Source organism: Hyperolius riggenbachi, chromosome 11, assembly GCF_040937935.1.
Source record: "Hyperolius riggenbachi isolate aHypRig1 chromosome 11, aHypRig1.pri, whole genome shotgun sequence".
Lineage (NCBI taxonomy): Eukaryota > Metazoa > Chordata > Amphibia > Anura > Hyperoliidae > Hyperolius > Hyperolius riggenbachi.
In genome coordinates this window covers 107,371,865-107,660,222 of record NC_090656.1, presented here as the reverse complement: position 1 = coordinate 107,660,222, position 288,358 = coordinate 107,371,865, and the positions used below count along the sequence as shown (strand labels likewise).

At 45.8% G+C, this 288,358-nt stretch overlaps 1 protein-coding gene across 1 annotated transcript; it reads left to right on the top strand.

The window, feature by feature from the left end:
- Positions 1-68,363: 68,363 nt before the first annotated feature.
- Positions 68,364-256,270, top strand: LOC137538847 (SITS-binding protein-like). The gene is made up of 10 exons (XM_068261220.1): positions 68,364-69,051; positions 133,215-133,386; positions 164,662-164,869; positions 168,649-168,799; positions 183,440-183,634; positions 187,050-187,318; positions 209,291-209,427; positions 214,118-214,239; positions 229,801-229,980; positions 247,160-256,270. The coding sequence occupies exons 1-10, from the start codon at positions 68,587-68,589 to the stop codon at positions 247,334-247,336; spliced, it is 2,076 nt and encodes a 691-aa protein (XP_068117321.1). The 5' UTR covers positions 68,364-68,586; the 3' UTR covers positions 247,337-256,270.
- Positions 256,271-288,358: the final 32,088 nt, after the last annotated feature.

The following is a 288,358-nucleotide window of genomic DNA, read 5'->3' as shown; positions in this document are numbered from 1 at the left end:
ATATTAACACAGTAGTAATCTGGCTCAGTGTGAATTCCCAGGTCCTCCTGGTTCTAACACACTGTGGGATCTGACTATGGTCTGAGTGCTTTCACGTAAGTGTTCGCAACGGCAGACAACTTGAGACTGACCAGCAATAACTATATATAGAGCAGCGCTCCCTGGCGCCACCCAGCGCTGATCAACCAATAGCCGCCCGCTCTGAGATCAGCTGACCAACCTGATCAGCTGATCCCTCTCTGTTTGTCATAAAGGTTCTGCCTCTCCGCACGCGCGCGCGTATTCCTCAATCTGTGTGCACTAGAAGGCCCAGCCACATCAGACGCATGCCGCCGCGTGCAAACCGCTGAGCGGAATGCGGAACCAGCCGCCTCGCTGCCAGTCCGCGAGGCGGCTTTTCCGCAATCTATTACAGTACCCCCCCCCCCCCTGAGGAGTGGACTCCGGACACTTCCCACCAGGCTTCCCAGGATGTGAGTTATGAAACTCCTCCTTTAAATCCTCTGCGTGCATGCGACAATCTGGCACCCAAGTTCTCTCCTCTATGCCATATCCCTTCCAGTGAACCAGATACTGCACGGAGTTCTGCACTAGCCGGGAGTCCAGAATCTTTTCTATCTCATACTCAGGTTGGTCATCAATCAACACAGGGGGGGGGGGGGAGCGGAATCCACGTGCACTGCCGGCTTAAGCAAAGACACATGGAATGATCCTATACCTCGCATGCTGGTAGGGAGATCAACAGCATAAGTGACATTATTAATCTTTCTGGTCACTGGAAAAGGACCTATGAATCTAGGGCCCAGTTTGGGTGACAGTTGTTTCAGAGCCAAATGTCGTGTGGACACCCAGACCAAATCCCCTGGAGAGAATTCCCACTCTATGGATCGTCTCTTGTCAGCCTGTTTCTTTTGGTTCTGAAAAGCCTTCCCCAAATTTCTCTTAACCATCCCCCAAATTTGTTTCAAGGCGCTTTGCCAATCCTCCAAGGCTGGAAATGGAGTCGACGCTACTGGCAATGGGGCAAACTTGGGTGACCTTCCCGACACCACCTGAAATGGGGAAAATCCTGAGGAGGAACTTTTCAGATTGTTGTGTACAAATTCTGCAAACGGCAAAAACTTTACCCAGTCGGTTTGTGCATCTGCAACATAACATCTAAGAAACTGTTCCAGGCACTGGTTGACTCTTTCGGTCTGACCATTGGTCTGTGGGTGGTAGCCTGATGAAAAAGAAAGATCCATGTCCAACTGATGGCAAAATGCCCTCCAAAACTTAGATACGAATTGGACTCCCCGATCTGACACTACATTTTCCGGAATGCCACGCAGCCGGAAAATGTGCTGGATGAAGAGATCAGCCAATTCCTGGGCCGAGGGGAGTCCTTTCAAGGGGACAAAATGAGCCATCTTACTGAATCTATCTACTACCACCCAAATGACCGTCATGCCCTCAGACCTGCTGCGTTCTCCCACAAAATCCATGGACAAATGGGTTCAAGGTTCACTCGGAACTGGTAAAGGCTGCAACGTTCCAACAGGTGCCTGACGGGAGGGTTTGCTCCTGGCACACATTGCACACTCTCTCACAAACTCCTTACAGTCTGTTGCCAAAGACGGCCACCAAGCACATCTAGCAAGCAGATCCTGAGTTCTGGTGGTCCCGGGATGACCAGCATTCTTGTGAGAATGAAACAGCTGCAACAGTTGTAGGCAAAAAGGCAATGGCACAAACAGAACCCCCTCAGGCTTCCCCTCTGGAACATCCTGTTGGTACGGACTCAGAGTAACAGTCCAGTCTTTCCAGGTCTCAGTGGCTGCCAAGACCACCTTCTGAGGTAGAATGGTCTCAGGGGCTGAGGGCTGTGCTGTCTCGGGCTCGAAACACCTGGATAAGGCATCGGCCTTGATGTTCTTACTACCAGGGGTATACGTAATTACAAATCTGAATCTTGAAAAGAACAACGACCACCGGGCCTGTCGAGGGCTAAGTCTCTTAGCGCCCTCTATGTACTCAAAATTTTTGTGGTCCGTGTAAGCTGTGATGGTATGTTCTGCCCCCTCTAGCCAATGTCGCCATTCCTCAAAGGCCAACTTGATGGCTAAAAGTTCCCGGTTGCCGATATCGTAGTTTTTCTCTGCGGGTGAAAACCTACGAGAGAAATAGGCACATGGGTGAAGTTTTCCCTGCAAACCAGAACGCTGAGACAATACAGCCCCCACCCCCACCTCTGAGGCATCGACCTCCACGATAAAGGGGAAGGTGATATCTACATGTATCAATATGGGTGCAGAACAGAACAGTTTTTTTTAGAGTGGAAAAAGCAGCATGAGCTTCTGCGGACCAGTGGTGAGTATTCGCCCCTTTCTTGGTGAGACTGGTGAGAGGCGAGACCACCGTAGAGTACCCCTTTATGAACCTTCTGTAGTAGTTGGCGAACCCCAGAAATCTCTGGAGTGCCTTCAGTCCCACAGGCTGAGGCCACTCCAAGACAGCAGAAACCTTTCCAGGGTCATAGAGAGGCCAGAGGTTGAAATAATGTACCCCAGAAAGGCAACAGAGGTCGCTTCAAAAATGCATTTTTCAAATTTGGCATAAAGCAGATTCCGTCTCAATTTCCGCAGCACAAACTTAACATGTTTCCTATGCTCTGAGAGGTTGGATGAAAAAATCAGTATATCGTCCAGATACACCAAGACGAATTTGCCCAACACCTCCCTGACAACCTCATTAATCAGCTCCTGGAAGACAGCCGGGGCGTTACACAACCCGAAGGGCATCACCAGGTACTCGTAATGCCCGTCGGGTGTGTTAAAGGCCGTCTTCCATTCATCACCGTCCCTGATACGTACAAGGTTGTATGCACCCCTCAAATCTAGTTTCGCGAAAATTTTTGCGTTGGTGACCTGAGTGAACAAATCGTCAATTAAAGGCAAAGGATAGCGATTTTTCACTGTAATCTTATTTAAGCCACAATAATCAATGCAGGGACGGAGGCCTCCATCCTTCTTTTTCACGAAAAATAATTCTGCCCCTGCTGGTGACCGAGAGGGACGAATAAAACCTTTAGCCAAATTTTCTCTGATGTACTCTTGCATAGCCAGTTTCTCTGGCCCAGACAAATTATAGAGATGACCTCTAGGGGGCATACAACCAGACCTGAGATCGATGGGACAATCAAAGGGACGGTGGGGAGGAAGTTTATCCGCTGATTTGGGACAAAACACGTCAGCAAATTCTGAGTACTGGCTTGGCAAACCTTCCACCTGAATCTTGGTGTTACCCATGGTTACCTTCGCTAAACAATGATGATGGCAATGGGTAGACCAGCTCGTTAGCTGACCTGAAGCCCAATCGATCTGAGGGGAGTGAAGTTGTAACCATGGCATGCCAAGAATGATCGTGGAAGTTGTCATCCGCAAAACCAGAAATTGTAGACTCTCTCTATGTAACACCCCCACCGTGACCCTTAACTCTGGGGTCTGAGACAGAGGGTATTTACTCTGCAGAGGAGAGTCGTCTACTGCAGTGACCAGAATCCGCTGTTTCAACGGAAAAATAGGAATCCCCAATTTTTTTGCAAATTCGTAATCCATAAAATTGGCTGCTGAGCCAGAGTCTAAGAAAGCTTCAGTAGCAACTGTTTGATCCTCCCATGAAATAGAACAAGGAAGGAGCAAACGTTCATCATTTAGAGGTAAAGACTGCGCACCTAGGGTATTACCTCTGATTACACCTAGGCGGCAGCGTTTCCCGACTTTTTGGGACAATTCTGCACTCTGTGACCTTCCTCTGCACAGTATAAACAGAGCTGTTCGGTCTTTCTGCGATTCTGCTCCACCCGGGACAATGCTGACCGACCAATCTGCATTGGCTCAGACGGAGGTGAAGCGGGTGGAGGAGAGGCGTAGGAGACATATCTCACATTGTTCCTACTCCGAGTCTGTTTCTGGTAGCGTATACGACGATCAACCCTGACTGCTAATGAAATGGCCTCATCAATAGACTTCGGCTCAGGATGACCCAACATTAGATCAAAGACCGCGTCTGACAACCCTGACAAAAAACAGTACAGAAGTGCAAATGATCCCCATCTAACTGATACTGCCCATTTCCTGAACTCAGTTGCGTAAATTTCAACCGGATCCTTGCCTTGCCACAAAGTCTTGAGCTTCCGCTCAGCGGTAGAGGCAATGTCCAGATCATCATAAATTATAGCCATAGCTTTAAAAAACTCCTCAACTGATGTTAGGGCCTCATGCCCTGTCTGGAGACTATATGCCCAAGTCTGAGAATCCCCTGACAACAGAGTCTTAATAAAAGTAATTCTCTGTGTCTCTGTTCTTGATGAATTAGGCCTCAACTCAATGTATGACAACACTCGATTTTTAAAATTCTGAAAGTCAGATCTGTGACCAGAAAACCTTTTGGGCACAGGCATACGCAAGTCTGTACCTGGAGGAGATCGCACTGTATTCACAGCCGTCTGAAGGACTTGTAAGGACCCAGACAAAGCGTTGATTTGGGTCTGATGACTGTCCAGCACTCGGATGTAATTCTCCACCGAGGTGGTGAGTGCATCAAGACGGCTGTTAAGTGCGTCCATTTTGTTTTTATGGTCTGCCGTTCTGTAACGATTGGTGTCAGCACACAGAGAGAATCTGATTATTGGTGATCTGTAGAATCACCAAGAATACAGATGTATACCTGATTATTGATGACCTGCAGAATCACCAATAATACAGATATGACTAACCTCTGGACACCTATATAATATGAGTGTTTGGTGCAACAGTAATGACTTTGAGTAGGACCACCCGAGGAGCAGGCGGCCCTTGGCAGTATGAGGAATACCTCCCTCTGGGAAGTATGAAGACCTTCCAGCAGCCTGAGACTTCCAAGGGGATGGAGCCCTAGGCGGAATAACAGGAAGGACTATGTCTCTAGAGAGAGTGATGGCTCGCAAGGTCGGGCAGGCTAGGTCGGCAACACACGGGCAGATAAAGTACAGAGACAGTAGACTGATTCAGTAACCGTAGACAGGCAGAGTTTGGCAACAGGAAGGCAGATGTGCTGAGGTACCGAATCAGAAAGCAAGAGCGAGGTCAACAGAGCAAATGGTCATAACAGGAAACAAATAAGGCCTAGTCTTAGGTGTGAGGTCCGTGGTCTCGACACCCTGGAACTAGTCTGAAGTATAACACAATAGTAACACAGTGTCCCTAGTCTTGGGTGTGAGGTCCGTGGTCTCAACAACCTGGAACTAGTCTGAAGTATAACACAGTAGTAACACAGTGTCCCTAGTCTTGGGTGTGAGGTCCGTGGTCTCAACACCCTGGAACTAGTCTGAAGAATAACACAGTAGTAACACAGTGTCCCTAGTCTTGGGTGTGAGGTCCGTGGTCTCAACACCCTGGAACTAGTCTGAAGAATAACACAATATTAACACAGTAGTAATCTGGCTCAGTGTGAATTCCCAGGTCCTCCTTGTTCTAACACACAGTGGGATCTGACTATGGTCTGAGTGCTTTCACGTAAGTGTTCGCAACGGCAGACAACTTGAGACTGACCAGCAATAACTATATATAGAGCGGCACTCCCTGGCGCCACCCAGCGCTGATCAACCAATAGCCGACCGCTCTGAGATCAGCCGACCAACCTGATCAGCTGATCCCTCTCCGTTTGTCATAAAGGTTCCGCCTCTCCGCACGCGCGTGCGTATTCCTCAATCTGTGTGCACTAGAAGGCCCAGCCACATCAGACGCGTGCTGCCGCGTGCAAACCGCTGAGCCGAATGTGGAACCAGCCGCCTCGCTGCCAGTCCGCGCAGCGGCTTTTACGCAATCTATTACATTCTGAGAGTGCAACTTTTGTATATCCACCACCAGGGGAGGGTTCTACGTGATAGTAGGGTTAGGTTAAGCTGTATTTTTGAATAATGAATCGGTTTTCAAAGTAAATATCTTTTTGTTTTCATTTCCTGTTTGCCTTAAAGCAATACTTATCATTTACATGTTTTTGGCTTCACTTCACGCCCAGTTGAAAATGATCTCTATCATTTATTACGATTTTGTTTTCCACCCACGCCCATTTTTCCTTGCGCCTCTTTTTCATGCACGCAGCCAGTCTCCAGGCCCCCAAACTTTCATTGGCCCATAAGACTGTGGCCATGTAGGTGATAGGGATGAGGGAGCCTCAGACAATCTCGTAAAAATTACCTTTAATTTCCGATTCTTCTGTGAACAAATTTTGCGAATTCCATTAAAGTGAATAAACCAAAGTTACATGTTAATAGCAAAGCAATTTTTTTAGGTATGTACTGTATGTAAGAGAACAGTGGCAAAAAGGGGGAAAAAATGGCTGTTAATTTCTAAAAAACAGGCAAACAGGAGCATGATGGAGCAGTTGAACATGGAGGCGGTACCTGAGATTAAGAAAGGGTGGTGTTCTGTGTGTACTCAACTCACTAGCAGCAGTCTCTGCCATCAAAACAGCTAGATACTTTATTGCTTGCTGGCATCATGAACTGGGTGACATTTGGGATCGGGACAAACCCAGGATTTTCAAGAGGGGATTCCTGAAAGGTCTCCCTCAGCCCCACACAATACAGTATAATAATATGGTAGAACATCTTGCTGGGTACACATAATGCAATTTCCCATCCGACTGACAGGATCTGAAAATTATTTCCTAAATGTCTCAATCGACAACAGAATCGGTCAGGAGCAGTTTGGATACAGATAATAATGAGGACAGCCATCATTGGTAATGAAGGGGAAAGTGAAACATTCACACAGCAGGGCACAGGGCTGTGCTCATACCTGACTCTGTTAAGTTTTCCAGAGATTCTCCATGTTCTGTACATACACTGCTGCTCCATGCTCTTTACACATGCTGCTGCTCCATACAAAGTCAACTGTAGCAGGGAAAGGAAGGGGGCAGTACTGTAAGCTGCAGGATGCCTGAAGGTATTCTGATGTCTCAACCTGTGTCTTCCCCCAGACACTGCACCAGCCCTGGTCTGAGGGGTGATTCTGGGCAGCTGTAATGCCCCCCCCCCCCCCCCCGTGCACATTTGCCTATGGGGGTGAATGCCTACCATAAAGGTGTGTAGAAGTAGTGCAATGGCAATAAGCCCAAAGGCGGAGGACCAGAGATGGAGCATAGGTGAGGGAAGTAGTGGTTTATGGCATCTGGTCAGCCATTGCCAGGGAGACCGTATTGGTAACTGGCATCTAGAGCTTGGTGTAGTGTATCATCAATGCCATCCAGAAGTGTGTAATAAAAGCTGTGTGCATAGACAACTGAAAGAAAGCAGCAGCAGAGGGAGGAGGCAGGAGGCAGGAGGCCCTGAAATGGAGGCTGGACCACATTGGCATCTAGAGCTGGGTGTAGTACATCATCAATGCAGATGTAAATGTAAAATAAATGTTGTGTGCCTGGAGGACTGAGACAACAGCAGCAGGAGGAGGAGGTGGCAGACTCTGGTACGGTGTGGACCACTAGAGATGGCCCGAACGGTTCACCGGCGAAAGGGTTCCCTGTGAACTTTCGTGGTTTGCGAACCGGGAACTTTTCCAGAAGTTCGGTTCGCCCCATAATGCATCATGAGGGTCAACTTTGATCTCTACATCACAGTCAACAGGCACATTGTAGCCAATTAGCCTACACTCCCTCCTGGAGCCCCCCCCCCCCCCCCCCCCGCCTTATAAAAGACAGGCAGCGTCAGGCATTGGAATCACTTGTGTGCCTGCAGTAAGTAGGGAAGGGATAGCTGCTGCAGACTCTCATAGGGAAAGCTTAGTTAGGCTCTTCTTAGCTTGCTCCTGGCTGATTGTTATTGCTAAAAAAGCACCCATCAACAGCTCTTTTGAGAGCTAATCTTGTTCTTGTGATCTATTTTTTTTGTGTGTGTGACCCACTTGCATTATATACAGCCCTGTCAGTTAGTGTCACTGTGCCTGTCCGGTACCTGTCTGTGTGTGACAGGTGCACATGTAATACCCATCACTGCATATACCTACTACCTGTTGTTCACTTCAGTGCACCCACTTACCTACGTAAGCGCATGCAGTGTCACTGTGCCTGTCCGGTACCTGTCTGTGTGTGACAGGTGCACATTGTAATACCCATCACTGCATATACCTATTACCTTTTGTTCACTTCAGTGCACCCACCTACCTACGTGAGCGCACGCAGGGTGATATACCACTCCGTGCATACCTGTTAACTGCACCTGTGTGACTGACTGCACATTGTATTAGTCAATTCAGTGCATACCTTTCACTTCATCCCCCCAATATGGACAAAACAAAAGGCAGAAGCAGGTCACCTGGCAGGTCTGTCCGAGGTCGCGCTGCCGTGATTTCGTGCGGCCCTCGACCAGTACAGTGTTCAGAAGAAGGCACGTGCCATCAACCCCCAATATTGTCGGGACGTAGTTGACTATTTAACACAGAACACTTCATCTTTCTCAGCTTCTGCATGGAAGCGTGACATACCGTGTTTCCCCGAAAATAAGACACTGTCTTATATTATTTTTTTCTTCAAAAGTTGTGCTAGGGCTTATTTTCGGGGAGGTCTTATATTTTGTGGGGGTAGCAAAAACCCCCTTGTGAATAGCCAGATCCCCCAAGTCTATGGCCAGATTCCCAATCCCCTTGTTTATGGCCAGATCCCCCCTTAAGTATAGCTAGACCAGACCCACCTAATTGTACAGCCAGATCCCCATCCCCTTGTTTATGGCCAGATCCCCCCCTTAAGTATAGCTAAACTAGACCCACCTAATTGTACACCCAGATCCCCATCCCCTTAGTGTATAACCAGACCCCCCCCCCCAATGTATAGCTAAATCCCCCTTTTGTTTATGGCCAGGCACCCCCTTGCTAGCCAGATAACCCCCCTCCCTGTATAGCCAGATCCCACTTGTGCAGAAATCCGCCAGCCCCCGCCCCCCACCACTTCTACCGTGGCCACATTACCTCCTACTGGCCCCGCTTGTAGTAAATAAGCCGCAGTTGCAGTACCGACCAGTCCCACCCCCGGAGCCCCCGTTATGTCGCAACATTACCTCCTACTGGCCCCGCTTTAAGAATGTCACATCCCCATGCTTGTAGTCAGACCCCCGGCGGAAATTATTCCAAACTGCAGATCAGCTGGGATCTGCGGTGAGGGCAGCTGCAGATTCAGTGTAACAGTACTTCCGTAAGCAGGAAGTAAACAGAGAAGCCACTTCCTGTATACGGAGGCGCTGTTACACTGAATATGCAGCTGCTCTCACCGCAGATCCCAGCTGTTCTGCGGTTCGGAATAATTGCTCCCGGGGGTCTGACTACAAGTACGGGGATGTGACGTTCTTAAAACGGGGCCAGTAGGAGGTAATGCGGCGAGAGAGCCGGCGACATAACGGGGGCTCGGGGGGTGGGGGGACGGATCGGTACTGCCACTAGGGCTTATTTTCAGGGAGGGCTTATATTTCAAGGCATACTGCTGGATATCTGCTAGGGCTTACTTTAGGGGTAGGTTTTACTTTCGGGGAAAGACGGTATCTTCCTCCTTCTGCTCTGATTCTGGCATCCCACTTAACACTCAGTTGGCCGCCACCACCAAAGTGCCATCACCCCAGGGCTCAGCGATGTGGAAATTTTTTTGTGTGTCTGCCTCAGATGAAAGCAATGCCATCTGTACTCTCTGCCACCGAAAATTGAGCCATGGAAAGACCAATGAAGATCATGATTATAAAGCACAAACTGCAATGCGATGACCACCTGAGGAAAAGCAGCGCACAAAAGCAAAGCCACACACTGCAGTGGAATATACCAGGCTGCATTTTTTTCTCAAAAAGGGCGATACCTAAACTGTACTGTGATGTTGAAAGGCAAGTGGTGACATCTCTAGCACACAGCGTTGGGTCAAGGGTCCATCTGACCATGGATGCCTGGTCTGCAAAGCACGCTCAGGCCTGCCCGAAGACTAAGTCAGTCCCCACACACAGCATCTCTGCCTGCACGTCATGTGACTGCCTGCCCCATGACTAAGTCGGTCCCCACACAGCATCTCTGCCTGCAGGCCGCTTGACTGCCTTCTCTGTCACCACCAACAGGGTCCACCAGGACTCCAGGGGGATTCCTGAATTTTTTCTAGCAGCGGCCGCTATAATAATTTTTTTGGTGCGTGTACATGCCTGCCTAATTTTTCTGGCTGCACTGTGGCTGCAACAACAAAACAAAGGTACTGCCATAACAATAGGGCCTGCAGCCCTCGGGGCCCGCTTGGGGCTGTTTTGGGGGGTGGAGGGGACGCAGCATGAGGGGAAAGCCATGCTGCACTTCGGCGGGTAGGGGGGACGGTCCCACCATCCCTCACCTCGGGCTCTCCCCTCTGCACTTCCCTCCAGCGTTGAATAGTTTGTGTGTGCAGGCGGCAGGCAGCGGCAGATACATACCTTTCGTGCGTTCCAGCGTGGACGTTTCTCCCTCTAGTGTCTGACGACTGACGTCACTTCCTGTATAAACAGGAAGTGGCGTCAGAGGCTAGAGAGAGGAACATCCAGGCTGGAACGCATGGAAGGTATGTATCTGCCACTGCCCGCCGCCTGCATACACAAACTATTCAACCCTGGAGGGGAGCGCAGAGGGGAGAGCCCGAGGTGAGGGAGGGGGGAGCAGCCCCCCTCCCCGCCGAAGTGCAGCATGGCTTTCCCCTCATGCTGCATCCCCTCCAGCCCCCCAAAACGTCCCCAAGCGGGCCCCGAGGGGGGGGGGCCCGCTTAGTATTTCTGCAGGGGGGCCCGGTGGGACCTTGTTACACCCCTGAACAAAAGGCATGTACATGTGTCAATTCCCCTTCGTGATCATTACTTTGGCGCGGTGAAGGGGCTTGCGTATCACAATGAAGCAATGACCTCTGGCTATATGAGTGTCTTGGGGGATGGCACACCAAAGATAATAAGGTCGTTGCTTCATTGTGGACAGACCAAATTCGATCAGCTGGACAATCCTTGTTGTTCTGTCATTGAGCTGCCTTAGCGTGGCGACCATATGGGCTTGAAAACCGCTATCGCCTGCACTCTCACCATGGTGCACTCCAGTACAGCACGGCCGTCACAACACAAACAGCTGTTTGCGGTGTGTTACACGGTGAGTTTGGTGTGTGATGTATACACATGCACGATGTTTTAAAGCACATTAGGCCTCCAATTTAGCATGCAATGTGATTTCTGCCCTTAAAACGCTGCTTTGCGTCAAATCCGGATGTTTCCCCCGGGACTTTTGGCGTCTATCCCACTCATCCATGCAAAAATTTAGATGTTTGACCCCTTGAAACATCTTTTCCATCACTTTTGCGGCCAGCATAAATGTTTCTAGTTTTCAAAGTTCGTCTCCACATTGAAGTCTATTGCGGTTCGCAAAAGTTTGCAAGTTCGCAAAAGTTTGCGGAGGTTCGCAAACCTGGTTTGCGAACCTAAAATCGGAGGTGCTGGCCATGGCCATTTCTATAGACCACATTTGTAAGTGGCATCTTGAGCTGAGTGTAGGGCATCATCAGTGCCACCCAGAAGTGTTGTTACAAATACAGTATTATAACAAGGAGGGCCATACCAAGATTATGTGTGCGCCAGCACTGCTGTTGTGGTCGGTGTTCCAGGAAGTGATTTTCCAGTTGAAAAATGCTGCTATGTTCTAAAAAAAAGAGTAAGATGTTTTAGGGCCTACTGAGGGACAGCAGGAGGATGAGCCCATGTGACCAATCTTCCATATGTGTGTCCACATGTTGCGGTGCCTATTGAGGGCCCACCACATTTGAAGCATCAACATGGGTTACTGGCTGACCTCCTTCTGGATTATCGCTATGAAGGGAAAACATTAAAGTTCCTACCCAACTTGGTGGCTGAGATAGAAAAGGTGACCCTAAGCAGAGTAGCATGCGACCGGCTGTTTGAAGAGTTCCCACCACCACAATTCACACAGGGGAGTCAGGTGGATACTGTTCCATTGTATCCCCCTTGAGTGGCAGCAGCAGTAGCGGCAGCAAGAAGTATACATCCAACACTTTAGGCAATGGCAGGCAGCGAACCTATGGATGCCTGGCAAAACCTAAAGCACCCTTCTAAAACAAGTTAAGTGTGGGGGCTTAACTATCGGGAACGGATGATGCGATTGGTGCACGATTACATTGGCACTTATGGTTGGTGGTGATGTTGATGATGATGACTGCGTAGTTATTATGAGAAGGAGAAGGTTTTGTGCTGACAGCAGTGAAGCCATTCAGTTTTGGGTGAACAGGTTACAAATATGCCCACAGTTGGCACAGTATGCTTCTTTTGTGCCAGGCATCCAGTGTTCTGTCAAAAAGAACCTTCAGTGCCGCTAGCAGAGTGATCACTAATAACTGCTCAGTCATGACGAGTGATGGACAAACATCAGAAAAGAATGTTAGCAGACTGTTCACAAATTTTACCTCAAAAATTGGTAATTTACACAGTTGCGTTTAGCCCCATTGCCTTTAATGGCAGGCAAATTCCGCAATTTCTTTAAAAAGATAAACACAGTGTCCATTAACCCAGACAGATGCATGATGGAGGGAAATCAATGGCAAAATATTCGCCAAAAAATACATATTTTACACAAACACTTATTTAATGTTATCTTTTTAAGAAATGTCAATGGCCACCGACATTAGCAGTTAAAAGTGATGATCATAATCATCTAATTACAATTATGTGAAATGTTGCATACATTTCCACAATTACACCCATACGTAATTACGATCTGTAAAGTCAATTGATTTTGTTTAATCTTTTGTAATTCCGTGTCATTTTCATGAAATATTTGCATTGAATTTAGCGGTGAATAGCAAAGCCTCTGTACATGCTATTCTCACCAAAATTGCTACATATGTTAAGGAGATTTTTCAAAAACACCTTATAGTTTTTGAGAAAAATCTATTTAAAAATGCAAAGGAAAAATGTTTTTTAAACTCAGAAAAATGTTGTTAGCATTTACTCAAAAACTACAAGGTCTTAAAAAATAATTGTTTTGTACCTTAACATTTGTAGCAATTTTGGTGGCAACAGCATGTATGGGGGCTGTGCTATTAACCCCCTTGCCATTCCAATTCTGGCGGCAAGGGGGCAGCGCAACACTTTAAATTTTTTTTTTTTTAAATCATGTAGCGAGGGCTCGCTACATGATAGCCGCTGACAAGAGGCATCCCCCTATCCACTCTGATCGCCTTCAGCGATCAGAGTAAGCAGGAAATCCCGTTCAGAACGGGATTCCCTGCTGGGCTTCCCCGGTCGCCATGGCGACCGGGCGGGATGACGTCACTGACATCATGGACGTCGGGACCTCAGAGGGAATCCTGATGCACCCCTCAGCGCTGCCTGGCACTGATTGGCCAGGCTGCGCAAGGGGTCTTGAGGGGGGGTGGCACAGCGGGTAGCGGCAAATCAGCGGTGAGCGGCGGCGATCGGAAACTGCACGTAGCTAGCAAAGTGCTAGCTGCGTGCAGGAAAAAATTTTTTTGAATATCGGCCCAGTGGGACCTGAGAAATCCTCCTATGCAGGTTACCCCGAGCTGATCTCGGGATAACCGGCAAGGAGGTTAACAGGCTAACAGCTAAAATCAGCAGAAAATTACTGGACAATTTCGCAAAAATTACACGAAATTATGAATTATTACAAGTACAGACGATATTATTTATGATTTTTCCTGATTTCACAATTTTGCATTATAATTGCAAATTTCAATACAAAATTACATCTATGCAAAATTTGTGCTCACTATCACTATCAGTTAATTGCAAAACCCCCAAACACGTAGAATGATCAGAATGATCAGAATTGCAGAGTATGAGAGAACAGTAGTTTTCAATAGGAAAAAAAGTTATTTTTTTAAATGCAATTAAATGAAAGACAATGTATCAACCCTGTAAATGTAAATATATCAAAAGAAAGAACAGTGAAATTTCATACCGGGTTTTCCGCGGTATGTAATGACCACTTGGAAACCCAGTGGAACTGGCAATGGTAGACAAATTCTAGGAGAACTGGCAGGCACTCGGGTTCACTGAGATTGGCAGGTTGCTGTGCTTAAACACCCAGTAAACTATGTGCTCAAGACTGAAGCAAAGATATGCAGAAATGTCCAGGAGAGGGAGAAAGTCTGGCACTATAGTTTATTAGCAGCAGGGTGAATACAAAAACTTGTGCAGCATGATGCAGTTGTAACAAGTGTGCGGTAAAAAACTGACATACATCAAAGAATATGTGAAAAAAATTCTTCTTACAAGTTTGTTCAAGTGCTGTACCTGGGTGGTCGGAGGTGGCAGGTGTGGGCACCAGTGGGTGAACGGCCTTACGACCGCTTCGCAGGGCTAAACGCCGGGCTTCATCTGAGGTGGGATGTGCACAATGTGGCTAAAATGGCAACGAGGCTAAATGCAATCAAAAGGTCACACTTCCGGGTCGCTGCAAGGGGAGGGCCCCTCCCAAATGATTGGTCCGTAGAACTATCCTAGTTAGAAATGCGGTGGAGCGCACGACCATGTGGGGGAGGCCACCTGTGCGCGTCAGTGATGACACCGCAATCAAGTGACCTATGACCGGGCGCCGGCCTCTCCGCAGCTACGTGGCAGGTCAAAGCTGTAAAAGTGACAGCTATAGAGTAACTATGGCAACCCAGATGAGCTCCGTGCTATGAGTACATCGGCGCACGGGGCACGTGTGGGACCAAGTAAAAAGCCTTCCCGTGAACAAACTGTAAAGGGAGGGATTGCCGAATAGGCTGAGTAGAATAACAACCTGTACAGCCAGGGCCGGCGCTACCATAGAGGCAAAGGAGGCAATTGCCCCAGGGCCCCAGAGCCTGTAGGTGCCCACAGTGGCTGCAAGAGGAAAACATTTTTTTTTTAAAGACCTTATAGTTTTTGAGAAAATCGATTTTAAAGTTTCAAAGGAAAAAAATACACATTTAAAAACCCGCCGATTTTAACGGTTAATAGCAAATCCACCTTAAATGCTAGAAACCCTAAATTTGCAGGATATGTTAAGGGGATCATTGGGAATAAGAGGATTTTTTTTTTCTAAAAGACCATATAGTTTTTGAGAAAATCGATTTTAAAGTTTCAAAGGAAAAAAAATACACATTTAAAAACCCGCTGACTTTAACGGTTAATAGCAAATCCACTTTAAATGCTAGAAACCCTAAATTTGTAGGATATCATTTGAAATAAAAGGAAAAAATTTTTTTTTTCAAAAAAGACCTTATAGTTTTTGAGAAAATCGATTTTAAAGTTTCGAAGGAAAAATGTGGTAAATGTCACTTTTAGTAGCAAACCTAACGGTAGTGTAATTTTACATGTATCAAAAGAAAGAGCAATGAATTTCCTGACAGGGTTTCCAGGGGAAACCCCTCCGCAGCCGCAGCGCTTTGGCCAGGGATCGCTATACAGCCGCAATATGGCTGTATGAAGATCCCTGCCATTTTTTCCTATTTTATTTTTTATGTTTAGAGTGTGGGATTTTTTTTTTTTTAAATATGTGGGTCCCCCCTCCTGGTCCTGAAACTTTTTATCCCCTTGTCCCCCATGCAGGCTGGGATAGCCAGAATGTGGAGCTCCGACCGATTTGGGCTTCACACCCTGACTATACCAGCTGTAAAAAAGGTCCCTTAACCACTTCAGGATTCTGCGTACGCATAAGTACGCCCCTGAATCCTGAAGCGGTTTCCATGGAAATGAGCGGCCGTTCCATGTCAGTTCACGGAGGGTGTCTCCGTGAACACCCTGCGAGCCTCCAATCGCGGCTCGCAGGGTAAATGTCAACACGCAGGGAAGATCTTCCCCGCTGTTTACATACATTCGGCGCTGCTGAGCAGCAGCGCCGTAGAGGACATCGGTGATCCCCGGCCTCTGATTGGCCGGGGATCGCCGGCATCTGATAGGCTGAAGCCTATCTGAGGCGGCACAGGACGGATTTCCGTCCTGCGCAGCCCATAATGAAGAGGGGAGGGAGAGAAGGAGGCAAAGGGAGGAATTGCGCTGCGGAGGGGGGCTTTGAGGAGCCCCCCCGCTAGGCACAGCAGCGCGGCGGCGATCAGACCCCCTCCAGCGGGACATCCCCCTAATGGGGAAAAAAGGGGGGGGAAGTCTGATCGCCCTGCCTGCTATCTGATCTGTGCTGCGGGCTGAAGAGCCCCCGCAGCACAGATCATCCAAACCACCCGAAACCCGGAAGTGGTTAATGCCGATTTTTGTTCCAAGGTATGTGTTGGGGGGCCTCCCAGGTTTATTTTGCCCTGGTGCCGAATTGTTGCTAAAACCGGCCCTGCCTATGTGGTCCACTCTCACACACCCGCCACCTTCTCCTCCTGCTACCTTTCAGACCTAACTTTAACAACTCTGGGTGGCATTGATAATGCAGCACACCCAGCTCTCCACGCAAGTTACTTATACGATTCACGCTTCCACTCTAGGACCTCACCTTCACCTCCTGCTGCTGCAGCTTTTCTTGTCTCCATGCACCTTACTTTTATTTGAAAAGTCTGGGTGGCATTGGTGATACACTGTACCCAGATCTTTATCAGGGGCATAACAATAGACCCTGCAAAGGATGCATCCGCAGGGGGGCCCAGAAGGCACAGGGGGCCCTGTCCTGAGAGACTGACAACTAAGGGCAAGGAGAGAATAATCTACCTGCTCTCTGCTCAATTGTTCTAATGACTGCATCTGCTCAACCACTGATAAGGAATCATACAAAGTTTTGCAAACAAAGATTTGTAGACAGTCTCTATTCAGTGGTCTTGTGTACAGCGCTGTTCTACCCCAAGCCTTTCTAACCTCCTCAAGTGCTTTGTCCTGTAGTGATGCTGGAAGGGTCTGGGCATGGAGAGAAAAATATTTCTGCTCTCTGCAAAATTGTTCTAATGATTGCATCTGCTCAGCCACTGATAAGGAATCATACAAAGTTTTGTAGACAGCAGTTTGTAGACACTCCCTATTCAATGTGCAGAAGGCTCTTCTGAATCTGTACGATGCCCAGGGTGCCCCATCCAAAGTTTTTCAGGAGGGGCCTAGTGATTTCTAGGTATGCCCCTGCTCTTTATGCCAGTTATTAGGGATGATTGGAAAGTGCAATTTCCGATCCCGCGGAATTCCGTAATTCCGTCGGCATTGAATTCCGTAACCGTTACATTCGTCTGAATTTTGCGTAATTCCGCATTCCGACGGAAACATTTCAGTAATCTCAATTGAAACCTCGTTTTTGATAAATTGTAGGCCATGGAACCTACTGGCTGTTCCACCGGTCTTTTTTTTGCAGCAGGAGTTGTCGCGTAAGCCATGGGGCCTAGAGGTGGTTCCACGGCGGTCATTATAAGTTTGGTTTGGAGCAGCAGGAGTTGTCGCGTAGGTTATGGGACCTAGAGGTGGTTCCACGGCGGTCATTACAAATTTGGTTTGGAGCAGCAGGAGTTGTCGCATAAGCCATGGGACCTAGAGATGGTTCCACGGCGGTCATTATAAGTTTGGTTTGGAGCAGCAGTATTTGTTGCGTAGGCTATGGGACCTAGAGGTGGTTCACGGCGGTCATTACAAGTTTGGTTTGGAGCAGCAGGAGTTGTCGCGTAAGCCATGGGACCTAGAGGTGGTTCCACAGCGGTCATTAATTTATTATTTTTAATTACAATTGGTGCTGAAATAATTCCGATTTTCATGCAAGAATCCTGTTGGTTGGTTTTTGTTAAGCCTCTAATTGGTGCTGAAAATCCGATTTTCATGCAGAAATGTTGTTGTTTTCACATTAAGCTTCTTCTAGGGTCTTCCTTGTGATTGGCTTAAAAAAATCTGCATTCCGAAGGAATTACGCATAGCAATTCCGGACTTCCGTCGGAACGGTATAGCAATTCCGTTCCGATGCAACGGAACGGAATTGCCAATTTCTGACCGGAATCGCTGAAAACGGAATTCCGCAGAATGCGGTGAGCATCCCTACCAGTTATCTATGTGGTCCATTCTCACACACAGGGCCCATGCCTTCTGCTCCTGCTGCTGCATTTCATGTTTCCATACACCTAACTTAAAATTTCACAATTTTTGGTGGCATTGACGATGCACCACAGTGCACCCAGCTCTCCATGCCAGTTACCTATATGGTCTACACTTCCACACAGGGTCCTTTGCCTTTGCCTCCTGTTGCTGCTGCCTTTCTTGTCTCCATGCACCTTACTTATACTTGAAAAATCTTTGTGGCATTGACAATACACTACACCCAGCTCTCCATGCCAGTTACCTTTGCACTCAATGCTCAGTCTCAGGGCTCCCTGCTATCTACTGCTGCTGCCTTTCAGGGATTCATGCACCTAAATTATATTTGACGACTATGGCTTCGATTCATAAAACTGATTGCGGTAAGGTTGTGAAAATATCGCGAGCGGTAAGTGGAATTATTTTTGGGTATTCGTAAAAAAATTACCGCTAGCAAGCTGAGTGCGGTAAACAGCGGGAAGTGTGTGACAGGGGCATTGCCTGGTGCCCACCCATGGGCACCAGGCAGCGACAACCTGAGGCATGCGTAGTGCACTGCTGCAAAAATGGGTGTGGCCTGCAGGCAGTGGGCGTGGCCGAAAGTGGATTAATTTACCAGCGCTGTATGGTAAAGATAACGGGTCTGCCCATCAAAATGTTGGATGAAGCCCTTGTCCTCTAATTACAAATTTTACAATCACTATAGGCATAGAGTAAAGATGCATGCACACCTTCAATTTAGATTGGTCAATCACTGACTAATTTTACCACCCCCGTGTAGTTTGAAGGCCAATAGACTTTATATACTATGAACCATGGGCAGTGCTAGGATCCTAAGAGATCCAATGCATTTTTGGGCACTTCAGCTGAAAATGGGTGTGGCCACACACCAGAATGTGGGTGTGGTCATAAGTGGAGCCACCTTTACATGAACTTAACAGCGGTCTTAGTAGGCCTGCCCAGCAAAAAAATTACTGATCTTTGGACCTAGCAACGCCCCTGCTATGAACAGAGCTAAGCTCTCATGAAACCTAGAAGTAGTAAAATTAGCTAATCAAAATTGTATGTGAGAACCAGGCTTTACAGCTAATACTGTACATACTGAAAGTAGCAGGGATCAGCACACAATACAGTTGGTTTACACTCAGTAAAGGTAAATAGTAACAGCTTATATTGTACATACTGGGGGTAGCAGAGATCAGCACACACTGTAGCTGTATCAGTACAGGCAGAGTAACAGCTCATACTGTACATTCTGGGGGTAGCAGAGATCAGCACACACTGCAGCTGGTTTATTATCAGTACAGGCACAAAGTAAGAGCTTATACTGTACATACTGTACTGGGGGTAGCAGAGATCAGCACACACTGCAGCTAGTTTACTATGAGTACAGGCACATTAGTAACAGCTTATACTGTACATACTGGGGGTAGCAGAGATCAGCACACACTGCAGCTAGTTTATTATCATTACAGGCATAGAATAACAGCTTTTACTGTACATACTAGTGTCAAAAACCTAAGCGGTTCTTGCCTTTTTCATGATTGCTAACTGAATAAAGGACCAGCCTTTAAAGCATTGCTATCATATAAATCCGGCATAACTGGGTATGAACCCTCTATAACAGTAATTATAGATTGACGGTATACCTTGAAATGAATCAGAGCACTCAGTATATGATTTTATATAAAAAAAATTGTATTTGCTTATCATACAGCATATATACAAAATATGAACAGTTCCAAGTAGTGTTTCCTTCTAACAGTATTCCATCTTATCAAGGCTTTAGAGCCTAGTGATCATCAATCTTCTACGTACATTCAAAAAAGAATATAACAGTTGTGTTATGTAGAATAAAATCAAAAGTAGTTTCATCTGTATCAATAGCTGTGTATCTAGCAGCTGTGTAAAACTTGTAGTAATCTTCTTAACCACTTGAGGACCGTGGGCTTTACCCCCCTTAAAGGAATACTTAAGTCAAAAAAAAAAAATGACATTTACTCACCTGGGGCATCCCTCAGCACCCCGAAGCTGGATGGTGCCCTCGCAGCCCCGCTCCGATCGTCCTGTCCCCGCCGGCGGCTACTTCCGGTTCGGCGACAGCCGCCGACAGGCTGGGAACGCGGCTGATTTTCCGCGTTCCCAGCCGCTGCTATCACTCTCTATGCTGCTATAGCGTATATATATACGCTATAGCAGCATAGAGAGTGATAGCAGCGGCTGGGAACGCGGAAAATCAGCCGCGTTCCCAGCCTGTCGGCAGCTGTCGCCGAACCGGAAGTAGCCGCCGGCGGGGACAGGATGATCGGAGCGGGGCTGCGAGGGCACCATCCAGCTTCGGGGTGCTGAGGGATGCCCCAGGTGAGTAAATGTCATTTTTTTTTTTTGACTTAAGTATTCCTTTAAGGACCGGCCACTTTTTTTCCATTCAGACCACTGCAGCTTTCACGGTTTATTGCTCGCTCATACAACCTACCACCTAAATGAATTTTGGCTCCTTTTCTTGTCACTAATAAAGCTTTCTTTTGGTGCTATTTGATTGCTCCTGCGATTTTTACTTTTTATTATATTCATCAAAAAAGAAATGAATTTTGGCAAAAAAAATGATTTTTTTAACTTTCTGTGCTGTCATTTTTCAAATAAAGTAAAATTTCTGTATACATGCAGTGCGAAAAATGTGGACAAACATGTTTTTGATAAAAAAAAAAAAAACCCATTCAGTGTATATTTATTGGTTTGGGTAAAAGTTATAGCGTTTACAAACTATGGTGCAAAAAGTGAATTTTCCCATTTTCAAGCATCTATGACTTTTCTGACCACCTGACATGTTTCATGAGGGGCTAGAATTCCAGGATAGTATAAATACCCCCCAAATGACCCCATTTTGGAAAGAAGACATCCCAAAGTATTCACTGAGAGGCATAGTGAGTTCATAGAAGATATTAATTTTTGTCACAAGTAAGCGGAAAATGACACTTTGTGACAAAAAAAAAAAAAGTTTCCATTTCTTCTAACTTGCGACAAAAAAAAAATGAAATCTGCCATGGACTCACCATGCCCCTCTCTGAATACCTTGAAGTGTCTACTTTCCAAAATGGGGTCATTTGTGGGGTGTGTTTACTGTCCTCGCATTTTGGGGGGTGCTAATTTGTAAGCACCCATGTAAAGCCTAAAGGTGCTCATTGGACTTTGGGCCCTTTAGCGCAGTTAGGCTGCAAAAAAGTGCCACACATGTGGTATTGCCGTACTCAGGAGAAGTAGTATAATGTGTTTTGGGGTGTATTTTTACACATACCCATGCTGGGTGGGAGAAATATCTCTGTAAATGACAATTTTTTTTATTTTTTTACACACAATTGTCCATTTACAGAGATCTTTCTCCCACTCAGCATGGGTATGTGTAAAAATACACCCCAAAACACATTATACTACTTCTCCTGAGTACGGCGATACCACATGTGTGGCACTTTTTTGCACCCTAACTGCGCTAAGGGGCCCAAAGTCCAATGAGTACCTTTAGGATTTCACAGGTCATTTTGAGAAATTTCATTTCAAGACTACTCCTCTTGGTTTAGGGCCCCTAAAATGCCAGGACAGTATAGGAACCCCACAAATGACCCCATTTTAGAAAGAAGACACCCCAAGGTATTCCGTTAGTAGTACGGTGAGTTCATAGAAGATTTTATTTTTTGTCACAAGTTAGCGGAAAATGACACTTTGTGAAAAAAAACAATAAAAATCAATTTCCGCTAACTTGTGACAAAAAATAAAATCTTCTATGAACTCACCGTACTACTAACGGAATACCTTGGGGTGTCTTCTTTCTAAAATGGGGTCATTTGTGGGGTTCCTATACTGTCCTGGCATTTTAGGGGCCCTAAACCAAGAGGAGTAGTCTTGAAACGAAATTTCTCAAAATGACCTGTGAAATCCTAAAGGTACTCATTGGACTTTGGGCCCCTTAGCGCAGTTAGGGTGCAAAAAAGTGCCACACATGTGGTATCGCCGTACTCAGGAGAAGTAGTATAATGTGTTTTGGGGTGTATTTTTACACATACCCATGCTGGGTGGGAGAAATAACTCTGTAAATGGACAATTGTGTGTAAAAAAAATCAAAAGATTGTCATTTACAGAGGTATTTCTCCCACCCAGCATGGGTATGTGTAAAAATACACCCCAAAACACATTATACTACCACATGATTGGCACTTTTTTGCAGCCTAACTGCGCTAAGGGGCCCAAAGTCCAATGAGTACCTTTAGGATTTCACAGGTCATTTTTGTTTCAAGACTACTCCTCACGGTTTAGGGCCCCTAAAATGCCAGGGCAGTATAGGAACCCCACTAATGACCCCATTTTAGAAAGAAGACACCCCAAGGTATTCCGTTAGGAATATGGTGAGTTCATAGAAGTTTTTATTTTTTTGTCACAAGTTAGCGGAAATTGATTTTAATTGTTTTTTTTCACAAAGTGTCATTTTCCGCTAACTTGTGACAAAAAATAAAATCTTCTATGAACTCACCATACTCCTAACGGAATACGCTTGGGTGTCTTCTTTCTAGAATGGGGTCATTTGTAGGGTTCCTATACATCCGGCGGGATGTTGCGGCGGGCAAGCGGTGACAGGCGCCGGCGGAGGATCGCGTCACGGATGACGCGATCGCTCCGCCCATGCCCTTACAAGGACCGCCGCCTCTGTGGGTTAGCCGGTCCTTAAGGGCTCCACTTCCCGGCCCCCCCTGTGCGTTAGGCGGTCGGGAAGTGGTTAAAGAAATAGCATAAAAAAATAACTTCTAATAAAAACTTCTTGCTTACATCTTATCAGAACTTAATACTGAAAAATTAATAAAGTAAATCACCAGAATATTAAGCATATTACCCCCTTTTCTGTCATCTCTTCAGCATCGAGAACCATGTGTGGGAAGGTAGCTTCTGCCTCGTGTGTCTTCTCAGGAGATTGTTGGGCTTCTGCAAACTATGAGCTTTCAGCTCCTACTTTTATAGTGATTGGATGCAATATGGCTGCCTAATCTGGAATTTCCCTGAATACCAGGTTCTGATTGGCTAAAGCTTCCATGCGTCAATGCTTTATCATGTTTTGAATACCTAAATCATAATATTATTGTTTATAAATTCTGATTAGGTCATTTCTGATGCAGTTGATTAAAAATAGAAGTCACCAGCCATCTTTTCTGCTGGTTGACTTTTTTGCCCCAGACATTGAGACTAAACAATGTCATTCATGATGCATTTCTGATAATGTGTCTAACGATTGGGTAATTATTTCCGTGGTCAGCGCACTGGATGCGCGCTGACACTGCGGTAATCCTCCACAAGTGTGTAATTTGACAGAACCCAGCTATGGTGCTATGCACCTGTAGAGGGAAATTCCCACTGGCAGATGGAGCTGTGGACTGCAGACAAACACAGCCTCTGCCCTGCCACAGATGCCAGATGGGAATTGTAAGAGTTGAAGCAATGCAGGGCAAGATAGCCCTTAAAGAGAGAGAGCACAGAGACAGAATGTATGTGTGTCCACCAATCTAGTCGCCACCCAGCAATTGTGAACACACAACAGCAGAAACGAAGTGGAAACGCAATCGCAAGAGTGGCGATTGCCAAATAGTGACACAGGACCGAATTAGGCAGAGCACGAATGTAGCAAGAAAGACATAGCAAATAACAATGATCAGAACAACAAGGAAAATAACAAACGCTAGCTAAACGCGAACACCGCACTCATTCGCAACAGCGAACACGTTTAAGACACGATCACCGCGCGTTAGGCGCCCAGTGATAAGCGTGCCAGCCTAACTAACCAAAGTAACACAAACACGAAATAACAGAAACAAGACAGAATGGATCCACTGCTCTACCGCAAGAGTGAGTGTGATCCGTACACGCGAACAAAACTGAAAGGGTCCACTGCTCTTCCGCAAGAGCGAGTGCGATCCAAACAGACAGAGCGGTTTTCTGTCAGCCGCCGCCGGCGACAGAACAATCGCAACGGAAAGACAGAACGATTCGCTACCGCCAACCGCTGGCGACAGCTCAATCGCAAGAACAAGACACGACAGAATAAGCAGTACAATATACACACTCCTGACTGCACTAACTAGGAATGCAAGGAGCACTTCCAAAGGAAAACTACTCTAAGCTAGCAATTATAACCAACAATGAGCAGAGGGCTGAGACTCCAGGCAAGTTTAACAGGAACAAACCATCATGGCCAGCAAGGAATTCTAGGAGCACAAGGTATTTATACTGCAAGCCATCAAAGGAGGCAGCTAGGCAATTTGCATGACAAGTGTATGCAAATTCCTGACCAGCAGAGCAACTCTGAAACTTGCAAAGTGAAGACAGGTCTCTTTTCCAGAGACCTGCAGCACTCAGGTCTAAAGAATGGACAAACAGCTGTCTGCCCGTGCAGACAGCTGAGCAGATCATTACAGTGTCCTTCTTCAAATTAGTTTGGAATGTGTCTGTTCTTTCCCAGACATAAGATTGGTCAGGTTGATACTAACACAGACCTACGAGAGTCTTATTGAAAATACAGGGCTTCTAACATACTTATTTAAATATAAAGCTTATTATATAATTTTTCTTAAAACAATTAATCATATAAGATATAACTGCACATTAAAATGTAATAATATAAAATCATGTTCTATATATTTGCCTTTCTTAAGACGATATAAATGTAATATTTTCAACCGGCAGATGTCAGTATTTCATCATGTAAATAACAAGCAGTATTAATAATATTAATTATAAGACTATGAAACCGCCAGGTGGCATAATTGTCCTAAATACGGGACAATAGAAAAAACCTATTGACATTCCAGAATTTTTTATAAGACCTCCTAACCCAAACATTCATTTGGAACGCTTCTAATGTGTTTTGAAACTTTCACTGCAGAATCCACCATTTAACTGTACTTCAAAGTAATAAATCCTATTATATAGAGTTTAACAATAATTATTTCTGTCTTTGGAAGGACTGTATTGATTATCAATATTTAGATTAATAATATTTATGTGTAATAACTGAGCAAATGTGTGTGTATATATATATATATATATATATATATATATATATATATATATATATATATATATATATATATATATATATATCTTAGCTTAGGAACCTTAGCTTTTAGTATGGTTTGCATGCAAAGTATACAGTACTAAACACTTGCGCCACAAAGTGTGCAGAGAGTCTATATAGGTGCTGCACACTGAGCTGGTGGTCATTTCAGATGCAGCCTTAGTTCCTCCTAGCGTAATACATGTTAGCATTGTTTTGGATGCAGGGCATGCATATTTCAGTCTAATAGAGGCGGTGTATGCCTGTGCGATTAACCATTCCATTGCAGCATGTGTCTAGGGATGCGCAGCCTTCCCCCCACTTTTTCTTAACTTTGTAACTGTATAACTATCAGGTTAGCTGCTCCCAGCCCCTCCTTCTAAGTTTCCTGTTTGCATAATAAGTAGTAGCAGATTTGCATATGATTTGCATCTGAATTGAATGCGAAGTGTGCAGAGAGTCTATATAGGTGCTGCACACTGAGCTGGTGGTCATTTCAGATGCAGCCTTAGTGGTATGCGCTGGCGTTCTCCTCGCTTTCCAACAAAATGTAAGTTACACATTTTTTTTGCTTAGCTGCTCCCAAGGTTTTAAATTTAGGTTAGGTCACTTGCCCGGAGGTCTGCCTCACTGTGGTGCAAGTGTCTAGTACTGTATACTTTGCATGCAAACCATACTGGAAGCTAAAGTTCCTCCTAGCGTAATACATGTTAGCATTGTTTTGGATGCAGGGCATGCATATTTCAGTCTAATAGAGGCGGTGTATGCCTATGCGATTAACCATTCCATTGCAGCATGTGTCTAGGGATGCGCAGCCTTCCCCCCACTTTTTCTTAACTTTGTAACTGTATAACTATCAGGTTAGCTGCTCCCAGCCCCTCCTTCTGAGTTTCTTGTTTGCATAATAAGTAGTAGCAGATTTGCATATGATTTGCATCTGAATTGAATGCGAAGTGTGCAGAGAGTCTATTTAGGTTCTGCAGACTGAGCTGGTGGTCATTTCAGATGCAGCCTTAGTGGTATGCGCTGGCGTTCTCCTCGCTTTCCAACAAAATGTAAGTTACACATTTTTTTGCTTAGCTGCTCCCAAGGTTTTAAATTTAGGTTAGGTCTTTTGCCCGGAGTTCTGCCTCACCGTGGTGCAAGTGTCTAGTACTGTGTACTTTATTTTTTACTCCTTGCTTTACCACATGGGCCAATTGGCGGCCATAGCCTCTTAAGAGAAAGTGTCATTAGGACCTTGCTGTAACATAGATTGTAGTGTAACTATTTCAACTAATGGACCCTTCTTAAACTTGAAGATTGCATACAAATGTAAGAAGGGTGGTGCAGCGGAAGTGTGCTGGGCCCATAACCCAGAGGTTGATGGATCGAAACCATCCTCTGCTAGGCATGATTTAATTTTTGCACCTTGCTTTATCGCATGGACAAAACGGTTTCCATAGCCCTGTAATAGAAAGTGTAATAAGGACCCTGCCGTAACATAGATATTACGGTAGCTAAGACTACTCCTGGGCCTTTCTTGTAGTTGAAGAGATGAGTGAACTGTGACACCACACACAAAAAAAACAGCAAACAGAGAAGCTTCCCCATATTAGAGCATTGGATTTGGTAAAGTCTTAAAGAGGAGCTGTTAGGTATAAGGTCTCAGAGAAAATAAACACATATATCAGTAGCTAAAGATTGGCTGTACTTACATTACATATGCATTTCACTGTCCACGTTTGGATTTCACAGAATTTGTATATAGTATATGCAGAGATAGATGCTCCTGACAGCTCATGGCAGGCTCCATGTTTTTCTGTCAAATGTGTCGTCATGTCCTGCCTGCTTCCTGATCACAGATAAGCTTGTACTAAATAACACAGTGTGCAGTGAATATTAATGAGCCATGTGGCTAGGAACAATAGCTGACTCCTGCAGTGTAGTCTGCCTGAGATTTATCAGTGCTATGCGATTACAAGCTGCTGTAAGGTCTCATTAGCAGCCTAGGGGAGAGCCCCAGAATGCTTTGCAGTAATATGCGGCTTGCATCTTCTTAAGAATAACAGACTTGCTGATAAGCACACATCAAAGGTAACTGAGATTTTTATCTTCACTAATTGCTTTTGGGCTTCCTTCTAAACTGTTTAACACAGGAGAATAGAGGTTTAAATTAGCTTCTGCAGCCTGACAGTTACTCTTTAAGCCAATGTGTTGTAAGACACAAGCAAGCTTTAGGTCAGCAGGAATGGTTGCATGGCCACCTAGCTTTTCATCCTTCCCAGGCCACCTAGGCTGGCTTCAGCCTGTAGTGTTGGGGGTATAGTGGTGAGCATAGCTGCCCTCCAAGCAGTTGTTGACCTGGGTTTGATTCCTGGCCAATGTATGTGAGTGTGCTTTTGACATCCTACACATCCCTGGAAGACAAGCTCCTCCTCCGGAAGAGGAGGAGGAGGAACAAGGAATTACACTTCCTGATAGATGTATACACATGCAAGATGTTGTAAAGCAGTATAGGCCTGCAATTCAACATTCAATGTGATTTCTGACCTTAAAACAGTGGTTTGCGTCAAATCTAGGTTTTTTATTGAGACTTTTGACGTGTATCCCAATCAACCATGTCTCCGTCCAGGTATTAGACCGCTTGAAACATTTTTTCCATCATTTTTCTAGGTAGCATAATATTTTTTAAATTTCCAAGTTCGCCTCTCCATTGAAGTCTATTGCGGTTCGTGAAAGTTATCGCGAACCTAAAATCGGAGGTTCGTCTCATCTCTAACTATAAGTACATGCACAGATTAACAGCTTATACTGAGCATACTGGAGGTAGCAGAAATCACACACAGCAGCTAGCTTACTATGGGCACAGAGTAACAGCTTATACAATACATACTGGGGGTAGCAGGGATTAACACAAGTTACAGCTAGTTTTTTTTTTCAGTACAGGCACAGAGTTATAGTTTATACTGTACATACTGGGTATCCTGGGCTGGCTGTGGATACACTTTTCAGCTCTCCTCTACCTGGTCTGCTCCACTCCTGCTTGTGTCTCTCTCTCCCTCCCGCATCCCCCTTGCAGTTACTTACAGTTCATCAGCATGTGGCTGGCTACTTCTGACGAGGTATTGGGCTGACACCGACCACCTGGCACTGCATATCCTGAGGTGGTCTGCTGTTTGGGTGTTCGGACCGAATCTGGCGGGCAGCACGAAGCCAGGCTGAGGAGGATGCCATGCGGGGATTCAGCGGGCACAGTCTCCACCACACATGCAGGGGGCAGTGCTACTCAAGCTCGCTCCAACCCCCTGTGTTTTCAATGTAAATACACGCCCTTTGCCAGATGCTTATGACTGGGCATGGGGCGGATGCTGGAGGACGTCACCTGGCGCTGCCGCATAGAGATGACGAGCGGCAAACTCCGCCCACAACATGGCGGCCGCCGTGTTGAGCGAACGGCGGCTATGATTCACAGACATACGGAGCACCCCAAAGGCATATCCGTGGCATGGGCCACGGATATCCGAGGCTAGCGATGCTGCTGGTGTGTGGTGTGGTGGCAGTAACAGCGTGGTAATCCTGTCGGTAAAAATCGAAGTATGCAAAAGGTTTGCATGTAGGTGCTCACAACAAGTGCATTCTAGGTAAAAGAGGGCTGGTTTATAGTCATGTGACCTACTCTGGCACCATACTTTGCCGGAACCTACATCCGTAAGAGGAAGGAAGCAGACAACAAAGCAACACAAGGAACACACGGTTGTGATGATGGCCGGAGGGAATCGAGAGGCCTGTGCTGGAATTGTTTCAGTTATGTGTAAGTGGTCTTTCAGTAGCTGCTATGGTAGGGCATTTAGGTAAATGATTGCACGGATGGGTATGGGAGGGTAGAGGGAGGTATGTGGTTTCAAAGTGATGTTGTTAAATCCCTTATAGGTGTGGACAAGCCTGGCTCGTCCAGCAAAAACATGTTGAAAGTGGTCAGTGGAGTAGCTAAGGAGCTGTGGGCCCCGATGAAAGTTTTACAATGGGGCCTCCACAAGCACTCTATACATAACACTTGATACAGCACACCAAAACCTTCCAATGGCAACTACAGTGTCAGAGGTGCAAGGAGGGGATGGGTAACAGTTCTTTAATGATTACCACTATTCAAAGTATCTATAGAAGTGATTATTATGAGCACAGGACCAATAGAGAGCTAATACTGTAGTTGAGAGAGGGTCCTTCGGGGCCCCTCTGGCCCAAGAGCCCCGATGTGGTCGCAACCTCTGCAACCCCTATTGCTACACCGTTGAAAGTGGTATGGACGACCCAGGCTCATCTGTGCTGCTAGAGAGATTTCTAGCGCTCTACCCCACCAGCTCCACTTTTTCCTCTTCAGCGGGTTTGTATCCTTGCAAATTCAATCAAGTTCAGCTTAAAAGGCTCCATACTAATAGATAAAACCTTCTTCTTACTGTATCTCACCTGGTCTTTTACAATTGATAACAGAGCAGTGATTTCTGCATGGTTACTCCCCCTTTTTTTTTCCCGCATTTATTACCGCATTAAACCCTGCAGTATTTTTCTGAATTGACATTTAGAAATTCGCATGTGGTAACTTCACTAATTACTGAATTCCGCATGCGGTAAATGTTTATGAATCGGGGCCTATAGGTGGTATTGTTGATGCACTACACCAAACTCTCCATGCCAGTTACCAATGCAGGCTCCCTGCTCTCACTTACCCATACTCCGTCTCTGGTCTACCTTCCTTGGGCCTAATATCACCGCTCTACTTCTACAGTCTATACACTTTTATGGGTGGCTTTCATCTCAGATGCCATCCAGTTTATGATGCCAGCAAGCAATGTGGTCTCCTGCTGTTTTGACAGCAGAGACTGCTGCTAGACGGTTGAATTCACACACAGCACCACCCTTTCTCAATCTCAGGTGCTGCCTCCATTTCCAACGGGTCCATCTTTTCAGCCTGTGTTCACTTTAACTGCCATTTCCTGGAAGAAAAAAACAAAAAAAGATATTTTGTAACTTTTTTTAATTTTTCTCTTGTAGCCACTGTTCTCTTACACATATCTAGCAATCTTGGTGGTTCTGACTAGGGCAGCTTCTAGGCTAAATTGCACCGAGGGCGAGGGTGTACAAATTGTGCCCCCTTTCCCTCCACCCCCGTGGACTCGCAAACCCTTACCCTTTAGGGACAGTCACACAGCCACGGGTCACAAGTAGCACTGCCTACTTACTAGTGACCAGTCGCTCATCCAGGAGGAAGCAGGGACCAGGAAAAAACACAGGCGAAGAGAGCCCGGGAGAAATCAAGGAAGATGATCACGCTGGTAATGTTCTTTCTTCCTTTATTTGGCTGCATTGCGTGTCACCAGCTCCCAAGCAGTTGTGTCCTTCTGCCTGCGCCCCCCCTTTTTCTACTTGCCTGTCTGCGCCCAGGGCAGTTGCCCTGCCTGCACTGCCCAATAAACTGCCTGGTTCTAACATGGACAGGGGCTTTGCTATTTACATTTAAAGCGGAACTGAAGATATTATTAAAACTAACAGTTTCACTTACCTCTGGCAGCCGTCCTGTCCCCCTTGCAGCCGTCCTGTCCCGCGCCGGTCCTCCACAATCCTCTGTTATCCCGCCGCCAGGTAGTTTCGGTTTCGCCGATGGGACACTGCGCCTGTGCAGCTCTGGCCACGCGTATCCTTCTTTGCGTTTCAGTCCGCAATAGCGCTATTGCAAATGGGAGCACGGAAAAAGGATACACTTGGTAGGGCTGCACAGGCGCACTGGCCCCTCGACTTACAAGTCGAGGAATGAAACTAGCTGGCGGCAGGGAAAGGAGGATCATTGAGGAGCGCCGTGGGGTAGGACAGCTGCAAGGGGCTTGCAGAAGCCCCCGGTAAGAGAAAATGTTTGTTGTAATAATCTATTCAGTTCTGCTTTAAATTTGGCCCATAGACTTTAACGCAATTCACTAAATTGTTTCCGTGAAAATTTACTGAATGATCAATGAACCTTCACGATAGCATCAGAGGCATTTCCTCTCATCCCTAATGACATGTTGACTATGTAAAGTAGTCAGTGCATATCTTGCATAACAGTGTTAATTTGCGGTCCAATCAAAATTGCTCAATACACAGCCATTAATGTCTAAACCACTATCTACTGTATATTAAGTACCCTTGAATGATTCACATTTTGCGCAGCACTATGCTGCTAGGCAAGGATGCTATATAAATAAATAATAATAAATGTAATACTTACAACACACACTCTATAGATGAAGGCATTTCCATTTCACCAGGTGTTAAATCATGCTGAAAGTAAAGCAGTTGAAGAATTCCCCCAATAATTATGTCTCCATCCTTCGTATAGTTTTTTAGACTTCCTTCAAAGCCCAAAGAACAAGCATTGTTTGCTTCTGCTACTCTAAACATGTAACCAATTACTAACAGAGCAAAAGCCAGGCTTTTCCGTAAGATATACCTATAACAGAAACAATTTAAATCACAAAACTAACATTATTACAGATAGTATTTCAAGTGACTTTCATGGGATTTGTATTTATTACTTTATTGTTGGCAACAATTTGTTGCTGGATAGTATAATAGGCGTGCATAAAAAAAGGGTGCCAGGAAAAAAGAGCCCAGCTGGATAACGAAATGGCGCAGATGGGTAGCAAAATCTACATAACATTAAACATCGTTAATGAAATTGGTTAACAATAAATATTGTTTTAAAACAGATGGGAGTTGATAACGAAAATATATTAACGTTAAAAATCGATACATAAGTCAACAATACAGCTTGACCCAACCTAACTCTCACACAGAACCCTCCCATGGTGGTGCCTAACCCTAACCACCCCCGGTGCTGCCTATCCCTAACCCCCCTGGTTTTGCCTAACACTAACCACCCCCTGCCCCGGTGTTGCCTAACCCTAACTGTCCCCTTGGTGGTGTCTAACCCTAATCCTGCCCCCGGTGGTGCCTAACCCTAACCACCCCCCTGCAGAAACACCCTTTAACACATAGAAACGATAATATCTTTGATAACGTAAAATCTGTTCATACAAACGAAATAACATGACAAAAGCTTCTAAAATTATAACATACTTCAAAAACTTTAATGTACTAATGTTAGTAACAATATTTATCAGGCACCCTTGTTTCTGATTTTTTTGCCGTATTAACAATAATTACATTAGTCTATGGCGCCTAGTGTTGAGCCGAAATTTTCGAAATTTCGCGTTACTATAATTATGCATGCGAAATTTGCTATTATGATGCGAAATTATGGTAGCGTAATTGCCATTAAAATCGTAATTGAAAATACCGTAAGCGTAATTTTCAACGCGTAATTTCGCGTTTCGTTCATAACGTAATTTCGCATTAAACCATAACGTAATTTCGCGTTAAACCATAACGTAATTTCGCATTTCTTCGTAATTTCGCGAATTTCGTAATTACTTGTTAGCAGGGTTGCTCGCGAATTTTCGCCAAAGGCATTTTCGTCTGTATGGCGAATTTTGATGCGAAATTTCACTACATGGCGAATTTTATATGCGAAATAGCATTCCATAACGCGAAAACGACGCAAAAATTATAGCTTACAGTAATATGAACTATCGCGAAATTACGTTATGTAACTACGCTTACAAACGGTTGCATGCAAGGCAAACGTAATTTCGCGATACCCACTGTAATGCGAAAATTACACGAAAATTACGCTTACGCGGAATTTCGCGAAATCCTTCTTCATTACGATTATGTACTTACGGCCATAATCGTAATTACACTAATTACGCGAAATTTCGCGAAATCGTAATTAAGTCATTACGCTCATCTATAATGGTGCCGCCCTTTTTGTCCACTAACTGGCAGCGCCCTTTTTTCCTGCTTTGGTAAATAGTTAAAGGATACCCGAAGTGACATGTGACATGATGAGATAGACATGTGTATGTACAGTGCCTAGCACACAAGTAACTATACTGTTTTTTTTTCTTTCTCTGCCTGAAAGAGTTAATTATCAGGTATGTAAGTGGCTGACTCAGTCCTGACTCAGACAGGAAGTGACTACAGTGTGACCCTCACTGATAAGAAATTACCCTTTTTAACCTCTTTCTTGCTCTCAGAAGCCATTTTCTGCTAGGAATGTGTTTTATAGTTGGAATTTCTTATCAGTGAGGGCCACACTGTAGTCACTTCCTGTCTGAGTCAGGACTGAGTCAGCCACTTACATACCTGATAATTAACTCTTTCAGGCAGAGAAAGAAAAAAATGAACACCGCATAGTTATATGTGTGCTACGCACTGTACATGCCTATGTCTATCTCATCATGTCAAATGTCACTTCGAGTATCCTTTAAAGTGAACCTAAAGCCACACAAAAAAAATGAGATGAACTCACCTGGGGCTTCCCTCAGCCCCCTGCAGCCAGGAGGCCGCAATAGCAGCATAGGGGGCGATATACAGGCTGGGAACGCGAACAAACACTCGCGTTTCCATGCCTGTCGGCCGGTGACGGCCAAACCGAAAGTGTTCGCCGGCGGGTGAAGAGGCATCGGAGCGGAGCTGCGAGGGCACCGATCGGCTGCAGGGGGCTGAGGGAAGCCCCAGGTGAGTTCATCTCATTTTTTTTGTGTGGCTTTAGGTTCACTTTAAGGGCTCTGCCTCTGACATAAGAGACCTAGGTTTGAATCGTCACTCTTCCTGCTCAGTAAGCCAGCACCTATTCAGTAGGAGACCTTGGACAAGACTCCTTAGCACTGCAACTGCCTATAGAGTGCGTCCTAGTGGCTGTAGTTCTGGTGCTTTGAGTCCGCAGGAAAAAAAGTGCAATACAAATGTTCTGTGTCTCTTAAATGATCTTATTTCTGTAATGGTGCCCATACACGGTACAATAAAAACGTTCAATTTTCCCGTTTATTCGATCTAAATGATCGAATCAAATGAAAGTCGAAAATAATCTTTTTTTTTACGATCAAGAAATTTGAACGATTATCCTGTTTTTTCGAGAAAATTCTGATCGGACATGCTGGCAAAATTTTGATGATTGTGTGTTGTAATTGTATCATGTATGTTAAATTGTATGAAAAGATCTTTTAGATCCTAATTGTAAGAATTGTTTCAAAGACTGTAATCTTTATTTGCATTGTCTTCATAACAAGATTAAAGATTAACCACTTCACAACTGAGGGGTTTTACCCCTTGAGCACGAGATCAATTTTTACCCTTCAGCGCTCCTTCCATTCATTTGTCTATAACTTTATAATTACTTATCATAATGAAATGAACTATATCTTGTTCTTTTCGCCACCAATTAGGCTTTCTTTAGGTGGGACATTATGCCAAGAATTATTTTATTCTAAATGTGTTTTAATGGGAAAATAGGAAAAATGTGGGAAACAATTTCTTATTTTTCAGTTTTCGGCCTTTATAGTTTTTAAATAATGCATGCTACTGTAATTAAAACCCATGACATTTATTTGCCCTTTTGTCCCGGTTATAAAACCATTTAAATTATGTCCCTATCACAATGTTTGGTGCCAATATTTTATTTGGAAATAAAGGTGCATTTTTTTCAGTTTTGCGTCCTTCCCTAATTACAAGCCCATAGTTTATAAAGTAACAGTGTTATACCCTCTTGACATAAATATTTAAACCATTCAGTACCTAAGGTAACTATTTATGTATTTTTTTTTATTGTAATTTTTGTTTTTTTTTATTACAAAAAAAATAATTGGGGAGTGTAGGAGGTAATGAGTTAATTTTTAGTGTAAAAGTAATGTATTTGTTATGAAAAATGCTTTAGGGTGTAGTTTTACTATTTGGCCACAAGATGGCCACAGTAACTTTTTGTTTATGCGACCTGCAAGCGTACAGGAAGTACGCTTGCAGGAAGGGTTAGGAGGCTGGGAAACTTTTTTTTCCTCACAATGATCGCTGCTTCTCGTAGAAGGATTAAAAGGTTTTTCCCGTTCATTGATCTCCGGCCGAGCGGGCGGCGGCGTGCACAAGCGCAGGGGCGCGCGGACGAGCGAGCGGGAGTGCAGACAGCGGCGGGAGCAGCGGGAGCGACTTAAGGTACGGATTTCTTCATCCCTTGGTGTTGACAGGGTGGAAAAAGGGACGGAGAAATAAAGAAACAAACAAACAACACTGTGAGGTAAAACACACCTATATACTGTAGTTGCTCTAAGGCAGCCGTGCCCAACCTACGGCCCGCGGGCCATTTGTGGCCCGTGAAGCCAGTTTCTGTGGCCCGCGCGGTGTCTGCCTGCGGGGAGGGAGAGGATCGGGTGGTATTGCGGTATTGCGTAGTATCGGCACTCGGCGGGACGCGCATACACCAGCGTGTGCTCGTATTCAGCCTCGGGTAGTACTGGGATAGTCAGAAAGCCTCGCTCATTGGCTACTACAGGAACCTTCCTCCAATAGGAATCAGCCTAATTCCTATTGGAGAAAGGTTTCTGCAGTAACCAATGAGCGAGGCTTTCTAACTATACCAGCACTACCCGGGGCTGAATATGAGCACACGCTGGTGTATGCGCGTCCCGCCGAGTGCCATACTACGCAATACCACCCGATCCTCTCCTCCTCCGCAGGACACCGCAGGCAGACACCGGGGCACATGCTGTGACAGCCCCCTCAACCCCACAAAGCGCTGACCGCCTCCTCAGCCCCACACAGAGCTGACAGCTCCCTCAGCCCCACACAGAGCTGACAGCCTCCTCAGCCCCACACAGAGCTGACAGCCTCCTCCGCCCCACACAGAGCTGACAGCCTCCTCAGCCCCACACAGAGCTGAAAGCCTCCTCAGCCCCACACAGAGCTGACAGCCTCCTCAGCCCCACACAGAGCTGACAGCCACCTCAGCCCCACACAGAGCTGACAGCCTCCTTAGCCCCACACAGAGCTGACAGCCTCCTCAGCCCCACACAGAGCTGACAGCCTCCTCAGCCCCACACAGAGCTGACAGCCTCCTCAGCCCCACACAGAGCTGACAGCCTCCTCAGCCCCACACAGAGCTGACAGCCTCCTCAGCCCCACACAGAGCTGACAGCCTCCTCAGCCCCACACAGAGCTGACAGCCTCCTCAGCCCCACACAGAGCTGACAGCCTCCTCAGCCCCACACAGAGCTGACAGCCTCCTCAGCCCCACACAGAGCTGACAGCCTCCTCAGCCCCACACAGAGCTGACAGCCTCCTCAGCCAGCACACTACAGGCCACGTGTGGGTAATTAGGCCTCTGTTCCTCCTCAGCAGAGCTGACAGCCTCCTCAGCCAGCACACTACAGGCCACCTGTGGGTAATTAGGCCTCTGTTCCTCCTCAGCAGAGCTGACAGACTCCTCAGCCAGCACACTACAGGCCACTCTGATACCATTGCTGCATTAATCTGCCCTGTGCATACACCAAGGTACCGTACTGGACTCTGATACCATTGCTGCATTAATCTGCCCTGTGCATACACCAAGGTACCGTACTGGACTCTGATACCATTGCTGCATTAATCTGCCCTGTGCATACACCAAGGTACCGTACTGGACTCTGATACCATTGCTGCATTAATCTGCCCTGTGCATACACCCAAACAGCCACACACTTCTCATTAAGAAAATGTGCATCAAATGGTGAGTACAACAATTCTTATATTGTCGTTTTCTTTCCATTTCCAACACCATGTTAACTGTTACTAGAAAAACGTTAAACGTTTTTCATCAAAATTTTGTATGCATGTGTTCCGGCCCTCGAGATTTTTCTTGATTTGAAGTTCGGCCCTCGGGCCAAACGAGGTTGAGCACCACTGCTCTAAGGTAATATTGACTTCACAATAAATAAATTGAACCACTCAGAGGAAAAATACAGCTCAATAGACGATTTGAGCTACAACTGCTGTCTGTGTTAACTATCTGAGGTAAAATACAGCTTGAGCTGAAAAAAAAAAAAAAAAGATTCCGGTTGGAAAAAGAGTCACTTCCGATCGAATAAACCATTAGATCAAATACTTTATTTTTTATCTCAATCTTTTTTCTCAATTTGATTTTTCAGCATATTCGATCATTTTCCCAGGATTTTCAGCCTAATGGAACGTTCGTGTATGGTACCTCAAAAACAACTATGTGATTTTTTTTCGATCTAACGGGATAATCAAACAAATTTATCTAATAAAAAAAAAAAAAAAAACTTGTACCATGTATGGGCACCATTAGACATGGAGATTTTGATGCTGGAGACAGTAACAATGGGTTTGAAGGAACACAAATACCAGCACATGATCATTCCAGCCTATTAAAAAAGAAATACTTCATATCTGTCTTACTTTTAGATATGGAAAACAAAAGTTTGCTTTCTTAAAACAGAAAGTATTTGCGATAATTCAGGTTGGTGTGAGCTCCGAGATGTCTCCCAGTGCATCACTGCTGGATATATGCAAATTAACCATTGTCGTCCTTGGAAGCTAAACACACCTCCAGAACCGCTGGAATGCAATGATGTGTCATCTTGTAATTAGTACAGAGCCATAATAATCCAACATGCATACAGACTGTTTCGGATTGGTTGATCCTCATCAGTGCATGGCATGGATTAATTTGGCTCTACGGAGTAGGACTTGAAAAACCCAGAGGTACAGACTAACCAGCAATCTCATGGTGAACCAAAACTCATTGGAGTGTGTAAGGATTATCTCCTGTGGTTTTCCTGTTTAGCCACCTTCTGTGGGATTGTCCAGGAGTTGTTTTATCTTCAAATACCAAAGGGTGTTGGGTTCAGTTGCTAGTGCCTTGCCCACATTGCTGGTAGAGTAGGTCTTAAGTTAAGTCTCTAATAAGTGATAACTTCTGGTGATGTGATAATCATAGCTTACTGCACTAGTGATGCTCGTTATGAATTGCATAAAAAAAAGTGTGCACCACTAGGTGGGGATTATATGGCAATGTACAGTGTGCTCAGGGAAGCTAGAGCAATGAATAACAAGAGGAAAGTAATGCCTGTGACCAGCACTCCTGTCATATCATAAATCGTAAAGAAATGATCCATACAGACCAGTACCATTCAATTCAAAATGCAAAAGTGTATTAAACATAGCCAAAAATGGATATTATCAGACCATAAAAATGACATCCTTATCTATATCTACTATCTATATATGTATAAAATCGTATGTATGTATGTATGTATGTGCCGCGATCACTCGAAAACGCCTTGACCGATTTGAACGAAACTTGGTATACCTATCCCTTACTACCTGGGATGATATGTTCTGGGGGTCTTGTGCCCCCCCTGCAAACATGGGTGGAGCTACAAACATCAAATCAGATTTCACCCATTCATGTCAATGGAAAAAAATGTAAAAGGCTGTCATTCTCACAGTAATCAAGCCAAAGTCCCCACACTTGGCACAGTTGGTCACTTGGTGACTAAGGTTACAGATCCAGGAAAAGTGGGCAGAGCATAAAACAGCCAATCAAATTTCAGCCATTCATTTTAAATGACAAAATGTAAACTGCAGCCATTCTTACACTGTTAATCGTAAGGTTTTCAAACTTGGTACACTTGGTCACTGGGTGACTGGGATTAATATTTAGGAAAGTGGTTGGAGCCTACAAAAGCAAATAAAATTCATCTATTGATTTTCAAGGGGAATATTTAAACTGCTGCCACTCTTCTACTGTTAATGGCAGAGGCCTCAAACCTGAAACAGTCATTGGGTGACAGGGGTCCAAATTCACTAAAGGGGGTGGGGCCATAAACAGCCAATCAGATTTTTTAGATTGATTTCAGTCATTGATTTCAGTCTGTTATTGGCAGGGTTCTCAAACTTGACACAGTTGGTCACTGGATGACTGGGATTAATATTCATGAAAGTGGGTGGAGCCTACAAGCCAATCAAAATTCACCTATTGATTTTCAAGGGGGATATTTACATTGCTGCCCTTCTTACACTTACACTTAATGGCAGAGGTCTCAAATCTGGTACAGTCAGTGTCAGTCACTGGGAGACTAGGGTTTAAATTCTGAAACAGCCAATCAGAGTTGTTTAATTTTAATGGGAAAATGCAATTTATTGATGCCAAGGACCCCAAAGCTTATAAACTTGGTCATTGAGTGACTGTATGTCAAGGTTAGAAATAGTGGGTGGAGCCAAAAACAACTAACTTTTTACATGGGAAAATATAAACTGCAGCCATTCTTACACTGTTAATGGCAGGGTTCTCAAACTTGACACAGATGGTCACTGGGTGACTGGAGTGCACAAGAAGCCGACCCAAAAAGCCGACCTGGCATCTGCATCGGAGGAGACCGGGAGCCACGAGGACACAGGATGGCTGCCAGGGGCTGGAGGAAGCCCCAGGTAAGTGGATTTTTGTTTTTTGTATTGCCTGGATGTATCCTTTAAGGTGTTTATATGACATAAAAAATACTTTTTAATGTTATTTTTTATATACCAATCAGTAAGCATTACTGTTTAAATGCAATTGAAAGCTTAGGGACAACTACCCAGCTTAGTCTTAATGAAGATATATCTACCTAAAGTTCTTTATACAAGAATAGAACTCTATATACTACTGATAAAGATAAAGCTATATTCGAGAACACCATACATTGTAGTATCAATATTTGTATGTAGAACAGAGGCGCCAGCAGGATAAAAGTCAATAACATTTTTAAAAATTGCTTGGAGGAAGTTGTGGGCTTGCCTCCCAAAAGCAGACATGAGATCTTGTCTTCATATAAATCAATACATTTATTATACGGTACCCCAAAAACAGTGCAACGCATTTCGCAGGCCCAGCCCGCTTCATCAGGCAATAAACGTGGGGACAAAACAGAATTTCGGCAATAGCTGATGCAGATGATGGACAACAACTAGAGAGATGTATATTTCTGTGTATATATGCTCTATCTATGTTTTTATATCAATAATTTTATAGAATTCAACTGATGAGTGTTGTTTATTTTTTTCCTGAGGTAAACCTGTTAACCTATAAATATTGTTTATTAGGAGCTACGCACCTACTACTGGCAAATCCTGACAACTTGTAGGCTGGCTCCTTTAAGTAGTTAATAGGCATTTAAGGCAGATATCGATAAGATATTCGACAGGGGCACCTATACCTTGCTACGTATACTGAGGCACCTATACCTGGCTAGTTATATTGGGGCACCTATACCTGGCTACATATACTGAGTGCACCTAAACTAGGCTACCTATACTGGGCACACCTATACCAGGCTACCTATACTAGGGGCAGCTATGCCTGGCTAGCTATACTGGTGACACCTTTACCTGGCTACCTATACTAATGGCATCTATACCTGGCTAGCTTTACTGGAGGCACCTATATCTGGCTACCTATACTGTGGGTACCTATACCAGGCTACCTATACTGGGGGCACCTATTCCTGGCTACCTATACTGGGGGCACCTATAGTTCACTACCTATACTGGGGGCACATCTGGCCACATCTGGCCACCAAGGAAGGAGCTTATGTTTATGGGACATCTGACTACCTATACTGGGGTGGGCGTGGCACATCTGGCTACATAGTAGAGGAGGCCAACTCATACTGCAAAATATTGCAATGCAAATAGAGTTCATGAGCCTATTGGGGGGCAAATGTTTACACATTAGCCCTGTAAACTATTTAGCCAAGAAACTGCCCTGTTTAGAACACTTGGTTATTAATGGTTGTTATTTAGGGCAGTTGGCACAGGACAGCCACTCAAGCATCTTTACCACATAGACCACTAGGGCTTCTGAAGAGGGAGTGGTTAGGGTTAGGCAACACCAGGGGGAGTGGTTAGGGTTAGGCACCACCCGGGCGGCGGTTAGTTTTAGGCAACATGGGGGGATGGTTAGGGTAAGGCACCACTGGGGGGTTAGGCACCACCCGGACGGCGGTTAGTTTTAGGCAACATGGGGGGATGGTTAGGGTAAGGCACCACTGGGGGGTTAGACACCATCCCCCCCGGGGGTAATTAGGGTTAGGTGCCACCAGGGGAGTGTTTTGTTTTGGGCAACACCAGGGGAGGGTTCTGTGTGAGAATAGGGTTGGGTTAAGCTGTATTGTTGAATTACGTAACGATTTTTAACATTAATATCTTTTTCCTTTTATTTCCCATTTGTAATTACAATGGTATTTATCATTAACCAAGTTTAACAACAATGTTTATCGTTATCAGAATTCTTTATTAACCCGCGCCATTTCGTTATCAAACCAAGCCCTTTTTTCACTGCGTCCTTTTTTCATGCACGCATTTATAATAGAATAAATAGCTTTACAATCACATACGCATTAAAAATCTTAAAATAACAATAATATTAAAAGCGATATATTAGTAAGATAATAAATCTGAAGACTATAATTTACGCATTATAAGTCTGAAAACAAGTTTAATACCAAAAGTGATATATTTGTAATATAAAAAGCTTGAAAACAATATTTAAGCATGATACTTATGAAAACTAATTTTAAAACAATAAAATAAGTGAAAAAAGAAAATTTGCTGATAACACTCCTGAAAATGAAATTTAAAAATTATAAAATAAGTTAAACTGAATGCCAAAACAAATTTGTAAACGATATTTGTCATAAACCTTATTCTGTAAACAAAAAGTTTTGTTATCACAGTCCCTGCAACCGCTATTTCTCGGGTGCCCTAATTTGTTCTCTGGTGCCCAATAGCCAATATTTTGCATTGCAGCCTATGGTGCGCCCTTTTTGTCCATTAGCCATATGCGCCCTTTTTTCCTGCTTCCATACTATTTACATACAAGCGGAAGACCCAGCGTTGCCCGGGTATGTATTTAGCTGTTGTTGGCCCACCTTTTCTAACCTTAACACACAGACACTCAATGACCAAGTTTGTGCGCTTTTGGGTACCTCGCCATCAGTAACTTAAATTTTCCTATAGTAATGAAACAAATCTGATTGGCTGTTTGTGGCTCCACTGCTTTTTTGAATTTGAAGCCCAGTCACCTAATGACCAACAATACCAGGTTTGTGGCCTCTGCCATTAACAATGTAAGAATGGCTAGAATTTCAATATTCCCCTTGAAAATGAATAAGTGAATTTTGATTGGCAATTGTAAGCTCCACCCACTTTCCTGAATATTAATCACAGTCACCCAATGACCAACTGCGCGAAGTTTAAGAATCTTGCTATTAAAAGTGTAAGAATGGCTGCGGTTTACAATTTTTCCAGTGAAATGTTTTTTTTAGCTCCACCCACTTTTTGTAACCTTGGCACACAGTCACTCAATGACCAAGTTTATGAGCTTTCAGTTTCCTGGCATCAAATATGTGTGAATGGAAGCAGTTAATGCAGCAAACAAATCTTATTGGCTGTTTAGTGAATTTGACCCCCAATTACCCAATGACCGACTGTGCCAGGTTTGAGGCCTCTGTTATTAACAATGCAAGAATGGCAGTAGTTTAAATATTCCCCATGAAAATCAATAGGTGAATTTAGATTGGCTGTTGTAGGCTCCACTCACTTTCGTGAATATTAATCCCAGTCACCAAGTGACCAAGTGCGTCAAGTTTGAAAACCCTTCGATTAACATATATCTAATACTGGCTGCAGTTTAAATTTTCCCATTAAAAATTAATTGCTGAAATTTGACTGGCTGTTTTATGCCCCGCCCACTGTCCCCAAATTTCTCACCTCGGTCATCAAGTAACCAACTGTGCCAAGTTTGGGGACTCTGGCTTTATTGCATTGAGAATGGCAGCCTTTTCCATTTTACCATTTATGTGAATGGGTGAAATCTGATTGGCTGTTTGTGGTGCAGGAGGGGGGGGGGGAGGGCACAAGACTCCCAGAACATATCTACCCAGGTAGTAAGGGATCTGTATACAAGTTTTATTGGAATCGGTCGAGGCGTTTTTGAGTGATGTCGGCACACACACACGCACGAACGCATGCACGCACGCACGCACACACACACACACACACCTGATTTTATGTATATACCGTATATACTCGAGTATAAGTCAAGTTTTTGGGACCAAAACACGGGCCCAAAAGTGATGGTCTCAGCTTATACTCGGATCACCAATTAACCTAGTGTCCCCCAGCACATTAGAGAGATGTGTGTGTGGTCTTCCCCTGCTGAAGCAGTATTCCTGCCGGTGTCTGCCAGTGTGAGTAACCTGTAGGCATATGTACAGCAGGAGCGCAGTGCTGACAATGTCCCCCCTCAGCTGTATGGTACCTCCCACCGGAGCGGTATCTCCGAAAGCGTCCGCCTGCCCGTGTGATTTAGTGTACCACGGGCGTATGTACTGCGGGAGCGTAGGCACATTAGGAAGCAGTGTGTGTGTGTGTGTGGTCCCCCCCGTCGGAGCGGTATTTCCCGCCGGAGCAGTAATTCTGACAGAGTCAACCTGCCTGTGTGATTAAGTGTACCGTGGGCATATGTACTGCAGGAGCGCAGTACCGACAATGTTCATCCTCACCCGGCACATTAAGGAACAGTGTGTGTATGGTCCCTCTTCCCGCCGGAGCAGTCTTTTCCACCGGAGCAGTAATTTTGACAGCGTCCACCTGCCCAAGTGTCCTGCGTGCATATACACAACATAGTCTCGGTACAGCATGTCCTGTTCAGCGGTGTACAGTAGGAGCATTTATTCACTTTTTTATTGATTGATTGATCCACCATACTTGATATGATTCATCTACCGTATGTGTCTATTGCCGTCTCGTCTGCATGAATCCCTCCAGCAGGCGCGTAATGAGAAGCGACACTAGAGGGTGTCATAAACATGAGATGACAACAGACAAGTTTGGTAGATGAATCATGGCAGCAGAAAAAGTGAGTAAATGCTCCTATGGTAAACCGCTGAGCAGCACGTGCTGTACGGGGACTATGCTGTATATATCCACGCGGGACACACAGGCAGGCGAGCGCTGTCAGAATTGCTCCGGTGGAAAAGACTGCTCTGGCGGGGGAAGGGGGACCACACACACTGTTCCCTAATGTGCGGGGTGAGGGGAGACATTGTCGGTACTGCGCTCCTGCTGTGCATATGCCCGCAGGACACATACACAGGCGGTCACTGTCAGGAACACTTCTTCGGGTGGGGGGAGACCACACACAGCTCTCTATTGTGCCAGGTGAGGGATCAGCATTGCACTATCCTGTAGTAGGTGCTCGGCTATCCTATAGCCTATTATCCTATAGTAGGTGCTCGGCTTACACTCGGGACAATAATTTTTGCTGCTTTTTAAAAGTAAAGGTTGGGGGGTCGGCTTATACTCGGGTCGGCTTATACTTGAGTGTATACGGTAGAGACATACACACTGAGACACATCATATTTTCTCTACAACTTCTACTAGACTTTCCCAAGTCAATGCTAGTCAATGGCAGCATTTGAAAGAAAGCAAAAAACAAAGCGGTTTGAAAAGCGCTTTGTACTGTGACTCTGCCCTGACAGCGTAAAAATATAAAATGTAGCTTTTAATATAGAGGCTTAAAACACTAGGCCTCATTCACACTATGTCCACTTGTGTCCGCTTTTTATCGGCACATCAGTGTTACAGTTTGATACACGTTGCTGAAAAGCGTACAGAAACGCATTAGTGGGAATGAGGTCCTAAGTGTTTAAGAGGCTTAAAACACTTAGGGCTCATTTCCATATAGCGCGTTTTCAGGCGCTCTTATGGAAACACAATCGCAGGGACAGCAGACAGTGCAGAGAGTGCACTGTCTGCTGTTTCCATTCACGTGCGGCGATTCATCGCTGAATCGCCGCGCATGGTTTGCTGCATTTCGGGGTGCTTCAGCCCACGATCCCAATCAGTAATGAATGAGATTTCAAGCCCCCCGCCGGGAGTGACGCACAGCGCAGAGCCACGGGGTTTTGCGCTCTAATGGAAATGACCCCTAAGGGGTGTACGCAATAAACTGCGTTAAAGGGAACCTTAACCACTTGAGGACCCACCCTTTACCCCCCCTTAAGGACCAGCGCTGTTTGTTTGGATCTGTGCTGGGTGGGCTCTGCAGCCCCCAGCACAGATCCGCGGCCACACAGAGCGATCAGATCGCCCCCCTTTTTTTCCCCCTATGGGGATGATGTGCAGGGGGGGTCTGATCGCTCCTACCTGCAGGCATGTTGCGGGGGGGCACCTCAAAGCCCCCCTCCGCGGCGACATTCTCCCCCCTCCCTCTCCTACCTGCTCCCCCGGGAGATCTGGGCTGCACAGGACGCTATCCGTCCTGTGCAGCCAGTGACAGGACGTCCCCTGTCACATGGCGGCGATCCCCGGCCGCTGATTGGCCGGGGATCGCCGATCTGCCTTACGGCGCTGCTGCGCAGCAGCGCCGTACAAATGTAAACAAAGCGGATTATTTCCGCTTGTGTTTACATTTAGCCTGCGAGCCGCCATCGGCGGCCCGCAGGCTATTCACGGAGCCCCCCGCCGTGAATTGACAGGAAGCAGCCGCTCGCACGAGCGGCTGCTTCCTGATTAATCAGCCTGCAGCTGGCGACGCAGTACTGCGTCGCTGGTCCTGCAGCTGCCACTTTGCCGACGCACGGTATAAGCGTGCGGTCGGCAAGTGGTTAACAGAGTGGGATATGGATACTTCCTTTGTTTAAAATAAACAATACCAGTTGCTTGTCAGTCCTGCTGATCTCTGGCTGAATCAAACACCTGAAACAAGCATCCAGTCTGACTTCAGTCACAGCACCTGATCTGCATGCTTGTTGAGGGGCTGTGGCTAAAGGTATTAGAGACACATGATCAGCAGGAGAGTCAGGCAACTGGTATTATTTTGAAATGAAAAATCTATATCCTTCTCAGTTCAGGTTCCCTTTAAGCAAAGTTACATGTGTAAAGTTCTACCGTACATTGAGTAGAGCATAATACAATACATTACATGCAATGCATTATGCTCTACTCATCGTGCAGTAAAACTTTATGCACGCAATTCTTCTTAACGCAGTTTGTTGCATACATCCCTAAGTAACTTAGCACATTTGCATGTGGGCTTGCCTAAGTTGGTAATAAGATACAGAAAATATCAGCACACCAAGTTTCAATGACAACACACTTAAATTGTGCTTCGGCATCCAGAAGAATTGCGGATTCTTGTTGATGTTGAAGCACAGCTAAAACATGCTGTCATTGAAACTTGGTGTGCTGATGTACTCTGTATCTACTTGCTTAGTGGCACTGCCTATGCCACCATATCAAGCACCCAACCTGCCAGCCTGTGTGCCTTCTCAAAACTATGGACTGTAAGTTGGTAATAAAAGATGATGCTCAATCTATAAGCATAGCAAAACCAGCATCTAGATAATCGTAGAATCACATACTATGTACAATGCCTGATGTGTTCCTAAGGGCTGGAACACACTAGGAAACGCTGCAGCACTTTTAAATCGTGCAAGCGATTCTTAGTCCGATTGCAATATCGTTTGGCTCCATTTTTGAAGCACTGGACAGTAAACTGCACAGTGCTTCCGATTGTTTTTTTTTTTTTTCAATAAACTTTATAATACTTACCAGGTGCCCCAATGTCTGGCTTCCATCCATAGCCCCGCCACTTAATAGAAGAGGTCGCAGGTGCCTCTCTTGGACTAATCAGAGATGCACCTGTGGCGTCTTCTGCTAGGGGGTGTGGCAATGGGCAGAATCGGGACACTCAGTAAGTATAATTAACTTTATTTAAAATTCTACATGCTTGACCCTCAAGTCTTCTATACACAGAATTGAGTGCAAACCCGCTCAAAATGCTGCATGTCCTGCGAATGTGATTAACCCTAATCACAATCGCACTAGTGGGTCCCCTAACATTTAAATACATTGGCAAATCATTTTTTTGGAATCACCGGCAATTGTTGGCGATCCAAAAATGCTGCCAAAATCGCCCTAGTGTGTCCCAGCCCTAAATCTGAATAATCCAGTTGTAAATTCTGATTCCTTTCATGCAAATTGCAGGTGAAACAAGTATGAAGTGTTCAAACTGGTCCATTTCTTTGCTTATCAATAAAAAACAGTAATGTTTCACTGTTTAAATGGATTTGTGAAATCAACACACCAGTGAAACCTGATGGCACATTTGCTTCAGTAAAACCCCCTGCACTGTTGGTATAGTCAGAAAATCTAATAAACACCTGCCAGCAAGTGTCACACATAAGAACAAGTGTAAACATCCAAGTAGTAATTAATATCACAACTGCATTTGTTCAAGAAAGAAATGAAGCTCAGTATTCTACAGCAGCAGGCGTGTTTGCTGAAGCAAGTGGGCAGTTCTCGTTTTACAACATTTGCCCCCTCCAAAAAATTGGCCTTAGACTACAACAGGAGACTACCGTATAAGGGATTAGATTGTGAGCTCTTCTGGATGACAGCTAGGATTGTGACTATATACACTATGAAACAGTGCCATAAAAGTATGTCAGCGCTATATAAATAACAATTATAATAATGACATGTGAATGTCCATTGAACCAAGGCTTTTAGACTGAGATATTGGAGGAGGACTTATTAAGGAGATTGGTAACAGGAAACTAAACAATGTGGTAGAATGGATTCATGTATTTGCCACAAACATATCTCATTGCTGAGGTTAATAACTTGCAGCCAGAGGCTTTGACAGGATCCCTTTGATTCCTTCTTTGAGTCTGTGGAGATTTGCATGTTGGGGGAAAAATGTACTTCTCATCCCTATTGCAGCACTTCCTTTGCTCGTCCTGACCTAACACCTGGCATTTACTTTAGGGTAGGAACACAATAGGCAGAATCGCATATGCGTTTTCCACTATGTGCTATGGAAAACGCATATGAGATTTTGCCTAGTGTGTTCCTACCCTGAGTCTTTCAGAAAAGTTTGACTAAGCCCCATCGAGACATTTAAATCAAAAAGCACTTCTAGAGTAGACTGATAACTGCTGTATCGTTAACAGTGTGCTAGCTTTAATGAGTATCCCTTGAACATGTACAGTTCAGTGCTCTTTTACTTACCTGTCATAATGTGAAGCAAACGATTCAGCATCAAGCCCAACCATTTAAGTGCAGGAAAGGAGAATGGCAGCAGAGGTCATGTAGCAGTGATGGTTTCTGGCTTCCTGCACGGTCTGTCTTCACTGCCTCTACTGGCTCGCAGCTTGTTCTTTTATCAGCATAAGTTGCATGGGGAAAAATAGGTCTCCTGTAATAGACAAGAACAGAAAAAAAATAAAATCAGAATGGTTATTAATAATGTAGTTTATGTTGTTCTCTAGAGATGACAAGTAACTATTCATGTCTTGACACTAAAGAGTATTATTTGAATTTGCCTCATTTTGGTTCAATGGCCATTTAGCTAAACCGTTACAGAAGTTCTGGGTTTGGGATGTACCAAATCTAAAGTCAAAGGGGAAAAAATGTTGGTAGTTTGTTCTCATCTCTGGTGACCAACAGTGACCTAAGGCGATTTAAAAATGGGCTGTAGGTCGGCACAAGCACACGCACCTGATCGCCGCACGCATGGGCACGAGGACCCCGACCGGCACGTGCACGCACACGCCAGCCTGCTTGGCCTGCTGGCCCGCCTCCTGGCCCCTGCATCCTGTCCCAACAGCTGTGTCAGTGCAGGACTGTGAAGTAGCGCAAAAGCACTGATACATGGACATGGGACGCAGGGACCATGCCCGTTTCTAGGGCAGTGCGACCTGTGCAGCCACCCTGAGCGCTGAAGGAATGGGAGCTTTGTAATGGAGGGGGAGGTCAGCCGCGGGGAGGGCAGCCCGATCTCTCCCTCCCTTCCTCTCCGCGGGCCGCCCCCCGTGCTCCCCCCTCTGAGTCTGACTGCAGAGTGAGCGTAGGGAAGCGCTGTGTACAGAGGGCAACTCACCTGCCTGCTTTCCAATCACCGCTCACTCGCCACTGGTCTCCTCCTCTGCCCAGCCGCTGATACACACGCTGCTTCCGGCTAAACAGGAAGCAGTGTGTGTATCAGCGGCTGGGCAGAGGAGGAGACCAGCGCCAAGTGAGCGGTGATTGGAACGCAGGCAGGTGAGTTGCCCTCTGTACACAGCGCTTCCCTGCACTCACTCTGCAGTTAGACTCAGAGGGGGGAGCATGTAGCTACATAATCTAACCTATAATGGGGGACAGTTACCTATCTAACCTATACTGGGGGCAGCTACCTATCTAACCTATACTGGGGGCAGCTACCTAATCTAACCTATACTGAGGGGAACCTACCTAATCTAACCTATACTGGGGGTCAGCTACCTATCTACCATATACTGGGGGGCACTACCTAATCTAAACTATACTGGTGGACAGCTACCTAATCTAACCTATACTGGGGGGCACCTACCTACCTAATCTAATCTATACTGGGGGGCAGCTACCTAATCTAACCTATACCGGGGGCACCTACCTAATCTAACCTATACTGGGGACAGCTACCTAATCTATTTTTTGCAAAAAGGGTGTGTGCATCAATCACCAAGTGAACCCTTAAATACCTGGCTTAGCAGATGAGGCCTAATTAGCTTATTAAATGAGGCATAGCTCCAGCAAATCTGCATTCGCTTTCGCATGCCAGAATATGCACGGTTTTGCCAACTAATTCACCGCAAAATTTTTGCCCTGCGGGGGATTAGTTTGCGCAGCATTTAGCACTTATCCAGGATCGCCACGTGGAGGCCCCCCCAGGATCCCAGGAAAAGGGGGGCCAACAGGGCACTCCAAGCACCCTCACTGCTCAGAGACCCTGCAGCCGCCCCCCCTGGGGGGAGACTGAGAAGCGCGGGCGACCCCCCCAAGCGCTGCCACCGCCAGAGAGAGGATAGGACCTACCTTATTTCGTACTGTGTCCTTAGCAGATGATGCCTAATTAGCTTATTAAATGAGGCATAGTTCCAGCAAATCTGCATTCGCTTTCACATGCCAGGATTTGAAGGGCTTTGCCAACAAATTTTTGCCCAGCTACCTAATCTAACCTATACTGGGGGGCAGCTACCTATCTAACCTATAGTGGGGGGCACCTACCTAATCTAACCTATACTGGGGGGGCAGCTACCTATCTAACCTATACTAGGGGGCACCTACCTAATCTAACCTATACTGGGAGGCACCTACCTAATCTAACCTATACTGGGGGGGAGCTACCTAATCTAACCTATACTGGGGGCACCAGGGGCGTAGGAATAGGCCCTGCAGCCCCTGCGCCCGCGGGGGGGCCCGCCCCCCCCCCCTGGGGCCCGCTCGGGGCCGTTTTGTGGGTGCTGGAGGGGTGGCAGCATGAGGGGAAAGCACTTCCGGAAATGACGTCAGCCGCTAGAGGGAGAAGTCTCCGATGGAACGCACGGAAGCAGGTATGTATCTGCCCGCCGCTCGCTGCCCACCACAGCCCCACAGACACTTACGAGCTGGAGGGGAGCGCAGAGGGGAGAGCCCCGAGGTGAGGGAGAGGGGGGAACTACCCCTCTCCCCGCCGACTGTGGGCAAGGCTTTCCCCTCATGCTGCCACCCCTCCAGCACCCACAAAACGGCCACGAGCGGGCCCCAGGGGGGGGGGGGGGGCGCTCAGAAAATCTGCAGGGGGGCCCGGTGGGGCCTAGTTACGCCCCTGGGGGGCACCTACCTAATCTAACCTATACTGGGGGGCACCTACCTAATATAACCTATACTGGGGGGCAGCTACCTATTTAACCTATACTGGGGGCACATACTTATCTAACCTGTATTGGGGGCACCTACCTACCTAGCCTATACTGGTGGCAACTATACTGGCTACCAATATTGGAGGCACCTACCTAACTAACCTATACTGGGGGCACCTACCTATCTAACCTATGCTGGGGGCAACTATTCTGACTCCCTATATTACAGGCACCCACCTAGCTAACCTGTACTGGGGGCACCTGCCCATCTAACCTATACTGGGGCACCTGCCTATCTAACCTATACTGGGGGCAACTATACCAGCTACCTATACTGGAGGCACCTACCTGGCTAACCTATACTGGGGGAAACTATACTGGGGCACCTATGCCTGGCTACCTATACTGGGGGACAGGGCCGTGCAGAGGGTCCTTAAGTGGGGGGTGCTCAAATTTAAAAAAGGGGCCTGGCAACATCTTCCCCCGCATGCCCCCCTCCTCGTTTCTGGCTAGGGGGTATTGGTTGTCAACAGTGCTGAATGCAGATGCTGGGTGCCATGTGGGTTCTGGGTGTTAGTACAGAGTCTCATGTGGGTTCTGGCTATGGGTGCAGGTACTGGATGTGACATGGGTGCTGGTACTTTATGTGCGGGTACGGGTTAAGTGGGTGCTTGGTGCAGATAGTGGGAGCCATGTGGAGGCTCTGTGCAGGTGTGAGTACTGGGTGCAATTTTAGGCATGGGTGCAGATACTTATACCTTTATAGCAGTATCAAGCAGACTTTGTGTCTCCTTCTAACCAACTCTTTTGGCGCCACCACCCTCAAATCAGCAGTGATAGGTGCCCACTGTTAGTGGGTTAGAGTGGGCACAGTGGAGCCCACAGTGGAGGCACAGACTCACCTTTCATTACTGGGACCTCTGTCCCTCTTGATCAGCACCTAAGCTTCTTTTCAGGCAAAGAAGAAGTGGTTACCAATATGCAGTGGTTGCTAAGCATTAGTAGATGCAAAACTGCAGTAAGTGCCAAGGTGCAGCGGGTGGTAAGATGCAAAGGTTCACTTTGTGCTAAGTTGCAGTGGGTGATGAGATGCCAAAGTACAGTCTGTGTCAAGCTGCTGTGGGTACCAAGGTCCAGTTTGTATTGGGTGTTTATTTGCAGTGGGTGCTATGCAGTATTGGGTGTTGAATGAGTAGCAGATGTTGATAAACAATAGTGGGTGCCATGTGAGTGTTAATTGGTACAGGGAGACATGTGAGTGTTGGACATGAGTGAGTAGGGAGTGTCATGTGTGGTCTGGATGTGTGCCATGGTAGAGTACTCTCCCATATGGGTTCAGACCAAGGATGGGTACTGGGTGCTATATGGGTCCTGGCCATGGACGGGTACTGGGTGCATATAATGGCTTTGGAACTTGGTGACGTGCGAGTACTGTGCCATGTGGGTGTTGATTATGGGGGTATTTGGGTCTTAGATACAAATACTAAGTGCAAAGTGGGTACTGGGAGTGAGTACATGGTGACATATGGGTGATGGATGCTGGATAGTAGGGTATTTGTTGTCATGTGGGTGCTAAAGGCAGATGCTGGGTGCCATGTGGATTCTGGGTGCTGACACAGGGTGTCATGTGGATTCTGGCTTTATGGGTGTGTATCAACTATCATGAAGGTGTTGATTGCAGGTACTCAGTCCCTTGTGAGTTCTGGGTGCAAGTACTGGATGTGATAGGTGAGTGCTTGGTGTTTGTACTGGGCACTTAGTGCAACTGAAACTACTGCAGATGAAGCATGTGGGTGTTGTGTGCAGGTACTGGGTATCACATAGGTGCGAATACTTGGTGCCATGCCTGCACTGGGTGCTAGCTATGGGTGGGCATTGTGTGTTATGTGGGTTCTGTGTGCAGGTACTTTGGGTGCTAGTACTAGTTATGTGAGTGCAGATAGTGGGTGCCATGTGAAGGCGGTGTGCAGGTGTGAGTAGTGAGTGCCATGTTGGGACTGGGTGCAAGTACTGTGCCATGTGGTGTGGGTGTGAGTACTGGGTGTCCGCTATAGGGTGAAAGGGTGCAGGTACTGGGTGTCATGTGGCTATTTGATGCAAGTACTAAGTGCCATATTGTGGCCGGATGTGAGTATTGGGTGCAGGGTGCAAATACTGGGTGCTTGCTATAGTGGGAGTTACTGGTTGAGTGTAATGTGGGTGCTGAATATTGGTGGGATTGTTGTGGGTGCAGGGAGTGGGAGATCACTGTGGGTACTGCTATGAATGGCATAGTTGCTGCTAGGGGAGGTAGAGGTTAGTATGGTTGCTGGGGGAGGTAGAGCTCAGTGTGGGTGCTGGGGGAAGGGTAGGTCACTGTGGGTGCTGGGGGGAAGTAACTGTGGGTGCTGTGGAAGGTAGAGGTCAATATGAGTGCTGGAGGAAAGGGAGGTCACCGTGGGTCCTTTGGGGAAGGTCACTGTGTGTCTTGGGAGAGGTAGAGGTCATTGTGGGTGCTGGAGGAAGGGGAGGTCACTATGGGTGCTGCTGTGAATGGCATAGTTGCTGCTAAGGGAGGTAGAGGTCAGTATGGGTGCTGGGGGAAGGGTAATTCACTGTGGGTTCTGTGGAAGGAAGAGATCAGTATGGGTGCTGGAGGAAGGGGAGGTGACTGTGGGTGCTGGGATAGTCAGTGTAGTTACTGGAGGAGGGAGTGGATGCTGGGTGTTGGGAGAGGTCGCTGTGGGCGCTGGCAATGGGAGAGGTGCTGTTTTTGGGTTGGGAGGTCCCTGTGGGTGCTGCAGGGGACAGGAAGGTAGCCACTGGGGGAGGGAAAGATCACTGTGAGTGCTGTGGGAGGGATAGGTCAGTGTGGGTGCTGGGGTAGGCAGGATCACTGCTAGAGCTGGGGAGGGAGAGGTCACTGTGGGTGCTAGGTGGAGGGAGAGGTAACTGTGGGTGCTAGGTGGAGGGAGAGGTAACTGTGGGTGCTAGGTGGAGGGAGAGGTCACTGTGGGTACTAGGTGGAGGGAAAGGTCACTGTGGGTGCTGAGGGAGGGAGAGGTCACTGTGGATGCTAGGTGGAGCGAGAGGTCACTGTGGGTGCTAGGTGGAGGGAAAGGTCACTGTGGGTGCTAGGTGGAGGGAGAGGTCACTGGATGCTAGGTGGAGGGAGAGGTCACTTTGGGTGCTAGGTGATGGGAGATATCACTGTGGGTACTGGGGAGGGAGAGGTCAGTATGGGTCCTAGGGGGAGGGAGAAGTCACTGTGGGTGCTAGGTGGATGGAGAGGTCACTGTGGGTGCTGGGGGAGGGAGAGGTTACTGTGGGTGCTTGGTGGAGGGAGAGGTCACTGTGGGTCCTAGATGGAGGGAAAGGTCACTGTGGGTGCTGAGTAAGGGAGAGGTCACTGTGGATGCTAGGTGATGGGAGATATCCCTGTGGGTACTGGGGAGGGAGAGGTCAGTATGGGTCATAGGTGGAGGGAGAAGTCACTGTGGGTGCTAGGTGGATGGAGAGGTCCCTGTGGGTGCTAGGGGAGGGAGTGGTCACTGTGGGTACTAGGTGGAGGGAGAGGTCACTATGGGTGCTCGGGGAGGTAGAGGTCAGTATGGGTCCTAGGTGAAGGGAAAGGTCAGTATGCCACACTAGGATTCCTGTTTGGGCCTCTTCACTGCAAAGTGTCCCAGGCGGGGGCGGAGCTTCCCGCGGGTGGGCGGGGCTTATCGCGGTCGGGGCGTGGCTTATTTTGCGTGCCGAGAGGGGCCTTTTTTTGAAGGTTTTAAAAGGGGGGGTGCCTGGGCACCCAGAGCAACCCCCTCTGCACGTGCCTGCTGGGGGAACCATTAGCCGTTCACCTTTGCCTGGCTACCTATACTGGGGGGACCTACAGCTGGCTACCTATACTGAGTGCAACTAGACCTGGCTAACCTATACTGCGGGCACGTATACCTCGCTCTGCGGAGGGGGGGGGGGCAATTTTCACACCCTCGCCCTGGGTGCATTTTGGCCTAGAAACTGCCCTGGCAGGGACACTTGTACTTTATTAGGTGGGATGCCATCCAGAAGTGTATAATAAGGGTTGCTTGCAAGGAGGACTGAAAGGAAGCAGGAGGAGGAGGTACATAAAGCTTATAACAGTTTAAGAACTGAAGATCCCACTCCTGGTAATTTCCCTATGGATATGCTGTCTACCCAGATCACAGATCACAGTCATTCCAATGTAGAATGTAGTATTATGAAATCGGTGTACTACCCAGTACTAAATATTTGCAATTTAAGATGCTGAAAACTGAATTCTGCTGCCATCTAGTGGAATAATAGCAAACAATGCCAGAAGGAAGTTTGAATGGTTTAATTTAGTTGAACTTTACTGAGAGTTTAGAAACCTTGCCATTGCTAACCTCAGTTTAAAAAACACAAATTTGATGGTTATCATGCTGATCTTCTGACATAAGTCGTTTCAGTCACACAATACAAGCATGCAGCTAATGCAGTCACAAGCAGTGTCGGACTGGTCCGGCGGGATCTCAGGAATTTTCCTGGTGGGCCTTCTATTTACATGGTTCCCCGGGGCCCCAGTGCTGAAGAGGAGCAGGCACAGCACAGGAGGGGGGGGGGGGGGCAGCACTGGGGACAGAGTGGCGGGGGGGCAACCTCCCCCCCTCTCCCTCACCTGTGGCCCCCCCTTCCACGCTCCCCCTTCAGAATTTATTACATTTGCAGCATGTGGAGCATCAGAGCACTGCATGCCGCTGGTCTGGTCTGATCTTCTGCACTGTCCAATCACGCTCTCGCTGAACTTCCTGTGAGAGCGGGATTGGACAGTGCAGAAGACCAGACCAGCAGTGGCACGCAGAGCTCTGGCGCTTGGTAAGTGATTCCCGCTCACTGTCACTGGCTGCAATTCTGGAGGGGGGAGCGTGGAAGGAGGGGCCCCAGGTGCTCGAGGGGGGGAGGCTGCCCCCTTCCATGCCGCTCTGTTCCCACTGCCCCCCCTTCCAAGCTGGGGGAACCTATAGACCTGGCTGGCTACCTATACTGGGGACACCTATAGGCCTGCCTACCTAAACTGGGGACACCTATAGACCTAGCTACCTATACTGGAGACACCTGTAGACCTGCCTACCTAAACTGGGGACACCTATAGACCTGGCTACATATACTGGGGACACTTATAGACCTGCCTACCTAAACTGTGGACACCTATAGAACTGGCTACCGATACTGGGGACACCTGTACACCTGCCTATCTAAACTGGGGACACATATAGACCTGGTTACCTTTAGGTTACCTTTATGGGGGAGGGACACCTATAGACCTGGCTAACTAAACTGGGGACACCTATAGACCTGGCTAACTAAACTGGGTACACCTATAGACCTGGCTACCTATACTGGGGGCACCTATAGAACTAGCTTCCTATACTGGGGACACTTATAGCTAACTACCTATACTGGGGAATCTATAAATTGCTATCTATACTGGGGAAACCTATAGTTAACTACCTATAATGGGGACACCTATAGCTTGCTACCTATACTGGGGGTGCCTATAGCTAACTGCCTATAATGGGGACACCTATAACTTGCTACCTATACTGGGGACACTTATAGCTGGCTACCTATACTGGGGACAACTATACTCAGGCTCTAGGCCCTTCATATGACACTTGCCTCAGGCCCTGCATACTCTAAGGCCACCTAGAAAAGCACCCATCCCTCCCCAGCTAGCACTGGCTACCTAATTCTGATAAATATGGGTATATGACCACTTCTGTTTTTTGGGGAACATGGCTACTTAATTTATGTATACAGGGCCCATTTGGCTACTAAATTGTTTTATTTTGATGCACCTGGCTATTTATGTTGTTCATTGTAAGGCACATGGCTACCTAATTATTTTATCTGAAGGTGTTTGACTACTTAATATTTTTATTTTGCGGCATTTGATTACTTGATGAATTATCATGAGGCATCTAACTACATGATTATTTTATCTAAAATGTATCTGTTCGGACCCACTTTCTGTGAATAACACCACTACTTATTTTGTGTATTTTTTTGGTTATTTTGTGTATTTTTAAGTCTGCCCATGACCCATCAGGACCACGCCCAGGTTCCAGTGTATGGTGATACCCACGCATGTGGCCATCTCTTTGTTATGAGCTGTCCTCAGAAGTGCTCACAATTTATTCCTTACCATAATCTAATGCCCTACCAAATTATGTATATGTATAGTGCAAAATTTCTAGAGTACATGTGTATGTGAGCCCAAAATGGGGGGTTGGGGGGGCGGCTTGGACCCAGGCTGAAGCTTTCCTGGTTGGCCCTTAGTGTCCCAGTCCGACCCTGGTCACAGGTCAGCAATATGGAGACAGAACACCTGATAAGCATACTAATTCTGTGTTAGTGACTCTGATGGCACGGCTTCAGTGTTTATTGTTTGAAGAGCTTTGTGAGAAAATGCGGAAAAGCCGCCGCAAGTACTCAGAGTAAGGCGGCTGATTCCGCATTCAACATGACGGCTGGCGCGCAGGGACCTGCATTTACTGGCCTGACGGAACGAGGAGAAACCGCCGCATGCCCAGAAAACAGGGCGGCGGATTCCGCGTCCGACACGGCGGGTTTGCACGCATAGGCCTACTCCTGTCTGTACTGCTGAACGCGGAGAAAACGCTGCACGCTCAAACAGCGGTGCGGCGGATTCCGCATCCAAAACAGCAGAGGCATTACAACACATGTCTGTTGTGGCTGGGACTCATAGTCCACACAGGTTCAGAAGGACGCGTGCGCGCACGGAGAGGCAGAGCATTTATGACAGCCAGAAGGGTGTCAGCTGACCAGGCCGGTCAGCTGACAATTCTTTCAGTTTTCATTGGTCCAGCACTTAGGGGAGGCGCAGGAGAGCGCTGGTGTATATATACTGGGTGCTGGTCATTCTTCTGGTGTCTGGCGTTGCGATCACTACGTGGTAGCACTCAGACCTTGTCAGTATCTGTGTTACATTAGACCAGTTTCCTAGGTGTTGATGATCATGGACCTCACACCTTAGTCTAGGAATTCTGTTATTATCTGTGTTATTATCTAGACCAGTTTCCAAGGTGTTGATGACCAAGGAACTCACACCTTAGTCTAGGAATTGTTGATTATTTGTTATGACTTTCTGCTTTCCTGACCATTCTTCTGATCTCTGATTTTGTACCTTTTGTCATTCTGATACTCTGTTGCCAAACCCGGCTAGTCTTAGGATTCTGCATCTGTCTCCTGTCTCTGTACTGTATCTGTCCGCGTGTTAACGACCTGGCCTGCCCGACCTCGAGAACTATCTCTCCTGTTGAGAGATAGTTCACAGATCTGTCAGTGACACTCCCTCATTGGTGTCACTCGCGTTCTGTCATTCCCACTCTCCACCTGACTCCTCCCTGCGGAGAGCTTAGACCAACGGAAGGAACTTGCTGCAGAGCAATACTCCTTATTGCTCTAGCACTTGGTATTCAAGTGCGGTTCTCAAAGTATTACTGTTGCACCAAAACACTCTCATCACTCAGGTGTCCAGAGGTTAGAGATATATCTGATTATCGGTGATACTGCAGATCATCAATAATCGGGTATATATCTGCATTCTCGGTGATACTGCAGATCACCGGTAATCAGATCCTCTCTGTGTTACACCGATCGTTACAAGCTGCCTTGGTAGAGGTCTCCTGCAGCCTATTCACAGGTGCTGCTGATAAGAACTAATTAGACATCTGCCTAAACAAACACAGAACACAGAGAAGTAAATGTCTTCAGCAACTGTATGTGGAATAAAGTATTTTCCTTATTTGCTGTTCAAAATTTCGGTCCGCTTTAAATGGCTCATTAGATTGTTCTACTCAATTTACTGGTAGCTACAGCCTCTCCGGGGTGTGTATTCAATATTTATTGCATTTACACAATTTTTAAAAGTAACCAGTTAGATGATTGTAACAGTTTCAGAGCATTTTTATGATCAACAAAGGAGTTTAATCACTGTTCTTATTTGCAGTAGCTAATTGAAGGATTAGCTTCAGTCTGGAAGCTGAATTTGTAGGCTTAGGATCTGATAAAGGAAGGCTGTGATACTAATTAATTTGCCATTGCTGCATATTTAAGGGTATCACATTCACTACTCACATTTACAACAATATAGTGACATAAATATGTGCTCGATAAAATATTCAAATATTGTTGCACCTTCTCCTCTTTCCATCACTGAAATTTCATTATTTTTTTCTTTTGTGAGGAAGATCTTTAGCTTAGGAAATGAATATTAGCTGTCATGAATGCTCATTCTTTGCCACAACCAAGTGTTCCCTAAAAATGTGTGAAAACATTAAGAGTGCCAAACTCATTCAATAGCCACTAGTGGCGGCTATCGAATGTGCTTTCTGCTAGAGCCCTGTGAAGATAGAGGAACAGTAGAAAAGCCCTAGAGAGTAGAGAGCAGAATTAACAGAGGCTGTATAGGTTGGTTCAGTGTAGATACGCTCCTACATATGCATCCATCTGAAAATGGCGCCTGTGAATAATGGCGCACAGTGTTGCCGCTAATCCATTTGCCGCTTATCGCTATTTAACGTTAAAGCCTTATTGTTATTTAGCGTTAAAGCCTTTTCGTTGTTTAGCGTTAACACACAGAACCCTCTCTGTACCTATCCCTAACCCCTAAACGCCCCCGGTGGTGCCTAACCCTAACCACCCCCCTGGTGGTGCCTAACCACCCCCCTGGTGGTGCCTAACCCTAACCACCCCCCTGGTGGTGTATATTGTACTGTAACTATACCTAACCCTACTCTCACACCGAACCTTCCCTGTACCTAACCCTAACCACCCCCTTGGTGGTGCCTAACCCTAAGACCCCCTGGTGGTTCCTAACCCTAAGACCCCCCCAGTGGTGCCCAACCCTAACCTTGACAGTGTTACATTAAATCCATTCACCGCTTTGCAGTTAAATAACGTCTGCAGTTTGGCTTATGTAGGGCGCTATTGATAAATAACGTTAGTGTGTGCCACTATTGATAAATAACGTTAGTGTGTGCCACTATTGATAAATAACGTTAGTGTGTGCAACTATTGATAAATAACGTTAGTGTGTGCCACTATTGATAAATAACGTTAGTGTGTGCCGTTTTTCTTCTTTTTTCCCTGTGCGCCATTATTATGCAGTACTAATGATAAATAGCGATAAGCGTATCTTTTTAATGCGGCGCCATTTTTATGCATAGGAGCTGTGCGCCATTATTCACTGATCCCCCTACATATACTGCATTTTTCGGCATATAAGACGCTCCGAGATATATGACGCACCTAGGTTTAGAGGGAAAAAACAGGGAAAAAATACACTAAACCTGGTGCGTCCATGGTTCAGGAGCATCTTGAAGATGTCCTTCCCTAATTATTCTGAACCCCTTTGCCAACTGTCAAAGGACAGGACTGGATGCTTTTTTATGTGTGTGAACCAAGCCGGAGGGCTCTTTCACACTGGTGCAATGGGTCATTTTACTGCACCTAACCGCTATGCTAATGAAAGCCTATGGGTGCTTTCAATTCAATTCAATTCAATTCACTTTATTGTCATTGTGTAACACAACGAAATTACTTTTCATGACAACCCCACGGTGCATATAGGAAACATAGTGATAGTAACAAGGAAGAGAAGAAATTATACAAGTATGCCAGGTATTACAGATGTTTAAACAATTTGTACACAGTGTAATGATCGCTGCTGCAGCAGGTGTTGCTGGAAGTAGTAGTGCTGCAGCTCAGGCAGTTCTGATCTCTTTCCATGCAAGCTGCATAGCTTTGTCTGCCTTTCCCTGCTGTCAGCTTGTGACTGATTATCATTCACCTGTGTGGGAATCTGCATGTCTGCTCCCATTGGATGACCTCAGTATAAAGATCTGCTTCCTGCAGGACTCCTCGGGTTTTCATAGCTTCAGTTTAAGCCTGTCTTTCTGTCGCTTCAGCCCCCGATCGTGTTTTTTGTTCTAAAAGATACTTTGCTGGTTTTGCATCATATATTGGTTCATTGCCCATATATATGCATACCAGCACGTTTATTATTTTCCTTGTATTCGTGTTACGTTGATACATCAGTGTCGCTGATGTATACGTACACGAACTGTTTATATCCTGTGTGCAGTTAGTCAGCTTTCCAGCACGTTTTGGTAGTTTGCGCGTATCGTGAGCACCCGTGCTGAGCTAGTATCCTGCTCCTGGTCCTGTTTGTGGATTGCGTTCATCTCTGCGAAGAGATAACGAATCCTTCTGAATCCTGTTCTGTTACTGTTTGTGGATTGCGTTCATCTCTGCGAAGAGATAACGAATCCTTCTGAATCCTGTTCTGTTACCGTTTGTGGATTGCGTTCATCTCTGCGAAGAGATAGCGAATCCTTCTGAGTCCTGTTCCCTGTATTACTCCAGTCCTAGTCAGCGTTCCTGCTTATGTCATATATCGGTTCATTGCCGATATATACATATGTTAGTCAGACGTTACAAATAGTTTCATTGATAGCTGTAATTGTAATACGCTAGGAAAACATACTTATTGTATATTTGTCTGTGTTACGTTCATCTATCTTGATCCTGCTATTTCCTGACTATCCTGTCCTGTCTTTGTGAGGCACGCCATCGCTGCAATCGCATTGGCTGCCTCATTCCAGTCTGTCTTGTTTTGGACGCTTGCTGTCGCTAAGTAGCTGCTAGCTAGCAAGCGTTCATTCTGTCTACCTGTCCTGATCTCCTCAGTTCTGGTTTATGCGCTCAGCGCTACTTTGCGCTGAGACGTTATAACGAAAGCATTGTTTGTGGCTGTCAGATCTGCACCGGCTCTGTGCGCCACAATCTCCTATTGGAGTCAGTCCTCCCCTCCACTATACTAGGGATAGCCTGTTTCCTTGTGCTAGTGTGTGTACCTCCGCCACGCCAGCTCATGCGTTGCATGCTGACTGTGGAGAATACACCACCAAGCCTTACATTATGAAAACCCCATTACCAATCCCCATTGTGGGGGGGATTCCCAGAAAGTATGACACTGTTAATTATGGTTCCTGTTCCTTTAAGAAATTTGAAGAACTTAACTCTGAAACAGAAAATGAGTTTTTCTCTGAATGTGCCAGGTTCCTGGCCAATCCCGATCTCCAAGCGACTCCTGTTTCAACCTGGGCACTCCAACTAAGTTATATTTTGTTTAAAGGGGAATTATTCCAGTGGGCATTTGATGTTCTCAATCATTCCGATTTGAAAGAGAGACCGCTGGAATTTCTAGCGTTTGTGATCCATAACTGGTTGCGCATAGATCCATTGCCTTTTCCTCTTAATGAACTCCTGGCAGCAGGCCAATCAGCTTCTCCTTCAATTGCTTGCAAAAATGTTCAGCAAGCAGAAAGTGTTACTGATAATTTTCCTGCAGCCTTGAATAAATCACCAAAAACAGCAGGGTCTAAGGCAAAACGCAAACGTTCTAAGAAACGTTTCCGATCTGCAGAGTCGTTATCCTTAGCGACTGAGACCTATAATGAGATTCTGCCATTAACAGATAATGAAATGCAATTGTCTTTCAGGGGAGTTAAATGGACTTATGAAACTACTAATGAACTTTCCTCCCTGGCTAGGGAAAATAAAGATTTTTGTTTAAAAGAATTATCTGAGTATGATTATGAGGAGATATTACAGAGTATTGAACAAATCAACTTATTTGTGAAGCAAGGAAAGTTTGCATACACTACAGTTCAGCACTTGCTACAGGTATTGGAGATTCTTAGGAATAAGGAATCTGCCAATCACCTGCTAATTAACCCAATATATGTCCCTGCTACAATCATATCTGCAAACCATGATCTGCCTGTTAAGTATGCTTGGAATCCTCCATTTGAGAAAGGAGAGATGGAAGCTCTGGTCAATGAATGGAAGAATGATTCAAGTTCATTTTGTCAATTTTACAGTGCAAAAAGTGAATTAGTATTGAATGCATGCATTAAGTCTGCCTATAACCTAATAAAAACTGGTGTGTGTGGGTATGACTTTGTGGCTCCATTGATTGATGTGTGGGAACTGATTTTGGATGATTTTTATGTGACTCCGAATTCGCAAATTTGGCGTTCTGACCCGCCTGCTTCAGCACTTTTGGCTGATTCAGCAGGTGATTCGGAGCTCTTTTTGTGTGAAATTGAAGTTCCTGCAATTCCACCCTGTACCATGGATAACTCAGTGTTACTTACCAGTAAAACAGAAGCCACTGATACATTCTTAACCTTGCCCTGCGCAAATTTCTCAGCAGAGAATCCAGAGGTCCTGCTGACTTCCGAGTCCAGCCTAGCCAGTACTCATGAGTCTTTGTTCAGTGAAACAGACACCAGAAAAATCTTGCCTGCCTCTGCAAACACTTCTGCAGAAATTACCTGTGTTAATAAAGTTCAACTCCTGTCTGATCCAGCAGATGCCAATAGATGCACTACATCAGTTTCCGAGTCCCAGCAATCCTGTCTAGAAACCTCAGAACCCCAGCATCTGAATTTTCCAATTTTACAAATGAATGGTGATTCAGATGCGCAAACATTGTGTCTTGATCTTCCTGTTTCTACACCTCGCTCTAGTTTCGTGAATAGCTCAGAGCATCTGCTATGTGAACCTGAAATCGCAGATTTATTACCTTGTTCAGAAAATATTCCAGTAAATTTGCCCTGTATCGTGAATAGCTCAGAGCATCTGCTATGTGAACCTGAAATCGCAGAATTATTACCTTGTTCAGAAAATGTTCCAGTAAATTTGCCCTGTACCATGAATTGTGCAGTAGATCTCTCCAATGAAACTCAGGTCACTGAATCATTATGCTGTCCAGCAGGTGCTTCCATGGTTTTGCCCTGCAATATGGACTGTTCAGTGATCCTGTCCAGTGAAGCTGTGGTCGCAGAGTCTTATGCTTCACCCAGTACTTTGGATACTTCAAACCCTCTAGCAGAGGAGTCTGAGGCACTGCTTTCCTCAGTTGGTGTTGCAGTAATATTCACTTGTCTAGCAGCTGTTTTGGAATTACAGTCTGCTCTAATAAAACTTGATGAATTTCTGCCCAGCAAAGCAGAAGCCATTGAAATATTGTCCTCGTCAGCAAGTGTGTCCCTCTCCAGTGTTGTAACAGCCGAGGAACTCCAGCCCTGTCCTCTGAATGTTTCAGAAGTCTTGCCCTGTAACATGGATAATTCTGATTCTCTGGTCAAAATAATAGAAATCTCAGAATTTCAGTCCGGTCTGATGAGTGTTCCTGAAACCCAGCCCTGTATCCTGAAAGATTCTGGTTCTCTGGCCGCTGTGGCAGAGGTTCCAGAGTCCCCTTCCTGTCCAGGGAATTCCTCAGTTTTGCCTAGTCCAGTGGGGGCTGCTGCAATACTGACTTGTTCTGCAGCGCCTCATGAGCTCCAATCCAGTGTATTAGATGTGTCTCTGTCCAGTCCAGAGGTAGTTGTGGAGTCCCTATCTGGTTCAGTGCATACATCAGAAGATTTGTCCTGTCTTGTTAGTGCCCCTGAATCTGATTTGTTACTGACTTTGCTGGAATCAGCGACATCTAAGTCTGATCCTGCATTCTCGTGTAAAAGTCCAGTAGTTGCGAAGTCTAGTCATGATGATTTTTTTTGGCCAGTCCTGGTTTTGGTCCTGTCTTGGCTGACCCTGAGGCTCACAGTTCCTTGACATGCCCAGAGGTTTCTCTTGTGCCAGTGTGCCCAGATGTTCTTTGTGTGCCAGAATGCCCAAGTGTGTCTAAGGTGTTAGCGTGCTCTGATGCTTCCTTAGTGGGAACATGTTCTGATGTTGCCAGTCTGCCTGCATGCCCAGAGATGGTTCTGGTCCCTGAAAGCCCTGATCTTGATGTTTGTCCTTGTGGCCCTGACTCGGGAATTGCCCTAGGTTCCATAGGGGTTCTTGATAGTTCTCCATGTGAGCCTAAGGGGCGTTCTGACCTATGGGGATCTCTTTGGAGCTTCAAGGTGTTCTGGGAGGTCTCTGAGAAAACTTGTCCTGGTGCCTTGGACTGGTTCAACAGTGGGTTTTGTGTTGGTAAAGACAGTCCCGGTGGGCATTGCAAAGGCTTTGGCGTTTTTGAACGGTTCCTGGAAGGCGGTGGGTATCGCTCAGGGAGTTTCGGAGGGCTTTCTTCTGGAAATCATGGTTCTGATGGGTGTCACACTGGGGCTTGTAGTACTGATGGGCATGGTTCTGTAGGTTCTGGTTCTGATGGGTCCAGTCTTGTGGGGACTGATTCTGGAATTCGGTCTTGCCGGGCTGTCCCGGTCATCATGAATTATCAGTCAGACTGTTTTGTTGGGAATTTCAGTTTTGAAAAGCGTCTGGAATCTGCTTTTAAGGGCGGGGGTACTGTAATGATCGCTGCTGCAGCAGGTGTTGCTGGAAGTAGTAGTGCTGCAGCTCAGGCAGTTCTGATCTCTTTCCATGCAAGCTGCATAGCTTTGTCTGCCTTTCCCTGCTGTCAGCTTGTGACTGATTATCATTCACCGGTGTGGGAATCTGCATGTCTGCTCCCATTGGATGACCTCAGTATAAAGATCTGCTTCCTACAGGACACCTCGGGTTTTCATAGCTTCAGTTTAAGCCTGTCTTTCTGTCGCTTCAGCCCCCGATCGTGTTTTTTGTTCTAAAAGATACTTTGCTGGTTTTGCATCATATATTGGTTCATTGCCCATATATATGCATACCAGCATGTTTATTATTTTCCTTGTATTCGTGTTACGTTGATACATCAGTGTTGCTGATGTATACGTACACAAACTGTTTATATCCTGTGTGCAGTTAGTCAGCTTTCCAGCACGTTTTGGTAGTTTGCGCGTATCGTGAGCACCCGTGCTGAGCTAGTATCCTGCTCCTGGTCCTGTTTGTGGATTGCGTTCATCTCTGCGAAGAGATAACGAATCCTTCTGAATCCTGTTCTGTTACCGTTTGTGGATTGCGTTCATCTCTGTGAAGAGATAGCGAATCCTTCTGAGTCCTGTTCCCTGTATTACTCCAGTCCTAGTCAGCGTTCCTGCTTATGTCATATATCGGTTCATTGCCGATATATACATATGTTAGTCAGACGTTACAAATAGTTTCATTGATAGCTGTAATTGTAATACGCTAGGAAAACATACTTATTGTATATTTGTCTGTGTTACGTTCATCTATCTTGATCCTGCTATTTCCTGACTATCCTGTCCTGTCTTTGTGAGGCACGCCATCGCTGCAATCGCATTGGCTGCCTCATTCCAGTCTGTCTTGTTTTGGACGCTTGCTGTCGCTAAGTAGCCGCTAGCTAGCAAGCGTTCATTCTGTCTACCTGTCCTGATCTCCTCAATTCTGGTTTATGCGCTCAGCGCTACTTTGCGCTGAGACGTTATAACGAAAGCATTGTTTGTGGCTGTCAGATCTGCACCGGCTCTGTGCGCCACAATCTCCTATTGGAGTCAGTCCTCCCCTCCACTATACTAGGGATAGCCTGTTTCCTTGTGCTAGTGTGTGTACCTCCTCCACGCCAGCTCATGCGTTGCATGCTGACTGTGGAGAATACACCACTAAGCCTTACACACAGTAATTATTTCAGAGAGGATTCAGAGTTTATCAAGTTTATGGCGGATGGGAAAAAGCTGTCTTTCAGTCTGTTTGTGTGTGTGTGCGGATTGATCTAAAACGTTTACCTGATGGAAGGAGCTCAAACAGGGCATTTCCAGGGTGAGTGTTGTCCTTGATAATGTTTTTGGCCCTTCTCAAGCTGCGAGTATTATACAAAAGTTCCAGTGATGGTAGTTCAGTGCCAATAATGGCTTCTGCTGTTTTAACAACTCGCTGCAGGGCTTCTCTAGTAGCCTTCGTGCAGCTGTTGTACCAGGCAGTCATGCAATTGGTCAGAACGCTTTCTATAGTGCATCTGTAGAAATTAACCAGCAGCTTCTGTGGGAGGTTAGCGCTCCTTAGTTTTCTCAGAAAGTAGAGGCGTTGTTGTGCTTTGCCAGTTAGAGCTAAAGCATGGTCAGCCCAGGACAGCTTCTCTGCGATGGTGACTCCCAAAACTTTGAAGCTGGAAACTCTCTCCACAGCCTCTGCATTGATCATTAGCGGTAGGTGAGTAGTCTTTTTGGTGGTCCTAAAGTCCAGAATAATTTCTTTGGTCTTCTTTGTATTTAATAACAGGTTGTTAATGTCGCACCATGCAGTCAGGTTCCTAACTTCTTCTCTGTATGCAGCTTCCTCATTGTCTAAAATAAGCCCAATGACAGTCGTATCATCTGCAAACTTAACAATTACGTTTGAGGTATGGATAGGCTGGCAGTCATGGGTGAAAAGTGCATAGAGGAGAGGGCTTAATACACAGCCCTGTGGCACGCCAGTGCTCAGGGTAAGGGTAGAGAATGTCTGTTTTCCTAGTCTGACAGTTTGAGGGCAATTAGTAAGGAAGTCCAATAACCAAGTACATATGGAGGGGGCAAGACCTAGTGCATGGAGTTTGTTGGTCAGCTGGCTAGGTACAATGGTGTTAAATGCTGAGTTGTAGTCAACAAAGAGCATCCTAACATAGGAGTTGGGCTTTTCCAGGTGTGAGAGGGCAGCATGGAGAGCTACACAGATGGCATCCTCAGTCGATCTATTTGTTCGGTAAGCAAATTGGTGTTGATCTAGATTTGCTGGGATGGAGGCCTTGATGTGTGTGGCTACCAGTCGTTCAAAGCACTTGGCGATGACAGGGGTTAGAGCAACTGGTCGATAATCATTAAGACAGGTTATCCTAGGATTTTTTGGGACTGGCACAATGGTTGTAGATTTGAGGCATGATGGAACTACACCCAAGGACAGAGAGAGGTTGAATATTTGTGTAAAACAGCATGCGGGGTGTTGCGCCAGAAGTCGCTGATCTAGCGTGTCGACAAACCAACATTACAGTGTGACCTCTGTGACGACCTGCGGTGGAACGGAAGTCATGTAAGTCTATGGTGACACAGAGTTTGGCAACATGTTGCTGTTGCAATGCGGCGGTGGCGTGTATGTGCAGAAGTGTATTTTTACAATTCGCTTCCGCACACTTCCGTATCTCGCAACCAAGCGTCACTTACTGTTTGGATCCCAGCCAGAAGGGGATTACCGCATACTAACGTGGTAATCCCCGAAGGTCTTTTTTGGGGGTGTGGTGCGGTCCCGGTACCGCCAATAGACAGTCTGAAGCCGGCCTCAAAGTCTATATCCGGTCCCCATTGCAATTCACACTCAATATAACACTTCCTTACTGACCACACTGTGAACCTAGCGTAATGTATTATACCTGCATGATTAATCATGTTTTTAGGGTTCACGTATAATACTTAGGTCATATGTTTAATCATTGTTTGAAGAAATAAATAAAAAAAAAAGTCAATGCTACATATTACTTTCAGAGGTAATGTGCCTCTTCTACTATACAAAATAACATTAGGCAGTGGCATAGAATGTTAGCCGCTTGTAGTAAAAGTGTACTGCTAATCTTTATTGGAATGCTCACAGTTAGTTTGCTGGGGTTACATGAAGTGCAATTGATTAGGTACAGTCCACAAGCTGCATACGTCACTGCTTAAGCACCTGGGACAAATCTAGGAGTGGGACGGCTGTGAGCTGATTCCTTCTAGTGCTATTTCAAGGCTCTCTTCTTCCGCTGATCATACAGAGTACAACTAGACAAGAATAACTTCCCCATACTTCTTGCAACATGTGCAAGACTGAAGATGGCTTTTAAAAGTTCACATCTGAAAATGCTTTACCCAACATAACATTTGAAGTCAGATTTTTTCTTTTTTTTTTCACTGATGAAGAAGAAATACATTTGTATTGCAAGAATTATCATATAAGCCACTCAAGGTTGTTTGCAATGCCTCATTCACGTTCAAGAAACCAAAGCCCTATTCCTGAAGTCAACTGGGATATGGGACTGAAGGAGATGAATGAGACATGGAAAGGAGCCATCGCCTGCGTCGGGGTTGCTATTTTCTTTGTTATGACAATCGGAATTATTTACTGGCAGGTGATGGACCAACCTAACAAAAACTGGATTCTGAAAGGTCGGGCAAGCGGACTTATTTGGGAGAGGAATACTCATATGCTGGTCCTGCAGACGTTGAGCGAGGACAAGACGTTCATGGAAATAGATGTTGGAAACTTTCCCGACATGGAGCAAAATTTTGTTAAAAACTTGTGCTGGCTTAATAAGACTGAATTTTGTTATACATGGGATTCAGCAACCGACCTTAAGATTAGTCTAGACCGCAATTACTCAGCTGGTACTGAGTGCTACAATATAACCTGGACCCCAGTACACTGTGATGTGAAACTAAAGGTATGTTCAAAGTGTTATTCTTTACCTCTAGGCACTTGTCTCTGTAACCTACACATACATCAATACCATTTGCTTAAAGCTTCCTGGATGAGCATAAATTCTAAGTGAGATATTATTTTGGTTAATATTATCAGTTATCTACTCCTTGAGAACATTTGATGCCACAGGTTAATTCACACAAATAAATGTAATAGATTAGAGTCTGTGATGTCAAGGGACCACTATCACCAAACAATTAAAATACAATAAATACCATAAATAAGTAGATTTCACACAAAGTGAAATGTGCTATAAATTACATTTCTACTAGGTTGTTGTCAGGGATGGTCGTAGTCAGCCAACTTCGCTGTGCTGCAACTACGCGTAGTTTTACGCAATTACGCTTTGCCAAACTACGGCTTTGAAATCAAATATTCGCTTCGTATGCATTTCGTAGACTATGCGTTAAAATACGCAATTACGCGTAGTGCGAAGCGTAGTGTGTGCGGATGCTTATGCCCGTATGCAGAAAATTTTATGCATTAATTCCTCTTCAAATGCTTCTCCCGGGTACTCTTCTATGCGTACATTCCCCCTTGACAATGCGTAAATTTGTATGCATACAATCACACGCGGAAAATTAGCCGCGAGTAACGCATTCGTAGTTCACTACGCAATACACACGTTAACTACGCATAGTGGGCGTAAGGTACGCGTAGCGGTGCTTCGCTACGCGTAAATTCGTACGCGTAGTTTTGAAACTTCACCTACAAACTACGATGCGTAGATGCGAACTACGATGCGTAAATTCGCACTGGCGTAGTTTCTGCTCATCCCTGGTTGTTGTCACTTACAGTAGGCAGTAGACATTTGACAGACCTAACAGGTTTTGGACTATTCCATCTCATCATGGGGGATTCTCATGATGTTCTTTATTTGCAAAAGCACTTAGTGAATAACAGTTGCTCATTCCAACAGCCAGAATAGTCTGCAAACAGATGGGGCAGCCTGCATCTTTAAATGGATCCTTTGCAGGGAGTGCTTTTGTAAAGAATACATGTAATACTGAGAATCCCCCATGAAGAAATGGACTAGTCCAAAATCTGTCAGTTCCATCAGATCACTATTAACTACTGTAAGTGACAGCAACATAGGAGAAATGTAATTTATAGCTGATTTTACTCTAGAAGAAACATACTTCTCATTTGTATGAGTTTACATGTATTTTATTTTTATTGTTTTGCAATGGTGGTTCTTTAAAGGGAACTTGAAGAGAGTAAAATTATTTAAAATAAACACATGATGTAGCTGCAAATGAATATTACATACTTACCTCACTGTCAGTTCCTTTCAGAGGCTCACCATTTTCTTCTTACAGTGAACCCTTCCAATTCTGACAATATTTTGTCAGAACTGAAATATACCAGTTGCTGTCAGTTATACAGTATATCAGCAGCTGTCAGTTACAACTGAATGTGCAAGGTAATGTCCATGTTTCCCTTTGGCTCAAGTTGACGATATAACAGTTTAACAGTGTGCTGACCAGGAAGCTGTTATGGGGTAATGGCCATTTTCAAAATGGAGGGCAGAGAATTCCATCGATCACAGTGGACAAACAGAATGCAGGAGAGGAGAAAGAGATTGGTAAGCAGACTACATGGGAGGTAAGTATGACCTGTGTATGTTTATTTTGACTTTTTATTTTCAGTTCACGTTCTCTTTAGGCAACCTTTGTGAGCTGTTGAAATCCTAAGTCGGAAGAGTTATGGAATATAAGCAGCTATTTTCAACTGAAATGATTCTTGCCTGATATGCTGATTGTTGGTTTGAATATGTTGAGTTGCTGACCTAAAAGAATGCATCCAGTGAAGTAAAAGTAAAGTAATACAAAAATAAGAGATAGTTGCATTGTTATATAGCAGCATGGTGGTGGAGTGGATCACACTCTTGCCTTGCAGCACTGGGTTCCTGGTTTGAATCCATACCCGGACACTATCTGCATGGAGTTTGTATGTTCTCTATGTATTCGTGTGGGTTTCCTGCAGGCACTACAGTTTTCTTCCAAAAACATACAGATAGGTTCCCTCAAATTGGTGGTAGACAATGATATGAACGTGTGACTATGATATGAACGTGTGACTATGAAAGAGATTACATTGTGAGCCATTCTGAGGGACACTTAGGGCTTGATTCACAAAGCGGTGCTAACCTACTTAGCACGTCTAAAGTCTTAAGGCGCGCTAACCAGGGTGCTAAGTAGGTTAGCACTGGTTTTCTCAATTGAGAAATCCGGTGCTAACCTACTTAGCACCCTGGTTAGCGCGCCTTAAGACTTTAGACGTGCTAAGTAGGTTAGCACCGCTTTGTGAATCAAGCCCTTAGTGACAACAGAACAATATACTGTATAAAACACTGAGGAAGTTTTCAGTGTTGCATTAATACTAAAAAAAAAAGATAGTTACACAGTTATCTAGGTGGAAAAAAGACAAGCTTCCATAAAGTTCAACTTCATCACAAGGTCAAAAACTACTTCCCTGATTAAATGTTGCTGTACTTATGTTACAGGTGTTAGAAGGAACAAAACGCTTCTATAAAATAATTAAAATAACATCTCAACAGCTTACTTTGAAAAGAAAAAAACACTTTTTTAATAGTGTAAAAATAAATTAGAACACCTAATTTCCTATATTGTCAGGAAGCAGTTGAAACCTTCAAACCATGGCAGCAACATATTATTATTGATTTATAATGCACCAACATATTCTGTGGCACGGTACAAAGTAAGAAACAAACATGGGGTACAAAATCATACAGACAATGCTGTATACCAATATACAAAATACAGAATTGGTACAAAATTACAGTGATAAAAGTAGCTTGATGAATAAAATGGATAACAAACTGCGAGACAAAATACATAACAAATTCCAAGACACAAAAGGTGATGCAAAAGATGCAATCTTAGAATCTATACAGGAGAACCTTATATTGCGAGATATAAAGAAAGGACATCGAGAACCCAATAATAGTGTAGTACGTACTGGAATGTGGATTGTATAAAGAGTACAAGAAATATACACTCACAAACCAGGGTTACCTCCAAGGCAACCACTGTGTAGGCAGGTGGGGAGATTGTCCTGACCCCACTCAGGATTAAGAAGTCGCTCTCTGTAGACAGGAAAAAAAGGGGGGATCCCCTTCCACCAAGGGTGGATACAAAACCAGAAACGAGAACAGAGGCACCAGAAGAGTAAAATCAGACTTTAAAATTGTTAAAATTGCTTGTGAGGCAGTGGTGGACTTACCGCCTATAAGCAGACTCTAGAAACTCTCAATTAATGAACCAAAATAATGTATTGGCATACTCCACTAAAGGGTGCATCACGTTTCGCAGGTATTCTCCTGCTTCCTCAGGCAATTGAGAGTGGGCGAGCATACAACAGCAATAGGTCCCAATAATGCTAGGCGCCTCTGTGAATTTCACATTACATTCGCATTCCAACATCCATACACAAGTTGGAATCCATGATTACTTTAACGGTTAATAGCAAAGTCCCACATATGTGCTAGACACACCAAATTTGCAGGGTAGGTTAAGAAGAACAGTGGAAACAAGAGGAAAACCTTTTCAAAAAGACCTTATAAGAGGCTTTAGCTCTAGCTTTACAGAGTGTAGTTAGAGCTGTGCGGCAAGCACGGCGGGTGCGCAGAGATTTATTTATTTATTGTATTTATAAAGCGCCAACATATTACGCAGCGCTGAGATTCTTCAATCAATGCAATAAAGATTGCAAGATTAGAGGATATTGGCATGGGACTTTTCCAAGTATATTGGCATGGAAACATTTTTTTAAAGGCACAGGTAAGTATTTCTGGTTAATTAGGAAAAGTAAAATACTTTACATGTCGCTGTGTTTTCATTTCACTTTGTGGAAATGAGTAAGGGGTACTATGTACCCCTATACCCATTTCTCCTGAGAGGGGAGCAGGCATCTTGGAGTCCCTTCTTAAAGTGGACTTCCAGATGCCACCATGAACCCCCCCAGGGTGTCATCGGCCCCACCTCCTCCTGGGGCACCGGAGGTGGGGAAGAGCCCCTTGTACATGGATTGGACAAGGGCTCTGGGGAGAGGGGGAGGCTTGACCACCCCTCTTCCCCAGGAGCCCCCATATCATGGATCATGTGGGCTGGTATAGCCCACTTGACCGGGGCTCTGCATTCTGGCTATCCCAGCCTGCATGGGGGACAAGTGGTTAAAGAAGCTCAGCAGGGGGCCTCCGTGTCATTTTTTTAAAATTTCCCACACTGAACATAATAAAATACATTTATATACATGTTAATACATTATCTGACATTTTAGCAGTGACTTTGCTATTATCCGCTAAAGTCAGCGGCTATTGAAACATTTCCCACACTCAGAACAAAAACTTTAAAAACGATTTTCTCAAAACTATAAGGTCTTTTTGAAAAAAATAATCCATTTGCTCCCACTGTTCTTCTTAACATTCCCTGCAAATTTGGTGTTTCTAACACGTACAAGGGCTTTGCTATTAACCGTTAAAGTAATCACGGACTCCAACTCGTGATTACAGCTTGTAAACCGGGATTACAGGTTGAATGCATATGAAATTACGGATACATTTGAAATCACCATCTGTGATCATGGCTGATCATGGATTCTGATTCCTAGCCCATAATTGCTCAAATTGGCCCGGGTTATCTGTGATTCCGAGGTCGTGATGAGCAGCACTGTTAACTATAACTAACAGAATCATTGCCATCTGTTGGCTCAACCAACCTTTTTTTTATGATTTTTTTATGTATGGCTTAAACAAAGAATTTATCCAGTGACAATTGCTCTTGCCTACTTTTGAGAACATAACAGAAATGTGGCATTGTACAGTCCCTACACTCAGATTAAGTACAATTATTTACAATCCTACAGCATCATAGAGGGATAGAGAGAAGAACCATCAGCAGAGCTGTGATGACATGACGGGTGTAAATGTTTTGTGCTTGTATATCAAGATGTTGCTTGTCTTTCAAGTCAAAATTTCATAAAAATGTTGTGTGTCCTGCAAAGCACTCTTAAACCAAGGTACTCTCATCCAAGGTTTTACTGTAATTGGTATAATCATGAATAATATAACAGAGGAAGGTAGGATACCTCACTCTTATCTCTCCCCACCCCAATATCTACCTCTAAAGTAGACCAATAGGCCAGCATCCACATGTTTAACTTTACATGGGCAAGCTTAAATTTGAAAACTATATAAATACACAAGCCAGTTAATTGTCATATGACACACTTGAACATTTTAATCAGGGATGCTCATCCGGATCCCGGGTACCCGGATTAACCCGGGTATCCGACCTTTTTCGCCTATCCGGATCAGATCCGGTATCCGGATACCTGGGCTGCTATCCGGATAGATCTATGCGGATATCTGGCTGCATAATCCGGATACCTGCGGATACCCGCGGTTATCCGACGGATATCCGGATCCGGGTAGGAAGAAGATATCATTGAGCCAATCAGAGGGCTCCCAGCCAATCAGAGAGCTCCCAGCAGAAGCCCTAGCAACCAATCACAGAGGAGAACTCTGGCCAGCCTCACCTGACCTCATTGAGCAAATCAGAGGCCTCCCAGCCTAAGCCTTGGCACCCAATCACAGAAGGGAACCCCGGCCAGCCCCCCTGTGTAGTAAGGAGGGCTGGCATGATGATAAAGATCGTCCTTGCTTGTGTGGCTGGCTGGTCACTGACAGACTTTCTCCAGTGCTGGCTTAGCAAGTGCTGTATACAGTGATAAACCTAAAGGTAGCCATACACTGGTCGATTTGCCATCAGATTCGACCAACAGATAGACCCCTCTCTGATCGAATCTAATCAGAAAGGGATCGTATGGCTGCCTTTACTGCCAACAGATTGTGAATTGATTTCAGCATGAAACCGTTCACAATTTGGGGTTGGTGCTGGTGCTGCCGCCGCTCCCCCCCCCCCCCCCCCGCATACGTTACCTGCTCCGCCGGCGCGACTCCCCAGGACTCCGCTGTCTTTTTCTCCGCTCTGGTCTCCGGGTCCGGCATGCTTCACTTCTTCCTGTCTGGGGGAAGTTTAAACAGTAGAGCACCCTCTACTGTTTAAACTTCCTGCTGGGACAGGAGGAAGTGAAGTATACCGGACCCGGAGACCAGACCAGAGAAGAGAAGACAGCGGAGATCTGGGGAGTTGCGCCGGCGGAGCAGGTAATGTATTGCAGCTGTATTGCGTCGGTCATCGGGCACTTGAATGCCACTAGCGACGCGCTCCCTACCCGCGGGCGATTGATGGTAATTTCCCGTACGGAGCGATCGACGGGATCAATCTATTTCGGGATGAAATAGATCGAAATTTAGCGTGTAGCATGAGTGATGTGACAGCAGATTCGATCCCAGTCATCGAATCTGCTGTCGATCGGCGGGGAATCGGCCTAGTGTATGGCCAGCTTAAAGCTTTGAGTGCTAAACACTTTCACTACACTATTGTTCTATTGTTGTAATTGTTTGTTTGCTTTCATTCACTCAGTTAGGTCCTGTCTGTGTGTGTGCTGTGCAGGCCAGCAGGACAGTAAAGGGAATAGGAGGATTACTGTGTTATTGTATTGTAGTTAGTACTGCAGTTAGTTGTTATGGTGGCGGGTACACGAGGTGCGTTCCCGCACTCGATTTCCCGCTCGATTCTCGTCGACTCGATTATTTCTGACATGTCCGATTTGCGTTTCGATGGATCGTTAGGGCGATTCACATGTAAAGTATGCCAAATCGACCTAACGTTCCATCGAAACGCGAATCGGACATGTCGGAAATAATCGAGTCGATGGGAATCAAGCGGGAAATTCGAGTGCGGGAACGCACCGTGTGTACCCACCATTAGACAGTCTGTCCTCTACTCTGCGGTCTGTCACTCCGTGCTAATTTGATGTAAAGTCCAACCCCGATTTTATTAAAGTAAAAGTACCCCACATCATGTGGTGACATCATCATGTATAAGTTGTACTATGTCTTCTGGCCCTGGTAGCTGAGGGAGAGGAAGCAAGGGCAAGAGGACAGGGAGCAACATTACGGCCACCCTCAGAAAGTCTGCCGTGTCAGTGTCGACCCCAGCGGGCAGCCTACCCTTAGCCAGTGAGCTTTTTGCTCCAGGCGCCGCGATTGAACTCAGGGCTGTTAGCCGCAAGGAGTTTGAGGAGGATGTTCTGGGTTTTGAGGAGGGGGGGTATGATGTTGATGATGGGATGAAGGACCGTGACTACCATCCACAGGATGGGGATGTCAGCTCTGACTCTGAGGAGGAGGATGCGTCGGTGGGTTTGGCATGGAGGATCAGCATTGCAGACAGTGGCCGTGAAATGCGGGACCCACCACATCCTTCTGCTGCTACCACCAGCCGCACCAATCAACCCAGGGCCGGATTACCGACCAGGCAACAAAAGCAGTCACTTGGGGCCCCATTCAAAGTCAAAGGGGCCCCATCAGCACATAAACCAGCCCTCGCCATCCTGTCAGTGGTGGCTGGATGGTATAATGGTTAGAGGGACTCTGAGCAGTGCAGTAACTATGGAAAGATGCATTATCATTTTAAAGCTATCCTTCTCCTCTTTCCAATGATATATTAACCGCCACCCTATGCCTTTTAGTTTTCGCTATTTTCGCGGCCACGGCAATTTCGATCACGAAAATCGCAAAAACTAAAAGGCGTAGGATGGCAGTTTATCTATCACTAAGAAAAGCGCAATATAAATGTTATTTGTCTTGTCTTGTCAAATGATGCCGTACGCTGCTCATTGTCTTCAGAGCCAGGCTCTCCTCCTAGGTCCCCCTCCTGCTACTGTGCACTCTGCTACTGCCCACTCCTCCTTCCCTTTCCACAGAGAACCACAGCTGCAGCAAGAATGATAGCAGCAGATGGCAAACGCTCACTCACCTATCCATGATCCAAGCGATAGAGATCCCGTCATCTGAAACCCATCTGTCTCTTCTACAGTGCAGCCGCTCACTCTGAACTTCCTGATTCTCAGATCAGACAGGAAGTAGGAAGTAGTAATAGTAGTAATAACAGAGTGGCAGCACTCTAGAGGAGAAAGATGGACTCCGGATGACGGGACCTCTATTGCTTGGATCGCAATCGGTGAATGTGAGTCATCTGGTGCTGTCATTCTCCCCCGCTGCGGCTGCCTTCTCTGCTGGACTATCGTATACACTGGGATGGAGGCTGCATGGTGGCTGTCTAGTTTGGGAGAAAATCGGTTGTTCGGTGGTGGGGGTGGTTATGTAATTCTGTCTGGGGAATGGCTTCCGGTTTGGCGGTGTCCAGAGCTTTCTGCTATTGCCAGGCTGGAGATGCAGGGGGAAAGTGCTGCTGCTGTGATATCTGGCACCCTCTTCACAGGGGTGCCCCAGCTCCTGAGTGCAAATGTCCCAGCCATTCATCTTTCACTCTGCATTTTGCCGCTGCTATTCCCTGCATTGTGCACCCACAGAGGAAAGCGGGCTGTTGCCCATAGCAACCAATAGCTCGGCTGCCCCGGTGTGTGCGGCATGTTGCTGTGCAGCTGCATTTTCTGATTCTATTACGACATGATGGGGGGCCCAAATCAGTTACTTTGCTTAGGGCCCCATTTAGCCTTAATCCGGCTCTGACTCAACCCCCAACCGCCACAGGGAGAAAAGCCGCAGCATCCCATCCAGGCCGCAGGGGAATCTTCACCTCCCCAATCTGGCCGCCACGGTGCCACAGGCCACTGCTGCTGATACCGCCACCTTTATTCAACCCAAAACACAATTGCGCTGTCATTTTTTTGGAGGTGTCTGGGCTGAAAACTGTCATGTCTCAGTTGTGCGATTGGACTTTGGACACAATGTGGGCTGCTGCACGACCGCTGTCTGGAACCTAGTCCTGATGTTAATTGACAGCTTTTTTTTTTTTCATTTTAGGTCCACCAATTTTATAATTAGTGTTTCCCTTTAAAAAAACATGATTCTACATGCATCATTTACCCTAAAAACCCTTTTAAAAGCAATTTTAAGGGCACTTCCAGTTTTACTATCCGGATACCCGAATAGGTCGGGTACCCGTTAATAATTTGGTCGGATATCCAGATCCGATTCGGATATCCGTAAGGTTGGATCCAGATATCCGAATCGGATCCGGATATCTGGGTACTCGGATCCGGATCCAGGCGGGTAATGAAAAGTACTACCCGAGCAACCCTGATTTTAATGATGTATGAATAAAATATCATTTTTTATGAATATTGAATTTGCCACTTTTTATTTTGCCTCTCCTCTCCTACCTTCTGCTAAAGCTTTGTTGTTATTACTCATCTTTACTTAGTTCCTAACTCTAGATCAGGCATGGGCAAACTTGGCCTTCCAGCTGTTACGGAACTACAAGTCCCACAATGCATTTGCCTTTATGAGTCATGACTGTGGCTGTCAGACTCCTGCAATGCACTGTGGGACTTGTAGTTCCGTAACAGCTGGAGGGCCAAGTTTGCCCATGCCTGCTCTAGATCCTTCCTGTCTAAAATTGAACCCTAAACATGACCACTCAACTGCATCCAGGGCCGGCCCGCTCATGAGGCGGGGTGAAACTTTTGCCTCAGGCGGCAAATTTCCAGGGGCGGCATCCGCCCGTCCGTGCGGGGAGCCGGCCGCCGAGCTGGAGGGGTAGCTGGCAGGACGGGGGTATTGGGCCTAGCAGCGGGGAGGGGGGGTCGGACCTCCCCCCTCCCTCGCCTGGGTCCCCCGTCCTCCGCTCCCCTCCAGCCTTACATAGAAGCAGCCGCTATTTGTAAGAGGCACGGGCGGGGAGGACTCACCTCTTCCTCGATCCAGCGTGCGCTCCACTGACGTCACTTCCTGCAACGCTGCAGGAAGTGATGTCAGTGGAGCACACGCTGGGAAGAGGTGAGTCCTCCCCGCCCGTGCGTCTTACAAATAGCGGCTGCTTCTTCTATGTAAGGCTGGAGGGGAGCGCAGTTCGGGGGACCCAGGCGAGGGAGGGGGGGGTAACGACCCCCTCCCCGCCGCTAGGCCCAATACCCCCATCCTGCCAGCTACCCCTCCAGCTCGGCGGCCTCCCAGAGCGCCCCCCCCCCCCCCCAACCTTTGGCGGCGAAAAAAATTTTTTGCCTCAGGCGGCAAAAAGTCTAGGGCCGGCCCTGACTGCATCTAACCATAACCTCCACCATTTAAATTATATGAATCCTAACACATCTATGGGACCCTATCCTAAACAGATGCAATCCTCTAACAATGCCAGATACAATTATCCTAACTCTGACCTCCCATGACACTTCTTCCATTAAGAGCTTTCAACACTTATATATCTTGCCTATCAGGAATGGGATTCCTGATCATTATAAATGAATCAGCACCAAGTTTGAAGCAATGCCCAGTTGAGACATTGCCAGATTGTTAGTTGCCAAGTGTCTCTCTGCTTTTAGAATTAGAAACCTTGGCAAAGTTAATCTACGTCAGTTCACTTAATCAAATTGTTAACGTAAACTGTGCACTATTTTTTAAAAACTTGAGAAATTAACCTCCTTCAAAGGGATGTTTGGAAACTGTGTGGGCTTTGCAGGGTGCAGCAGGCATTTACTTACCTATAGAAGGCTTTCCTGTCTGTATGGTAGCTTCCATTTTCTGTCTTACCCATGCCACAGATTAAAATTCCTGTGGTGATCTGTCTCCCCAGCTGCCACAGTGCATGCCGGTGATGTGCGATGCATGCTGGGAGATGTAACTCAATGATGTGAAAGAGATGTGAACAACTATGAAGAAAATGATCCATGGATATATATATATATTTATACTCCACACTTCCATGAATAATCAAGCAATATATTTATTAGGGACTTGTCCCAAAGAAGGATAAAACTAATAAAAAAGAAAAATGTATTTTTTTTGAGACAAGTCCCCAATACATATATTGCTTGTTTATTCGTGGGCGTCCCCCCTCCCTCACCTGGGTCCTTCAACCCCCACTACCCCCTCCAGCTAGTTTGCGCTAACGTTTTTCAAATGGATAAGAGCAGCAAGCGGGTAGCTTACCTCCTTCTCCTTGTACTTCCTCCGCTCGCTGCGTCACTGCCTGCAATGCCGCCCTCTATACTTCTGAGGGCGGCATTGCAGGCAGTGACACGGCGAGCAGAGGAAGTACAAGGAGGAGGTAAGCTCCCCACTATCCGCTCTTATCCTATTAAAACCTTTTGCGCAAACTAGCTGGAGGGGGTAGCAGGGGGACTGGGACCCAGGTTAGGGAGGGGGGGCGTCCCCCTTTCCCGCTGACTGCTGTCACCCCCATCCTGCCTGCTATGCCCTTCCAGCGTGGCGGCCCCATCTCTCCCCTATAGGCTGGGACACAGAAACTGATCCGTTTCTGTGTCCAAAACTGCCTGTGTAGAGGGGGATCAGTTTTCCCATTGCCTGCCACTACCCCTGCGTGTATCTGGATCCATATGCGTTCTGCAAAAATGTTGCAAATCCGTACCCTCCGGGACGGATTTGAAAATGTGTCCCCGCAAACGCATATGGATCCGTTTTTTGTTTGGGTGAAGACGGCTGCTATTTTTAATATTGCTATCTGTGTCTCTGGGTTTTATCCAGTTTTAAAAATGTAGACACGGATACGGTTTCGGACGTAGTGTGAACCAGCTCTAACACACAATTACTCCATTACTCAATGACCTAGTTTGTGAGCTTTGTGGTCTTTGGCATCAATAATTTGCATTGAAATGAAAGAAATCTGATTGTCTGTGGCTTTTCTGAATTTGAAACCCAGTCACCTAATGACCAACTGTACCAGGTTTGAGGCTTGTGCCAACAGTGCAAGAACGGCAGCAATTAAATATTCCCCTTGAAAATCAATAGGTGAATTTTGATTGGCTTTTTTAGGCTACACCCACTTTTCTGAATATTAATTCCAGTCATCAACTGTGCAAAGTTTGAGAACCGTACCATAAACAGTGTAAGAATAGCTGCAGTTTACATTTTCCCAGTGAAATTTGTATTTGTCTCCGCCCACTGATGACCCGCCATTGCCCAGGAATGTATTTGGCTGGTGTAGGCTGCACCCACTTTTTCTAACCCTAACACACAATTACTCAATTACTCAATGACCAAGTTTGTGAGCTTTTCGGTCTTTGACATCAATAATTTGCATTGAAATGAAACAAATCTGATTGGCTGTTTGTGGATCCACCCCCTTTTCTGAATTTGAACCCTAGTCACCCAATAACCCTAGTCACCCAAGGTTTGAGGCTCTTGCCATTAACAGTGCAAGAATGGCAGCAATGAAATATTCCCCTTGAAAATCAATAGATGAATTTTGATTGGATTTTGTAGGCTCCAACCACTTTTCTGAATATTAATCCCAGTCACCCAGTGACCAACTGTGCAAAGTTTGAGAACCCTACCGTAAAAAGTTTAAGAATGGCTGCAATTTACATTTTACCTGTGAAATTTGTATTTGTCTCAGCCCACTTTTTGGTTATGGGAATAAAAAGTATCCTATATGTTATTCCAGGTAATGTACTATGTGTGTGCCAAATTTCATTCAAATCTGTTTAGCCATTGTTACGTGATTGAGTAACAAACATCCAAACTTTCGCATTTATAATATTAGTGAGTTGTTCATAACTAGTTCTATATAATTACCATGACTTATTATGCTACATTGTTTTGCGGCTCTATTTTGTGGGGTTCTTTGAACATGTGGTCACGTCATTGGGAACTAAATCTCCTTGCATGCATCGCGCATCTCTGGCATGCATTGAGGCTGCCAGGGACGTAGGACTACACTGCAGATACCTGCGGCTCTGTGACACGGGGACATAGAAAATTGAGGCATCCATGGAGGTGGGGGCAACAGAGCAGCCCCCGTAAGGTAAGTAATTATCTGCTGCACCCCCAGAGCCCAGACAGTTTCCGGGGGAAAAAAAGTGCACAGTTTGCTTTTAAGAGAAAAAGAGTTAAAGCCAAGCGAAACTGTAAACTGTTTAAAAAATAAGAGTTTCACTTACCTGGGGCTTCTGCCAGCCCCTTGCAGCCGACCTGTGCCCTGGCAGTCCACGGCCGATTCTCAGTTCCCCCGCCGCGGCTCACTTTTTTCCGTAATAGCGGTCGACTTGTAAGTCAAACTCCATTGCACCCTGGCCACGCGTATCTTAGTACGCATTGCTGTAGCCAGGAACGCCCTGCGCAGGCGCAGAAAATCTCTACGACGCCTGCGCAGTACGCGTCCAGCTATGGGAGCGTGAACGAGGAGGCGTGTGTAACACCTGAAGCTATGGCGGCTGCGGATACGCAGGCTATACCCGCAGCCTCCTTTGTTCCCTGTTCACAGGCCTTATCCGTCCCTGCGGCGTCCAGCACGGCGGGAACGGCATTGTCTCTTGCTCATAGGGTCTCTGTATCGCGCGGGCGCACGGAGACAGGACCTTTATGCTAGAAGATGGCGCGTCAGCTGACCTGCCGGTCGGCTGACGTCAGGAGTGATTCGCGCCGCTCGGATTGGCTGATTGCTAAGGGGCGTGGCGCTGGGCTCTCCTCGGCTTCTTAAGCCTTCACAGATCATTGGCAACTCGTCTGCTGTTGCGAATACACTCGTGTTAGCGCTCAGACCTAGTGAGGTTCCTGTTGATGATAGATGTATATGCAGTGTTTGCAATATACATCTATTTATAGTTAGTTATTATTACATTGTATTATGATAACCTGTGTATGATTCTGGCTACTTTCTGACCTTGCTACTTCTATACGATTCTGTATCTCTGCCTTTCTGACTTAGTTGCTGAACCTCTGCCTGATATTAACTACTTTCTTGCCTGCCGATTTGGTACTGTCTCTGCCTGCCTGTTATCGAACCTAGCCTGTCTGACTACTCTACTCACCAGTGGGCCCTAGCCACTGGTGAGGTGCTCTTAGCTATTAGAACCTACCAGCCCCTATGGTGAGGTTCCGACCTATTGATATAGCTCCAGTGACTGATAGTATCTTACCAGCCCCTCTGGCAAGGTCTAGTTAAACTATTCAGTCATTTGTGTTGTTAGTACCTTACCAGCTCCTCTGGTAAGGTTTAGCCAAACTTCTTTATTCTCTCATTGTTAGTACTTTGTCAGCTCCTCTGGTAAAGACGTATTGTTACTTGTGTTGGTAGACCCTCCAGCTCCTCTGGGGAAGTCTATACTGTTGCACCAAACACCACACCTTACTCACTGCTAGCTATACTGGTATTATTGGTGATACTGCAGATCACCACATAATCAGGTATAGCGTCTGTATTATTGGTGATTTTGCAGATCACAAATAATCAGAGTTACAGCACCCTATCGTTACAGCGTGCAGGTGCAGTTCCCCCAAACTTACAGTCTCATTGCAAACTGCGCTTGCCTACTGATAGTCCTGAGTTTGATTGCGAGTATTCGCTACCACAAATCCATGCCAACACTTTTGACAATCTTGTGACAGTGCTCCTCTTCATATTATCTGTAAACTGAGAAGATAAAGCTCCACATAGTACTTTACTGTTATAACAAAATCGCACAAGCATGCAACCACCAGGTGTGAACAAAGTAACTCAGTGCTCCACTCCGTGTGACATCCAAATGCACCCCTATGATATAGCAGCTCACCAGATGGGTGCCACCTCAAACTCCAGGAAGGTCTAGCGCTTTGTCTTCAGGCAACAAATTCCATAGCTCCAATGGTTCAAAAGTATAAAACTCCGGTTTAGTCCAAATTCCACCAAGGCATTAGATGAGATGCAGGTCAATGGAGGGAATTAGAACCTGGCCCTATGCTCTTGCAGATACGTCTGCTTCAGAGGAGAAATGCCAGCATTTGTTTATAAAAAGCTGGCCAAGCTGCAATGACATTAAAAACACCAAACCACCATGACCCGTTTAATACTAGTATTAAACGGGTCATGATGGTTTGGTGTTTTTAATGTTGTACGTATTTTTGTTTCTTCCCCATTATGAAAGAACCCTCAAATTGGTGGGAATATGAATTATTTTTTTAAGGAGTATATTTTTAGTATTACGTTTTGGTGCATCCTCTAGCGGATCCGCAAAACGCTAGAAGTTTTTGAAGCAGATTTTCAGAGCGATTCTAGGCATGTTTAGAGAGATTTTCTAAACATGCCAAGCATTTTTTGGAGCGTTTTTGTGTAGCAGATTTTATATATTGTTACAGTAAAGCTGTTACTGAACAGCTTCTGTAACAAGAGTTTTTCAGAGTTTTCCACTGTCCTATACTTTAACATTGAGGCAGAAAGGTCTCAGAAATCTAAAAAATGCTGCAGACCCCGAGTTTGTGTTTATGGAAAAAACGAACCTCTCTAGTGTGCACCGGCCCATTGAAATACATTACCCAAGCAGTTTTCAAACCGCTAACGTTTTTAAAAACGCTCCAGAACCGCTCTGGTGTGCACCAGCCCATATTCTGCATGATTAGAGAATGATTCAGATAATGCTTATTTGCAGCAGTCATAGCAATGTATTGTTTAATGAATGACAAGCCAAGAATTTACGGACATGCAGAGTAGTTCCTCTATATCCACACTCTGTTACCACTTTCTGTTCAGGTGCTCAGTGAGCTGCTCAGCTATGCACACAACAGTTATCTGGCATATCTCCACAAGACAAAATACTTTCAGATTTGATGAGGTCATCACACTATATATAGGTCTCGTTGGAAAGACTGTTTTTGATTGTAATTTTTCTCAAATCTTTAGATTTCTATTAACATCTTTCCACAATATCCAAAACTCATTTTTTATTTCTGAAGTTAGGCTTGTAAATTTTTTTTTTTAATGAAAGATATATTTTATTATCCCCAAAATCGTATAGGCACATATGACAGTATTAAACTTATGCAGATGTCTTCAAATATATCAATGTAACATGTCTTGGACTAATTAAGAAGGAGAATATAACTGTTACAATGAACAAATATAAACGTAACTTAGAAAATATTCTGAAAATCACAAATAGAAAATCTGAGGTGGTATTTCAAGCATTACCTATGTTAGGTATACTTATCATTGCTGTACCTCTATAGACTGTAAATCTCAAGTTTTGTACAGTTTTATATGCAAATGATATAACTTTATTTTAAACCAATTGTAATTTTGAAAAAAAAACTGCATTTATTGAAAAAAAAAATAATGATATTTCACCTGTTTGTAGATTTTCTACCACTCACAAACTCCTGTCTGACTGGGAGTGAACAGGCAGCTATAGGTAATGGAGGATCTAAAAATTCCTAAAACAGGTCTTCTTTTCTCCTCCTCCTTCTATACTTCATTTATTACTATGACGTAGACGTGAACATGGGCACCAAGAGAATAAAAATCGCTAAACATTTTAAAATCAGGGGAGGCAGTGGTGGACTTACCTCATAGACCCTTCTTGCTGTATTACAATTATTTGTTGATATAACATCAACTATGTTTGTGTCTACTTGGAGGAGATAAGTCCATCGCTGCCTACCCTGATTTTAAAGTTTTAAGCTATTTTTATTCTCTTGGCACCTCTGTTCACTTCTACATTGTACAAGTCCTCCCCTGGTGGATGGGTGTTGTCCCCTTTTTCTGATCTAAAGAGAGCAACTTCTAAATCCTGAGTAGGGGCAGGTCTAATCTCCCTAACTGCATCTACAGTGTTTGTCTAAGGGGTAACCCATGTTTGCGAGTATAACCTACTGTACTTACTTTGTCACCACTTACACAGTCCTACATACTACACTATATTGGGCTCTTGGTGTCCTTCTCTCTTTAATTTATTATTACCATCATCATCATCATTAACAACAAGTTATTAAGCTTATTTAATAACAGTGAGTACATAGTACAAATGGTCCGTGAGTCAGGGCAGCCAGCCAGACATTTTTTTTACCTTGAGCCCGTCTTGCTCTGTGCTTATCAGAGCTTATATCACACAAATCTGTTCTATTTGTCCTGTTTCATGTGATAAGCCTATTACTGGTTATAATTTGTTCACATGAGTCACATGGATTCTATTATTCTGACCAGCTTTGTAACTTTGTGCCTTTTTATGCTTTTTTCCCACAAAGTTCTTAATCTACTCACAGACAACAGAAGTTTCTGTTTTCGAGTTTCCAAAAAGAGCATATGTCAATTGCTTAATTTCTTACCTTACTAAAGGTGAACAGAGTAAGCCTAGGTCAATTTAACTGTAACAGCTCCACCAGTAGCAGTAAAGGTGCCCAAGGACCTGTCCAGTGGCGTAGCTAAGGCGCTATGGGCCCCGGTGCAAGTTTTACATGCCCCCCCCCCCAGCACTCAATACATAGCAATTGATACGGCGCACCAAAACCTGCCAAGGACAACCACAGACACAGAGGTGCAAGAAGGGGATGGGAAACAGTGTGTTAAGGATTACTACTATTCAAAGCATCTATAGCAGTGATTATTACCAGCACAGGACCAATAGCAAGCTAAAACTGTGATAGAGGGTGGACCCTTTGGGACCCTTCTGCCCCAAGGGTCCCAATGTGGTTGCTACCTCTGCACCCATTATTGCTACGCCACTGGACCTGTTGATCTGCCACCAAATTGACCATAAAGGTTCCGGTTAATGGTACAATTTTTTCACCAAATGGGATCTTTCGATGCAATTTTTATGATTGTAATGTATAGAAGGCAATCGATAATGAATGATTCTTTGGAATTTGAAAAAAGAATCATTTAGTAAATGTGAACAATCTATAACTACTTACGATCATTCAAATCACATTGAAATATCGCATTTAGTGAAAAAATTGTACTGTTAATGAGCACCTTTAGATAGATCCCTCTCTGATCAGATTAGATCTATTGCCTGCCCATACACTGCATACCGATTTCCATTACATTTTAGCATGAAATCTATTGGAAATCACCCTGCTGCCACCCTCCCAAGTGCATATATGTCTCCACCCCCCCCCTTCCCTTGACCGTGTGCAGTGTTAAAGGCTCACTACATAGATCACTACACCCGTTACATACGTCAGTGTCACATGGAATTGCAACTCTTGGTGACACCGGAGGAGACAGGAGTGACACCTGTGGACCGGTGAGCCTTTCATTGCACATTGCACACTGGCATGGGGAGGACACACATACACTCGAGGAGACACTGGCTGGTGGTACGTCAGTCATAGGGAAATCAAACGTCATTACCAATGCTCACCTGACTGACCCTTGTGAATGTGATTTTCTGGCATGCCCGGTCCTTCAGACCGATTTCACTGAAATCAATTGAAATTTGGATTGGGTCATCATGTTGTGGCACCGATTCTCCTCCAATTTGAAAAAAATATCTGATCAGAAGGATCAGAGAACCCCCCAGGGAATGTTGATGTGACTCCTTTCCCTATGCACTCTTCCTTCTTGCCCACTATGGTTAGCCCCACAGTCAGGAGAACCTTCTGCCAGGGTTGTATGACTAGCACAACTACCATGGACCCCTTCTCCCCATAAAAATGTGGCTTCAATTAAACCTCCCCATTACTAGTGCAACCACTGTAGCTTCTCCACTTATTATCTTCTTCGTAACAATGAGGCTATCCCTCCTCTCCCATCCATAGCAAATGCAGTCCCTATGACTACCAACGTACATGCAAAATGAGTGCCGGGGAAATTTGTGCTCAAGAGATAACCACTAGTAGAATATCAGTAAAGTTACAAATATTCTACTACTGAACTGCACTACTTCCCATAGATAAATATTTTAAATTTTACCTATATTTTACAATTGCTAAACCTAACCCTAGTCTCACATGAGTCCACGTCCTGGGTAAGCACAGATTTGTATGTGAAAAGAAGACCAGTTTAAGCCACTAGAGAGCTTTTTTTAGTGTTTAAGGAGCTTTAAATCGCTAGCGATTTCCCTAAACGCTCTGCCAATGTCACAGGAGCGATTGTGATTAGCAAAATCACAATCGCAGGACATGCAGCCTTTTGGGAGCGTTTGCGTTTCAATGTAAAGTATAAGTGCTGACAAATCACTCATGAATCGCTACACATACCGATTTGTGTGTGATTTTTAATGACTGCAAACTTAAAAAAAAATTATAATAATTTGAAAGGACCAATCAGAATAAAAAAAAAATCGCTATGACAATCGCTGGCAAGAAGCTTACACTTTTTAAAATCGCTGCCAAAATCGACAGAAAACGCTCATGATATCGATTACAAAACATAAATTAAAAACATGAGGGATTGCGGGAGCGCTTTGTGATTTGTAGTGGATTCCAGGCCTAAGGCAGGGGACACACTTAAAGAGAACCTGTACTGAGTAAAATTATTTAAAATAAACACATGAGGTAACTTCAAAGGAACATTACATAGTTACCTTGCCATCAGTTCCTCTCAGAAGCTCACCATTTTCTTCTGACAATAATCCCTTCCAGTTCTGACAACATTTTGTCAGAACTGAAATATATCAGTTGCTGTCAGTTATATATCAGTTGCTGTCAGTTACAGCTGAGAGGAGAACTGATGTGTCCATGTTTCCCTATGGCTCAAGTGGGCGATGTTACAGTTTAACTGTGAGCTGACCAGGAAGCTGTTATGGGGTAATGGCCATTTTCAAAATGGAGGACAGAGAATTCCATCGATCACAGTGGTCAGACAGGACGCAGGAGAGGAGAAAGAGATTGAGGAGTAGACTACACGGGAGGTAAGTATGACTTGTGTATGGTTATTTTGACTTTTAATTTTCAGTACAGGTTTTCTTTAACTGTTTTCATGCATGTTTTCTGCACAGAAAAACTGATTTTAACTCATGTTAATCAATGGGCTAGTTCACACTTAATGCTTTATTCGCAGCAGAAAAAAATGACATCCTGCGGGATAATTTTGCACATTTTGTCAGTTTTCAATTACATTAGCTGCTGTGAAAAAGAGCGCAAGTTAGGAATAGGAATGTCTATGCGGTGTTTAACATTTAACAATATTTGTTCTGTACTACTTTCAAAAGTCACGAGAACTGTGAAATCTCAGTAATCCAATTAGGATACAAAAAAATCCTTAATGAGTTTGTTCAGTGAAGCAGAAACAGTACCATACAGAATAAAATGATCCTTCTTTGAATTATGAAGGACAATTGAAGTTTTGTTAAACAACCTAAATCCCTTTTCAAGTTCACTTTAAAGTGAATCTGTAGCAATTTTTTTAACTAAGTAGAGGGAAGGCTCTAGGTCCTATAGAACCTTCCCATTCCTCTTCTCATCCCCTTGTTCCCCTGCAAGCTCCACCATTTAAATATCCTGCCGCAGGAGGCTTTGGCAGTCTTGGGGAGCCTGAGTGCTCCCAAAGATGGGCGGCTTCCTTCTGTGCATGCAGGCGCGAGTGCGTGAGATAGGGCGCTTGCCCGTGCTCAGTATGGAGCGGCCCGTCTTCAGGAGCAGTGGAAGAGAGCAGTCTCTGACCCATGGGTCATAGACTGCTAACGGGGGAGGCAACGCAGAAACAATGGGACCAGTAGAGGAATGGGAAAGCTCTATAGGACCCAGAGCCTACCCCCTCCTTAGGTATTTTTTTTTTAATTTTTGGCTTCAGACTCCCTTTAGGCCTCTTTCACAGTGCGACGTTAAAGTCGCATTTTAAAAAACAACATTTAACGCAGAATAACTCACTGCAATGAAAAATCAATGCCCCATTCACAGTGCACACGTTGCGTAGGTGACTAACGCTGCACGTTAAGTGAAAGTACTGCATGCAGTGCGTTATACACATTATTAGCTGCATGGACTGTTTGCACATGCTCAGTAATGACTTGGAAACATGCTTTTCATTGCCTGTATGCTCTACTGTATGCGACCATAATGGGGCATTAAGGTGCATTGCAACTTTTTTGGGGCATTGCATTGTAATTTGCATTGCGACTTTAACTTTGCATCAAAACTCATCGTCCTACTGTGAAAGAGGCCTTACGGTGCAAAATAGTACTTACCGCGATTTTAATGTAAGTCAATGAAAGCGTATTTTTTTTTTAAACAAACATTATTTGGAAAACGCTCTTTGGTGTGTCAGGGCCTGCTACATCTCATTGACTGTTTCTATATAAGATGCTGTTTTGTGATCTTTGTTTTAAACATAAAAAACAAACAAAAAATAAATAAAAAACAACATATGGGGTTCTGTGCATTAGTTTCCATGCTGCGTGCAGCTTACCATATGACAGAATATGAGTCTTGTAAATTAATTCCCGTCACCCAATTTAGACTTGGTTCTAAGTAGAAGGGGTCACCACCCTGAGCAAGAAACTGATAGATAGTGTAAACAAATGATTTAGCAGAGCTACGGGAGAGGTAGGAAGTAAATCAGAGGAATGAAGGAACAGCACATATGCTGCAGTGTGTGAGTGGCTGTGCTGAAAGGGGGAATTGATTTGTAATGTGTTTTTCTTTAGACAAATTACTAGCAATGGGGAAAATGCACATTGTTTGCATAATTCACATATGTGTATTTCTGCAATCCCATGGAAATATAACCACTCACAGGGATGCTTTCATAACCTCCTTAGCGGTTATCAGGAGTCCAGCTTGGGGTGGAAAAAACAAGCTAGGAGCGGTTATCCCGAGCTGTACTCATGGTAGCCGCCAAGAGGTCTATGCAGATCATTGTGTGCAGTGGGCATTTTACTCACATCCCGGGGGGATACCGATGTCGGCCGCCATGCTTCTTCCTCTCCTCCGAGGCTCTGCTTCCCCTGCTAAGATCGCCGTCTGTCGCCATGAAAACAACCGGCAATCTCACTATAGGGTTACAGCGCCACCCGGAGGACAGAGGGAGATCTGCAGCGCTGGATCCCAGGGAGGGGAGTGAGTGCTGGGGCTGTTGCAGATCTCTCTGCAGTGTGATTTTTTTCAAGGCTTTAGGGTCTAAAAGCATGCTAAAAAATTGCACCGCTTTTAGACCCTAAAATCCAGAAAGAATCAGACCGCCAAGGGGGTTAAAGGGAGCCTGAAGTGAGAAGTAAATGGAGGCTGACATAATTATTTCACTTTTTAAAAATTCCAGTTGCCTGGCAGTCCTGCTGATATTTCTGGCATCAGGGGCACTTCTAGACTTTTTGTCACTCGAGACAAAAAATGCTGTGCCCCCCCCCACACACACACACACACACTCGTACACACCATAAAAAAAAAATTACATATATTATAGAACACTTGATATAAGCAATAAGCCATCAGAAATGGATTACTATGAAATGGAGCCCTTGGCAAGATAACACTCTTTGCCCTCCACCGATGGTCACCTTGCTTAATTAGTTAGATTTGGTGGGGGCTTGCATCAACCATGCCCCTAGACTCTCTCCAGACCCTAGGGATCTGCCTACGTTTGCCTTGTGGATGACCCAGCATTGTATGCAATACAGCACATGCTGCCACTATGCACCTCAAATTAAAACAGCACCCACACTACACGTTCCAATGTCAGTCACTTTGCAGGATCAAAATATCAAGCAAGACATTCTTCATTTCAGAATAATTTTTCACAAACATTATGGGATATATGGGATGGTAAGATGGTTTAATTGTTTCATGCATAACCCATTCTGGAGATAAGATGTAGTGTAAGTGAGACAAGGGAAGAGAAGTAAAATGGAGGGAGGAAGGGTAGTAGAGGGTCAGAATTGATGACATGGATGAGCAGATATCTATGAGTAGAATAGAGGCATAGTGGATAGCACTATTGTATTTTAGTGCTGAGTCCTAAATCCTAATCCTACATCCTAAAAACATACTAACAAGTCAACTGGTTTATCCCAAAACAAGCCTACATTGAAAATATTAGAATATAATTGTGGTAGGGATTAGATTGTGAGCTCCTCTGAGGAGAGTCAGTGACATGACTATGTACCCGTACATAGTGTTGAAGATGTCAGTGCTACATAAATACATAATAATAATAGCACCAAATGCTACTGGTTCCCCTGTAATGTGCTGAGAGTAGTGTACATTGTTGTGCAGATTGTTCCCCAAGTAGCAAGGTTTTTTCAGAGAGACAGTGGGAGAGGTAGCATGAGCAGATAGAGCATGAGCAGATGGTGAGGGCGAGCAGAGATAGATAAGCTACATACTCACTGCAGTGACTGCAACGACTCAGGAAGATGGTTCCAGCAAGGTCTCCCTCATGACGACGAGCATCCATCGATTCATCTTCCTGCCAGTGGGTATGCGTGACATCACGTGACATTACTCGATGGGACTGAACGAGAAGTCAAATGACCGCGGTACTTTACGGAATGTCATCAGAGATCTTAAAGATCCGATCCAAACCAACGGTCATTTATCACTGCGCAACGCTAAGTGATGTTTACGTGATTGTGCACCTGTATCTATGTCGCGGCGTCACTTAAATGACCACTCATCGCTCAAAAAAATTGCTGGACGTTTGGGAAATAGTTGGAAAAATCCCAAGGTGGGTACATAGCATCAGGGAGAGGACAAACAGACAGCATTAATGGAAATACATTATTACACAAGCCTCAATTATACTGTAATGATCTGCTCTGCTGTCTGCACAGGCAGGCAGCTTTTTGACCATTTTTCAGGTCTGTATGCTGCAGGTCCCTGGAAAGGAGACCTGTCTTCACTCTGCAAGTTTCAGACTTGCTGTTCTGGTGAGGGATTTGCATTCACTTATCTGGCTATTGATGGCTCTGTCTCTCTTGAAGGCTTGCAGTATAAATACCATTTCCACCCAGAATTCCCTGCTGGTCATAAAGGTTTGGTTCTGCTGGACTTACCTTGAGTTATAGCCCCTCTGCTAATTGTTTGCTAAATATTGTCTTAGAGTAGTTATCCTTTGGAGTGCACTAGCATTCCTTCTAGCGCAGTCAGGTTGTTATTATCTGTATTGCCTAGTCCTGTCTTATCTGTTTTGCGATTGCACTTTCTCCAACGGCGGCTGACAGTGAATCGCTCTGTCTGTGTGGATCGCATTTGCCCTAGCGGTAGAGGTGGTGGATCTTTCTGTATTCTGTCTTGGAGTGTAAGCCAGAGCAGCGGTTGCTACTGGTTGCTCCATCTGTCTGTCTGTTGGTATCGCATTCGCCCTAGCGGTAGAGGTGGTGGATCTCTTGGTACTCTGTCTTGGAGTATAGCCAGAGCAGCGGTTGCTTCTGGTTACTCCTTCTGTCTGTCTTGTCCGGAACGAACGCTTGCTGCTGTCTGGGTGAGGCAACCGATTAGCAAGCGTTCACGTTCTTTGTTTGTTTTGTTTTTTCGTGTTTCATTTGTTAGTCAGGGTTGGTACGCTTTGTCGCTGTTGCGCTTAACGTGTAGTGACCACGTGTAGCCAGTAGTGATGCTCGGATACCCCTTTTTATAATTCGAGTTAGGTCGAATTCGAATAGTAAATTATTCGAATTCGGTCGAATATTCGAGTCGAATATTTTTTACTATTCGATTCGACCTCGGACTTCGACCTCACTATTCGAATCGGTATTCGAGCTCATTATTCGAGCTGACTATTCGAATTGGCCTTAAATAGCTTCCAACACTTGTTTTGAGGGTGAATGATGCAAGAAACATCTTTTTTTCCAAGTAACAACAGCAAGTGATTATGTGGGGATGTTCCTTTAAAAAAAAAAAAGGTGGAAAAAGAAGTTGTGTCCAAAATGTTGTTCAGTACTGTATATACTTCTTCTTCTTCTTTATCTTCTATATCTTCTTCTTCTTCTATATCTTCTTCTTCTATATCTTCTTCTTCTTCTATATCTTCTTCTATATATTCTTCTTCTTCTTCTTCTATATCGTCTTCTTCTTCTTCTTCTTCTTCATCTTCTTCATCATCATCTTCTTCTTCATCTTCTTCTTCTTCCTCATCATCTTCTTCTTCTTCATCTTCTTCATCTTCTTCTTCTTCATCTTCTTCATCTTCTTCTTCATCTTCTTCATCATCTTCTTCTTCTTCATCTTCTTCTTCTTCATCTTCTTCTTCTTCTTCTTCTTCTTCATCTTCTTCTTCTTCTTCATCTACTTCTTCTTCATCTTCATCTTCTTCTTCTTCATCTTCTTCTTCTTCATCTTCTTCATCTTCTTCTTCATCTTCTTCTTCTTCATCTTCTTCTCCTTCTTCTTCTTCTCCTTCTTCTTCTTCTTCTCCTTCTTTTTCTATATCGTCTTCTTCTTCTTCACTTATTTCTCTTTTATATTTTTTAAAGAATTGCAGCTATTTTTGAGCGTAATAAATAGCTGGTTGCGCACGCATGTTGAAAGCGCCATTGTATGTGCTCCCTGGCAGTGGAAACACACAGACAGCAGGAGGTAAATTCAGCAGCAGGAGGAGGAGGATGATTGTGTGGCAGCAGGCAGTCAATGAGGCAGGCAGCGTGACATAATAGCCCTGGTACCTAGCGGTGATACCAGGGCTGTAAATAAACACAGCACGAGGTCCCAGACAGCGGTCGTGCAGCCCACATCGTGTCCAATACACAACTGGGACAACAAAGTTTTAAACCCGGGCACCTCAGAAAAATTAAACCTTTTTTTTTTATGGTTTATTTGTTTTGTTTTTACAACAAATTACACAGACAGATATAGCTATTGTTTGACGTAATAGCTGGTGGCAGAGTGGCAGCAGAAGGTAAATCTGTGTACCCTGGCAGTGGGAAACACAGACAGACAGCAGCAGCAGCAGGAGGAATGGAGGAGTAATGTGAGCAACTATTGTTTGACGTAATAGCTGGTGGCAGAGTGGCAGCAGAAGGAAATTCTGTGTACCCTGGCAGTGGGAAACACAGACAGACAGCAGCAGCAGCAGGAGGAATGGAGGAGTAGTGTGAGTGTGGCAGCAGGCCAGGCAGGCAGTGTGACATAATAGCCCTGGTACCTAGCGGTGATACCAGGGCTGTAAATAAACACAGCAGGAGGTCCCAGACAGCGGTCGTGCAGCCCACATCGTGTCCAATACACAACTGGGACAACACAGTTTTCAACCCGGGCACCTCAGAAAAATTAAACCTTTTTTTTTTTTTTGGTTTATTTGTTTTGTTTTTACAACAAATTACACAGACAGATATAGCTATTGTTTGACGTAATAGCTGGTGGCAGAGTGGCAGCAGAAGGTAAATCTGTGTACCCTGGCAGTGGGAAACACATACAGACAGCAGCAGCAGCAGGAGTAATGGAGGAGTAATGTGAGCAACTATTGTTTGACGTAATAGCTGGTGGCAGAGTGGCAGCAGAAGGTAATTCTGTGTACCCTGGCAGTGGGAAACACAGACAGACAGCAGCAGCAGCAGGAGGAATGGAGGAGTAGTGTGAGTGTGGCAGCAGGCCAGGCAGGCAGCGTGACATAATAGCCCTGGTACCTAGCGGTGATACCAGGGCTGTAAATAAACACAGCAGGAGGTCCCAGACAGCGGTCGTGCAGCCCACATCGTGTCCAATACACAACTGGGACAACACAGTTTTCAACCCGGGCACCTCAGAAAAATTAAACCTTTTTTTTTTTTTTTTTGGTTTATTTGTTTTGTTTTTACAACAAATTACACAGACAGATATAGCTATTGTTTGACGTAATAGCTGGTGGCAGAGTGGCAGCAGAAGGTAATTCTGTGTACCCTGGCAGTGGGAAACACAGACAGACAGCAGCAGCAGCAGCAGGAGAAATGGAGGAGTAATGTGAGCAACTATTGTTTGACGTAATAGCTGGTGGCAGAGTGGCAGCAGAAGGTAATTCTGTGTACCCTGGCAGTGGGAAACACAGACAGACAGCAGCAGCAGCAGGAGGAATGGAGGAGTAGTGTGAGTGTGGCAGCAGGCCAGGCAGGCAGCGTGACATAATAGCCCTGGTACCTAGCGGTGATACCAGGGCTGTAAATAAACACAGCAGGAGGTCCCAGACAGCGGTCGTCCAGCCCACATCGTGTCCAATACACAACTGGGACAACACAGTTTTTAACCCGGGCACCTCAGAAAAATTAAACCTTTTTTTTTTTTATGGTTTATTTGTTTTGTTTTTACAACAAATTACACAGACAGATATAGCTATTGTTTGACGTAATAGCTGGTGGCAGAGTGGCAGCAGAAGGTATTTCTGTGTACCCTGGCAGTGGGAAACACAGACAGACAGCAGCAGCAGCAGCAGGAGGAATGGAGGAGTAATGTGAGCAACTATTGTTTGACGTAATAGCTGGTGGCAGAGTGGCAGCAGAAGGTAATTCTGTGTACCCTGGCAGTGGGAAACACAGACAGACAGCAGCAGCAGCAGGAGGAATGGAGGAGTAGTGTGAGTGTGGCAGCAGGCCAGGCAGGCAGCGTGACATAATAGCCCTGGTACCTAGCGGTGATACCAGGGCTGTAAATAAACACAGCAGGAGGTCCCAGACAGCGGTCGTGCAGCCCACATCGTGTCCAATACACAACTGGGACAACACAGTTTTCAACCCGGGCACCTTAGAAAAATTAAACCTTTTTTTTTTTTTACGGTTTATTTGTTTTGTTTTTACAACAAATTACACAGACAGATATAGCTATTGTTTGACGTAATAGCTGGTGGCAGAGTGGCAGCAGAAGGTAAATCTGTGTACCCTGGCAGTGGGAAACACAGACAGACAGCAGAAGGGCAGTACACAGCAGCCCACTGTAGGTGTAAAATGTGTGGCTGCAGGCGACGTAATAGTCAAAGTGAACCAGGCTGGCTTAGTGAGCAGGAGCCAGGAGGTGGTAAAGGGTGGTAAGGCACATTAACGATGGTTCTTCAGTTCATGTCCCCCTCTCGCCGACAACAGGGGCCAGGAACTCGTCTTCCACCCACGCCTGGTTCATCTTGAGAAACGTCAGTCTGTCCACAGACTTGTGAGACAGACGTGAGCGTTTCTCGGTGACCACGCCACCAGCTGCACTGAAGCAGCGCTCGGACAGCACGCTGGAAGGGGGACAGGACAGCACTTCCAGGGCGTACTGCGCCAGCTCGCTCCAGATCTCCAGGCGCTTGACCCAATACTCCATGGGATCAACAGGGGCATCGCTGTCAAGCCCGCTGTAGGACCCCATGTAGTCAGCCACCATTCGGGTCAGGCGCTGGCTGTGACCGAAGGAGGATGCTGCTGCATGCACCTCCTCTCTAGTCACTGCTGCCGGAGCCTCTACAGTCCTGTAGAGCTCGTTGCTGAGAGACAACAGGTCTGTGGGGCGCTTGCTGCTGGATGCAGGCACCTGCTGCTGCCTCTGTGCTGGCTGGACAGTGGGGGTGGAAGGCTGGGGGAAGGCTTCCTCCAAGCGCTCAACAAGGGCCTGCTGCAAGCTCCTTATTTGTTGCGCTGGGTCTCCTCCTGCAGGCGGCAGGAACTGGCTCAACTTCCCCTTGAGGCGTGGGTCCAACATCATGCTGATCCAGATGTCCTCCCTCTGCTTCATCTGGATCACCCTGGGGTCCTTGCGCAGGCACGTCAGCATGTGCGCTGCCATTGGGAAGAGGCGGGCCACGTGTGCTGGCACATCGGCGGCAGTGCTGTCCTCATCCTCCTCCTCTCCCTCCTCAGCCTCATTCTCTCTCCACCCCCGCACCAACTCAGCTGCACTGTGCTGATCCCCCTCATCAGCAGCAAGGTCAGGGACCTCCACCAAGTCCTCCTCCTCCTCCCCCTCAGAGGTGGACTGTGCAGCTGCATGACGCTCCTGCTGGTCCAAGGCTGCCGCTCCCTGTTCCAGCAAAGCATCGAGGGCCCTGTTCAGCAGACAAACCAGGGGCACCCACTCGCAGACCATAGCATGGTCCCTGCTCACCATGTTAGTGGCCTGCAGAAAGGGAGCCAGCACTAAGCACACCTGCTGCATGTGCCTCCAGTCATCATCGGGGACGATGGACGGGATGTTGCTGGTCCTGTCCCTTCTCTGAGCGGCGGACACAGTGGCCAGGGCAAGGTACTGGTTGACAGCGTGCTTCTGTTCAACCAGACGCTCCAACATCGCCAGGGTGGAGTTCCAGCGAGTCGGAACGTCAAGGAAGTGACGCACAACGTTCCTTGCCGTTTCCAGCAGTTCGCCCATCCCCTGGTAGGTGCGCAAGAACTTCTGCACCACCAGGTTCAGCACGTGGGCAAGACAGGGGATGTGGGTCAGGTTTTCCCTGTCTATTGCGGCAACCAGATTGGCCCCATTGTCGGCCACCACCTCTCCGACTCTGAGGCCTCTGGGGGTCAACCAAATTCTCTCCTGCTCCTGGAGTTTGGCCAACACATGGGTTGCCGTCAGTTTGGTCTTCCCAAGGCTGACCAAGTGCAGCAGCGCTTGGCAGTGGCGGGCCTTCACGCTGCTGCTGAGGCGGGGGGTTTGGCCAGGTGTGCCGGAGGATGGCAGAGGATCGGAGGAACCTGCTGCAGTTCCCCTGACCCTGCGGGGTGGCACCACCCACTGTGTTGCTGCTGCTGCTGTGCCCGCTGCTGCTCTCCCATCCTCACCCCCTTCCACCAAGCTGACCCAGTGGACAGTGAAGGACAGGTAGCGGCCTGTCCCGAAGCGGCTGCTCCAGGAGTCCATGGTGACGTGGACCCTTTCACCAACCACGTGCTCCAGCCCTCGCTCCACATTGGCCATCACAAAGCGGTGCAGTGCAGGAATGGCCTTGCGGGCGAAGAAGTGTCTGCTGGGGAGCTGCCAGTCTGGGGCTGCACAAGCAAGCAGCGCACGCATGTCGCTCCCCTCCTGCACGAGCGTGTACGGCAGGAGTTGGGAGCACATGGCCCGTGCCAGCAAGCCGTTCAGCTGCCGCACGCGACGGCTGCTGGGAGGCAGAGCCCTAACCACCCCCTGGAAGGACTCGCTCAAAAGGCTCTGGTGTGGCCTTTTGCTGGCACGGGACCAGCAGACACAGCAGAGGAGGCCACTGAGGACTGGCTGCCAGAACAGGCCTCAGTGTCGGCGGCAGGAGTTGCAGAGGGGGGAGGAGCAGTGCGTTTCGGCACTCCTGCTGGTGCTGCTGGAGGAGCAGGAGGGCGGGTGGCTGCTGTTGCTGCTGCTGCTGCTGCTGAAGGCTGTGCAGTGGTAGGTGTGGTGCCACTGCCAGCACCAGATGCCTTCAGCCTCTGGAACTCCTCATGCTGGTGGAAATGTTTCGCAGCAAGGTGGTTGATGAGCGAGCTGGTGCTGAACTTTAAGGGGTCTGCACCTCTGCTCAACTTCCGCTGACAGTGGTTGCAAGTGGCGTACTTGCTGTACACTGTGGGCATGGTGAAAAACCGCCAGATTGGTGACAAAAACAACCCCCTACGGCCTGGAGCCGCTGCTGCCTGTCTCACTGTGGTGGTTGGGGCGGGGGCTTGGGTGCAGCTGGTGGTGGTACTGGCAGATGCTGCTGCTGCTGCTGCTGAGCCTGAGACACCAGCAGGCTGTGGGACCTGCCTACTGCTGCCAATGCTTGCAATGATGCGCCTCCTTGCAAGGCCCACAAGCGCATCCTCCTCCTCCTCAGAGCTGCTGATGACGACATCCCCTGGAGCTGGTGGCACCCAGTCTTTGTCTGTCACCGTGTCATCATCATCCTCCCCCTCCTGAAACATGTCCTGCTGGGATGATGACCCCCCAAACTCCTCTCCTGATGCATGGATGGGCTGCTTGACTGTCGCCACAGTCTTGCTGTCCAATCCCTCCTCCCCCAAAGTGCCCATCAGCATCTCCTCCTCAAGATCGCCAACAACAGCAGACAATTTACTCATGATGCCTGGGGTCAAAAGACTGCTGAATGACAGGTCGGCGAGTGACGGTGAACTGGCCTCCTCCCCAGGCCCTGCTGGGCGGCTGCTGCGAACAGGGGTGGTGGTGGTGGTGGTGGTGAGGGTGGAGGCCTCGGATGCAGAGCTGATGGCGGGCTGCTCATCCTCCGTCATCAGTTGCACCACAGTGTCTGCATCCTTTTCCTCAATGGGACGTTTCCGACCCGGCTGGAGGAAAATCGGAGCAGGTGCTACACGCTGCTGCTGCTGTGTCTCTGCAGTAGTGTTGGGCGAACATCTAGATGTTCGGGTTCGGGCCGAACAGGCCGAACATGGCCGCGATGTTCGGGTGTTCGACCCGAACTCCGAACATAATGGAAGTCAATGGGGACCCGAACTTTTGTGCTTTGTAAAGCCTCCTTACATGCTACATACCCCAAATTTACAGGGTATGTGCACCTTGGGAGTGGGTACAAGAGGAAAATTTTTTTAGCAAAAAGAGGTTATAGTTTTTGAGAAAATCGATTTTAAAGTTTCAAAGGGAAAACTGTCTTTTAAATGCGGGAAATGTCTGTTTTCTTTGCACAGGTAACATGCTTTTTGTCGGCATGCAGTCATAAATGTAATACATATAAGAGGTTCCAGGAAAAGGGACCGGTAACGCTAACCCAGCAGCAGCACACGTGATGGAACAGGAGGAGGGTGGCGCAGGAGGAGAAGGCCACGCTTTGTGAGACACAACAACCCAGGCCTTGCATGAGGACAAGAAGCGTGCGGATAGCATGCTTTGTACCGCCATGCAGTCATAAATGTAATAAAGATAAGTGGTTCAATAAACAGGGACCACGCGGCAACGCTAACCCAGCAGCAGCAGACGTGATGGAACAGGAGGAGGCGCAGGAGGAGAAGGCCACGCTTTGTGAGACACAACAACCCAGGCCTTGCATGAGGACAAGAAGCGTGCGGATAGCATGCTTTGTACCGCCATGCAGTCATAAATGTAATAAAGATAAGAGGTTCCATAAACAGGGACCGGCAACGCTAACCCAGCAGCAGCAGCAGCACACGTGATGGAACAGGAGCAGGCGCAGGAGGAGAAGGCCACGCTTTGTGAGACACAACAACCCAGGCCTTGCATGAGGTACCGCCATGCAGTCATAAATGTAATAAAGATAAGTGGTTCAATAAACAGGGACCACGCGGCAACGCTAACCCAGCAGCAGCAGACGTGATGGAACAGGAGGAGGCGCAGGAGGAGAAGGCCACGCTTTGTGAGACACAACAACCCAGGCCTTGCATGAGGACAAGAAGCGTGCGGATAGCATGCTTTGTACCGCCATGCAGTCATAAATGTAATAAAGATAAGTGGTTCAATAAACAGGGACCGGCAACGCTAACCCAGCAGCAGCAGCAGCACACGTGATGGAACAGGAGCAGGCGCAGGAGGAGAAGGCCATGCTTTTTGAGACACAACAACCCAGGCCTTGCATGAGGACAAAAAGCGTGCGGATATAGCAGCAATGTTTTTTGCCGCCATGCAGTCATAAATGTAATACAGATGAAAGGTTCAATAAACAGGGACCGGAAACGCTACACCATCCCAGATGTTCATTGGTCATGTTACTTGGTTGGGGTCCTGGAGTGTTGCGTAGTCGTTTCCAATCCAGGATTGATTCATTTTAATTTGAGTCAGACGGTCTGCATTTTCTATGTAGAGGCGGATACGCCGATCTGTGATGATGCCTCCGGCAGCACTGAAACAGCGTTCCGACATAACGCTGGCTGCCGGGCAAGCCAGCACCTCTATTGCGTACATTGCCAGTTCGTGCCAGGTGTCTAGCTTCGATACCCAATAGTTGAAGGGTGCAGATGGATTGTTCGACACAGCTACGTCATCTGACATGTAGTCCTTGACCATCTTCTCCAGGCGATCGGTGTTGGAGGTGGATCTGCACGCTTCCTGTTCAGTGGGCTGCTGCTGCATGGGTGTCAGAAAATTTTCCCACTCCAAGGACACTGCCGATACCATTCCCTTTTGGGCACTAGCTGCGGCTTGCGTTGTTTGCTGCCCTCCTGGTCGTCCTGGGTTTGCGGAAGTCAGTCTGTCGGCGTACAACTGGCTAGAGGAGGGGGAGGATGTCAATCTCCTCTCTAAAGTCTCCACAAGGGCCTGCTGGTATTCTTCCATTTTGACCTGTCTGACTCTTTCTTCAAGCAGTTTTGGAACATTGTGTTTGTACCGTGGATCCAGAAGGGTATAAACCCAGTAATTGGTGTTGTCCAGAATGCGCACAATGCGTGGGTCGCGTTCAATGCAGTCTAGCATGAATTGAGCCATGTGTGCAAGAGTCCTACCAGAATCCTCATCATCCTCTTGTGAGCGTTGTGATAGTTGTTGTGATGCATCATAGTCGTCACCTTCCTCCTGGTCTGCTTCTGCTGACCATTCGCGCTGAATTGTGGAAGTCCAACGTGCACCGCTCTGGCCCTCGTCAGTGGTGGCATGAAATTCCTGCTCCAACTCCAGCTGTTCCTCCTCCTCTTCTTCGTCATAGCTGCTGGGGCCAGCGTTCCCTGAGGCGGATGGCCTGATGTTGGTACCATCACGCTGATCGTTTTCTCCTTCAGATTCCCCCAGTTGCATCATGACAGCTGTTTCCTTGATTTTCAACATTGACCTCTTCAGTAAACACAGCAGTGGTATGGTAATGCTGACTGAAGAGTTGTCACTGCTCACAAGCAACGTGGATTGCTCAAGATTTGGGAGGACTTGGCAGAGGTCCAACATGTTGGCCCAATCGGATCCACAGAAGCTTGGCAGCTGTCCGGATGCACCTCGGTACTGCGCCGTCATGTACTGGACCACTGCACTCTTCTGCTCACAAAAGCGTGCTAGCATGTGCAGCGTAGAATTCCAGCGCGTAGGGACATCACACAGCAAGCGATGGTGGGGGAGATTGAAGCGCTCCTGCATCTTGGCGAGTGCCCCCGAAGCAGTACTGGAATTTCTACAATGTTTGGCCACTCGACGCACCTTCAACAGAAGATCGGCCACGCCTGGGTATGTCCTCAGGAACCGCTGAACTACTAGGTTCATCACGTGCGCCAGGCAAGGGATGTGTGTCAGCTTAGCCAACCTTAAAGCGCGAATGAGATTACTCCCATTATCACACACAACCATGCCCGGTTTCAAGTCCAGCGGTGCCAGCCACAAATCCGTCTGTTTCTTTATTCCCTTCCAAATTTCCTCCCCTGTGTGCTGCTTATCCCCAAGGCAGATCAGCTTCAGCAACGCTTGCTGACGCATGCCAACAGCTGTGCTGCACTGCTTCCACGATCCTACTGCTGCTGGGTTAGCGTTTCCGGATGAGGTACAGCTTTGAGATGCGTTGGAGGAGAAGGAGTCAGAGAGGTAGGTGCTGCTGTTGTTATCCAGTGGGAGGGATGGCGGTGCAGCTGTTTGCGGCGTGGGCAACACCCGCGCCGTAGCAGGTGAGGAATCGCTGCCAGGCTCCACAAGGTTCACCCAGTGCGCGGTAAGGGAGATGTATCGACCCTGTCCGAACGCACTCGTCCAAGTGTCAGTGGTGAGGTGAACCTTGCAGGCAACGGCATTCTTCAAGCTTCGGGTTATTTTGCTGACCACGTGCTCATGCAACTCAGGCACTGCAGAGCGCGCAAAGTGGTAGCGGCTGGGAACCACGTAACGTGGGATGGCCACTGACATCATGCCCTTGAAGCTGTTTGTCTCCACCACTCGATATGGCAGCATTTCGCAGGCCAGAAGCTTGGCTATGCTGGCTGTTACTGCCACGGCCCGGGGGTCATTTGCTGGCAATTTCCTCTTGCGCTCAAACATCTCCGACACAGACAACTGAACCGTAGCGCTGCACACGGAAGGGCTGTTGGTTGTTGTGTTTGATGAAGACTGGGAGACCTCAAGAGCACTACTCCGGAAAGTGACAGTGTCAGCGTCGTCTGATGTTTGTGAATGTTGTGAACCACGCAATGGCTGGGCTACTGCTGCTGCTGAGGCGGGTCTGGTGGTGAGTCTGGTGAACCCAAGGGAGGCAGTGTTGCTGGTACCCTGTCCTGCCGCGTTTGCCCACAGAGTGGGATGTTTAGATAGCATGTGGCGGCTCATGCTGGTGGTGGAGAGGTTGTTAATACTTTTCCCCCTGCTCAGGCGGGTCTTGCACACCTTGCAAATCGCCATGGTAACATCCTCAGTGCAGTCTTCAAAGAAAGCCCAGACTTTGGAGCACCTGCCTCCTTGCTGGCGATTTCTGTTTGCTCCTCTTTTGCCTCTCACTTGAACTTCCACGCTTGTGGTGCCTGAAATTGCGCACCGCCTACCTTGTGGCACAAGGCGAACTCGTGCAGCAGTGGGTTCTTCAACAGACTCATCTGTGCTGCTGCTACGACGGCGATGTTCTCGTTCACAAACAAAATCTGGGTCTCTGTCCACATTGTCCATACCCTCCTCTTCCATCTCCTCAAACTCGTCATATGTCATTGTGGGGGGCCGCCGCCGTGGAGTAGAGCTCCCCAGAACAACCTCTGCGCAGCTCACTCCAACGTCGTCTTCCAGATCTTGTCGGCCGACCTCCTGCAATTGCAATCCCTCCTGCCCAACTTGCTCTGGGATTTGGGTTTCCGAGTCCTCCTCGGACTCGCCTTGTATTTCAGTGCGCGGTGCATTTCCCACAGTTAATGGTTGTGAATCCGGGCACAACATTTCTGGCTGTTCCTCCATTGACCTTTGAAAGGTGGAAGTTTGTTGGGCTGGGAATAGCTCCTGCGAATACCCCATTGTGTCCTGAGGTAATTCATCGGACTGGTTATCTGGCAGTTGTGTGCGTGGTGTCGCTGCCGGTTGTGTCAGCTTTGTGCCCACTGGCTCCTTGTAACTGGCTGAGGACTCGGACCTCGTGCGTGATGTGCTGGTGCTGCTTAACCCACTGCTGGACGCTTGAGAGGTCATCCAAGTAATTATCTGGTCCTGTTCTTTTGGATCTGTGAGGGTTGTTGTCCTGGACAACATGGGCGGTATTGAGTGGGTTTTCTTGGGTGCTCCCCTGTGGCCTGTACGTGAACCGTCAGGGGAAACACCTCTTCCCTTGCCCCTTCCTCTTTCACCGGATTTCTTCCTCATTTCACTTATCCTTACAGTACACGCTGACTGGCAGCAGTACAGTGGCAGTACAGAAATGCTATACAGTACCACTATTCCCAGCAGCGACACAGAGCACAATGCTATACAGTGGCGGGTGAGCGGTGTACCACTATTCCCAGCAGCGACACAGAGCACAATGCTATACAGTGGCAGGTGAGTGGTGTACTACTGTTCCCAGGCCCAGCAGACACAGAGTGGAAGTAAACACAATGCTATATAGTCTGGCTGAGCGGTGTACACAGAGTGGCAGACAGTACACACAATGCTATAAAGTCTGGCTGAGCGGTGTACACAGAGTGGCAGTACACACAATGCTATATAGTCTGGCTAAGCCGTGTACACAGAGTGTCAGAAAACACAATGCTATATATAGCGTGGCTGAGCGAGGTGCACAGTGGCAGTACACACAATGCTATATAGTCAGGCTGAGCCGTGTACACAGAGTGTCAGTAAACAATGGTATATAGTCTGGCTGAGCGGTGTACACAGAGTGGCAGTACACACAATGCTATATAGTCTGGCTGAGCGGTGTACACAGAGTGGCAGTACACACAATGCTATATAGTCTGGCTGAGCGGTGTACACAGAGTGGCAGTACACACAATGCTATATAGTCTGGCTGAGCGGTGTACACAGAGTGGCAGTACACACAATGCTATATAGTCTGGCTGAGCGGTGTACACAGAGTGGCAGTACACACAATGATATATAGTCTGGCTGAGCCGTGTACACAGAGTGGCAGTACACACAATGCTATATAGTCAGGCTGAGCCGTGTACACAGAGTGTCAGTAAACAATGGTATATAGTCTGGCTGAGCGGTGAACACTGAGTGGCAGTAAACACAATGCTATATATAGCGTGGCTGAGCAAGGTGCACAGTGGCAGTACACACAATGCTATATAGTCAGGCTAAGCCGTGTACACAGAGTGTCAGAAAACACAATGCTATATATAGCGTGGCTGAGCGAGGTGCACAGTGGCAGTACACACAATGCTATATTAGTCAGGCTAAGCCGTGTACACAGAGTGTCAGAAAACACAATGCTATATATAGCGTGGCTGAGCGAGGTACACAGTGGCAGTAAACAATGCTATATATAGTGTGGCTGAGCGAGCGGTGTACTACTGTTCCCAGCAGCGACACACAATGACTGGGGGGGACCCTGGCTAGCGTGGCTGGAGAGCGAACTACCCTGCCTGCCTACCCAAAGCTAAACCCACAGAGAAATGGCGGAGATATGACGTGGTTCGGGTATTTATTTACCCGAACCACGTGACCGTTCGGCCAATCAGAGCGCGTTCGGGCCCGAACCACGTGACCCGTTCGGCCAATCACAGCGCTAGCCGAACGTTCGGGGAACGTTCGGACATGCGCTCTTAGTTCGGCCATGTGGCCGAACGGTTTGGCCGAGCACCGTCAGGTGTTCGGCCGAACTCGAACATCACCCGAACAGGGTGATGTTCTGCAGAACCCGAACAGTGGCGAACACTGTTCGCCCAACACTACTCTGCAGCGTGAGTTGCAGATGCTCCTGCTGGGCGGCGCCCAAGGCGTCCACGGCCAGTGGCTATAGGAGGAATGTTAGCCACTGACGCTGCTGCTGCTGCTGCTGCGGAACTGTGCATGGTGGCGCGGCCGCGGCTTGCCACAATGCTGCTCCCTCTCCTCCTGATTCTCTTGCTGCCCTTCCCCTTGCCCAAACCGCGCTGGCTGCCACTTCCAGACATCTTAGATGTTTTGGGCGTAAACACAAAAGTTTTTTAAAAGGGCGGGTGAAAAGTGGGGTACTTTAATGGAGTGGGTTGGTGGGTGAGGTGACACTAATCACTAAGTGATTAGATCGCTAACTGATTAGTACAGTACAAATACAAAATACAATAATCGGTAATCAGTAAGTGTGAACAGTGAACAGTGAGTGTGTCCCCTAGTACACTAACGAGAAATTACAGTAATCAGTAGTAATCACAAGGAAAAAGAGTGTGTGTACACTACAGACAGTGAGTGCACGCACGCGCACACACGCGCAGGAGCTAGCCTATGAACAGTGACTGAGTGAGTGTCCCTAGTACAGTAAGTAAGTAGTAACAGTCAGGAAGTACAACTAGAAATTACAACTTAATCAGATTCAGTAATCAGTAGTAATCACAAGGAAATAGAGTGTGTGTACACTACAGACAGTGCACGTGCACACACACGCAGGAGCTAGCCTATGAACAGTGACTGAGTGAGTGTCCCTAGTACAGTAAGTAAGTAGTAACAGTCAGGAAGTACAACTAGAAATTACAATAATCAGTAGTAATCACAAGGAAATAGAGTGTGTGTACACTACAGACAGTGAGTGCACACACGCGCACACATGCGCAGGAGCTAGCCTATGAACAGTGACTGAGTGAGTGTCCCTAGTACAGTAAGTAAGTAGTAACAGTCAGGAAGTACAACTAGAAATTACAATAATCAATAGTAATCACAAGGAAATAGAGTGTGTGTACACTACAGACAGTGAGTGCATGCACACGCACACACGCGCAGGAGCTAGTCTATGAACAGTGACTGAGTGAGTGTCCCTAGTACAGTAAGTAAGTAGTAACAGTCAGGAAGTACAACTAGAAATTACAACTTAATCAGATTCAGTAATCAGTAGTAATCACAAGGAAATAGAGTGTGTGTACACTACAGACAGTGCACGCGCACACACACGCAGGAGCTAGCCTATGAACAGTGACTGAGTGAGTGTCCCTAGTACAGTAAGTAAGTAGTAACAGTCAGGAAGTACAACTAGAAATTACAATAATCAATAGTAATCACAAGGAAATAGAGTGTGTATACACTACAGACAGTGAGTGTACGCACGCGCACACACGCGCAGGAGCTAGCCTATGAACAGTGACTGAGTGAGTGTCCCTAGTACAGTAAGTAAGTAGTAACAGTCAGGAAGTACAACTAGAAATTACAATAATCAATAGTAATCACAAGGAAATAGAGTGTGTGTACACTACAGACAGTGAGTGCACGCACGCGCACACACGCGCAGGAGCTAGCCTATGAACAGTGACTGAGTGAGTGTCCCTAGTACAGTAAGTAAGTAGTAACAGTCAGGAAGTACAACTAGAAATTACAACTTAATCAGATTCAGTAATCAGTAGTAATCACAAGGAAATAGAGTGTGTGTACACTACAGATAGTGCACGCGCACACACACGCAGGAGCTAGCCTATGAACAGTGACTGAGTGAGTGTCCCTAGTACAGTAAGTAAGTAGTAACAGTCAGGAAGTAGAACTAGAAATTACAATAATCAATAGTAATCACAAGGAAATAGAGTGTGTGTACACTACAGACAGTGAGTGCACGCACGCGCACACACGCGCAGGAGCTAGCCTATGAACAGTGACTGAGTGAGTGTCCCTAGTACAGTAAGTAAGTAGTAACAGTCAGGAAGTACAACTAGAAATTACAATAATTAATCAGTAATCAGATGGAAATAGAGTGTGTGTACACTACAGACAGTGCACGCACACACACACGGTCACACGCAGGAGCTATGAACAAACAGTGACAGTGAGTGTCCTAGTTAGTCCTAGTACAGTTATATAACTACAATACAAAATACAATCACTCAGTAGTACTAGTAAAGGACAGCAGAAATACTGGTATAGATGAGAAGAAATAAACTAACAGAGGACAGGAGAGAACAGCTGAGCTGCCCACACAGGCAGGCCCTGAGGCCTAAAGTTGTGTAAGCTTGCCTGCAGCAGCTGGCTCTTTAGTAACACACAAGCTACTAACTAAAATACAATGTCTATCTAACTAACAACAATATAGGTGTATATAGGAGGTGTATGTGAGCAAAAACGCTAGGTGAATGACCACAATAAAGCTCTTGCCAAGCCAAAGCACAAAGGAGCAGATCTCTCTCTGTACAAAGTCAGGCAAGGACGGAAAAACCGAACATGGCGGCCGCTATTTATAGGGTAGGGGCTGGCCAGGGTCCCCCTCAGTGATTGGCTGCTGTCAGAGGGCCTGGGAGCCCTCTGATTGGCTCTGAGGACATCAATCTGGGCTATGACGCTATTCGAGCTCGGTATTCGAATAGTGAATGTGCTATTCGAGTTCACTCGAATAGCCCATTCGAATATCTCCAGCTATTCGGAGCTCGAATACCGAGCTCGAATAGCTGAAAAAGAGCTTGAATATTCGAGCTACTCGAATATTCGAGCTCTGTTGAGCACCACTGGTAGCTAGTCCTGTTTGTTCTTTCGTCTTGGATTATAGTTTGTTATTGGTTCTGTCTTTATTCATCCTATGATCTGTCTTTACTCAGTCTTGTGTCTCTATTAGCAATCGCTATTCTTGCAATTGCTTTCTCACTTTGGTCTTCGCTGTTGTATGTCAACCATCGCCGGGTGGCGACTAGATTGGTGGACATACTTACATTCTGTCTCTGTGCTCACTCTCTCTCTCTCGAGAAAGAAGTTATCTTGCCCTGTATTGCTTCATTTCGTACAATTTCTATCTGGCATCTGTGGCTGTGCAGAGGGTTTATTCCTCTGCACTCCACAGCTCCATCTGCCGGTTGGAATTGCTCTCTACAGGTGCATTTGCACCATAGCTGGCTCCCCTTTCCAAGCGCTTGTGGAGGGTTTCCGCAGTGTCAGCGCACATGTTGTGCGCTGACCTCGGAGATAATTCCACAATCGTTACATATACGTAGTGATGTAATTGCACACATTACTTACATGTCTACTAGCATTGTTTGAGCTTTAGAAGCTTTCCCAACTATTCACTCACTCACAATGAAAGACAAAACCTGCATCCCCCACTGTGCCCATTTCACATTTCAAACACTGTCCTTGTGAATACAGGTAGAAGTGCAGCCTGTGTGTCCCAGAGAGGGGAGAGGATCAGAGGATTCTATTGCTGAGTAGCTTGTCATGGCAATCACCTCACACCTAGACATGCCTGACATTCTAACAGAGCACAGGGCTGTCTGCAAAGTTTACTGTTTGTTTGTCTCACTCTGCAGACTACACAATATTTGGGGGTAGGGCGCTGTACACTGAATAGTAAGGGACTGTCTCCAATGTTTGGATGAATCCTTATCAGTGGCTGAGCAGATACAATCATTAGAACTATTGTGAGAGCAGATACTTTTTCAGTCACTCAGGTTTTGTGTTTTGAAATACCTCTGGAGGGGGTGGAGGGGCAGAGAACAGCTATAAACCAGACACCTTCTGCTTAGAGAGTGTCTATAAATCTGAACTCTGAATAATTCTTTATCAGTGACTGAGCAGATGCATTCATTAGAACAATTGTGAAGAGAGCAGAAGGCTATTTCTCTCCAGACCCTTAGGCCTCATTCACATCTAAAATCGAAATCATTGATGCCATCGATTTTTTATTTTGTGGGCGATCTTTTTTTTTCTCCTCCCAGCACTTGGGTCGGGCGCTGTGGTTTTTGTAAAGCGCTTTTAGGGCTCGTTCACACTAAGGGCGTTTTTGCCCTTATTTCAAGTGCAGCCGATTTTTAAAATTGCCCTCAAAATGGTTGTGCAATGATTCCCTATAAGGGAGAGTTCACATCTGAACGGTTTGTTTCCGATCCGCTTAGCAAAGCGGTGCCTGTACCATTTTTGAAACGATTTTTCCTCAATGCAAGGTATAAGAAAAATGCAAAACGCTCACAAAATCGCTTTGTACAGCAATTGCGTTCTCGTTATTAATAATAAATACATTGTATGTATTCTTTTCTGGGTCAAAGAGTTCACTTCCTGACTTGCGTCAAGGAGTGAAAAAATGCAAACGCTCTGAAAAAGCGCTTATTAAAAGCACTTTACAAAAACTGCAGCACTCACTCAAGCGCCGGGAGGAGAATAAAAAAATCGCCCAGAAAATCAAAAATCGCTGGCGTCAGCCATTTCGATGTCAGATGTGAATGAGGCCTTAATAAGCAATTTTTCAAAACGATTGCGTTTTTTCACTCCCTGATGCAAGTCAGAAAGTGATAAAGGGTCAATGTACGTTACTTACAATAGGCTCTTTTCCTACATGGTCACATATATTCTTCTGAAAAGCCATATAAGCTGTAAAAATGTATTATACCAAACAGTGGCAATATCAATTGAGCCCAATCACATAATTACTAGTGATGTCGCAAACATGAAATTTTCGGAACGTGAACGCGAATTTGCAGCAAACGTTAGTGAACTGGTGAACCGCCATAGGCTTCAATGGGCAGGCAAATTTAAAACCTATAAGGATTGTTTCTGGCCACAAAAGTGATGGAAAATTTGTTTCAAGGGGTTTGACACCTGGGCAGTGGCATGCCAAGGGGGGATCCATGGCAAAAGTCCCACCAAAAATTATGTAGTTTACGCAGAGTCGTGTTTTAATCTCCAAAGGGCAGAAATCACAGTACTTTCCTAAATTTGTGGATTTAAGTGCTTTAAAACACCTGGCGTGTGTACACGGCGATAAGGTAGTGTAAGGGTTAGGCCCGATTTACACTGACAGATGAAACGCTGCATTTAACGCACCACAAACAACCTCAAAGAGCTTTAATGATAACGTCAGGTGAGCAAATCATTGTTTTTGCTAGTTGAAACCTCTAGGACATAAATCTTAGTCTTCCTGGCGGCAATCTTTGTGTAGTAGTGTTTAGTGGCCACCGTGCTTGTGCACATGGTCACGGGAGTGCAGGAAATTGCGGTTTTCCAGCCCCTATGGTTGGGCTGAGGTAGTTTAATGACTGTTAAGTGACCAAAAAAAACACTGATTCTGCCTTGAGGCTTTATACAGGGGGCAGTAGTGGATACTAATTGCCAGTAGTGGTGGTGAAAGATTATTGGGTTATGGTCGGTGAACTACTAGGACCAGCAGACCTGTCTCCAACAGCTAACGTGTGCACTGGACACACACAACTGCAATATAACAATAGCAAGAAAAAGAAAAACAGCTCTTAGAAGGGTGAACTACTGTAGCACTAAGCACTGACTGCACCTGTCTGCAACAGTTAAAGTGCACTGTGCACACCGATTGAACAGCAATATCACAAGATCAAAACACAGCCTTTAGAAAGGCCCTTAGGGTGGTGAATTGGTACTGTAGCAGCAAGAAATTCCGCTGGGGACACACAACACCGGCCTAACTAATGCTTTCCCTAATTGCAGTACAGCTCTGTCCCTTGTCTACTTCACTGCAGCCACAGAGTGTAAAATCTGTCAATATTTTACATGTATTTATTAGGTTCCAGGGTTTGTGTGCACACTATTGCATATACACTGGGTTCCTCTGCATTACTCCTTATGCAGGGAGATCTATTGTATATATTTTTCAGTTGGCATCTGTACGCCTATTTGAATACACCTGTCTGCAGGGTTATTATCTTGTGTTTATACCTGGATATTATTGCATTGATTTCTATTGCCGTGCATGAGGTTAATGTACGTTGCTGATTACATTTCTTTCTGTTCTTTTGCCTTTTTTTTATAAACTCTCATTATTAATGTATAATTGGTATTTCAGTTATTTCCTTAAGAGTGACATTTCCATTTGGTTGCAGCTTTCATGCATTGCTCATAAAGTGCTATGCAGGATGTGACATGACTCATATGCACCCCTTACAGAGGGATAGCTGATTCGCTGCTATGTTTCTGCTGACTCTGTGAGGTGAGAGGTCAATTTTGGGCTCTATTATAATGTATTGGGGGCGGGTCGAACACGCCATACTGTATGTTTTTGCGAATAGACGCACACGCAAACGCACGTTGTTCGCTGTGAACTATTAGCCGGGCGAACAGTTTGGGTCATCCATCCACCAACAGGAAAAGCTCTATCGAGGAAAGAAGGGGATCACTAAACCAGAAGGAAAATCTAGATGAGGTGGGAGGCAGAACCAGGAGACTACCAGGAACTGCTGTGAGTTCGAGGGAGACCACTAGACCATCAAGAAAAGCTACATGGGGGGTGGTGGGACCAGGGCTAAATGTATCATAAGGCAATGTAGGCGTGTGTATCAAAAAAGGGCGCCTGGAAAAAAGGGCGTGGGATATAGCCGAAAGTATAAGTTGTAATGTAAAACAATATTTTTCGTTTATAGCTTATAAACGAAAATATAGTGCTAAATCGGGTGAATAAACGGAAATTAAATGGCAAAATACCGTCTATAACAACAAACAAATTTGGAAATGAAACGTCAAACAGTGTCTCTAACACAAAACGATATTTACACTTGTATTAAGCATAGTAATTAGAGATGGCCCGAACAGTTCGCCGACTAATGGTTCCCGGCGAACTTCGGTGGTTCGCGGAGACCTGGAAACTTTTGCGGAAGTTCGATTCGCCCCCATAGTGCATCATTAGGGTCAACTTTGACCCACTACATCACAGTCAGCAGGCACATTGTAGTCAATCAGGCTACACTCCCTCCTGGAGCCCCCCTTATAAAAGGCAGGCAGCGTCAGGCTTTCCACTCACTCGTGTGCCTGCAGTAATTAGAGAAGGGAGAGCTGCTGTGCAGAGACCTAAAGGGAAGGCTTAGTTAGGCTCTTGTAGGCTTGTTAGCTTGCTCCTTGCTGATTCTTATTGCTAAAGAAGCACGCCTCAACAGCTCTTTTGAGAGCTAATCTTGTTCTTGTGATCTATTTTTTTTTTTATGTGGCCCACTTGTATTATATACAGCCCTGTCAGTCAGTCGCAGCTAGTGTTGGGCGAACAGTGTTCGCCACTGTTCGGGTTCTGCAGAACATCACCCTGTTCGGGTGATGTTCGGGTTCGGCCGAACACCTGATGGTGTTCGGCCAAACTGTTCGGCCATATGGCCGAACTAAGAGCGCATGGCCGAACGTTACCCGAACATTCGGCTAGCGCTGTGATTGGCCGAACGGGTCACGTGTAGTGTTGGGCGAACATCTAGATGTTCGGGTTCGGGCCGAACATGGCCGAACTCCGAACATAATGGAAGTCAATGGGGACCCGAACTTTCGTGCTTTGTAAAGCCTCCTTACATGCTACATACCCCAAATTTACAGGGTATGTGCACCTTGGGAGTGGGTACAAGAGGAAAAAAAATTTAGCAAAAAGAGCTTATAGTTTTTGAGAAAATCGATTTTAAAGTTTCAAAGGGAAAACTGTCTTTTAAATGCGGGAAATGTCTGTTTTCTTTGCACAGGTAACATGCTTTTTGTCGGCATGCAGTCATAAATGTAATACATATAAGAGGTTCCAGGAAAAGGGACCGGTAACGCTAACCCAGCAGCAGCACACGTGATGGAACAAGAGGAGGGTGGCGCAGGAGGAGAAGGCCACGCTTTGAGACACAACAACCCAGGCCTTGCATGAGGACAAGAAGCGTGCGGATAGCAATTTTCATTTTGTCGCCATGCAGTCATAAATGTAATACAGATGAGAGGTTCAATAAACAGGGACCGGAAACGCTAACCCATCACAGATGTTCATTGTTCATGTTACTTGGTTGGGGTCCGGGAGTGTTGCGTAGTCGTTTCCAATCCAGGATTGATTCATTTTAATTTGAGTCAGACGGTCTGCATTTTCTGTGGAGAGGCGGATACGCCGCCGATCTGTGACGATGCCTCCGGCAGCACTGAAACAGCGTTCCGACATAATGCTGGCTGCCGGGCAAGCCACACCTCTATTGCGTACATTGCCAGTTTGTGCCAGGTGTCTAGCTTCGATACCCAATAGTTGAAGGGTGCAGATGGATTGTTCAACACAGCTACGCCATCTGACATGTAGTCCTTGACCATCTTCTCCAGGCGATCGGTGTTGGAGGTGGATCTGCACGCTTGCTGTTCTGTGTGCTGCTGCATGGGTGTCAGAAAATGTTCCCACTCCAAGGACACTGCCGATACCATTCCCTTTTGGGCACTAGCTGCGGCTTGTGTTGTTTGCTGCCCTCCTGGTCGTCCTGGGTTTGCGGAAGTCAGTCTGTCGGCGTACAACTGGCTAGAGGAGGGGGAGGATGTCAATCTCCTCTCTAAAGTCTCCACAAGGGCCCGCTGGTATTCTTCCATTTTGACCTGTCTGGCTCTTTCTTCAAGCAGTTTCGGAACATTGTGTTTGTACCGTGGATCCAGAAGGGTATAAACCCAGTAATTGGTGTTGTCCAGAATGCGCACAATGCGTGGGTCGCGTTCAATGCAGTCCTAGGCCGAAGAGGTCATAGCCTAGGGTCACAAAACCTGTTTATTGGGCAATTTCAATGGTGGCGAGTCTGACGTACATAAATCGCAGCAATGGCCGTTAGCAACGTCTGAATCTCACGAAATGTCTCATGCAGGTAGAAGACATATTGTTAGACTTGGGCTCCAAAGATGGGTTCCCTACATCTCTGCAAACCAGAGTTACAGGGCTCCAAATTTGGTAAAATCCCCTATAGGCTTTCATTGGGCCTCCTATTTACAGTTCCAAAATCTCACATCTTTTCAAAGGGCAATTACTCAGCAGTGGCAAATTTTCTAGCATTGTAGGGACCCTTAGGGGGAACATGACTGGTGAGTTTCGGGCCCCTAGGCCGAAGAGGTCATAGCCTAGGGTCACAAAAACCTGTTTATTGGGGCTATTTCAATGGTAGTGATGGTGACGTACATAAATCGCAGCAATGGCCGTTAGCAAAGTCTGAATCTCACGAAATGTCTCATGCAGGTAGAAGACATATTGTTAGACTTGGATTCCAAAGATGGGGTCCCTACATCATTGCAAACCAGAGTTACAGGGGTCCAAAATTGGTAAAATCCCCCATAGGATTTCATTGGCTCCCTATTTCACTTTCCAAAATCTCACATCTTTTCAAAGGGCAATGGCTCAGCAGTACCAAATTTTCTAGCATTGTAGGGACCCTTAGGGGGAACATGACTGGTGAGTTTCGGGCCCCTAGGCCGAAGAGGTCATAGCCTAGGGTCACAAAAACCTGTTTATTGGGGCTATTTCAATGGTAGTGATGGTGACGTACATAAATCGCAGCAATGGCCGTTAGCAAAGTCTGAATCTCACGAAATGTCTCATGCAGGTAGAAGACATATTGTTAGACTTGGATTCCAAAGATGGGGTCCCTACATCTCTGCAAACCAGAGTTACAGGGGTCCAAAATTGGTAAAATCCCCCATAGGATTTCATTGGCTCCCTATTTCACTTTCCAAAATCTCACATCTTTTCAAAGGGCAATGGCTCAGCAGTACCAAATTTTCTAGCATTGTAGGGACCCTTAGGGGGAACATGACTGGTGAGTTTCGGGCCCCTAGGCCGAAGAGGTCATAGCCTAGGGTCACAAAAATCTGTTTATTGGGGCTATTTCAATGGTAGTGATGGTGACGTACATAAATCGCAGCAATGGCCGTTAGCAAAGTCTGAATCTCACGAAATGTCTCATGCAGGTAGAAGACATATTGTTAGACTTAGATTCCAAAGATGGGGTCCCTACATCTCTGCAAACCAGAGTTACAGGGGTCCAAAATTGGTAAAATCCCCCATAGGATTTCATTGCCTCCCTATTTCACTTTCCAAAATCTCACATCTTTTCAAAGGGCAATGGCTCAGCAGTACCAAATTTTCTAGCATTGTAGGGACCCTTAGGGGGAACATGACTGGTGAGTTTCGGGCCCCTAGGCCGAAGAGGTCATAGCCTAGGGTCACAAAAACCTGTTTATTGGGGCTATTTCAATAGTAGTGATGGTGACGTACATAAATCGCAGCAATGGCCGTTAGCAAAGTCTGAATCTCACGAAATGTCTCATGCAGGTAGAAGACATATTGTTAGACTTGGATTCCAAAGATGGGGTCCCTACATCTCTGCAAACCAGAGTTACAGAGGTCCAAAATTGGTAAAATCCCCCATAGGATTTCATTGGCTCCCTATTTCACTTTCCAAAATCTCACATCTTTTCAAAGGGCAATGGCTCAGCAGTACCAAATTTTCTAGCATTGTAGGGACCCTTAGGGGGATCATGACTGGTGAGTTTTGCCACTGCTGAGCCATTGCCCTTTGAAATGGTGTGAGATTTTGGAAAGTGAAATAGGAGGCCCAATGAAAGTCTATGGGGGATTTTACCAATTTTGGACCCCTGTAACTCTGGTTTGCAGAGATGTAGGGACCCCATCTTTGGAATCTAAGTCTAACAATATGTCTTCTACCTGCATGAGACATTTCGTGAGATTCAGACGTTGCTAACGGCCATGGCTGAGATTTATGTACGCCACCATCACTACCATTGAAATAGCCCAAATAAACAGGTTTTTGTGACCCTAGGCTATGACCTCTTCGGCCTAGGGGCCCGAAACTCACCAGTCATGTTCCCCCTAAGGGTCCCTACAATGCTAGAAAATTTGGTACTGCTGAGCCATTGCCCTTTGAAAAGATGTGAGATTTTGGAAAGTGAAATAGGGAGGCAATGAAATCCTATGGGGGATTTTACCAATTTTGGACCCCTGTAACTCTGGTTTGCAGAGATGTAGGGACCCCATCTTTGGAATCCAAGTCTAACAATATGTCTTCTACCTGCATGAGACATTTCGTGAGATTCAGACTTTGCTAACGGCCATTGCTGCGATTTATGTACGTCACCATCACTACCATTGAAATAGCCCCAATAAACAGGTTTTTGTGACCCTAGGCTATGACCTCTTCGGCCTAGGGGCCCGAAACTCACCAGTCATGTTCCCCCTAAGGGTCCCTACAATGCTAGAAAATTTGGTACTGCTGAGCCATTGCCCTTTGAAAAGATGTGAGATTTTGGAAAGTGAAATAGGGAGCCAATGAAATCCTATGGGGGATTTTACCAATTTTGGACCCCTGTAACTCTGGTTTGCAGAGATGTAGGGACCCCATCTTTGGAATCCAAGTCTAACAATATGTCTTCTACCTGCATGAGACATTTCGTGAGATTCAGACTTTGCTAACGGCCATTGCTGCGATTTATGTACGTCACCATCACTACCATTGAAATAGCCACAATAAACAGGTTTTTGTGACCCTAGGCTATGACCTCTTCGGCCTAGGGGCCCGAAACTCACCAGTCATGTTCCCCCTAAGGGTCCCTACAATGCTAGAAAATTTGGTACTGCTGAGCCATTGCCCTTTGAAAAGATGTGAGATTTTGGAAAGTGAAATAGGGAGCCAATGAAATCCTATGGGGGATTTTACCAATTTTGGACCCCTGTAACTCTGGTTTGCAATGATGTAGGGACCCCATCTTTGGAATCCAAGTCTAACAATATGTCTTCTACCTGCATGAGACATTTCGTGAGATTCAGACTTTGCTAACGGCCATTGCTGCGATTTATGTACGTCACCATCACTACCATTGAAATAGCCCCAATAAACAGGTTTTTGTGACCCTAGGCTATGACCTCTTTGGCCTAGGGGCCCGAAACTCACCAGTCATGTTCCCCCTAAGGGTCCCTACAATGCTAGAAAATTTGCCACTGCTGAGTAATTGCCCTTTGAAAAGATGTGAGATTTTGGAAAGTGAAATAGGGAGCCAATGAAATCCTATGGGGGATTTTACCAATTTTGGACCCCTGTAACTCTGGTTTGCAGAGATGTAGGGACCCCATCTTTGGAATCCAAGTCTAACAATATGTCTTCTACCTGCATGAGACATTTCGTGAGATTCAGACTTTGCTAACGGCCATTGCTGCGATTTATGTACGTCACCATCACTACCATTGAAATAGCCCCAATAAACAGGTTTTTGTGACCCTAGGCTATGACCTCTTCGGCCTAGGGGCCCGAAACTCACCAGTCATGTTCCCCCTAAGGGTCCCTACAATGCTAGAAAATTTGGTACTGCTGAGCCATTGCCCTTTGAAAAGATGTGAGATTTTGGAAAGTGAAATAGGGAGCCAATGAAATCCTATGGGGGATTTTACCAATTTTGGACCCCTGTAACTCTGGTTTGCAAAGATGTAGGGACCCCATCTTTGGAATCCAAGTCTAACAATATGTCTTCTACCTGCATGAGACATTTCGTGAGATTCAGACTTTGCTAACGGCCATTGCTGCGATTTATGTACGTCACCATCACTACCATTGAAATAGCCCCAATAAACAGGTTTTTGTGACCCTAGGCTATGACCTCTTTGGCCTAGGGGCCCGAAACTCACCAGTCATGTTCCCCCTAAGGGTCCCTACAATGCTAGAAAATTTGCCACTGCTGAGTAATTGCCCTTTGAAAAGATGTGAGATTTTGGAACTGTAAATAGGAGGCCCAATGAAAGCCTATGGGGGATTTTACCAAATTTGGAGCCCTGTAACTCTGGTTTGCAGAGATGTAGGGAACCCATCTTTGGAGCCCAAGTCTAACAATATGTCTTCTACCTGCATGAGACATTTCGTGGGATTCAGACGTTGCTAACGGCCATTGCTGCGATTTATGTACGTCAGACTCGCCACCATTGAAATTGCCCAATAAACAGGTTTTGTGACCCTAGGCTATGACCTCTTCGGCCTAGGACTGCATTGAACGCGACCCACACATTGTGCGCATTCTGGACAACACCAATTACTGGGTTTATACCCTTCTGGATCCACGGTACAAACACAATGTTCCAAAACTGCTTGAAGAAAGAGCCAGACAGGTCAAAATGGAAGAATACCAGCAGGCCCTTGTGGAGACTTTAGAGAGGAGATTGACATCCTCCCCCTCCTCTAGCCAGTTGTACGCCGACAGACTGACTTCCGCAAACCCAGGACGACCAGGAGGGCAGCAAACAACACAAGCCGCAGCTAGTGCCCAAAAGGGAATGGTATCGGCAGTGTCCTTGGAGTGGGAAAATTTTCTGACACCCATGCAGCAGCACACAGAACAGCAAGCGTGCAGATCCACCTCCAACACCGATCGCCTGGAGAAGATGGTCAAGGACTACATGTCAGATGGCGTAGCTGTGTTGAACAATCCATCTGCACCCTTCAACTATTGGGTATCGAAGCTAGACACCTGGCACAAACTGGCAATGTACGCAATAGAGGTGATGGCTTGCCCGGCAGCCAGCGTTATGTCGGAACGCTGTTTCAGTGCTGCCGGAGGCATCGTCACAGATCGGCGGCGTATCCGCCTCTCCACAGAAAATGCAGACCGTCTGACTCAAATTAAAATGAATCAATCCTGGATTGGAAACGACTACGCAACACTCCCGGACCCCAACCAAGTAACATGAACAATGAACATCTGTGATGGGTTAGCGTTTCCGGTCCCTGTTTATTGAACCTCTCATCTGTATTACATTTATGACTGCATGGCGACAAAATGCAAATTGCTATCCGCACGCTTCTTGTCCTCATGCAAGGCCTGGGTTGTTGTGTCTCAAAGCGTGGCCTTCTCCTCCTGCGCCACCCTCCTCTTGTTCCATCACGTGTGCTGCTGCTGGGTTAGCGTTACCGGTCCCTTTTCCTGGAACCTCTTATATGTATTACATTTATGACTGCATGCCGACAAAAAGCATGTTACCTGTGCAAAGAAAACAGACATTTCCCGCATTTAAAAGACAGTTTTCCCTTTGAAACTTTAAAATCGATTTTCTCAAAAACTATAAGCTCTTTTTGCTAAATTTTTTTTTCCTCTTGTACCCACTCCCAAGGTGCACATACCCTGTAAATTTGGGGTATGTAGCATGTAAGGAGGCTTTACAAAGCACAAAAGTTCGGGTCCCCATTGACTTCCATTATGTTCGGAGTTCGGGTCGAACACCCGAACATCGCGGCCATGTTCGGCCTGTTCGGCCCGAACCCGAACATCTAGATGTTCGCCCAACACTAGTCGCAGCTGGCCTCTGGCCCCTTGGTAGTATAATTACTACTGTGCCAGGTGATAATACCCATCACTGCATATACCTACCTGTTGTTCACAGTGCACCCACCTACCTACGTGAGCGCACGCTAGAGTTGGGCGAACTGTTAGCGCAACTGCAGCCGAACTGTTCGGCTGCCCAACCTGTCATGTGGCTGTGGCTCTTACTACTTCCGGGTCACAATGACGTCACACACATGCGCAGAGAGTGCCCGGCAACGGGAGCGCGATCTAGGACACGCTCCGCCGGGCCAGCGCAGACTTACTACTCCGGGTCATTGCGACCCGGAAGTAGTAAGAGCCACAGCCACATGACAGGTTGGGCAGCCGAACAGTTCGGCTGCAGTTGCGCTAACAGTTCGCCCAACTCTAGGCCGCACGCAGTGTCACTGTGCTTGTCCGGTACCTGTCTGTGTGTGACAGGTGCACATTGTAATACCCATCACTGCATATACCTACCTGTTGTTCACAGTGCACCCACCTACCTACGTGAGTGCACGCAGTGTGCCACTCCGTGCATACCTGTTAACTGCACCTGTGTGACTGCACATTGTTACATAGTTACATAGTTACATAGTTATTTTGGTTGAAAAAAGACATACGTCCATTGAGTTCAACCAGTACAAAGTACAACTCCAGCCTGCTCCCTCACATATCCCTGTTGATCCAGAGGAAGGCGAAAAACCCCCCACAAGGTATGGTCCAATTAGCCCCAAAAGGGAAAAATTCCTTCCCGACTCCAGATGGCAATCAGATAAAATCCCTGGATCAACATCATTAGGCATTACCTAGTAATTGTAGCCATGGATGTCTTTCAACGCAAGGAAAGCATCTAAGCCCCCTTTAAATGCAGGTATAGAGTTTGCCATAACGACTTCCTGTGGCAATGCATTCCACATCTTAATCACTCTTACTGTAAAGAACCCTTTCCTAAATAAATGGCTAAAACGTTTTACCTCCATGCGCAGATCATGTCCTCTAGTCCTTACATAGTTACATAGTTACATGGTTAAATAGTTATTTTGGTTGAAAAAAGACATACGTCCATCGAGTTCAACCAGTACAAAGTACAACTCCAGCCCGTCCCCCACATATCCCTGTTGATCCAGAGGAAGGCGAAAAAACCCCCACAAGGCATGGTCCAATGAGCCCCAAAAGGGAAAAATTCCTTCCTGACTCCAGATGGCAATCAGATAAAATCCTTTGAGAAGGCCTAGGGACAAAAAGCTCATCCGCCAAGCTATTATATTGCCCTCTGATGTATTTATACATGCTAATTAGATCTCCTCTAAGGCGTCTTTTCTCTAGACTAAATAAACCCAGTTTATCTAACCTTTCTTGGTAAGCGAGACCTTCCATCCCACGTATCAATTTTGTAGCTCGTCTCTGCACCTGGTCTAAAACTGCAATATCTTTTTTGTAATGTGGTGCCCAGAACTGAATTCCATATTACAGATGTGGCCTTACTAGAGAGTTAAACAGGGGCAATATTATGCTAGCATCTCAAGTTTTTATTTCCCTTTTAATGCATCCCAAAATTTTGTTCGCTTTAGCTGCAGCGGCTTGCATTGAGTACGATTATTTAACTTGTTGTCGATGAGTACTCCTAAGTCCTTCTCCAAGTTTGATGTCCCCAACTGTATCCCATTTATTTTGTATGGTGCTAGACCATTGGTACGACCAAAATGCATGACGTTACATTTGTCAACATTGAATTTCATCTGCCATGTATGTGCCCATATAGCCATCCTATCCAGATCCTGTTGCAATATGACACTATCTTCCTGAGAGTTGATGATTCTGCACAATTTTGTATCACCTGCAAAAATAGCAACATTGCTCACTACTGCATCTACTAGGTCATTAATAAATAAATTGAAGAGCACTGGACCCAGTACAGACCACTGCTAACAATCTCCCATTTTGGGTACGATCCATTGACCACAACTCTTTGTTTTCTGTCCATTAGCCAGTTCCCTATCCATGCACACAAACTGTATTAGTCAAGTCAATGCATACTTTTCACTTCATCCCCCCCAATATGAACAAAACTAAAGGCAGAGGCAGGCCACCTGGCAGGTCTGTTCGAGGTTGCACTGTCGTGATTTTGTGCGGCCCTCGATCAAAGCACAGTGTTCAGAAGAAGGCAAGTGCCATCAACCCCCAATATTGTCAGGACGTAGTTGACTATTTAACACAGAACACCTCATCTTTTTCAGCTTCTGCATGGAAGCGTGACATATCTTCCTCCTCCTGCTCTGATTCTGGCACCCCACTTAACACTCAGTCGGCCGCCACCACCAAAGTGCCATCACCCCAGGGCTCAGCGGTGTGGACATTTTTGTGTGTGTCTGCCTCAGATGAAAGCAATGCCATCTGTACTCTCTGCCACCGAAAATTGAGCTGTGGAAAGACCAAGACCCGCTTGGACAACTACCTTACGAAGGCACATGATTACAAAGCGCAAACTGCAATGGGATGACCACCTGAGGAAAAGCAGCACACAAAAGCAAAGCCACACACCGCAGTGGAAGATACTAGGCCGCATTTTTTTCTAAAAAAAGCGAAACCTAAACTGTACCATGATGTTGAAAGGCAAGTGGTGACAACTCTGGCACACAGCATTGGGTCAAGCGTCCACCTGACCACGGATGCCTGGTCTGCAAAGCACGCACAGGCCTGCCCGAAGATTAAGTCAATCCCCACACACAGCATCTCTGCCTGCATGCTGTGTGACTGCCTGCCCCAAGACTAAGTTGCTTCCCACAGCATCTCTGCCCGCAGGCCGGTTGACTGCCTTCTCCGCCACCACCAACAGGGTCCAGGACTCCAGGTGGATTCCTGAATTTTTAAGGCGACTGCTAGCAGCGGCTGCTATAATAATTTTTCTGGTGCGTGTACATGCCTGACTAATTTTTCTGGCTGCACTGCAGCTGCAATAACAAAACAAAAAGGCATGTACATGTGCCAATTCCCCTTCATGATCATTACCTTGCTGTGGTGAAGGGGCTTGCGTATCACAATGAAGCAATGACCGCCGGCTATATGAGTCTATGAGTGTCTCGGGGGAAGGGGGGCACACCCACGATAATAAGGTTGTTGCTTCATTGTGGACAGACCAAATTTGATCAGCTGGACAGTCACTCTGTCATTCAGCTACCTCAGCCTGGCAACCATATGGGCTAGAAAGCCGCCATCACCTGCACTCTCATGGTGCGCACCAGTCCAGCACGGCCGTCACTACACAAACAGCTGTTTGCAATGCGTTACACAGTGAGTTTGGTGTGTCAGTGTGAAGTAGTACTCTAATTAACTCGAGATGCTAGCATAATATTGCCCCTGTTTAACTCTCTAGTAAGGCCACATCTGGAATATGGAATTCAGTTCTGGGCACCACATTACAAAAAAGATATTGCAGTTTTAGAGCAGGTGCAGAGACGAGCAACAAAATTGATGCGTGGGATGGAAGGTCTCACTTATCGAGAAAGGTTAGATAAACTGGGTTTATTTAGTCTAGAGAAAAGACGCCTTAGAGGGGATCTAATTAACATGTATAAATACATCAGAGGGCAATATAATACCTTGGCGGATGAGCTTTTTGTCCCTAGGCCTTCTCAAAGGACTAGAGGACATGATCTGCGCATGGAGGAAAAACGTTTTAGCCATTTATTTAGGAAAGGGTTCTTTACAGTAAGAGTGATTAAGATGTGGAATGCATTGCCACAGGAAGTCGTTATGGCAAACTCTATACCTGCATTTAAAGGGGGCTTAGATGCTTTCCTTGAGTTGAAAGACATCCATGGCTACAATTACTAGGTAATGCCTAATGATGTTGATCCAGGGATTTTATCTGATTGCCATCTGGAGTCGGGAAGGAATTTTTCCCTTTAGGGGCTAATTGGACCATGCCTTGTAAGGGTTTTTTCGCCTTCCTCTGGATCAACAGGGATATGTGAGGGAGCAGGCTGGTGTTGTACTTTATACTGGTTGAACTCGATGGACGTATGTCTTTTTTCAACCAAAATAACTATGTAACTATGTAACTATGTAAATTACACGTTAGGCCTCCAATTTGGCATGCAATCTGATTTCTGCCCTTAATACACTGCTTTGCGTCAAATCCAGATTTTTCCTCGGGACTTTTGGCATCTATCCCACTCATCCATGCCAAAACTCAGATGTTAGACCCCTTGAAACATCTTTTTCATCACTTTTGTGGCCAGCATAAGTGTTTCTAGTTTTCAAAGTTCGCCTCCCCATTGAAGTCTATTGCGGTTTGCGAAAGTTTGTGTGAACCGAACTTTTGCGGAAGTTCACGAACCCGGTTCGCGAACCGAAAATCGGAGGTTTGGGCCATCTCTAATAGTAATACAATGGTAGATTTTACAGGTATTTTACTGCAATTATACCTAACTGTAGGCTCTCCCTATCCGTAATACCTAGACCCCCCCCCCCCTTTGTGTAAATATACATAATGTAATAAATTGTATATATTACAAATATTGTACTGTAACTATACCTATCCCTACTCTCACACAGAACCCTCCTTGTACCTATCCCTATCCCCTAGACCCCCCTGGTGGTGCCTAACCCTAACCACCCCCCTGGTGGTGTATATTGTACTGTAACTATACCTATCCCTACTCTCACACAGAACTCTCCCTGTACCTATCCCTAACCCCTAGACCCCCCTGGTGGTGCCTAACCCTAAGACCCCCCTGGTGGTGCCTAACCCTAAGACCCCCCTGGTGGTGCCTAACCCTAACCACCCCCCTGGTGGTGCCTAACCCTAACCACCCCCCTTGTGGTGCCTAACCCTAAACACCCCCCTGGTGGTGCCTAACCCTACTTCACTATAAATAACATGAATAGAATAATTTATATATTTGTAATAGAATAAATAGCGTTAAAATCACATACACATTAATAATATTATAAATAGAAAAAGGTGTATATATAGTATATATATACATATATACATATATATATATATATATATATACATATATATATATATATATATGTATATATATACACACACACACACGCACGCACGCACGCACCCACACACACACACACACACACACACATATATATATATATATATATATATATATATATATATATATATATATATATATATATATATATATATATATATATATATATATGAATAGATATCCTTCATCCAATCCTTCATCCAATCCAATCCAATCACATACGCATTCAAAATCTTAATATAACGGTGAAATTAAAAGCGATATACTAAAAATCTATAATCAACGCATTATAAGTGTAAAAAAAAAAGTTAATAGATGTATTTCCAGTAGAATAAGGTTGAAAATGATATTTAAACATTATATGTATGAAGACGAATTTTAAATGATAAAATAAGTGTAAAACGAAAATTTACTTGTTACAGTCCTGAAAGCGAAATTTAAAAACGATAAAGTAAATCAAAAAGTCAAAACAAATTTGTAAATGATATTTGTAATAAACCTTATTCTGTAAATGAAAACATTTGTTAACACGATCCCTGCAACTGCTATTTCTTGGGCGCCCTTATTTCCTGTCGGGCGCCCAATAGCCGATATTTTGCATTGCAGTCTATGGCATCGCTCTTTTTGTCCACTAGCCATATGCACCCTTTTTTATTGCCCCCCCTGTAGGCACGTGCCTACAGGCGCCTGATGATGGAAGGGCGGCTTACTCCCGTCCCCCAGTGCCTCCTTTCCTATGCAGAGTCCTGATCAGAGTGTAAATGAGAGGTTACTCACCCGATTCTCGGCATTCTATTTACGACATCTACCTTTAGTTGGGGGGGGGGGGGGGGGGGCACTAGCTACTTTATACCTCTGGCTACCTAATGCTAAGGGACACTTGTAGCTACCTATGGTGAGCAAGGGAAGTAAGGATGTAGTGACAGCTGGACCAGCCAGCACACTTGAGGTGCTTTTTGGCGGGGTATTGTTTGTTTGTTTGTAGGTCTATGGAGGGTGAGGTATAGGGTGTCAGGACATCTGTGCCTATAGGCTCCATTGATGAAGATCCAGGTCAGGGTGGGACCATTAGACTATTATGGACTACTGTTAGTGAGAGGGGTGCCACTTAACTAATACTACTAAAAACTTTATAAGGCAGGCTGCCACAAGCTCACCCGGAAATACTATAGCGGGGGGGGCTGCTAAAGCACCAGGGGAAACTGCAAGGAGCACAGCAGGGATTGCTATGAGCCTGGGTTGCAAATCAAAGGATGTTCTGTTTGAGGGTTAAATGGGATACTACTCCTAAATAACATTTGGGGGGACCCCTGCTTAATGATATGAAATGCTGCATAAATATGTTTGGGGAACATGCTGCCTAATTATTATAGAACCAACCAAATGATGAGTTGCAGCACACAGCTCTTCTATATATTGAGCAAATAAATAAATAAGTATATATATTAGGGGTAAACACTGCCTTGCATAACTATTGTGTGGGGCTATTTCAGCCCAAATGTAAGCTAAGAAGCCGTTTTTTGTGGAAAATAGCTATTTTGTTGTGTATCATATAGCTGTGTGGAATTCAGGGCCTTATTTTTTCTTCAAGGATACAAGCATACCTCTTGTAGGTTCATGTACATTTTGTTCCGCCCACACTATCTCATGACCATACTCACTTTTTTTTTGCAGCTGCACAGTTCGTCCATCCGTCCAATGCATGCTAATTTGGGGTGTGGTTGGAGGTCTGTCAGGGATATGTCTAGTGTCCTTTTTTCCTGGCTCCGAAAGTTGGGAGGTATGTGTTCATTATAAGGCAAATAATCCCTTCCTACTGGCCACATCCACTAATCCATTAACTTTCTCCTTTGAAATGTCATCATCAAAGTGACATCATCGAGGGGCAGGACCAGCTTTTCTAATTATTAGAATGTATACCACAAATCATAGCCGGCCTTTGATATGAGCGACTGGAGCGGTCGCTCAGGGCGCCAGCTTCCAAGGGGGCGCCTATAGTTGGTTGCCTATACCGAGGGCACTTACACCTGATTTCCTATACTGAGGGCACCTATAGCTGGCTACCTTTACTGAGGGCTCCAACACCACACAATTTTTCCTACTATGGGATAAGTGGGGCTAGGTGGGTGATGAATGCCTGTTGCTAGAATGTGGTGGGAATTTATCTCACAGACCTTTGTTAAATTCAGCAGCTGATCTATTGTATCAGGTTGGAGAGGGTTGAGGCTAGCATTTGGCATATGAAAGTGTTCTGGAAAACTTGAATAACGTTACACAGATGCACAATTATCTATTCCCCAACATGGCATTTAAGTGTGTGGGAGATTGCTCATAAATAAAAAGTATGTGTTAGTGTCCTCTAGTGGCCATTCAGGGTGTTGCAGGCAGAGTATTCTATAACGTATACCCAGTGATTTATGATACCAAAATCTAAGAAGAGAAGCAGTGTCACGTTAAGTATTTGCAATGGAAACAGTGTCCGAGTAAGGTCACACAGGACATTTGTTACAAGTCATAAATCACTGTAAATACCAAGTAGTCAAAATTCAGTCTGGTTCACATTTTACTGTGGTTTTGTATTGCTTCTGCTACCATGATCATATATCTATATGAGAAGGTGCTACATATTTAACTGTGCCTGAAGTATTTTAGATCTTCTTTTACAGTTATATTTAAATAGATGTTGTTCACTAGATGATGTCAAAATTGTTATTAAATGAAAGAAAATATGTATGGGAAGCCTTTAAATGAATGCTTCATTTGAAAAGAACTTGCCTCACGTTAACCCCCTGGACTCCATATTAAACACCTCCAGTCTATATCAGACAATAACCCAACCTCTATGGGAACACAAATCCTGAATAAAGCTTCTCTTGAAGGAGATGTTTCCAAGACAATCCTACAAAGCTGAGAAGTGTTACTTCTATTAAAGTAGTATTAAACTCTAAAAAATGAAAATTTAAAGAAACTGTATTGTGTAATTTAAGGAACATCTATAAGACCCAGCTTACAATATTTTTTTTTAATTGTCCAAGTGTAAAAAACACTTTACACGGTACATTTTACACTGGTTATTTCTTGCCTTTGCCGAACAGGCCGCTAATAAGATATAATTGCAGTTACTGCATGGAGGAAGGAGTGTCAAACAGGGCCCTCCTGATAAAATCATTCCAGAAGTCAACAGGAATGGCCCTGCTTTGAAGCTCCTTCCTCTGTGCAGTGACTGTAATTACAGTTTATCTGATCAGCAGCAAAATTAAAGTGGACCTGAACTCTTGCACAGGACAGAACGATAACATAAAGAACTGCACCCTGTACGTATTAAGAGAGTTTAGCCTGTCTAATTCCCCCTCATCTGTGTCTAATCACAAGTTGTAATTGGAACTCTCCCCTGTGTCAGCTGACTGCCCTGGCAGATAAGCTAATTTGAAAAGCACATAATGTTAATATGCCTGCTTCCATGAAAGCAGAAAGTAGAAACACTGCAGATGTATTGTAGGATTTGTATCAGCTGTAACAACGAAATGTTTAAAGGTTATTAGACTGTTGCATATCTTTTAGAGTAGAGTGGAAGTTCGGAGTATAGGTCTGCTTTAAGATAACGGCCTATTTAGCAATAGCAAAAAATAAGAACCATAATAAAATGTGTAGTCTAAAATGTTGAACAATAACAATTTAACAATTAAAAAATGATTGTAAGGCAGGGTCTTATAGATATCACTTTAATTAACATAATACAATGGGGTTTTTAAATTTTAATTTAGATTTTAGTTTTTTAAAAAGTTTAATATCACTTTAAAAACTTCTTGCCATTGATTGAATGGTTAAAATGGGTCCGTGTATGTGTGCTCCCACAGCACATTTCAGCAGAATGTACTTAATCAAACATTCTACTTGCACTGATTAGTGCACAAATAGGATGTTTATAAACGTCCATTTTGCATGAAGTGGTTAAAGTGTTGTAATTTATCATGGTTACAATGCAGCAATGTTGTAAACAATGTTCTTTGAGTGCATTTAGAATATGCAAAATCTATTAAATGTAGACCAATTAAAAAAGCAATAGGAACACACCTTAAACATTCCACTTTTTAATGTGTACTGCGTTATTTGTTCTATATTGCCTGATGCCATTGAGCCAAAATCATCCTTAGCATACAAATGAGATTAAAAACTACTCCCAATTTAATGGTTTTTCAACATTGCACACAAGTAGATGCACTGGTGAAGTGCTTTTCACATTTCTCAATAAACAGAATTAATAATAATTTGCATTAATCTGAGGATGTAGTAGTGGAGATAGTATGCACTCCAGTAAGAATTACGTTTTGATGTGCCTGGAGTAAAGGATCTTTATGCATTAATCTGAGGATGTAATACATTCACAGTTAATGGCGAGAACAGCCTGCAATGAGAAAAAAAAGACCTGACTCTTTAGAGCAGGTATGTCAAACCGGTCCTACGAGGGCCGAGATCCTCACACATTCTTGATACAGCTCAAATGAATTGATGGGTCTGAATCAGGATAGGTGTGGTCCATCAGGTGGAACACATTCCATTCTTTCTCAGTCCATCCTAAACACTGGCATGGATCTGGCCCTCCAGGCCTGGAGTTCAACACATGTGCTTTAGAGCCTTACAGAAGTCTAGGGTTGGGCCGAGGCAGAAGTGAGAGAGGCTCCAGCCTCGGGGCACAGTGTAGGAGAGAGAGAGAGAGAGAGAGAGAGAGAGAGCTCATTTTTCTCTTGGGTATATCACAATGGTACATGCTAGGCTGGCTTCAGCATGCAGTGTTGGTGGTGGTATAGTGGTGAAGAGAGCTACCTACCAAGCACTCAGACCTGGGTTCAATTCCTGGCCAAGGTATGTAAGCTGGCTTTTGAAATCCTACAATTCCCTAAGCAAGCTAATTTTTCTCTTGGATATATCACAATGGTACATGCTAGGCTGGCTTCAGCATGTAGCATTGTAGTGTGTTGTGTTGGTGGTATAATGGTTAGGATAGCAGCCTACAGAGCGGTAGGCCTGGGTTGGATTCCTGGCCAATGTGAGTTGGCTTTTGACATGCTACAAATCCTTAAGCAAGCTCATTTTTCTCTTGGATATATCCTAATGGTACATGCTAGGCTGGCTTCAGCATGTAGTGTAGGTGGTGGTATAGTGGTGAAGAGAGCTACCTACCACGCTCTCAGACCTGGGTTCAATTCCCGGCCAAGGTATGTAAGCTGGCTTTTGAAATCCTACAATTCTCTGGAAGACGAGACCCTGCTCCCTCCGGGAGGAGGGAGGAAAGGGAGTGTATGGAGTAGAAATACTTGTTATCAGGCAGAAATCAGTTTGGTGGGGAAAGAAATCTGAATTCCATAAAATTCCATGGAATTTTAAATTTTTCCGCGGAATTCCGTTTTAGCGCTATAACAATTCCGTTCCGTCATATCGGAACTGGAATCACCAAATTCCGTCTGAAATCGCAGAATTTACAATTCCGCGGAATCCAGGGACCATCCCTATTGACAAGTTTGAAAATTTCACCTAGGAAAAAACTCAGGTGAAAAAGTGAATTGCATATGGGCCATATTCCCTAACTTGTTACTACATGTATAGCAGGTGAAACTGCCAACATAATATAATTATGTTGTTAGAAAGAGGGAAAAAAGGAAAGTGGTATGCTAACATAAGTAACACCCTTCTCTAGACAAAGGTCTTTCCAACTGCATGCGGACCTCGCCTCAGCACAGGAGCATTGGTACAGAGCAGCTGAAAATGGCACAGGTGGTGTCCTATTTAAAAGCGTGCCCGCTATTTGTGCTTTGCATAGTGGGCGGCCCCTGCGGCCACTATTATAGCAGGCGTCCTTCTAAACAGGGTGTGTTTTAATGGGGGTTAAGGTTAGGTGCTCACGGGGGAAGGGGGTTAAGGATAGGTGCGGGAGGTGAGTGGAGGTTAAGGTTAGATGCCCACTGTGGGGTTAAGGCTGGTTTCCCACTGGGGGGGGGGGGGGGGTTAAGAGGGTTAGGCACCATGGGGTATGTATATATTCAGGCTCTGTCTGAATGAAATTCCATGGGAGGGGGCAGCGGTCCTGATGATACCTGTCTACAGAATATGCTCCGCCCCCTTTCTCAGCAGTTCATCATCAGCCATGTTTCTGAAGCTGAAGGTCTTTGGAAACCTCCACATGCATGGCCACGATCCCCTCCTCAGCTCGGCAGCCACCAATCAAGCTGTTCAGATGGGTGGGGCCAGAGCCCTGACAGGGATTTGAAAAAAAATACAATGGCCTGTTCTGAGAGGGAGGTGGAGTGATAACCTGCCTGAAAAAAAGGCATCAGGAGAGGTGAGTGTTTAACCCTGCAACCCCCCCCCCCCCCCCCCCATCTGCCAGTCACACAGAGCTTGTCATTATAGTATTATTATCATTGCTTTTATGTATACAGCACTGTGACATCTTCCTCAGTATTTCTACAGATTATATAGAAAGTCGACAACTGGCCCTCAGAAGAGCTCACAATCTAATCTCTACCTTAGTCATATGTCCATATCATAGATAAAGGCACTTTTTGGTGGAGGGGTAACGGGGGAGAAAAATGAACTTGTCAGTTTTGTCGTTAGGATGTTGGTGGAATTCAGCATGTCTGGAGAAAGCCCATGCAAACACAGAGAAAACATACAAACTCCACGCAGACAGTGCTTTGGGCCAGATTTTGACCAGAGAGGGACTCTATTTCTTCCCTACTTCTTATTTATTAGAGTAGTGGTATGTTCCCTACAGATGCTCATTCGGATTCCGCAGAATTACATTTCCACATTTCCGATTGGAAATCTGCATTTCCAATCGTAATTTGAAAAACGGAAATCAGAATTCAGAAATCATAAATCAGAATTCTGTGGAAATCTGGTCTACCGCAACTCTGTAATTTTAGCCTAATCACAGAACTTGGAAGCATTGGACCAATCAGATAATGACAAATTTTTCAGCAACATTTTTATTATAGACCAATCACAAGACAAGATTTTTCGCTTTTCCAATTTCCTTTTTCCTATTTTTTTGTTTCACATTATATGTATCCTCTGATGCAAAAATTACTAATAAAGTTCTCGAAAATCAGAAAACAGAAATCAGGAAATTGGAAATCGGAAAAATTAAAAATTGGAAATCAGAATTTTCCACAGATTCGGAAATGGGTATTTCCGACCATAACTAATGCTCACCCAGCAATGATTCACCTTTGTTACTCAAGAGAGGCGGGTCAAACATTTCCCATTAGAAAATCTACAACAAACTGTTAGGTTCAGGATTTAGTAATGAGAAGTAGCCTGAAGGTAGACCAATATTGCAAGATCCTCCTCAAGTGATTGTTGCAAGTGGAAGTGTCACATGAAGAAACCATACATTGTCTAGTCATCTCTATGAAGGTTCTAAAAACTCTGAAAAAAATACATATATTTTTAAATAAATAAATTGTATACTATTCACGTCTTATGTTTTAGGATTGTTTTTCAATGACAAATATATCGTGGTACGGAGGAGCAACTCTCAGTGCTCAGCACTGGCCATGGAACAATGTTAACGTTGCCTTACAGCCATTTGTGATCAGCAACCTCAAATCCAGCCCTGGTGCTTATGGATCCGTTTCAGAAAGATACTTCCTGGGATCAACTGGTAAGAGGAATAAGGTGTGGCTTAAAAGCATTACCTTTTTTAAATGGAAATTCTAGTAAAACTGTTCTTATTATTACCAAATAGAGATGGCCCGAGCGGTTTGCCGGCGAACGGCTCCCGGCGAACTTTGGTGGTTTTTCGGAAGTTCGGTTCGCCCCCATAATGCACTATTAGGGTCAACTTTGACCCTCTACATCACAGTCAGCAGGCACATTGTAGCCAATCAGGCAACACTCCCTCCTGGAGCCATTTCCCCCCCCCTTCCTTATAAAAGGCAGGCAGCGCCGGCCATCATACTGGTGTGCCTGCAATAGTGAGAGAAGGGAAAGCTGCTGCAGACTCTCTCATAGGGAAAGTTTAGCTTGCTTCTTAGCTTGCTCATTGCTGATTCTTATTGCTAAAAAAGCACCCCACAACAGCTCTTTTGAGAGCTAATCTTGTTCTTGTGATCCATTTTTTGTGTGTGTGTGTGTGTGTCCCACTGACACTTGTGTTGCCTAGACAGCCTTGATAATTCATACTGTGTGTGTGCCACTGCCAGGCCCAGCACATTCAGTGACTACCTGTGTGTGTGACAGGTGCACATTGTAATACCCATTACTGCATAAACCTACCTACCTACCTGTTGTTCACAGTGCACCCCCCTACCTACGTGTGTGCACGCAGAGTCACTCTGCCTGTCCGGTATCTGTCTGTGTGTGTGACAGGTGAACATTGTAATACTCATCACTGCATATACCTACCTGTTGTGTTGAGTGCACCCACCTCATCACTGCATATACCTACCTGTTGTGTTGAGTGCACCCACCTCATCACTGCATATTCCTACCTGTTGTGTTGAGTGCATCCACCTCATCACTGCATATACCTACCTGTTGTGTTGAGTGCACCCACCTCATCACTGCATATACCTACCTGTTGTTCACTGTGCACCTACGTGAGTGCACGCAGTGTCACTGTGCCTGTCCACTGCCTGTCTGTGTGTGACAGGTGCACATTGTAATACCCATCACTGCATATACCTACCTGACAGTCATTGTTGTTATATCATTGAGCTACCACAGCCCGGTCTCTAATTGAAGTCTATTGCAGTTTGCGAACGCTTGCGCGAACCGAACTTTCGCGGAAGTTCACGAACCGAAAATAGGAGGTTCGGGCCATCTCTATTACCAAAGTGATATTAATCCATGCTGTCAACTGATATCTGCACCCAGAAGAAATAAAGGTTCTGGGTAGGTACCAAGCTTGGTGAATGCCAGGCCAGTTGTTTTTATACCACAAACAGCAAGTGTGGCCTCAACATATTGTGAATGGGGACAAATACTGGGCATACAATACAATCCCAGTGACCTGCTTTAGGTTCTGTATAAGGTTCTGTATAAATACATTACCATACTTTACTGCTCCTCGTGTCAAAGCTTGTAAAAATGTAAATGTTAAAAAAAAACACCCACCAGATATACATTTCACAAAACAATGGTAAAACGTATGTGAACATATAGTGCATGCAAATCTTCCTGGAGTTTATGCAAACTACTAGGGTTGAGCTCTCGGAATTGGAACAGTTCTGAGTTCCAATTTTCGCTTTGGAATTTGGCAGTTCTGAGTACAAACATGAAAATCGGTAATTGCTCGGTTTCCGAGTTCCGTGTTCCATTTTTCCACTGAAGTCAACAGCGCCAATTTCCACGGTTATTCGTTAAAAAAAGAAATGAAAACATAACCACAAATAAAGTCTTTTATTGTTAAATTAACCATAAATATGTTCCTTTCGTTACTCCCATGGCAGTATCCTCAAAAGTGATCCAATGCCACTATGCCAGTGTCCTCTAAGGAGGCCCTGGGCAAATGCTTAACTCAACAAACTCCCGGCAAGGGTAAGGTATACTGCAGTGCCCCTATACTCATTACACCTGTGGAGGGGTTGGAAATCTGGTGGTCCTCTTGTTAAAGGGGACCCTTGGGTGAACCCCCTGGCATTGAAGGCCCCCACCTCCTGCTGGACACCAGAGGTGGGAAGAGCCATGAGTCCATGGATTATACAAGGGCTCTAGGGGAGAGGGGGTGGCTTGACTGCCATTCTCTTCCATAGCCCCCATACCATAGACGATGCAGGCTGGTACAGGTCAGGGTGTAGAGCCTCTGAATTCTGGCTATCCCAGCCTGCATGGGGGACAAGGGATTAAAGAGGCTGGGGAGGAGGGACTGTTCTCATGAAATGTATACACAACTCATAACTCAGAATCCGATACAGTGTACCACAGCAAAGTAATTTTACCCAATTTTAAAAACATTTTTCCTATGAAACTTTAAAATTCATTTTCTCAAAAACTACACAGTCTTTCTACAATTTTTTTTTTTACCATGTTCCTACTGATCGCCCTAACATAGGTGGCAAATTTGGTGAGGATAGCATGTACAGGGACTTTGCTATTAACTGCAGAATTCGGCGCCATTGACTTCAATAGAAAATGCCTTCGGAACACAAAAATCGTAATACAAAATTTGGTATTTGCCAAATTTTGACAAAATCAGAATTTAGGTGTTCAGAACAACTCTAAAAACTGCATAACAGGCATTGTGCAAATAGTGTAACTCACACAATAAACCTTTATAAAATGTGCCAGTGGTGTAACTATAGGGGAGCATTCCCTGCAATCGCAGATGGGCCCAGAGCTGTTGGGGGCCTTTTACTACTAACCAGGTCCTTAAGTGGGGGGTAGCTCAAATAAAAAAAGGGGCCTTGCTTCCACCCCTCCCCCCCCCCAAGAAAAATGCACAGTAGTACCTACAAGTGGTGGGGGACCTCCCCCCCCCCAGTCCCCTTGCCCTGCAGCCCCTCCACTTGACACATACATTCAGTCGCAGAAGCGCTGGCTGCATTCAATGGTGTGGAGTCAGTCGGACCTGTCGCCGGTGGCCGCACGATCCCCACTCCTCATTTCTAGCTAGGGGGTATTGGTTGTCATGTGTGTGCTGAATGCAGATGCTGGGTGCCATGTAGGTTCTGGGTGCAGGTACAGGGTGTCATGTGTGTTGTGGCTTTGAGTGGGTATCAAGTGTCATGCAGGTGTTTATTGCAAGTATTTAGTGCCATGTGAGATCTGGGTGCATGTACTGGATCTCATGTGGGTGCTGGGTGCAGGTACTGTGTGTTACATGGGTGCGAATACTTGGTGCTGTACCTGTACTAGGTGCTGGTTATGGGTGGGCATTGGATGTCACATGGGTTTTAAATGCAGGTACTTTGGGTGTGGGTACTGGTTAAATGGGTGCTTGGTGCAGATAGTGGGTGCCATGTGGAGGCTGTATGCCGGTGTGAGTACTGGGTGCAATGTTATGGATGCGTGCAGGTACTTGTTGTCATGTGAGTACTGGGTGCCAATTATGGGTGAAAGGGGTGTGGGTGGATGTTGGGAGAAGTAGAGATCAGAAGATGTCAGTGTGGGTGCTGCAGGAAGGGGATGTAATTGGGGGTGCTGGGGAAGGGAGAGGTCACTGGGGGTGCTAGTTGAGGGAGAGGTCAGTTTAGGGGCTAAGGGAGGTCACTATGGGTGCTGCTGGGGACAAGAAGGGTGCCATTGGGGGAAGGAGAGGTCACTGTGGGTGCTTGGGGAGGCCGGATCACTGCAGTGCTAATGCTGGGGAGGGAGAGGTCAGTATGGGTCCTAGGTGAATGGAGAGGTCACTGTGGGTGCAGGGTTAAGGGAGAGGTCACTGTGAATGCTGGGGAAGGGGAGAGATCACTGCTGTCAGGGAGACACCATCTTACCTTCTCCCACACAGCTGCAGGGATGGTTACACTAGGAATCCTCTATGGGACTTCTTTACTTCAAAGTGTCCCAGATTGGGTAAGAGCTTCCTGCGGGTGGTGGGCGGAGATTATTGTGACTGGGGTGGGGCTTATTTTTGACAGCCAAAGGGACCTTTTAATGGATGTTTTAAAGGGGGGGAGTCCCCCCTCCTGCATGTGCCTGCTACTAACCTTTCCATCCTCCAATACAGGGGAACATGCTCCCAATCAGGTGTTTTTGTGGCTACACTTGTTATGTGTGTGAAGATATTGATTGCCACAATTGTTTCATGACCCATGTAAGATAGGCCCCCAAGTCCATAAGGTCACCAAGGGAAGGGGTGTGAACCTTGAGGGCCCTTTCAAAGTTTTGCTGGGGGGTCACATGGCAAAATGCCTTGTTACTCATTTTCAACACCTGATAAAAGAATGGTACAGTTTCTATTATATTAGCACAGTGGGGTTGCTGAAAGGTTAGTAAATAAATACATGAGTGATCCTTTCTCCTGCATGCATCTGTTGTGCAAAGTTCTTCTAACATGCTATGCTGCTGCTCTTTCAGGCAATTGCAGCCACAGTAAACTTGCAGTCACTGGTAAGGGCCTCTTCACAGTAGCCGCAGGACTCACTGCTATGACAGAGCACGCATAAAGGAGAGTGGGCCGGCGGTAACACGAGCAGTGGCTGCAGGGGGAGCAGACACTGGGAGCAACTATACTGGGGGCAACTATACTATCTATACTGGGGCAACTATACTAGCTAACTATACTGGGGCAACTATACTACCTATAGAGATGGCTCGAACCTCCGATTTTAGGTTCGCGAACCTCGAACGCGAACTTCCGCAAAAGTTTGGGTTCGCGCGAACTTTGCGAACCGCAATAGACTTCAATAGGGAGGCGAACTTTGAAAACTACAAATATTCCTTATTTCTCAGATTTCGGCTTTAAAATAATACATGCTACCAAAATTAAAACCCAAGCATTTAATTTGTCCATTTGTCCCGGTTATAACACTGTTTAAATTATGTCCCTAAATACAATGTATAGCACCAATATTTTATTAGGAAATAAAGGTGCATTTTTTTCAATTTTGCATCCATCACTATTTACAAGCTAATAATTTTAAAAATAATAGTAATATACCCTCTTGCCATGCATATTAAAAAAAAGTTCAGACACTAAGGTAACTATTTATGCTTTTTTATTGGATTCTTTTTAATGTATGCGGGAAAACCCCGCTGGCGGTATTTTAGACTTCTGGGTAGGCATTCATAAAAATGAATACAGTTGCGATAGGCGTGCAGAGATTACCTGAACTAGGCTGGCGGTAGGCAGGCGGCAGGCTTGCGGAAACAGGAGAAGCTGCGGAATTGATACATTTCTCCGTGTTCCGCTCTACTGCAGCTGCCTGGGAGGTCTGTGTATTCCCCGTCCTCATACCGCTTGCGGTAATCTTTATGAATTGACAGTTTGTTACATTTTTTATAATAATCACCGCACAAGGCGGTGATGTATTGCTCTGCTCGGAAATGTCAGCTTCGCATGTGGAAAGAGCCTTTATGAATGGAGACTTTGCTAAGAGGTCGGTAAAGTGAGCTGTTTTCAGCATTTCCGCATGCGGAAATGCTTTATGAATGATAGCCATTATCTCTGCTGATAGGACTCAAATCAACCTCCTATACACTTTTAATGCATGCTTTTGCTTTAAATTTAGACTAGAATTTAGATTTAGAATTTAGATTTAGATTTAGAATGCTCATGCATTCCTCAGCCACTTTTAGTAGAAGTAGAGTATTGTACCATGTTAGTCGGATTCAAAATTTCAGCCACTTTTATAACCTTTTTGTATAACCTAGCTGTGATTTCACAGCTATTTCAGTTACTTCCCTCAGGGACATGTCATTTTAACAGAAGACTCACAAGCCTAATTGCCCATTCATTTATAGAGACCAGAATGGAACTTAAAACACAACATGGCAATTATGATAAAAACAAAACAATAACGTGTAAACAATAACTCTTGTCTCCTTGGACGTCTCATGCTTTGCACAATACTATTAACACATTCTATTTCAATAATACAAAGCCTTCTATTATTCAACAGTAGAACTTAAATGTCATGTCAGCAGGGACTTCCCAATGTAGAGTTTGTAACGTATTCTCTTAAACAATAATTTTCATATCGGCTATCTCAGATCACGGTTACTGTTTGTTGAGTTGCAATGTACATTAAAGCGGGATTGCCAATGCCAGCCATAAATTCAAATTCCATTTACCCACTGCTCTGTGTTTTTTATGTAGTCTACATGCAGTCTGCATTCCAAGCATTCCAATATAATCATAAATGTTTCTGCTGTTATGAATCTTATCTTAGTCAGCCTAGCTCTATTCTGGTACATTCCCAGGGAGAGGGAAGCTTGTTATCTCCCCTCCCACATTCCTGCTCCTCACAGAGTGGCTGAGGGCAGTTTAGTTTGACACGAGGCTGAGAAGGAAAATGCACTTCTCCCCTCTGCAGAAGTTGCGGAAATACGATCTATGCATTGCTCACCTGTGTTTACAAAGCAAACTGGGTATGACACTATGCAGTGTTTAGTGCAGAGCTCAGTGGGAAGGAGGTCTGGCAATGAATAAATTATTTCAGGCAGAATAAAAAAAAGAGTAAGGAAGGAAATTACATCAGGATTGGCTTCAGTCAGATGCAGTAAAGATGGAAATTGCCTGGAACAGTTTTTTTTTATTTACTATATGGAATTCACTGAAATCAAAAGGGAGACAGTACAATACATACTGTGTGTTATGTAAGTAGAACAAGTATTTATATACTTTTATATGTGCTTTCTTTTCCTGGAATAGTATTGCTGTCCCTGCTAAAATACTGGGAAATAAAATTCACGCATTCAAATTCTAATAAATGCACTCAAAAAACATTGTTTTTAATAAAAATATTTAAATCAATCTAATATTCCTCCCTGACCTCGACGGTAGCAGAGAGATCTGTGCAACCTTGACCCGAATGTACTAACCACACCCCTTCACTCTCTCTCCTCCTTCCTCGCCAGCCTAACCTGCCCAACCAAGTGGCAGCTCAATACAATCGTAAACCTCTTAGCAGACTTAGATAATGCTGCTCCCCTGACCTTTCGAGCCAACTGTCTCCCCAACTCCCAACCTTGGAACACTGCCCTCACAAAAAAAAATGCACAAAGAGACACGAGCTACAGAACGCAAATTGAGGAAATCCCGGCACAACCATGATTTCCTGGGATACAAGACCAAGTTGCAGACGTACCATACTACCCTTGCTGATAGCAAACAGAAATACTTAACTTGCTTGATCACTACCCAAACCTCCAACGCATGTCGTCTTTTTGCCACCTTCAATGCCCTACTTAACCCCCCCCCCCCCCCCCCCAAACCTCCACCCTCTCAGCCACTGACCCGTAAAACTACTTTATCAACAAAATTACAACCATCCGGAGGGATATTTCTCTCCTCCACTCCATCGCCCCCTCCTCCTCACCCCACCCTATTCCTGCCTCTTACCTCCCTTACCTCCTTCACGCCTGTCATGGTGGAGGAAGTCAACCAGGTGCTGGCAACTTCACCTGCCACTTTCTGCCCCCTAGATCTGATTCCATCTGATTCTGTCCACCCATATTTTTCTGATCTGGCCCCTGTCCTCCCTCTCGTTCAACCTCTCCTTCTCCACCGGAATCTTCCCATCCGTATTTATACAGGCCACTGTGCTTCCCTGCTGAAGAAACCTTCACTTGACCCTGCACACTGGCGCACGCAGGGGGGTTACAGCTGCCCAGAATCCCCCCCCCCCACTGGGGAAGCAGCACTCCGCATCTCAGCGTCCAGGGGAGAGTGTCAATCAGGCCCCCTACAGCTTCAGCAGTGGCTGTAGAGCAGCCGCTTTACCTGCTCAGGCTCCCCAGGCTGCTCCCGGCCCCCTCCTTTCTGAAGTCCGGATGACTGTCAGATCCCCTTGTGCTGCGGAGCAGGAATCAACCCTCAGATCTGCAGCAACTGGCAATGAAAAAAGTAGCGAGCGTTGCTTAGTAATGCCAGCAGCCACATACAGGATGTAGACAGATGTCACTTACTGTATGCGGCTGGGGTTACTAGGCAACGAAGTTACAGTTGATCTGCGGTGTGATAGAATCTGGCCGGGCAATCTATCCAGCAAAGGGGAATCAGGTCATCTGGAGTTTCCTAGAGGAGGGGACTGGTAGTAGTTTAAGGAGCTTGAGAAGGTAAAGCGGTGGGGGGTGGGGGGATGGGGGACCTGGCTATATTATATATACTTCCTATTTACAGGGGGGAATTGACTATAAACACTGCCTATATATGTAGGGGATCTGATTATATACACTGACTAAATACAGGGGGGTTCTGACTATATACACTGCCTATATACAGGGGGGATCTGACTATATACACTGACTATATACAGGGGGTTTCTGACTATATACATTGCCTATATACAGGGGGGATCTGACTATATACACTGACTATATACAGGGGTTTTTGACTATATACACTGTCTATATACAGGGGGATCTGACTATATACACTTTTGACATCCTACAAATCCCTAAGCAAGCTAATTTTTCTCTTGGATATATCATAATGGTACATGCTAGGCTGGCTTCAGCATGTAGCATTGTAGTGTGTTGTGTTGGTGGTATAATGGTTAGGATAGCAGCCTACCAAGTGGTAGGCCTGGGTTCGATTCCTGGCCAATGTATGTGAGTTGGCATTTGACATGCTACAAATCCCTAATCAAGCTCATTTTTCTCTTGGATATATCATAATGGTACATGCTAGGCTGGCTTCAGCATGTAGTGTTGGTGGTAGTATAGCGGTGAGGAGAGCTGCCTACCAAGCACTAGACCTGGGTTTGATATCTGGCCAATGTATGTAAGCTGGCTTTTGAAATCCTACAATTCCCTGGAAGACAAGACCCTCCTCCTCTGGAGGAGGAGGAGGAGGAGGAAGGAGGAGGAAGGGAGAAGAAAAAGGACTAAGGGAACAGTCAATAGGTTCTTTGCAGCGGCGGCTCCAGCTTCAGAATTTTGGGGGGCTCAAAAGGGGCACAATGGCTGGCTGGCGGGGCTCAATGGGGGGAACTTGCCGCGGCGACATGAGTGGGCGTGGTCATGACATCATGGGGGCGGGGCTAACTGTAATGTAGTTGTATCAGCTAATGTAGTTACATAAAAAAAATGAAGTAAATGCACGTAATGACAGACAGCCTTTCAATAGTAAATGCACGTAATGACAGACAGCCTTTCACCGGTAAATGCATGTAATGAGAGACAGCCTTTCAATAGTAAATGCATGTAATGAGAGACAGCGTTTCCCCACTAAATGCACGTAATGAGAGACAGCGTTTCCCCACTAAATGCACATAAGAGACAGCCTTTCCCCAGTAAATGCATGTAATGAGAGACAGCCTTTCACCAGTAAACACATGTAATGAGAGACAGCCTTTCCCCAGTAAATGCACATAAGAGACAGCTTTTCACCAGTAAATGCACGTAATGAGAGACAGCGTTTCCCCACTAAATGCACATAGGAGATAGCCTTTCCCTAGTAAATGCATGTAATGAAAGACAGCCTGTCACCACTAAATGTACATAAGAGACAGCCTTTAACCAGTAAATGCACGTAATGAGAGACAGCTTTTTACCACTAAATGCACATAAGAGACAGCCTTTTACCAGTAAATGCACATAATGAGAGACAGCTTTTCACCTGTTAATGCACATAATGACAGACAGCATTTCCCCAGTAAATGCATGTAATGAGAGACAGCCTTTCACCAGTAAATGCATGTAATGAGAGACAGCGTTTCACCACTAAATGCACATAAGAGACAGCCTTTAACCAGTAAATGCACGTAATGAGAGACAGCCTTTCACCACTAAATGCACATAAGAGACAGCCTTTCACCAGTAAATGCACGTAATGAGAGACAGCGTTTCACCAGTTAATGCACATAATGACAGACAGCGTTTCCCCAGTAAAATGCATGTAATGAGAGACAGCCTTTCAATAGTAAATGCATGTAATGAGAGACAGCGTTTCCCCACTAAATGCACATAAGAGACAGCCTTTCACCAGTAAATGCATGTAATGAGAGACAGCGTTTCACCACAAAATGCATGTAATGAGAGACAGTGTTTCACCAGTTAATGCACATAATGACAGACAGCCTTTCACCAGTAAATGCATGTAATGAGACAGCGTTTCACCAGTTAATGCACATAATGGGCTCTATTCTCAATGACTTCCTGCATGCGGTAAAGTCAGTGTGGGAAATTTGCGACCAAAACATCGCCATGTTGAGATTCACAAAATTTTCCACATGTTGTTTCCGTATGCAGTAAATGTGCGGTAGTAATGTGGAAAAAGTTCCGCAAAAGTCGGTATTTTCGCCAAAAACCCACATTCACAAAAAATTTCAGACGCATTATTTCCCCAGTAAATGCATGTAATGAGAGACAGCCTTTCACCAGTAAATGCATGTCATGAGAGGCAGCCTTTCACCAGTAAATGCATGTAATGAGAGACAGCGTTTCACCACTAAATGCACATAAGAGACAGCCTTTAACCAGTAAATACACGTAATGAGAGGCAGCCTTTCACCACTAAATGCACATAAGAGACAGCCTTTCACCAGTAAATGCACGTAATGAGAGACAGCGTTTCACCAGTTAATGCACATAATGACAGACAGCGTTTCCCCAATAAATGCATGTAATGAGAGACAACCTTTCAATAGTAAATGCATGTAATGAGAGACAGCGTTCCCCACTAAATGCACATAAGAGACAGCCTTTCACCAGTAAATGCATGTAATGAGAGACAGCGTTTCACCACAAAATGCATGTAATGAGAGACAGTGTTTCATCAGTTAATGCACATAATGACAGACAGTCTTTCACCAGTAAATGCATGTAATGAGACAGTGTTTCACCAGTTAATGCACATAATGACAGACAGCCTTTCACCAGTAAATGCATGTAATGAGACAGCGTTTCACCAGTTAATGCACATAATGGGCTCTATTCTCAATGACTTCCCGCATGCGGTAAAGTCAGTGTGGGAAATTTGCGACCAAAACATCGCCATGTTGAGATTCACAAAATTTTCCGCATGTTGTTTCCGCATGCGGTAAATGTGCGGTAAATGTGCGGTAGTAATGCGGAAAAAGTTCCGCAAAAGTCGGTATTTTCGCCAAAAAACCCACATTCACAAAATATTTCAGACGCATTATTTCAGTGTTAATTACCGATTTTTTATCACCTACATGTAGTAGGTGATATATTTTGCATCCCATTGATTTTAATGACGTCTGGAGGCTTAAGTGCTGTGCTTGGTGGACTTTGAAATTTTTTTTTAAACTATTTTTCATGCGACCTTTTTACTGCATGTTTACCGCATGTTTACCGCACGTTTAGTGGCTGGTTCTGCACTATTTTTACCGCATGCAGAAAACATGCGGAACATTTCAGTGAATGCAGAAAAAATGCGGAGATTACCACTGGCAGAAATTTGGCGGTAAAATGTTGCGGTAATTTTGCCTCTTAGTGAATAGAGCCCAATGACAGAAAGCCTTTCACCAGTAAATGCATGTAATGAGACAGCATTTCACCAGTTAATGCACATAATGACAGACAGCGTTTCCCCAGTAAATGCATGTAATGATATAGATGTCCCCAGTATATGTAGCCAGGGGTATGTGTGCCCAGTATATGTAGCCAGGGGTATGTGTGCCCAGCATATGTAGCCAGGGGTATGTGTGCCCAGTATATGTAGCCAGGGGTATATGTCCCAGTATATGTAGCCAGGGGTATATGTGCCCAGTATATGTAGCCAGGGGTATATGTGCCCAGTATATGTAGCCAGGGGTATATGTGCCCAGTATATGTAGCCAGGGTGTATATGTGCCCAGTATATGTAGCCAGGGGTATATGTGCCCAGTATATGTAGCCAGGAGTATAGCTGTCCCCAGTATAGGTAGGTAGGACTTACCATGTGTAACCAGGTATATAGATGTCCCCAGGAGGGGTGGAAGTGGAGAGAAGAGGAAGCCGTGTGGACAGCAGCGAAGAAGGGGGGCCGTCTCCCCCCCCTTCCCTCACCTTGGGGCTCCCACTCTCTTCCTCGCTCCCCCCTCAGATATCAGCGGCTGGTGCCAGAAGACTTCCTCTCTTCCCAGCGTAGGAGAGAGAGATCGATCTGTGCGCCGCTACTCTGGTCTAGACTAGACCAGAGCGGCGCACAGATCAGCCGCGCTGGGAAAAGAGAAAGTCTTCTGACGCCAGCCGCTGATATCTGAGGGGGGAGCGAGGCAGAGAGTGGGAGCCCCAAGGTGAGGGAAGGGGGGAGATGGCCCCCCTTCTCCGCCGCTGTCCACACGGCTTCCTCTTCTCTCCGCTTCCACCCCTCCTGCTGCTTGGCAACCCTGCGGAGGGGCTGACAGCTTTTCAGCTGGGGCTGAAGCCTGGGTAAGCCCCAGTGTAGCGCCTCCACTGGTTCTATGGGCTACCATATAGCATAAACAAGGTTCTATTTGCGCCTACTTTAATTTTTCCGCCGGAATTAAGGGCTGGCAGAATCCGCAAATTCCGGCGGAATGGAATTTGCTCTTTCCGATCATCCCTACAAACGAGTGAGTGAAAAGCCTGATGCTGTCTACCTTTTATAATTGGCTATAATGTGCCTGCTGACTGTGGTGAGAGGGGCAAAGTTGACCCTCATGATGCACTATGGGGGAGAACCGAACTTCCGGAAAAGTTTGCGATTCTCCGCGTTCGCGAATCCCGGAAGTTTGCTGGGAACCGTTCGCTGGTGAACCGTCTCTATTGCAGAGATGCCCTGAAAGTTTTTAAGTTCACCTGCCCGTTAAAGTCTATGTAGCTCACTACATATGGTCAGTTCGCAAACTTTTGCAGTAAATTTGTGAATGCGTTTGCGAAAGCAAAATGTTGATGTCCAGCCAGCACTATCCACTGAAACTAATGGGTTTTTTTTCTAACTGCTTATTTGACCTGCTGCCTATTTCAAGTGTGAAGGATATGATGCGAATTGCTATATGGGAAATATGGTGTCTACTTGTTAAGTGGCTCATGTGTCACCACCTAATTGGTATGTGAGGTATATGCTGCATAACTGCAGAGGAAGCAGGGGCGCCTCTAGCCATTTTGTCACTCAAGGTGAGAAAATTTGTGGGGCCCCTCTTCCCCCATGGTGCTCCCATGAAAATAATCGTAGTGCGGCAGCGTTTCACCAGAAAATAACCCTAATGTGGCAATGTTTCACCAGAAAATAATTGTAATGTGGCAGCGTTTCACCAGAAATTACACTATTTTCAGCAGCGTTTCACCAGAAAATACATGTAAGAAAGAAAATACAAGTAAGGAAGAAGGCACACAGGGGGACATAGGGAGGCACAGGGGAATAGAAGGAGACACGAGGCTCAGAAGAACTCACAAAGGAGGACAGAAGGAGGCATGAGGGGACAGAAGGAGGCATACAGGGGGACAGAATGAGGCACAATGGAGGACAAAAAGAGGCACAATGGGGGGCAGAATGAGACACTAAGGAGGACAGAAGAAGGCACACGAGGACAGAAGGAGGTACAAAGAGGGTCAACGGGAGGTACAGGGGGACAGAAGAAGGCAAGAGGGCCAGAAGGAGGCACAGGGGGACTGAAGGAGGCACACGGGGACAGAAGGAGGCACAATGGGGGACAGAAAAAAGCACAGGGAGGCAGTAGGAGGCACAAAGGGGGACAAAGGTATGCACAAAGGGGGACAGAAGGAGACACAAAAGGGGGACAGAAGATAGCAGAGGGGGATGTAAGGAGGCACTGGGTGACAGAAGGAGGCAGAAGGGACAGAAAGAGGAGCCACAGGGAGACAGATTGCGGCACAAAGGGGCACAGAAGGAGGCACAGGGGCGGCAGAGGAAGGCACATTGGGACTGAAGAAGGAACAGGGGGCACAGGAGGACAGAAGGAGGAAGAGTGGGACTGAAGAAGGAACAGGGGGCAGAGGTAGCACATGGAGACAGAAGAAGGCAAAAAGGGAGACAGAAGGACAAACAGGGGGCCAGACATGGCACAAGGGACTGAAGGAGGCACAAAAGAGACAGAAGGAGGCAAAAAAGGGGAAAGAAGAAAGCACAAGGCACAGAGGTGGCAGCTGCCTGCAACTTATGCTAAGTAGATGCAGCAGTAGCAAGTTATAGAACACCCACGGGGTGGGGCTTAGTCTGGGGTGGGGCTTAATTTGGGGGTGTGGCTTAATCCAGCAACATGGCGCCCCCCAGGACCAATGGCACTCCAGGAAATGGCCTGTACTGCCTATGCCTAGAGGCGCCCCTGAGTGAAAGTATATGCTGCCTAATTGCTTAATAGATCTGTATGCAGTCTTATTGCTATGTGATGGATATGCTGCTTAATTTCTTTGTGGGTTATATCCTACCTAATTACTATGTAGTGGATATAATGCCTAATTGCTAAATGATGGATTTGTTTCTTAATTGCTATGTGTGAGATATCTTGTTATGTGGTTATGGCTGTTGTGTGGGAGATATGCTGCATATTTGTTATGTGGGGTACATCTAGCTTTATTTCATTATTATTGTGACATACTGTAAGATGTGGCCATACCCACAACCTGCCATTGCCCTTCATTGGTGCCCAGAAGTAGTGTTGGGCGAACACCTAGATGTTCGGGTTCGCGAAAGTTCGCCGAACATCGCCGCGATGTTCGGGTGTTCGCGCCGAACTCCGAACATAATGGAAGTCAATGGGGACCCGAACTTTCGTGCTTTGTAAAGCTTCCTTACATGCTACATACCCCAAATTAGCAGGGTATGTGCACCTTGGGAGTGGGTACAAGAGGGAAAAAAATATTTGAAAAATAGCTTATAGTTTTTGAGAAAATTGATTGTAAAGTTTCAAAGGAAAAACTGTCTTTTAAATGTGGAAAATGTCATGTTTCTTTGCACAGGTAACATGCTTTTTTTCGCCATGCAGTCATAAATGTAATACAGAGAAGAGGTTCCAGGAAAAGGGACCGGTAACACTAACCCAGCACCAGTAGCAGCACACGTGATGGAACAGGAGGAGGCGCAGGAGGAGAAGGCCACGCTTTGAGACACAACAACCCAGGCCTTGCATGAGGACAAGAAGCGTGCGGATACCATGCTTTGTACCGCCATGCAGTCATAAATGTAATAAAGATAAGTGATTCAATAAACAGGGACCACGCGGCAACGCTAACCCAGCAGCAGCAGACGTGATGGAACAGGAGGAGGCACAGGAGGAGAAGGCCACGCTTTGTGAGACACAACAACCCAGGCCTTGCATGAGGACAAGAAGCGTGCGGATAGCATGCTTTGTACCGCCATGCAGTCATAAATGTAATAAAGATAAGAGGTTCCATAAACAGGGACCGGCAATGCTAACCCAGCAGCAGCAGCAGCACACGTGATGGAACAGGAGGAAGCGCAGGAGGAGAAGGCCACGCTTTGAGACACAACAACCCAGGCCTTGCATGAGGACAAGAAGCGTGCGGATACCATGCTTTGTACCGCCATGCAGTCATAAATGTAATAAAGATAAGTGGTTCAATAAACAGGGACCACGCGGCAATGCTAACCCAGCAGCAGCAGACGTGATGGAACAGGAGGAGGCGCAGGAGGAGAAGGCCAGGCTTTGTGAGACACAACAACCCAGGCCTTGCATGAGGACAAGAAGCGTGCGGATAGCATGCTTTGTACCGCCATGCAGTCATAAATGTAATAAAGATAAGTGGTTCAATAAACAGGGACCACGCGGCAACGCTAACCCAGCAGCAGCAGACGTGATGGAACAGGAGGAGGCACAGGAGGAGAAGGCCACGCTTTGTGAGACACAACAACCCAGGCCTTGCATGAGGACAAGAAGCGTGCGGATAGCATGCTTTGTACCGCCATGCAGTCATAAATGTAATAAAGATAAGAGGTTCCATAAACAGGGACCGGCAATGCTAACCCAGCAGCAGCAGCAGCACACGTGATGGAACAGGAGGAGGCGCAGGAGGAGAAGGCCACGCTTTGAGACACAACAACCCAGGCCTTGCATGAGGACAAGAAGCGTGCGGATACCATGCTTTGTACCGCCATGCAGTCATAAATGTAATAAAGATAAGTGGTTCAATAAACAGGGACCACGCGGCAATGCTAACCCAGCAGCAGCAGACGTGATGGAACAGGAGGAGGCGCAGGAGGAGAAGGCCAGGCTTTGTGAGACACAACAACCCAGGCCTTGCATGAGGACAAGAAGCGTGCGGATAGCATGCTTTGTACCGCCATGCAGTCATAAATGTAATAAAGATAAGTGGTTCAATAAACAGGGACCACGCGGCAACGCTAACCCAGCAGCAGCAGACGTGATGGAACAGGAGCAGGCGCAGGAGAAGGCCATGCTTTTTGAGACACAACAACCCAGGCCTTGCATGAGGACAAAAAGCGTGCGGATAGCATGCTTTGTACCGCCATGCAGTCAAAATGTAATAAAGATAAGAGGTTCCATAAACAGGGACCGGCAACGCTAACCCAGCAGCAGCAGCAGCACACGTGATGGAACAGGAGCAGGCGCAGGAGGAGAAGGCCATGCTTTTTGAGACACAACAACCCAGGCCTTGCATGAGGACAAAAAGCGTGCGGATATAGCAGCAATGCTTTTTGCCGCCATGCAGTCATAAATGTAATACAGATGAGAGGTTCAATAAACAGGGACCGGAAACGCTAAACCATCCCAGATGTTCATTGGTCATGTTACTTGGTTGGGGTCCTGGAGTGTTGCGTAGTCGTTTCCAATCCAGGTTTGATTCATTTTAATTTGAGTCAGACGGTCTGAATTTTCTGTGGAGAGGCGGATACGCCGATCTGTGACGATGCCTCCGGCAGCACTGAAACAGCGTTCCGACATAACACTGGCTCTCGGGCAAGCCAGCACCTCTATTGCGTACATTGCCAGTTCGTGCCAGGTGTCTAGCTTCGATACCCAATAGTTGAAGGGTGCAGATGGATTGTTCGACACAGCTACGTCATCTGACATGTAGTCCTTGACCATCTTCTCCAGGCGATCGGTGTTGGAGGTGGATCTGCACGCTTGCTGTTCAGTGGGCTGCTGCTGCATGGGTGTCAGAAAATTTTCCCACTCCAAGGACACTGCTGATACCATTCCCTTTTGGGCACTAGCTGCGGCTTGCGTTGTTTGCTGCCCTCCTGGTCGTCCTGGGTTTGCGGAAGTCAGTCTGTCGGCGTACAACTGGCTAGAGGAGGGGGAGGATGTCAATCTCCTCTCTAAAGTCTCCACAAGGGCCTGCTGGTATTCTTCCATTTTGACCTGTCTGACTCTTTCTTCAAGCAGTTTTGGAACATTGTGTTTGTACCGTGGATCCAGAAGGGTATAAACCCAGTAATTGGTGTTGTCCAGAATGCGCACAATGCGTGGGTCGCGTTCAATGCAGTCTAGCATGAATTGAGCCATGTGTGCCAGACTCCTACCAGAATCCTCATCATCCTCTTGTGAGCGTTGTGATAGTTGTTGTGATGCATCATAGTTGTCACCTTCCTCCTGGTCTGCTTCTGCTGACCATTCGCGCTGAATTGTGGAAGTCCAACGTGCACCGCTCTGGCCCTCGTCAGTGGTGGCATGAAATTCCTGCTCCAACTCCAGCTGTTCCTCCTCCTCTTCTTCATCATAGCTGCTGGGGCCAGCGTTTCCTGAGGCGGATGGCCTGATGTTGGTACCATCATGCTGATCGTTTTCTTCTTCAGATTCCCCCAGTTGCATCATGACAGCTGTTTCCTTGATTTTCAACATTGACCTCTTCAGTAAACACAGCAGTGGTATGGTAATGCTGAGTGAAGAGTTGTCACTGCTCACAAGCAACGTGGATTGCTCAAAATTTTGGAGGACTTGGCAGAGGTCCAACATGTTGGCCCAATCGGATCCACAGAAGCTTGGCAGCTGTCCGGATGCGCCTCGGTACTGCGCCGTCATGTACTGGACCACTGCACTCTTCTGCTCACAAAAGCGGGCTAGCATGTGCAGCGTAGAATTCCAGCGTGTAGGGACATCACACAGCAAGCGATGGTGGGGGAGATTGAAGCGCTCCTGCATCTTGGCGAGTGCCCCCGAAGCAGTACTGGAATTTCTACAATGTTTGGCCACTCGACGCACCTTCAACAGAAGATCGGCCACGCCTGGGTATGTCCTCAGGAACCGCTGAACTACTAGGTTCATCACGTGCGCCAGGCAAGGGATGTGTGTCAGCTTAGCCAACCTTAAAGCGCGAATGAGATTACTCCCATTATCACACACAACCATGCCCGGTTTCAGGTCCAGCGGTGCCAGCCACAAATCCGTCTGTTCCTTTATTCCCCTCCAAATTTCCTCCCCTGTGTGCTGCTTATCCCCAAGGCAGATCAGCTTCAGCAACGCTTGCTGACGCATGCCAACAGCTGTGCTGCACTGCTTCCACGATCCTACTGCTGCTGGTGCTGGGTTAGCGTTTCCGGATGAGGTACAGCTTTGAGATGCGTTGGAGGAGAAGGAGTCAGAGAGGTAGGTGCTGCTGTTGTTATCCAGTGGGAGGGACGGCGGTGCAGCTGTTTGCGGCGTGGGCAACACCCGCGCCGTAGCAGGTGAGGAATCGCTGCCAGGCTCCACAAGGTTCACCCAGTGCGCGGTAAGGGAGATGTATCAACCCTGGCCGAACGCACTCGTCCAGGTGTCAGTGGTGAGGTGAACCTTGCAGGCAACGGCATTCTTCAAGCTTCGGGTTATTTTGCTGACCACGTGCTCATGCAACTCAGGCACTGCAGAGCACGCAAAGTGGTAGCGGCTGGGAACCACGTAACGTGGGATGGCCACTGACATCATGCCCTTGAAGCTGTTTGTCTCCACCACTCGATATGGCAGCATTTCGCAGGCCAGAAGCTTGGCTATGCTGGCTGTTACTGCCACGGCCCGGGGGTCATTTGCTGCAATTTCCTCTTGCGCTCAAACGTCTCCGACACAGACAACTGAACTGTAGCGCTGCACACGGAAGGGCTGTTGGTTGTTGTGTTTGATGAAGACTGGGAGACCTCAAGAGCACTACTCCGGAAAGTGACAGTGTCAGCGTCGTCTGATGTTTGTGAATGTTGTGAACCACGCAATGGCTGGGCTACTGCTGCTGCTGAGGCGGGTCTGGTGGTGAGTCTGGTGAACCCAAGGGAGGCAGTGTTGCTGGTACCCTGTCCTGCCGCTTTTGCCCAAAGAGTGGGATGTTTGGATAGCATGTGGCGGCTCATGCTGGTGGTGGAGAGGTTGTTAATACTTTTCCCCCTGCTCAGGCGGGTCTTGCACACCTTGCAAATCGCCATGGTAACATCCTCAGTGCAGTCTTTAAAGAAAGCCCAGACTTTGGAGCACCTGCCTTGCTGGCGATTTCTGTTTGCTCCTCTTTTGCCTCTCACTTGAACTTCCACGCTTGTGGTGCCTGAAATTGCGCGCCGCCTACCTTGTGGCACAAGGCGAACTCGTGCAGCAGTGGGTTCTTCAACAGACTCATCTGTGCTGCTGCTACGATGGCGATGTTCTCGTTCACAAACAAAATCTGGGTCTCTGTCCACATTGTCCATACCCTCCTCTTCCATCTCCTCAAACTCGTCATATGTCATTGTGGGGGGCCGCCGCTATGGAGTAGAGCTCCCCAGAACAACCTCTGCGCAGCTCACTCCAACGTCGTCTTCCAGAGCTTCTCGGCCGACCTCCTGCAATTGCAACCTCTCCTGCCCAACTTGCTCTGGGATTTGGGTTTCAAAGTCCTCGGACTCGCCTTGTATTTCAGTGCCCGGTGCATTTCCCACAGTTAATGGTTGTGAATCCGGGCACATTTCTGGCTGTTCCTCTATTGACCTTTCAAAGGTGGAAGTTTGTTGGCCTGGGAATAGCTCCTGCGAATACCCCATTGTGTCCTGAGGTAATTCATCGGACTGGTTATCTGGCAGTTGTGTGCGTGGTGTCGCTGCCGGTTGTGTCAGCTTTGTGCCCACTGGCTCCTTGTAACTGGCTGAGGACTCGGACCTCGTGCGTGATGTGCTGGTGCTGCTTAACCCACTGCTGGACGCTTGAGAGGTCATTCAAGTAATTATCTGGTCCTGTTCTTTTGGATCTGTGAGGGTTGTTGTCCTGGACAACATGGGCGGTATTGAGTGGGTTTTCTTGGGTGCTCCCCTGTGGCCTGTACGTGAACCGTCAGGGGAAACACCTCTTCCCTTGCCCCTCCCTCTTTCACCGGATTTCTTCCTCATTTCACTTATCCTTAAAGTACACGCTGACTGGCAGCAGTACAGTGGCAGTACAGAAATGCTATACAGTGGTGGGTGAGCGGTGTGCCACTATTGCCAGCAGCGACACAGAGCACAATGCTATACAGTGGCGGGTGAGTGGTGTACTACTGTTCCCAGCAGACACAGAGTGGCAGTAAACAATGCTATATAGTCTGGCTGAGCGGTGTACACAGAGTGGCAGTACACACAATGCTATATAGTGTGGCTGAGCCGTGTACACAGAGTGGCAGTACACACAATGCTATATAGTGTGGCTGAGCCGTGTACACAGAGTGGCAGTACACACAATGCTATATAGTCTGGCTGAGCGGTGTACACAGAGTGGCAGTAAACAATGCTATATAGTCTGGCTGAGCGGTGTACACAGAGTGGCAGTACACACAATGCTATATAGTCTGGCTGAGCGGTGTACACAGAGTGGCAGTACACACAATGCTATATAGTCTGGCTGAGCGGTGTACACAGAGTGGCAGTAAACACAATGCTATATAGTCTGGCTGAGTGGTGTACACAGAGTGGCAGTACACACAATGCTATATAGTCTGGCTGAGCGGTGTACACAGAGTGGCAGTACACACAATGCTATATAGTCTGGCTGAGCGGTGTACACAGAGTGGCAGTACACACAATGCTATATAGTCTGGCTGAGCGGTGTACACAGAGTGGCAGTACACACAATGCTATATAGTCTGGCTGAGCGGTGTACACAGAGTGGCAGTAAACAATGCTATATAGTCTGGCTGAGCGGTGTACACAGAGTGGCAGTAAACAATGCTATATAGTCTGGCTGAGCGGTGTACATAGAGTGGCAGTACACACAATGCTATATAGTCTGGCTGAGCGGTGTACACAGAGTGGCAGTACACACAATGCTATATAGTCTGGCTGAGCGGTGTACACAGAGTGGCAGTACACACAATGCTATATAGTCTGGCTGAGCGGTGTACACAGAGTGGCAGTAAACAATGCTATATAGTCTGGCTGAGCGAGGTACACAGTGGCAGTACACACAATGCTATATAGTCTGGCTGAGCGGTGTACACAGAGTGGCAGTAAACAATGCTATATAGTCTGGCTGAGCGAGGTACACAGTGGCAGTACACACAATGCTATATAGTCTGGCTGAGCCGTGTACACAGAGTGGCAGTAAACAATGCTATATATAGTGTGGCTGAGCGAGGTACACAGTGGCAGTACACACAATGCTATATAGTCTGGCTGAGCTGTGTACACAGAGTGGCAGTAAACACAATGCTATATATAGTGTGGCTGAGCGAGGTACACAGTGGCAGTAAACAATGCTATATATAGTGTGGCTGAGCGAGCGGTGTACTACTGTTCCCAGCCGCGACACACAATGACTGGGGGGGACCCTGGCTAGCGTGGCTGGAGAGCTAACCCCCCTGCCTGCCTACCCAAAGCTAAACCCACAGAGAAATGGCGGAGATATGACGTGGTTCGGGTATTTATTTACCCGAACCACGTGACCGTTCGGCCAATCAGAGCGCGTTCGGGTCCGAACCACGTGACCCGTTCGGCCAATCACAGCGCTAGCCGAACGTTCGGGGAACGTTCGGCCATGCGCTCTTAGTTCGGCCATCAGGTGTTCGGCCGAACTCGAACATCACCCGAACAGGGTGATGTTCTGCAGAACCCGAACAGTGGCGAACACTGTTCGCCCAACACTACCCAGAAGTGCCCCAGATCTTCTGGGATGCTATCAAAGCCCCCGATGCCCTGTGAGCCTTTATTAATGATTGCATTGGCCAAGTACTTTATTTTGGTAACATCCTCTCAATGATCCATAATATAGTATAATTGCTTTTTAAAATTTCTTGATGCTTTAAATTAAAGTATTTTAGATATGTTTATATATCAAGTCAATTTTTTATCTCAAAAACATGCTACAATGTATTGAATATGACAATATTAAGTACTCCCTGAGCAAAATTAAATGACCCCCGTGAGGGTACATGTATGTTTAGACTCTAGAGCATGTCATTCTAACAATGACTTGTTATTTCACTGCTATTCCAGTTGTTTTCATTAAGGACAGGCAATTTTAACCAAAGTCTCATGAGCCTTATTCCCCATCCATTTACAGGGACCAGAATTGAACTTAAAGCACAACATAGCAATTATGATCAAATCAAAACAATTATGTGTAAAGAATAATTCAAGTCTCTTTGGAATTCTTAGGCTTTGCACAATACTATTAACAAATTCTATTTCTATAAGACAAAACACCTGGAATTCAGCGGCAAAATTTTACTATAATGTCACCAGGGACTTCCTGGTGAGTATGTACCTTGAAAATGAATTTCACATCTGCTTTTTTCAAACTATGATTGTTTTTTTTTGAGAAATAAAAATACTATGAAATTAAATTTGCACATTAACTATGACAGTTTTTCACTAGACACTGCCATAGCCAATAGCTTAATATTAAACTTAAGAAATATGTAAATTATTTTAAATATCTACTTACAATACACCAAGAATGTATATTTGAAAGTAAATCGTTATTGATTCCTTAACCGGAATTGCTTTATGAGTAATCTAGTCTACTGTGTTTGAATACATACAGTGCTCTGCATGGGCATCGCTAGCCCTATTTTAGGGGAGCCTGTGCCTCCAACATGTCCTGGGGTGCCCCCAATCTATTTCCAGGGGTGCCCTGCGGCTAGGATCTCAAGAGGTCGCAGCATGAGGGGCGAACTTGGTAGCAGTCGGCGGGGAGGGGGGACGGTCCCCCCCCCCTCACCTCGGGCTTTCCCCTCTGCGCTCCCCTCCAGCATTGAATGCAGTGTATGCAGGCGCCAGGGCAGCGGCAGATACATACCTTCCGTGCGCTCCAGCGTGGATGTTTCTCCCTCTAGTGTCTGTATCTGCCGCTGCCCCGCCACCTGCATACGCTGCATACGACGTGCTACCAAGCTCTCCCCTCATGCTGCGACCCCTCCAGCCCCCCAAAATGGCCCTGAGTGGGCCCGGGGGAGGGGCAGGGGGGCCCGCTCAGAATTTCTGCAGGAAGAGGGGGGCGATTCCTAGTTATGTCCCTGGCCGGGTCTGACACTGACTGTCAAGGTAAGGGGGGCGCCTGTCACTACTTTACTGGGGGTCCCTGTCACTACCTAACCTGGGGGGCGCCTGTCACTCACTACCTGACCTTTGGGGTCCCTGTCACTCACTACCTAACCTGGAGGGCGCCTGTCACTCACTACGTAACCTGAGGGTCCCTGTCACTCACTACCTAACCTGCGGTCCCTGTCACTCACTACCTAACCTGGGGGTCCCTGTCACTCACTACCTAAACTGGGGGGTCCCTGTTACTCACTACCTAACCTGGGGTCCCTGTCACTCACTACCTAACCTGGGGGTCCCTGTCACTTACTTCCTAACCTGGGGGTCCCTGTCACTCACTACCTAAACTGGGGGGTCCCTGTCACTCACTACCTAACCTCGGGTCCCTGTCACTCACTACCTAACCTGGGGGTCCCTGTCACTCACTACCTAAACCGGGGGGCTCCTGTCTCTACCTAAACTGGGGGCTCCTGTCACTACATACACTGGGGGGTCCCTGTCACTACCTGAACTGGGGGGCACCTGTCACTACATACACTGGGGGGCTCCTGTCACTAAATGAGCTGGAGGGCTCCGGTCACTGTCTGAACTGGGGGGCTCCTGTCACTACCTGAACTGGCATGCTCCTGTCACTACCTAAACTGGGGGACTCCTGGAGCTATCTTAACTAGGGGGCACCTGTCACTACCTAAACTAACCAGGCCAGCCAGCCCAGCATCACTACCAGCCAACCAGCCCAGAATCACTGTCAAAAAGGCCACAGCATCACCACCAGTCAGGCCAGCATTTACTTCAACCAGCCAAGCACAGCCCAGCATTACTGCCAGCCAGGTCACAGTATCACTGCCAGCCAACCCAGCCACAGCATCGGCCACAGCATCACTGCCAGCCAACCCGGCCACAGCATCACCGCCAGCCAGGCCACAGCATCACTGCCAGGCCTTTCAGCCCACACATCATCCCCAATCCAGCCAAAAACAGTATTGCAAGGCACAGCAGCCAGTAGGGGAGAATTTAGAAGCCAGGTGAGAGGTGTCTACCATATTAAGGGGGCATTCTGCCTATTTATGTGAAATTCTGTCTATTTATATGCCTCATGACTGCTGAATTTGTCTTGTTGGGGGCCTCATGATTGCTGAATTTGTCTTGTTGGGGGCCTCATGATTTCTTGGGGGCCTCAAGATTGCTGAATTTGTCTTGTTGGAGGCCTCCTGATTTGTTGGGGGCCTCACGATTGCTGAATTTGTCTTGTTGTCGGCCTCATTATTGCTGAATTTGTCTTGTTGGGGGTCACATGATTGCTAACTGTGAGACTATGGGAAAAGCTGAATCATCATCATATGAGACAATAGCATTAAATCTACTTTTTTAGCTTTTTAAAACAGAAAATAAAACTGGGAGGTTCTAAAAAAAATGAATACATTTTTTCAGGAGTAGGATGGATTAAATTGTTTATCTTCACAGTTTATTTTCAACTTGGATTTTCCATAATGTTCATGTATGAGTTAAAACGTTTGTACAGTATTTCGTTTAAATTGTTGTTGCCACTTTGCGATAGATAAGTGACTTTTGGGTTGCAGTTTGGGCACTCGGCTTCCAAAAGGTTCGCCACCACTGTCCTAATCTAATGTCCCACCATTGCTAGGTTCATGTAAATTTGTCTCCACCCGTGACCACACCCACATTCTGGTCCATGGCCATACCCATTTTTCGCCGGGTGCGTGTAGCGCACCGCACAACGTAACCCTCATATTTTTGCCACGCTAGCTGCAGTGTGCTGATCTCTGCTGCCTACAGTATGTACAGTATAAGCTTTTCTTTAGTGCCTGCACTGTGTGCTGATCTACCTCCAGTGTGTACAGTATAAGGTGTTACTCTGCGCCTTTACTGATTGTAAACCAGCTGTATTGTATGCTGATCCCTGCTACTTTCAGTATGTACAGTATTACCTGTAAAGCCTGGTACACACATACAATTTTGATTAGCCAATTTTAGCTCTGTTCATCAAATGCATTGTCTGTTGGCCCACTTACTGCACAGGGGTGGTAAAATTGGTCAGTGATTGACCAATCAAAATTGTATGAGCTTATATATCTTTGATCTATGCCTATACTGATTGTAAATGATCTAAATAAAGAACAGGCGGCTCCATCCAATATTTTGAAGGGCAGGCCCGTTATCTGTAGCTTACATTGCTGCTAAGTTCATGTACATTTGGCCCCGACCATGGCCACGCCCACTTAATGTATGACCACACCCATTTTTTGCCGCATACAACCCCCGCCTAGTGCCCACAGGTGCCCCCAATCTCCAAGGACCCTAGGAACACCCCTGGTGCTCTGTAAAGGGCATTGAACACACCAGCAAATATTAATTCCTGAAAGACAAATGATTTAATCAAGATGACCATATTTTCTATTGATTGGAAGTCAATTCTTCAGCAGACTGATCAGAATGTGCTGCAATCCACATTAATCTCTATGGCGGAGTACTTTTTACCGGTTTTTGCCTGGATGCTGATGGGCAGGGAAATCAGAGGGCAGAACGGCACATGGAGAGGAGGTGGGACTGGCAGAAAGAAGTGCATATTTAAGTAAGGGACATGCCAGCACACACAGACTAACAGCAGGCAAGCTCCATGAGTCAGGCAGCAGAGCAGAGGGAAAGACTGAAAAAGATTAGCTGATGCTGCCCCTTATAGTCTGCTTCCCTGAATCACGTGATTCAGTCTGCATCATAGTACGGATGCCCCTGCAAACAACTGATCAATGTAACAGGAACTTGTCTGAAAATAGGGACTGTTGAAAGAGCCATCACAGTATGGTATGTTGGCATTTCCAGTTGCTCGGTTACTGTTAAGAAAACTGATTGGAATTGATCAGTTGCCTGCAAATAAGCAGAAGAGTACAGGATCTAACATCCACCACATATTGACCAATAGGCATGACCAAAATAGCCACTGGCAGTTTTCTGAGAATTTCTTCAAACATCTGATTGGTCAGAGAGATTCTCACAAATTATTTTTACAAAACGGGCATGGTAAAACAATGGGCTCGATTCACAAAGCGGTGCTAACCCAGTTAGAGACTTTAGGCATGATAACCATTGCACCACTCTGGTGAAAAGCCATTTTAGGTGTGATAAGTTTAGGCATGATAAGTTTAGGTGTGATAAGTTTAGGCATGCTAAGTTTAGATAAGTTTAGATCGCTTGCAAAGTCTCGCACGCAAAGCAGCGCCATTAAACTTTATACGAAGTGCACCAGTCTTTGCTAGCGCAGAACTTTTGATCAGCTGCGCACTGCGGTGCTAACGCAGTTGGCGCTTAAACTTATCATGCCTAAACTTATCACACCTAAACTTATCATGCCTAAACTTATCACACCTAAACTTATCACACCTAAACTTATCATGCCTAAACTGAGTTTAGGCATGATAAAGGGCTTTTCACCAGGGTGCTAACTGTTAGCACCGCTTTGTAAATCAGGCCCAATATGTTAATATGAACCTATTGTCAGAATATATATATATATATATATATATATATATATATATATATATTGTAATGATCTACTCTGCTGTCTGCACAGGCAGACAGCTTTTTGACCATTTGTTAGGTCTGAGTGAGTGCTGCAGGTCCCTGGAAAAGAGACCTGTCTCCACTCTGCAAGCTGCAAAGTTGCTGTTCTGGGGAGGAATTTGCATCCACTTGTCATGCAAATTGCTTAGCTGCTTCCTCTGATGGCTTGCAGTATAAAAACCATTTCCTCCCAGAATTCCTTGCTGTTCGTGATGGTTTGTTCCTGCTAACTTACCTGGAGTCTCAGCCCTTTGCTTACTGTTTGCTAATATAGCTATCTTAGAGTAGTTCCTTGGGAGTGCCCTAGCATTCCTGTTAGCATAGTCAGGTTGTTTGTTACCTGTATTGCTTTGTACTGTCTATCTGTTGTGATTGTCTTGTCGCCAGCGGCGGTCGACAAGAGATCGTTCTGTCTGTTGGGATCGCATTTGTCCTAGCAGTACAGGCGGTGGTTCCTTCTGTACTCTGTCTGGAAGTGTAGCCAGAGCAGCGGTTGCTACTGGCTGCTCCATCTGTCTGTTTGTCTGGAACGGACGCTTGCTGTCGTCTCGGTGTGGTAACCGTTTAGCAAGCGTTCGCGTTCTCTTTTGTTTTCATACTTCTGTGGTTAGTCAGGGTTGGTACGCTTTGTCGCTATTGCGCTTCTTGTGTGGCGACCGTGCCACGCACGTGCTTTGTGGCTATTGCGCTTAACGTGTGGTGACCGCGTGTAGTTTGCCCTGTCTGCTCCTGTGTGTTGGATTACTGTTTGTTATCAGTTCTGTCTTTATTCTGTTCCTTTGCTCTGTATTACTCAGTCTGGTGTCGCTATTAGCAATCGCCATTCTTGCCATTGCGTTCCCACTTGGTTTTCGTTGTTGTGTGTTCACCGTCGCTGGGTGGCGACTAGATTGGTGGACACACATACATTCTGTCTCTGTGCTCTCTCTCTCTCTCTCCAAGGGCTATCTTGCCCTATATTGCTTCACCTCGTACAATTCCCATCTGACATCTGTGGCAGTGCAGAGGGTTTATTCCTCTGCACTCCACAGCTCCATCTGCCGGTGGGAATTTCCCTCTACAGGTGCATAGCACCATAGCTGGGTTCTGTTATTTTATACACTTGTGGAGGATTTCCGCAGCGTCAGCGCGCATCTTGTGCGCTGACCACGGAAATAATTGTCCAATCGTTACATATATATATATATATATATATATATATATATATATATATATATATATATATATATATATATATAATCATAATAGTACAGGTCTTTGATCATAAATATAACCTTAGATTAATCCGATCCTAAGCAAATATGAGGATACAAAGGCCAGAAGACATGAGGACACAGGAGTAAGAAAACAGTCCACTAAATACCTGCTATACTTCAGCACTGGACAATGGTACTTCCTGAGCTTATGTAGGCCATTTGGCACACTGTTATGAATGCATGTTTAAATTTCCACAAACATTACTATGAATAAAAGCTAATGTTATAACTTATGGCACCAGATCTCATTCCATGGTGTGTATGAATATGTGCAAGCCAGCATGTAACTCCACACCTTAGGCAGCATTTTAGTGTGCAGATCCTCACATGGGCATTCACATGTCTCAGCCTCCAATCCTGGACCAGCAAGTTACCCTTACAGAAGCTCTCTCTCTCATAGAGTGTTACAGAAGGGAGAGAGGGAGGTTGAGTGGCAGACTGAGTCACACCACTTATCAGAAAGTTGGAGACGGCATATCGATATTGTACTGCTCCGTCTAAAGAAGCGAGGAGTCAGTGCACAGTCATGTGACTGCAAAATCTAAACTGGAAGACAAGTAGTTTGCTTCTTCATATTTATTCAATGACCACAAATTAATAATAAGAGTGTAATGAGCCTATCGTGTACTGTTCAGGACATTTGGTGGCTACTTAGAGATCAGTAGGACAAGAGTGAAGGAAGGTTACTAGCTGTGTTTCATACCTGGACTGGCTGGACAGAATAACATTTTTGAACAGGTGAAACATTCCATCTAGACTGAATTTCAAATATGCTTCTAGCTATTTGTCCAACTCTTGGCGCACATTAAAAAAAATATTTTATTTATTCAAAGAATCTGTAACGATCGGTGAAGCACAGAGAGGTCTGATTACCGGTGATCTGCAGTATCACGGGGAATACAGACGTATACCAGATTATAAGTGATCTGCAGTATCACCGATAATCCGATATACAAGCTAACCTCTGTTCACCTGAGTAGAGTGTAGTGTTTTGGTGTAACAGTAACACTTTGAGGACAAGCCTCAGCGCAGTCAGAAGTACAACGCAGATTCCTTCCGCAGACCTGAGCTCTCCAAGACGGGAGGAGTCAGACCGACAGTAGGAAGGATTGTCTGAAAGTGACACTCAGGAGGAGGTGCCACTGACAGGACGGGGAACCGCCTCCAATAGTGAGGTCGGTTCTCGGGGTCGGACAAACCAGGTCATACACACACGGACAGATAAAGTACAAGATCAGGAGGCAGAAGCGGGGTCTAGGTACAGGCAGAGTTCGGCAACGGGGTATCAAATATATCGAGGTACAAAATCAGGAGACAGAAGCAGAGTCAAGGAACGAGCCGGGGTTCGGCAACAGAGTATCAGAAATATCGAGGTACAAGATCAGAGTTCAGGAGGATAGTCGAGCAGGCAATAGGTCATAACAGATAATATCAATCAAATTAGTACTTTAGCTATCAACAGAATCTAGCTAAGTGTATGATTACAGCTCCAGCTGGTCCCGGCACACTTGCGGATCTGACTACGGATCTGGGTGCTCCCACATATGTGATCGCAATGCCAGACACCCGAGGAATGACCAGCCAGCAGTATATATACACATATCCCTCTCCAGCACCTCCCACAGTGCTGGACCAATGAGAGGTGAAGCCAGAGTCAGCTGACCAGCCTGGTCAGCTGACTACCTCTGGCTGTCATATAAACCCTGCCTGAGTGCGCGCGCGTCACTCTAAATCTAGCGGGACTACATGTCCCAGCCACACCAGCCCCTCTCTGCGGTACCTCCGCAGCGGGGTATGCGCGCTAACCGCCGCGTCCAGTGCGGCGGTTTCCCCGCGCTCCGCACAACCTTGCACGGAGACAGCCGCCTCATGCTGAGAGGAGGCGGCTGCCTCTCCGTGTGTGTGGCCACTGTGCGCGGTAAGAGCCGCCCGCGGCTGGGTCATGGCGGCGGCTCTTCCGCGCTTTCTCACAGAATCATTGTAGGTTTTTTTTTTTTTTTTAATTTGCATTTAGTAATGAAATCTTTTAGATTTTCCTCCACTTAAATTGTTGCTAGAAATCAAAAGTGTGTACAGGATTTCACAATAAAAATGTTCAAAGAAATTTCCAATGAGTTTATTTGGAATGCATAGTAGGGATGAGTGCACAGATTTTTTCAGATTTACAAATTCCAACTTCCGCATTGAAAATTCACAATTTTGAGTTTAAACTTAGAATTTGGAGTTCTGACAAGTAAATTCTGAATGTTATATGAAATTTTGTTTGTGTAATGCATTAATGTTTTTTCCCATAAATAGAAAGAAATTCTATATAAGAATGAATGCAAAATTATATGCAAAAAAAATAAAAATTCTAAGCAAAATTATAGCCTATTGTAACATATTTTTGCAAATAAACTCTAACAAAATGAATCTTCCTAGTAAGTGCAAAAATATATTTGTAATAAATTACAGTTTCATGATTTTGCAGTGCAAGCTCAGAATCTGCAGAATTCGAGATTCATTCAGTATTTGTGCAAAATGTTGGAATTTCTTCAGAAGTTTGTCAATCCCAACTATCCCTAATGCTTAGAACTATTTATACCTGCTGCATTTTCTTTTTTTAATTATTAGTACCTTACTTTGAAAAGCCCAGAGAAAAAAGTTTATACTCACAGGGGCACAGCTATATACTGGTATTCCTACCAACATGTGTATGATATGCATGGAAAGCCTTTTAGAACTATTGATGCACCTATACGGAATGGGATAGGGCTTCCTGAGAAGTGTGGAATTTCAATGAATGTCAAATTGGCTACCTGTGCGAATTGTTGTGATCCATTTCAAACGCTGTGAATAGTATTGGTGTTCAAATCTTACACGTGGTTCGAAACCCAAACAATCGCATCCAGCACCATTTTAACTACGAACAGCAGGACTGGGTTCATTTCATTTAACTCTGATACTTGTTTCTTCCAAGAATGACGTATCAGAGTTAAATGAATTGTACCCAGTCCTGCTGTTCGGTGTTGACATGTTGCTGAATGTGTGTGTTCAGGTTCTGAACCATGCGGTGCCAAATTCGAACAACACCTCTGCTGTAAAAGCCTGTGAGATACAAATATTTATTTTTAATGTTTTGTTTGCTGACTTGTTTCTCTGGTAGGTGTTTCAGTGGTCATCAACCCACATATTCCAATATCCATGTCAGTTGAGAAGAATAAATGGTTCTGCATTGAGACACCGGCAAGTACAGAGAGGATTCCCCTCCAATACACAATATGTGCTGGCAAGAACATCCAGTCTGTACACCAGGACATTGGAATTCAGCTTTATGAAAACCAAAGAACACTTCCAAACATTAATATTTTTAGGTAATAAAAATGAAAGTTTCTTCTTACAAAAAAAAGTACAGTTTTTCTAATTTTTTTTTTTGTACAAATCTAAAATGGGGCTTATAGCAAAGTAATTTCTAGTAATATGAATTAATTTACAGCCCCAACATTTTAATTATCAGTAAAGAAGAGCCAAAATCTAGAATACACCTCTTGGGGAGAACTATAAGGGCAATCAGAAAAAATACGTCATCCAAACAATAAATAAAATACAATACAACAATATTTAAAATGGGAGAAGGGCTATGTGGGCTAGTAAAAGCAATCAAACAGAGCATACATAAATTGTTTGTTTATGTATTATATCCATATTGACCAATTTAGTCATGTTACATTTATGCTTTTTAATATGTTCCTAATCTATGATATATTATTATTATTGATTATTTGTTATCAATGATTTATATAGTGCTATCTTCTTTCGTGATGCTGTACAGAGGAAGTAATAAACAATTGTGCATATACAGGACAATACAAACTTTGGTACAAAATATAGAAGTAGAAGACAGTATGATAGTAATAGTAATATATGTGCTTATATATTAGTCCTAAACAAAATACAAATATGCTAAGACACGCCCCTTTTTTCTTACTTAGATACCCAAGTATATCCAGATCTCTTAGGGCCCTGTTTCACACTGGAAATCACTGCAAAATCCCTGATATTTTGCCACTATTCTGTTTGCAGATTCTTGTTCCCTGAATGAGAATCACAAACGAAATTACCACAATTTTCAGTGTGAAACAAACTGGTTTTCCCACTGTTATTTTCTGCCATTTTTCTGTTCTCCACAAGGCTGCTACGCCGGAGCTGTGTCTGAACTTGTGCTGCTGCTACTAGTTCTCTGCTCTCCACTAGACCGATTTCAGCAGGAAATTGATGAAAACAATTGATTGGTTGGCCATGTTATGGCATCGATCTCTATCAGATTTGATATGATTGAATCATATGGATATTGATGCTGAAAATTGAGTAATGCATGAGCACCTTACACCTTAAAGTATACCCGAGCCGAAGTTCGGGTATACAAAATCAGATACATAACTAAAGATCAGGGCCACACAGCTCCTCTTCCTTATTCATGGCCGTGCAATAGCCAACTGAGACCGCCCGCGCATGTGCTTTGAGACGGAGCTGCGGGCTCCATGCTATTGCACATGAGCAGGCAGGCTCACATGGCCACAGCGCGGCTAAGAATAAGGAAGTGGTGCTGCTCAGCGCCAATGTGGAGGGGTACTGCACTCTGCAACAGGGAAGGGGTGGGGGGTCTTTAGACAAGCGAGGGAAGCCTCAATAGGATCCTGAGGCTTCCCTCTCTTCAGTGTAAGATCTTGTTTTGAACTTGAGCTTTGGCTTGGGTTCACTTTAAGCTGGATAATGCCTTACTGAGTTTCAATTTGCCTAAACTTGCATATAGTTACAGTAAGGAAAATTTGTAAACATGTTATTCATTTTACTTTGAACTTGCCCACGGTCCCTTTACCCCTGGAAGGTTCAATAACCAAATTATAAAAATCCCAGTCTCCCTGCAGCTGGATGAAATTTGACTGCAGGTTATTTTGTCCCTGTTACCGCAGGGTAACAAAATGACAATGCAAGGCAATGGGGACTAGCACCCTCACCAGTGTCCCAGTGACATGCATTCTGTCCAGCAGGGAGTACGTCATGCGGCGAGGGACATGCAGGGGAGCGGCGCTATGCATATGACCCTGTCGGCAGACTCTGACCACTCTGCCGCAGGGTCATATGCATGTCGTTTTGTGTGTTGCATTGCAATGGGGGTAGAGCATAACACACAGGGGCCCATGATGCCAGGTGAAACTAGTTCATCAGGTGGCATGGTCCCTAGAGCAGCATCCTGCCAACCCCACTGCCACCGGCGCCGATTGCCTTATCTTCTGAGATGGCGGCTGCTTCCTTTAGGATAGTCCCCAGCCAGCCCCCTCTCCACTATCATAAACCTCAGATCAGCACGACCCTCAGCTGCTGTGGGGGCCAGCTGAGGACGATACTAGAGGAAGCAGCCGCCAGCTCAGACGGTAAGATAAGCAGCGGCCGTGGGAAGGGAGGGGGGAACAGGCTGGCCACCTTCCTGGCAAATCTATACTGGAAGCAGCTGTACTAGCTACCTATACTGGGGCAACTATACTATACTAGGGACAACTATATTACCTATACCGGGGGCAACTATACTAGCTACCTATACTGTGGCAACTATTTTACCTATACTGGTGCAACTATACTATCTATACTGGGGCAGCTCTACTACCTATACTGGGGGCAACTATACTAGCTACTTAAACTGAGGCAACTATTCTACCTATACTGGGTAAACTATACTACCTATACTGGGAGCAACTATACTACCTGTACTGGGGGCAACTATACTACCTATACTGGGGGCAACTATACTACCTATACTGGGGGCAACTATACTACCTATACTGGGGCATCTATACTAGCTACCTATACTGGGGAAACTATACTACCCATATTGGTGGGAACTACACTTGCTACTTATACTGGGGCAACAATACTACCTATACTGGGGCAACTATACTACATTTGTTGAGGCAACTATTCTACCCATACTGGGGGCAACTATACTAGCTACCTATACTGGGGCAACAATACTACCTATACTGGGGCAACTATACTACCTATACTGGGGCAACTATACTACCTGCCTAAACTGGGGCAACTATACTACCTATACTGGCGAGCAACTATACTACCTATACTGCAACGATACTAGCTACCTATACTGGCTAACCTATACTGTGGGCAACTATACTAGCTACCTATACTGGGGCAACTATACTAGCTACCTATACTGAGGGCATCCATATTGGCTACTTATACGGGGCAACTATACTTGCCACCTATACTGGGGCACCTATACTGGCTACCTATACTGGGGGCAACTATACCTGTATACCCTATACAGTGGGCAACTATACCAGGCTACCTACCTACCTATACTGAAATTTTTGGTCCCTTGGAGGGGGGGGGGGGTGTATCCTCACAGGTTTGCCTCAGGAAGCAAAAAGTCTAGAACCAGCCCTGTTCACATGCAAATACAATGGTCAGTCGTGAAACCAGCCTTAAAGTGACACTGAAGTGGAACAAAAAATATATAATGAATTGTATGTGTAGTAGGGATAATGAATAGAACATTGGTAGCAAAAAATTTTTTTTTAAATTTTCAGTTATATAGCTTTTTTTATATACCATTGTATCATCCTCTAATATATGCCGTTTACAAACTACACTCTTTATTTTAAACTACTTTAAAATATGAAACAGAGCAGAGCTAATGACCCTCTGAACTTCCCTGCAGTAAAATCTTATCTGAAGTTGTCTTTCACTGTTTCTTTGATGTATAAGTGCTTCAAAAAATTGCACTCTCATTAAATTAGTTGGAGAGCTCAATGAAGCTCTTTTGCATAGATAGCAAGGGAAGTTTCTTAACGCTTCCTGTACTGGAAATGATATGAGACTGTTACCTTTGCTATTAATGTTCTATTTCTTAGCTGTATCATACATACAGTTCATTATATCATAAGTTTATTTTCATTTCTCCCTTTAAGAGGCTATAGAACGAGTGTGTGGCTGTGGCAAACACGCCTGACAGCAGGGGAGTGATAAGAAGTTAAATAGGTCATCATTACTCCGTATGGGAGTTGAGAAAATATAAAGAGCAGAGACTCTTCATGGATGTGTGCAAAAGTTCATTGCTTTTGTTTTCCTCACTCAGAATGTCAATGTGGAGTTATTATGGGGTTTCAGATTCTGAAGCAAAACTTGAAAGAGAAGTTAAATCGTTCCACAATAAATTAAAAAGGCATGGCATGGGAGAATGCCTAATATCTCTCAATGAACATTCCACAACTTTACTCTCTAGTAAGGTAAGTTTTCCTATTACTGCATTATGCCATTGGCTTTCAGATAAAATGTTGCATTGTTTTACCTTCTGGACATTCAGAGCCATTTTTTTTTAAACAACCATAATTTTAGCCCTCATCACTAACCTCTTGCCGACCAGGGGATTTTTCAGTGATCGGTGCTGCGTGGGCTCTACAGCCCGCAACACCGATCAGGAGTGCAGCAGGGCGATCAGACTACCCCCTTTTTTCCCCACTGGTGGGATGTCCTGCTGGGGGGTCTGATCGCCGCCGGCTGCATTTGCTTAGCGGGGGGGGGGGGGCTCTTCAAAGCCCCCCACCGCAGCGTTCTCTGCCGTCTCGCCCACTCCCTCCCTCTCCCTCCCCCTGTGAGCTGTAGTGTTGGGCGAACAGTGTTCGCCACTGTTCGGGTTCTGCAGAACATCACCCTGTTCGGGTGATGTTCGAGTTCGGCCGAACACCTGACGGTGCTCGGCCAAACCGTTCGGCCATATGGCCGAACTAAGAGCGCATGGCCGAACGTTCCCCGAACGTTCGGCTAGCGCTGTGATTGGCCGAACGGGTCACGTGGTTCGGACCCGAACGCGCTCTGATTGGCCGAACTGTCACGTGGTTCGGGTAAATAAATACCCGAACCACGTCATATCTCCGCCATTTGTCTGTGGGTTTAGCTTTGGGTAGGCAGGCAGGGTAGTTCGCGCTCCAGCCACGCTAGCCAGGGTCCCCCCTGTCATTGTGTCACTGCTGGGAACAGTAGTACACCGCTTGCTCAGCCACACTATATAGCATTCTGTTTACTGCCACTCTGTGTACCTCGCTCAGCCACACTATATAGCATTCTGTTTACTGCCACTCTGTGTCTGCTGGGAATAGTAGTACACCGCTTGCTCAGCCACACTATATAGCATTCTGTTTACTGCCACTCTGTGTACCTCGCTCAGCCACACTATATAGCATTCTGTTTACTGCCACTCTGTGTCTGCTGGGAATAGTGGTACACCGCTCGCTCAGCCACACTATATAGCATTCTGTTCACTGTTCTGTGTCTGCTTGGAATAGTGGTACACCGCTCGCTCAGCCACACTATATAGCATTCTGTTTACTGTTCTGTGTCTGCTGGGAATAGTGGTACACCGCTCGCTCAGCCACACTATATAGCATTCTGTTTACTGTTCTGTGTCTGCTGGGAATAGTGGTACACCGCTCGCTCAGCCACACTATATAGCATTCTGTTCACTGTTCTGTGTCTGCTGGGAATAGTGGTACACCGCTCGCTCAGCCACACTATATAGCATTCTGTTCACTGTTCTGTGTCTGCTGGGAATAGTGGTACACCGCTCGCTCAGCCACACTATATAGCATTCTGTTTACTGTTCTGTGTCTGCTGGGAATAGTGGTACACCGCTCGCTCATCCACACTATATAGCATTCTGTTCACTGTTCTGTGTCTGCTGGGAATAGTGGTACACCGCTCGCTCAGCCACACTATATAGCATTCTGTTCACTGTTCTGTGTCTGCTGGGAATAGTGGTACACCGCTCGCTCAGCCACACTATATAGCATTCTGTTTACTGTTCTGTGTCTGCTGGGAATAGTGGTACACCGCTCGCTCAGCCACACTATATAGCATTCTGTTTACTGTTCTGTGTCTGCTGGGAATAGTGGTACACCGCTCGCTCAGCCACACTATATAGCATTCTGTTTACTGTTCTGTGTCTGCTGGGAACAGTAGTACACCGCTCGCTCAGCCAGAGTATATAGCATTGTGTTTACTGCCACTCTGTGTACACCGCTCAGCCAGACTATATACCATTGTTTAATGCCACTCTGTGTACACGGCTCAGCCACACTATATAGCATTGTGTTTACTTCCACTCTGTGTCTGCTGGGAACAGTAGTACACCGCTCACCCGCCACTGTATAGCATTGTGCTCTGTGTCACTGCTGACAATAGTGGTACACCGCTCACCCACCACTGTATAGCATTTCTGTACTGCCACTGTACTGCTGCCAGTCAGCGTGTACTTTAAGGATAAGTGAAATGAGGAAGAAATCCGGTGAAAGAGGGAGGGGCAAGGGAAGAGGTGTTTCCCCTGACGGTTCACGTACAGGCCACAGGGGAGCACCCAAGAAAACCCACTCAATACTGCCCATGTTGTCCAGGACAACAACCCTCACAGATCCAAAAGAACAGGACCAGATAATTACTTGGATGACCTCTCAAGCGTCCAGCAGTGGGTTAAGCAGCACCAGCACATCACGCACGAGGTCCGAGTCCTCAGCCAGTTAAAGTCTGGGCTTTCTTTGAAGACTGCACTGAGGATGTTACCATGGCGATTTGCAAGGTGTGCAAGACCCGCCTGAGCAGGGGGAAAAGTATTAACAACCTCTCCACCACCAGCATGAGCCGCCACATTCTATCCAAACATCCCACTCTGTGGGCAAACGCGGCAGGACAGGGTACCACCAGCAACACTGCCTCCCTTGGGTTCACCAGACTCACCACCAGACCCGCCTCAGCAGCAGCAGTAGCCCAGCCATTGCGTGGTTCACAACATTCACAAACATCAGACGATGCTGACACTGTCACTTTCCGGACTAGTGCTCTTGAGGTCTCCCAGTGTTCATCAAACACAACAACCAACAGCCCTTCGGTGTGCAGCGCTACGGTTGAGTTGTCTGTCTCTGAGATGTTTGAGCACAAGAGGAAATTGCCAGCAAATGACCCCCGGGCCGTGGCAGTAACAGCCAGCCAGCATAGCCAAGCTTCTGGCCTGCGAAATGCTGCCATATCGAGTGGTGGAGACAAACAGCTTCAAGGGCATGATGTCAGTGGCCATCCCACGTTACGTGGTTCCCAGCCGCTACCACTTTGCGCGCTCTGCAGTGCCTGAGTTGCATGAGCACGTGGTCAGCTAAATAACCCGAAGCTTGAAGAATGCCGTTGCCTGCAAGGTTCACCTCACCACTGACACCTGGACGAGTGCGTTCGGCCAGGGTCGATACATCTCCCTTACCGCGCACTGGGTGAACCTTGTGGAGCCTGGCAGCGATTCCTCACCTGCTACGGCGCGGGTGTTGCCCACGCCGCAAACAGCTGGATAACAACAGCAGCACCTACCTCTCTGACTCCTTCTCCTCCAACGCATCTCAAAGCTGTACCTCATCCGGAAATGCTAACCCAGCACCAGCAGCAGTAGGATCGTGGAAGCAGTGCAGCACAGCTGTTGGCATGCGTCAGCAAGCGTTGCTGAAGCTGATCTGCCTTGGGGATAAGCAGCACACAGGGGAGGAAATTTGGAGGGGAATAAAGGAACAGACGGATTTGTGGCTGGCACCGCTGGACCTGAAACCGGGCATGAAGCTAGACACCTGGCACGAACTGGCAATGTACGCAATAGAGGTGCTGGCTTGCCCGGCAGCCAGCGTTATGTCGGAACGCTGTTTCAGTGCTGCCGGAGGCATCATCACAGATCGGCGTATCCGCCTCTCCACAGAAAATGCAGACCGTCTGACTCAAATTAAAATGAATCAATCCTGGATTGGAAACGACTACGCAACACTCCTGGACCCCAACCAAGTAACATGACCGATGAACATCTGGGATGGTTTAGCGTTTCCGGTCCCTGTTTATTTTTTTTTTATTTTTTTTTTTTTTTTTTTTTTTCCCTTTCTCCTTTCCCTTTCTTTCTTTTTCTTTCGAACTCAGCGAGGCTTGACCTTGCCCATGCCGGACCATAATTCGAGCTTCATTGAAAGTCTCCATATGTCCGGCTAGAGGTTGCATCATAGTTCGATTAATCTTATTTTATTATCTTAATTTATTAACCTCAAGTGGACAGAAAAAAAAAAAATAAAAAAATGCCTTCTAGAGCTAAGTATGCTATAGACCCCTAAACCAAACTACATAAATTCTTTTCCACTTATCCTCCATCACACCCCCCTCCCCCCCCACTCCGTCATTCCCACATATTTTAGACTAAGCATCCAGACCACATTCAAAAACCAAGTATCCCATTCGTCCCTTATCCTTCCTCCCTACCCGCCCGCATTCAAACCACACCTACTCATTTACCTATTAACCAGGTCTACACCAGAGACTCCAGTTTCTGTTGATTCCTCTTCCTTCCATAGCAAATCCATCCAAAATTCCTTTAATCTTTTTAACCTATTAGGTCCCCTTATATTCTCTGATCCCTCCGACAGGACCTCCTCCCAAAAAGAACTCATCCCCGTCAGCCATGTTTCAAAAGCTAATGGGTTCTTATCCTTCCATTGCTTTGCTAAAATATTTCGTGCCACCAGGCTCCCAATTTCTCTGAGATCCCTAAATTGGGTATTCTCTTCAGCTTCTACCACTCCAAATACTGCTTCTAAACAGCTTATATGTATATTTCTTTGCATATATTTACTCCAAAAATCCTCTAATACTTGCCAGGATTGATACACCCGGGGGCATGCCCACCACATATGAATCTGGTCCCCTCCCTCCTGGTCACATCTCCAACAGCGATCCACCCCATTCACGGAGAACTTAGCCAGTCTGGACGGGGTAAGGTGCCATCTAGATAGAATTTTGTATTGAGAGAGTTGACATCTACGGTTCGGATATTTCCAAATAATCTGATAGATCTTATCCCATAGTTCTTTTCCCCAGTTGCTTCGTATATCCTCTTCCCATTTTTTTTGCCATATAAGGGGTTTCTCCGGCTTTCCCCCTCTAATAAATTTATATATCCGGGATAACAAGTTTGCCGGTCTTTCCCTAAAAAAAATAAATTTTTCTATCTTGTTGATATTTGTTCTTATACCCAACCTTTTCTTATCTAACGTTCTCAGATAACTATTGATTTGCATTATACCCCATGGACAAATATTGTTCTCCCTTCTCAGGGAGCCAATAATCCTCAAATCATGATTACCCAATAAATCCAAAATCCGGGTCTCCTTGTCCAGTCTGTTAGAAACAAACCAGCCCCTTTGGATACCTGGAGGAAATTCCTCATTATCTCTTAATGTGACCAGGGGGGAGGTACCCGCCCTCCTATCCCACTCTACCACAAAATCATACAGCGTCCTGAGTGTCGGGGCAATAAGTGGATGTGAGGCCCGGTTTTTTATATCCCGAATGTTTCCCGGTATCCAAGTAAATAGATGTTCAAGATCTACTTCCCCTTCTTCTGTCGCTACCCGCAGTTTCTCTTCAGAGCCTACCCTCCAGTCAATCACCCTTGCTAGGTGTATACTTTTATAATAGGTTCGGATATCCGGGGCATCCATTCCTCCCTGTTCTCTCTCCCTCATCAGCTGGGCATATTTAATTTTGCGTTTCCCATTAGCCCAAATAAATTTTTGAAGGATATTATTCACATCCATAAACCAATAATGAGGTATGGCTACCGGGAGACATTGGAGTACAAATAAAATCTTGGGGAGGATAAGCATCTTGATAATATCCAACCTTCCCAGGGCATTAAAACAGGGACGGTCCGCTCCCTTTAATATCTTTTTACAGTTCTTAATTAGTAGGGGAAAATTATCCAAAAACAGCATATCTGGGTTGCTACTTAGCAGGATCCCCAGGTATCTGACAGAGTCTTCACACCATTCTAGTTGGTTTGATTTTTGAATTACTGTTCGTATCTCATTTGAGCAACCTATATTTAAGATTTTAGTCTTCCCGTTATTAATTTTAAAATTTGAATGGATACAAAATTCCTCCAATAATTCCCAAGTTTTCTTCAATGAACTTATTGGTTTTGTTAGGGTCAAAAGTATATCATCTGCATAGGCTAGTAGTTTTAATTCTGTTCCCTTCAGTGGCAGCCCCTCTATCTGGGGATCGTTCTGAATTAGGCTAATAATCGGTTCTACGCAGAGGTTGAAGAGGATCGGAGACAGTGGGCACCCCTGACGTACCCCATTTTGTAATCTAAAACTTCCCGCTAGGGAGCCGTTCAGCTTCACACTAGATGACTGATTCTCATAAAGTTTCTTAATTCTATTGATAAATGTTTCTGTAAGGCCATATTTCTGTAAAGTTTTAAACATAAATTCTCTTGAGATTCTATCAAATGCCTTTTCGGCGTCTATTGTTACTACTATCGCTTCTTCATTTTTTTTTTTACAGGCATGAATAAAGCTAATGGCAGCATAGATATTTTCCTGGATGTGTTTATTCCTCCTAAAGCCGCTTTGTTGTTTACTTATTATATGTTCTATGGCATTCTCTAATCTTGAGGCCAAGATTCTCGAGTAGATTTTTACATCTGTATTAATCAGAGATATCGGCCTGTATTGTTTACAATTTTCCGGGTTCCCTCCCTCTTTCAGGATTACAGAGATAAAAGCCATATTAGTTTCTTTAGAGAAGGTTATAGGAAATGTGTCTTGATTAACGAGGCTACAGAATAGCGGGGCCACCTCCTCCGCTACACATTCATAGAATTCCCCAGGGAATCCGTCCGGGCCCGGACTTTTCCCCTTTTTCAATTTGCGTACCGTCTCTTTAAATTCTGACTCCGATATTGGAGCGTCTAACATTGCCCACATCTCCTCTTCAACCTCCGGCAATTTCACCTTCATCAGATACTCCCCGGGGTCCTGACCTACTGCACTGCTCAAATTATACAATTTTTCATAATAATTGGTAAAAACTTCCCCTATTTCTTCGGGTCTGATCTTTATCTCTCCATTATCATCTCTAATTTTTTCAATGTTATTATTCCTCTTCATTCCACTTTTAAGGTAATTTGCCATAAACCTACCAGATCTATTAATATTTTTTTTAAATGTGATTTTATTTTTCCTAATTTCTTCTTCACAGTTCCTATCCAGAACTAAATTTAATTCTGTTTTTATTGTATTTAATCTAGTAATATTATCTATTGATGGGTTTTGTTTGGCTACATTGTCGGCTTCCACCAATTTATCTAATAGGGTATTCGTCTTCTGCTCTCTCTCTCTCTTTAGGGCGCATTTCATTGCGATCAGCCTCCCCCTTAACACGCACTTCATTGTATCCCAAAGGGTAATCGGTGAAATTTCTGGAGTTCCATTTATTGTAATAAATTCAGTTATATTTAATCGCAGGTCTTTCTTCACGACCTCATCCTCCAGTAAACTAGTGTCCAACCTCCAAATAACATTCCCTTGATGTGCCGTTCTTATTTTTATTGTTAGCCATACTGGAGCATGGTCAGAATAAGTTATCTCTCCAATCCCCACATCAGTGACTTCGGATATATTTCTCTGAGAGACAAGAAAATAGTCTATCCTGGAGGCTGTTTTATGTCTATTAGAATAGAATGTATATTCCCTTTCATTCAGATTATACAATCTCCATACATCTATTAATCCCAGTGTCCTCAACCTGTCTTTCAACAGTACCAAGTCTGTGTCAGAAATCTGACTAACTCCTCTAGACGTGTCTTGGGGGGGGCTGATCGCAACATTAAAGTCGCCACCAATAACAATGGTGCCAACCGCTACCTGTTTTACTTTATCAAGAAACCCTATAATATATTTAACCTGTTTTTTATTAGGTGCGTATAAATTAGCAAGTGTAAAATCTGTGCCATCAACACTCCCCAGAACAATTAGCTCCCTTGCTTCCTCGTCTTTTATTATTCTATTGATGGTGACTGCTAATTTAGAGCTAAAAACTATAGCTACTCCCCCAGCTTTCTTTTGAGAATTTGCATTAATGATCCACCTATTGTATCTTCTGTCAAATGCCTTGGGTATCCTGCCAGATTTAAAATGCGTTTCTTGTATGAAACCTATGTCTATCTTCTTTCTAACAAATTCCTCTATGATTCTTCCTCTTTTGCAACCCGAATTGGCTCCCTTTACGTTGACTGATTCAAATTTAATAACTTTCATTTTATTAGAAATAACATAAAAAAAATTAGAAGGGGCCGAATCCGGAAATAAAGCTCATAGGGCGAGTCACAAGGAGGCCTGGTCAATATCCACTCAATCCCATTCATTCTCAACCAACACCACACATCACCATTATGATCCATTTCTGAAGAGAGACACACATAGGTGTCTACTTCAAGAGTCATTCGAATAACTCTCCTTCTCCAGAAGCCTTCCCTGGCACTTCCGATGGGATACCAGGTAAAGGCCCTGATTCCAGTATTCCTGTCCCACCCTCCGCCATTCACTGTATATTAAATATTGGGGCGCTGAGCTGCTTCAATAAGCTAGGGGACAGGGGAGGAGAGGCGCCACCTATAGATATCCTCAAGACCTAGACTTTTTCCCATTCTGCAATCTCCTTTTTAGATAGGCCCAAGGACTCAGTAAAAGCAGCTAACGGGTCACCATCTCTCAATGTGGCCGATTTATTATCGATAGTAGCGTTCAATGAGAGTGGGAAACCCCAGCGATATGTACCCCCCCTCTGTTTAATCTCCGCCAGAAGAGGTTTAAGCATTCTTCTTCTATCTATCGTCCTCTTAGAAAGATCCTGAAATATTTCAATATTAGAGTCTCTGTATTTAATAGTGCCTAGATTCCTTGCTTTCTTTATGATCTTTTCTTTGATCTGGTATAAAAGTAATTTACACAAAACATCAGTTCCTCTTCCTCCTCCTCCCTCCATCACGCTCCTGATCTTACCCACTCTGTGCACTCTTTCAATGGTTATTTCTTCTGGGGCTTCGTTGCCCAGGATTTGTTTAAAGATTTCTGTTACTGCCTCCAGTAGCTCCTCGTTTTTTATTTGGGGAGACAGTCCTCTTATTTTAATATTATTACGTCTGTTTCTGTTCTCCAGATCGTCCAGCTTGCTATTAATCTCATGTATTTGATCTTTATGTACCTTAAGAGATTCAGAACATGTCTGTGTGACTGTGGAAATTCCTTCCAGTCTATCCTCAATCTTCTTCACATCTTTTGTCAGTTGTATTATCTGCTCCTTGATGGGTTGGATCTCATAGGCAACTGCCTCTTTAATACTATTTTGGACTGTCGTTACCATTGTTTGCTCTATTTTCTTTGCAAATTCCTCCATTAATCCCAGCATTTTTTTTTCCATACTGTTAGCTAGGGTGTCTGTCTCATTGATTAACACGCCTTCAATCGGATCTTGTGCGTTGGCCTGTGAATTAGTTTTTTTTGCGGTCCCTGTTTATTGAACCTCTCATCTGTATTACATTTATGACTGCATGGTGGCAAAAAGCATTGCTGCTATATCCGCACGCTTTTTGTCCTCATGCAAGGCCTGGGTTGTTGTGTCTCACAAAGCGTGGCCTTCTCCTCCTGCGCCTCCTCCTGTTCCATCACGTGTGCTGCTGCTGCTGCTGCTGCTGCTGGGTTACCGTTGCCGGTCCCTGTTTATGGAACCTCTTATCTTTATTACATTTATGACTACATGGCGGTACAAAGCATGCTATCCGCACGCTTTTTGTCCTCATGCAAGGCCTGGGTTGTTGTGTCTCACAAAGCGTGGCCTTCTCCTCCTGCGCCTCCTCCTGTTCCATCACGTGTGCTGCTGCTGGGTTAGCGTTGCCGCGTGGTCCCTGTTTATTGAACCACTTATCTTTATTACATTTATGACTGCATGGTGGTACAAAGCATGCTATCCGCACGCTTCTTGTCCTCATGCAAGGCCTGGGTTGTTGTGTCTCAAAGCGTGGCCTTCTCCTCCTGCGCCACCCTCCTCCTGTTCCATCACGTGTGCTGCTGCTGGGTTAGCATTACCGGTCCCTTTTCCTGGAACCTCTTATATGTATTACATTTATGACTGCATGCCGACAAAAAGCATGTTACCTGTGCAAAGAAAACAGACATTTCCCGCATTTAAAAGACAGTTTTCCCTTTGAAACTTTAAAATCGATTTTCTCAAAAACTATAAGCTCTTTTTGCTTTTTTCCTCTTGTACCCACTCCCAAGGTGCACATACCCTGTAAATTTGGGGTATGTAGCATGTAAGGAGGCTTTACAAACCACAAAAGTTCGGGTCCCCATTGACTTCCATTATGTTCGGAGTTCGGGTCGAACACCCGAACATCGCGGCCATGTTCGGCCTGTTCGGCCCGAACCCGAACATCTAGATGTTCGCCCAACACTAGTGAGCTGCGCAGGACGGATTTCCGTCCTGCGCATTGAAGGATAGGCTTCAGCCTATCATATGCCGGTGATCCCCGGCCAATCAGAGGCAGGGGATCGCCGATCTGCCTTACGGCACTGCTGCGCAGCAGCGCCGTATGATGTAAACAGCGGGGATTTCTTCCCCGCCTGTTTACATTTTGCCGGCGAGCCGCGATCGGCGGCTCTCCGGCTGTTCACGGAGACACCCTCCGTGAACTGACATGGATCGAGCGGCCGTTTCCATGGTAACCCGCAGACGATCAGTTTACGCCAATCGGCGTTAGCTGGTCGTCAAGATGTTACTATGACACTTAGGGTAGCCACACACGATACAATAAAATGATCCGATTTTACGGCAATTCGATAAAAACGAGCGGATCTCCCGAAAACATCGAAAGCTTTTTTTTCATTCAACTGAAAAATCCGATCAGATTTCCCATTTTTTATCGATTTTTATCTATCTGGAATGCCAGATATTTTTCTTCGATTTCTCTAAAGATTGTATGGTGTGTGTTAGATTGTCAGTTTATTAATATACACACACTAGCAATTTTCTCATATTACGCAGCGCTGGACAATAAATAGGGATACATACAATATTTAGGGGTGACATACAGCAAAATGACAATACCTGAATACAAGAAAGATCAGATCATGCAGCACAGTATGAACAAGGTAATGCTTAGTCAGTGACTGGAGGGGAGCATGGAGATTAAGCAAGTTAGGTTCACTCAAGAGGCCTAGCATGGGTTCACAGTAACGGAGGTGCATGATCAGGTTGGACACAAAAGGAGGAGGACCCTGCCCAAAGGCTTACAATCTAAAGGGAGAGGTAGGGACACGAGAGGTAGGAGACCAGAGTTCAGCTGTGGGTTTAGAGCACTTGTGAGGGGTAGTAGGCCAGAGTGAAAAGGTGAGTTTTGAGTGCTTTCTTAAAGATGTTGAAGGAGGGGGCTGCCCTAATGGGTGGAGGTAGGGAGTTATATAGTGTTGGAGCAGCTCTTGAGAAGTCCTGGAGGCGTGCATGGGACTGGGTGATGCGGGGGGCGGTTAGGCGAAGTTCATTGGAAGAGCGGAGTGAGCGGCTAGGTTTGTACCTCTGAGTAAGATCGGAAATGTAGGTTGGACAGGTCTTGTGGACAGATTTGTAGGTCAGACACAGTATCTTGAATCTGATTCTGGACTGGATAGGAAGCCAGTGGAGGGATTCAAGGAGGGGATCCGCCATGGTGGAGCGATGGGAGCAGTGGATAATTCTGGCTGCTGCATTCATGATGGACTGCAGTAGGGCTGTTCGGGTCATAGGGAGACCAGACAGCAGGGCATTGCAGTATTCAAGGCGGGAAATTATGAGGGCATTGATGAGGAGTTTGGTGGTGGCAGAGGTCAGGAAAGGGCGAATCTTACAGATGTTACGAAGGTGGAAGTTGCGGGACTTTGTGAGGTTTTGGATGTGGGGAGTGAAGGAGAGTGCGGAGTCCAGGGTGACACCCAGACAGCGGGCTTGAGAGGTAGGTTGAATGGTAGTGTGGTTAACAGTGACATGCACATCTGGGAGGTTTATGGATGTCCGGGGTGGGAAGATCATAAATTACGTTTTGTCTAGGTTTAGTTTCAGGAACCTAGCGGAAATCCAGGAGGAGATGGCTGATAGACAGGAGGAGACCTTGTCCATGGTAGTGGTGGATATGTCAGTGGTGTGGAGGTAGATCTGGGTGTCATCTGCATACAGATGATAGTTAAAACCCATGGAGGAGATAACCTTGCCAATGGAGGATGTGTATAGGGTGAACAGTAGGGGGCCAAGGACTGAACCTTGGGGGACTCCCACCGAGAGGTGGTTGGGGGTGGATGAGGACTCATTGAAGGCGGTCGTGAAGGAGTGGTTGGAGAGGTAGGATGAAAGCCAGGACAGGGCAAGATCGTGAATGCCCATGGACTGGAGGGACTGGAGGAGTAGGGGATGATCTACTGTGTCAAAAGCTGCTGAAAGGTCAAGAAGGAAGAGAATGGAGTATTTTCCTTTAGCTTTAGCTAAGGCAAGGTCATTGACCACTTTGGTGAGAGCAGTTTCGGTTGAGTGGGCAGGCCGAAATCCAGATTGCAGTGGGTCTAGCAGTGAGTTGGCATTGAGGAACTGGGTCAGGCGTTTGTGAACCAGATGCTCAAGGAGTTTTGAGGCAAAGGGGAGGAGGGAGATAGGACGGTAGTTGGAGGCTAGCGAGGGGTCAAGGGAGGGTTTCTTGAGCAGGGGTAGTACAGTGGCCTGCTTGAAGTCTGAGGGGAAGGTGCCTGTGGATAGGGAGAGGTTGAACAGGATAGTGAGGACTGGGGCCAATTCCGTGAAGTGAGGCTGGAGTAAATCAGAAGGGATGGGGTCAAGGGGGGAAGTAGTGGTATGGGAAGTCTGCAGTAGGTGGATGACTTCCTCGGTGGTAGTAGGAGTGAAGGATGTGAGGGGAGGATAGGGTGGAGGAGGAGCTGGTTGGGAGGGGGTGGGAGGTGAAGATTTGAGATTGGATATTTCCTGGCGGATGGAGACAATTTTGTTGGTGAAGTGGGTGGCTAAATCTGTGGCAGAGAGGGAGGAAACGGAGGGTGGGGGGGTGGGTTTAAGCAGGGAGTTGAAAGTGGCAAAGAGATGCCGGGGGTTGGAAACTTGTGCTCCGATGAGCTTGGTAAAGTATTCCTGCTTCGCATGAGCAAGGGCAGTGTGGAACTGCAGCAGGTTATCCATTCAGTATATTCACTCAGTTTACCCTTATACTACATAGATTTGGTAAGATTGGGTGAAAAAGATTGGATCATTAGTGGCCACCATTAGTGTCGTCATTATTTTAGTGTGGAGGATAATCTTAGTGGTACACACAATGCAATTTTCCCGTCAGATCAACAGGTTGATCAATAATTTCCAGCATGTCAGATATACTCCCAATTGAGAAAATTGATCCCTTTCTCTTGGGTGCAGATTGGACATGCCAGAAATTAAGGATCAATGCGTCAGTCTGACAGGAAAATTGCATTGTGTTTTTTAGACAGCTATTTCATTAACTACTTTAGGACCAAGATAATTGAAATTGGGTTCCGGGCTCTGTCTTTCAATGTAAGCCACTGTCATTGGCTTACATTGAAAGACAGGGTCAGGAGGTCAGGAGCCAATGAAAGCGGCTCCTGACCGGCACACAGAAACTCTGCCATCATAGGGACGGCAGAGTGGGTGGCCCAGGTTCCCGACATGCAGGCGGTGACGGCGGTTGCGGCTGGTATGTGCGGCGATTCATCGTTATCCGTCGAGACGCCGCTGTTTCTGTACGAGCGGTCTCTGGTACTTAAGTGGTTAACAAGTTTTAAAGGGTCCCTGAAATTACCTTGAATATTATAATTATTGTGATTTATTGCATTTATAAAGCGCCAACATATTACGCAGCGCTGGGCAATAAATACATACAATGATACTAAGGATGACAGACGTAACAAGATTATACAACACAGGGCAAAGCTATAAAAAGCATACAGGATACAAGATACATGATGATGGCTGTGAAATAAATATACAGTAGAGTTACTGTGTGGTAAGCGGTGGGTAGGCCATCTCAAAGAGGTGGGTTTTGAGGGCTTGCTTGAATGTGTTGAAGGAGGGCGTAAGTCTGATGGCTGGTGGAAGAGAGTTCCACAGGGTGGGGGTGGCTCTTGAGAAATTTCATTGAGGCGAAACTGAAACTGAAACTAAACATTAGTTGTTGTGGGGCCTGGCAGTGGGGGTTAACCAGTTTGGTTGTCGACTGTTGTGTCAGTGGTCCACATCACTCTACATTATCCTGATACTTCCAAATTCAAGTATCAATAGTTGCCTTTATTGAGTGTTGCAGTAGTGGAGCGGCATGCATGGGCAAAGCAGTGAAACTGTGTGGTGCATTCCTGTTTTGGAATTGTGCACATGACAGAGGGGTTAGACACAAGTGATGTCTGATGTCGCTTGTGTACACATTCGAAGGGTGGGGGCATGCAGATTTCCCTGTTGGCGCTCTCTGCTGCGGGGACAAATCTACATGCAATGGTCTCTTCTGCCACTCACAAATTGCAGCACACCATGGGCTTGATTCACTAAACCATGATAACTCAAATATCACACCTTATCAAAGATATCACACCTTATCAAAGTTAACACGCCTTATCAGAGTAGCAAAGCGAGCGTTACAAACCCATTGCCAATTAGCAGGCATAAGTTCGTAGCATTCGCTATGCTACTCTGATAAGGCGTGTTAACTTCGATAAGGTGTGATATGTTTGATAAGGTGTGGTATCTTTAATAAGGTGTGATATTTGAGTTATCACAGGTTAGCGAATCAAGCCCAATGTGTGTAATCAGCCTAAAGGGAAGCAATATGTCACTAAAGTGCAAAGTGGGGTGGTTTATCCCTAAACTCCTGTTGTTGTTATTCCTAATTAAGCAATATTGCATTCCTTTCTGCATTACATAGGATAGGAGCAAGTAATTTAAACAGTTAACACAAATAGTAATTTAAATGTCCTTCTTTCTAGGACCACCAGCCTATTACAGACCAAGGAGGAGAGATTCACAGACCACATCGGGGTCCATATTCCCTTAAGCACCTCAATATTTCAGTAACCTCATCTCCATATTCAAAGTTTCATTCTCAAAAACTTCAAGAATATCTTTATGAAGCACAAGAAAACTACTGGCTCAGTCTGCTTTCAAAATTAGATGGATCAATGGTATGTATGACCTCTAACCTACTACTAAGCTGGTGAATAATGATTGAAATGCACTGTTAGGTACATCGGCCCATATGAAATTCACTTTTTCTCCTGAGTTTTCTCCTAGGTGATGTTTTCACAACATGTTATAAAATACATTTCAAACTACCAGCAAGCATGAAAATACTGAAAATAATTATGATAGTCATTTTTCACCTACTTTTGGGTACTTTTTTTCAATTATACAATGCTTTAAAGTTAAGAGAATATGAAATTATCTAGTTGATAACTCAGGAGAAAAAATAAATTGCATATGGGCCAGTGTATCTATACCTAGATCGTCAAAGGCTAAATTACCCATGAATAAAAAATATATAAAAAAGGTATTAGGACCTTATTCAATTCACTTTTTCTCCCAAGTTTTCCCCCAGGAGATAATTTTTTATCCTCTGTTTAAAATACATTTTTAGTGCTCTGCAATTGAAAGTACCAAAAAGTAAGTGAAAAAGTATTGTAAAAATTATTCGGAGTAATTTCTTGCTGGCTGCTGGCTTAATCACAATCGCGATCATGGTTCTTCCAATATTCCACTACCGTCACTGAGCTCCTACACAAACTATAGGAGCTCAACTGCACAGACAATGGGCTCGATTCACAAAGCGGTGCTAACCCAGTTAAAGACTTTAGGCATGATAACCATTTTTATCATGTCTAAACTCAGTTTAGGCATGATAAGTTTAGGCATGATAAGTTTAGGCATGATAAGTTTAGGTGTGATAAGTTTAGGCATGCTAAGTTTAGATAAGTTTATTACGCGCACAAAGTCCCGCACGCAAAGCAGCGCCATTAAACTCTATGCAAAGTGCACCAGACTTTGCTAGCGCAAAACTTTTGATCAGCTGTGCACTGCGGTGCTAACCCAGTTGGTGCTTAACCACTTTACCCCCCAGTGCTAAATTTCTCCGTCCCTCTGCGCACTGCTTCACCCCCAGGGACGGAGAAAGGCGCACTTGTTTGTTTACTGGCTGGGAGTGGGCGGGGACCTCGCGCGCACACTCCAGCCAGCCAGCACAGCAGGTGACTAATTGGATGTTAGGAACAAGCGTTCCTAAATCCAATTAGACGCGCCGATTGCGGACACAATGGGAGACTGCTTCAAACAGAAGCAGTCTCCATTGATAACAATTAAATGTAAACAAATGTGCAGCGCGCGATCGCGCGCCCCCGCGACCCGCGCGCGCGCGCACACACCCCCGCTCTGCAGTGCAATGATTGGTTATGGGGACCCCAGTCCCCAATAACCAATCATATCACTGAAAACAATCAATGGAAGCAGCGCTGCAAGGCACAAATAGCGCTGGTGCTTCAGGGGTAAAAACCCCTCCGTTGTGAAGTGGTTAAACTTATCACGCCTAAAAACTTATCACACCTAAACTTATGCCTAAACTTATCACACCTAAACTTATCACACCTAAACTTATCATGCCTAAACAGAGTTTAGGCGTGATAAAGGACTTTTTCACCACGGTGCTAACTGTTAGCACCGCTTTGTGAATCAGGCCCTATGCATCAGGAGGACGATTGCGTTCGGGAAAAAACTGTGCAGCAAACAGTTTGCACTAACAGTTCTCTGCCATCGCAAAATGCAATGTAGTGGAAAAGAGCCCTCAAAGGCATTTTATTAAAAAGGTGTGAAAATATCACCTAGGAGGAAAGGTAGGAGGAAAATTGAATTGAATTAGGCTCATAATCTTGACCCAATTGTTTTTGGGGGGAAATATATATTCTAACAGTTTTGCCTGGTTATCGTGATTTTAACCATCACAAATTATCCTTAAATTCAGAAGCGCACAAACTTCTGTTCCTGTTATTGAAAATTCTTGATTATTTCAGTTGATGTCTGTACAGATATCCCCAATTCACCTCCCCTGCATCCTCAGCAGTCTGCTGTCCTGGAATTATTTGACCTATTGAGATTTTTTGTATGTATGTTTGCTACACTTTTTTTGTGATAGTTAAGCACATTTTGAACTGGTGGTGATTTTGGCCAATTACTAGGGACGCCACTGCTGGATCTAGTCCAGAACAGCATCACCCTATGTGGGATCACTCTGATCTGTCCAGCAGCGCACAGTGACATAAAATAGTGAAATTAAACTGGTGTCACGTGCATGCAAGAGAGTGGAGCTACAACACACAAACTGGCATTGGCCCTGTCCCCCACCACTGATGCTGGGTCAACTCCTAGTACAAGGAGGTACAGACCCTCCGGATCTCTGCTGCCGCTGCACATCTCGATCACCCATGATCCCCCTAACATGCCAGGGAAACAATTGAGTACTGAGGTGGTGGGGGGTGGGAATGCGAGTGATCAGAGAAAAGGATCAGTAAGGGTTAATAGCTTATTGTGTATGTTGGGGGGCTCATGTTGCATTTCCTGAGGTGCCAAAATAAGTCAGAAACAGCCCTGATTGTGACAGTGTTTTCCTTACACTTGTAGCGTTCATTCCTCTTGTGTCTGTCTCTGCCCATCAAACTTCTGCCCAAATGACCACCCAGACATTAGTGGAATGCATTTCTAAATGTTTCTGAATGCCACTTCTGGAAATGGACTGAAAGCCATTGTCATCAAATATTGCCTGGGTGCAACAGTGGTAACGTGAAGAAAACGCTATAGTAGTACTAACATTTTTGGCTGCTAAAAGTATACTGTATGTACATACAGAGTGGCACTCATGTCACTGTGTCTGCTATAATGTTTGGAGAAGTAAAGCACTTCATGCATGTAGATTGCACAGTAGATAAGTGTTTTAATGAACTACGTCAAGGTCCATCAGAGGATTCTCTGGAATATTTGTCAGGAACATCATCATTGCTTGCAGTGTCTTAACTGATGGGGACTGGGGAGCTTGTTGCTAGTGGGGGGTCCAAAGCCAGGGCAGCCTGGCTTCCTTTTTCCCTCCTCTGCTGTGCCCCTCCAATTTAAGCTGTTTTTCCCATGCAGAAGAGGTATATTTATTATCTTCTACAGCATCAGGTTGGTCAACCATCCATGAATGGAAAGAGAGGACAGATTGCCACACCACAGTATGAGCCTCCTCCAAAGATGGGGGTGTTACATTACTTGTGCCTTCTCAGGGTTTTTGATTGCTTCGGTGGTTTCCTTGTTAACCCGTCACTGCATAGCTCCCAACTGTCCCTCTTTTGGAGGGGCAGTCCCTCTTTGGGAGCCCTGTCCGGCTGTCCTTCTTTCCTCCTCATTTCTCCCTCTTGGTTAAGTGTGTGTGTGTGTGTGTCTGTGTGTGTCTGTGTGTGTGTGTGTGCGTGTGTAAGGAGGGCAATGATTTGTAGCTATGTACCTGACTGGCTGTCTGTATAATCTAAGTTCTATTAATATACATATGCATTTTTTTCCCTATGTTCCTTCCCATAGACACCAATACTGACAAGATGGAATGGCCAGATTTCTGTGAGACTGAATATAACTAACAAAGTGGCTGAAAGTTGGTACAGCAATAATGTGAAAAACTTGATTAGCAAACTTGGGGCAGAATATATCACAATTGAAGGGGTAGAAGGCAACACATTTCTTGAACAATCCATACAGCCTCCCCGAGGGTTTGAGGGTGACCGATATACAGAAGCTTTAGCAGCCATGGTCGCAAAACTGGGAAATTCTGCAATAATTACAGCAAGTACGAGGTAAAGTAATTTTTTCAGCACTTTTTCAGCACTTTCTCTCACATTCCTGGTGGCCCAACTTGCAGCTTAAAAAAAAATCTTAAGATTTAAAGAGATACTGAAGCCATTAAAATTACCTCTTTTTAATTTCCAGTCCTGTTCAGCATTAAGATCAAAGAGGATTCGCTGCATCCCTGTGGCAGGTATTTATCCCCCGAAAATCCTGGGGCAAAATTCTATGACTTTCCAAGTCGCAGATTTCGTTGCCCGGGGGAGGCAGAGCTGAGCGCAGTAGCTCTGCCTCCAGTCCAGTCAATCTCTGCCGATCTCCACCTCTACCCGCCCCTCTCAGTGAAAGAAGCCTGAGAGGGGCGGGGAGAAGCGGAGTTCGGTGGAGATTGACTGGAGGCAGAGCTACGCAGAATTTTGCCTCAGGGATTTTGGGGGGATAAATACATTGTTCTGCCACGGGGATGTGGTGAATCATCTTTGATCTTAATGCTGAAGAGGACTGGGAAATAAAAAGAGGTAATTTTAATGGCTTCAGACTCTCTTTAAAACTATTAATCTGACCTAAGGTAGACATGACATATTTGCTTAGTGTACCCCTACCTTACCCTCAAGTACACAGCCAGTACCATGTGTAAAATATTCACCCTGCATCAGTCCTGCCACTCCATGGATCTAGTGTTGAGACGAAATGTGCATCATTTCGCGTTTCTATAATTAAGGATGCAAATTTTGCCTCTACAACACAAATTTGTAATTTTATAATTGCCTTACAAACCGTAATTTGGAATTCCACAAGCGTAATTTGCATTGCGTAATTTTGCATTCTGCTGTAAATTTGCATTCAACACAACATTTCATAATTTCGTGTTTTCTATAGAAACAAAGTTATTTTAATTATAATAATGGACGTAATTTTTTTTCTAGTAGTAATTATGCAAATTTAAGTAATAACTAAACTCAGGAAAGTCACTCATTTGATTGCAATTACTGATAACGCAAAGGCCGCTGCATGTGCTGTATCAGAATGCTCCACCTGCAGCCACTTCTAAGACAGATGCTCTTTTCCAAGGTGCACTTGGCGGTCATGCATGCTGAGACATTTGGTTCTGAGCCTTGCAATATCTGATAATGCAAAGATCCCTGCACGTGCTGTCGCTTTAAGGGCTCGTTTCCACTATCGCGAATCCGCATGCGTTCAACGTATGCGGATTCGCACATGTAATGCAAGTGGATGGGCCTGTTTCCCCTGTAGCGTTGTTGAGGTGCGTTTTTTTCAGCGGTGAAAAAATGCACAAAAGAGCCGCAGAATTTGCCTGCAAGTGGAATGCATGCGAATCGCATGCAATGTATTTAATAGGGAAATCGCATGCGGTTTCCCCATGCGTTTTTTGCTGCGAATTCGCATAGGTACGAATGTAAATTCACACAGGCAGTGACATGGTTAAAATCGCATATACCCTCACCTATGCAAATTCTCATGCGAATTCGCGGCAAAAAACGCATGGGGAATGGCATCCGCATGCGATTTTATCAGCGGTGGAATCCAGGCGATTCTGCCCCGCAATAGTGGAAACGAGCCCTAAATGTATCAGGAGGCCCTGTAGCCACTTCTAAGACAGGTGCTCTTTGTCAAGGTGCACTTAGCGGTCATGTTGAGACACTTGGTTTTGGGCCTTGCAATATATGATAATACAAAGGTTCCTGCACGTGCTGTCACTTTAAATGTAGCAGGTGGCTCTGGACTGGAACACAATTTCGAGAACGGACGAAATTTCCACTTTAAACACGAAATTCCGATTTGTTTCTGTTATAGAAACAATCATAAAAATGAACCAATCACTAAGCTGGAGAACACATAGGGCCTGATCAAATTCACTCTTCCTCCTAAGTTATCGCCTAGGAGATAATTTTTCATCTTCTGCTTAAAACAACTATTAAGTTGAAAAAAGTACCATAAAGGAGGTGAAAAAAAAATTATACAAAAAGTGTTTTCTTGGTTGCTAGTGGCCTAAAAGGCATTTTATTTATAAGATGTGAAAATAAAAGCTCAGGAGAAAAGGAAAATTGGATCAGGCCCATTGTCTCAAGATTTGCATAGGAGAGTTTAAACGTCCACAGGAGTCTGCAGACCTGGTTATCAGGAGCAGAGAGAGAGAATATTTAGCAGCCGAGACCTGGTGGTACTAGCTGCATACTGAGTGGTTGAGGCATCTTACAAATTTAACTTGCTGTAAGTGTTCTGGAAATTGAGAGGTTACCTTGCTGCAGGTTTCTGGCACAAATGAAAGGCAGCAGACTCCTGCAAAGAAAGAGATTAAGGGAGATTGAGGCAATAAAAAGGGTAACAGTAAAAAAGGGCGCAGGAGGCTAGTGGACAAATCGGGCGCCGCCATTCACTCCTATAATAATTATCGTTTAATGGGCGGCGAACAGGAAAAAAGGGCGCCCGAGAATAATAATGTTTTCCAACGGCGCCCGAAGATTTTTCATGTTTTATAACTGCTTGTGATGATTTACGTTTCTTATTTCAATAAAACATTATTTTAAATGTTATCCCTTACTGTTTGTAAAACATTATTATTCACGAAACAAAGCGATCAGTATGTAATGTAAATTGTAATATATTTTATCCTTTACTGTTTTTAAAACATTATTCTACACACAATACAGTGAGCACTAAGGAGGGTCTTAGGTTTAGGCACCAACAGGGGGGTCTTAGGTTTAGGCACCAACAGGGGTGTCTTAAGTTTAGGCACCAACAGGGGGGTCTTAGGTTTAGGCACCACCAGGGGGGTCTTAGGTTTAGGCACCAACAGGGGGGTCTTAGGTTTAGGCACCAACAGGGGGGTCTTAGGTTTAGGCACCAACAGGGGGGGTCTTAGGTTTAGGCACCAACAGGGGGTCTTAGGTTTAGGCACCAACAGGGGGGTCTTAGGTTTAGGCACCAACAGGGGGGTCTTAGGTTTAGGCACCAACAGGGGGGTCTTAGGTTTAGGCACTAACAGGGGGGTCTAGGGGTTAGGGGTAGGTACAGGGAGGGTTACTTAGGCACCAACAGGGGGGGTCTTAGGTTTAGGCATCAACAGGGGGGTCTAGGGGTTAGGGGTAGGTACAGGGAGGGTTACTTAGTAATTTTTTTTTTAAACGTTATTATACGTTTCACTATTTAAACGGAAGATTAACGTTTTTACAATTGCCGATTTAATGCACATTATTTAATGATTTATAACTTTATAAAACATTAATTTTAAACGAAATACAGTACAATACATTTTTAAACGTTATCCATGCTTATCGTTTAAAACCCCGCGCCCTTTTTTCCCAGCGCCCCTTTTTAACGTATGCAATAAAAAGATAGAGATGGAATACCTGTCACTTGGCTGAAAAATGAAAGTGGGTAGATGTGTTGTAATTTGCAACTGATCTACTATTGCTTTCATGCTTAAACTTGATAATGTTAACCTAATCTAATGCTTCTGGCAAACAGAGTCGGACTAGGACACTTAAGCCACATCTACATGCGTAGATGCGGCCGCGATGTGGCTTATCAATCGAGCCGCTGATGCGGCTCGATTGATAAGATCCGACAGGACGGATCTTGCTTCCCCCGATTCCCTGCTTGCTCCCCGCGAGGGGACAATGGCAGGGAATCGAGCGGAAGATAAGCGGCGCCAGCGGGGACGAGCGGGGGATCGAATCCGGCACGCGTGGGGACGCGGCGGCCACGTGCGGGCACGCGGAAGAGGCGATGCGGCGGCTAATCGAGCCGCCGGATCGCCGCCGCATCTACTCGTGTAGATGCGGCTTAAGGGCCCACCAGGAAAGTTTCTGCCTGGGACCCCCCCCCCCCCACTACCCCCCCCAACACACACACACAGACACACACACGGCACGGGATTGCCCCCCACCATTTTGAGCTCGCTCTTGCATGTACTACAGATATTTAGCACTATATAAATGAAAAACTATTTGCCCCCTTCCTGATTTCTTATTCTTTTGCATGTTTGTCACACTTAAATGTTTCTGCTCATCAAAAACCGTTAACTATTAGTCAGAGATAACATAATTGAACACAAAATGCAGTTTTAAATGATGGTTTTTATTATTTAGTGAGAAGAAAAAACTCCAAATCTACATGGCCCTGTGTGAAAAAGTGATTGCCCCCCCTTGTTAAAAAATAACTTAACTGTGGTTTATCACACCTGAGTTCAATTTCTGTAGTCACCCCCAGGCCTGATTACTGCCACACCTGTTTCAATCAAGAAATAACTTAAATAGGAGCTATCTGACACAAAGAAGTAGACCAAAAGCACCTCAAAAGCTAGACATCATGCCAAGATCCAAAGAAATTCAGGAACAAAGGAGAACAAAAGTACTGTAATTGAGATCTATCAGTCTGGTAAAGGTTATAAAGCCATTTCTAAAGCTTTGGGACTCCAGCGAACCACAGTGAGAGCCATTATCCACAAATGGCAAAAACATGGAACAGTGATAACCCTTCCCAGGAGTGGCCGGCTGACCAAAATTACCCCAAGAGCGCAGAGAAAACTCATCCGAGAGGCCACAAAAGACCCCAGGACAACATCTAAAGAACTGCAGGCCTCACTTGCCTCAATTAAGGTCAGTGTTCACGACTCCACCATAAGAAAGAGACTGGGCAAAAACTGCCTGCATGGCAGATATCCAAGGCGCAAAGCACTTTTAAGCAAAAAGAACATTAAGGCTCGTCTCAATTTTGCTAAAAAAACATCTCAATAATTGCCAAGACTTTTGAGAAAATACCTTGTGGACCGACGAGACAAAAGTTGAACTTTTTGGAAGGTGCGTGTCCCGTTACATCTGGCGTAGAAGTAGCACAGCATTTCAGCAAAAGAACATCATACCAACAGTAAAATATGGTGGTGGTGGTAGTGTGATAGTCTGGGGTTGTTTTGCTGCTTCAGGACCTGGAAGGCTTGCTGTGATAGATGGAACCATGAATTCTACTGTCTACCAAAAAATCCTGAAGGAGAATGTCCGGCCATCTGTTCGTCAACTCAAGCTGAAGCGATCTTGGGTGCTGCAGCAGGACAATGACCCAAAACACACCGGCAAATCCACCTCTGAATCGCTGAAGAAAAACAAAATGAAGACTTTGGAGTGGCCTAAACAAAGTCCTGACCTAAATCCTATTGAGATGTTGTGGCATGACCTTAAAAAGGCGGTTCATGCTAGAAAACCCTCAAATAAAGCTGAATTACAACAATTCTGCGAAGATGAGTGGGCCAAAATTTCTCCAGAGCACTGTAAAAGACTCGTTGCAAGTTATCACAAATGCTTGATTGCAGTTATTGCTGCTAAGGGTGGCCCAACCAGTTATTAGGTTCAGGGGGCAATTTCTTTTTCACACAGGGCCATGTAGGTTTTGAGATTTTGTCTCACTAAATAATAAAAACCATCATTTAAAACTGCATTTTGTGTTCAATTATGTTATCTTTGACTAATAGTTAACTGTTTTTGATGAGCAGAAACATTTAAGTGTGACAAACATGCAAAAGAATAAGAAATCAGGAAGGGGGCAAATAGTTTTTCACACCACTGTACATCAGTTGTTAGGACATTCGATTATGGTAGGGAATATATTGTGAGCACTTTTCAGGACAGTCCATAACAGGGAGACGCACATCTGCGTCGCGTGCAGCATGCCACAGAAAAAAAAGTGGGTGTCACACCATGCACTGGAATATGGGGGTGATCATGATGGGTCATTGGCAGACCCAAAAATACACAAAATAAGTAGCGGTGCTATTGACAGAGAGTGGGTCTGACCAGATAAACTTTAGATAAAATACTCAAGTAGTTGCCTCATGCCTCATGATAATTCATCAAGTAGTCAAATGCCGCTAAATAAAAATATTATGTAGTCACACACCTCCAGATAAAATAATTAAGTAGCCAGGTGTCTTACAATGAACAAAAGAAATAGCGAGATGTGTCAAAATAAAATAATTTGGTACCCAAATGGGCCCTGTATACATAAAGTGAGTAGCAATGTTCACCAGAAAACAGAATTAAGTAGCCATGTGCCCATATATATCAGTATTAGGTAGCCAGTGCTGGCTGGGGAGGGCTGGGTGCTTTGCTGGGTGATACTGCCAGCAATGCAGGATGGCCTTAGAGTATGCAGGGCCTGAGGCAAGTGTAATATGAAGGGCCTAGAGCCTGAGTATATTTGCACCCAGTATAGGTAGCCAGCTATAAGTGTCCCCAGTATAGGTAGCAAGTTATAGGTGTTCCCAGTATAGGTACTTAGCTATAGGTGTCACCAGTATAGGTAGCAAGTTATAGGTGTCCCCAGTATAGGCAGCCAGGTTTATAGGTATACCCAGTATAGGTAGACAGGTCTATATGTGTCCCCAGATTAGGTAGCCAGGTCTATAGGTGTCCCCAGTATAGGTAGCCAGGTCTATAAGTGTCCCCAGTTTAGTCAGGTCTATAGGTGTCCCCAGTTTAGTTAGCCAGGTCTATAGGAGTCCTCAGATTAGGTATCCAGGTCTATAAGTGTCCCCAGTTTAGTTAGCCAGATCTATTGGTGTCCCCATTTCAGTTAGCCAAGACTACAGGTGTCCCCAGTATAGGCAGCCAGGTCTATAGGTATCCCCAGTATAGGTAGCCAGGTCTATAGGTGTCCCCAGTTTAGGTAGCCAGGTCTATATGTGTCCCTAGATTAGTTAGTCAGGTCTATAGGTGTCCCCAGTTTAGTTAGCCAGGTCTATAGGAGTCCTCAGATTAGGTATCCAGGTCTATAAGTGTCCCCAGTTTAGTTAGCCAGATCTATTGGTGTCCCCAGTTTAGTTAGCCAGGACTACAGGTGTCCCCAGTATAGGCAGCCAGGTCTATAGGTATCCCCAGTATAGGTAGCCAGGTCTATAGGTGTCCCCAGTTTAGGTAGCCAGGTCTATATGTGTCCCCTGACTAGGTAGCCAGGTCTATATGTGTCCCCAGTTTAGTAAGCCAATAGCCAGGTCTATAGGTGTCCCCAGACTAGGTAGCCAGGTGTATATGTGTCCCTAGATTAGTTAGCCAGATCTATAGGTGTCCCCAGATTAGTTAGCCAGGTCTATAGGTGTCCCCAGTTTAGTTAGCCAGGTCTATATGTGTCCCCTGACTAGGTAGCCAGGTCTATATGTGTCCCCAGTTTAGTAAGCCAATAGCCAGGTCTATAGGTGTCCCCAGACTAGGTAGCCAGGTGTATATGTGTCCCCAGATTAGTTAGCCAGATCTATAGGTGTCCCCAGTTTAGTTAGCCAGGTCTATAGGTGTCCCCAGACTAGGTAGCCAGGTCTATATGTGTCCCCAGATTAGTTAGCCAGATCTATAGTTGTCCCCAGTTTAGTTAGCCAGGTCTATAGGTGTCCGCAGACTAGGTAGCCAGGTCTATAGGTGTCCCCGATAGCCTGGAATGGGAGCAGCAGGCACAGAGCAGCAGGGAGGGGGGGCAGTCTCCCCCCCTCTCCTCAGGCCAGCCCTTCCACACTCCTCCTCCAGACCAGAATACAGTGCAGGCAACGGTAGCAGCAGAGAGCGGGGAACATTTTACTTCTTCCTAGTTCCAGGCTTCCAGCTCTGCGTGGCATTGCTGTGGTCTGGTCTTCTCTGCTGTCCAATCACGCTCTTGCAGGAAGCACAGTGAGAGCATGATTGGACAGCAGAGAAGACCAGACCAGAGCAGCGGCACGCAGAGCTGGAACCAGGAAGTAAGTTTTCCGGTTCCCCGCTCGCTGCGGTACACTCTGGTCTGGAAGGGGAAGTGTGGAAGGGGGGGCCCAGGTGAGCTCTGGGGCCCGCTGCTCTGTGCCCACCGCTGCTCCTCCTTCCTGCTCGAGGCCCCCGGGGACACTAAGAGGAGGCCTACCATGGAAAATCCCAAGCTCCCGTCGGCCCTGTCCGACCCTGCTGGCAAAACTAACCATCACTCCATCACTAACTGCTAAGTAAAATGCTACACTAAAAAAATGGGGTTGTTAATCCAGGGGTGGCGATTTAAGGAAGAGTTTGTTCCCTCATTCCCTAGCAATTTGGTCAGTGATTGCTGTAGTGAGAATGGGAATAGTGTAGTACAGTATGAGCCAGGCAGTGCTACTGGAAGGAAGGCTATTTTTAGACAGACTTCTGAGATAAAGACCATGAATACCAAACTTCTCCTGAGTTCTAGAATTTCACGCAGACGTGCAAATTACTCTTTCTTGCCCAGGAAGGCTTGACTTGTCTTCCTCTGGATAAAAAACTGCTGGTGTTTGCAGGAGGTCAAATTCTATGTTTATGTGTTGTTTTCATGGTGTGTCAATGTCGATGTCTCACTGCTAGAGTAGTAATAAGACACAGATGAAGCAAAATAACGCATACGTTTCCGATACTTTAACTGTGTGTGAATAAATGTATGTGTGGTTGGAGGAGGGCACTCTTAAATTGCTGTTAAAATCTAAGGTCACCTTATGTGCTTAATATTTCAATTAATATTTCACTTTTACTACTGATTTAAAGTAACAGAAATCTATTTTTCTTTTTTAAAAGGCAAGTACTTACCTATAGGGAGGGAAGGCTCTGGATCCTGTTGAGTGTTACCTGTCCCTTTTTGAACCACTCATTAGAGATGGCCCGAACGGTTTGCCAGCGAACAGTTCCAGGCGAACTTCCGGGGGTTCGCGATCGATCGCGGAGAACAGCCAACTTTACTGGAAGTTCGATTCATTCCCATAGTGCACCATTAGGGTCAACTTTGACCCTCTACATCACAGTCAGCAGGCACATTGTAGCCAATAAGGCTACACTCCCTCCTGGAGCCACTCCCCCCCTTATAAAAGGCAGGCATCATGTGCTTGCAGTAAATAGAGAAGGGACAGCTGCTGCAAACTCTCTTATAGGGAAAGATTAGTTAGGCTCTTGTAGGCTTCTTAGCTTGATCCTTGCTGATTCTTATTGCTAAAATAGCACCCCACAACAGCTCTTTTGAGAGCTAATCTTGTTCTTGTGACCTATTTTTTTTTCTGTGTGTCCCACTGACACTTGTGTTGCATAGACAGCCTTGATAATTCATACTGTGTGTGCCACTGGCAGGCCCAGCACATTCAGTGACTACCTGTGTGTGTGACAGGTGCAGATTACCCATCACTGCATATACCTACCTGTTGTTCACTGTGCACCCACCCACCTACCTGAGCGCATGCAGTGTCACTGTGCCTGTCCGCTACCTGTCTGTGTGTGACAGGTGCACATTGTAATACCCCTTACTGCATATACCTACCTACCTGTTGTTCACAGCTCACCCACCTACCTGTGTGAGTTAAGCGCATGCAGTGTCACTGTGCTTGTCCGCTACCTGTTTGTGTGTGACAGGTGCACATTGTAATATCCATTACTGCATATACCTACCTACCTGTTGTTCACAGTGCACCCACCTACCTATGTGAGCTGAGCGCACGCAGTGTCACTGTGCCTGTCCGCTACCTGTCTGTGTGTGACAGGTGCACATTGTAACACATTGCACATTACTGCATATACCTACCTGTTGTGTTAACTGCACCTGTGTGACGGCACATTGTATTAGTCAAGTCAGTGCATACCTTTCACTTCATCCCCCCGATATGGACAAAGCTGACAAAACAGGTAGAGGCAGAGGTAGAGGCAGACCCAGAGGAAGGCCACCCGGCAGGTCTGTGCGAGGTCGTGCTGATGTGATTTCGTGCGGCCCTGGACCAAAGTACAAGGCTCAGAAGAAGGCACATCCCATCAACTCCCAAGATTGTCAGGACGTGGTTGACTATTTAACACAGAACACCTCATCTTCTGCAGCCAACAGCGCTACTCCAATTACCACATCCGCTACATTTAACAGTTCGCAGGAGTTATTTGGTGGGGAAATCACTGATGCACAGCCATTATTGTTACAACAAGATGAAGACACTAAGTAAGTTGCACCACCTCATATGTCTGAGTTAGGCGACACTATGGACATAACGTGTGTGGAGGGGGATGATGAAGTACATGCTGTTGGTGCAGTTTTGGAGGTGTCTGAGGCAAGCAAAGCTGGGCAGGATGGTTATGATGATGACGATGATAAGGATCCCACGTATGTTCCCAATAGAGGAGATGAACAGGGGGACAGTTCAGTGGGGGAGTCAGATAGGAGTAGGAGGAGACGAGTTCCTGAAAGAAGCAGGGGGAGCTCATCATCAGAAACAGCTGGTGGCAGTGTCCAGCGCCATGTATCGCCACCTATGTACAGCTAGGCAACATGCCCTTCAATGTCAGCTGCTAATGCCACCTTAGTGCCATCACCCCAGGGGGGCTCAGCGGTTTGGAAATTTTTTAGTGTGTCTGCCTCAGATCGGAGCAATGCCATCTGTTCTCTCTGCCTCCAAAAATTGAGCTGTGGAAAGGCCAACACTCACGTAGGGACAACTGCCTTATGAAGGCACATGGAGAAAAGGCACAAACTGCAATGGGAAGAGCACCTGAGCAAAAGCAGCACACAAAAGAAAAGCCACCCTCCTTCTCCTCTTCCTCCTTCAGGTGCAGCATCTTCAGCCGCTTTCTCCCTTGCACCTTCACACAGCCACCCTCCTCCACTCAGCCTCTGCCCTTGAGCGGTTCCTGCTCCTCTGCCCACAGCAGCCAGGTGTCCGTGAAGGAGATCTTTGAGCGGAAGAAGCCAATTTCTGCCAGTCACCCCCTTGCCCGGCGTCTGACAGCTGGCTTGGTGGAACTGTTAGCTCGCCAGCTGTTACCATACCAGCTGGTGGACTCTGAGGCCTTTCGTAAATTTGTGGCCATTGGGACACCGCAGTGGAAGATGCCAGGCCGCAATTATTTCTCTAAAAAGGTGATACCCAAACTGTACAGTGAAGTGGAGAGGCAAGTGGTGTCATCTCTGGCACACAGCGTTGGGTCAAGGGTCCACCTGACCATGGATGCCTGGTCTGCCAAGCACGGTCAGGGCCGCTACATTACTTACACAGCCCATTGGGTCGACCTGGTGACCGATGGCAAGCAGGGAGCATGTGGCTGTGCAGCAGACCAACTTGTGACACCTCCACGGCTTGAAGGCAGGCCTCCTGCCACCTCCTCTCCTTCTCCTCCTGGCTGCTTCATCCTCTTCACTATCATCCTCCTCCTCCTCCTTGGCTGAATGGCAGTTCAAATCTACTGGTGCTGCGATCTCCTCTCCAGCTACACAACCCCATCTCCCCAGGGCCGATGCTGCATGCCAGGTATGACGGTGTCATGCCATCTTAGACATGTCTTGCCTCAAAGCGGAGAGTCATACTGGACCAGCTCTTCTCGCTGCAGTTAACAAACAGGTGGATCAGTGGCTGACCCCGCACCAACTGGAGATCAGCAACGTGGTGTGTGACAATGGCAGCAATCTCATTTCCGCATTTAATTTGGGAAAGCTGACACGTGTACCCTGCATGGCACATGTGCTGAATCTAGTCAAAGATTTGTGTCAAAGTACCCAGGCTTAGAGGACATCCTCAAGCAGGCCAGGAAGTTGTGTGGGCATTTCAGGCGGTCTTACACTGCCATGGCACGCTTTGCGGGCATTTCGCTGAGAAACAAATTGCCGGTGAGACGCTTGATATGTGATAGCCCGACTCGCTGGAATTCGACCCTGGTCATGTTCTCTCGCTTGCTAGAACAGGAGAAAGCCGTCACCCAGTACCTGTACAATTACAGTAAAAGGACACAATTTTGGGAGATGGGGATGTTCTGGCCCAACAACTGGACACTGATGCGAAAAGCATGCAAGCTCATGCGACCGATAGAGGAGGTGACCAACTGGTGAGTCGCAGTGAAGGCACTATCAGCGACTTGATCCCGTACGCTTACTTCCTGGAGCGTGCCATGCGTAGAGTGGTGAATCAAGCTGTGGAGGAGCGTAAACAGGAACAGTTATGAGAGGAAGCGTTGTGGGAGCAAATTTCAACAGAACCATACGTTTCCTCAACACCTGCGGCAGCACAGGGGGGGGGGGGGGGGAGGAGGAGGAAGAGTCGTGCGGGGAAGAGGAGTCAGACTTGGATGATGAGGAAGAAGTTTCTTTGGAGGAGGAGGAGGCGGCGGCAGAAGAACAACTGCAGCAGGTGTCGCAGGGGCTTGTGCTGCTCAACGTTCCCGTGGTATTGTTTGTGGCTGGGGGGAGGAGGAGGACTTACCTGATGTCACTGAGGAAGAGCAAGAGGAGATGGATAGTACGTCTGGATCCAACTTTGTGCAGATGGCATCTTTAATGCAGTCCAGCCTGTTGAGGGACCCCTGTATAAAAAAAACTCAAGGGGAATGAGCTGTACTGGGTGGCCACGCTACTAGACCCTCGGTATAGGCACAAAGTGGCAGACATGTTACTAACTCACCTGAAGGCAGAAAGGACGCGGCACATGCAAAACAAGCTGGCAAGTATGCTTTACAATGCATTTAATGGTGATGTCACAGCACAACGCAATAAAGGTACCACTGCCAGTAATCCTCCTCCCATGTCCACGCAGGCAAGGAGAGGACGCTCCAGCGATCTCATGGTGATGTCGGACATGCATACATTCTTTAGTCCAAAGCCTCGCTTTAGTCCTTCCGGATCCACCCTCCACCAACGCCTGGAGCGGCAGGTAGGCGGCTGCCTGGCCTTGAGTGTGGATGTAGACACTGTGAGCAGCGATGAAGCCTTGAACTACTGGGTGCGCAGGCTTGACTTGTGGCCAGAGCTGTCCCAGTTTACCATCCAACTTCTGTCTTGCCCTGCCTCAAGCGTCCTGTCAGAAAGGACCTTCAGCACAGCTGGAGGCATTGTCACTGAGAAGAGAAGTCGCCTAAGTCACAAAAGTGTTTAGTACCTTACCTTTCTCAAAATGAATGAGGCATGGATCCTGGCTACTGCCCGCCAAAGACTAAGTCAGTCCCCACACACAGCATCTCTGCCTGCACACCGTGTGACTGGCTGCCTGCCCCAAGACTAAGTCGCTCCCCACACAGCACCTCTGCCCGCAGGCCGCTTGACTGCCTTCTCCGCCACCACCAACAGGGTCCAGGACTCCAGGCGGATTCCTGAATTTTTAAGCAGCAAGGAGAACGCCAGCGCATACCACTAAGGCTGCATCTGAAATGACCACCAGCTCAGTGTGTAGCACCTATATAGACTTTCTGCACACTTCGCATTCAATTCAGATGCAAATCATATGCAAATCTGCAACTACTTATCATGCAAACAGGAAACTCAGGAGGAGGGGCTAACCTGATAGTTATACAGTTACAAAGTTAAGGAAAGGTGGGGGGGGGAAGGCTGCGCATCCCTAAACACATGTTGCAATTGAATGGTTAATCGCACAGGCATACACCGCCTCTGCCAGACTGAAAAATGTATGCCCTGCATCCAAGACAAGTGCTAACATTTATTAAACTAGGAGGTACTTTAGCTTCCAATATGGTCTGCCTGCAAAGTACATTATTATGCAAAGTACACTATAATTGCCACGGTGAGGCAGACCTCCGGGCAAGTGACCTAACCTAAATTTAAAACCTCGGGAGCAGCTATGCAAAAAAAAATGTGTAACTTACATTTGGTAGAGCAGCAAGGAGAATGCCAGCGCATACCACTAAGGCTGCATCTGAAATGACCACCAGCTCAGTGTGTAGCACCTATATAGACTTTCTGCACACTTCACATTCAATTCAGATGCAAATCATATGCAAATCTGCTACTACTTATCATGCAAACAGGAAACTCAGGAGGAGGGGCTGGGAGCAGCTAACCTGACAGTTACATAGTTACAAAGTTATGGAAAGGTGGGGGGGGGAAGGCTGCGCATCCCTAAACACATGTTGCAATTGAATGGTTAATCGCACAGGCTTAATCTGCTACTACTTGCAAACAGGAAACTTAGTGGCAGCCTTAGTGGTATGCGCTGGCGTTCTCCTTGCTTCTCTACCAAATGTAAGTTACACATTTTTTTTGCATAGCTGCTCCCGAGGTTTTAAATTTAGGTTAGGTCACTTGCCCGGAGGTCTGCCTCACCGTGGCGCAAGTGTCTAGTATAATATACTGTGCATGCAGACCATATTGGAAGCTAAAGTACCTCCTAGTTTAATAAATGTTAGCACTTGTCTTGGATGCAGGGCATGCATTTTTCAGACTGGCAGAGGCGGTGTATGCCTGTGCGATTAACCATTCAATTGCAACATGTGTTTAGGGATGCGCAGCCTTTCCCCCCCACCTTTCCTGAATTTTTAAGGCCGCTCCTAGCAGCGGCCGCTATAATAATTTTTCTGGTGCGTGTACATGCCTGCCTAATTTTTCTGGCTGCAGTGCAGCTGCAACAACAAAACAAAAAGCATGTACATGTGCCTATTCCCCTTCGTGATCATTACCTTGCCACGGTGAAGGGGCTTGCGTATCACAATGAAGCAATGACCGCCGGCTATATGAGTGTCTCTGGGGTGGCACACCAAAGATAATAAGGTTGTTGCTTCATTGTGGACAGACCAAATTTGATCAGCTGGACAGTTACTGTTCTGTCATTCAGCTACCTCAGCCTGACTATATGGGCTGGGAAGCCACCATCACCTGCACTCTCGTCATGGTGCGCACCACTCCAGCACGGCCGTCACTACAAACAGCTGTTTGCTTTCACTGTATCTGTGACTGCACATTGTATTATACCTGGCAAAAACAAGGAACACCAAGAGCCCCAATAGTGTAATATGTACTGGTAAATGGTTACTAGATAGAGTAAATATTAATACTCACAAACCAGGGTTACCATTAGGCAACCACTGTAAAGGCAGGTGGGGAAATTTTCCTGACCCCACTCAGGAATAAGAAGTCGCTCTCTGTAGATGAGAAAAAAGGGGGTTCAACCCTCCACCCAGGGTGGACTCAATATTATGCAGGAGAACAGAAGCGCCAAAAAGATAAAAGGAAGCTAAATGAGCTTAAAAACCAAATTCTTGGTAAATAGAGGAGGTAGTGGTGGACTTACCTCCTCCAAGTAGACACACAACGACTGTAGTAAAGACAGTCAATATATTTTATTTATGAACTCCAGGAGTTCATAAATAAAATATATTGACTGTCTTTACAACAGTCGTTGTGTGTCTACTTGGAAGAGGTAAGTCCACCACTACCTCCTCTATTTACCAAGAATTTGGTTTTTAATCTTATTTAGCTTCCTTTTATCCTTTTGGCGCCTCTGTTCTCCTGCATATTATACCTGGCAGTCACTGCATACCTTTCACTTGAATGGATGCCAGACTTGCCCTCCATAACAGATTCTCGTTACAGGTAGTAAAGTCGATCAGTGTCACATACAGCAGGGCCTCGAAAGTCCTCCTGTATTGTTATTTTTGGTCACTACCTCGGGACATGTTGGTCACTACCTCGGGACATGCATGCCATGCCTGCTGCCTTCCTTGGATGTGTGGTAGCCGTTCCTACTCCTTTGCGCACAGCGTGCCTGCTGCTTTCCTTGGATGTGTGGTGATAGCCGATCCTGCTCTTTAACAATGTTAGAGAAAGAACCATCGAAAGTTGATAAGGCAGTCAGACATTACCTGATATCACTGAGGAAGTGCAATCTCGCCATGGTGCGCACCAGTCCAGCACGGCCGTCACTGCGCAAACAGCTGTTTGCGGTGCATTACACAGTGAGTTTGGTGTGTCAGTGTGAAGCAGTACTCTAATTACACTCCCTGATTGATGTATACCAATGCAATATGATTTAAAGCACTTTAGGCCTGCAATTTAGCATTCAATGTGATTTCTGCCCTTAAAACACTGCTTTGCATCAAGTTCAGATTTTTCCCCGGGACTTTTGGCGTCTATCCCACTCCGCCATGCCCCCCTCCAGGTGTTAGATGCCTTGAAACATCTTTTCCATCACTTTTGTGGCCAGCATAAATGTTTCTAGTTTCCAAAGTTCGCCTCCCCATTGAAGTCCGTTTGGCAGGGGTTAAACCGAAAATCGGAGGTTCGGGCCATCTCTACCCCTCATTCCAGCACTATCATTAAGTGCTCCCAAAGGTGAAGGCTCCATACTGCTCTCGCATATGCGCAATACGGAGTCACTCATCTTCGTCATTTTACCTTCTTTGTCACGTCACTGGGGGACAGCGCTAGAACTAGGGGACAGAGAGGGCTCAGGGAGGGCTGTATTTGATCCAGAGCCTTCCCTCTCTATAGGTAAGAATCTACCTTGCTTTAATACGTTAGCACATCCTAATTGTTGGGAAATATTAAAATAAACTCGTAGCTGCTAAAAGAAAAAAAAATATTATCGTTCCCTCATTGATACAACTGCATTCAGAATGACCATATAAGGTTCTCTTACCTCCTGCCTGCAGCCTTCAGAGGTAAACTAACCAGCTAGCCAGCTGCACTACAAATGATCAAATTATCTACAAGTGCAGAAGCCACTGGGATGACCAGTCTAAACTAAATTTGGCTTGATAATAAAGCTCTAGATGACTTTTTATTTTATGATTGAAGTTAATAACATTTTAAGAAGGAAGTGCATTAAAATAATTTACAATTTTTTTTTGTTTTTTCAGTATGTAGAAAAGAAAGTATCTACTGATGCAGACCACAAGTTCCCAGTTAATTACTATAAGACTCTAATTCCTCCTAGCCAGGGGCGTAACTAGAAATCACTGGGCCCCCCTGCGAATATTTGGATGGGCCCCCCCCCCCCCCCATAGGTGCCAAATAATCGTAATGGGGCAGCGTTTCACTGTAAATTAATTGTAAAGTGGGCAGTATTTTGCCAGACAATCGTAATGTGGGCCAGAAAATCGTAATGTGGGCAGAGTTCACCAGAAAATCATAATGTGGGCAGAGTTCACCAGAAAATTGTAATGTGGGCAGAGTTCGCCAGAAAATCGTAATGTGGGCCCTAGTCACCAGAAAATCGTAACGTGAGCAGCAATCACCAGAAAATTGTAACGTGGACAGCATTCACCAGACAATCGTAATGTGGGCAGCGTTCACCAGAATATCGTAATGTGGGACAGAAAATCGTAATGTGGGCAGAGTTCACCAGAAAATCGTAATGTGGGCAGCGTTCACCAGAAAATTGTAACATGGACAGCATTCACTAAAGGAAGAATATGCTCATAGACACAGCACCACACAACTATATATATATAATAATAGAAAAATGTCACAATTTTATTGATTAATTGTATACTTCCAAAAAGATAATAAAAACACTAAAAACAAGCCACCACAGTCAATTGGCATATAACAATATCAAGTAATGCTCATAACAATAATTGGCCATCATATTGATTCTAAAATAGTATAAGGTAGAAAAAAATGGTGTGGCTATGCTCAAACTGAGCATGCCCCCATTTGAACCCGGGTTCAGTACCTCTCAAGGAACAATATATAATAAAGTGCATATATTAGTGCAAATGGTGCATACAAAACAATCAGTGACCATATACAATGTAGAATATATATATCTCAATAGTGCAAAAATAATGACCAGAAACCTGGAGGAAAAGATGGCAGGAGGAACGTTTGGGAGAGACAGAAAGTGGGCAAGATACAGTGGAGTGAGGCAGAGGGATACTTATCCGGTATGGATGGCCAAGACAGGAGCTCGTGGTGGCTGAAAAGAGGCCCTCGGTGGACTACTCCACCGGTTCCGCGGCCGTCACGCCGCTTTTTCAAGAGTGCGAGGGGTTCTCCGGAGAACCCCTCGCACTCTTGAAAAAGCGGCGTGACGGCCGCGGAACCGGTGGAGTAGTCCACCGAGGGCCTCTTTTCAGCCACCACGAGCTCCTGTCTTGGCCATCCATACCGGATAAGTATCCCTCTGCCTCACTCCACTGTATCTTGCCCACTTTCTGTCTCTCCCAAACGTTCCTCCTGCCATCTTTTCCTCCAGGTTTCTGGTCATTATTTTTGCACTATTGAGATATATATATTCTACATTGTATATGGTCACTGATTGTTTTGTATGCACCATTTGCACTAATATATGCACTTTATTATATATTGTTCCTTGAGAGGTACTGAACCCGGGTTCAAATGGGGGCATGCTCAGTTTGAGCATAGCCACACCATTTTTTTCTACCTTATACTATTTTAGAATCAATATGATGGCCAATTATTGTTATGAGCATTACTTGATATTGTTATATGCCAATTGACTGTGGTGGCTTGTTTTTAGTGTTTTTATTATCTTTTTGGAAGTATACAATTAATCAATAAAATTGTGACATTTTTCTATTATTATATATATATAGTTGTGTGGTGCTGTGTCTATGAGCATATTCTTCCTTTAGCTCATGGTTTTTTGGTGCTCTAGCACACACAAAAGGGTTTTTGAGTGCAGTGCTCTCTCTTGCTATGGACAGCATTCACCAGACAATCGTAACGTGGGCAGTGTTCACCAGAAAATCGTAATGTGGGCCTTTAGAAAATCATAATGTGGGCAGAGTTCACCAGAAAATCATAATGTGGGCAGAGTTCACCAGAAAATTGTAATGTGGGCAGAGTTCGCCAGAAAATCGTAATGTGGGCCCTAGTCACCAGAAAATCGTAACGTGAGCAGCAATCACCAGAAAATTGTAACGTGGACAGCATTCACCAGACAATCGTAATGTGGGCAGCGTTCACCAGAATATCGTAATGTGGGACAGAAAATCGTAATGTGGGCAGAGTTCACCAGAAAATCGTAATGTGGGCAGCGTTCACCAGAAAATTGTAACATGGACAGCATTCACCAGACAATCGTAACGTGGGCAGTGTTCACCAGAAAATCGTAATGTGGGCCAGAAAATCGTAATGTGGGCAGCAGACACCTGAAAATCGTAATGTGGGCAGCAGACGCCTGAAAATCGTAATGTGGGCAGCAGACACCTGAAAATCGTAATGTGGGCAGCAGACACCTGAAAATCGCAATGTGGGCAGCAGTGACCAGAAAATCGCAATGTGGGCAGCAGTGACTAGAAAATCGTAATGTGGGCAGCAGACACCTGAAAATCGCAATGTGGGCAGCAGACACCAGAAAATGGTAATTTTGGCAGCACACACCAGAAAATCGCGATGTGGGCAGCAGACACCAGAAAATCATAATGTGGGCAGCAGACACCTGAAAATCGTAATGTGGGCAGCAGGCACCTGAAAATCGTAATGTGGGCAGCAGACACCAGAAAATCATAATATGGGCAGCAGACACCTGAAAATCATAATGTGGGCAGCAGACACCAGAAAATCGCAATGTGGGCAGCAGTGACCAGAAAATTGCAATGAGGGCAGCAGTGACCAGAAAATCGTAATGTGGGCAGCAGACACCTGAAAATCGTAATGTGGGCAGCAGACACCAGAAAATCGTAATGTGGGCAGCAGACACCAGAAAATCGCAATGTGGGCAGCAGACACCAGAAAATCGCAATGTGGGCAGCAGTGACCAGAAAATCGTAATGTGGGCAGCAGACACCAGAAAATCCTAATGTGGGCAGCAGTCACCAGAAAATATTAATATGGGCAGCAGACACCAGAAAATCGTAATGTGGGCAGCAGACACCTGAAAATCGTAATGTGGGCAGCAGACACCTGAAAATCGTAATGTGGGCAGCAGACACCTGAAAATCACAATGTAGGCAGCAGACACCTGAAAATCGTAATGTGGGCAGCAGACACCAGAAAATCCTAATGTGGGCAGCAGTCACCAGAAAATCGTAATATGGGCAGCAGACACCAGAAAATCGTAATGTGGGCAGCAGACACCAGAAAATCGTAATGTGGGCAGCAGACACCTGAAAATCGTAATGTGGGCAGCAGACACCTGAAAATCGTAATGTGGGCAGCAGACACCAGAAAATCATAATGTAGGCAGCAGACACCTGAAAATCGTAATGTGGGCAGCAGACACCTGAAAATCACAATGTGGGCAGCAGACACCTGAAAATCGTAATGTGGGCAGCAGACACCAGAAAATCACAATGTAGGCAGCAGACACTAGAAAAAAAAATGCACCTGTGTGAAAAAAAAACAATTCACTTACCTGACAGAAGTCTTCTCCTCTCCCGGCATCTGGCGCGCAGCTTCCCGACGATCCTCCAGCAGCACATCTCCCGCGCTGAGTCTGACAGGCAGAGTGCAGGGCTACGGCAAGATGGCTGCCGAAGCCCTGTACTAGAAACACAAATAGTCTCCAGTGCAGGGCTTCTTCGGCGGCCATCTTGCCGTAGCCCTGCTCTGCCTGCCGGAGACTATGCAGTCTGCTGGAGCGGGGCAGCGGGGAATGAACTGGCGCAGCGTCTATTAGACGCTGCGGCCAGTTGAGCACCTTGCTGGGGGGTCCAGAGCAGCGCTCCCCCCCCACGCACAGTGAGCGGGCCCCAGAGCAGCCCCGGGCCCCCCTGCAGCTGAGGGGGTCGCATCCCCGGTAGGTACGCCGGTGCTCCTAGCTCTTCCTGTCTTCTTTGACATCCTGGGCCATATGAAATTCACTTTTTCACCTGTGTTCTCTCCCAGGTGATATTTTCACAACTTGCCTTTTACACCATCAGCAAGTAAACAAATACTCAAAATAATTTTTGCAGTGCTTTTTCACGCAAAATGCAAAAAAAAGTTATTTTAAATCAAAAATTATCTCCTAGGAAAAAACTCAGGAGAAAAAGGGAATTGCATATGGCCCCCTGAATTCAACCTCTCAGTTTTCCACATCTACCCAGCATCATGGTCCACAAAATGGTGGGTGGGTCTGACTGATGCAGTCACGCTTTCCTAGTGACTGACAGATTATCTATTAGCTGTCAGTCTCTAGGCAGGTGTAACTGCAGTGGGAATCTCAGCATCCCCTGATGACATGGACCACTTTCCTGAGGTTTCAATGTGACTTGTGGGGGTTCCTGCTTCCAACTGTTGGGTAAGGAGACAGTGAGAGGAGAACAATGTTTTTTTTTTTGCCTGTGAGGAGTGGACGTGTGATCCAAAAAGGCACGGTTTACCAGGTAGTAGAATGTAGGTCTATTTACTGATATAAATCTATCTACTTTTACTGTTAAGGTGGTCATACACTAATAGATTTGCAGAAGATACGACTTTCAGATAGATTTCTGTCAGATGCCTGTCAAGTCGAATCTAACAGGAATCTATCTGATGTGTGACACACACTATGAACAGATTTCCAATAGATTTAAGGATGAAATCTATTGGAAACCTATCTAAATGCATTATTGGACCATTAGATCCAATGCAACTCTATGGGCCATCGATCTGCTGCATCAGCAGATCGACCTATATTTTACATCCTGTCAAATAGATCAAGTAGATCGAAATTGATCTAAATTGGTGGCAAATCAATCGATCGGCTGATTTGATAGAATCAATTTCCAATCGATCGATTCTGTAGAATCGATCGATGGCTGAAATCGACCAGTGTATGGGACCCTTAAGTAGAATATCTGTAAATTTCCCTACTATTACTTAACCTGAACCTAATGCTCACATGAGCCCTCCCCTACCTATGCCTAAACGCCCTACATACACCTACTGTAAACCTAACCCCCCCACCTATGTCTAACTCTAACCCCCATTCCGATGTCTAACCCCAAGCCCTCCACCTATGCCTGACCTTAACCCCCACCTACCCTTAGCCCTCCCCCACATACACTTGACCCTTCCTTCGTATGTCTAACCCTAAACTCCACAATATATATGTAAATTACCGATATTCCACTATTGTGACTGCCTGATTCCAATAGTAAAATATCAGTAATAATGTCCCTTTTAAACTCACAATATATTTAAATGATTCCTGATCCACTGTAGCAGGTACTTTCTTTGTTATATTATAATGTACATGTTAGACAAGAATGTAAAAAAAAAGTAATAAAAAAAAAATTTCTGAAGTTTTATTGAGTCCTCTAGCAGTATACATTTATATAGGTTATGTTTAAACATGTAGAAGTAAAGTAACTGCTATTTGTCATTCTATGTAGGTCCAGCTATCTTCCACTCTTTGTAAAAATGGCCCCGCTTCAGTCTGACTGGGGCTACGGAGGACTGAAAGGAGTCATCCCATCTCTGTTGCACTACAGTTTACTAGGATACAATTTTTTCATTCCAGATGCTATAGGTAACAGTTTTCTATACATTGGTTTATTGATACAAACCTACATTTTCCTTGTGTTTAATTGTGAATCCAGCAGAGGTGACAAATAGAGATGACCCGAACTGTTCGCCCGAGAACTTATTTGCGCAAACTTTGGTTGTTTGCGTTCGCGGTGAACTGTGAACTTTATGGCGGTTCGACCCGCCCCCTATACTACATCATTAGGGTCAACTTTGACCCTCTACATCACAGTCAGCAGGCACAGGGTAGCCAATCATGCTCCACTCCCTCCTGGAGATCCCCCCCCCTTATAAAACGCAGGCAGCGTCAGCCATTTCACTCACTCGTGTGGCTGCAGTAATTAGAGAAGGGAGAGAACCTTGCTGCTGCTGACAGGGACCATATGGGCTTGAAAACCACCATGGCCTGCGCACCAGTCAAGCACGGCCGTCACTACACAAACAGCTATTTGTGGTGCGTTACACAGTGAGTTTGGTCTGTCAGTGTGAAGCAGTACTCTAATTGCACTCCCTGATTGATGTATACACATGCAAGGTGTTTTAAAGCACTTAGGCCTCTGATTTCTGCCCTTAAAACGCTGCTTTGCGTCAGATCCAGATTTTTTCCCACTCATCCATGCAAAAACTCAGATGTTAGACCCATTGAAACATCTTTTCCATCACTTTTGTGGGCAGCATAAATGTTTCTAGTTTTCAAAGTTTGCATCCCCATTGAATGCAGTTCGCAAAAGTTTGCGTGAACCGAACTTTTGCGGAAGTTTGCGTTCGAGGTTCGTGAACCGAAAATCGGAGGTTCGAGCCATCTCTAGTGACAAATAAGTTGTACGGTATGATGCCCCTAGTGCCTTCCAAAGCATTAGATATGGAGCAAGCCCTGAACCAGTCCACTCAAACTGGATTTGAGTGTTCAAAATAATCATGTTGTTGTTTTTTTTAATAAACTAAAGGCAGTCAAGTAAATAAATAGTTTTCAATATTTTTTATTGGAATTTCAAATGTTTAACAAATATGCCATTGACATATCATGTATAAAAACAGAGATACACTTTATACATAATAACATTCTTTGTTTAAACAAATAATATAAAATAACCTGTACAAAAGATTATGTAAATAATAAAAAAAAAATCTGAATATAAATTACAGTAAAAAAAAATTATAATTAAACTAAATCAGACATTTTCCCTTTGGTCTTTTATTATACCCAATATTATATATATAAAAATATTAATCATATCTTAAATTTAAACTACCTTAGTGTGAAATGATCCTGTGATTCTGTAATGGTGTAAATTTTAAGATCTTGTTTATAGAGATTTCCCAAGGAACAGAACCTCTGGAGAATGGGGGCATCAACTAGCCTCCCTACTGAGACTCCAGAGGACGCATCCCTGTTCTATCTCCATGGTTCACTTATGTTACAACACCATCACTATATAGATCCAAGACTCTAATTCAATATAACCAATAATCAAGATATGATCCCATAATTATAAATGTCTTATACAGTACAAGATTCCAATATTCCTGTGATATATTCTTACTGAACTAATTTAAACTAAACTAACAAAATTAGACTAAACTAAACTAATTTAAACTAAAATGCGCTGTTGTCTTGTGATAAGTTCTTGGTCTTTATATATCAAGGATATGTATACTTCACTGTGAATTAATTGGCAAATGATCCTTAGAAAATTACTTTTAGGAGTTTAGAATTTTTTGAGGTTTAGAGTCATCTTTAATAATACATGAGTTTCCAGCTAGTTATTGGAGTTCCATATATCTATATGTCTATGTGTCTATGTGAGGAGGCTCAATCAACCCAGGCATTAAACATCATGGAGCCTTGATTCTTTGAAAATATTAGGCCACAGATGTGCTTTTTTCCAGGAAGCATGAATATTTCCATTTTTTATTGCCCATGACCTTTCAGCCATTAAATTTGCATCAACCTTTCTCAAGATGTCTTCCAAAGTTGGAACGTAATGAGATTTCCAGTTGTGAGCTATATTTAATTTAGTAAGAATACACACATGATTGAAGATATATCTCTCACTTGGAGGAAGGTCAGATGATTTTAGATGCAATAAGACCATATCAGGAGTTATAGTAGTGATAAATACAGGTAATTTTTTTACAAGTAAATAAATAAAAGCGTCCATCCACTTATCGATTTCACAGTTTTATTACTGGCAGCTTTAATCATAATGCAACCAAATGTGCATCCCCACTGTATTCAGTTATTTGCTTGTCCACCAGCTTAAAAAAACAAGCCCATACGCAATTAACTTTTGTCCTACGTTTTCTTCCAGGAGATAATTTTTCATCTTCTCTACAAAATAACTTTTCAGTAGGGATGGTCGGAAATGCAGATTCCGATTTCCACCAATGCCGATTACTGATTCTGTTGATTTCCAATTTCCGATGAGTCTTTGTTTGGTCATTCTTTGCATTCCCTGATTGGTCCAATACTTCTGAGTACTGTGATTTGGCTAAAATTACCGAGTTGAGGTAATGCAGTATTTCAGCAGAAATTCGATTTCTGATCAGAAATGCAGATTTCCATTCGGAAATGATTCAAGCAAAGAAGTGAAGCAGGCACACCATCAAAAGCTGTGTGCTTAAGCCTGGGTGAGACAGGCAATGTCACAAAGTACTAAATACAAACACAGCTCATCAGCACACCAATTCAGATGCAACACACTTTATTGTGCAGATATGATGTGGAATACTGCACAATAAAGTGCGTTGCATCTGAATTGGTGTGCTGATGGACTGTGTTCTTATTCAATTGGAAATTATGAAATTTCTTTTCCGAAGAATCCAAATGAGCATCCCTACTTTTCAGTACTTTGCAAATCAAAACCTACCACAAAACTGGGAAAAGAGTAAGACCACTCTTATGTTAAAGTGGTCTGAAAGCCAGCATTTTTACTTTGCTCTAAAAGATTCCTTACAGCTTGAAAGTTACTACCCCAGATTTTTTTTTTTTAGCACAACATCATTGAAATGGTTAACCAAAGCACTTTGTCCTGCTATTCAGCTTCAAATCTACATCCAAACTAGTGATAACAGTATCTTTGTTTACATTCCAATGTTGTTACAATGTGTGTAAACACAGTGTAACAAGTTAAAAAGGAACTCTCTGTGCTTCAGGCACACACACAGTTCAGAATAGCTCATTAAAATATGTTAATATATAATAAAAAGCAGTTTGAATAAAATGCAATGACAGCTATTAGGGCACGATAAACTACACTTTGGAAACTTGTAATTGTAAACACACAATATTACATAATCACAAAAGCAAATATGATAACGGGAGAAAACTCAGGAGAAAAGTTAATTGAATAGGAGCCACGGTATATTTCCCTTATCATGTATCCAGCGCTGCGCAATATGTTGGTGCTTTATAAATACAATAAATAAATAAATACAAATAAATAGTACAAGGGGGTAATCAACCTCATTTTCACATTGAACATGCTATTTTCCATGTTGAGAAAATATTTGCGAAAATATGGTCAAAGAAAATTAATTTTTCTTTCTGATACGAAAATTCACGAAAAACAAACAAAAAATCTTTATTTTTTTATGCAAACATTCGCAAAAAGTGTAAACATTGTTAATTGTGCAAAAAAAAATCACAAACGTATTATAAAATGGTTTTTAAAGAGAACCTGTACTAAGTAAAATTATTTAAAATAAACACATGAGGTAACTTCAAATGAACATTACATAGTTACCTTGCCATCAGTTCCTCTCAGAAGCTCACCATTTTCTTCTTAATGGCTATTTTTAAAATGGAGGACGGAGAATTCCATTGATCACAGTGGACAAACAGGACGCAGGAGAGGAAAAATAGATTGAAGAGTGGACTACACAGGAGGTAAGTATGACTTGTGTACGTTTATTTTGACTTTTAATTTTCAGTTCAGGTTTTCTTTAAGGGCATTTTTGCTTGAAAGTCGAATTTTACATTATTTTCGTGAAAATGAATGCAAAAACAATATTGGCATTTTTGCTCTTCACTGGTGAAAATGCCTTTTTCTACTGCAGCTAAAGCAGGCCTGGATTTACATCACAGGAGCCTATAGGCACATATGTCCTGGCACCCTAGACTTCACCCTCCATGAACCTACAAACACCTGCCAAACTGCACAGCAAATGTGCTGGCTGGCTGGCTCAGCTGTCATTTCTCCCTTACTTCCCTTGCCCGTCATAGGTAGCTACAGGTGTCCCTTAGCATTAGGTAGCCAGAGGTGCCCACAAGTATTAGGTAGCCAGAGGTACCCTCAATATTAAGTAACTAGAGGTGCGGAAGGAAGATCTCATCAGTAGAATGCTGAGAGCTGGGTGAGTAACATCTCATTTACGCTCTTATCAGGACTCTGCATAGGGAAGAAGGGAAAGATGCACTGGGGAGGAGAGTGAGACGCCTCTCCATCATCAGGCGCCTGTAGGCACGTGCCTATAGTGCCTTATGGTAAATCCAGCACCGAGTTAAAGTATCTGAAGTTTCTTAGCAACTGTGATGAGCACTAAACCTCAGCGGCCTTTCATATTACAGTTCCCTTGTAGTAACCTTTTCTAAGAAATTATGAATTGCTTATAAATGCTGCACTGGCCGAGCCATTATTTAATATACAAAGTTAATGCACTGTAACATTTTTTACATTTCTCTTCATACAAAGGTGGGACTCTAGGCGGGGAATTTGTAACTGAGGAAGAACTTTTCATCCGGTGGCTACAAATTGCCACATTTCTACCTGTGATGGCTTTTCATACACCTCCATGGGTGTGCTGTGACAGATGGGTAAGTTTTCCGAGCACGTGAGTATATATGGGGAGGTGAAGGCCAAGTGGGCCCCAGTAGTGATAGTAGTAAGCCCAATGAGCTGACAAGAGTTTTTTTTCCACTGGGTTCTATACCCATCTGGTTCCTGAAGTTGTTGGAGAACAAGATTTCCCATTAGTAATTAGCAGGGATGGGGGAGGGGGGGGGGGTAAACTTTCCCAGAAGTCTGTCTGGCGGAAGGAGGAAGTGCAAAGTGTGGTAGTGAGTGGTGGAACGTGTCCCATAGGTTGTGTATTACAGCAATAACATGCATAGGATCCATGGACTTCTGTGTAATTCTGGGTATTAACTATTAAGTTAACCCCCCCCCCCCCATCCTGTAGTCACAGGTGCAGTAATTAATTTTCATTAGAATTCCGAATTTGAGTACTCCAGTACTCGGAAGCCCATTCCTGGTAATTAGAGATGATTGTGAAATTTGGACTGAGCTGAATCCGGTTTGAATTTCAGGGATCTGAGAAATGTACAGTAATTCAAACACTGAGCAACTCAGCGCTCATTGAGATGCTGGCTATGGAGAAAAACAGCTGAAGTACAGAGTAAAGTGGAGAAAAGTAGCTTGTTAGATTTCTTATCATTAGCTTTACAATAGCTGTTTTTCCACATCAGCGAAGGATTACAACAAAATATAGCAGAACACTATAATGACATCCAAAATTGATATTACCCTAAATACAGGAGATGCAAGATCAAAATGACTAACCATTGAAGCTTATAGCTGGAATGATCACCGACAGACAATGGTGCTTTAATCAAGGCAGACAACCCATGATTGATTTGGGTTTATATGCTGGACATCATGACTAACGTGTGATTGATTTGGATTGGCATTATTGTACATTCATTATTATTATTAGGTTTTCGAGGTGATTTTTTTTTCTTACAACCATCTCCTTGTTAATAGCAGAGAGAGAGGGCTGCAACCCCCCCCCCCCCCCCCCCAAAAAAAAAACCTTCATTGATTCAATTTCAATTATTTACTTATCAAAAATTAATTGTGCACATAGGAAAATATCTGTGTGTTTGGTTCAAGTAGGGTAGGAAAACAACTGGATTGAAATTGAGGATACTGTCTGTGACTACTGGACCTATTCTGTGAGACCAGCAAAGATTTTGAAACCACTTATGACTGCTGAGAGAAACTGGAAGAGGACACACTGCCTTATAGAGAATTGGAACCACATATGATTGCCATTTGCCAGCAAAGGGATGTGCCTATGTGTGCTGGCAGAGAAATGGGGGAGAGTAATGCAATGGTAGAAGGTCTCTGTGACTTATATTAGTGTGGTGGCGCTGATGGAAGTATGTGGGGACACTGTTACTGCAGAGCATGTATGGGAATTAGAGATGTCGCGAACCTTCGATTTTCAATTCGCGAACCCCGTTCGTGAACCTTCGCGGAAGGTTCGGTTCGCGGAAAAGTTCGCGAACCGCAATAGACTTCAATGGGGAGGCGAACTTTGATAAAATAGAAAAAATTATGCTGGCCACAAAAGTGATGGAAAAGATGTTTCAAGGGGTCTAACACCTGGACGGGGGCATGGCGGAGTGGGATACATGCCCAAAGTCCCGGGGAAAAATCTGGATTTGACGCAAAGCAGCGTTTTAAGGGCAGAAATCACATTGAATGCTAAATTGCAGGCCTAACGTGCTTTCAAACATCTTGCATGGGTATACATCAATCAGGGAGTGTAATTAGAGTTCTGCTTCACACTGACACTCCAAACTTACTGGGTAACGCACCGCAAACAGCTGTTTGCGTAGTGACACCGTGCTGGACTGGTGCGCACTGTGGCCAGAGTGTAGGCCGTGGCGTTTTTCAAGCCCATATGGTCGCCGGGCTGTGGTAGCTCAATGATAGAACAACAGTGACTGTCCAGCTGATCAAATTTGGTCTAACCACAATAATGCAACGACCTTATTATCTTTTGTATCCCACCCCCACCCGAGACACTCAAATAGCCGGCGGTCATTGCTTCATTGTGATACGCAAGCCCCTTCACTGTGGCAAGGTAATGATCACGAAAGGGGATGGGCACATGTACATGCCTTTTGTTTTTTTGTTGCAGCCGCCCGCAGTGCAGCCAGAAAAATTAGGCAGGCAGAAAAATTAGTGTAGCGGCCGCGCCTTAAAAATTCAGGAATCCGCCTAGAGTCCTGGACCCTGTTGGTGGTGGCGGAGAAGTCAAGTGGCTTGCAGGCAGAGATGCTGTGTGTGGGGACTGACTTAGTCTTCGGTCGCGCAGTAGCCCTCCGGGATCTATTCCTCATTTATTTTGATAAAGGTCAGGTACTGAACACTGTCGTGACTTAGGCGACTTCTCTTCTCAGTAACTATGCCTCCAGCTGCACTGAAGGTCCTTTCTGACAGGACGCTTTTGGCAGGGCAAGAGAGAAGTTGTATGGCAAATTGGGACAGCTCTGGCCACAGGTCAAGCCTGCGCAACCAGTAGTCCAAGGGTTCATCGTCGCTTTTCGCAGTGTCTACATCCACACTCAAGGCCAGGTAGTCGGCTACCTGCCGGTCCAGGCATTGGTGGAGGGTGTATCCGGAAGGACTATGGTGAGGAGTTGGACTAAAGAACGTCCGCATGTCCGACATCACCCTGAGATCGCTGGAGCATCCTGTCCTTGCCTGCGTGGACTTGGTAGGAGGAGGGTTACTGCCAGTGGTACCTTGATTGCGTTGTGCAGCCACATCACCCTTAAACGCATTGTAAAGCATCATCGACAGCTTGTTCTGCAAGTGCTGCATCCTTTCCACCTTGTGTTAAGTTGTTAACAGGTCCGCCACTTTGTGCCTGTACCGAGGGTCTAGTAGCGTGGCCACCCAGTACAGGTCATTCGACTTGAGTTTTTTGATACGGGGGTCCCTCAACAGGCTGGACAACATGAAAGAGGACATCTGCACAAAGCTGAATGCAGACGTACTCTCCATCTCCTCTTGCTCTTCCTCAGTGACGGGATGCAACTCCTCTTCCTCCCCCAGCCACGAACAATACCACAGGAACGTGGAGCAGCAGAAGCCCCCTGTGACGGCTGCCGCAGTTGTTCTTCTTCCGCCGCCTCTTCCTCCTCCACAGAAACACCTTCCTCATCATCACCATAATCAGAGTCTGACTCCTCTCCTTCCCCACACGACTCCTCTTCTTCCTCCTCCTCCTCCCCCCTCTGTGCTGCCACAGGTGTTGTGGGAACATCGGGTTCGGGTGTAAATGGCTCCCACGACTCCTGCTGCCGTAACTCTTCTCGTTCACACTCCTCCACAGCTGTATCCACCACTCTACGCACGGCACGCTCCAGGAAGTAGGCGTAGGGGATCAAGTCGCTGATGGTGCCCTCATCGCGACTCACCAGTTTGGTCACCTTCTTAAAGGGCTCCATGACCCTGCATGCATTTCGCATCAGTGTCCAGTTGTTGGGCCACAACATCCCCATCCTCTCAGATTGTGTCCTTGTACTGTAATGATACAGGTACTGGGTGACGGCTTTCTCCTGGTCTAGCAGGCGAGAGAACATCAGCAGGGTGGAATTCCAGTGAGTCGGGCTATCGCAAATCAGGCGTCTCACCGGCAAGTTGTTTCTACGCTGAATGTCCGCAAAGCGTGCCATGGCCTTGTAAGAGCGCCTGAAATGCCCACACAACTTCCTGGCCTGCTTCAGGACGTCCTCTAAGCCTGGGTACATGGACACAAATCTTTGCACGACCAGATTAAGCACATGTGCCATGCAGGGTATGTGTGTCAGCTTTCCCAAATTCAACGCAGCAATGAGATTGCTGCCATTGTCACACACCACGTTGCCGATCTCAAGCTTGTGCGGGGTCAGCCATTGCTCCACCTGTTTGTTAAGAGCAGCCAGGAGAGCTGCTCCAGTGTGACTCTCCGCTTTCAGGCAAGACATGTCTAAAATTGCGTGACACCGTCGTACCTGGCATGCAGCATAGGCCCTGGGGTGCTGGGGCTGTGTAGCTGGAGATGAGATCGCGGCACCAGCCAAGGAGGAGGAGGAGGATGACGACAGCGAAGTGGTGGTAGCAGATGGAGAGGAGGTGGCTGGAGGCCTGCCTGCAAGCCATGGAGGTGTGACAAGTCGGTCCGCTGCGCAGCCACGTACTCCCTGCTTGCTGCCATCGGTCACCAGGTTGACCCAATGGGTTGTGTATGTAATGTAGTGGCCCTGCCCGTGCTTGGCAGACCAGGCATCCGTGATCAGGTGGACCCTTGACCCAACGCTGTGTGCCAGAGATGACACCACTTGCCTCTTGAGCTGGGTTCACTGAACAGTGAAGGTACTGTTAAGATGCAGTGAGGTGGGTTCTCACTCAACACAACAGGTAGTTAGATGCAGTGAGGTGGCCAGGTGGGTTCACTCAACACAACAGGTAGTTAGATGCAGTGAGCTGGGTTCACTCAACACAAAGCTAGGTATATGCAGTGATGAGGTGGGTTAAGTAAACACAACAGGTACTGGGGTATATGCAGTACTGGGTAGTACAATGTGCAACTCCCTGTCACACACACAGGTAGTCACTGAATGTGCTGGGCTGCTGGCAGTGGCACACACACTATCAATTAGCAAGGCTGTGCATGCAACTAAAGTGTCAGTTTGACACACAGAAAAAAAAAATGTACAGGATGAGCTCTGAAAAGAGCTGTTGCTGTTGATGGGTGCTTTAAAAGCAATAATAATCAGTCAGGAGCAAGCAAGCAAAGCAGCCTAGAACTTAACTAATCTGTCCCTAGGAGAAAAAGTCTGCAGCAGCTGTCCCTTTCCTCTCTCTAGCAGGCACACGAGTGAGTGTAATGGCCGCTGGACCCTGCCATATATAAGGGGGGGTGGGGCTCCAGGGCTTAGTGTAGCCTGAATGGCTACAATGTGCCTGCTGACTGTGATGCAGAGGGTCAAAGTTGACCCTCATAGTGCATTATGGGGTGAATCGAACTTCCGCAAAAGTTCGCCTGGTGCAGGCGAACGTGAACCCCCTAAGTTCGCCTGGAACCGTTCGCCGGCGAACCGTTCGCTACATAGCTAATGGGAATCCTGTGAATGCTATAAGGTGTATAGGGACCATGTGACTGCTAGAAAACATCTTGCATGTGTATACATCATCAATCAGGTAGTGTAATTAGAGTACTGCTTCACACTGACAGACCAAACTCACTGTGTAACGCACCACACACAGCTGTTTGTGTATAGAGATGGCGAACGGTTCCCAGCGAACTTCCATGGTTCACGTTCGCGGAGAACCACAAACTTTTCCGAAAGTTCGATTTGCCCCCATAGTGCAACATGAGGGTCAACTTTGACCCTCTCTATCAAAGTCAGCAGGCACATTGTAGCCAATCAGGCTACACTGCCTCCTGGAGTCCCCCCCCCCTTACAAAAAGCAGGCAGCGTCAGCCATTTCACTCACTCGTGTGGCTGCAGTAATTAGAGAAGGGAGAGGTGCTGCAGAGACATTAGGGAAAGCTTAGTTAGGCTACAGTTAGGCTTGTTAGGGTGCTCTTTCTTGCTGACACGTATTGCTAAAAAGCACTTCTCAAACTCAACAGCTCGTTTTAGAGCTAATGTTGTTCTCGTGATCTATTTTTTTTTGTGTGTGTGTGTCCCACAGACACTTGTGTTGCATATACAGCCCTGTCAGTCAGTCTTAGCTTCTGGACCTTGGCCCCTTGGTAATTCCTACTGTACCACTGCCAGGCCCAGCACATTCAGTGACTACCTGTGTGTGTGTGACAGCTGCACATTTGTAATACCCATCACTGCATATACCTACCTGTTGTTCAGTGCACCCACCCACCTACCTACGTGACCGCACGCAGTGTCACTGCAACTGTTTACGGTACCTGTGTGTGTGTGACAGGTGCACATTTGTAATACCCATCACTGCATACCTACCTGTTGTTCAGTGCACCCACCTACCTACGTGAGCGCACGCAGTGTGATATTTAATACCACCAGTCACTGTACCTGTTCACGGTACCTGTGTGTGTGTGTGACAGCTGCACATTTGTAATACTCATCACTGCATATACCTACCTATTGTTCAGTGCACCCACCTACCTATGTGACCGCACCATGGTCACTGCACCTGTTCACGGTACCTCTGTGTGTGTGTGTGTGTGTGTGAGACAGCTGCACATTTGTAATACCAATCACTGCATACCCACCTGTTGTTGTTCAGAGCACCCACTGAGCTACGTGAGTGCACGCAGTGTTATATAACACCAGTCACTGCACCTGTTCACAGTACCTGTGTGTGTGTGTGTGACAGCTGCACATTTGTAATACCATTCACTGCATACCTGTTCACTGCACCTGTGGGACCACACGTTTTTTTATATACCAGTCCGTGCATGCCTGTTAACTGCACCTGTGTAACCGCACATTGTTGTACCAGCAGTCACTGCAACCTGTTCCCTGCACCTGTGTATACGCACATTGTTGTACCAGCAGTCACTACAACCTGTTCACTGCACTTGTGTAACTGTACATTGTATTAGCCAAGTCAGTGCATACCTTTCACTTCATCCCCCCAATATGGACAAAACAAGAGGCAGAGCCAGAGGCAGGCCACCTGGCAGGTCTGTTCGAGGTCGCGCTGTCGTGATTTTGTGCGGCCCTTGACCAAAGTACAGTGTTCAGAAGAAGGCACGTGCCATCAACCCCCAATATTGTCAGGATGTAGTTGACTATTTAACACAGAACACCTCATCTTCCTCAGCATCCGCATGGAAGCATGACATATCTTCCTCCTCCTGCTCTGACTCTGGCACCCTACTTAACACTCCGTCGGCAGCCATCACCAAAGTGCCATCATCCCAGGGCTAAGCGGTGTGGACATTTTTTTGTGTGTCTGCCTCAGAGGAGAGCAATGCCGTCTGTACTCTCTGCCACCAAAATTGAGCCGTGGAAAGACCGTGGAAAGACCATGACCCACGTAGGGACAACTACCTTATGAAGGCACATGATTACAAAGCACAAACTGCAATGGGATGACCACCTGAGGAAAAGCAGCACACAAAAGCAAAGCCACACACCGCAGTGGAAGATACCAGGCCGCAATTATTTCTCAAAAAAGGAGATACCTAAACTGAACCGTGATGTTGAAAGGCAAGTGGTGACATCTCTGGCACACAGCGTTGAGTCAAGGGTCCATCTGACAATGTGGTCTGCAAAGCACGCTCAGGCCTGCCCGAAGACTAAGTCAGTCACCACCCACAGCATCTCTGCCTGCATGCCGCTTGCCTGCCTTCTCCGCCACCACCAACAGGGTCCAGGACTCCAGGCGGATTCCTGAATTTTTAAGGCAGCTGCTAGCAGCGGCTGCTATAATAATTTTTCTGGTGCGTGTACATGCCTGCCTAATTTTTTTGGCTGCATTGCAGCTGCAACAACAAAACAAAAGGCATGTATATTTGTCAAGCGGCCTGTGGGCAGAGGTGCTGTGTGGGGAGCGACTTAGTCTTGGGGCAGGCAGTCACACGGCGTGTAGGCAGAGATGCTGTGTGTGGGGACTGACTTAGTCTTCAGGCGGGCAGTAGCCCTCCGGGATCCATGCCTCATTAATTTTGATAAAGATGAGGTACTAAACACTTTTGTGACTTAGGCGACTTCTCTTCTCAGTGACAATGCCTCCAGCTGCGCTGAAGGTCCTTTCTGACAGGACGCTTGAGGCAGGGCAAGACAGAAGTTGTATGGCAAATTGTGACAGCTCTGGCCACAGGTCAAGCCTGCGCACCCAGTAGTCCAAGAGTTCATCGCTGCTCACAGTGTCTACATCCACACATAAGGCCAGGTAGTCGGCTACCTGCCGGTCCAGGCGTTGGTGGAGGGTGGATCCGGAAGGGCTAAGGTGAGGCTCCAGGAAGTAAGCGTACGGGATCAAGTCGCTGATGCAGCCTTCACTGCGACTCGCCAGGTTGGTCACCTCCTCAAACGGCCGCATGAGCCTTTATGCATTTTGCATCAGTGTCCGGTTGTTGGGCAAGAACATCCCCATCTCCTCAGAGTGTGTCCTTCTACTGTAGTTGTAGAGGTACTGGGTGACGGCTTTCTCCTGTTCTAGCAGGCGAGAGAACATAAGGAGGGTCGAATTCCAGCGAGTCAGGCTACCGCAAATCAGGCGTCTCATCGGCAACTTGTTTCTCCGCTGAATATCTGCAAAGTGTGCCATGGCCGTGTAAGACCGCCTGAAATGCCCACACAACTTCCTGGCCTGCTTCAGGATGTCCTCTAAGCCTGGGTACGTTGACACAAATCTTTGAATGGCTAGATTCAGCACATGTGCCATGCAGGGTACATGTGTCAGCTTTCCCAAATTCAACGCGGAAATGAGATTGTTGCCGTTGTCACACACCACCTTGCCAATCTCCAGCTGGTGCGGGGTCAGCCACTGATCCACCAGTTTATTAAGAGCAGCCAGGAGAGCTGTCCCAGTATGACTCTCCGCTTTGAGGCAAGACATGTCTAAGATGGTGTGACACAGTCGTACCTGGCATGCAGCATAGGCCCTGGGGAGCTGGGGTTGTGTAGCTGGAGAGGAGATTGCAGCACCAGTAGAGTTGAACTGCCACTCAGCCAAGGAGGCGGGGGATGACGACAGCGAAGAGGATCTAGCAGGAGGAGAGGAGGTGGCAGGAGGCCTGCCTGCAAGCCGTGGAGGTGTCACAAGTTGGTCCGCTGCACAGCCACGTACTCCCTGCTTGCCACCGGTCCCCAGGTTGACCCAATGGGCTGTGTAAGTAATGTGCCTGCCCTGACCGTGCTTGGCAGACCAGGCATCCGTGGTCAGGTGGACCCTTGACCTAACGCTGTGTGCCAGAGATGACACCACTTGCCTCTCAACTTCACGGTACAGTTTGGGTATCGCCTTTTTAGAGAAATAATTGTGGCCGGGCATCTGCGGTGTCCCAATGGCCACAAATTTATGGAAGGCCTCAGAGTCCACCAGCTGGTATGGTAACAGCTGGCGAGCTAACAGTTCCACCAAGCCAGCTGTCAGACGCCGGGCAAGGGGGTGACTGGCAGAAATTGGCTTCATCCGCTCAAAGATTTCCTTCACAGACACCTGGCTGCTGTGGGCAGAGGAGCAGGAACCGCTCAAGGTCAGAGGTGGAGTGGAGGAGGGTGGCTGTGAAGGTGCACGGGAGAAAGCGGCTAAAGATGCTGCACCTGAAGGAGGAAGAGGAGAAGGAGGGTGGCTTTACTTTTGTGTGCTGCTTTTACTCAGGTGCTCTTTCCATTGCAGTTTGTGCCTTTTCTGCATGTGCCTTCGTAAGGCAGTTGTCCCTACGTGGGTGTTGGCCATTCCACGGCTCAATTTTTGGAGGCAGAGAGAACAGATGGCATTGCTCTGATCTGAGGCAGACACATTAAAAAAATGTCCAAACCGCTGAGCCCCCCTAGGGTGATGGCACTATGGTGGCTAGAGATGTAGCGAACGGTTCGCCGGCGAACAGTTCCAGGCGAACTTTGGGGGTTCGCGTTCGCCTGGACCAAGCGAACTTTTGCGGAAGTTCGATTCGCCCCATAATGCACCATTCAGGCTACACTAAGCCCTGGAGCCCCCCCCCCCTTATATAAGGCAGGTTTGCCGGCCATTACACTCATTAGTGTGCCTGCTAGAGACAGACTAGGGACAGCTGCTGCAGACTTGTTCTCCTAGGTAAAGATTAGTTAGGCTCTTGGTCTTGGCTTGCTCCTGGTTGATTGTTATTGCTAAAATAGCACCCCTCAACAGCTCATTTGAGAGATAATGTTTTCCAGATGTGTTTTTTTTGTGTGTGTTGCTCACTGACATTATACAGCCCTATCTGTTGCAGCTGGACCTTGGTAATTGTTATTACTGTGCCAGCCAGGCCCTGCCTAACTATCTATACTGGGACACCTACCTATGCCTACCTAACTACTGGGGCACCTACTTACCTATAAGGGGACACCTACCTACCTACCTTTACTAGGCGACCTACCTATGCCTACCTACCTATACTGGGTCTCCTACCTATGCCTAGCTAACTACTGGGTCTCCTACCTATGTCTAGCTAACTACTGAGGCACCTACCTATGCCTACATACCTATACTGGGACTCCTACCTATGCCTACCTACCTATACTGGGACTCCTACCTATGCCTAGCTAACTACTGGGACACCTACCTATGCCTACCTACCTATACTGGGACTCCTACCTATGCCTACCTACCTATACTGGGACTCCTACCTATGCCTAGCTAACTACTGGGACACCTACTTATGCCTACCTACATACAAGAAGATAATAAGGTCATTGCTTCATTGTGGACAGACCAAATTTGATCAGCTGGACAGTCACTGTTGTTCTATCATTGAGCTACCACAGCCCGGCGACCATATGGGCTTGAAAACCCCCACGGCCTACACTCTCGCCACGGTGTGCACCAGTCCAGCACGGCCGTCACTACGCAAACAGCTGTTTGCGGTGCATTACACAGTGAGTTTGGTGCGTCAGTGTAAAGCAGAGCTCTAATTACACTCCATGATTGATGTATACACATGCAAGATGTTTGAAAGCACTTTAGGCCTGCAATTTAGCATTCAATGTCATTTCTGCCCTTAAAACGCTGCTTTGCGTCACATCCAGATTTTTCCCCGGGTCTTTGGGCATGTATCCCACTCCGCCATGCCCCCATCCAGGTGTTAGACCCCTTGAAACATGTTTTCCATCACTTTTGTGGCCAGCATAAATTTTTCTGTTTTTCAAAGTTCGCATCCCCATTGAAGTCTATTGCAGTTCGCAAACTTTTCCGCGAACCGAACCTTCCGCGAAGGTCCGCGAACCGAAAATCGGAGGTTCGCGACATCTCTAATGGTGGCATCAGCAGCTGACGTTGAAGGGCATGTTGGCTGGCTGCCCATAGGTGGCAATATATGGCGCCGGACACTGCCACCAGCTGTTTCTGACGACGAGCTCCCCTGCTTCTTTCAGGAACTCGTCTCCTCCTACTCCTCTCTGAATCCCCCTCTGAACTGTCCCCCTGTTTATCGCCTCTATTGGGAACCCACGTGGCATCCGTACCATCATCATCATAATAATAATCCTGCCCAGCTTTGCTTGCCTCAGACACCTCCAAAACTGCACCAATAGCAGGTACTTCATCATCCCCCTCCTCACACGTTACGTCCATAGTGTCGCCTAACTCAGACATATGAGGTGGTGCTTAGCGCCTTCATCTTGTTGTAACAATAATGGCTCTGCATCAGTGATTACCCCACCAAGTAACTCCTGTGAAGTGTCAAATGCAGTGGATGTGGTGCTTGTAGTAGCGCTGGTGGTTGCGGAAGATGAGGTGTTCTGAGTCAACCACATCCTGACAATCTTGGGAGTTGATGGGACTTGCCTTCTTCTGAGCACTGTACTTTGGTCCAGGGCTGCACGAAATCACATCAGCACGACCTCGCACAGACCTGCCAGGTGGCCTTCCTCTGGGTCTGCCTCTACCTCTGCATCTACCTTTTTTGTCCGTTTTGTCCATATCGGTGGGGAGGAAGTGAAAGATATGCACTGACTTGACTAATACAATGTGCAGTCACACAGGTGCAGTTAATAGGTATGCACGGAGTGTTATGTCACTCTGCGTGCACTCACGTAGGTAGGTGGGTGCACTGAACAGAACAGGTAGGTATATGCAGTGATGGGTATTACAAATGTGCACCTGTCACACACACATGTACCGTGAACAGGTACAGTGACTGGTGGTATTAACCTCCCTAGTGGTAAGCCCAACAAAGTGTCGGGCTAGCCGCCGCAGGGGATCGCATGGCCCTGGGAAGATTTTTTTTAATAAAAATGGTTTTCTCTAGTTGAGCTAGAACTTGGCTAGCTAACCATGTCCCCCAAGTTGCTCTGGTCCCCTCTGATCGTCGCTGATCACCTCCGGTATACATACCCCCCAGGAATCCTGCGATGGCGCAGCCTCCCAATCAACACCCGGCTTCACTATGAGGAGGATCGGAACTGCGCATGATGTCATGACGTCGATGACGTCATGTCCGATCGTCACCATAGCGTACCGCCAGGGAGGTTTACAATGCGTACCGCCAGGGAGGTTTACAATGCGTGCTCTCACGTAGGTAGCTGGGTGCACTGAACAACAGGTAGGTATATGAAGAGTGGGTATTACAAATGTGCACTTGTCACACACAGACAGGTGCCGGACAGGCACAGTGACACTGCGTATGCTCACGTAGGCAGGTGGGTGCACTGAAGTAAACAACAGGTAGGTATATGCAGGGATGGGTATTACAATGTGCACCTGTCACACACAGACAGGTGCCAGACAGGCACAGTGACACTGCGTGCGCTCACGTAGGTAGGTGGGTGCACTGAACAACAGGTAGGTATATACAGTGATGCATATTACAATGTGCACCTGTCACACACTGACAGGTACCGGACAGGCACAGTGACACTGCATGCACTCACGTAGGTAGGTGGGTGCACTGAACAACAGGTAGGTATATGCAATGATGGGTATTACAATGTGCACCTGTCACACACAGACAGGTACCGGACAGGCACAATGACACTGCGTGTGCTCACGGAGGTAGGTGGGTGCACTGAAGTGAACAACAGGTAGGTATATGCAGTGATGGTTATTACAATGTGCACCTGTCACACACAGACAGGTACCGGAAAGGCACAGTGACACTGCGCCGCTCATGTAGGTAGGTGGGTGGGTGCACTGAAGTGAACAACAGGTAGGTATATGCAGTGATGGGTATTACAATTTGCACCTGTCACACACAGACAGGTACCGAACAGGCACAGTGATACTGCGTGCGCTCACGTAGGTAGGGGGGTGCACTGAAGTGATGTATGCAATGTGCACCTGTCACACACAGACAGGTACCGGACAGGCACAGTGATACTGCGTGCGCTCACGTAGGTAGGTGGGTGCACTGAAGTGATGTATGCAATGTGCACCTGTCACACACAGACAGGTACCGGACAGGTACAGTGACACTGCGGGCGCTCACGTAGGTAGGTGGGTGCACTGAAGTAAACAACAGGTAGGTATATGCACCTGTCACACACAGAAAGGTACCGGACAGGCACAGTGATACTGCGTGCGCTCACGTAGGTAGGTGGGTGCAATGAAGTGATGTATGCAATGTGCACCTGTCACACACAGACAGGTACCGGACAGGCACAGTGACACTGCGGATGCTCACGTAGGTAGGTGGGTGCACTGAAGTAAACAACAGGTAGGTATATGCAGTGATGGGTATTACAATGTGCACCTGTCACACACACACAGGTAGTCACTGAATGTGCTGGACCTGGCAGTGGCACACACAATAGGAATTACCAAGGCTGCCTATGCAACACAAGTGTCTGTGGGACACACACACACACACACAAAAATTGATCACAAGAACAAGATTAGCTCTCAAAAGAGCTGTTGAGGGGTTCTTTTTTAGCAATAAGAATCAGCAAGGAGCAAGCTAAGAAGCCTACAAGAGCCTAACTAAGCTTTCCCTATAGATCTCTGCACAGCAGCTCTCCCTTCTCTAATGACTTCAGGCACATGAGAGAGTCCAATGCCTGACGCTGCCTGCCTTATATAAGGGGGGGGGGAGTGGCTCTAGGAGGGAGTGTAGCCTGATTGGCTACAATGTGCCTGCTGACTCTGATGTAGAGGGTCAAAGTTGACCCTCATGATGCACTATGGGGGCAAATCGAACTTTCGGAAAAGTTTGCGGTTCTCCGCGAACGCGAACCATGGAAGTTCGCCGGGAACCGTTCGCCATCTCTATACACAAACAGCTGTGTGCGGTGCGTTACACAGTGAGTTTGATCTGTCAGTGTGAAGCAGTACTCTAATTACACTACCTGATTGATGATGTATACACATGCAAGATGTTTTAAAGCACTTTAGGCCTCCAATTTAGAATGCAATGTGATTTATGCCCTTAAAACGCTGCTTTGCGTCAAATCCAGATTTTTCCCCAGGACTTTTGACATGTATCCCACTCATCCATGCAAAAACTCAGATGTTAGACCCCTTGAAACATCTTTTCCCTCACTTTTGCGGCCAGCATAAATGTTTCTAGTTTTCAAAGTTCGCGTCCTGATTGAAGTCTATTGCGGCTCGCGAAAGTTCGTGCGAGCTGAACTTTTGCAGAAGTTTGCGTTCGAGGTTCGCAAAACGTAAATCGGAGGTTCGTGCCATCTCTAGCTGGAATGGATATGGAAACTCTTTGACTGTGGGAAGGGGTATGAGGGCTCTGAGACTGCTGGAAGGGGTATGGGAAATGTATGACTGTGGAAAAGGGTATGGAGGGTCTGAGACTGCTGGAATGGGTATGGAAACTCTATGACTGTGGGAAGTTGTATGAGGGCTCTGAGACTGCTGGAATGGTTACAGGAACCCTATGACTGTGGGAAAGGGTACGAAGGCTCTGAGACTGCTGGAATGGATATGGGAACCCTATGACTGTGGGAAGGGGTATATGGGCACTGAGACTACTGCAATATATAAGGGAACTCTATGACTGTGAGGAAATGGTATGAGGGCTCTGAGACTGCTGGAATGGATATGGGAACCCTATGACTGTGGGAAGTTGTATGAGGGCTCTGAGACTGCTGCAATGGTTATGGGAACCCTATGGGCCTGTTCAGACTATCTGCATATGAAGAATGCGTTTAAAATCAAAGAAACGCAAGTTGAAAAACGCATGCATTTTTCTTGCGTTCTAATGCGTATTCTATTGCGTTTTGCACACACACGTGACCCATGGGAAAAAAAGAATTATGGGAACCGCAGAGGAAAACGGACGCTAAAAACGCAATAGTACGCGTTTTTGATACGCGTCCATAGACTTTCATTGCGTCCGTTTGTATGTGTGACGCACAGAACTGCGTGCAGCAATGCGGATGAGAAACGTATGCGTCTCATACGCATATATGTGAACTAGCCCATTCAAAAGCATTAGGAGCCGTTTCTATGCGTTTTTGGTACCCAGACAAGTTCCCTGAAAACGTCTAGGAACGCTGATAGTCTGAACAGGCCCTATGACTGTGGGAAGTGGTATGAGCCTATGAGGGCTCTGAGGCTGCTGGAATCGCTATGGGAGCACTATGGCTATGGGAAGGGGTATGAGTGCTCTGGGACTGCTGGAATGGATAAGGGAGAACTGTGTGTTTGGGGAGGTGGTAGGGGAGGGGTAAGCTTTAATAGCTGGCAGTGTGATGATGAACTCATGTGACTTGTTTATTAGGTTTAGTATAGCACTGACACATTCCTCTCGACCGTTTTATATTAATAAGGCCCCCTAGCCAAGAGTCTAAGGTCTTCTTGTGTTTTCTATGTGGAAACCTAAGTCTTGTGTGAGTAAAGCTTATAATCAGTGAATCCCTATTTTTACTTTATGACTGCTTGTGCTTGCAGTTTATGTTACTGAATTTAAATAGGATTTGAGCTTTGCTATAGTAAGAAACTATCTAACAAGCTGTGCCTGTGTTATCATGGGGCAGGTGCTGAATCTTACAAGGCAATACATACAGAAACACCACGACTTGGTTGCCCCTCTCCTGATGAAATATGCTGACGAGTGGCTGAGTACAGGGAAGCCCATCTACAGGCCTGTCTGGTGGCTCAGCCCAGAGGACCCGGTCGCTATTGCAACAGATGATGAATTTCTCATTGGAGACGAGGTAAGAAATAAAGATAAAAGCAATTAGTGATGAGCAGAAATTACGCCTATGTGTAATTACGCATCATAATTTGCATTGATGCATCGTAATCGGAATGTGAAATTTTGTGGAAAAGCATGATTAATTTTGTATGTAATTGTAAGCATTTGTAATTATGCATGAATTTACGCGTAATTTACGCATAATTTTGTGCTGACTTTGGCAGTTAATAGCAAAGCTCCCATATATGCTATGCCTATTGCTACCAAAGTGCTACATATGTTAAGGATAATAGTGGGTACAAAAAAAAAGAAAAAAAGGGTTTTTCAAAAAATTAGTTTGTAGTTTTTGAGAAAATTGATTAAAAAATACAAATAAAAATGGTTTTTAAACTGTACTTTTTCTGAGTTTAAAATCCATTTTACTTTGCATGTTTTAAATCGATTTTCTCAAAAACGACAAGGTCTTTTTGAATAATTTCCTTTTTTTTTAACTTGTATCCACTATTCTCCTTAACATACTGTATATAGCAATTTTGGTAGCAATAGCATGTATGGGGGCTTAGCTATTCACCACCAAACTCGGCACAAAATTATGCATAAATTACACGTCAATTCATGCGTAATTACGAATGATTATACAAAATCAATTCATTTAACAATTTGTAATTATGTAATTGTAATTAGCTTATTACGATCATCACTGAAAGCAATGTCAGGTTCCCTTTAAAGCCCCCATTCCAGATGCTTCTTTATTATCCTCCTTAGCAGTATGCCCGACACTGTGTCGGGCATACCGCTCTCTGTCCCCAGGAGTCCCCCATGCAAATTGAATGTGATTCAATGGCTTTAATACCTTTAGCTAGCACTAGGCTAACTAGTAGAAGTGTCCAGCTCCCCCTGTTCGCCACCGATCCCCCCCCCTAATACATTACCCAGCTTGGATCCAGCGATCGCGCAGCCTCCCTGCACAGCTTTGTTCTCTCTATGGGGAGGATCCGGTTTTCGCATAACGTCGAAGACGTCATGTGCGATCCTCCCCATAGTGAAGACCGGAGCTGTGCGGGGAGGCTGAGCCGATCGCTGGATCCAGGCCGGGTAATGTATAAACGGGGAAGCGGCGGGGATCGGGGGGTGCTGGACACTTCTACTAGCTAGCCTCGTGCTACCTAAAGGTATTAAAGCCATTGGATCACATTCCTTTTGCATGCCGACACAAACTGGCAAAACCTCTTGAGTGGCGCAATGCTCAGAAGGTTAATGAAGTATGTTTGTACTATGTACAGTATGTATGTTCATGTTTTAATACAATCCAAGGAACAGGTCGCTGCAACCACTGCACCTGCTGTGATCGGGAGCAGAACACCAAAAAGCCAGGTAAATGTAGTAGATAAGCAATCCGCTACACCAATCTCAGGATAAAAGTCCAAATTTTATTGAGGCAATTGTGGACAAACAGCAATACAGCTCACGGGTATCGGAGCAAACCTATGGCTCCTTAGTCATAGTTATAAGTTTGTTCCGCAACGCGTGAGCTGTATTGCTGTTTGTCCACAATTGCCTCAATAAAAATGTGACTTTTATCCTGAGATCGGAGCAGCAGAATTCTTATCCACTACAGTTCATGTTTTAATATTGCATTACACTAGCTCAAAGGATGTATCATATGCTTAGGCAGAGCAGATAAGAAGCAGCAAAGTTGTTTAGAAAGCAGAGAGGTGAACTTAGCGGTGTATCTTTCTGACCGGATATTTTCTAATGGTGCAAGAGCAACAAGTGGTGTCAGCAATTGTTAGATCATAATTTCAGGAAATGTTTAATATAATTTATTTATTTTTTTAGTTTTTAAAGATGCTTTTTTTTTTAACAAAAAAGAAAGAGGATAATACAAACACTGTGCAAAATAGTAAAACACCCTTCAGGGGTCCCAAGCAATAGTTACACAGAACACAACCTAGTAGTACAGTACAGTAGAATCTCATTATAGTAAACCTCTGGCTATAGTAAACTCAGTCCTCAGGTCCTGACCATGCGCCTGTGTGAATATATAATGTATGCCCAATACTGATATAGTAAACCTCTGATATAGGAAACTACTTGGCCAGGTCCCTTGAAGTCTGCTATTAAGAGATTTTACTGTACCATAACAGGCTATTCAATGCTAACATAAGCGCAAGAGGTAAATCGACAAAGGTTACTCAAATATTGTATAAATCAGCATCATCTATAGCATCTTAGGTCGCTATACCAAGCAGTTGCCAATAACGGAAGGTAAATCTTCATCTGGTATAAAGGCACAGAAAAAGAACAAGTGAAAGCCAAGAAAAGAAAAAGGTGAAAAGTTAGGGCTTAAAGAACCAAAGAAAAGAACCAGAGGGGTAATTGGGAACAGCCCCCTTCCCTTCCCCAGCACACAAGACCAGCATTAGACAATTACAGTATACACATGTAATACCCAAATGCCAGTTGCATCTTTCCCCTGCCTGACAGCCCACAATCAATTAAAATGTAGAGAGTGTATATTCACTGGCATTGCCCTGTACGCAGGCAATAGAGGTTGGGCTATGATAGCCTCAAAGCCTGAAGAGTCTCTAAACTCCATCTGACTTCTCCACATTTTCCAGTATACCTCATTTCTATTATGCAGAGTATAGATAAGTAGAGATGGCTCGAACCTCTGATTTCCGAAAAAAGTTTGGTTCGCGCAAACTTTTCTAACCACAATAGACTTCAATGGGGAGGCGAACTTTGAAAACTAGAAACATTTATGCTGGCCACAAAAGTGATGGAAAAGATGTTTCAAGGGTTCTAACACCTGAGTTTTTGCATGGAGGAGTGGGATAATCTGGATTTGACGCAAAGAAGCGTTTAACCTCCCTGGCAGTAAGCCCGAGCTGAGCTCGGGCTATGCCGCGCAGGGGGAGATCTCAGCCCCTGGTGGGGCGATTTGTGCGCTGTAAATTGCTGTGCGCGCAGCCAGCACTTTGCTAGCCGCGCGCACAGCTTGATCGCCGCCGCTCTGCGGCGATTGGCCGCACGCAGCGGCTGAAGAGGGGCCCCCCCCCCGCCAGAGCCCTGCGCTGCCCGGATCAATGAGTTCCGGGCAGCGCTATGGGCTGGATCGGGTGTGCCTGACGTCAGGACGTCGGCTGACGTCCATGACGTCATCCCGATCGTCGCCATGGCGACAGGAGAAGCCAAACAGGGGAACGCGTTATATACGCGTTCCCCTGTTTGCTATAGATGCCGGCGACGATCGGACTAGAGGGCCACATGCGCCCTCTAGTGGTGTTTCATGTAGCTACCACTCTGGTAGCTTTACATAAAACAAAAAAAAAAAATTAAAAAAAAAGGATTTTTTTAAATTAGGAAAAAAAAAAATTAACCGCCAAGGAGGTTAAAGGGCAGAAATCACATTGCTTTCCCCCCCCATCTCCCCTGAGACACTCATATAGCCGGTGGTCATTGCTTCATTGTGATACGCAAGCCCCTTCACTGCGGCAAGGTAACAATCACAAAGGGGAATTGACACATGTACATGCCTTTTGTTTGTTGTTGCAGCAGAAAAGTTAGACAGGCATGTACACGCACCAGAAACGTTATTATAGCGGCCGCTGCTAGCAGTGGCCTTAAAAATTCAGGAATCCGCCTGGAGTTTTGGACCCTGTTGGTGGTGGCAGAGAAGGCAGTCAAGCGGCCTGCAGGCAGAGATGCTGTGTGGGGAGCGACTTAGTCTTGGGGCAGGCAGTCACATGGCGTGCAGGCAGAGATGCTGAGTGTAAGGACTGACTTAGTCTTTCGGGCAGGCCTGACCATGCATTGCAGACCATGTGGTGAGATGGACCCAGCGTTGGCTGTGTGCCAGAGATGACACCACTTGCCTTTCAACATCACGGTACAGTTTGGGTATCACCTTTTTTGAGAAATAATTGCAGCCTGGTATCTTCCACTGCGGTGTGTGGCTTTGCTTTTGTGTGCTGCTTCTCCTCAGGTGGTCATCCCATTGCAGTTTGTGCTTTGTCATCATGTGCCTTCATAAGGAAGTTGTCCCTACGTGGGTCTTGGTCTTTCCACGGCTCAATTTTTGGTGGCAGAGAGTACAGATAGCATTGCTCTCATCTGAGGCAGACGCACAAAATAATTTCCACACCGCTGAGCCCTTGAGTGATGGCACTTTGGTGGTGGCGGCCAACTGAGTATTAAGTGGGGTGCCAGAATCAGAGCAGGAGAAGGAAGATATGTCACGGTTCCGTGCGAAAGCTGAGGAAGATGAGGTGTTCTGTGTTAATCAGTCAACTACATCCTGACAATCTTGGGGGTTGATAGCACGCACCTTCTGAATACTGTACTTTGGTCAAGGGCCACACGAAATCACGACAGCACAACCTCAAACAGACCTTCCAGGTGGCCTGCCTCTGCCTTTTTTGCCCATATTGGGGGGATGAAGTGAAAGGTATGACTAATACAATGTGCAGTCACACAAGTGCAGTGAACAAGTGAACAGGTATGCAGTGACTGGCATCAATACAATGTGCAGCTGTCACACATACACCGGTACCGTGAACAGGTGCAGCGACTGGTGGTATATAACACTGCGTGCAGTCACGTAGGTAGGTGCACTGAACAGGTAGGTATGCAGTGATTGGTATTACAAATGTGCAGCTGTCGCACACACATCTACCGTGAACAGGTGCAGTGAATGGTGGTATATAACACTGTGTACGCTCACGTAGGTAGGTGCACTGAACAAGTAGGTATGCAGTGAATGGTGTTACAAATGTGCAGCTGTCACACACACAGGTACCCTGAACAGGTGCAGCGATTGACTGGTATATAATATAACACTGCTTGCGGTCACGTAGGTAGGTGCACTACTGAACAGGTATGCAGGGATTGGTATTACAAATGTGCAGCTGTCACACACACAGGTAGTCACTAAATGTGCTGGGCCTGGCAGTGGCACAGTAGGAATTACCAAGGGGCCAAGGTCCAGCAGCTTCGACTGACTGACAGGGCTGTATATGCAACACAAGTGTCTGTGGGACACACACACACACACAAAATAGATCACAAGAACAACATTAGCTCTCAAAAGAGCTGTTGAGGATGAGGAGTGCTTTTTAGCAATAAGTATCAGCAAGGAGCAAGCTAACAAGCCTAACACAAGAGCCTAACTAAGCTTTCCCTATGTCTATACAGCAGGTTCTCTCCCTCCTCTAATTACTGCAGCCACACGAGTGAGTGAAAAGGCTGACACTGCCTGCCTTTTATAAGGGGGAAGGGGGGCTCCAGGAGGGAGTGTAGCCTGATTAGCTACCCTGTATCTGCTGACTGTGATGTAGAAGGTCAAAGTTGACCCTAATGATGTAGTATAGGGGGCGGGTCGAACTCACGTATAGTTCGTGGTTCACCGCGAACGCGAACCACTGAAGTTCATGCGAATAAGTTTGCGTGCAAACCATTTGGGCCATCTCTATAGAGAAGGTCCTCCATTTTTCTATCAAGTTTATCTCTTCAAACTGTTCCCTTACAGTCAGGGGCTGTAGATCATTCCAGTGTATAGCTGGTGAAGGTTTGCTGGCATTTATCAACTGTTTGATTAATACATTTTTTAAGGAAGCAGGAAAAAAGGGAGCCAGTGGCTAGTGGACGAAAAGGGCCCCGCCATAGACTCTAATGCAGTTATCATTAATACAGTGAAGAAAGCAGAAAACATGGGCGCCCGATAAATATCGTTAACAACATTAGAACATTACAGTTTTTGAAGCTTGTTATCGGTTTAGAAGCTTAAGTTGCAAGTTATAATTTTTGTCATGTTATTTTGTTATGTATCTACAGATTCTACATTATCAAAGATATTATCGTTTATGTGTAAAAGGGTGTTTCTGCAGGGGCAGTGGTTAGGGCTAGGCACCACCAGGGGGTGGTTAGGATTAGGCACCATTTAGAGGTCGGTTAGGATTAGGCAATACCGGGGTTGGTGGTTAGGGCTAGGCACCACTGTGGGGTGGTTAGTGTTAGGCACCACCAGGTGGGGGGTAGGGTTAGGCACCACCAGGGGAGGGTTGAGAGTAGGGTTGGGTTAAGCTGCTATATTTTCGTTATTAGCTCCCATCTGTTTTAAAACCATATTTATTGTTAACCAATTTCATTAACAATGTTTATCGTTATTGAGATTTCGCTATTCACTGGTGCCATTTAGTTATCCAGCTGGGTCCTTTTTTCCTGGCGCCCTTTTTTCATGCACACTTTTTTAATATCTGCACAAAGGTCAGGTGTTATTATGGAGGAGAAAAAAATTCCATACAATTTTGAATAATATCAGTCTTACCATTTGGATAGCAATACTGTCCTTTATAAAGACCTGGGGGCTCAATTTAACTCTAAAAGCATATCTACTGCTGAATGCAAAGTTGTGCCCATTAAATATTTTATTATGGCTCAACCATGAAGGTCAGAAAATGGAGTGAACATGCCAAAGCAAAATATAAATATATAACACAAGTTTTAAAATAGGCCAAATGCAATAGGCAAAGTTTTAAACATGGCACTAAGGAGTAACTGTGGTTGGGCACGCAATCTCTCACTATACTTTTCTGTACTCCTTCCCTCCCCCCAAGGAAACACTGCCCTAGTTTATACTCCTCTCTTCCCAGCATGGTTGCTCATCACGAGGACGTGATCACGACTAACTGGTGATCACAAACCGTTTTTTGCAATCACAAGGTCGTAATCGGCATTAGTGATTGGCTCTCAATCACGAATGCCGATCACGAATGTACTCATGATTGCACTCGTTACCCGACTTGTGATCATGAGTTACTCGTGATCACTAGTCGGTATTTGTAATTAAGAACCCGCCAACTCGTAGCAAAGTCTCCTTACATGCCACAAACACCAAATTTGCCAGATATGTTAAGAAGAACAGAGGGAACAAGAGAAAAAAAAAAAAAAAGATGTTATAGGTTTTGAGAAATCGATTTTAAAGTTTCAAAGGAAAAAAGTTTACATTTAAATGACAGTTAATGTATTTACCGCATAAAGTCTGCGGGTTTTGTTGGGTTTTTAATCACAAATACTTTTTTCCTTTTAAACTTTAAAATCGATTTTCTCAAAAACTATAAGGTCTTTTTTTTAACAAAAAACATCCCCTCTTGTTCCCACTGTTCTTCTTAACATATCTGGCAAATGTGGTGTTCCTAGCATGTAAGTGGGCTTTGCTACTAACCATTAAAGTCTGCAGGTTTTTAATTATGAATACCACTCGTGATTTGTGATTACATATGGTTATTCGACTCAAAACCGCACTGAATTCGGATATCCCTTTCACGATCACGAGTCAATTCGTAAGTGGGTGGAGTCGAATTTGTGTTTGGGGTGATCCGAGCACCTCTGCTTCCCAGTAGTGACATTTGAGTGCCTATTTGTAATTGTAAAGTGATGATAGATTGCTGCTTTAGAGCTTACCAATAATTACTGCTCATGCAGTGAATTGCAAAACCATACTTCAAGGGAACCTTAATGTGGTGGTGGACATATTTATTTTCTTTTAAACACCACCAGTTGCCTGTCAACCTGCTCATTTCTTTGGCTTCAGAAGTGTGTGAATCACACACCCGAAACAAGCATGTACCTAATCTGTGTACAGAGGTGGCAAAAGGGCAATCATTTCTTATTATTAAATGTAAGCGATACTCTTGGAAAAACAAACTGCTTCATTGAGCACATAAAAAAGGAGTATATGCAAAGCAGGATTATACTGTAAGGATTAGGCAGATCTGCATACCTCCCAACATTTTGTCATAAGAAAAAGGGACACTTTAAAACACGCCCCTGCCTCATCTCTAACCACCCCACCACCACACCCCTAACCATGCATATCAAAAAGGTTCAGAAGCAAAAGATGTTGTTGTATCATTCAGACCACACTGGTCCTTTCTATCATCAGTAGTTTTCCTCCACTTTAACATTTGAAAATAAGAAATACATCAACTTAAATGATGGGAATAAAGTTTAGAGTCTGTTAAACACTTTTTGCAGTAGAAAAAATACATACTATATTTGACGCCGTAGAAGACACATTGGAATATAAGACGCGCCTAGGTTTAAAGGGCAAAAACCAGGGGAAAAAATATATATATACTCAGCCAGGTACGTCCATATTCCAGGAGCGTCTTGTACATGTTCTCCCCTAATTGGTGTCCTCCTGTGTCCCCTATACATCCTTCTGTCTCCCCATGTGTCCTAATGTGTCCCAGGGTGTCTCCTTCTGTCCCAGCTTCTGTCCCCTTCTGTGTCAGTTCTGTCCCCAGTGTGTTAGCTCTGTCCCCTTCTGTGTCAGCTCTGTCACCTTCTGTGTCAATTCTATTCCCAGCGTGCCCGCTCTGTCCCCTTCTGTCCCAGCTTCTGTCCCAAGTGTTGTGCCCATGCTGTTCCCTTCTGCCCTAGCTTCTGTCTCCAGTGTTGTGCCCGCTCTGTCTCCTTCTGTCCCAGCTTCTGTCCCCAGTGTGTGTCCGCATTCCCCCCATGTCTCCACTTCTTCCCCCGTGTCTATTGCTTCCCCTGTGTATGTAGTAAGTGTAGCGGCTGTGTCTTACTTAATCCATGGCGCCTGCGGGGATCACAGACCTCTTCACTTCTACCTGGCTCCCCCTAGTGATGGCTTCTGCTGATGACACAATTCTGCAAAAGCCGTTACTAGAGGGAGCCACACGGAATGTAAGACACTGCCGCTACACTTGCTAATTCTACATGGGGTGGAACAGAGACACAGGGGAGGGAGCAAAGGCATGCGGACACACACTGGGTAGAGAGGGCCCGAACGGTTCGCCGGTAAACGGTTTTCAGTGAACTTCCGTGGTTCGCGATCGCAGAGAACGCAAACTTTTCCGGAAGTTCGGTTCGCCCCCATAGTGCATAGTTCACCCCCAATCAGGCTACACTCCCTCCTGGAGCCACTCCCCCCCCTTATAAAAGGCAGGCCCCGCTGGACATTATACTCACTCGTGTGCCTGCAGTAAATAGAGAAGGGACAGCTGCTGCAGTGCAGACTCTCTCATAGGGAAAGATTAGTTAGGCTCTTGTAGGCTTGTTAGCTTGCTCCTTGCTGATTCTTATTGCTAAAATATCACCCCACAACAGCTCTTTTGCTAATCTTGTTCTTGCGATTTTTTTTTTCTGTGTGTCCCACTGACACTTGTGTTGCATAGACAGCCTTGATAATCCATACTGTGTGTGTGCCACTGCCAGGCCCAGCACATTCAGTGACTACCTGTGTGTGTGACAGGTGCATATTGTAATACCCAGTACTGCATATACCTACTACCTGTTGTTCACAATGCACCCACCTACCATGCAGTGTGATATACCACTCAGTGCATACCTGTTAACTGCACATGTGTGACTGACTGCACATTGTATTAGTCAAGTCAGTGCATACCTTTCACTTCATCCCCCCCAATATGGACAAAACAAAAGGCAGAGGCAGGCCACCTGGCAGGTCTGTTTGAGGTCACGCTGTCGTGAATTCCTGCGGCCCTTGACCAAAGTACAGTGTTCAGAAGAAGGCACGTGCCATCAACCCCCAATATTGTCAGGATGTAGTTGACTATTTAACACAGAACACCTCATCTTTCTCAGCTTCGGAAGCGTGACATATCTTCCTCCTCCTGCTCTGATTCTGGCACCCCCCTTAACACTCAGTCGGCCGCCACCACCAAAGTGCCATCACCCCAGGGCTCAGCGGTGTGGACATTTTTTTGTGTGTCTGCCTCAGATGAGAGCAATGCCATCTGTACTCTCTGCCACCAAAAACTGAGCCATGGAAAGACCAAGACCCACATAGGGACAACTACCTTACGAAGGCACATGATTACAAAGCATAAACTGCAATGCGATAACCACCTGAGGGAAAGCAGCACACAAAAGCAAAGCCACACACCGCAGTGGAAGATATGCAATTATTTCTCAAAAAAGGCGATACCCAAACTGTACCGTGATGTTGAAAGGCAAGTGGTGTCATCTCTGTCACACAGCGTTGGGTCAAGGGACCATCTGACCCCGTGGTCTGCAAAGCAAGGTCAGGCCTGCCCAAAGACTAAGTCAGTCCCCAAACATAGCATCTCTGCCTGCATGCCATGTGACTGCCTGCTCCAAGACTAAGTCGCTCCCCACACAGCATCTCTGCCTGCAGGCCGCTTGACTGCCTTCTCCGCCACCACCAACAGGGTCCAGGACTCCAGGCGGATTCCTGAATTTTTAAGGCCGCTGCTAGCAGCGGCCGCTATAATAATTTTTCTGGTGCGCGTACATGCCTGCCTAATTTTTCTGGCTGCACTGCGGCTGCAACAACAAGACTAAAGGCATGTACATGTGTCAATTCCCCTTTGTGATCATTACCTTGCCACGGTGAAGGGGCTTGCGTATCACAATGAAGCAATGACCGCCGACTATATGAGTGTCTCGGGAGGGGGGGCACACCCAAGATAATAAGGTCGTTGCTTCATTGTGGACAGGCCAAATTCGATCAGCTGGACAATCACCTCAGCCTGGCAACCATATGGGCTTGAAAACCGCTATTGCCTGCACTCTCGCAATGGTACGCACCAGTCCAGCACCACCGTCACAACACAAACAGCTGTTTGCGGTGCGTTACACAGTGAGTTTGGTGTGTCAGTGTGAAGCAGTACTCTAATTACACTCCCTGATTGATGTATACACATGCAAGATGTTTTAAAGCACTTTAGGCCTGCAATTTAGCATTCAATGTGATTTCTGCCATTAAAACGCTGCTTTGCGTCAAATCCAGATTTTTCCCCGGGACTTTTTGGCGTCTATCCCACTCATCCATGCAAAAACTCAGATGTTAGACCCCTTGAAACATCTTTTCCATCACTTTTGTGGCCAGCATAAATTTTTCTAGTTTTCCAAGTTCGCCTCCCTATTGAAGTCTATTGCGGTTCGCGGAAGTTCGCGCGAACCAAACTTTTTGCGGAAGTTCGCGTTCGAGGTTCGCGAACCGAAAATCGGAGGTTCGGGCCATCTCTAACACTGGGGGCAGAAGGGGGGACTATGCAGGAAATACCTCAATGAACATTCCCAGCCTGCACAATTTCATAGACAGCAGATGCTTCAACATACTGTATATCCAGTATATGGTATGCTTCTGCTCTTCAGACAGCGCTGCATTTATTTAGTTCATTTACAAGGTGCATACATTTGCATACAATTAGAAAAAAACATGCATCAGCTTTGAATTATTAGCACCCAATTCCCACCACTCATCAAACATGGAAAATCTCTATTTGAGCAGGCCACTCACTTTTATGATTCTAATTGTAATATTTCTCTAAACTGGAATAAGAGAAATCATTAATTGCTGCTGGCCAGTATTTGAAATATGGCCAATGACTCCCTGCTAGTAAACATTCCAAAGTTTATTTGCTGAAATCACTCATGTTAGAAGATAAGTCTGGCCAAAGCTTTATGGATCATATTAGTTTCTGACACTTTGATGTTGACTTCACTGGAAGTGCTGCAGACTACTCCAAAACTTCACATCAACAAATCAAGGGGGCCCAGGCTTCCAATGTAAGAGGGAAGAGGTGAAGTGCTGTATTTTGAAGTTATGGCCAATTAGTCATTGTTTCCATTGCTGAAAGAGCCTCTGGAGCAACTGAGCTCGCCCTGACTGTTTCAGAGCTCAGCCTGTGAAAACGTCAATACCAGAAAGAGACAGAGATGTGAATATGAAGACCAAGTACCATAATAAGCATCTGCTTTATCACACTATTCTGGATTTATTTTATTTGAAATGGTCAAAGTAGTGTGTTAGATGTCTTTCCAAGGGTGTTTTCATTGCCACCAATGCTGATCATGTAAAATCAAGGCAGTTTATTCAGCAAAATATTCATAAACACTGCTTTGGGATCACATAGCACACACTACCACTAGCTGCAGTGGGTGATCGACTTTCTGACCTACTGAAAGGAATCAGAATGCATAAATAGCTGCTAACTGGCAGGATCTGTCTAAATGATACAGTCCTGAGCTCCTCAAAGGGAACTTTCATTCTTTCAGTTACTTTATTGTTGTTTTGTGCACTGAAAACACAGCCATTTCAAAGTGTTTCTAGCAAAACTACCAGACAGGTGTCCCACAGCCAGCAAATGGATTAGTCCATATGTTAAACATGAGTAACAAGCTCCTGCTCCATGCAGCTAATTACTCCTGCAGCAAGATGGGGAGTTTTTAGGCAGTCCTTACTCTAACTAGATTGTAGATTCCAGGCTTGGAAAGAAGTGCAAGTGCAGAGTGCAAGTGCAATTTACATTCTTATTCTAGGATCTGTATGCCAGCAAGACAATTAGCATTTTAGGGAGAAGCTGGAAACAGCAGATTCCATGTCTCGCAAGACAGGTTTCCTTTAAATTCAACCTTCCTATCCTAAGGGAAGTTTTCAATTATGGTACTTTTCAGACCATAAGATGCTCCTGTACAAAAGATGCACCTAGATTTAGAGGGCAAAAATCAGGGGAAAAATATACTAAATCTGGGGCATCCATGGTGCAAGGGCATCTTGAGGGCATCTCCCCCCCAATTAATATGTCCACCTAGTACCTCTTGTCCCCCTAGTACCTCTTATGTCCCCCCTATGCCCTCCTTTGTCCTCGAGTTTCCTCCTCTGTCCTCTCCTCTGTCTCCTTCTGTCCCTCTGCACCCTCTTCTTTCCCTCTGTGTCCTTCTCTGTCCCTATGTGTCCTCCTCTGTTCCCCTGTGTCCTCCTCTGTCCTTATCTGTCCTTTTCTTTCCCTTTGTGTCCTCAGCTGTTTATTCGTGTCCTCCTCCTGTGTCCTCTTCTGCCATATGTGTCCCCCTCTGTCTTCCAGACATGTAGAACCTGTGCATACCTGCAGAGGTCTGCTATTGTGACTTGGCAGCTGACCAAGCTGAGGGCGGCATTGGGCAGGCTGTGGATTGGGTGGGCTGCAGATCCCACGGAGAGCGGGAGGAGAGAGGCTCTTAACATGGCTGCTGAGGAGTGATGTGCAGACCTGTTAACCATTTCAGCCCGCAGAGATTTTTCACCTTCTGCATCAGAGCAATTTTCACCTCCCATTCATTCGCTAATAACTTTATCACTACTAATCACAATTTATTGATCTATATCTTGTTTTTTCCGCCACTAATTAGGCTTTCTTTGGGTGGTACATTTTGCTAAGAGCCACTTTACTGCAAATGCATTTTAACAGGATTAATAAGAAAAAAATTGTAAAAATTCATTATTTCTCAGTTTTCGGCCATTATAGCTTTAAAATAATCCACGCTACCATAATTAAAACCTATGTATTTTATTTGCCCGTATGTCTCGGTTATTATACCTTTTAAATTTTATCCCTATCACAATGTATGGCACCAATATTTTATTTGGAAATAAAGGTGCATTGTTTCCGTTTTGCATCCATCACTATTTACTAGTGTAATGATCTGTTCAGCTGTCTGCACAGGCAGACAGCTGTTTGACCATTTTTTAGGTCTAAGTGCTGCAGGTCTCTGGAAAAGAGACCTGTCGTCACTTTGCAAGTTTCAGAGTTGCTCTGCTGGTGAGGAATTTGCATACACTTGTCATGCAAATTGCTTAGCTGCTTCCTTTGATGGCTTGCAGTATAAATACCTTTTGCTTCCAGAATTCCTTGCTGGTCATGATGGTTTGTTCCTGCTAACTCACCTGGAGTATCAGCCTTTGCTATTGTTTGCTAAGATTATCTTAGAGTAATTCCTTGGGACTGCACTAGGCATCCCTTCTAGCGTAGTCAGATTGTATTATCTGTTTTGCCTTGTACTGTCTATCTGTTGCGGTTGTCTTGTCGCCAGCGGCAGTCGACAGGAAATCGTTCTGTCTGTTGGGATCGCATTCGCCCTAGCGGTAGTGGCGGTGGTCCCTTCTGTACTCCGTCTTAGGGGTGCAAGCCAGAGCAGCGGTTGCTACTGGTTGCTCCATCAGTCTGTCTGTCTGGATCGCATCCGCTCTAGCGGTAGTGGCGGTGGTTCCTTCTGTACTCTGTCTGTGGCACTCTGTACTCTGTGGGAGCATAGGCCAGAGCTGCGGTTGCTACTGGCTACTCCTTCTGTCTGTCTTGTCTGGTACGAATGCTTGCTGTATCCTCGGTGAGGTAACCATTTAGCAAGCGTTTGCGTTCTCTATTTCGTGTTTGTGTTACATTGGTTAGTTAGAGTGGCACGCTTGTCACTGGGCACCTAACGCACGGTGATCGTGTCTTAAACGCGTTCTCTGTTGTGAATGAGTGCGGAGTTCGCGTTTAGCTAGCGTTTGTTATTTTCCTTGGCGTTCTGATCATTGTTATTTGCTGTGTCTTTCTTGCTACACTTGTGCTCTGTCTTACTCGGTCTTGTGTCACTATTGGCAATCACCACTCTTGCGATTGCGTTCCCACTTCGTTTCCGCTGTTGTGTGTTCACCGTCGCCGGGTGGCGACTAGATTGGTGGACATGCATACATTCTGTCTCTGTGCTCACTTCTCTCTACAGGTGCATTGCACCAAAGCTGGGTTCTGTCGTTTTACACACTTGTGGAGGACTTCCGCAGTGTCAGCGCACATCTTGTGCGCTGACCATGGAGATAGTTCCACAATCGTTACAACTAGCTTATAATTTAAAAAATGTTTGTAGTATACCCCTTCAAATGCATATTTAAAAAGTTCAGACCCTTAGGTAACTGTTTATGTCTTTTTTTTTTTTATTGTAATTTTTATTTTTTCACCATTAAAAATTTTATTTGGGTAATATTTTGGTGTGGGACATAAACAATTACTTTTTAATGTTGTTATGTGTGTAAATTGTAATGTAAAAATATGCAGATGTAGTTTTACTATTTGGCCACACTTCACTTTTGTTTTCTCTCCTTGTACTTCCCGCTAAGCGGAAGTACAAGGGGGATGCGTAAATTTTTTCGGGCAGAAGAACTGAAGCCTTACGGGTGAGTGCTTCGGTTTTTCTGCGGGGGACAGGGATCGGTGATCGGGAACCATGTTCCCTTTCACTGATCCCAGGGCTGCCGGGGGACACAACGGGGGCACGGGGGCGCTACCGCGATCGCACGCGTGAGCGCGCCTAAGCGCGGGTGCGCAGGAGAGCAGCCGCCCGGAAGTGAGCTTCATGTCTGGGCGGCTGAAATGGTTAACCAGCTGAGCGGTCTGGACAAGCTCAGCTCGTCCAACACCGCCAGCGGCTGCCGCTCAGGCCCTGCTGGGCCGATTTTAATGAAATAAAAAGCAGCACACGCAGCCGGCACTTTGCCAGCCGCGTGTGCTGCCTGATCGCCGCCGCTCTGCGGCGATTCGCCGCGAGCAGCGGCGAAAGAGGGTCCCCCCAGCCGCCTGAGCCCAGCGTAGCCGGAACAAAAAGTTCCGGCCAGCGCTAAGGGCTGGATCGGAGGCGGCTGACGTCAGGACGTCGGCTGACGTCGATGACGTCACTCCGCTCGTCGCTATGGCGACGATATAAGCAAAACAAGGAAGGCCGCTCATTGCAGCCTTCCTTGTTTATTCTGGGCGCCGGAGGCGATCGGAAGATCGCCTCCGGAGCGCCCTCTAGTGGGCTTTCATGCAGCCAACTTTCAGTTGGCTGCATGAAATAGTTTTTTTTTTATTTAAAAAAAACCCTCCCGCAGCCACCCTGGCGATTTAATCAGAACGCCAGGGTGGTTAATCATGGCTGCCCGCTTAGTTACTGGCGCCAATGGTCCCGCGGGTGGGACCATGATGCCATCACTGCACTAGGTCAATCACTGAACTTGCTTAGTTAATATACAATACTATAGTAGTTACTGTATATAGTATTTATGATAAGTATATGCCTCGGTGCTTAAACCATGTATACTCTCCTCTGTTGTGCCTGCAGTCACCCAGTGCTCACAGTGGCCACCACCAAAGCATAAAAACCACAATCAGGCTCTTACTTCACTGCGCAGGGAGGTACACTTTAATAAAACACATAAAACAAATTAAAATAACAACTCACATTGAGGGTCCATGCACACTGGACTCTGTTTGCATGAAATTGTAATTAAGGTATTGCACTAACCCCAAAATAAAGTCCACCTTAAATCCACTGCCACTACTGGCATTACAGGAAGAAATGCCAGCTCTCCTCTTCCGACCAAGGTTTTGGCCTTCTGCCGTCATCAGGCCTTCCGCCGTCATTGATTCCCCTTTAATTTGTTTTACAGTCTGTGTTTTATTGAAGTGTACCTCCCTGTGCAATGAAGTAAGAGCCTGATTGTGGTCTTTATACTTTGGTGGTGGCCACATCACTCTGTTTTGTGAGCACTGGGGGACTGCAGGCACTACAGAGGAGAGTGTACATGCTTCAAGCACTGAGGCATATTGTGGAGTGGGAGCCTCTGGCAACTAGCGATGAGCAGAAATTACTCATCATTATCGTAATACGTAATTTTGGGGGAACAGTGTAAGCAATTTAGCAGTTAATTGTTCCCATTCATAATTACGCACAAATTTATGCGTAATTTTGTGGCAAATTTGGTGGTGAATAGCAAAGCCTCTATACTTGCCATTGCTACCAAAATTGCTACATATGTTAAGAAAGATAGTGGGTACAAGTTACAAAAAGAATTGTTCAAAAATACTATGTAGTTTTTGAGAAAATCTATTTTAAAAATACCAATTTTTAAACCCATTTTTCTAGGTTTAAAAAACATTTTTCTTTGCATATTTAAAATCCATTTTCTCAAAAACAACAAGGTCTTTTTGAAAAATTTTTTTTACTTGTACCCAATATCCTCTGTAACATATGTAGCGATTTTGGTAGCAATAGCATGTATGGGGGCTTAGCTATTCACCACCAAAGTTGGCACAAAATGACATGTAAATTACACGTAAATTCATGCGTAATTACGAATGATTTCACAAAGCAAATTAAATTACGAATTTGTAATTACGTGTATGCAAAAATGTCTGTGTAATTTTGCGTAATCGTTCACTACTGGCAGTTGTATTTCTGGTTCAGCGCTTATCTCACCACCTACCAAGTAGTTCTTAATGCTTTGTGTAGTGCAGAACTTTGTTTAAGTCGAGAAGGTGGCAAGTTGGTAACTGGCAACTTTGCGGCTCTATTCATTTTCATATGGTAAAAACTCAGCTCTGATGCAATTACTCTCTTTACAGATGCTGGTTGCACCAATCACTAGAAAAGGTCACCTCTACAGAGACATTTATCTTCCTGGAAAGGACTATTTATGGATGGATGCAAATACTTCACAAGTGTTTGATGGAGGAACAATTCTGAGAAGCTATAGCATTGGCCTACAGGATCTGCCAATGTTTATAAAGAAAAATTTATAGAAGCAAAATCATTAAAGGTAGTCATTAGACTTCTGTTGTTGGTTTCTCCCCAACACTGGCAGCTTAAATGCATTTGAACAGGGCATGAGAAATTAAGATCCCAGCTGAAAAGTTTGGGTTCCTGAGTTTAAGTACCGCATTTTTTTGAATATTAAACGCTCCTGACTTTAAGACACACCAAGATTTAGAGGGCAAAAATCGGGGGGAATAAAAGTACTAATCCTAGGTGCATCTATAGTGCAGGGACGTTTTATGACCTTTTGCCTTTCCACCCAAACTGTCTCTAAACTACTCTATCTAAGCTACACTAACCAGCTAAAATATACTAATCCCTGCTATCCTACCAGCTAAGCTACACTAAACACTGCACTAACACAACACTGCAGGGCTGCCATCAGAAATTTTGGGGGCCCTCACACATCATCAGGCCTGGCCACCCCCTTTCTGGGCTCCCCCACTGGTTGCTGTGACCGCCCACTTGCCACCCCACCCCCGTGTCCGTGCGCAAAGTGTGCATGGCTCCGACACTGAAGAAAGCGGCATGCACAGCGTGATGCGGCAAAAGTGGGCGTAACCATGGTATGTTGTGGGTAGAGCCATATATTAGCAAAATACAGGTAGTCCCCGGTTAACAAATGAGATAGGGACTTGTAGGTCGGTTCTTATCCTTTATCCGTTCTCTTTTGTCCCCCTCTTGACCTCATGTTCCCATTTCATCTCTTTTCTCCAAGTCCCTTTTTTGTCCACCTCTTTCCCCAGTCATGCCCCAGTATAGGTAGCCAGGTATAGGTGGTGCCCCAGTATAGGTAGCTAGGTATAGGTGGTTCCAGCCCCAGTATGGGTATCCAGGTATAGATGGTGGGCCAGTATAGGTAGCCTATAGCCAGATATAGGTGGTGCCCCAGTATAGGTAGCCAGGTATAGGTGGTGCCCCAGTATAGGTAGCTAGGTATAGGTGGTTCCAGCCCCAGTATGGGTATCCAGGTATAGATGGTGGGCCAGTATAGGTAGCCTATAGCCAGATATAGGTGGTGCCCCAGTATAGAAAGTCCACTGTAGCGGGCTCACTCATCTGCTCCCCACATTCAAGCGCTGATGTCACCCTTGTTTCAGTGCTTGAACGCGGTGTGCTGGTTAGTGAGCCACAGGCCCGCAGCCAGCACATGCGCCCTTCCAGTGCTTTGGAGGAGAGGGGGCCAGGGCCCCCAGAAGCCCTGGACCCCTCAATGTAGTGTCAGTTGTCCCCCCCCCCCCCTGATGGCTGCCCTGCAACACTGTACTGTACTAACACTACACTGTACTATTATTACACTAACACTAAACTAACACTTCCATACTGCACCTGATCCTGTCGCCACACCTCTTTCCCCCTCACTCGGGTCCTGTGGATGGCAACACACTCCTCTTCTAAGTAAGTAAGTGCTACCTGCGCACTCTGCACTTCTTTTACCGTATAATCAGAATATGAGGTGCACCCACTTTTTCCCCACAGATTTGGGGGAAGAAAAAGTGCATCTTATATTCCGAAAAATACAGTAATCTAATTCATTTCAAGAAAAGAAGAATTAAAGTCAAATTAAATAGAGCAACTCATTGAGTAAAAGAAGCAATGTTTTAAAACCCTACATTTTAAAGTAAAATGGTTTTGAATATATAGGGCCTGATCCAATTTACTTTTTCTCGCAGGTTTTCTCCTAGATGTTATTTTCATATCTTTTCAATAAAATGCCTTTTAAGCCACCAGCAAGCCAGAAAATACTGTAGTACTTCTACCCCTACTGTTCGGTACTTTTTCAATTGCGGAGAGCTAAAAAATTATTTTAAACAGAAGATGAAAGATGATCTCCTAGGAGAAAAAGTGAATTGGATTGGTCCCATTGGGCTTCATTCACAAAGCCGTGATAACTCTTATCACGGTCGCACTAGCAAGTTGCGCGCTTCTATGGAGGCTAGTGAGTGACTATCACTGCAGATGTCCTTGTTAGATCTCTGAATAACAAATCTACTAGGCTCCTGGAAATCTCTGGGCTTGCGCAAAAAGTGGGATCAGTGCATGGGCTTACTTCCTCCACAGGGTCTCCAACACTACGTCTTGCTGTCTGGCCTGTTCAAAGAACTAGAGTCTCTAGCAAAAGAATAACGTGCCCCAGAAATTCCACTGATCCAGGCCTCAACCTGCACTTCCATCCCACAAATGCAGCCCCGACTTCCTTTACTATTATTTCTGCATGAGGTAGACCCACACAGGATAAAACAGCAGGTATAAGCGATGATATAGCACTCAATTCCAACCAATCAAAAACCTTTGTTTCCATTTTATACTACATTAATTTGCTTGTGAATGGAAGAGAATGGCAGAACAGTGCATAGTGAATAAGAATATAGAAGGTGATAAGATAAACTCAATTGACTACTGTCTATAAAGTGTTTTACAGTCTACTGTATACTAGACTTACAGAGTAAACTCAGCAGGCCTGCTTGGACAGCGATCCCTGGGCAGATTGCTTTAGACAGCTCCACCATTGTTCGCTCCACCTACTTCCCTTGCATAGGAAAAATACACATCGCCAGCCTATAGGCTAATGATGCATTGCCCAAGGGAGATGCATGTGGTCCAGTATTAGTCATGGAGAGAATCCGAAGACATAACAACAAAAGTTGTTTAGGTGATACTTTTAATAACTAACTGTACAAGATTTTTCTGCAAGCTTTCAAAACTTTAAGTTTCTTCTTCAGGCATGTTTCAGAACTGGTTCAGAACTATACCTTACTAACTGTTTTAAAAGCTTGCAGAAAAATCTTGTACAGTTAGTCATTAAAGGTATCACCTAAACAACTTTTGTTTCCCAAGGGGTCAGGTACCAGCCCCAATGGCTCGTACAAGGCTTTAGAGAAGAGAAACTTTTGTCCACATTGCTTTTTATTATGCACTTATCATTCAGGTAGAATAGAGAGGTGAATGAGAGAATCAAAATTAGGGGTAGAAGTTGAATACAAATAAAATATGATTAGTAGTGAACGATGAAGAAATTAAAGGTGCATATATACAGTATGCATAATTTCTGTCATTTGTATCTTTTAGGATCCGATAGCTAGAGCAACAGTTAAGGACACACAGATTCATTGCTGATTTGGAGAAAAGAGTAGGGATAATGTTGTGATTGTGAAGCAACTTGAGGTGGAAGGAATAAAGAGGGGTACAATGCAGTCACCATCAATGTAGCCTAATGAACTGGCACGCTGCATTTATAGATGACCTTGTGGGCCACGATTCTTGGGCCAAGGGAAACTGATGGAATATATCTAATATAGCTAGTGCCGGGCATGCCAGAATGAGGACGTTAGACTTAGGAGATTTGTAGGGGTTTCATGAGGGGGTTTCATGAAAAAGAGTAGTAGAGACTCAGCACCCATCCTCCCCTAGATAATCAATAAGAAGTGATGGAGAGAGCTCTGTGGAGCACAAATAAAAATCCAAGAGTCCAAAGACTGAGTGAACTTTTGACCTTTATAAAAACTTGAGTACCTTAAAAACTATAAAAGGTAGAATGATGATTTTTGCAGCACAAATGAGCACAAACACAACACTATCCAACCATGGACACCATTTTCATGCCTGTAGGCTGTTGTATGGGGGCTTGGTGATGTTATTGTCAGGAGAACAAAAAAAATGTGCTATTACCTTCAAAATGAAAGCAGCACAAATCTTAATTTTTGCAGCACAAATGGGCACAAACATAGCACTAACAAAACATGATGAGATTTTTATTTCTACAGATTGTAGGGAGGCAGCTTCACGGAGCCATTGGAGCAAGGCAACCCATCATCAACCAGCAATGTGTACCCATAACTAATCTCACAGAGTTATCTGTATGCATACAATCGTGACACTAATGAATGCTTACTGACAATGTTGACCTCGCTTGCAGAGACACAAAGTGGGAACTTGTGTCTTGGAGAGTAGAGATGACCCGAACCTCCAACCACCTGGAATCCTGGACCCTGTTGGTGGTGGCGGAGAAGGCAGTCAAGCGGCCTGTGGGCAGAGGTGCTGTGTGGAGAGCAACTTAGTCTTGGGGCAGGTAGAGATGCTGTGTGTGGTGACGGACCTAGTCTTGGAGTGGGCAGTAGGCCTCCGGGATTCATGCCTCATTCATTTTGATAAAGGTGATAAAGGTGAGGTACTGAACACTTTTGTGACTTAGGCGACATCTCTTCTCAGTGACAATGCCTCCAGCTGCGCTGAAGGTCCTTTCTGATAGGATGCTTAAGGCAGGGCAAGACAGAAGTTGGATGGCAAATTGGAACAGCTCTGGCCACAGGTCAAGCCTGCGTATCAAGTAGTCCAAGGGTTCATCGCTGCTCACAGTGTCTACATCCACACTTAAGGCCAGGTCGTCAGCTACCTGCCGGTCCAGGTGTTGGTGGAGGGTGGATCTGGAAGCATTAAGGCGAGGCATTGGACTAAAGAATGTCTGCATGTCCGACATTACCATGAGATCGCTGGAGCATCCTGTCCTTGCCTGGGTGGACATCGGAGAAGGATTACTGGCAGTGGTACCTTTATTGCGTGTGCTGTGACATCACCCTTAAACGCATTGTAAAGCATAGTTGTTAGCTTGTTCTGCAAGTGCTGCATCCTTTTTGCCTTCAGGTGAGTTGGTAATATGTCCGCCACTTTGTGCCTATAGCTAGGGTCTAGTAGCGTGGCCACCCAGTACAGCTCATTCCCCTTGAGTTTTTTTATACGGGGGTCCCTCAACAGACTGGACAGCATGAAAGACACCATCTGCACAAAGTTGGATCCAGACGTACTTTCCATCTTCTCTTGCTCTTCCTCAGTGACATCAGGTAAGTGTGATGATCCGCTCAGCTGGCTGCACAGGCAGACAGCTGTTTGTCCATTCCTCTAGTCTGTGGGCTGCAGGTCTCTGGAACAGAGACCTGTCTTTCCATTGCAAGTTTCTGGTCTGTTCTCTTGCTGGGGAATTTGCATACATTCGTTATGCAAATCCCCTACCTGCCTTCTTTGATGACTGGCACTATAAGAGCTTTATGTTTCCCAGAAGGCTTTGCTGGTCATTTCCCTTCCATGCTCTGTTCCTGATGGACACTGCTGGAGTGTCAGCCATTGCTATCTAGTATAGTTAATTCCTGGGGGTTGCTTTTGGATCCCCTTCTAGCCCAGTCAGGTTGTATTATCTGTATTGCCTGTTCTGTCTTGTCTTGCCTGTTGCCATTGTCCTGCCCCAAAGGTGGTCGACAGGAAATGGTTCTGATCTCTGTTCTTGGAGTATAGCTGGTGCAGCGGTTGCTACCAGCTATCTCTTCTCTTCTGTCTCCTGGGATCGCGCTAGCTACTTTTCGCTAGCGCTGGGGATCCTTCTGTTCTGTCTTCTGGAATCGCGCTAGCTACTTTTCGCTAGCGCTGGGGATCCTTCTGTTCTGCTACTCTGTACCTGGATCACGCTGGTCACTTTTCGCTAGTGCTGTGGATCCTATCTCTCGTTTGTCCCTGTTTTCGTGTGTCTGTCTTGTCCGCTACGCTTGCTGCAGGCTCGGTGAGGTAACCGTTAAGCAAGCGCTCGCGTCCTCTGTTTCATGTTTGTCTGTTAATGGTTAGTTAGGCGTGCTTGTCTCTATTGTGCTTATCACGTGGAGATCGCGCATAACCGCGTGCACTGTTGCGAATGAGTGCGGTGTTCACGGTTAGCTAGCGTTTATTATTTTCCGTATCTCCTTATTGTATTTGCTGTGCCTTCGCTACCCTCGTATTCTATTCTGATCTGCCTTGTGTCACGTCTGGCGATCGCACCTCTCGCGATCGCGTTCCTATTTCGTATCTGCTGTTGTGTGTGCGCGGTCGCGGGGTGGCGACTGGATTGGCGCACACACATACAACCTATCCCTTTGCTCAATCTCATTCGCAATCGCCTCTCTTGCGATTGCGTTCTGCGCTTCGTACAATTCCTGTCTGGCACTTGTGGAGGTACAGAGGATTGGTTCCTCTGCACTCCCCAGCGCCATCTGCCGACAGGAATTTCCCTCTACAGGTGCGTAGCACCTTTTGCTGGGTGCCTGCAAATATACGCTTGTGGAGGATTTCCGCCGTGTCAGCGCACGCGTTGTGCGCTGATCACGGAGAAAGTTCCACAATCGTTACAGTAAGTCAACCTCTTCCCCCCAGCCACGAACAATACCACGGGAACATTGAGCAGCACAAGCCCCCTACGACGCCTGCTGCGGTTGTTCTTCTGCCACCGCCTCCTCCTCCAAAGAAACACCTTCCTCATCATCCGAGTCTGATTCCTCTTCCCACATGACTCTTCCTCCTCCTCCCCCTCTGTGCTGCCGCAGGTGTTGAGGAAACATCTGGTTCTGATGCGAATTGATCCCACAACACTTCCTCCCGTAACTGTTCCTCTTCACGCTCCTTCACAGCTTAATCCACCACTCTACGCACGGCACGCTCCAGGAAGTAAGCGTACGGGATCAAGTCGCTGATGGTGCCTTCACTGCAACTCACCAGGTTGGTCGACCTCCTCAAACGGACGCATGAAGTGAGACTGTAGAGGTACTTACTGGGTGATGGCTTTCTCCTGTTCTAGCAGGTGAGAGAACATAAGGAAGGTCGAATTCCAGCGAGTCGGGCTATCGCAAATGAGGCGTCCCACCGGCAACGTTTTTCTCCACTAAATCTCGGCAAAGTGTGCCATGGCCGTGTAAGAACATCTGAAATGCCCACACAGCTTCCTGGCCTGCTTCAGGACGCCTGGGTACTTTGACACAAATCTTTGAATAACTAGATTCAGCACATGTGCCATGCAGGGTACATTTGTCAGCTTTCCCAAATTAAAAGCGGAAATGAGATTGCTGCCATTGTCACGCCACGTTGCCGATCTCCAGCTGGTGCCGGGTCAGCCACTGATCCACCTTTTTGTTAAGAGCAGCCAGGAGAGGTGGTCCAGTGTGACTCTCCGCTTTGAGGCAAGACATGTCTAAGATGGCGTGACACCATCGTACATGGCATGCAGCATAGGCCCTGGGGAGCTGGGGCTGTGTAGCTGGAGAGGAGATCGCAGCACCAGTAGAGTTGAACTGCCACTCAGCCAAGGAGGATGAGGATGACGACAGTGAAGAGGATGTAGCAGGAGGAGAGGAGGTGGCAGGAGGCCTGCCTGCAAGCCGTGGAGGTGTCACAAGTTGGTCCGCTACACAGCCATGTACTCCCTGCTTGCCATCGGTCACCAGGTTGACCCAATGGGCAGTGTAAGTGATGTAGCGGCCCTGACCGTGTTTGGCAGACCAGGCATCAATGGTCAGGTGGACCCTTGACCCAACGCTGTGTGCCAGAGATGACACCACTTGCCTCTCCACTTCACGGTACAGTTTGGGTATCGCCCTTTTAGAGAAATAATTGCGGCCTGGCATCTTCCACTGCGGTGTTCCAATGGCCACAAATTTACGGAAAGCCTCAGAGTCCACCAGCTGGTATGGTAACAGCTGGCGAGCTAACAGTTCTGCCAAGCCAGCTGTCAGACGCCGGGCAAGGGGGTGACTGGCAGAAATTGGCTTCTTCTGCTCAAAGATTTCCTTCACAGACAGCTGGCTGCTGTAGGCAGAGCAGCAGGAACCGCTGAAGGTCAGAGGCGCAGTGGAGGAGGGTGGCTGTAAAGGTGCAAGGGAGAAAGCAGCTGAAGATGATGCACCTGAAGGAGGAAGAGTAGAAGGAGGGTGGATTTTCTTTTGTGTGCTGCTTTTCCTCAGGTGCTCTTCCCATTGCAGTTTGTGCCTTTTCTCCATGTGCCTTCGTAAGGCACGTATCCCTACGTGGGTGTTGGCCTTTCCACGGCTCAATTTTTGGAGGCAGAGAGAACAGATGGCATTGCTCCAATCTGAGGCAGACACACTAAAAAATTTCCAAACCGCTGAGCCCCCCTGGGCTCAGACCTGCCAGGTGGCCTTCCTCTGGGTCTGCCTCTACCTCTGCCTCTACCTGTTTTGTCCATTTTGTCCATATCGGGGGGAGGAAGTGAAAGGTATATCACACTGTGTGTGCTCACTTAGGTGAGTGGGTGCACTGAAATGAACAAGGGGTAGGTATATGCAGTGATGGGTATTACAATGTGCACCTGTCACACACAGACAGGTACCGGACAGGCACAGCAACACTGCATGTGCTCACGTAGGTGGGTGGGTGCACTGAAGTGAACAACAGGTAGTAGTAGGTATATGCAGTGATGGGTATTACAATGTGCACCTGTCACACACAGACAGGTACCAGACAGGCACAGTGACACTGCATTCACTCACGTAGGTTGGTGCACTGAAGTGAACCACAGGTAGTAGTAGGTGTATGCAGTGATTGGTATTACAAAGTGTACCTGTCACACACAGACAGGTACCGGACAGGCACAGTGACACTGTGTGCGCTCACGTAGGTGGGTGGGTGCACAGTGAACAGGTAGGCATATGCAGTGGGTATTACAATGTGCTCCTGTCACACACAGACAGGTACCGGACAGGCACAGTGACACTGCGTGTGCTCACGTAGGTGGGTGGGTGCACAGTGAACTGTTGTAGGTATATGCAGTGATGGGTAATGTGCACCTGTCACACACACAGGTAGTCACTGAATGTGCTGGGCCTGGCAGTGGCACACACAGTAGGAATTACCAAGGCTGTCTATGCAACACAAGTGTCTGTGGGACAAACACACAAAAAAAATAGATCACAAGAACAAGATTAGCTTTCAAAAGAGCTGTTGTGGGGTGCTTTTTTAGCAATAATAGTCAGTAAGGAGCAAGCTAAAAAGCCTCCAAGAGCCTAACTAAGCTTTCCCTATGAGAGTCTGCAGCAGCTATCCCTTCACTAATTACTGCAGGCACACGAGTGAGTGAAAAGCCTGACACTGTCTGCCTTTTATAAGGGGGGGGGGGGGGGGGGGCTCCAGGAGGGAGTGTAGCCTAATTGGCTACAATGTGCCTGCTGACTGTGATGTAGAGGGTCGAAGTTGGCCATCATGATGCACTATGTGGGCGAACCGAACTTCCGGAAAAGTTTAGGGTTCTCCGCCATCGCGAACCCTGGAAGTTCGCCGGGAACCGTTTGCCAGCAAACCGTTCGGGCCATCTCTATTGGAGAGCTGACTGGATAAGGGCCAGCTCTAGAGTTTATAGTTCTCTTAACTACAGGACACACTTATTTGATACTGTTATGAACACTAAGAGAGACAATCATTAGGATTGGGGGAGGACAAGGAGTTGAGGGTAGGCTCTAAGCTCATAAGTCATTATCAGAATGTTCTCAGCAATAAAAAAATCAGTTATGTACAAACCCAACCACATGTACTGGTTCCCTCTAAAACTACCTACTGTACCACGTCAAAGTTAGTAAGAATAGAAGAGTCTTTTTTTATATAGAGATGATTGCACTTGGCTGTAATATGATTGCTGTAACCATATTTCTGTGTTTAGTTTTTAATGTTCTGCTTCCCAGTTTAGTTTGTACATGATTACTGGTAACGTTACTTCACCTTAACCACTTAAGTCTATCTGGATGGATATATCCATCCAGATACACTGTGCAGCTGCCTGAGGCACGCAATCGCATGCGTTCCCGCGCGTGCTCCCACTGCCTGCCATTATCCCCCTGATCAGTGAATGGGAATATAATTCCCATTCACAGATCTAAGTCCCCCGCAGAAAAACCGACGCTCTCTAATCAGAGAGCGCGGTATTTCTGAAAAAAAAAATCACAGCCTCCTTGTAGTTTCTGGTAGCGTGATCATACGCTCCAGGACTTTTTGGACTGTGGCCACCTTGTGGCCAGATAGTAAACTATACCCACATACATTTTTTACATTAAATTAAATTATTTTACATTTAAAATTATCTGTTTCCCTCCCACACCAAAAATTACCCAAATACATTTTTTTATTAAAATAAATAAAAAGTACAATTAAAAAGGACATAAATAGTTACCTAAGGGTTTAAACTTTTTAAATATACATGTCAAGAGAGTATCTTATTATATTTTTTTAAATAATAAGCTTGTAAATAGTGATGGATGCAAATTGAAAAAATGCACCTTTATTTCTAAATAAAATATTGGCGCCATAAATTGTGATAGGGACATAATTTAAATGGTGTAATAACCGGGACAAATGGGCAAATAAAATGCATGCGTTTTAATTACGGTAGCATGTATTAATTTTAAACTATAATGGCCAAAAACTGAAAAATAATGAATTTTTTTCCTTTTCTTTCTTAATCTTCCTGTTAAAATGGATTTAGAAAAAAATAATTCTTAGCAAAGCTTAATTAGTGGCGGAAAAACAAGATATAGATCAATTAATTGTGATAAGTAGCAATAAAGTTATTGAAGAATGAAAAGGAGGTGAGCTTTGCTCGGATGCATATGATTTTCGACACTGTAGGCTGAAGTGGTTAATGTGATGTGCAATTATTATTTGTTGTGAAGCTAAACTAATGATCTCATTGCTCTATTTATTTCAAAGAAAGTACAACTGCAAAATCTACCTCTTTGTACATAGATAAAAATTCTCTCTTGTAATACCTGTTTTATACGTTTCAAATTAAAGTTCTGGTGCTTAGTTGTCACTCATTAAAGGCTTACACTCCACTTACTTTGGTTGTGCTTTTTTCTTTTTTTTTTTTGTAACATGAATTTCAACATAAAACAAAAACTGTGTCTCATACAAACTTTATTTCCTATTTCTTACATTTCTGAATTTGTATGTGGAAAGGTGTTGCTGCATTTTGCATCGAATATGACACAGTATGGATAATTGTAGGGAATTAAGTGTGAAGTAGGAGGCATCCTCCATCACCACTTTTACCCATGAACAGTGAGGAGCGAAAATGCAGATATTCTTTTCACATTAATTTTAGCAATAATTATATTAATTTCCACTTTGGAGCAAAAATTCCATTGAAAATGATCTTGCAAGCAAGTGGTAGACCCAGCACTCTCAATGGAGATAAGCGTGCTATAGCTGATCAGAACTTGTTGCTCATCAAGTTCAAAAATAGCAAAAAAAGAGATATCAGCAGCAGCGCTACAGTGAAAAAGTTAGCTCTTTTATTAGTGCAGTAAAATCATGTGGCAAAGATAGAGCTGGAGGCAACTACAGCCCGCTGTTTCGAAGCGACATGCTTCTTCTTCAAGTTGCAAGCTCATAATGACAAACAATGTTCTCATACCTTCTTAAATATGGCCACACATTCAAATGTCAGCCAATCCACAAATGAGACTTGAGAAGTGACCAATCAGAGCAGACCAAAAGAATAGAGGACCTGATGGGGAACTTCAGTACACAGGAAGTACAACCCACAAGTGACCTCACTGCAAGAAAACACTCCCATAAGAAAAACGGCTGCTAAACCACACCCAAAACGGACCTGATGGGGAACTGCCATGTATGCGTAAAAATCACCTGATGCGTAAAAATGTACGCATAAACCCCAAACGCGAAAACGCATGAAAACAGTATGCTAAAGGCATCCACAATGAATGCCAACAAGAAAAGACGCAGAAAAAGCGTAAAAATATACGCAAAAAATCTAGGAACGCGTGGAAGAATAATGCGTAAAAACCTCTGAATAAATGCTAACAAAGCGTACGCGTAAAAAGAGGACCTTGAATATTTAAAGCGACACAGCATAGACTTGGATCTACATGCGAAAGCTCTGGTGGAATACTTTCATGCTGGACGTATCCCTCGTCATGTTAGGGCCAATGTAGCCCCCCTGCTTTTTCCTAAAGATACGGCCTTTGTCAATATCTGGGAACGTATATGGAATAAAGCGAGCTTTGATGCCATGGTACATACTGTAGCCAGAATCAAACAGGAGTTACCAATTCTGGACACTAAGATTCAAAATGTCGAGGAAGAACTTGAGCTCTTGATGTCCGCAGAGGACCTCGATGCCTTTTTAGATCATTTGCAAACTAAAATGGATCTTTATCAAAAGAATGGCGAGGAAAATAAGCGGATGAAATTTCATCGAGACTCTAAAGATTACACCTCCGGATATGTATATGCCTGGCAAAAGTCATCTGGCTCACGCCGCAGACGTTTTCCTGGAAGTAAACCTCACAAGCCCAAGAGGCCGGGTCATCCCAGTGATGGTTCTCCTGCGTCTGGCGCTAATGGATCTTCAAGTGAGGGTCAATCATCTTCTAGAGATGCCTCTCCTCGTCCGACACAACGAAAAAAACGACGAGGTGGCAGGAGAATCCGACGGAGGTTCCAGCAACAAGAGAGACGTGCAACAATCTTCGAAGAGAGTGTTGAGACAACGCAAGAATTAGTGGTTAACATGTCCTCATATTCCCTTACTGATATTGAGACACGAGCAATTAGTCATGGACTATCCTACTGTCCTACAAGATTACCCGATTTTTTTCAACTTGAACAGGAGTGTTTTCGACTTTTCAGATCTCTTAAATTGAAAGTATTTTTTTCTAATAATCCAATGCCGAGTAGATTCTCCCCAGCTGATGATGACTCTTTACATCTTCGAGACTTTGGTCTCAGGAACAAGAGTTCATTTATGCCACCGAGTAATCCTGTTGTGGAACTGTTTTCTAGGAATGTTATGGATGACCTTAGGAAGGTGGAACAAGATTTCAAGCAAAAACATACTCAGGTTCACTTCAATATGAGTAAACAGGAAAGAGAGGCATTGACAGCCTTATGACAAAATGATGCCATCACCATCTGCGCTGCCGATAAAGGCGGTGCAGTGGTGGTGCTTGATACATCCTATTATCAAGAGGAGATATTGAACCAACTGGCCCAACAAGAGGTCTATTTGAAACTTGGTGGTGATCCTCTAGCCAATATTATTCGAAGAATAGATCACCTTCTTGATAAAGCTATCCAACAGGGTATTATTGATAGTGACCTGAGAAGATTTCTCAAAAAAGAGTATCCAGCTACTCCCACTTTCTATATTCTTCCCAAAATTCACAAGAATCCACGCCGGCCACCAGGGCGACCCATTGTGGCCGGCGTGGATTCTGTGTTTGTACCTTTAGCAGTTTTCTTGGATAAACTTCTTCAGCCTTTAGTTATTGGGCTGGATTCACATTTAAGGGATACTTCGATGTTTCTTAGTAGATTGAGTTCATTGGATGTTGGGGATGAGGATGTTCTTCTTGTTACATTGGATGTTGAGAGCCTCTACACCTCCATCCCACATGATGGGGGTGTAGAGGCTGTCGATTGGTTTTTATTAACACATTCTTACTTACACACTCCACATAGGAAGTTCGCGGTTGAATTATTACGCATTATTCTTGAGGAGAACTATTTCTTCTTTGGTGGGAATTTTTATAAACAGTTGAGAGGAACAGCAATGGGCTCCAACGTGGCCCCCTCCTACGCTAATCTTTTCATGGGCCTCTACGAAGAGGCATTTGTATACCAAAGTATGTATTTCCGCCGACACGTCTTGTGTTGGTGGTGATACATCGATGATGTATTTTGCGTGTGGAGGGAGCCACGTTCTGAGCTCGACCTGTTCATATGTGAGTTGAGTAGTAAATGTCCATCTATTAGATTGACTGCCCACTCAGATTTGGAGCGGGTTCCATTTCTGGATACTATGGTGATCCGTCAGGGTAACCATTTTATCACAGACCTTTACGTTAAATCTACTGACCGTGATTCCCTCTTAGAATTCTCTAGTTTCCACCCTCGTTCTGTGAGAGAACACATCCCACGAGGACAATTTGCGAGAATTTCAAAGATAGTTACTGACCAGGCTATGCGTGACCAACGACTCCAGGAGACTGTTACTAAAATTAAGCAACGAGGTTATCCTGACCATACCTTTAAAGAACGGGATAGTAGACCTAGACGCCAGTAGGGCCTTAGACTCCCCTTTGTTTCCACTTACAATGCCTGCAGTGCTCAGCTGGGGTCCATTGTACGGAAACATTGGGGCCTCTTACGCCAGTCCTTCCCACAAGTTCATGAGTTCAGATATCCCCCACTTCTGTCTTTTAAAAGACCTGACACAATTAGAGACAAAATGGGACGAGACAAGTATGGGACAACACCTGTAGTTACTGACTCGGCGAGCAGATTTTGCACTTATCCATGTTTAAGTTGCCATGCTTGTAGCCATATTGTCAAAGGTGATAGTTTTAATCACCCATCTTTGGGAACTGAGTTTAAGATCCGTGGACGCTATTCTTGCGATTCAACATATGTAGTGTATCTTATAAAATGCCCTTGTGGCTTAGCTTATGTTGGCATGACGACACAATCTTTACGTGTACGTCTTTCATCACACAAGTGTGCGATACGTGGTCAGAATCGAGAACAAGCAGTGTCGTCCCATTTTGTCGAGTCTCGACATTCAGTGTCACAACTTAGGATACAGGCCATAGATAGTGTACCTAGGACATTACGTGGTGGGGATAGATTGAAAGCATTACTTAAATGTGAAGCAGGATGGATTAGATGTTTAGGAACTGTAGGTCGAGGAGGTTTAAATAGGGAGTACGATTTATCGTTTTGTATTTAAGAAGATCAGACCACCCGCTGGTCTGCTCTGATTGGTCACTTCTCAAGTCTCATTTGTGGATTGGCTGACATTTGAATGTGTGGCCATATTTATGAAGGTATGACAACATTGCTTGTTATTATGAGCTTGCAACTTGAAGAAGAAGCATGTCGCTTCGAAACAGCGGGCTGTAGTTGCCTCCAGCTCTATCTTTGCCACATGATTTTACTGCACTAATAAAAGAGCTAACTTTTTCACTGTAGCGGTGCTGCTGATATCTCTTTTTTATTGAAAATTATCTTGTAATAATTCTGGGATTTTTCAAATTTTCTGTGAATTTCCGAACTAATTTTTTGCAGTTTCACGCTTTTACAAATGTTCATGGTAAAAATACAGATTTTTCGTGCTTTCGAAATTTCTCAAAATCGAAAATAGCATTTTCAATGAGAAAATGACTTTGGAGAAAATTGGGCATGAATTGAATTATGCCTGATATTTAATTTGTGTTACAACCATGGCTGGTTCTAGTAATAATGGGACCCCCGGGCAAAATTAACCTGGGGGCCCCCAAAAGACACCCTCCAAACCAAAAGCTGCATTAGGGGCCCTTTGTTGCAGCCACATGTCCCCCTAATGCTTGTAGCTCATGTGAAGCAGTTGTGTGTTGTCAGTGGAAGTGAGAGCAGCCAAGGGACATGTGGTTAGCCCAGGGTAATCTCCCATATGGCCAGGAACCAGAGAGGATTTGCTGAACTTAGTGTCCTGAGGCCCTGGACTGTGGACTGGTGTATTTCATCTGCATCTGATCGTGTAGACTTGACGGATGTCTGCTGGATGTTGGGACTGATGAGAGCTGCGTCTATTGGGACTGCTGAGATCTGTTGTGCTCCTCTTGGACTTCAGCTATTTGTGGAACTACTGGTACTTTGGGACTTGTGTTGCTTTGTCTGTGAAGCTAAGAATTGTGATTCTGGTGTGGGGGGGGGGGGGGGGAGCCTGTGGCACTCGCTTGTAGATTGTCTAGTAGTATTTTGAACTTGTTGGGCTCGATTCATTAAAGCATGCTAACACTTAGCAGGACAGTGATAAGCCACTTTGCTTGTGATATCATGTGCTAAGTATCATTATCACGTGCTAAGTATCATTATCACGTGCTAAGTATCATTATTATCACGTAAAGTCACTGCAGATCACACGAACGGAATGTAGATCATGAATTATTACTGTATACATATGCTTACAGTAACATGTGCGTTAATGTAATACGGCACGCAAAGTTTAACGCGCTCCGCTTTATGTACTGTATACAGTAATAATTCATGATCTACATTCCGTTTGCGTGATCTGCAGTGACTTCACGTGATAATGATACTTAGCACGTGATGATGATACTTAGCATGTGATAATGATACGTTGCACGTGCAAAGCCTTTACTCACGTGTTTGCACGTGCAAAGCTTTTACACGTGATAACTAAGTTATCGCGCTTTTGTGAATCAAGCCCATTGTGCGAACTGTGTGCCCAATAAATGCCCCACCAGTTGGGTTTTGTTTAATCTGTCACAATACACTGCGTCTCTGTGCTCTGTGGTCTCAGAACCATCACAAGGGTACTGACGTACCCCTTACCCATTTCCAAAAAGAGTTAAAATGAAATAAAATTAACCCACAAAATAGTCCTTTAATACACTTAATTAACCACTTAAAGGGATACTGTAGGGGGGTTGGGGGAAAATGAGTTGAAGTTACCCGGGGCTTCTAACGGTCCCCCGTAGACATCCTGCGCCCATGCAGCCACTCACCGATGCTTTGGCCCCGCCTCCAGTTCACTTCTGGAATTTCAGACTTTAAAGTCTGAAAACCACTGCGCCTGCGTTGCCGTGTCCTCGCTCCCGCTGATGTCACCAGGAGCGTACTGCGCAGGCACAGACCATGCTGGACTTATGCTATACACTCCTGGTGACATCAGCAGGATCGAGGACATGGCAACGCAGGCGCAGTGGTTTTCAGACTTTAATGTCTGAAATTCCAGAAGTGAACTGGAGGCGGGGCCAAAGCATCGGTGAGTGGCTGCGCGGGCGCAGGATGTCTGCGGGGGACCGTTAGAAGCCCTGGGTAACTTCAACTCATTTTCCCCCGACCCCCCTACAGTATCCCTTTAAGGACTGCAATCTTAAAACCCCTTAAGGACCAGACACTTTTTTCCATTCAGACCACTGCAGCTTTAACGGTTTATTGCTCGGTCATACAACCTACTATCTAAATGAATTTTACCTCCTTTTCTTGTCACTAATACAGATTACTTTTGGTGCTATTTGATTGCTGCTGTCATTTTTAGTTTTTATTATATTCATCAAAAAAGACATGAATTTTGTCAAAAAAATGATTTGTTTTAACTTTCTGTGCTGACATTTTTCAAATAAAGTAAAATTTATGTATACATTTTTGTCCAAATTTATTGTGCTACATGTCTTTGATCAATAAATAGACACTTATTTGATTTTTGTTTGTTTGGGTAAAAGTTATAGAGTTTACAAACTATGGTGCAAAAAGTGAATTTCCCCAAATTGAAGCATCTCTTTTCTGAACACCTGTCATGTTTCATGAGGTGCTAGAATTCCAGGATAGTATAAATACCCCCCCCCCCCCCCAAATGACCCTATTTTGGAAAGAAGACATCCCAAAGTATTCACTAAGAGGCATGGTGAGTTCATAGAAGATTTTATTTTTTGTTACAAGTTAGCGGAGAGTGACACTTTGTGACAAAATAAAAATAATAAAAAAGTTTCCATTTCTGCTAACTTGTGACAAAAACAATGAAATCTGCCATGGACTCACCATGCCCCTCTCTGAATACTTTAGGGCGCCTACTTTCCAAAATGGGGTCATTTTTGGGGTGTGTTTACTGTCCTGGCATTTTGGAGGGTGCTAAATTGTAAGCAACACTGTAAAGCCTAAAGGTGCTCATAGGACTTTGGGCCCCTTAGCGCACCTAGGCTGCAAAAAAGTGTCACACATGTGGTATCTCCGTACTCAGGAGAAATAGTATGATGTGTTTTGGGGTGTATTTTTACACATATTCATGCTGGGTGGGAAAAATATCTCTGTAAATGACATTTTTTTGATTTTTTTACACACAATTGTCCATTTACAGAGATATTTCTCCCACCCAGCATGGGTATGTGTAAAAATACACCCCAAAACACATTATACTACTTCTCCTGAGTACAGCGATACCACATGTGTGAAACTTTTTTGCAGCCTAGGTGCGCTAAAGGGCCCAAAGTCCTATGAGTACCTTTAGGATTTTACAGGTCATTTTGAGGACCTTGATTTCCAGACTACTCCTCACGGTTTAGGGCCCCTAAAATGCCAGGACAGTATAGGAACCCCACAAGTGACCCCATTTTAGAAATACGACACCCCAAGGTATTCCGTTCGGAGTATGGTGAGTTCATAGAAGATTTTATTTTTTTGTCACAAGTTAGTGGAAATTGATTTTTATAGTTTTTTTTTTCACAAAGTGTCATTTTCCACTAACTTGTGACAAAAAACAAAATCTTCTATGAACTCATCATACACCTAACGGAATACCCATGCTGGGTGGGAGAAATATCTCTGTAAATGACAATTTTTTGATTTTTTTACACACAATTGTCCATTTACAGAGATATTTCTCCCACCCAGCATGGGTATGTGTAAAAATACACCCCAAAACACATTATACTACTTCTTCTGAGTACGGAGATACCACATGTGTGACACTTTTTTGCAGCCTATGTGCGCTAAGGGGCCCAAAGTCCTATGAGTACCTTTAGGATTTCAAAGGTCATTTTGAGGCATTTGGTTTCCAGACTATGCCTCACGGTTTAGGGCCCCTAAAATGCCAGGGCAGAATAGGAACCCCACAAGTGACCCCATTTTAGAAAGATGACACTCCAAGGTATTCCGTTAGGAGTATGGTGAGTTCATAGAAGATTTTATTTTTTGTCACACGTTAGCAGAAATTGATTTTTATTGTTTTTTTTCACAAAGTGTCATTTTCCACTAAGTTGTGACAAAAAATACAATCTTCTATGAACTCATCATACACCTAACAGAATACCTTTGGGTGTCTTATTTCTAAAATGGGGGCATTTGTGGGGTTCCTATACTGCCCTGGCATTTTAGGGGCCCAAAACCGTGAGGAGTAGTCTGGAAACCAAATGCCTCAAAATGACTGTTCAGGGGTATAAGCATCTGCAAATTTTGATCACAGGTGGTGTATGAGGGGCCAAATTTTGTGGAACCGGTCATAGGCATGGTGGCCTCTTAGATGACAGGTTGTATTGGCACTGAAGTGCAAGAAGTGCAGGATGTTCTCAAATCGTGACCTGGACATGGAAGCAGAGAACATGGACATGTGATGTATTGGGTGCGTAGACCAATAAGACCGCAATACATTCTTTTTGACTAGACCCATATTAAGGAGAAGGCCCCAAACAATGTTAAGTTTGGAAACTTGGAGTGGTTTCCACCGAAAAGGCTGTGCATGGTAGCTTCTCAGATTGGCGGTTGCGTGTCTTGTGGCATAATGGTTGGTCTCAGCCACAATTAAGTCGTAGAGATCCACGGTGCAGAACAGATGAAAAAAGTTTAGGGCCAATCCTAGATTATCTGTCTCCACCTGGACTCCAGACTGGGCAGTGAAAGGGGGCAGTACGGGTGTCGCGGAACAAGGGGATTGCCAATTGGGATTTGCCAACACCTCTGGGAGACTATGGGTAGTACTGGCCCATTTTGTTGGTGGCTGCGACTCGGGTCTTAATGCACGTGCTACAAAACCAGTTTCTACTACCATGCTGGTGCTCGCCTCTTCACCAGGGTCTATGGTAGTACTGGTGCTAGGTCCAGGAGATGCTACGCTGCTGGTACATGCCTCACCAAGAAAACTCAGATCAGCGCTAGCACCACTCTGCTGCCCTTGAGTCTGATCCTGCGGTCCAGTGACATGGAGTGTGGTACGCCTGGCTCTAGCTGGGACCTCCACCTCATCATTGCTATCGGTCAGAGAACCACTGCTGTTCACTGGTTTGTATTCTGACCCGGATGATTCGTCAGATGAGGCTTCCCAATCGCACTCACCCCACTGGGCCAGAATCTAGGCGGCCTCTTCAGTGGAATACCCCTTAATGCACTGGGGAGGTGATCGGAAGTGGGTCTGAGGGGGATCTGAGGGTTTGGCCGAGTGATCAGGAGCCCACATGGGGCAAATTAGGGCCTGATCTGATGGGTAGGTGTGCTAGGGGGTGACAGGAGGTGAATGATGGGTTTCTCAGGGTGTGATTAGAGGGAGGAATAGATGCAATCAATGCACTGGGGAGGTGATTAGGGGTGGTCTGAATGCATTCTGAGGGTGTGGGCGGGTGTTTTGGTGCCCCGGGTGATTGGGTGCCCGCGAGGGGCAGATTAGGGTCTGATCTGATGGGTAGCAGTGACACACTGACAGGTGGTGACAGGGGGTGCAAGGGGGATTGATAGGTGATCAGGGTGTGATTAGAGGGGAGAATAGATGCAAGCAATGCACTGGCAAGGTGATCAGGGGGGTCTGAGGACGATCTGAGGGTGTGGGCGGGTAATTGGGTGCCTGCAAGGGGCAGATTAGGGTCTGATCTGATGGGTAACATTGACAGGTGGTGACAGGGGGTGATTGATGGGTGATCAGTGGGTAATTAGAGGGGAGAACAGATGTAAACAATGCACTTAGGAGGTGATCTGAGGGCGGGTCTGCGGGGCGATCTGAGGGTGTGGGCGGGTGATCAGGTGCCCGCAAGGGGCAGGTTAGGGTCTGATCTGATGGGTGGCAGTGACAGGTGGTGACAGGGGGTGATTGATGGGTGATTGACAGGTGATTGACAGGTGATCAGTGGGTGATTACAGGGGAGAATAGATGTATACAGTACACGGGGGGGGGGGGGGTCTGGGGAGGATCTGAGGGTGGGGGGGGGGTGATCAGGAGCAGTTTAGGACCTAATCTAATATATAACGTTGACAGATAGTGACAGGGGGTGATTGATGGGTGATTAGGGGGGTGATTGGGTGTAAACAGAGGTCTGAGGGGGTGATGGGGGGAGTCTGAGGGGTGCTGTGGGCGATCAGGGGGCAAGGGGGGCAGGATCAGTGTGTGTGTGTGTGTTTACATGCACAGCTGCCTCCTCCCCTGGTGGTCCCTCGATCACTGGGACCACCAGGGGAGGAGGCAGCCTGTGTAATACACTTTGTATACATTACAAAGTGTATTATACACTTTGTACGCGGCAGAGGGGGGTCAGGGGTTAACAACCCGCAGTCGCTGCTAATTGGTCTGTGCCACAGGTGGGTGGAGCCTATTGCCGGCTAATTAGTCCCCCAGGTGCCGCCGCGATCGGCGTTACGCGGTCCTGGGGGTGCAACTTTGCCGCCGCCTATTGGTAGTAGGCGGTCAGCAAGTGGTTAAAGAGGAACTCCAGTGAAAATTATATAATAAAAAAGTGCTTCATTTTTACAATAATTATGTATAAATGATTTAGTCAGTGTTTGCCCATTGTAAAATCTTTTAAATCCCTGATTTACATTCTGACATTTATTACATGGTGACATTTTTACTGTGGGCAGGAGATGTAGCTGCTGCATGCTTTTTTGGCAATTGGAAACAGCTGTGAACAGCTATTTCCCACAATGCAACAAGGTTCACAGACAGGAAACTGCCAGGAGTACCGCGGTCCTCAAAGTTTCTTGTGGGAGGGGTTTCACCACAATATCAGTCATACAGCGCCCCCTGATGGTCTGTTTGTGAAAAGGAATAGATTTCTCATGTAAAAGGGGGTATCAGCTACTGATTGGGATAAAGTTCAATTCTTGGTCGGAGTTTCTCTTTAAGGGGGTTTATATGTCATTCCTCAAGGAGTTAAAAAAATCATTTTTTTCTTTGAAGTATTCAAATTGACTTTCTCAAAAACTACAAGGTTTTTTTGACAAAAAAAAATGTCACGTGGCATTCCAATAAAATTGATTCATGTTTGTGGTGGCAGTAATATGACAAAATGTGGAAAACTTCAAGGAGGCCGAATACTTTTGCAAACCACTGTATATATATATATATATATATATATATATATATATATATATATATATATATATATATATATATATATATGTGTGTGTGTGTGTGTGTGTGTGCGTGTGTATATGTGTGTATATATACATATATATATATATATATATATATATATATATATATATATATATATATATATATACACTAGCTGTCTAGTCTGTGTCTGCTGTTGGCTCTGCCCACTTTTTCTAAACCTGACACACAATTACTCAATGACCTAATTTGTGAGCCTTGCGGTCTTTGGCATCAATAACTTGCACTGAATGAAATGAAACAAATATGATTGGCTTTTGTGGCCTCACCCCTTTTCTGAATTTGAACCCCAGTCACCCAATGATCAACTGTACCAGGTTTGAGGCTTGTGCCATTAACAGTGCAAGAATGGCAGCAATTAAATATTCCCCTTGAAAATAAATATGTGAATTTTGATTGGCTTTTGTAGGGTCACCCACTTTTTGAATTGTAATCCCAGTCACCCAGTGACCAACTGTGCAAAGTTTGAGAATCTTACCATTAACAGTGTAAGAATGGCTGCAGTTTACATTTTCCCAGTGAAATTAGTATTTGTCCCACTCCCTGCCCACGTTTTGGTTATGGGGATAAAAAGTAACCTAAATGTTATTCCAGGTAATGTTCTATGTATGTACCAAACTTCATTCAAATCCGTTCAGCCATCCAAACTTTCATATTTATAATATTTGTGATAAATATATAGGTGAGGCATTGAATGTAATGGATCAGTGATTGCCAATATCACATAATCAGCAAAGCGCCCAATGTTGAGAGTCTGCTCTTTTATTTTAAAGCGTTTATTTGTGTTGCACCTTATTGCTTCGGCTGGTGTCCCCATAATTAGTGTAAATATTAAAGGTGAGAGGGTACACCCTTCACAGGTGCTGTTTTTAATTAATAATTTTTTGGATTGGAATCCTGATGTCATCTGTCACTAGTGCTTCTCATCCGGATTCCGGATATCCGGGTAACCCGGATATCCGACCTTTTTTCAGCTATCCGATTCAGATTCGGATTCTGGATTTCTGTGGAAATCCAGACAGCTATCTGCAGATAGTTGGCTGGCAATGCGGATATCCGCTGACAATGCGGATATCCGCCCTAGCAACCAATCACAGAAGGGAACCCTGGCCAGCCCCACCTGATCTCATTGAGCCAATCAGAGGGCTCCCAGCCTAAGCCCTGGCACCCAATCACAGAAAGGAACCCTGGCCAGCCCCCCTGTACAATAAGGAAGGCTGCCATGATGAGAAATCTTGTCCTTGCTTGTGAATGCTCACTGAGAGAGATGCTCCAGTGCTGCTGGTCTAGCAAGTGCTTACACAGTGATAAACCTAATGCTGTTCAGTGATTAACCCCTTCACTATCACTACACTATTGTTGTATTGTTAATTATCTTGATTTCATTGTGTGACAGTCAGAGTGTGTGCTGCAGGGCTGCTGCAGCTGCTATGTGTCTGTGTGTGTGCTGTGCACAGACCTGGCCAACTGCTGCCTGCTGGCCAGCTATTAGCCTTAGCTAGCTACAATATAGGTTAGGTTAGGAATTAGGGAATATGATTACTGTGTTATTGTGTAGTTAGTACTGTAGTACAGCAGTCAGTGCTAGTAGTTGTTAGAGTAGTAGTACTACTGTGTTAGCTTACTACAGAACTGCTGTGCTGCTGAGCAGTGCCAGTGTGACAGTTAGTGTCTTCTCCTCTGCTGTCTGACTGTCACTCGGCATGTGGCCCTTGGCACTTGGCACTTGGCATGTAGTTCTTTGCATGTGGCACTTGGCACGTGGCCCTTGGCACTTTTCACATGGCCCTTGGCACTTGGCACGTGGCACGAGGCACGTGGCACTTTGCACGTGGCACTTGGCACTTTGCACGTGGCACTTGGCCCTTGGCACTTGGCACGTGGCACTTTGCACGTGGTACTTTGCACGTGGCCCTTTGTATGTAGCACTTGGCACGTGGCACTTGGCACTTTGCACGTGGCACTTGGCACTTTGCACGTGGCACTTTGCACGTGGCACTTGGCACGTGGCACTTGTCACTTAGCGCTTTGCACGTGGCACTTTGCACGTGGCAGGTGGCACTTGTCACGTGGCACGTGAAAAGTGCCACGTGGTACATGCAAAGTGCCATGTGTCACGTTTAAAGTGCCATGTGCAAAGTGCCAAGTGCAAAGTGTCACATGCCAAGTGCAAAGTGCCACGTACGAAGTGCCACGTGCCAAGTGGCACATGCCAAGTGCCACGTGCCATGTGCCACTGCCAAGTGCCACATCTGGCATGCTCTTGATGTTATACCTGCTGCTGCTGCATTGCCCTGCTCCTGCTGCCTTTGCTGTTCCCACTGCCAGGGTGCCACAGGCCACCGCTGCTGTGCGGATACCACCTATATTTAACCCAAAACACAATTGCTGCGTAGTTTTTTTTTAGGCGTCTGGGCTGAAAACTGTCATGTCCCAGTTGTGCGGTTGGACTTTGGACACAATGTGGGCTGCACGACCATTGTCTGGAACCTAGTCCTGATGTTAATTCACAGCCAATTTTTTTTGGCCCGCTCAGGCCCCGCTGGGCCGATTTGCATAATTTTTTTGCTAGCTGCGTGCAGTGCCCGATCGCCGCCGCTACCCGCCGATCTGCCGCTATCCGTCGCGCCGCAGCCGCCCCCCCCCCAGACCCCGTGCGCTGCCTGGCCAATCAGTGCCAGGCAGCTCTATGGGGTGGATAGGAATCCCCTTTGACGTCACGACGTCGATGACTTCATGTAGCGAGACTTTGTCTACATGAAAAAAAAAAAATTTAAAAAAAAGATTTGCTGCCCCCTGGCGATTTTTTAGCAAACCGCCAGGAGGGTTAAGGACCAGACCCTTTTTTTCCATTCAGACCACTGCAGCTTTCACGGTTTATTGCTCGCTCATACAACCTACCACCTAAATAAATTTTGGCTCCTTTTCTTGTCACTAATAAAGCTTTATTTTGGTGCTATTTGATTGCTGCTGCGATTTTTACTTTTTATTATATTCATCAAAAAAGACATGAATTTTGTCAAAAAAATGATTTTTTTAACTTTCTGTGCTGACATTTTTCAAATAAAGTAAAATTTCTGTATACATGCAGCACGAAAAATGTGGACAAACATGTTTTTGATTAAAAAAAAAACCCATTCAGCCTATCGTTATTGGTTTGGGTAAAAGTTATAGTGTTTACAAACAATGGTGCAAAAAATGAATTTTCCCATTTTGAAGCATCTCTGATTTTTCTGGCCACCTGACATGTTTCATGAGGGGCTAGAATTCCAGGATAGTATAAATACCCCCCAAATGACCCCATTTTGGAAATAAGACATCCCAAACGGTGAGTTCATAGAAGATTTTATTTTTTGCCACAAGTTAGCGAAAATTGATTTTAATTGTTTTTTTTTTTCACAAAGTGTCACTTTCTGCTAACTTGTGACAAAAAATAAAATCTTCTATGAACTCACCATAGTCCTAACGGAATACTTTGGGGTGTCTTCTTTCTAAAATGGGGTAATTTGTGGGGTTCCTATACTGCCCTGGCATTTTAGGGGCCCTAAACCGTGAGGAGTAGTCTGGAAATCAAATGCCGCAAAATGACCTGTGAAATCCTAAAGGTACTCATTGGACTTTGGGCCCCTTAGCGCAGTTAGGGTGCAAAAAAGTGCCACACATGTGGTATCGCCGTTAAAATCAATTTCCGCATACTTGTGACAAAAAATAAAATCTTCTATGAACTCACCATACTCCACAGAGTACAGAGTACCTTGGTATGTCTTCTATCTAAAATGGGGTCATGTGTGGGGTTCCTATACTGCCCTGCATTTTAGGGGCCCTAAACCGTGAGGAGTAATCTGGAAACCAAATGCCGTAAAATGACCCTTGAAATCCTAAAGGTACTCATTGGACTTTGGGCCCCTTAGCGCAGTTAGGGTGCAAAAAAGTGCCACACATGTGGTATCGCCGTACTCGGAAGAAGTAGTACAATGTGTTTTGGGGTGTATTTTTACACATACCCATGCTGGGTGGGAGAAATATCTCTGTAAATGGACAATTGTGTGTAAAAAAAATAAAAAGATTGTCATTTACAGAGGTATTTCTCCCACCCAGCATGGGTATATGTAAAAATACACCTCAAAATACATTATACCACTTCTCCCGAGTACGGCAATACCACATGTGTGGCACTTTTTTGCACCCTAACTGTGCTAAGGGGCCCAGAGTCCAATGAGTACCTTTAGGCTTTACAGGGGTGCTCAAAATTTAGCACCCCGCCCACTTGCCAGGACAGTTAACAAACCCCACAAATGACCCCATTTTGGAAAGAATACACAACAAGGTATTCCATGAGGGGAATGGTGAGGTCATTGAAAATTTTATTTTTTGTCACAAGTTAATGGAGAATGACACTTTGTAAAAAAAAAAAAAAAAAAATGCTGCTAACTTGTGACAAAAACTAAAATCTTCCATGAACTCAACCTTGCACCTCACAGAATACTTTAGGGTGTCCTCTTTCTAAAATGGGGTCATTTGTGCAGTCTGTCCTGGCATTTTAGGGTCTCTGCAATCATTACATGTATGGCCAGTATTAGGAGTTTCTGCTATACTCCTTATATTGGGTATACGGGTAATGCACTCTGGGCTGAAAGGAAAAATGAACGGCAAACATACCTTGCTCCACATCAATGGCAGATCTTCCTCCACATCAATGGCAGTGATAACCTCAGGAGAGAGACACACCGTGCCAGCCTGCACTCAGGGTGAGCCACCAACTTATGTGACTGGGCCTCAGAACTTTAGTATACAGCATTATGCCTGTAGTATACAGCAATATGCCTGCCAATATAGATCACTCTATGTGGCATTAAAGTATCATCATATGCCCAAAGTAAATCACATATAAACCGGGGGTGTCCACACTCAAAGGAAATTCAAACATGCCGTCTTATATCACCAACCCAGCACAGATCAGCAATATCAAGCATGGAAAACCGATCCTTCTTCCGACTTTTATGCTTACCTGTTTGTTTGGTTTTCAAGCTTACCTCTCCTCCCCCTGGGACAATGGCCTCAATTCACTGAGCTTATCTCCTGTCTTTAATAACTCTTCTAGAGTTGTTACCATGGTGATAAGGCATGTAGTATTCAGGAAACATTTTACCTCAGGCAAGCCTAAAGTTAACTCTTCTGTCTTTAAGTTAACTCTCCTATCCTTAAAATAACTTCAGAGTTAAAGACAGGCTGTTAATTAACTGCATGTGAAATTAACTACAGAGGAGATAAATTAACTACAGAGGAGGTAAATTAACTACAGAGGAGGTAAATTAACTACAGAGGAGGTAAATTAAGGAATGAAGAGATAAAATAACTCTCACTGTGTGGAGGTAAGTTTTCTCTTGCCTTATTATCTCCAGCATGATCTTAGTGAATTGAGGCCAATGTGCGAAATACCAGTGTGTGCCTACTCCTGTGTCTGGAGTTCCCTAGGTTCTAATAGTGTACCTGCTCGTGGTACCTCTCAAAACACTCCCCTAGGCATAGGCCAGGCTGGTCAGGACATTTGGGACAATAAAAACTGGTGTCAGTCCTTCTTCTAGCACTGCTGCAGACACGACAACGTTTTCTTCGGATGCGTTGACCTGGGGTACTCTGGAGGTAATAGGCGTAATGCCTTCCATGCAGTCAGCTAGTTGCATCTGGGGGGGGGGCCTGGAACCTCCTGGATACAGGAGGTCCAGAACAATCTGTTCCTGAAATTGAAGGAAAGATCCAGTTCTCCCAGCCTTACTGTAGAGAACAAAGCTGTTGTAAACTGCCAATTGAATCCGATAAAAAGACACTTTCTTATACCAGCGTCTTGTTTTCCTGGGAAATTAAATAGGGCGCTAACCTCTGGTCATTGAAGTCCACCCCTCCCATGTTGACATTATATTCGTGGACAACAAGGGGCTTTTCAATGACCTCAGTTGCCCGTTGAATTTGGACTGTCGTGTCTGTGTGAATGGTGGACAGAAAGTAAACGTCCCTCTTGTCCCTGCATTTCACCGCGAGCAGGTCGTCAGTACGCAAGGCGGCCCTCTGCCCCGTTCAAGTCTGGTGGTAACGAGCCGTTGGGGGAAGCCCTGGCGATTAGGCCGCGCAGTGCCACAGCATCGGATTCCTTCTAACTTTGAATGCTGATAGAGGGCCACACTTGTGTAATAGTTGTCCGCATAAAGATGGTACCCCTTCTGGAACAAGGGTGACACCAAGTCCCACACAACCTTTCCACTGCTCCCCAGGTAGTCAGGGCATCCGACCGGCTCCAATTTGGAGTCTTTTCCCTTATAGACCCTAAAATGACATGTATAGCCTGTGGCCCTTTCACGGAGCTTACACAGTTTCACCCCATACCGGGCGCGCTTGCTTGGGATGTACTGTTTGTTTGATGCCAAGGCGCCCGGCAGAGCGTAAGAGGTACTCGTCTACGCAGTTCAGGGGTATAAGCATCTGCAAATGTTGATGACAGGTGATCTATGAGGGGCCGAATTTTGTGGAGCCGGTCATAAGCAGGGTGGTTCTTTTCATGACAGGTTTTGTCGTCATTGAAGTGTAGGAAGCACAGGATGGACTCAAATCGTGTCAAATCGTGTCCTGGACATGGCAGCAGAGTACAAGGGAACATGATGTACTGGGTTCATAGACCAATACGACCGCAATACATTCTGTTTCATTAGTCCCAAGTGAAGGATAAGGGCCAAAAAGATTTTAATTTCGGGAACTTGGACTGGTTTCCACCGGAAAGGCTGGGCATAGCTGCTCTCCGGGTGCTCGGTGATGAATTGTGTGGCTTTACGGTTGGTCTCAACCACAATTAAGTCCAAGAGAACCTGGGTGATGAACAGCTGCAAAAAGTCTAGGGCTGTTCCTAGATGAGCTGTCACCACCTGGACTCCAGACTGGGCGGTGAAAGGGGGCACTACGGGTGCGGCGGAATCAGGGGATTGCCAATCTGGATGTGCCAGCACCTCTGGGAGTCTATGGGTACTACGGGCCCGCCTTCTTGGTGGCTGCGACGGGGGTACTACTGCACGTGCCACCATACCAGTTTCAACTTCCATGCTGGCTCTCACCACTTCACCAGGGTCTACGGAAGTACTGGTACTAAGTCCAGGAGATGCTGCGCTGCTGGTGCCTGCCTCACCAAGAAAACTCTCATCAGCGCTAGCACCACCCTGCTGCCCTTGAGGCGGATCCTGCGCCACCTGCGGTCTAACGACATGGGGTCTGGTACGCCTGGCTCTAGCCGGGACCAAAACCTCGTCATCACTTTCGGTCAGAGAACCACTGCTTTCCACAGGTTCAAATTCGGACCCGGATGATTCGTCGGATGAGTTTTCCCAAACGCTCTCATCCGACTGGTCCATATACCTGTATACCTCCTCATCGGAAATCCCCCTTATTGCCATTGTGGACTGCTAAATTTATGGGGTTTTCCTCGGAGACTACCCAGAAAAAAAGAGCATCTACCTAGCAAAAGGGAGTGTTTGAGAGGTATTGGGGGTGGTGGCGAGTGGGGTCTCAGAGGCAATCAAACAATCACGGGACAATCAAACCCGATCACGGTGACAATCAAATACAATTACAGCACAATTGAATCCAATCACAGCACAAGCAAATCTGATGCACTCGGAAGGTGATAGGGGGTGGGGGTGGGGAGGGGGTTGGTGGGAAGTGGGGTCCTAGAGGCAATCAAACAATCATGGGACAATCGAAGCAGATCACGGGACAATCAAATACAATTGCAGCACAATCGAATACAATCGCAGCACAATCGAATACAATCACAGCACAGTCAAATACAATGCACTCGGACGGTGATTAGGGGGGGGGGGGGGTCTGAGGGCAATTTGAGGGGGTGGGGGGTTGATCAGGAGCCCGCACGGGGCAGACTGAGTCCTGATCTGATGAGAGGCAGACACAGGGGGTTACTGATCGAAGATCAGTTAGTGATTGCTGGGGAGGACAGATGTAAACAATGCGCAGGGGATGTAATCAGGAAGGGGGGTCTGAGGGCAATCGAGGGTCTGGGCAGGTGATCGGTTGCCCCTGCGGGGCAGTTAGGGTCTGCTCTGATGGGTCGGGGTGCTGAGGGGTGATGGACAGGTGATAGACAGATGATCAGTGGGGGATCAGAGGGGGATCAGGGGGTAAGCTAGCTGTATACAGATGTATACAGTATACAGGGGGGTAGTCTGGGATGGAGTCTGGGGGTGATCTAAAGGTAGTGGGGGGATCAGGGGTGATTAGGAGGCAGTTAGGGACCTAATGCAGGGGATAGCGTCGATAGTTAGTGGCAGGTGGGGGGGGGGGGTTTAGAGGGGTGCAAGGGTGCTGGCAGGGGTCTGCTGGGGTGATCAGGGGGGGTGGGGTCTGAAGGCTGGGGTGGGAGATCAGGGGGGCTGAGGGCAAAAAAAAAACAATGTCTCCTGTAAACTTACTATGGCTTCCTCCTCGCTGGTGGTCTCTGGAACAATGAGACCACGAGGCGAGGAGGAAGCATGTATAAGGCACTTTGTTTACCTAACAAAGTGCCTTTTACGCGTTGATTGGCGGAGATTTTTATTCCTCCGCTCGCCGGCGCTGCTAAGTGGCCGGCGAGCTGGAGGCTAAATCTCCGGCCATCGATCCCCGGCGGAGGATCGCGTCACGAATGACACGATCGCTCCGCCCATGCCCGTACAAGGACCACCGCCAATTGTACATGCGGCGGTCCTTGCGGTATCCACTTTCCGGCCGCCCCTGTGCAGTGGGCGGTCGGTAAGTGGTTAAAGGCCACTTCCGTTTTTTCTATCCAGATATACGAATTTGCCCAGGTACCCCGGATACTGAGGTCGGATATCCGATTCGGATTGGAAAATTTTGAACTCTTGGTATCCGGATCCGGATCCAATCCGGATTTTGAAAAGGGGTATATTTTTTCATGTTGTGTATTGCCTTTAAAACCAAAGGCATCCAAAGTTTCTTTTAAAAACCTCCAGTGGACCCTGTCAAAGGCCTTCTCTGCATCCAGAAAAAAGATACAGAGAAGGCCTTTTCGACAATTCAGAGTGTCTTATTAGATTAAAGAATCTTCTTGTCCCGTCACTAGACTGTCGGCCTCAACAGCAAATTCAAAGAGGGTTTTTCTGGGGTTTACCATGAGTTCAGCAGCATAGTGTTGGTAGTGAGCTGGAGGGTTAGCTATGTGGGCAGTGCAGCGTGTGTGAGGATGTCGGGTGTCCGGAGCACTTTCTGTGGGCGCAGCAGGTGCTCTTCTGAAGAAAAGAAAAATGTACTTATTCCATGATTCCCTTCAACATATCTAGCAAGCATCTATGGGGGATTTCTATCAATGACTAAAGTCAGCTGTATTGACTTAACCTGCCTGGCGTTCTGATTCCTGCGGCCCTGCGACCGCGGGAATGTTTTTTGCACATTTCTTTTTTATTTTTCATGTAGCTAGCCTAGCGCTAGCTACATGATTCCCCCCTCCCTGCTGCGTCCCTCCCACCCCTCCGATCACCGCCGGCGCAATGGCCCGTCCGGAAATCCCGTTCTGAACGGGATTTCCTGGAGGGCTTCCCCGTCGCCATGGCGACGCACGTCATGACGTCGGCGACGTCGTGACGTCACAGGGAGACCCGATCCACCCCTCAGCGCTGCCTGGCACTGATTGGCCAGACAGCGCACGGGGTCTCGGCAGGGGGGGCCCTCTATCGCGGCGGGTAGCGGCGGATCGGCAGCGATCGGGTAAGGCACGCAGCAAGCAAAGTGCTGTTGTTTTTTTTTTAATTATTCAAATCGGCCCTGCGGGGCCTGAGCGGTCACCTCCGGCGTCTCTGGACGAGCCTAGCTCGTCCAGAACGCTAGGGAGGTTAAATGTAAATTACAGTTTGCGTGAATGTTTGCAATTTAAGCGAAAAAGCATTTACGGTTGCCACGTTCATAAGTTAGTGTAACATGATAAATAAAATTAACAATTCAATTTCAAAATCGTAATTATGTGTAATCATGATTGTGAAATTTTATGCAAAATTACCTGTAAGCAACTCTAGCACATTACAATCATCACTAGTGCATATATCCCATTCAATCACCAAAACTGATAGACAAGTAGCAGCTCCAGCTGGGGATAGGGGTTAGCGTTAGGTATTTTTTTAGAAGGGGTTGGAGAAGAGATATTTAACACTAGAAGATTAGGGACAGGCATTATGAAGGAATTTACATTAGGGGAAGTGGATTATTTTGGGGTAGGTTAGAGTTTGGTTTAGGTATTAGGTATAACAGGTAGAGATGGCCCATACGGTTCGCCGGCGAACTTCGGTGGTTCGCGATCACGGAGAACCACAAACGTTTTCGGAAGTTCGGTCCGCCCCATACTTCTACCTTCTACATCACAATCAGAAGGCACATTGTAGCCACTCAGGCTACACTCCCTCCTGGAGGGCCCCCCCCCCCCCCCCCTTATAAAAGGCAGGCAGCGTCAGGCATTTGACTCACTCGTGTGCCTGCAGTAATTAGAGAAGGGAGAGCTGCTGCTGCTGCAGAGAGAGATATAGGGAAAGCTTAGTTAGGCTCTTGTAGGCTTGTTAGCTTGCTCCTTGCTGATTCTTATTGCTAAAAAAGCACCCCTCAACAGCTCTTTCGAGAGCTAATCTTGTTCTTGTGATCTATTTTTTTTTTTTTTTGGTGTGGCCCACTTACATTATATACAGCCCTGTCAGTCAGTCGCAGCTGGTCTTTGGCCCCTTGGTGGTAATTCCTACTGTGCCACTGCCAGGCCCAGGACATTCAGTGACTAGTACTACCTGTGCGTGTGGCAGGCAGCTGCACATTTGTAATCCCAATCACTGCACCTGTTCACTGTTCACTGTTCACTGTACCTACCTACGTGAGCGCACGCATTGTTAATACCACCAGTCATTGCACCTGTTCATGGTACCTGTGTGTGTGTGTGACAGCTGCACATTTGTAATCCCAATCACTGCACCTGTTCACTGTTCAGTGTACGTACCTACCTACCTACCTACATGAGCACATACATTGTTAATACCACCAGTCATTGAACTGGTTCACGGTACCTGTGTGCGTGTGTGACAGCTGCACATTGTAATCCCAATCACTGCACCTGTTCACTGTTCAGTGCACCTACCTACCTACGTGAGCGCACGCATTGTTAATACCACCAGTCACTGCACCTGTTCACGGTACCAGTGTGTGTGTGTGACAGCTGCACATTTGTAATCCCAATCACTGCACCTGTTCACTGTTCACTGCACCTACCTACCTGCGTGAGCACACGCATTGTGTAAGGATCCCTCCTGTAGCATATTCTGTCCGTTGCAGTGGAGCTGCAAACGGACAGTTCTGGCTTATCTACTTGCATTCGGTTGTGCATTTGCAATGAGTCTCATTGTCAATCATTTGCAATCGCTCTGCAGTTCTGGGCAGCTCAGGATGCTGTCATCATTCTACCAATTGCTTGTTGCAGCTGAGCTGCGGCCAGATAGCCCTGGATTTCCTGTGTGCATGTTGTTACATAATACTGCATGTATTTCCTTTGCATTCACAGCCAGCTAGCACATGGTAATTAAGCCAGCTCAGGATTGAGTGATTATCATTCAGCTGTGTGGAGATTTGCATACCTTCATCCATTGGCTGATGCCAGCATAAAAGTAGGCCTCCCATTTCATACCCCGCCCGTCATAGTGGTCAGTACACTGATCTGCTGGGCACCTTGTTACTCTATATAGTTCTGTAATTGTAGTTCTATGCGACCTTATTACTTGTGCTTTAGCTAGTTCTTGATAAATATATATATACAGACTTTCTAATATATATTTATCCGTTAGTTAAGCCGCTTGTTATTTTTCTTATTATTGTGTATTGACTAGTTTCATGCTTGATGGAAGTTCGCTGCATCCGCTGTGGGTCAGTGAAGTCCATTATCCAGATAGCTTGGATTCTGCCATCACCACGTTGGTGACTGGTAGTATTTCTGCTACTTTAGTTTCTGGAAACGTAACTATAGGCTGCAGTTGCTATTAGTTACGTTCTATCCTGTAGTCTTGCCTGGGTGGATGCTTGCTGGTGACTGTTGTTAGCCTGCTTGCTCTGCTTCTGTGGATGTGACTGTGAGCTGTGGTTGCTACTAGTTACACTCCAATCTATAGTCCTGTCTTGTACCTGTCTGAATGCTTGATATCGATAAGGCAGCACAGTGCGAACTAAGGCAGTGCAACATCGCACTGCACTGCCATTGTGTTTTATTTGTAGCGATATCGGAAGCCCAGAGCTGCAGTTGCTCTGGGCAGCCTGTGTGACCTCTTCCATTATCCAGCTCTTAGCCTTGTTGCGCTGGGTGGTCAGAAAGTATGACCACCAGCCTTACACATTGTTAATACCACCAGTCATTGCACCTGTTCACGGTACCTGTGTGTGTGTGTGACAGCTGCACATTTGTAATCCCAATCACTGCACCTGTTCACTGTTCAGTGCACCTACCTACCTACGTGAACGCACACAGTTTTATATACCACCACCAGTCACTGCACCTGTTCACGGTACCTGTGTGACAGCTGCACATTTGTAATACCAGTCACTGCAACTTGTTCACTGCACCTGTGTAACCGCACATTGTTGTACCAGCAGTCACTGCATACCTATGCACTGCACCTGTGTGACCGCATGCTTTTTTATATACCAGTTCGTGCATACCTGTTAACTGCACCAGTGTAACCACACATTGTTGTACCAGTAGTCTCTGCAACCTGTTCACTGCACCTGTGTAACCGTACATTGTATTAGTCAAGTCAGTGCATACCTTTCACTTCATCCCTTAATATGGACAAAACAAAAGGCAGAGCCAGAGGCAGGCCACCTGGCAGGTCTGTTCGAGGTTGCGCTGTCGTGATTTTGTGTAGCCCTCAACAAAAGTACAGTGTTTAAAAGAAGGCACGTGCCATCGACCCCCAATATTGTCAGGACGTAGTTGACTATTTAACACAGAACACCTTATCTTTCTCAGCTTCTACACAGAAGTGTGACATATCTTCCTCCTCCTGCTCTGATACTGGCACCCCACTTAACACTCAGTCGGCTGCCACCACCAAAGTGCCATCACCCCAAGGCTCAGCGGTGTGGACATTTTTTTGTGTTTCTGCCTCAGATGAGAGTAATGCCATCTGTACTCTCTGTCACCGAAAATTGAGCCGTGGAAAGACCAAGACCCGCGTAGGGACAACTACCTTACAAAGGCACATGATTACAAAGCACAAACTGCAATGGGATGACCACCTGAGGAAAAGCAGCACACAAAAGCAAAGCCACACACCACAGTAGAAGATACCAGGCCGCAATTTTTTTCTCAAAAAAGGCGATGCCTAAACTGTACCATGATGTTGAAAGGCAAGTGGTGACATCTCTGGCACACAGCGTTGGTTCAAGGATCCATCTGACCATGGATGCCTGGTCTGCAAAGCACACTCAGGCCTGCCCGAAGACTAAGTCAGTCCTTACACACAGCATCTCGGCCTGCACGCCGAGTGACTGCCTGCCCCAAGACTAAGTCGTCCCCACACAGCATCTCTGCCCGCAGGCCGCTTGACTGCCTTCTCCCCCACCACCAACAGGGTCCAGGACTGCAGGTGGATTCCTGAATTTTTAAAAGCGCTATAATACTTTTTCTGGTGCGTGTACATGCCTGCCTAATTTTTCTGGCTGCACTGCAGCTGCAATGACAAAACAAAAGGCCTGTACATGTGCCAATTCCCCTTCATGATCATTACCTTGCCGTAGTGAGGGGGCTTGCGTATCACAATGAAGCAATGACCACCGGCTATATGAGTGTCTCGGGGGGAGGGGGGGGCACACCCACGATAATAAGGTCGTTGTTTCATTGTGGACAGACCAAATTTGATCAGCTGGACAGTCCCTGTTCTGTCATTCAACTACCTCAGCCCGGCCACCATATGGGCTGGAAAGCCGCCATCACCTGCACTCTCGTCATGGTGCGCACCAGTCCAGCACAGCCTTCACTACACAAACAGCTGTTTGCAGTCACTGCATACCTTTCACTGCATCTTTGACTGCACATTGTATTATAACTGGCAGTCAGTGCATACCTTTCACTTGAATGGATGGCATCCATACAGATTCTCATTAAAGGATTTAAAGTTGATTCATCTCATATACAGCAGGGCCTCGAAAGTCCTCCTGTATTGTTATTTTTTGTCACTACTTCGGAACGTGCATGCCATGCCTGCTGCCTTCCTTGGATGTGTGGTAGCCGTTCCTACTTCTTTGCCCACAGCGTGCCTGCGGCCTTCCTTGGATGTGTGGTGGTAGCTGTTCAAGCTCCTTTGCCCACAGTGTGCCTGCTGCCTTCCTTGGATGTGTGGTGGTGGTAGCCATTTCTTAGGCTCCCACTCCGGACCGGAATCGAACAAGAATTCCCCGGCCATTACCCATGGTCACCATGGTACTGAGAAAGTACCATCGAAAGTTTCACACAGTTGAATGAATGGCAGACTTGCCCTCCATAACACATTCTTGGCAAATGCTTTCGATTTGGTTCGTCTTGCACTGGGTACAGGGTCCATCTGACTACAGATGCCTGGTCTGCAAAGCACGGTCAGGGCAGGTACATTACTTATACAGCAAATGGGTCCTTACTTGGATGTGTGGTGGTGGTAGCCGGTTCTCAGGCTTCCACTCCGGACCAGAATCGAACCCTTATTCCCCGGCCATTACCGTGGTCACAATGGCAGACTTGCCCTCCATAATAGATTCTCGTTGAAGGTACTGAACAGCAAGTAGAAAATGTAATAAAAAAAATAGATGTAAGCTTTAACAATGGTAGGGAAAGAACCATCGAAAGTTGATAAGGCAGTCAGACATTCTCACCATGGTGCGCACCAGTCCAGCACGGCCGTCACAAAACAAACAGCTGTTTGCGGTGCGTTACCCAGTGAGTTTGGTGTGTCAATGTGAAGCAGTACTCTAATTACACTCCCTGATTGATGTATACACGTGCAAGATGTTTTAAAGCACTTTAGGCCTGCAATTTAGCATTCAATGTGATTTATGCCTTTAAAACGCTGCTTTGTGTCAAATCCAGATTTTTACCCGGGACTTTTGGCATCTATCCCACTCATCTATGCAAAAACTCAGAGTTAGACCCCTTAAAACATCATTTCCATCACTTTTGTGGCCAGCATAAGTGTTTCTAGTTTTCAAAGTTCGCCTCCCTATTGAAGTCTATTGCAGTTTGCGAAAGTTCGTGCGAACCAAACTTTCACGGAATTTTGCATTCGTGATTCGCAAACCGAAAATCGGAGGTTCGGGGCATCTCTATCTCCCAGTGGGAGACGGCCCTCTCAGACTCATTGTTCATAGTGATGGGAGACTTCAACAGAGCTGCTGCGCTACCATCAGCATATTGACTGCCCCACTAGGGAATCGAACATACATGACCACTGCTACTCGATCCTGAAAGATGCTTACAAAGCAGTCCCGTGGGCAGCACTTGGATCCTCTGATCAATGCCTCGTCCACCTCATCCCCACCTAAAGGAGGTGCTTGGAATCAGCTAAACCAGTCCACAAGTCCTCTAAAGTATGGTCAGAGGAGGCCAAGCTCCAACTTCAAGCCTGCTTTGACTGTACTGATTGGAAGGCCCTGGAATCACCGAACCTGAACGAGTGGGTGGACGACGTCACCACGTACATCAGCTTCTGTGAGAACACCTGTGTTCCAACAAAATCTTACAAAGTCTACCCAAATGACAAGCCATGATTCTCCAACAAGCTCTGCCGACTACGGAAGTGGAAGGAAGTGGTGTACAAGTCAGGCAACCAGGATGACTACAGGTGGGCGAGGAAAAACCTCAACTGTGAACTAAGGGTAGCCAAGAGAGAGTTCGCTGAGAGGATGAATCAAAACCTCTGCTCAAACAACTCACGATCTGTCTGGAAGGGACTAAAGGCTGCTACTAACTATAAGCCCTCCCCCCAACATGCGTCACCCAGCATTGAGCTAGCAGAGAAACTCAGTGAATTCTACTTTAGGTTTGAGAACCAAGCGGCACCTGCAGGTCATCAGTTGCTAACCTCCTCCACCCTGGTCCCTAAGGAATGTGCCCTGAGCCTAAGCTCACCCCTTCCAGCTATGTGTGAGACCGATATTATGTGCCACCTTACAACACTGAATGCCAGGAAAGCCTCTGGTCCTGATGGCGTGTCTCCAGCCTGCTTGAAGATCTGCTCACGACAACTAGCTCCCATCCTAAAGGCCATCTTAAACAAGTAACTTCAGGACGGCAGAGTCCCTGCCTGCTTCAAGAGGTCCACCATCATCCCTGTCCCCAAAAAGCAGGGAGTCTCCAACCTGAACAATTTCAGACCTGTGGCCCTAAAATCTGTTAAGCCACACCCTAATGAAGTCCATTGGGCGAAACATGTAGGTGGGAGGAGCTATAGGAGGCCGGCCTTTCCCACTGTCACGAGCCCACGCCGCTCTGGGAGCGTTCTCTGCCGCCATCACCGTTGCTGTGTGGATGCGCTGATCCAGCGCGAATGGCACACCATCCTCAACACCAGTGAGATGTCAAAGCTGGCATGCAAGCTGACGAGACAGCTACCACAGACCCGCTGGGACACGTAAGATACAGGGGTAACTTCCCCCCTTTGGACAAGACAGAAAGTGCTTTGACAAGCTGACTTACCTTGCTGCTGCAACTAATGCTATTGCTATAACAGCCTGCTTATCTGCCTATCTTCATTTGCACTGGTGAGAACTGTCATCTGATTCATAGGGCATTGTTGTGCTGTGGGCATATGGACTTTCAAGTACTGTCATTATTCTAGATGGCTGATATGTGGAAGTGATGGTTTCATCTATATAAACAGCGAACAATGTTATGGCTTGAAGTCTGCACAGCCAATTATAACTTTGAGCTGGCCAGCTATTCACCTCAGTGTGTTAATATAGATCAAGGAAGGCTTTGGACTGTTGTGGAGGATTTCCCCTCAACTTGCTTACCCAGAGCTCTGTGGTTTATCATGAATACATGCAATTGCTTTCTCATTGGATGCATGATGTGGATGGATGGATGTGAAGCGTGCGTGGGGTGCAGGGGCTGCCAGGCCAAACTCTAGTCTCTAAGTGTTTTTAGTTATTTTATTAGAGTCTTTTTGATACAGTCTGTGATTGCTGTGATTTTTCTATAATAAAGTTTTTTGATATGTGACAAAGCGAGGCCTGGATTTAACTTTGTTGGTGGAGATTTTTGCAGATTTAATAATCTGAGTTTAAGGCCCGCAAATATCTGACACGTCTGCGTATTCAGTGTGGTTTATGCGTACAGCAGAAAGATATCTGGATGAATTGTCACTTGAAGACCGACATTTAAATATATATAAATATAATGCCCTAACATTTGTTATCATGAAGACCCTTGAAAGAGTTGCCCTGTCTCTCCTGAAAATCTCCACCGAGCCTCTTCTGGACCCCCTTCAGTTTGCGTACAGAGCTAACAGGTCCACGGACGATGCCATAAATATCTGCCTGGAGCTCATCAGCGATCACCTGGACAGATCAGACTCGTATGCCAGAATCCTCCTCCTGGACTTCAGTTCAGCTTTTAACACCATATGCCCACGCTTACTTCAGGAGGATCTGGCAGCACTGGGGGTCCACCCAACACTACGCCTCTGGATTCTGGACTTTCTAACCAACAGGTCACAAATAGTCAAGCTAGGTGACATCTCCTCAAAACCAAGGACTACTAACACAGTCGCACCGCAAGGCTGTATCCTGTCGCCGATGCTGTACACGAATGACTCTAGATCTGGTGCAAGGAGAACAGATTGGGCCTCAATATGGCCCAAACTGTAGAGATGATCATAGACTTTAGAAAGAATGCCCCCAAACCACTTCCAATCCAGATTGACGACACTGAGGTGGCAAGAGTTCCCTGTGTTCGCCTCTTGGGCACTACTATCTCTGAGCATGAAGGCCACCACCAGCTCTACCCTGGTAAAAGCCCAGAAAAAGCTCTTCTTCCTCACCCAGTTGAAGAAGTTCGGTATGGCCCAAAAAGGTTCTGACTAGATTCTACACAGCCACCACTGAATCTGTCCTCTGCTCGTCCATTCTGGGCTGGTACGCTGGCTCCTCTGCCAGCAATAGATGCAAACTACAGAGGGTTATCAGATCAGCAGAGAAAATCATTGGGAAATCTCTCCCTCCAGTCGACCTCCTCTACGTCACAAGACTGCACTCTAGAGCACTGAGGATTGCAAGCGATCCCTCTCACCCAGGCCCCCGCTACTTTAGCAGGCTCCCATCAGGCCGGAAGTTTCGGGTCATTGCCACCAAGACCGAAAGGCACAGGAACTCCTTCTTCCCTTCCGCTGTCAACCTTTTAAACTCCTCCTAAACTACAGTCACGTACCCCCACTCCACCAGGGTCCCACTGAACTGAAACTGAAGAGGAACTGAAACTGGAAAACTATTCTGTATCTTACTGTGTCACCACCTCTTTTGGTGTCTAGTGTCCACGGTCTGTTAGTGTTACTGTCTTATTGTGCTATTATCTATTGTCTTGCATTGTTTCTGAGTTATGTACGTGCCAAATCCAATTCCGGGCATGACCCAGTCATGCTTGACGAAATAAATGATTCTGATTCTGATAACATTTCACAAAATCGCCTCTACATTGAGTAAGAGAGAATGCTGCTTCCACAGTAAAAGAACAATAGAAAAATGAATGCAGATGCAGTCTTTTGTGAACAGCAGTGTTTGACAGCTTTTACGTGAAGCATGTGGAATGCATATGGCTATAATTGGTGAAATATGTTACTGACTCACTTATTTTTTGTAATTTTGAAGACATTAATAATATCACACTGAGGTTTAAAGAATGCAGACAGTCATCTGCCAACTGTATCAGCACTACTATGCTTAACCAAGTACCCTCTATTGAATTTCCCTTAAAGTTAACCCACGGTTGAAATAAACTGATAAGATAAACAATTGTATCTACCCTCCTTTCTCCTAAAAATGACTTTTTAGATACCTCATCGTTTTATTGTATATTTAAACGGTTGCAAAGTAGATTTAATGTTTTATTCTATCTGTTCAATGGCAGTTCATTAAGTGTCCCAGAGCTCAAATACATAAACTATTGACCTTTTGAATCTATCACCTGCTCTCTGAAGTTGTCCTCTGCAGGAAAAAGGTTTGTGGCTTTAATTACTTATCAATGAGGGTTACAACATAAACCAAATGGGTCCACAGGACAGAA

What these genes read in the sequence shown, in the direction of transcription:
- LOC137538847 (XM_068261220.1), top strand. Translation starts at nt 68,587, where the DNA reads ATGCCTCATTCACGTTCAAGAAACCAAAGCCCTATTCCTGAAGTCAAC. An exon ending in TTTCATTCCAGATGCTATAG is followed by an intron (nt 209,428 to 214,117) that starts GTAACAGTTTTC and finishes CTTCATACAAAG; the next exon opens with GTGGGACTCTAGGCGGGGAA. An exon ending in AATTTCTCATTGGAGACGAG is followed by an intron (nt 229,981 to 247,159) that starts GTAAGAAATAAA and finishes CTCTCTTTACAG; the next exon opens with ATGCTGGTTGCACCAATCAC.